This window comes from Blastomyces dermatitidis, assembly GCF_000003525.1.
Source record: "Blastomyces dermatitidis ER-3 genomic scaffold supercont1.1, whole genome shotgun sequence".
Classification (NCBI taxonomy): Eukaryota; Fungi; Ascomycota; class Eurotiomycetes; order Onygenales; family Ajellomycetaceae; genus Blastomyces; species Blastomyces dermatitidis.
This window is the reverse complement of record NW_025544774.1, coordinates 5,839,470-6,101,187: the sequence shown is the minus strand read 5'-3', so window position 1 is coordinate 6,101,187 and position 261,718 is coordinate 5,839,470. Positions and strand designations below refer to the sequence as shown.

Here is a 261,718-nt window from a genome sequence, read left to right as displayed (position 1 = left end):
AAAAAAAAAAAAAAATAAAAAAAAAAAAAAAAAAATATAAAAAAAAAAAAAAAAAAAAAAAAAAAAAAAAAAAAAAAAAAAAAAAATATGGTTTGTGGAATATTTTAATATTTTTATTTTACATTTAAAGGGTATATAATAAAAAGCAGAGGGGGGGGGAGGGAGGCTATGCAGTCAAGCAACATTTAATGAGAGAGTGGCCAAAGGGCTGCGGCGGAGATGCATCAAAATGCTCTGCTGCGGCGAAGATACCCAGATACAGGTACCTAAGGTAGATAGGGAGGAAGACGGGCGTATAAAGAAAGTGAGGCAGACGGAACAAGGAAAAAGAAACACAAGAAGGAAAAGCGATCGGCGAGAAAATCGAGAAGTGAAACGAGGAAGAAATAATAGAAAACAAGAGGAAGAAGAAGAAGAAGAAGAAGAAGAAGAAGAAGAAGAAGAAGAAGAAGATGAAGAAGCAGAAGATGAAGAGGTAGAGGTAGAAGCGGGCTGACGGGACAGCTTGTCGTTCAGTCCCGCGCCCAAGTCAAACCCTGGAAGCAGAGCATTCGGGTGCGTAGTTTGAATTTCTAGCCATGTCATCCATCCATCCCCACGTCAACCCCCAACCCCCCCCCCATCTAAAATACATACACACTTACCTACGGAAGTATAGCGTCTCAATATCTCAAAAACACTCTAAGGCCCAACACATGCAGTGGTATGGTATCAAAGATAAGAATTATAAAGTAGTTAATTCTCTAGAATGATTAACTGAAAAACAACTTCGATTTTTTTTTTTTTTTTTTTTTTTTTTTAATATAGTTAGTATTGTGTTGTGTGAAGAAATTAAGTCTATTTAGTGTGTGCATATTAAATAGATAGGGTTGATATGGAGCCTTGGTTCCAGCCATGATCTGGGTTGATTTTCTAACCATGTTCAACTATAGGATGCCCTAGAACATCCGCAGTCACTCACTACTAATAATAATAATAAGAAGACTCTCAGAGATATTTTTTGTCATCGGCCTACGGACGGAGTGGGCATTTGGCGTGTTTGAGCCTCAGCCCAAAGCACCGCCCGCCTACTTAGCAGCGAACTAGCGGTTGATGGATTTAGCATTTAGTTAACGAAATCCTCTCTAGGCAATAATAGTTAACAATAATAATGGGGCATCCATCCAGCCCCGGAGAAAGCGATCTTCACGTCGTCTTTCTCTATGCTATCCCTATCTATCATTTAGCGTGGATGTTGTCTTGGTTTTACATACATGTTTTGCCACCAATAATACATAATACATAATAATACACACCTGCGCCGTGGGCTTGTGGCGGCTGAGGTTGCGTCCACGGATACCGACCGATCCTGGGCGGAATAAAGGAATTCGAAGGAACAAGGAAAGAAAATATAATACGAAAAATTAGAAGAAGCGAGAACATAAAGAAAAAGAGTATGCACCTTACGCTGTATATATACCCTCACTCACCCTCGGCTCATAGTTCGTGAACTCGCAGCGTACAAATACCTCCTACATAAATACTAGTTACACCCTTGTTCGGATGTTGCTTGTTGCTTTGCACTCAAGGTTTTACAGTGTCTTATATTTAATAATTATTATTCTCACAAACCTTCCCCCCATGCCGGTCTTCCGTCATTGTTGGAGCATTGCAAGGACGGAGCAAAGCTTCTCACAAAACACACTGGCAATACATAAATATTTTTGTCTGATAGATAAAATATCCGAATGTTACCTCTTCCCCAAAACCGCTGTAGCTTGTTTTTCCCTTGTCCCAACCAGCAACGATGAACGAGAGCAAATGCGATTCAGATACGAGTCACTGCGCTGGCATTCCCTTCAGCCCTACTCTACTTACTTACTCCCTTGACGTAACTATAATATTATTTACGGATCTGGCGGTTGTCACGTCAACCTGCCAACCAGCAAGCAAGCAACACGGCCCAGAACTCTCTTCTGTGGCTGAGTGCCGTGCCTGCAGAACAAACCAGTTTGAATATGCTGCCCTTTTATTATTGAAAAGAAAGACACGCACAAAAGGCGGAACCTTGGAAATCTAGTTCCCCCATGGGACTTCTTCCTTGTTTTCAGCTCTGGGTGCTTTCGTTGTTGTCATAATATGAGTTAGTTAATGCAGTCATTAGTTAGTTATCATTATTATATTAAATATTAAAAGACAACCTCAGTCAGATATCCCCCCGCACTCAGCCGAATGCCCAAAAATGCCCGCCATTGAAGAGGTAGTTTCGGTTGCAGCCAGCGATCGTTGTCTTAGTTTATTTCTCTCATTTTACCTTGTATTGGGCCGTGGATGTATGTCCATGATAACATATTATATTGTACATGTACTTTACTGTACATTTGTATATAAGCAGTTCCCTGATGAGCACATACGCGGCCGGGTCCGGTAATGTATTGTTCCCAATTTGAATAATATCCTTTCAGATTAGTACTGAAGTCGATATACAGAGTACTTGGTCCAGAAAGCCCACGGGTATGTCAGCCCCCCCCCCCCCCCCCCCCTCGTAATCTATGAGAAACGTAGCTCGGCCAGAAAGATATGCAAGTTCAGTTAAAACATAACGATAAGCACGAAACACATAGAAAAGAGGAGGCGAAGGAAAGAAGAAAAAGAAAAAATATATTTTGAAGTGTATAGATTTACAGATTTCCGGTGTACATTCACACAAATACACAAGGTCTATGGAAAGGGCGCTCCTTTTCTTTTTTGTTCCATTCCCGGCAAACATGGCTAATTTAGTGAGCAGCAGGCGCCTCGTCTTCGTCTTCAAACCAGTCCTCCTCGACAGGGGCGGTCTCGCCGCTGGTCGCTTGACCTTCCACCTCAACCTCCTGTGTCTCGTATGCTTTCAGATCGGCGGCGAGGTTGGCCTCCTCTGGCGATGGAGGTGGCTTGGGAGCATTGAATTTCTGGACGTGCACATCGGCGTCGGATGGCTTGCTTGGTGGGACCTTGTAGGCACGAACTTCGCGGAGGTATAGGTCTTGCACGATATCGGCTACGTAGTGATAGTAAGAGAAATTTCCGCGTCAGTTATTGAATATATGTCCAAAGTACCCGAGGCTGGGGCTCTTTCATGCTAGATGTAGAGATATATATATGTATATACCTTGTCTGATTGGGGTAGCGATGAAGGTGCGACGAGCGATCGTCAGAGGTTGTCGGGCCGTTCGGGCCAGGAGAGAGCGCTGCAGATTGATCACTCAGCAAGAAACTCAATGGCAGTAGTATTGGGAGGTCAATGGCTCTTACCGATGCTCTGAGGGATTGAGACATCATCGCGAATGCGGGGGATGGAGACGACAAGACGTTGTTTATCGTGGCTACGCCGGGGCAAAGAATATCAGTCGTTTGCCCAGCTGGTTCTCGTTAAGATCCGGATTGGGTTGTGGTTGAAGACGCAGGCTTGGCACGCGTGCTGACTCAGCGTTGTGGTCATGTGATCTTCTTCGCCTCACTCCATCCCATCTGCCTAAATGAGCTTCCGCAGTCATCGACGGCTCAAAGACTCGACAACCATCTCTCAACCACGCCTGACTCTTCCACGTGTGAGTCTCTGTCGCTGGATATCCATCAGCTACAAGTATCACTGCATCGCAGCTGGGTTTGGACGTGTTTCTACAGCATCACCTAGTAGCTGGAATCGTTGTCTACATCTCTGTCGTGAATTTTGATCCTTCTTCACGCTCCGCGTCGCGGGGACTACCTGAAGTCCGGCTAGCCCACGACCGCCTCAGCTGGAGCGTCCCAAGCCTTCACCTCGAAGCGTCGGGAGCTTTGCGCCGGACGAGCTTGAGCACTGTTCTGTGTGTTTGAACAGTTCTTATCAGTTTCGTGAAAGGTAAAGCTGAGATAGATTTACTACCCTCTGGGTTATGTGGTTGTTCTGCATCTAAGTTGCTTCTTTCGCGAAGTCGAACAGAGAAAGATCCACACTCATATCTACCTCTGCCTGCCTTGCAAATATTATGATTTCTTGGATCTACATCAATAAAAGATACTACTTACTATTCGTTAATGAAGCTAACACGATGATGAAGTGATTAGTGGACGCATTATTCCAGTCGTCAAGACGTGGATATAAATTTTGCCACTCGTCCACTCCTTCTTCTTTCCTCGAGTTCTCTGGGCAATCGCGCCCCTGTTCTATTACAGTCGCCAAACTGTATTCGCCGTTGTTTATACGTGTTTACGCATCGCAGCATAACCTCACAGTTACTTATAAAACTATTAGAAGGCGCCAAAACGACCGACTCGGTGGGAAGAAGATTTCCAAGGGAAAGAAAATGACCGTTCTGGGGACTGGGATTCGAAATGAATCTGCCACACTGTGGAAAGAAAACCTCGCGGCTCACTTGATTTGCCCTGAATGCAGAGAAACTCCTCCAAATCTCGTAACCCCGGATTCCCACGAAACCATCTGTGGGACCTGTGGCCTCGTCTTGGCAGATAGAGAGATTGATCAACACTCAGAATGGCGTACCTTCTCGAACGATGACCAGAATAACGATGACCCCTCCCGTGTTGGAGATGCGGCGAATCCGTTGTTGAACGGCAACCAGCTTGAGACCCAAATCTCATATGGCGCTGGTGGTTCTCGAAGCCGCGAGTTGCACCGGGCTCAAAATAAAATGTCCAGTGAAAAGACCAACAAGGTTTTGATGGCTGCCTACAAGGAAATAGGTGCACTTTGTGACGGGTTTAATATCCCCAAAAATGTGGCGGACACCGCCAAGTATCTTTTTAAGATCGTGGACGACGCAAAGGCATTCAAGGGCAAGTCGCAAGATGTGATCATCGCCGGGTGCATCTTCATCGCTTGTCGGCAGTGTAAAGTTCCCCGAACCTTCACAGAGATATTTGCCGTGACGCGCGTTACCAAGAAGGAAATCGGGCGGATCTACAAGGCTCTTGAGAAATTCTTCACCGCTCAAAACTTAGAGCGAATCAATTCTGTGGTCTCGAGTGGGGGTAAGCTCAGGCTACTACACAACTCACCTACATTATTGAGTAAGAATACTAATTCTAACTTTCTGAAATTATAGGTGTACCTGATCCCAACGAGACATATACTGCCACAACGTCCACGAAACCCAGCGATCTTTGCAACCGGTTTTGCAATCTGCTCGATCTTCCGTTCCAAGTCACCAATGTCTCGTCTGCGTTGGCTGACCGAGTTACATCCACGGGTGATCTTGCCGGTCGATCTCCACTATCGATCGTGGCAGCTTCAATCTACATGGCGTCCTTCCTGATGGGACAGGGAAAGTCCGCCAAAGAGATCTCCAGCGTTGCTCACGTCAGCGACGGGACAATCCGTGGAGCTTACAAGCAACTCTATGCTGAGAGAGAACGGCTGATCGACCCTGCATGGATCAAGGATGGCAAGGGTGACATGAAAAACCTCCCTGCCAGCTAGATACCTCTATATCAATTGATTTATGGTCTTGATCGAAATTTGTCCCCCGCGAACTCGACCCATCGATTTATGGAAAAAAAAAAACTTGAGTTACGAGAGAAGTAGGCGGGAGGAATAATACTGAGAAATTTCCGAAGTGATAAAATGCTTCGAAAGAGTGGATTGAGGGGATGAATGAAATAAGTCTGACCCCCAACCCAAAATCCGGTTAATTTGGCGAAGGATGAAAAACAGAGAGGAACAAAAACGCAGAAAAAAGAAAGAATCGATTCAGTGGCATACAACTTGGTTTTCCTGTTTTTCTCAACAGTATTTCTTCTTTCTTCTTGTTTCCCTCCGGAAAACGTGGCTGTTATGATATCTGTGCCGTCCTTTTTTTGTTTTCCTTTTTCCCCTCTCCGCCTGCGATACCAACAGATTGCAAAGTCTGAGGTGCGCTCTATGTTTGCGCGAATAATGATACCCCCGAAAAACGCGAGAAAATCCACCCGTGGCGGTAACGGAAGCCGAGAAATCGCAACTCCAGCCATGTTTTGAAAATGGGATGTTTTCCGCTGACCGGGGGTTTGGAATGATATGATCTTCGTCAGTGTCTAATTTGTGGTGATGGCCTGGGGTCCAAGATGATTTGAGCTTATTTATGTTATGTTTCCTTTTTGCTTTTATGTCATTTGTCCTTCTTGATTCGCCCTCGTGGATGCTTGTTTATGCGGGACTTGGACCGGGAGATGAAGATGATTGCTGAACGTGCTTGTGGACTCGAGGGGATGAAATGCAACTATCCGTTGAAAGGTGGGTGGACGGATGGACGGATAGGACTTTTTCGAGTTGAATAATAATACCAACACTTGGCCGGATGGACTTAATTGTATAATAGACACATGAATTAATTGGCTACATACAAAAAGTTATAGATAATAAATAGTTCAATCGATGGATGGGAATCTTTCTTCCTTTCGTTCATTTTATTGCAAGCTGTTGCAAATCAGAATAATAATAAGTGGTGAATAGTTTAAACGATGCCCTCTGGGTTCCGCAGATGGTGGATTTTTTTTTTCTCCTGTCGTTGTACCCCTTTTCCTTCAATTCTACCAAGCATGTTCTGGAATGTTTTGAGAATGGCAACATAACTAGTTAACTAGATGTGAACAGCGTACAGAATAAATCCATGATTTTTATTAACTTTGATATATATCCATTGAAAGTCAGTGGGTAGTAGGGGTTTGTAAGGTTTCTTGCTCTCTGCATCCTATATACATGTATATAACAAAAAGGGGGGGCCGGGCTTGATGAGGTGTGTGTTTTATAAATGAAAGCAGCCACATCCAAGCTGAGATTCAGAATCTTGAACAGAAAATTAAAGGAAGAAAGAAATGGGGTAGCTCTTATAATTTAAGTGGAGAAACAAAGTAGTGATAAATAATTAGATGAGCAAGAATAATATATTTCACACAAAAATGGAATTATATCAAAATCTTTAGAAAGAGGTAGCAGCCAAAAAAAAAAAAAAATAAAAATAAAAATAAAAATAAAAATAAAAATAAAAAAAAATAAAAATAAAAAAAGAGGAATCCACGGATGATGGAGGTAACAGCGAAGAGAAAAAACGGCCCCTTGAAAACAGCCAGATAATGAAAAGAGGCAAAAGCAGAAAGGCAAAAAGAGGTATTGAGAATTGAAAAAGGCATAGGTAGGAAACAGGTTGATGTGCGCAGGTATAGATATGTAATACATGTATGTACATGTACATAGGAAAGAATAATGTAGGGCCTTGGTGGGTGTATGTGCGTATGTACGTAGGTAGATAGGTAGGTATGTGCTAGGGGTTAAGTCGAGAGGGGCGCATGTTGGTACCTGACAAGTAGGATGTGTATATGCTTGGATAGTTGTTAAGTTGGGCCGAGAGGCTAGCTTACCATTCGTTTGTTGAGGACGGTGAGAACGGAAATATACGTGCGTATGACCATGGATGAGTCTGGCTTGGCTCCCAGTGGTGGGATATTCTATCTATCAATATGTGGAGAGAGGAGGAGGAGGAGGAGGAAGAGGAAGGATTGCTTTGCCGCAAGCCGGGTGGGTGGAGAGCCAGCCCTCTTCTCGCTTTTTCTTCTTCTTTTTCTGAGTGGACAGCATTTGCGTTCAAGTATCAGTTATTCAGCGCTATGCTGGCGTCGGTTATGATCTTGGACACTTTATCAATCCACTTCTGCAACTCGGTCCAATTCCCGGAATCAAGCGCGTCTCGGATTGCCGGGAAGAATGCTTCGTCGTAGCCTGACCATGCCTGCGGTCCGAAGATGACGTGTTTAAATTGAGTTCGGTTGGGGATCTAGAGAGTGGAGAGGAAAGAGAAATGGTTAGCCTCTTGATATCTTTACATAAAACTGGGTTTATAAACTTACTCCGCCATCCTCTTCCAAATCCAAAAGGTTGGTTTCGAAATAGGCCATGTGGCTATTATGGCTCATCCGCTTAATGGCCATGACGTTGCTTTCATAACCTCCCGAAGACGAGAGCGTTTCATTCCAGCTGTGGCCCCACCGGTGGAATTTGACAGCATTTTCACGGAAGACCTTTGCAGCATCATGCAGCGGCTGCATGTTTACCACATTAGAATCGGAATTAGGGACTTTATTATCGGTGTTACTGGTTGTTCTGGTGCCCTCTCGAGCTCCCAACAAGGGTACATGTTTGGATTTGGCATATTCTTCTAGATCAGAGACATATCTCGTAACGGCAACAGCGTAGGTTTGTATGTCGAAGGGGAGGATTGGGTTATCAGCGAGCTCGAGAAGGAGTAAAGCCCAGATCTGACCAAGAACCTTGTGGTATTTAAAACCCGGGTCGCCAACCCTGGTCATCCAATCAAAGTTGTCGTAGCAGCTGTGATAGGGATAGGGGTCACCAGTGAAGCCGAAATCAATGCTCGACATGCCTGCGATATCTTGGAAGGCAACATAGTCACTCCCAGCACCCAGACCTTCGAGTTTGGAATCCCGTTCATCCCACAGCGACCGCAGAGTTCGGTGTGTAACTGGGTCTGAGGTTCGTTTGAGGATCCGAAGTAGGACCCGCTCCAAGAGAGGGGAAGCAGCGGCGCGGAATTTGTTGCCTGATACTGCAACATCGACATTTAGGTAGGCAAAGCCGTTGCGGCGGAGTTCGTCGAGCTCGTTTTCCACGTGTTCCGTGGACCCGATCAGGTTATACTCCTCCCCATCCCAACTGGCGAACTCAATAGTTCGCAAAGGTCGCCAGCCATGCGAACGTAATAATCCAAACACCCTAACCACCTCAAGGAGAACTGCAGTTCCGCTTCCTGGATCTGCGGCTCCAAAGCACCATGCATCGCGATGGCTGCCGACGACGATCTTCTTTTCACTTTGTTCGACTCCGGTTATCCTGCCGATAACATTGAATATCGGCTGGCGCTCCAATTCGTCTTGGATGTTGACAAGGTTAACCTTCGGCGACGATGGGTCTCCTGACCACCACTCCTCAAGTTTCGGAACTCCGCCCACCCATTCCTTGGGTACTTTTTTCCCATGGCCTCGAAGTGCTTTCAGGAGAGGTTGGGCATCCCGCCACGCAATGGGGATGCTAGGGATTTTAGGAAGCGCAGTACTCTCTTCTGGAGATATTCTCTTCTTTTCGCCAGGCAATGACGCAAATCCCGGACTTAATACATCACCAACTACCCAAGACATCATACTCACCCCTCCTCGCTGTACCCCATCACTAGGCATGTACCGTCCTTTAGGCCACTCCGGACCTAGAACGAAACCATCATCGGCAGGGTCAGAATAAATGATGCATCCAGCGGCTCCAGCCAGTTCCGCTGCTTTTATCTTCAGCGCTCTGTCGCCCTGTGTACCATAGTATCTAACCAGAACAATCGAGCCTTCCAGTTTGACACCCATATCACCTAACGCCTTGAAGTCTTCTCGCGAACCATAATTCGCATATATTAGAGGGCCCGTGACGTTTCCAGACTTCGAATGCCCGTGAAATACCGGATATTGCTTTCTGGGTGGGCCTCCGTAGGATTGTTCTTCTTCGATTTTGGCCTCCCAAGCGAGCTCCGGTGGATCAACAATGGCGACCCTTCTTCCGTTTTCCTTGGGATAATTAAGATACACATCGAATTGTTCCATTGTAACATCATCCATATATGCAGACTTGAATTTGTCCTCAATCCACTGTGCCAAAACATAATTCCCTTCTGTGCCAGCAACATGGGGGAATTTTGTCATCATCTCGAGGTTCTCCGCGATGTGCGTCTCGTTGATATGGCTCTGGACGTATATACGAACGGATTCCGGATCGTACATCTGTCCTATATTTATCGGGCGGGCAAAGCTGACCACATCTGAGACCACGAGAAAGTATATAATCGTAACGAGAATAAACAATCCAACCATCCTCAGGATAATAATACAATGTTGATGTTCCACCCGCGACACAATATCCCTCAGAAACTGCGGTCTGGCGAAATTGAACTTGGGCACGTATTTCCATAACGGTAACTGTATCGACGATAGCGTCCTTCTGAAATGTGTAAATCGTTTTGAAAGCGAAGAACGTGATAATGAAGACGATGACCCGGAGTTTCCATCGGGCTCTTCCACATCCATCTGCTCCAACTCCCGCCGCAACTCTTCCGTCGAACCACGCGCTGAACTACCATTGGACGAGGGAAGGAAATCGAGACTCGACCGCTCCGACTCTACCGTTGGAGGCTGATAGTTCTCCGGGTATCTGGTTTCCTCACGCTGGCCGGAGCCACTGGTGAGGAGGCCTTGTCTTTCCGCATCGTCACTGACTTCTTCTGGGCCGAGGCGAGATTGGGAGGAGGACGGACGGGAGGAAGTGGCTTCTTCATAGGTAGGGATGGGGAGGAATTCGTATTTTGATTTCTCGTCGCTCATTGCTGTATTGTAATAGTAGCAGTGGAAACGGGAGCTCCAAACGGTGGCCCCTGAGTTCCCTTAGAAATCGCGGGACTGGGGAACTTTCTTGTCTTGGAAGTGGTATAAGGGGGTCGAGAGGGATGCGGGATCATGATATGCTTTTTGTCATCGAAAGAACAAGGCCCGGCATCGTCTGAGTAAAATCAACTCTCAAAGTCCAAGCACCTGTTGTCGTCAAAGGCCTGGTTGTGTCGTTGGGAGGTTGGAAGCAGGCGATTTGCTGATGGTCCGGGAGTCTGGAGCCTCAGAATCTCCGACGATTCTAGCCGCAATCGTGGCGTAAGGGCTTGGCGTCTGGATCGAACAAGTTATTATTAATCTATCAACAGCAGAACCTCCAACTTATCCTATACCTACTACCAACACTCCGTGCGATGGCATGTATGGTCAATATCCGGAATTTTCTATCTCAAGATTTCGAGATTTTCCTTTCTTCATGTCTGGACACACTTTGCGCCTCGTCAAGGTTCGTGCATAGAAGACAAGCCTCCAAGAGGCCATTCCTACCGGCTGAGGGCGTCTACCCCGCTTTTCACCATCAACAGTCGACTCTTCTGGAGATCATTTTTTATCCTGAGAGTTCAATAGAGATATGTGCGATTTCTTAACGTATAATGTTATGCTGAGTTTATTTACAAGTAGATTTTGTATCTTGCTTGTTATTTAACTCTCATCGCGCAGCCTTGGCACAATGTCTGCAGCCTGTTGTAGCTAGGCCACTGAGAATATTCATATACTCATGAGATTCGTCACTTAATCCATTTTATCTTTTCCCATTTTTCTAGATTCTATCCGATTTCGGACAGTATTGTATAGTTCTGTGTCTTCTATTAAATGTGCGGGCCCTGCTCCCCAACGGACAAACTAACATGGACTGATTCGTATGGCACTTTGACGCATTCTGAGAGGTTTTTTTTTTCTATCCATGGGAGGAACTGACGACGTTCATACTCCTTATTACTACGCGTGTGCTGATTATTTCTTCAGATGCACCAGCATCCCAGGCAATAAGCGCAGACCACATAGGAAGCACCACGACATCTGTTTCCAGGTGATTCAACATCGGAACAACCTCCCGGTGTGTCTGATTGCTGACATTTAAACACCCTTCTTTTGTGAAGACTCGATAAATCTGAGGTTGAACTAACTATTGCTGCCTGGTCTATATACACCGCAGAGAGGACACATGCTAGAAATGCAGCGCTCTGCTTCGCCTAAGGCTATCTCCTGAGTCACAATTATGTTCCAACCCAGCTCGGGCGCATTGCTTTGTCGAGTCAGTTTTGGCAGGAGCAGAAAGAAGTCCCAAGGGAAAAGAAATTCTGTCAGAGTGCTTCCAAATCTCCATGATTTTGGGCGACTTGGGGTTCATTTCTGAGGCCAGGGTTAATGATGTCTGAGGTAGACGTCAATCAATTCCATAAACACCTTGCCAATGCATTATTGGCTCAAATCTACTGTTTAGTTATCCACATGGTTTGCCTTCCAAAGCCTTCCTCACCAATCCCGCATGTCATATGGCAGGAGCAAAATAAACATCAAAAGTGAAACTCAACTAGTTTGAAGGCCCCGAAGGACTCCTCAGAAAAGCCCAATACTGAACACAAACACACTGCAAATAATAATCACAATAACCAGGCAACTGCATAAACCTACCCGGCCCTTGGTCTCGAGCTATTAGTGCAGGTTGGGCAGCTCCGGTCCCTTGCAGCGGCAGGATGCAAGAAATACCGACGAAGTGGAGCTTGGTACCTGAAACTGGAGTGGTTGACAAAAGCTCTGCGGCGGAAGTGCAAGGAAGGATGCATGGAAACAAGCTGAAACCGAGGATTTACTGTCGGAGCAGCCAGAGTAGTTGTGGTAAATCGCTCCGGCAAGAGAACTAAACCCTTGAAAAAGGGAAAACGGGAAAAAGTCGTTGCCTGTTTAGGCTACAAGATTTCTTTCTGGGAGGGCAATCGAAAATAAGGAACCCACTTATTTATTTATTGACCGTCACACTATCAATTGCTTAATTGAAGCTGCTCTGGCGCGGGGGGGGGGGAAACCGGGTGAAAAAAGCAAAGAAGTCTTGGCTGTCAGATTTAATCGTTACCGGTACAGCCCTGATACCAGGAACAAACCACGCCCACGCCACCAAACAATCTAGGGACTGTACGCAAAGTCCCCAAAATCGGTGCCGGCGAAGGTGGAACCTTCAATAATAATAATAATAATAATGGAAGTAGGAAGGGGGCGGAACAATAGAACCCGGTGTCGGAAGATCAGATAAGAAGAGGCGACCGCAGTATGGAACCAAAAAATTCAATTTCCGGGTGGATTTGTGCCTGTTGAGGGGAATTATCGGGAGTGGTATGGATGGTACGATACGATACGACTATTACCGTTCGATTGATAAGGACGTATTGTATTGTAAGCCGGTTACTGCGCAGCACTGCAAAACGAGAGTGATGGTGGGCTAGAAATTACTGCTGGAGTTCCAATGCTTGAGCTGTTTGTTGTATGTAGCAGGGCCTTGGTAATAATAATAAATCATAGTGTCGACTGGGAGTGAGAGTAGTGTCGTTCTGCTGTCGGTGTACGTACATGAGCGCAAGTCGTGGTTGCGGTGTGGTGTGGCTTGTTATACCATCGCGGCCCTAGTCCTAGCTCAGCTGTTGGCCCTGAGCATCCAACCGACATGCAACCATATCCACCGCTCAGGATGGATCAGGAGGAGGGTTCGAATGAAGCAATTATTTGCAATTATTACTTTACAGTACAGAAGTATCCATAATCCGTACGTCCCTCCTATCGTGGTCCGCCCCAGAGACAGCAAAGTGACAGACAGACAGACACCCTTGGCAGCCACTATATATCTCGCCGTCCCCCCATTTTCTCTGCGCTGTTACACACTCCTCCATAACTATCCATATACAGCGTATATTTTTGCGTTGCATTGTCTTGTCCAGAAAAGCTAAACACATAGAGTTCTGCGGTGTTTTCCCCATAGATAGACAATAATAGGTGTGTGTTGGGAACTCTCTTTTTTCGCCCCTTATTATTCAGGCCAAGCAGCACAATTGATCTTCGCTTGGCGATCCAATGCGACACCACCGAAATCCCTCGCGCACGTCAACAAGCTCGCAAGTGCTCAGCACCCGCACACCAACACAACCCCTGATTCCCAGACCAGAGCTTCTTATTATTGTCCGTTATTTATCGAAGCAATCTCTAACTCAAAAGATACCAGAGCGGATTAGTTTACGAGTGCTTGCACAACCGTCTTTGACTACCCTCAGCATTCTCCGCTTCCACCTCTCCCAACCTCCTCCCTCTGGATATCTTCAATCCTAAATAATACCAAAATTCACTGTTACATTTTGTGCTCCCCCCCCCTTTAAATCGATACCTCGCAAGTAAACATGTCTTCTCGCGCTCAGAATATCGGCATCAAGGCCATTGAGATTTATTTCCCATCTCAGGTAAGTCTATTCTCGAAATCTGCCAACCAGCAAGCTTGAAAACCCGAAGAATAGTGGCTAATAGGGGTCACGTCGCGGCGTGATCATATCAGTGCGTCGATCAAGCCGAACTCGAAAAGTTCGATGGCGTCAGTCAGGGCAAATACACCATTGGCCTTGGCCAGACGAAGATGAGCTTCTGCGATGATCGAGAAGGTATGAGCAAAAAAGAAGAAAAGAGAAAAAGAAAGCCCCATCCTTTGGTCCTGAACACCACTATGTGAACCCGTCCGTTTTGCTGAACAATATATGTGTGTGGAACAATAGATATCTACTCCATGGCCCTTACCACTCTCTCCTCCCTCCTCCGCAAGTATTCGATCGACCCGAAGAATATCGGCAGACTCGAGGTCGGGACAGAAACTATCCTCGATAAATCCAAGTCCGTCAAATCCGTATTGATGCAGCTATTCACGGAATCGGGAAACACAAACGTCGAGGGCGTTGACACCGTAAACGCATGCTACGGGGGTACCAATGCGGTATTCAACTCGGTAAACTGGGTGGAATCATCCGCTTGGGACGGCAGAGACGCCATTGTGGTTACTGGCGACATCGCGCTGTATAAGAAGGGCGCTGCCCGCCCAACCGGCGGCGCTGGCTGCATTGCCATGCTCATCGGGCCCGATGCGCCCATCGTCTTCGAGCCAGGTCTCCGCGGCTCCCACATCACCCACGCATACGATTTCTACAAGCCAGACCTGACCAGCGAATACCCTTACGTGGATGGCCACTACTCCATCAAATGCTACACACAAGCTGTCGACGCCTGCTACAAGGCCTACAATGCCAAAGAAAAATTTTTGCAAGCTAAGGCACAACAAAACGGCAGCATAGTAAATGGCACCATCGCCAGCAACGGCGAATCCACCCCCGCCGCAACCACAGACGACACCAAGACCCCCCTGGACCGATTTGACCACGTTCTCTTTCACGCCCCAACCTGCAAGCTCGTCGCCAAGTCCTACGCCCGCATGCTGTACAACGACTACCTCGCCGACCCAGCCCACCCCGCCTTCGCAGAAGTCCCCGCCGAGCTTCGAGATCTGGAGTACGATGCCTCCCTCAGCGACCGGACCGTCGAGAAGACATTCATGGCGCTGAGCAAGAAGCGCTTCAATGAGCGCGTGCAGCCCTCCATCGAGGTACCCACCATGTGCGGCAACATGTACTGTGCCAGCGTCTACGGTGGTCTAGTTAGCTTGTTGACGAACGCCTCGTTCGAGAACGCGGCGGAGCAGCAGAAGCGGATTGGGATTTTCAGCTACGGCAGCGGGCTGGCGAGTTCGATGTTCAGCGTGAAGGTTGTTGGCGATGTTTCGGGGATTGTGGAGAAGATTGATTTGAAAAAGAGGCTTGCGGCGAGGCGGACTGTTGCTCCGGAGGTGTATGATGAGGTGAGTGGGATAAATGCCATTCTTCTTGTCTTTTACAACTACCTGCAAAACTTTTGAAATAACAAGAAGGCTAACCAACTTTAACAAACGAACAGATGTGTCTCCTCCGCGAACATGCTCATCTGAAGAAAGATTTCGTCCCCGCCGGAAGCGTCGACACCATCGCGCCAGGAACCTACTACCTGACCAAAGTGGACGATATGTTCCGACGCGAGTACCAGATCAAGGCATAGAATAGCATACATATACATACCCTTTGCATGCCTATATACCTACCTACTCATGCGTGATGCATTTTTTTCATGAAGCGAAGATGGAGAATGGTTCGAGTTTGATAAAAAGAGGATCATCACATAGCTTTCCTCTTTTTTCTTTTTCTTTTCTTACTTTTTGCCTCCTTTTTTTGCCTCCCTTTTTTTTTAAATTGATTTTTTTTTTTTTTTTTTCTTTTGCTTTCATTTTCATATATAATAATTATTTTACCTCGGGAAGGGAAAAGGAACGGGGTAACTAGTACGCAGGGATATGGGAATGGAAATGACGGATGATTGAAGACGAGGAATAATGAGGATGAGGATGAATGGAGGGGGGAATTGAAATCGCATTTTATATCTGTTCTGTGCCTTTTTTTTCTCCCCTCAAATCCATCCATGAATCCATGATCCTCTTCTGTTTCCCCTTTTTATAATAATCTTGCACGAAAAGAAAAAAAATTCCCCAGAGATAGATTTTTTTTCTTCTTTTTTTCCTGCTTTATCTACTTCGTCCTTGTTGTTCCCTTTTCGTTATCGTTATCCCTACTTTAGGTCTTCCCCTTTTGCTTCTTGATTAGAACTTTGCGGAGAAAATAATAGCTAACAAACTATATTTCCAAACGTTTCTTTTCAACCAGAAGCACGATAGAGCGGCGCGGAAAAGGAAATAAAATTAGTTAGTACTAGGAAATTTTCACATATGCTCTTGCTTTCTATCCTCTCTTATTTTCTTCTTGCTTCATTTTGGTTTTTTCCTTCTTTGAACTTCGAACGCCTTTCTTCTGTCTTTTACGTCTTCTTCCAGTCCATGACAAAAGAAGAAAACATGACGTGCATGAGCGAAAACTGGGGTGTTGATATTGGATGATGTCGAAGGACGAAGTGAGGAGATACCAGGGGGATGGGATGGTACGGTTGCAATCTCATTGTGAACATAATGTCAGCTAAATTTTATCCACTGTAGCAGAAGACGTAGAATAGATAGATAATAGACATCGAGATTCTGTGATGGACGCGTGAATTCTGTGCCTTCATTTCCTGGTCCTGAGCGGAACAGTTTCTGACTACAACATATTCCTGAAGAAGTCGTTGTCCACGGATGTGTCTCGTCTTCCTATCGCTTGGCGTAGAGTAAACAAACACATCCCTTCTTGACCGCTTCTTGGGGGGGTGCATTGGGTGTCCGTATGTCACTTGGGATCTTTTCTCTCTCTGCAGCCTACCACGCCGCTAAACTTGATATCCCCTCCCAGCCAAAATCCTGAAACTCGTCTCAGGATGCGCTGTGAGAGGACGGGGAGGGGGCGCGCAGCCAAAAGTTGAGGACGCGATGAACTCCATGATCATCTGCTGAATGAATGCTCTATGCTGATACGCTGACAGCAGATAGACAGATTACCACCAAAGAATTGAAAAGCCTCTTCTTCTTTTTTGCTTGCACTGGTGGACAGGATATGAGTCACTGCTGATGGCCGATTCAGGAGTTTCGACAGAGATGAAACATGTTTCTCAAGGGAGCGAAACAGCGACCTTAACCAATAGAACTGGCTGACGCGCTGGAAAAGCGTTCGACGTGCAACAGACTGGAGACGGTGAGAGAAAAGCAAGCAAAAAGAGGATGTCAGAAGCTAGCTAAGCTCTCACGTCGCGTCAGTCGGTCAGGATGTTCCCATGCCGCGCGCGAGCCAGGTGAACAGATGTTTCAAGTTGTTTTCATGGGAAGTTCTGTTTCGTTTCAAGTTTCAAGGAATTCATACCCCCAGGTTCCCTTGACAGCGCCCGATCAGGCAGGTTAGGGCTAGGGCTGGGATGAATCACGCGTTTTTAACGTCTTGCTCCCCGTCGCTGGTCAACCAACCAACTGTCCTCAACGCCGGCTTCTGCAGCAGACGCGCTGGTCTCTTGACACTTTGGGGGTCATGGGCGTCTTCCAAGGCTTTAAGGGTCTGGTAGCGCCGTCCCAACTGGCAGAGCACAGTTGGTGAGACGTCGATGGAACCAGTCAGCGTGCTTGCCGCTGTGATCTCGCTGGCTTTGTCGCCCGGCACTTGCAGCAACACAGGCAAATCATGACCGCAACGGGCCAACACTGGGGCATAACTGGACAACGGGAACTGAATAATTAGAGTCCCCTTCGTGGGCGCCAACTGGAAGTCTGGAACTGCAGAAAAGGACCCCCCATTTTGCATTCTGTTGCCCAGTATTTGGACACAACTTGGGCATCCCATCCCACCACTGTCACCACCCAATGGGCATCGCAGTCCGCCGCCTTGTCCCAACTTTTCTCCCAGTTTCCTTCTCACCCCCCCCCCCCCTCCCCCCGGGCACTGGAAATAGAACACTGCGAAACAATCGCGGCGCGTCTCTCCCTCTTTCTCTGGTCTCTTTCTGGTCTCTTTTCGCCTGCTTCTATTCTGTCTGTTCTCTGCCCTTTCTTGTCCAAGTTTTGCTTGTCCGTCCCCACCTCAACCTCTGCTCTGGCGCTTGGAGATTGCTCCAGTCTCAACAACCGCCGTGTTGCCGGAAATAGCTTCGATATGCTGCCAAATATAACAGCTCCCTCAATAATAATTCATTATTCAGTAACTATGCAGCTCATAATAGCTTATCGCGATCAACCTGATACACGAAGCTTCTTCCCTTTTGCCCCTCCCTTCGCGTTACGCCATCCCCATCCCCATCCCCCTTGCCGCCCCGCCCTCCAATACCTTCCCCCCTGCGCGTCCTTGTTCCTCAGGACCCGCGCGAGCTCTCCCCACTGGAATGGCCGAAAAAGAAAATATGACATTCCCAAACAAACCCCTTAGGCGCGATGCGATGCCTGTCGTTTTATTTTATTTTTATCTTCCTCTTTTAGAACTATGTTTCCTATTATGGATTTTTTGACGCCATGTAGCTTTGTTTCATGTTGCTTCATCTGGATTGCTTCTGTGCGATATGATGGATGCGTTTACTCCCTTGTCGCGACACGTCTGTTTGAGAGAGGATTTAATACCCAACCCAATCCTCTCTCCAACCTCTTCTAAAGAAATATTCAATCAGTCATTCAATAATGATCAATCAATCCTTCTTTTAATTGTCTCGACTATCTTGAGCTCGACATTTGTTCTTGCTGCTTATTGGCTTTTCCTTTCTTTAGCCTCTCCTCATTCTATACCTCTACTATATCCTGTTCCCAATGTGCTCCTCAAGTTAAATATATACCAATTTAAAACTTGAGCTCCTTGCTTGTTTCGTCTTTGCTTGCGAGGAACATCTCCTGCAGTTTTACTCCGCTCAGGGCAAGCAAGTTTTGTTGTATCAACTTGATCCCCTTTTTTTTCGCATAGAGTATGTTGAACCCCGCTACCAACCCCCACCATCCGGAAAGAAAAAAAAGAAAAAGAAAAAGAAAAAAAAAAAAAAAAGAAGAAAAAGAAAAAAAGAAAAAAAAATTGATCTGGCCTTTACCCCTGACGCAATGCCGCAGAAATAATGTCGTCGGAACTATATTACCTCAGGCCATCAACGCCTCCCCCTATGATGACCACTAGTCAATATGCTGGTAATCATCATACACATGCCCGTGCAGACTCGAGTTCCTCTAATAACTCGTCGCCGGATTCTGCTGGCACCAACCTCACTACTCCGAGTTTGTCACCGGTCATCCGCCAGCATGGACCGGCTCTCCTCCCAAAGATCAGACCTCAGGATCTTGTGGTTGAACCGGTATCCTCGAGTGGACCCATTCGTCACCGCAAGGGCCAGTCCACTGTCCGCAAATCCAACGCGTACTCACCCTACCCAGCTAGTCGATCTCAGATGCGTGGATCTTTGACCTCGCCAATCGACTGCTCCCTTATCTCGCCGATTTCGACTTCTTCTATGCTGGGCCATCGGGCCCCTTCAACAACTCTCTCTTCACCAGTAACTCTGACCCCATCTCATACACGGCTTGCAGGTGGACATTCTCGTTCAACATCCACTAGCAGCATTGATGAGGCAACTTGGGCCCGCTATGGATACCCAACCTACCGACAGTACCCAAGATATGTGACCCAATGCAGCCCGACAACTCCAGTTTCAGCAACATCCTTTCTATTCTCATCTTATCTACCGCTGAATGAACCAGTTACTCACCCAGAGCCATCCCCATTGCTCCAGCCTGCCTACTATGCTGAAACTCCAGTTACAACCCTGGGTCCACCGATCCCTGCTGCCACCGTGACTACTCCCCCTTACTCAGACTCTGATGACCTGGAGCTTTCCACCACACTCCTTAAATACCTAACAGAACCAACGCAGGCCATCAACCTAGTGCAGCATGTAAGAGTGCCCGTGGGCCGTGGACAGCAACATCATTTCTGGTGGGATATCCGAAACCTGCGAAGTTGGTCCAGCTTCTCTCTATCTACAATCCACTCTATCCCAAAATTGACCGCGCTCCTCACCACCCAAGTCTCCCAAGACCACCATCCATTATCAACTGTCACCCCATCGCGCCTCTCCCCCAGCTCTGAAGGGGCTCTGTCCGAGTTAATCCGCGACATCTACGCCCCACGCGTAAACGCCGCCATTCAAACCTCCATCGGCAACGGTCTGTTCCTCAGACCAACAGCAGAAGCCTTCCTCACAGGAAACCGCAGCAACAGCGGCCCCCACTTTATCGCCAACTATGCCACAGACATCCAACGCACAGCTTCTGGCAGCCAACGCGGCCGCCTCGTCGGCCTGGTGAAGAGCTTCAACTGCTGGAACAGCGGGATGCGCCAGGAACCACCGCACAAGCGTGTCGAGTACCTGAATGGCCTCGCACACCTCCAACGCTGCATGCGCGAGCACTCTTGTCGCTACGGCTTCATTATTACTGAAATTGAGCTCGTCTGCGTCCGCGCAGGTTGCGACGATTCCACCGACATACCCTACTTCGGCTATCTGCAAGTCGCCCCGCCAATAATGACAAACCTTTCATCGGAATCTTATTGCCCACCCACCCACCAACAACAACAACCATCAATGACTCGCTCCCACTCCCATCGCTCCTCCTCCGCCCAATCATCTGACTACTCCCCAACTCCCTCCCGCTCACCCACCCCACCATCCTCCTTCTCGTCCTTCTCCTCAGCTTCCTCGTCCTCCTCAACCCCTCTCACCGCAACCCTAGCTCTCTACTATCTTGTCCTCCTCTCCAAAGCCGAAGCCCTCCCCTCCCAACCCCACGGCTACCTCAACGTCGGCGGCCACGGCACCCTCACCCGCCAACACGTCCTGCCAGAGGGGAAAGACAAATGGATCCCAGAGCCACAGACCGGGGAGAAGCGCGATGCGAAGAGGGTGCGCGGGTGGGTGTGGCCGCAGGATCCGTGGCATCGGCGGGAGGGAGGTGGGGTAGTAGGGAGTCGGGCGAAAGCCCATCAGCAGAATGGTGGCGTGAAGGGAGGGGTGGGAAAGGGGAAGAAATGGCATAAATAGTGGTTTCCATGTGTGATGAGTAATGAAGTAATGTATGATTGGGGCGTTTTGCTTTTTATTTTATTTTTTACTAGGTTTTTGGTATTTGTGATCGGTTTGTTTGATACTTACTTAATTGGGGGGAAATGGGGTCTTTTTTTTCTCTTCTTTCTTTTCTATACATGTACATATTTAGGATCACTTCTTGGTGTTTGGTGTTGATGTGTTTTATATATTTCCCTAGTTTATTTTTATGTTTCTGTTCTTTCAATTTTTTCGCTTCTTGCCTTCTGTTTTATCTTTTATTTTCCTTCTATAAACTACCCGTTTCTCATGGTTCATTTCTTATAGTTTTCTTCTCGTCCGTCTTAGATGTCTGTCACCACCATAACCACCAATCAATTGAGTGATGGGTGATATATGTTTATTTTCATCTTTTATTATACATTTTCTTCTCTGTTGAAGGACACTGGGGCAAAAGAGCTCAATAACCACCAGCTTTATACTGGTAGTTAAGGGGCCGAACCATTCTATTCAACATTCAACATCTGTTTTATTATCTCTTCATTAATCTCTCTGGCATATTCTTCCATTACTTTAGACCATTGTATTGTACTGTACATTACATACATAGGCCCTGTTCCTAGAAAATACATTTGTTTATTACTCCTATACATCTACATCTGCACATAGAGTCCAGAAGCGGAAAAGAAGGCAACTAGCTAGCTAGCTAGCTATCAAGCCAAAAGCAGACCAACTTGGGATAAAAAGAAACGTGGGTCTAGCCCATCGGTTCGATCATCAGTCACATATTTAGATTTTGCAGCCTTTCTTCACTTAGCTCCCGGAAAATCATGCAGAATAACCTTATGCAAAGCAGATCAATAATAATAGCTCTATGCCCTGCATCATTATTTATTTATTTACTCACCTATACGCGCTGGTCAAGTCTCTCAAACAACGGCAGTTGTGTTTCAAGTACCCGCTTGTGCTGGTTGATGCGGGCGTTTAATCTTGGCGGGCGCTTAGGCTTGTCTCCAGTGCTATTTTTCTATTTATAGTTACCATCACATTAGGTAACTAGTTAGTTAACCTTCCAAGGTTCCAACTTGTAACTGTTGGCCCTTACGGCCGTTGCGGTTAGCGATCCCACTAGATCACATGACCCACCACTATATTATGTTCCTGTAGATAGATCTATCAATACAACCTTAAACTATTCTACAGGTTATAGCCTGAATGATACATTTTTCTTTTTAGAATATTATATCAACATATTTTTAACACAGATAGTTTATCTTTTTTAAAAAGACTCTTACTCTTTATTAAAGATATTTCATTTTCTCTGAATCTATCAGTCAGCAGATTCATATACTTTATATTTTTAAGAAAGTACATTCTTCATTGTGAAGAATATTACTTTTTATCTTTTTATCTTTTTTTTTTACATATCTAAAAGAAGTAGAGTCATCTCAATATAAGTAATATATCTATTACTTCAGAGTTTAGCTCAAGACTTAGAATCACACACTTCACTAAACAACTCATTGATAGAATAATTACTTATTATAAGAAAGCTTCTGACTTATAAGATAAGACTGAGATCAGTTTTCATCAGAGTATGAAATTTAATAATGAGATAATAGAGAAGCTTCAGAATAAAGAAAAGCAGAGTTAACATTTATCTACAGAATCTGTTCATTTTAACTCTTTAAATTCTTCACTATCTTTCATCTCTGAAATACTGACTTTTAATAATGATCTGAATCAATCTATCTATTACACTGCCCCGGTGGCCGAATGGTTAATACGGCCACCCGGTAGCGCCTTGGCGTGGGAAACCAAGGCGTGTGGGTTCGAAACCCGCAGGGGATACATTAAATCTGAAACTCAAGCACCTCAGGTTTCTAATAAATACAGAGGTGTACAAATCACTTCAATAAATCGCTCTATGTTCCTGGGCTGGAAAGTTATTATCGCATGTATCTAATTGTCACTTCTTTGTATTTTCTATGTTCTTGTTATCTTGGCGTGGTCTCAACACCTGTATTTCCTCCTGTATAATCAACACTTGACCTGTATTTAACATCACGCAAGGACTCATTATAAGCTCCGCTTGCATATGAGTATAATGAAAGAATAATAATAATAATAATAATATCTATTGCACTGCAGACAATCTTATGAATTTTATACAGATAATACTACAGAATCAGATAACTGCAGCTGAAATCACTTAACATCTCACTATATCTGTATAAAGAGACACTATGAGAGATGAGTTGTAAAAATATCAGAAGAAAGTTAAATATACACTAGATACTAAATCAGTGATTATATTTGATAACTTTAATTATGAAGTCTAATATGTTGATATATTAGCTAATGCAGAAGTTATTAATAAAACTAATATTTTATTAAGAACTCAATGAGAATTCTCTTTTACATATTATATTAACTCTAAGAAGTGAAGAATCTGTTTTAAGTCTCTATATAAATGTATACTATTGAGTCTTGTTGAAAATGTTTGAACTACTATTGAAATCTTAAAAGCTGATAATACTGCAGCTCTGTGAGATAAGATTAATATGAAATATACAATATCACTGATAGAAGAATAAGTTAATATCTTCAAGAAATTGACAAAATTATAAGTTAAGAAGAATGATTATTTTACTTTTCAGAGATATTTTCACTATTTTATTATCTATTACAAGAAGCTCTGTCAGAGCACTGAGAATATATATTATAATCTTTTTCTCAACAATTTACAAGATTATTAAAGACTGTTTATTAAGATACATTTGAATGAGTTTTTCTTCACTGATCAGAGACTCATTATTAACATTAATATTAATAATTTAATGAAGTAACTGATTAATTATACATTTAAGAAGATTATCACTGAGTGAAAAAAGCAGTCTCAAACTGATTCTGTAACTGTGAAAAAGAATAAGAATAAAGATAAAAACAAAGATAAGAATAAAAGCACATCTGTATGAAAGTGCATTCACTGTAGAAGATATGAATATACTGTTAACAGATGTTTCATCTTACACTCTGATAAAAAGAAAAAGAAGAATGACAAGAAGAATGACAAGAAGAAAGAGAAGAAGAATGACTTAATAAGTTCTTAATTAGCAGTAAATATAGTAATTACAAAGATTGAGTTCTATTTCTCTTTCACAGTCACTGAAAAATCATTCTCTAGATCTTGATATTTGAATACATGTACAAGTCTGAATATGATAAGTGAGCTTCATTCTTTTTCAAATATCAAATCTTTTAATAATAATATCTCTGTTGATTCTGCAACTGAGAGAACTGAGTTTGTTAAGAAGATTAAGACTATCACTTTGAAAATTGAGAATGAAGATGTTAACTTACAAAATATTCACTATATTTCTAATATTACAGTCAATCTGCTCTCATTTATAAAGCTTGAAGATCAGAGATTCTGATTTATATTATCTTTCACTATTCTCTCATTTTTCATTTGCAGAGCTCTGAACAGTATTATTTTTCATACAGTTCAGACTGCTCAGAATAACATATATAAGATTAATAAGTAAGAGTTTAATAAGAATCTCAATCATCTGAACAGAGCAGTTAAGTACATTATAATAATATCTTATAAGTACAATTTTAATTGAAAAGTTAATCTTTCTGTGACTGCTGTTATTACTGTTAATAATATCAATTCTACAGATATGAAAACACAGATATCAAAGATATTAAAGACTCTTTTAAATTGATATTATAATCTCAGTCACATTTATACTGATGCTATAATTACTATGGTTAAGAATTCTCATACTGAAGTCACAATCAAAGATTCTAAGACTAAGTTCTTTTGTAAGAAATGTGTTAAGACTGATATAATATGAGATTATTTAAAAACACTGATATCTAGATCTATCTGACTCATTGAGAAGATTCATATTAATCTTGTAGATGATAGATATATATTAAAAGACCTCTCTGATCACTTCTTAGAGTCTTATCAGAGAATCAAATACTGAATACTTATCACCTGTGATGCAACTAGACTGGTCACTGAAATCATGAATTTCATATTTAATCTCATTTGGTCTGATCTCATACATTTCTTGGCGTGAATCCCGCTGGGACTGGCTATCAAAAAAACATGTAAAGTGACTATATATCAGATCTTAAAATGGAATCATGACTTGAAAAAAATGAGAAAGTGATTTCATTTGATCTCATTTAGTTCCATTCTTGATATAAAGTTACTATTTTTAGACATTTTAAGGTTTTTTTTAGACTATTTTTAATTTTTTAAAAAGTAATGCTTTTTGATAACACTCAAATGAGATTTAAAGTCATTTAAAGCAATAAAAATAATTTAAATTGAGAAGTGAAAATCATGATCTCATTTGAAAAATGTGACAAGAGTAGACAGTAAGTCTCACTGAGACAGTATGAGACTACTATTTAATGTTAAAACCATGTAATGAGATCAGTTGAATTGATAATGAGACTATTAAAAAATCTGATTCTGGTCTCAGACACGGTCACATGATCAGTCTAGATACAACTCACTACTGTTGAGTATATTTTTTAAAGTTCAAGAATGAGATTGTTCAATACTTTGAGTTGTAACTCAGATTTATAAGTAATCTCAGATATACAGTCTCTGCTTTTCTACAGACTGATATTGATAGTGTTTTCTGATTCACATATATACACACAGTTATGAATTCATATAGTATTAAATGAGAATCAACAGTATCATATTCATCACATCAGAATGATGTTTCTGAATGAGAGATTCATACTATTATAAGATGAGTTAGAGCTGCTCTTTTAAAAGATAATCTCTCTAAGAAGTTCTGAGCAGATATTCTAGAGACAGTGATTATAATAATCAATAATACTTTCATATCTATAATTCTTTACAACTTAAAATTTTGACCCTCTACCACAGAGATCTCTGTGATTCCAAGTTCATATAAGATTTCTTAGTATGCACTTATGAATACCTCACTGAATGTGAGGCATTTTCACTGATTGAGTGCAGAGGTTTGTGGTTCGGAAGAACGTACGACCGTCGGATAATAACGCGGCCGCTTCCGAACTACTAGCGTACGAATGTAAAGGGGGCCCTAGCGGCCACTAATTAATTTAGCGTACGAGATTCAATATATAAGAAGCCGGCGTACGCCTGTAATCGTACGCTGGCTTAAGCAACCTTTGAATCACATCTGGTAGCATGTCTAAAAACCAGTGAGGAGCGCAGGCTCCTCCAGGGCGTGATAATTCCACCTACAAAGCAATTCATAGTTATCATGCCAGTGTGGTCCTAGAACATCTCAAAAGATAGCATATGAAGAGTGGTGAGTGGAAGAGCATCTGATTGATGCTGCTTCACTTGTTGAGGGAAAACTCCACGCCCAGGCGAATGCCACGTATGCGAACGGATGAGGTGTGAGAAAGAGGATGAGAGCAGTGAACCAGATTCAAAGGAGTCCGCTCCCTACCCAAAAGAAGGATAAAAGGAGGGGTGGCCACCACCGGAGTCGTACGATGATAACAGAAATCATATAACGATAGACATCATACGATCAACCAGAAACCAACCACCGAAATGAATACCTCCCCTGTCACAAACGCACCTCGAAGAACAGAAGCGTCAGATCACCGACCTTCTAGAACGTGGTCTCATACGACCCTCATCAAGCGCGTGGGGCTTTCCAGTCCTATTCGTGAAAAAGGCGGGTGGGGAGTGGCGGATGTGTATCGATTACCGAGCACTCAACAAGCTTATGATCAAGAATGGATATCCACTGCCACAGATCCAACAACAGTTGGATACAGTTGGAAACGCCCGATATCTATCGAAGATCAATCTTCTCTCAGAATACTGGCAGATCCGTGTAGGTGAACTGTCAGTCCCGTGAACCGTGTTTAATATGCAATGAGGGAAGTTCGAATTCCTGGCAATGTCATTCAGTCTGACAAATGCGCCTGTCACCTTTCAAACAATGATGAATACAATCCTTCATAAACAGAATGAAACCTCATGTCTTGTATACCTCAATGACATTCTAGTCTTTTCAAACTCATACAACAAACATCTGAAGCATCTTGATGAAGTGCTTACAACTCTGACAGAGTATAAGCTCTATATTAAATCAATCAAGTGTGTGTTTGAAATGAAAGAGTTGAAGTTCATAGAACATGTAGTGAGTGATGACTGTATACACCTCATTCTGAAGAAATTGAATGTCATAGTGAATTGACTGCAGCTGAGAAATGTATATCATATACAACAGTTTCTTGAGTTAATCTCATACTATCACAGATTTATCAAGAATTTCACATGAATATCTGCATCACTCTCAGATCTCTTAAGAGAAATGAATGCAAATCTGTGAAAGAAGAAGTTTCATTCAATCATCTGAAATGTCATGTGTGAAGAGGCTTTTCTCACACTGAGAGAACAGATAATAACATTCTCAGTGCTTATTCAATCAGATTATAATAAACCTTTCTATATTAAGACAGACACATCTGAATAAGCTATCAGAGATACTTTTCTACAGATGAGTAAGAACAGCAAGCTGTACTCAGTAGCATATAATGATAGAAATGTAAGAATAAGTACTCGCAGGCGATTATTTGAGTGTTTGCAGCTTGGCGTGATATGTACTGTTAACTACTAGAAGTATTCACAGTAGAAAGATAAAATGTAGAGATTAAATGTATAATAGCATTCAAGCTGAGTTGTGAATAGTATTTGTGAACTTCAGTCTATATAGTTGTGTGTAGTCAAGAGTCACTAGCTCTATTAATTATATGAGAGATAGAAATAGAGATAAAGAATCTGTGAGAAGTAGAATTTCTTATATACTCTCTTCTCTCTAAGACTTTGTCTGCAAAGCCTTTCACTGAGTGACTTCATAGTCAGCTCAGCACTGCAGTGATACTCACTAAAAACTCTTCATATCTATAAAAAACCTCAGTGAGGAAAAATCCCTTATTATCATGAAGAGAAAAGAGTCTGTTACTCAGTTTCTTATTCTGTGAGATTCTTTATAACTTACAGATTCTTTTCTGACTATCATGCAGATTCATCTTACATCTTTCATATAGAAGAGTTTCAGTTAACTCTCAATTATTTTCATAAGATTCTTGTATAATTATCACACAGATTCATCTTATAGATGAATCACTCTCTGTGAGATCACTCTTATTAAAGAGAAATATTTATAAGTTTATCTTTCACTCATTCTTATGAATTATTATTCTTTGACACTGTAGAATTGTGAGGAATTTTTCATTCTTTTATTAACTCTGTAGAATTGTAGAATCAAGATATCTGTGATCTGTAATCACTCTTTATAGTCATATAGAAAGATTCAGATCTGTGATTTACAATCACTCTTATTTACTAGAGTGATCTGACTATTCTGTGAAATCACTCACAGTGTAAATAAATCTCTCTAGAGTAGTATAAATATCTCAGATCTGTCTGTGAAATCTCATCTTCTTTTCTCTTTTTCTATAACAGCTCTTATTCTTATAAACTATGAGTATTCTCATTCATCTGTAAAGTGTTTTCACTCAGATAACAGAGAGAGAGTGTTTCTGATAATATCTGTATATTAATTCAAGAACTTTTCAAGAATAAAAATTTTTTCAATTTCAATCTCTTTATAAATAATATCTGATTACTACTAAGCTTCTTATAAATATCTCTGTGACTTCTCTGATCACTTTTTACTGACTGATGAAGCAGGGACACTGCTGTTTATAACTGTGTCTTTATCTCTCTCAGCTCTGCTACTGCATCTGATCTTCAGATCAGTGATTAACTCTCTATCTCTTTCAGATCAGTTTCTGGCTTTAAGCAGTGCAGTCTCTCTCTTTACTGTAAGTCTTCTTATAAGTAATTTCTTACAGACTCTAGCTAACAGTTCTTATGAAGCTCTTGATATTGTCAGTGTCTTCTGCAGCTCTGCAGGCCTATAATCATCTCTTTTCTACTTATATAATCTCTGATCAGACATATGTAAATATGTCTAGATTCTCTATCAATGATTCTCATACTACAGTGCATTTCTGCAATCTCATTGTCAATGAGAGATGAGTCTCTGAATACCTGTAAAATCTGAGTAATTAAGACAATGTGAATATCATGAATTCATGACAGAAGTTGATCTGAACAGATGAACTCTCTCTTTATATCTCAATTGTTTTCAGACTGAATACTTCAGTATAACTGAGAGAGCAGACACAGCTTTATAAGAAGTATCTGATTACACATGCAGATGATCAGTCTTTAAGATTCTGCTGTAACTGTGTATACTCTGATATCTAACTTCTCTGAAGTCTGTGCATTTCTGATGATCTTCATATTAAATGTAATAATTATCTGTATTATGAGCATGATACTCTCTGCTTCTTTGAAGAGAGAAATTAATAGTTATAAAGAGATTGAGTATCACAGATATTAAGAATATGAGTTTGAGTTTTCTTTATTTTTTCTTTGTTAATCTTCAAATTGTGTTTATAACTCTGTTTATTTTCTTGTTTTTTAACTTTAATGAGAATATGATTTCTTCTTTTCTTACATATACTGCAGACTGTTCATCTCAGTAGAAACTCATTATCTTATAGACTAGAGTTTATAAATAACAGTGTTAATATCTTTATTACAATCAGATTCTTAGTGAAGACTGTATCATTCTGACTTATCAGAATTTACAGTATAAAAATCATGTCTCAGCTTCTGCAGATATCTTATCTGTCTGAATGATTCTCAAGTGAACTTATTTATCTTATCAGAATACTCTTGTCACTGAACCTTGAATCAGAGCTTATAATCTCACTTCTCTGAGTTAATAATCTCTTTGATCTAATATTCTCTTTCACTCTCTAGTGCTTTGTGAACAGAGTGATGAGTCACAGAATTCTCTTCTGAGAATTTCTTATATTTATGAAGTAAAGAGATATAAAAAACATTATATATCTGCAACTCAGATAACAGTTTCAATCTGTAGAACTATAAGCTAACTTTCTTCATAATCTTACAAGGCTCTATCTGCAAGAGATTCAGCTTCTTACTAGATCTCTATATAATAATGTTTTCTAGACTCAGTCAGACTCTATCATCTTTCTTAAAACTCTTTATAATATGCTTGAAGTTATAGTATCTCTTCTGATACTCTTGAGTCTTTCTCAAGAATTCACAGGCTTTCTTCTGAATATTCTGAATTCTCTCAGCCTGTTTATAAGCATCATCACACTTTATAGTGTACTCTCACAGATTTATCAAGATTATCTGTGAATGAGTTTTAGTGAGTATCTCAAAGAGAGTTTTATCTGTGCTGACATGCTTTGAGTTGTTGTATATAAACTCTGTGAGTGATAATTAATACACTCAGTCATTCTAATTATAATTGATAAAGTACTGCAGATACTGTTTCAATATACTCATCAGATATTCTGTCTGATCATCTGTCTATTAATGAAAAGTCATGCTTAGATCTTGTAAGATCTTTAATATAGTTATCAGATCAGATCAGAACTCTTCTGTAAAGATTAATTCTCTGTCTGAGATAATATTTGTAGACAACTCATGCAACTGAATCACATCACAGATGAAGATATAAGTCAAATTCTTTGACTTCAAGTTCTTGTAAGTAAGTATAAAGTGTGTTATCTTAGTGAAGTAATTCACTATCATCAGCACACTGTCAAAGCAGGTATTATATATGTTCTTACTTTCAGAGAGACTTATAAGAGTATTCATTTCTAGCTATTCTCAAGGTTTCTGTGAGATGAATAGAGAAGTAAGTTCTTCATATAGTCTGAATTATACTATCTGTGAACTCTGATAAATAGTATAAGAATTCACTATCTTCTTCACAAGTTCTCACATCTTCAGTCAGAAGTATTTTCTTATAAGCAACTTATAAGTTCTAGTGTCTGTAAAATGACCTGCTAGAGAAGAGTTATAATGCCTTTTAATAAGTTTTATATATAGAAACTTATTCACAGGTATATAAATTCAGTCCTTTCTTTACAAGAGATTATTTAAGTCTCTTTAATTCTTTATTTCTGCAGAGTTGATCTCTGCTGTGAGCAGTTTCTAAATATACTGAGTATATTCATTCTTCAGTTACAGTTCAGACAATCTGAATAGAAGATCTTATGAAGACTTATACTCTGTTTTTTCTTATATCAGATCTTTCACAGTGCTTCTCAAAGCCTGCAAACTCTTCAGATTATAGATACTCTCTTCAAGAATTCTCACAGAGATTCTCAGAGTGTTGACTCTCAGTGTTGTAGAGAGTAGTTATACAGACTTCTTCTCTCTTTTTTCTCTCTTCTCTTATAAGGGATTAAGAGACTCTTCAGTCAATCTCTTTATAATACTCAGTCTGAGTATTCTGTAAAGCTTTTCTGTCTTCTCTAGTCTCTCTGTGTCTGTCATTCTGGTCTTCTTAACATAGTCTAATCTGTGAGAGAGTCTATTCACTGAGTTCTTAGTTCTCTTAATATGTTCTATCTTGAACTAGAACTTACTCAGTCTCTGAGCTCAGTGAATCTGCTGCTGTGAGAGTTTCTTGATTAAAGTAAACTGTTGTAAGCTATTATAATCAGTTCTAATAGTAATCACTGTTGTAAGACTCTTGAAGTAGTGATATCAGTGATAAAAGAATTTCACTATCATGAAAAGCTTCTAATTATAAATGTCATAGTTGATCTCTGCAGATTGTATCTTCTGTGAGAAAAAGATCACTGAAACTCAGTTCTTATTTAACTGTAGTTGTAAGATTATTTCTGAAATTGTAAAGAAGAAGACATCTGTCTTCAATCTGATTAAGAGTAACAAATCAAAGTGAAATAGCATCACTGTGTCTGTGAATGTCTGTTTCAATCTTACAAAGATCTTATGAGCTTCTGAAATAAGAAAGTTCTTACAGTTCTTTCTTCTTAATAATCTTTTCATTCTCTGTTCATGAAATGACTTTTTCTTATTTTTATTCTTCAGTATGTCTGTAAGAGTTAAGAAGATTCTTATGAATGCAAAGATAAATCATCTATAGAAATTCATAAAGCTCAGAAAGATCTGAATCTCATAAATACTAGTTAGCTCTGATTATGATAGAATAGTTTCAATCTGTGAAGATTTCATCTGAATATCATCTGCAGTGATTACATATTCTAGAAAATTAATTCAGCAGACACTGAAGTTGTACTTTATAAGCTTAATATATAGTTCTGTCTTATCTAAGATCTTCAACATACTTCATACATACTCAGTGTGTTCTTTCTTCTTTACAGAGTACATCATCACATCATTCAGATATATTATCACAAAGACATTCAGATATGTATGAAGTGTTTTATTAATAAAAGACTGAAATGCTGTGAGAGTATTAGTCAGATTAAAAGGCATCACTAGATATTCAAATAATTTCAGTGCAGTTCTAAAGACAGTCTTTTATTCATTCTCAGACTGTATTTGCAGCTGTGTATATACATTGATTATATTCAGTTGTGTGAATATAACAGCTTCTATGAGACAGTTGATCACATTCTCAATCAGAGACAGAGAGTAACAGCTCTTTATTATCTTAGAGTTCAGATTATAATAGTCTATACATAATCTGAGATCTTCATTCTTCTTCTTTATAAATATCACAGAGACTTCTGTGAAGACCTGTGAAGATTAGATAAAGCTATTCTTCAGATTCTTCTTCATATAGGTCTGCAAGGTCTCTGTCTTATAATAAGAGAGTTTATAGATTGATTCTCAGAAGAGTTTCTACTCTTCTATTAAATCTATTATCAGATTCTTCTCATAGTGAGAAGAAAGCTCAGCTGTCTTTACTGAGCTGAATATCTCTGCAAGGTCTCAGTATTTCTCTGATATCTGAAGCTCAGTTTTCATGATCATGAGGTTCTCAGACACTCATAAAGTTATTATATAGATGAGCTTGTCTTCTCTAATTAACTCTGTAGTATCAACTGATTCTATCTCTGTGAGTAAGTCTGTCAACACTGATTGAAAGTATAAATCTGACTTGCAGACAGCTATGTGTGAATTATGTCTTTAAAGTTATACAAGTTCTAAGTACATATTATCTGTGATGTCTGTGATAATCACAGTTTCTGCAAATCTTCTTTAGATTTCAGAGAGATCTTGCAATTCAAAGATGACTCTTGTGAGTCTCTCAGCTCTCAGATCTGAGTTCTCACACTCTGCTTGTTATAAGAGCAGATTCTCAGTCTTCATCTTTCAGCTTATCTGCTCTGTGAGCTTTAGAGATATTACAGTGACCTGAGATTCTGAGTTTATCAATGCTTTTCATACTTGTGAGACAGTAGTATCACAGCATGATCTCTTCTCATGAGTAAGCATTTTCATTGAGAAAGCAACAGATTCAGATATCAGCTTCAAGACTCTTAAGAAGACTGTTGCTGACTCTGTTCATGACTTCTCAAATTTTTATTTTGATTTATTCAGACAGTTTATATGAAGATGTTCTAATTTAGAATAGATAAAGCAGAGTCTCTTTTTCTTAATCTCTCTATTATACACTCTGTTTATGAGAGCTTATGAAGCTCTCTCTCTCTGCTCAGCAGTCAGATATAAATCTCTCTATATCTTATTATCTTTTTCTGACAAATCTGTTCTCTGTTGTTCTGACTCTTGTGAGACTGATTGATGATCTGCTCTCTACAGATCTGTGACTCTCACAGTAATCTGTAAGTGATGAATAAGAGTTATCAGTTTCTTCAGAGTTAAGAACTTAGAGTCTTACTCAATAAGCTTGTTCTGTATATCTTTATTCAGTCTCTTTATAAATATCATCATTCAGGTCTTGTTTCAGAGCTCTGTTTTCACAGGTCTTAATTCATATCATAATTTCATGAAGTACTGTGAGTAGTCTTCATCAGATTTCTTACCTCTTTTTCTAATATTAATGATCACAGCTCAGATGTTCTCTGTTCAGCTTGTAAAGTCTCTCAACTTATTCTCTAGATAGATCTTGAGAACAGATTATTGAGATCTCTCATAATTATTCTCTAGATAATTCAGTCAGTTCTTAACTTCAGTGTAATAGAGGTCTGTCATTATATAGATGATAGCTTCTTCATCTTTCATATCACACAGCTGAGTTTATAAGTCAATTTCAAATGTAAACTTGCAAAAGCTTTTATAGATTGTGATTTGATAGATAATCTTAAGTGATTATGACTTGAGAAAGTTTCTTTTCAGTTTGTGAGTATCTCTGAAGATTATGTCTAGAGACTTGATTTGAGAGTATTTGCAGACAGTAAGCATTTCTTGTAGAAAAATAGCTTGATTCTGTGAGAGATGCTCAAGAATATTCTTCACTGAGATTGATTTATTTATGAGTTTGAAGAGTTTCTCTGTCACAGATGTAGAGAATGATGTTCTGTGAGTAATTAATAAGTTCTCTGAGACTTCTTTTATAAGAGTTATTCATGATTCAGATGACTGCTTCTGAGTGTCTGCAGTAGAGTTCACAGAGATTGAAGTATGTGAGTTTCTAGTTCTTTCAGTCATAACAGACAGTTGCTGACTGACTGAGTTTGAAATGTAAGAATAAGTGCTTACAGATGATTATTCAGGTGTTTGCAGCTTGATATGATATGTACTGTTAACTACTAGAAGTATTCATGATAGAAAGATAAAATGTAGAGATCAAATGTATAATAGCATTCAAGCTGAGTTGTGAATAGTATTCACAAACTTCAGTCTATATAGTTGTGTGTAGTCAAGGGCTGCTAGCTCTATTGATTACATGAGAGATAGGAATAGAGGTAAAGAATCCGCGAGGAGCGGGATTTCTTACAAGAAAACTATCAGATACTGAGCTCAATTACTTAGTATATGAAAAGAAATTGCTAGCAATCAAGCACACACTGACATTATGAGATAGATATATTAATAACAGATATATAATAACAGTGATTATGAATTATAAAAGTCTTATCTATCTACAATCAATGATAAAATCTTTCAAATGTTTAGCACATTGAATCTCAGAGTTTCAAGCATATAATCTTCATATCAAATACTGAAAGAAATCAGACACAGTAATGCTAAATATAATCAGTCACAGACTTAATTTCATGAGTGAGAGTTCTGTGAATCAGATATAAGAAATGTTCATATTAAACACACTGAGAGAATGCAAGAAATCAGAATAAGTAAACATTATAATCTCTCACTTGAAGAATGATAAGATATCAGATAATAAGTATCTTATAAAAGTAGTAGAAGAGATACTTCTGAACTTCAAGCTGAGAAAATTGAAAAATGATGTTATACTTTACTGTGATCTAGAATACACAGAAGCTCTCTATCTAGAATCTTTATTTAGATGTGACTTAGTAACTCATATATATAAGAAATTCAGTCACTTAGAAAGCTCTGAACTTATGAGTGTACTTAAATCAAGAGTATACTGATCAAGTATGACTGAGAATATTCAGATATACACTTACAAGTGCCTGAATTATCAGGTTACAAAAGAATCTAAGAAAGAGTTAGAATATAAGAAAGTATAATATCAGATAAAGTATATAATACAATTATTTAAATAATGAGAGATGAATCTCATAGATATATTATTACAAACATCAAATGAAAATTGATGAATAATCACTGCTATTAATTATACTACTGACTGATCAGTCATGAAAGCAGTTTCAGAGATAATAGAGAAGATGATAGTGAAGTTTCTATATAATGAGATCTATATTAACTATAAAATGCTGTGTGAGATTCTAACTAATAACAGTGTGAATCTTATGAGAGAAGTAATGAGGCATTTCATAAGCCAGTTACAGACAAGACATTGTAAAATAACATTATATTATTCACAGACAAATAGAAAGATGAAACACTTGAATGAAATCTTGAGCAATATACTGATAAAATATCTAGTGAGCAAGCCTATAAGACTATGAAATAAATATCTCAGGCAGGCGCTACTGATCATGCAGATTCAACAGCATGCAGTCTTTAAGCATTTATCATTCTATCTATTGTATGAATTGCATCCGCGCATTCTGAAGAATGCTTCAGAAAAGATGAGAAAGAAAACAGCAGTTACAGATATAACAGTTACAGACATAGAATCAAGATTGAAAGAGATCAGCCACATATATGCAAAAGTTAATAAGTTACTTCTGAACTGAGCAATTCAATCAAAAAGAATACAAGACTCACTTATTAAGAAATCAAGTCTTAAGATGAGAATGTAAGTTCTTATACATAATAAGAGTTCTGAGAAGTTTCAATCTAGATGATTTGAGTTATATAAGATACTTAAATCACATTCTCTGAGAATATATACATTGAAAGAATCAGAGAGATGAGTCTTATATAACTTAATCAATAATTCATGACTTATGAAAGTAAAGATGTAAGACCTGAGTGAATTATAGTTATTTACAGCACTATTATCAGTGTTGAAAAAGAAGAGACTTATAATTGAAAAGTCTTATAAAGTAAGAGAAATCATAGATGCTTATAAATTAGATAATCTTACTTATTTCAATCTTTTCATAATTATAAGAAAAGAATGAGAAGTAATAAAGAAATCAGATAAATATCACACTTTAATAAGTGATAAGACTGTAGTCAGTCATATAATAACACACTGCAGATAGTAAGTATAACATAGTAAAGAACAGTCTTAAAGCAGCAGACTTATATATGAGTCAGATTACAGAAGAAAAAGAAATTCAGAGTTAAATTTAACTATTTACATCAGTTTAATTATGAAGATTACAGAGAATGAACTATCTAAAATATCTGTAAACATGTAGAATTAAGTTATCTCAATTTCTGAGAATACTTAGAGATTGAATAAGATTAGTTTCAATGAGCTGTTCACTGTAGTGATCTGAGTGAGTGAAGAGAGACAGTATAATGTATAAGACAGAATTATAAAAGATGAAAGCTGCTGAATCTAGTCACTGAATACTGTATCATATAGAGATTATGTAAGAGTAGTAACTAGCAGATAAAAGAAAAAGTGTAAGAAAAGAGATAATGAATTGATCATCAATTATAAGAGTCAGCTGTAAAAGACAAATGTTATTATACACATCTCATTCATTTTCATATGTCACATGTTTAATCTATTTCCAACATCACATCATCTGAAAAATGCCAAAAAACAAAGAAAATCTTAAAACTCAAGGTTCATGAGGGATTCAAGAGCTGCAAGCCACTCTCACAACAACATCATGCATGTCTTCAATTCCTCTATCACTCTGTATATGACATTAATGTCATTTATCACAAGATTGGCTGGAATGCTAATATAGAAATGCACATGCATATGCATAGAGAAATTGAAGAAGAGCACAGGACTCACAGGACCAGGAGCCAGGGCAGAGAGAGTGAAGGTGAAAGAAACAGAAGAAGAAGGAGGCACAGGACCAGACAAACAACGGCGGGAGCCACCCAGGACCGAATGCTTACAACTCAGTGTGCGCACAACCTTCCCCGCAGGGGAGAGAGAGAAAGCAACAGGAGGAGCTTGAAGGCAGGAGGGAGTAGTCTCGGCGGCGTTGTCATCTTCGATTAGAATGGCCTCTGACACTGGAGCAACTAAGAACTATTGTTAGCGTACGAGATTCAATATATAAGAAGCCGGCGTACGCCTGTAATCGTACGCTGGCTTAAGCAACCTTTGAATCACAGGTTTTTATTCACTTGCATGAATTTCAGCAGTCTGCAGATAAGCTCTCTTCACATGCTGATTTGTATTGTATCATTGAATTCAGTGACACATTGATATATCATTTATGACATTCTGAATCTGATAAGATTATTGTCAGTAGTGATGTAAGATTTCTAATCACTGAAAAATCAGAACTGATTATTACATCTGTGACACTTACTAATAATATCAGTGTATCAGAACCTGATATTTATCTGATTGATAATGATGAAGATACTTCTGATATTAATGATTCAAATTTCACATAATTGCAGCTTATAAAATTGCTGACTACTTACACTTTAAGTCTTATTACAGGTAATCTTCTGAAGTTCTACAAGAATGTCACATCTCAGTCAGAGAGAGTAGAAGATTATTGAAAGAAGTTTATATAATGTGAGATTATCAATCTGAAGAGATATAATATATGAAGTTTAATCTCTAGATTTAATATTCTGAGAAGTGAATTAATTACTTCAGATTATTGAGTGTTTTTTGAGAAAGATAGACCTGTGAATCTGAATACTGATTCTGATAATATTCTTAGAAAATTATGTTGAGTGATTTATAATAACTGACTTAAGAAGAGTTCTAAAGAAGAGATCTACACTTCTATTATTACTGATACTATTAATTGTATTCTTTTTATAATAGCAGTACTACACAGTTAAACACTCTGTTAAGTGAATATAGTGATAATATATCTGCATGAGCATCTCACTAAGAAGGTCTATATAAGATAATTTATCAGATTTGAGACAGATTCACTGAAAACACTTATCTATGTAATTGAAAGTAGTCTATATAACCTGAATCTCACAGTGAAGATCTGATATGATTACTTAACAGCTCTGTTAAGTAATCTTGAATTTACAGTCAGTACTCATAATTCAGTACTCTGATATTATATATTCAGATATCATCTCTATATAATAATTTATATTGATAATCTCAATATTATATCTGAAGCTTCTAAGAATACTGATTGACTAGTAAGTATACTTAGTGAGAAATTAAAAGTTAAGAATCTACATCAGTTAATCAAGTATTTAAGTATAAAGATCAATTGTTTAAATAAGAAAATTAATTTAATATATTATCAATATATTAAATATCTTGTTAAAGATTTCTATCTTGATAATACAGCTGTTATCAGAATATTAATGAAGAATGAATTCTGTATTAATGATTTCTCTATATCTAAGAAAGAGACTGATTTTACAATTCAGTGATATTAATATAATATAAGTTGCTTATAATATCTTACAGTTAAAACATATTCTGATATCACTCACACTGTCTTACTACTTACTCAATGAAATGTTGATTCAACATTTCAATATTGAAAGACTCTATTACATATTATACATTATTTAAAAGAGATCATAGATCTGAGTATTTTCTACAGATATGACTTATATAAGAGATTTATTTCTACTGTTTCTTTCATTTCTACTATTTCTTCTATTTTTTTCATTTCTATTAATTCTTTCATTATCTCTGATTTTCCTGATGATTTCTATCTACTCTTCAGCTACTCAGATTTCAATTGAGTCAGTCTCTTAAATAATGATAGAAAATTAACATTCAGCTATGTTTTTAAGCTCACAGATAGTCTGATTTCATAGTATTCAGTGAAGTAATCTTGTATATCTCTAAGTTTCAATGAGATTAAATATATAACTCTTAGTAAGACAGTCTGTGAGATAACATGAATCTGAAACCTTATAATTGAGCTTAGCTTCATTATTATATCTCTGATACAGATTCTCACTGATAATAAGAGTATTATAGATCTTACAAAGATGACAGTTATTACAGCTCAAAGTAAGCACATTGACATGCATTTTCATTTTTCATGTTGACAGTTGAATCAGAGAGTCATTGATTTAGAATACATTTTCATCACTCAGATAATAGTGAATAAACTCACTAAATCTCTAGATAATATAACATTTATATAATTCATGATTTTACTAGGTCTTACAAGCACAAAAGTTGAAAATGTTTAATTTTACATTTGTATTTGATTTTGACAGACTATCTTGATGATTTGAGTGTTTTTTTTTTTGTATGTGATTCTTGTTATCTCAAGAGAGGGTGTTGGCCCTTACGGCCGTTGCGGTTAGTGATCCCACTAGATCACGTGACCCACCACTATATTATGTTCCTGTAGATAGATCTATCAATACAACCTTAAACTATCCTACAGTAACTAAGTTAACACCGGTCACGTGGAATGGATAAATATCATTGGCTGGAGATATACGCCAATCACAGCACGGCGATTCCACTCCTTCTCCGCTCCGTCCAACCTTCCCACCTTACATAGGTTCAGCTCTGAACCTCGTAGTTTTTGTGGACTCAGTGTTACATCCACCTATACGATTTTCCGCTTAGTACCAGCTGGTGCGGTGACGCTGGATTCTGTACGGAGTAATGGATCTGCCTGCGCACTTTTTAGCCCCAGTCCATGCCCCCTCGATCGCTTCATCCATCAATCAGAGCTGGCTGATTACAAGGTTGGATTCTACCTACCCCGCAAAGTGATGCATTGCTTGTTTGTGGGTGTTCTGTGGAGAAAGACATGCCTGCCAGGCAGTTGCGTTACATATAAGGAACGCACTTGATTGTGTTGTCTTTGGGATGATTAACTTCCTCTCCTCCGAATTAACTAACTCCTTGCCATTCACTACACTTGAGAAACCTCATTCTTACATGGCCTTGAAACCCTTGCAAACCTGTCCTGGTTACTTTTGCTTGGAATTCTCCATCCATCAAACCTCCTGCCATGGGTACGTCTAATGAATCCTCCAGGACCCGCACGGTGAAATCACCCAAATTCCTGGTAATCGGTGCCGGATCTCGGGGAAACGCGTACGCTCGCGCCGTCACAAACTCAACCAACGGTGTCATCCATGCCATAGCGGAGCCGGATGCCTTTAAGCGCCAGGAGTTTGGGAGGATCTATATCTGGGGCAGTGGATCACCAACCGAAGGTCAGGAGTTTGCAGACTGGAAGGAATGGCTGCAGTGGGAGAAAGCGCGGCGCAACGGGGAAGGGGGGCAGGCTACGGGGGTGGATGGGGTGTTCATCTGCACCCTAGACGAGACGCATGTGGAGATCCTCCTTGCCATTGCGCCTCTGAACCTGCACATACTCTGCGAGAAGCCCTTAGCTACATCTCTGCAGGACTGCCTCGCTATCTCTCGCGCGCTCAAGGAAAACAATTGTCTCGAGTCGAAAATCTTCTCGATCGGCCATGTCTTACGGTATAGCCCGCACAACACGATTCTGCGTAAGCTGCTGCTGGAGGATAGGATTATCGGCGAGATCACTTCTCTGGAACACACGGAGCCGGTGGGTTGGTATCATTTCTCCCACAGCTTCGTACGTGGTAACTGGCGCCGCGAGACCGCAAACGGCGACGGCAGCTTGCTCACAAAATGCTCGCACGACATCGACTTTATCCTCTGGCTCCTTTGCTACCCGGCACCGGGAACCACTTTCGACCATCCACACCACTCCCCACAATCAATCACCTCCATAGGCTCCCTCACCCAATTCCGCCAATCGCGCAAGCCCATCGCCGCCGGCAACGCGACGAACTGCCTCTCCTGCCCCGCAGAGAAAGACTGTATTTATAGCGCCCTCAAGATCTACAAGGACCGCTTCCTCTCCAAAGGACTAACAGGGTGGCCCATCAAAATCGTCTGCCCAGATATTGAAGACACCTTCAGGACATCCGGTATGGCTGCAGCGGAATCGCTGCTCCTGAGAGCTCTCGCAGAGGACTACGACAAAACTACCACGCCAGCAGCTACCATCGCCGCACGCCCCTGGTTTGGCCGCTGTGTATATGAAGCCGACAACAACGTCCTCGAGGACCAGGTCGTCACCTTGTCCTGGGACGATGATCCCCTGCCAGAGACCACCACCACAACCACCACTGACGGCATGGACATACACGCACGCCTACGCGGCCGCGGTGCCAAGACCGCCACCCTCCACATGGTCGCCGCGACAGAGTCCCAATGCGAGCGCCGCGGACGTGTCTACGGCACCCTAGGCGAGCTAACCTACGACAGCAAAACAATAAGCATCTACAATTTCGGCAGCGGCGAGACGACCGTCGTGCAAATTCCTGAGGTTCCCCCCGAAGAAACGGAGGCGCATGGCGGTGGTGATTATGGGCTTGCGAGAGCGTATGTGAAGGCTGTGGAGGCTGTGGATAGTTTGGGGTGGGAGGTTGCGAGAGCGCAGAGGGAGATTGTGGGTTGTACGTTTGAGGAGGCGCTGAAGAGTCATGCGACTGTGTTTGCGGCGGAGGAGGCGAGGAGGGATGGGAAGGTGCTAGGGTGGGGAGAGTGGTGGGCTGGGAAGGTGAAGGGGTAGATGGGATGGGATGGGGGTAGCTTGACTTTTATTGATTGTTGACACCCCGCCCCCCCCCCCCCCCCCCCTTTTTTTTTTTTGTCTCTTCTTCTATGGATTTAATCATTGCGGGCCATGCCATGGTGTGATATGACGGCTTATGATACTATGATTTCTTAATTAATTTGCTCCTAGGGAGTGATGAATAAATATTTTGCTTTTCTTCCCCCCACTCATGCAAATTGACAAGTACTCAACTCAACTGCCGCCCTCCATTTCTTGTCACCATATCCCTGCTGTTGCTCATATGTTTATAAACAGTGCATCGAACCCCCTTTGTCAGCCTGTTGAGCTAGTAAGGCCCTATCAAGATAGATATAAGACATCACGCCCTCAAGATAGATATAAGACATGGGCGTGATGTCTTATATCTATCTTGATAGGGCCTTACTAGCTCAACATGCTGACAAAAAGGGTTCACGAGCCTGCCCTGACTAAGAAACTTGCTTAATTAACTACTTTTCTTTTAACCTATATGGAATGAAAAATAATTTCTTAAATATATAGGTATGTATGCTTTTATGGAAATTTGAAAATGCTCATCTCTTATTCTGTAACCATGTCCTCATAAATTGATTTTGGGGGTGAAAAGTTCACGCTTGCCTGACTCAATCCTCCCACCTCGTTTCCAGTCATTAAATCCATTCCCGGCGCCTCTCCCTCACCTACACTGCCAGGCTGAGGCGGCTTTTTCAGTTTCCTTAAGTCTTAACATCCGGTTCCTCCCTTCCAATAAACTCCTTCAGTTTCAACAACTGCACCGCCAACCCAATATTCTCCTTCAAATACTCCTGCGCATCCTTCCCGAACTCCTTCTCATCCGCCTCATGACGCTCAACATACAACCGAATCGTTGCGCCACTGCTACCAGTCCCCGAGAGCCGGACCACGATCCGACTCCCATCATCAAACTTGACGTAGATGCCCTGATTCTTACTCACGCTGCCGTCCAGGTCGGTGTAGGAGAAGTCATCTGCCTCGAGGACCTTGCGGCCTGAAACGCTAGAGCCAACGAAAGTTTCTTTCTGGGTTGTAATGAGGTCCGTGAGATGTGCAATGACCTTGCTAGCACCGGCGGAATCGACATTTTCGTAGTCATAGCGGGTGAAGAAGGTGCGGCCGTATTCTTTCCAGAAATCGTATTGGATCGCGGCGATGCTGACGGGTTTATCCGGGTTGGCTTTGGCGACGCCGGCGATGATGTTGAGCCAGGCGATGACAGCCCAGAGGCCGTCCTTTTCGCGGATGTGGTTGCTGCCTGTGCCAAAACTCTCTTCGCCGCAGATGGACATTTTCTTGGTGTCGAAGAGGGCGCAGAAGAACTTCCAGCCCGTGGGCACTTCGTAGCATTGCAGGCCCTGCGCTTTGGCGACTAGGTCGACGGCGCCGGAAGTTGGCATTGAGCGGGCTAGGCCATAGACACCTTGGTCCCTGAAGTATGGAATCAGTTTTGCATGGTGGGCAATAATGGCCAAGCTGTCTCCTGGCGAGACGAAAGTTTTGGCTCCGTATATCATGTTGCGGTCTCCGTCTCCGTCACTCGCCGCACCAAATTGAATACCATTTTTGTCGACGGCTTCGACCAGAGAGTGTGCGTATGTCAGATTTGGATCAGGATGTCCGCCACCAAAGTCTGGAGAGGGAACGCAATTTTGCACACTAGTGGCTGGCAGTCCTAATTCGTCGAGGAAAATGGCCTTTCCATATGGTCCAGTGACGCCGTGCAATGCATCGAAGAGGACTTTGAAATCTGGATGTATCTTAAATAGGGATTTGATAAGATCAAAGTCAAATATCTCCTTAAGCATATCAACATAGTCAGTTGTGGAATGGATAACTTCCACCTCCAGGGGTCCGCATTTCTGGACCCCGATATGCGCAAGATCGATGTCCGGTATTGCAGCGATTTTGTATGATGTCAGGTGCTTGGAAGTTTCATAGATCTTGTTTGTCACTGATTCGGGGGCGGGGGCACCGTTCGAAAGATTGTATTTAATACCGAAATCCGCATTTGGTCCTATTAATGAACAGCACGTTAGATATATGAGGTCTGTCTGCTTACGGGGTACAATGGTCCTAGTAGCGGGGATATCTAGGAAACTAGTGGTATAAAAAACACATACCGCCTGGATTATGGCTTGCAGTAAGCAAGATACCTCCTGTGGCCTTTCTCTTTCTGATAACATGACTGGCAGCTGGTGTACTCAAGATCCCATTGTGGCCCACCAGTAACTTTTTGACGCCATACGCAGCTCCGATTTTGGCAATCAATTGCACGACTTCTGGGTTGTAGTACCTCCCATCACCACCAATGACTAAAAAGGAACCTTCAACGCCTTCTGGGATGGAGAGTAGAATGCTTGTGATAAAGGACTCGGAGTAGTTTGGCTGCTGGAAGACGGTGACCTTCTTGCGAAGACCGGATCTAGTACTTGTATTAGTGGATGAACATGGTTGGTTATTTGATATTTGTGAGGGTATACTAACGTCCCAGCCTTCTGGTCCTGGAAGGGAGTAATTGACACAGTTTTGACGCTCATATTGAGTAATTTCGCTGCGCAATGGTCGGCCGCGTTCGTTTCGAGGAACCGGAGCCCGGATAGCTAGTAGCCTGGGCGGCTGCTTCAGCTAAAGGATTTATAGAATGAGAAAAAAGAATAAGTAATGGGCAAATATATCTCTGGCCCTTTGTTAACAAACTTACCACTCTTTGGATCGAACAGGGCTTTGGATTGTTGGGAGTTGGCGATGTTGTTTTCCAACAATCCAGTTTTGGCGGGGCAGCAGTTGCGACACTGGCAACTTTTTTGTTGGCCAAAATAAATATTGCCCCAACCAGCGCACCGAAGCTATTAGATGGAAGCGAAGCGGCTGTGATGATGTCTCTGGCATGTCATTAGAATTATTTCACACGAATTAAATCGCGATTTGAGGATATGGAAATTGATTTTGTATTTCTAATTAACGCCCTGGACATGATGATATAGGTGCAATATTATTTATAGGCCGCCTATTTATCTGTAACTGAACTCTTAAATCCCCCCCTCTGCGCCCCGCCTGCAGAGAAGTAGAGACGGAGGCGTTCAATTGTAAGGAGAATTGTAACATCTATATCGAGCTTAAATAGAATTTCTCATCATAAATTCGGAATGATTTATCATGAAAAATCCCCGTGTCCCCAGGTGGTAATCTTTATGTCACCCACCACCAGCCTCCAGCCAGCGTTGAGTGCAGATAGAAATCCCACTCAACTCTTCCCAAATAATACCTGGCGATAATATCTCATCTCCTCAATACTCTCCAGGATGTCTTGCCTGGCTAAATGCAATAACTCTTTCTTCGGGGCATCCCTCAACACCTCCTCATCCCCCCACCGCCGCACCGCCTCTTTAACACTACTCACATCGAGCAACCGATAATGCAGCCATTCGAGGACCATTGCATATGGCTCGCAGGCCAAAAACGCCTTGTCCGCATGGACACTATTACCCGCAAGCAATCCCGTGCGTTTCTGCGGCACGTGTTTCTTGATATAGGCAAGGAGGCCCTCCGCGGCGGCAGTCGGGGTGGTCTTCGACGCGGCCACAGCAGCCGTCAGCCCTGACCGGCCATGCGTGTCGATGCACCAGTCATTCATGTTGTCAAGGACGGATTTGGGGTGGTGGATAACGGCTTCGAATCCAGTGTGATCGAGGAGGTTGAGGTCCGCGTCGGTAATGAAGCAGCATATCTGGAGGATTTTATCCGTGCGAGGGTCGAGGCCTGTCATCTTTTTATCAGGGGAAAAGGTGAGGGGTTAGTTTTCTTATTCTTTTTCTTTTTTCTTGAGGATCATATTATTTTTGTTCTTTTGATAACTGGGTGGAGATGGCTATATTATATATCCATCGGTCAATCCATGCATGGGACGGAGGAGCGATCTGGGGATCGAACCTCACAATCAATCCAGACAAGAGGTTCGGTAGAGCGGGAGAGCGTCATATTTTCACATTAGCCGTGGTTTATTGCGAGCTATAAAGTGATGATTTCCACGTATTTCTGAGATACGCCTTGCTTAGGGAGATTCGATGGTGGCTGGAGTCGAAAGATATTTGGCAGACCCTGTTTCTGGTTGCGCCAACGATTTAACTTATTTACCACAAAGGACAGAAAAGGGGTTCAACATAATTTATTTTTTTATTTATCCCTTTAACACCAATCAATTTCCAATTCCCATGCTATATATCACAAGAGTACCTGACCATCCCAAATATATATTATCCAGCTACCCATACATAGATTTTTATTCCCTTACATTTTAAATACTCTCTAGTCGGCGCTTTTTTTACTTCACCGTCTTTGGTAGGATCTCACGGGCGTCATTGGATACACCTCGGGTTCGCGGTTCAAGTGCTCCGTCGAGGTACTAGCTTCTCCTGTTTGCTTTATTGTGTGCCCTTTATAAATCCCACTATGTTCATGTGAGCCTGATTGAGGTCCTGATCGAGAGGGGGAAGTCGTTTTAATCCCCAGTCTCGGGAAATACTTCCTGGCAAAAGGTCGCAATGTCGGGATGGAAGCGCATATAACAGCCAGATTAACTTCTATGGCATTCCATACCCAAATCGTATATCCATGCCCTGGGCAGCGAGTTTGATAGATCCGCGTTAGCACATATTCCGTGACAGGAGAACATATTGATTCGTGCGGATGGTAAAAGAGGAAGGGAGACCTACAGGTGACATCATAGGTGAGATCTGTTGTCACATACATGTACCAACATCGGACAACGGAAGCAGCAACAGCGCTAGAATAAAGAATTGCCATCCGTTAGCTAACAAAATACAATTGGGATTTTCAAATGCCAAGCTCACAAGGGCAGGGGAATACAAAATATAAGCCGTACATCAGACCCAAACTCATCATGGCCATCAACACGACTCTTTCGCGAATGGGTAGCTTCAATTTCCAAAAGGTAGGCATAGGAAGAATCAACACGATGAGGTCGGTAATAATGTTCGAAACCGTGGCACCAAGTATACGGGAAGATTCGTCAACACATGTCTCATCGGTAAAGTCTTCCCAGTAGCGTCGCAACGGCCTGCGAAACTGTCAGAAATAACGCAGTCATGGGTACATACGAGCATAAAGCCAATATCTTTACCTGCAAACTGTGAACACCGCAACGAAGAAGGCTTCATATCTTTCGTCAGCTCCTGAGCATGTGCAGAGATTTCTGAATATCATAGAGACATACTGATGCCCCAAGCGACCACGAGAGCCAGCACAGCCCATGATAGCCGGTTGAATAAATTCTTATCCTTCGCCGAAATTCGGATATATGACGAAAGAATTGAAAGCTTTACCAACGTCATGATGATGATGAAGAACAGTTGGCTAAACCAACTAGTCTGTTTTCCCCGTAAAGGAGCGCGTTAGTCTAGACATTTAGATAGCGGGATGAGAACGTATTGCCCCCGTTCCCCGAGCGCTCGGAGGAGGAAGTTAACGGGGTAAACTACCATCCGAGAGGGTTCTGACCACTCCGGTTTGTTATCCCATATATGGACGCCTGTTTCAGATTGTTAGGCTGGCTCTTCCTTCTACAACAAAAAGAAAGAAACAATGAATGAATGAATGAATATTTAAAAATTGTTGATTCTTACCCCATCCGAAACGTGTACCTAATATTGTCGAGACCGTGATGGCCACAATGAAAGGCTACTCCGGGAACCGAGTAAGCAGTTAATTCAACTCCCCCAAACAAAGGAGAAAAACAGTAAATAAAGTAAAAATAACCAGACCCGAGAGGAAGTGAATAGGCAAACTAAAGAAAACAAAAGTTATGCAGACATACCATCGTAGCAAGCATGAGCCAATCGTCCCATCCAGCGGAATTTTTCATGTGAACTCGAACCCATAGTCGCAGCGAAAGGACAATGAAAGAGAGACACACGAATAAAATGCCAACTATGGGCATTAGTGGGCCCTGATACTCGGGATTCACATAGTTGGGCTTGGGCCAGGAGGCAATCACCTCTTTAGGAGGGCTTCTCATGTTCGATACGAATAGCCAAATCAACCAGAGCAATGGCTCATATGTCTCGTCTCTTTTCTTCTGCCTCTTCTCTTCTTCCGGATAGAAACAAACCAGTAGTGAGGACACACACGAGCTCCCACCCGGGCGGAAGTGCATGAGACCGAGAGGCGGGCGCCCTCATAATCTTAATATTATACACATGTGCGGCTCATAAAATATTGACACCGAGTTGATCCTTGATCGGTACAATCCGGGGAGCAGGGCCATCATTTTCCAGATCGGCAGCACTCATGGTCTCCGGCGGCTGCGTAAATTATGAAGAGTGAGAATGATGCCGTCGAGAGCCGTAGGCCGTTTTATGAAACAAAACTGGCATGCGTAGCGCACATTCTAACCGGCTCGCTCATCCTAATAATTGCCGTTGCGTCTTCTTGTGGCAACAATGCTTGCTAGCGGATGGCGATGATAATAATAATAATTCCAAGCTTCTGGCGAGAGAGGCCGTGTGGGCCGGGGGGGGACAAGCGTGTCGACGGACTCCGATAGCTCAGTATTAATCATACAATAAGCAACATGACAAGGACGTTTAAGGTTTTTTTAAGGTTGATCTTATTCAGAAGAGAATCAGCTAAGAGCAGGGTAAGCCTGTCCAGTCAATAGTAAGCAATATCTCAACAATATTTATACTCTGTACGGAGTATTCTCAAGGTCATTGCCAAGCCATTGGTTTCGGGAGGAGTTCTAACCTTTCATCACCAAAGAAATTCCAAGGAATTTTTCTGATTTGGAACCTCTGCTGTTAAAATCAGTGGTTCAGTGGTTTTTCTTTTATTGGAGCTTTCAAGGGACTCTGGACTGGATACTCACAAGCGACGATCATCCATCAGCAAAATGGCTGACCAGCCAAGGCTTTCCAGGGATTTCTTACTACTACTGTCCGTGTCAGCAAATTCCTTGAACGCAACAGTTCCATCCAATTCCGACTCAAAAAATAATAAATAATATAGGAATGGGTGAGGCCCTCTTCTTTGACTCTCATATTAACTAAATACCTGGCTAGGGGGATGTTCCTAGCACCATGTAATTAAAACATTTTCTCTCCGTCCAGCTCCTGAGTACGTAGTCTGTACTCATTAAAGCAATATCATGCTAATCACCCACCCACTTATTCAAATTTTCCGAGATTTCTAAGCCAATTCTGCATTCCGCAAAAGGGGGGGAAAACAAGCAAAACGGAGAAAAGGAAAGAGACGTTGCACGCAAAATAACGAATCGAGTAAAACGAAAATGAATATAACGTAGAAAAATGAAGAAAAAAAGAAAAAAGAAAACTCCCACCAAGTCCAAAACAAAAATATCCAACCTCCAATTTCCCTATAGGTCCTCCTCCAGCTCCTCATGCCCAAGTTGTGGAGGCTTCTGCTCAATATTCAGATTGCTTCTGGGTATCATACCCGAGCCTAGACCAGTGCTAACTCCAGAGACACTGGAGAAAGCATCACCACTGCTGCTACCTCCACCAGAAATCGAACCCGACGTTGAACCGGACCCCATAACCTCCTGGATATTAGTAGTTAACCCAGACCCAGCCAACCGCTTAGTGTTAAATACATCATCATCCGCCCCCAACACGCTAGCCCGCTGCTTCTTCATAGGGCTGCCGATGAACTCAGGTTCGGTTTCAAGCACAGAGCTACCGTGGCCGTGACTATTCATTCGGGATTCCGACGGTTCTAGAGCCGAAGAGCCACCGCCAATCCCCTGATGCGGAGGGGTGGTCGCGGCTGTTGCGGCGGTAGTGCTAGTTGTAGTTGACGTTGTTGTCGCTGCTGTTGTAGTGGTTGTGGCTGGTGGGGTGGATATTGATGCTGGTGTGTTTGATTTGGAAGTCCTCGAGGTCGCGTTTCCGCTGCTTGCAAGGGGTTCGGCGGAATGTTGTCGTTTTAGCTAATAGTAGAGATTTGGATAGTAAGTACGACATCGTTCAGATATATTAAAATGACGAACTGGGTATTCCCACAGGAATGAACTGATACGATATTGGTATAAAATGAAATCAACAGCATGAGAAATCTCACCTTTATTTGCCTCACTCCCTCTGCAAGCTCACCCTGTCGCCGAATATCATCCGGAGAAAGCAGCGAAGGACTGACATCCTTATCCCCCTCCTCCTCAGCCTTGTGCAATATAGACGACGGCCCATTGTCATCGTCGTCATAGTCGCTGTCGTCCATATCACTTTCACTACCTCGCTTAGGCTTCTTTCTCGATTTCCCTAGCCCCTGATCAGCATTATTATGGTCCCTAAACTTCGAGAGACCCGGGGCGCCGCCGGGTTTCAGAGGTGCAAGGTTTGCAAGGTCGGACTGTAGCGAAATACGTCTTGTAGACGAGCTTTTATTATCTTGATCCCGCGATTTGGGTTCGAGAATGCCCATTCTTTGCAATTGGCCTGTAAAAATAAAGTTTCATGTCAGACACACCTAAGAATCATGAAAAAGCAGATGAAGATAGGGGGGGGAAAACACAAAGAGACAAATATAAAAATAAACAAGGGACCTCCAAACTTACGTTCTCCTCGATACATAAACGTAAATATCGCATATGGCCTGTCTGGTCCATCAATCCCTGTAACAGTCTGCGTGCTGATAGTCTTGGGGTCTAACGATTTGGGCTTCGCGAAACTAGTAGTATGGTCGACATCCCTATCATCACCCCCTTTACCATTTAACCCTTGCGCTTGGCTTTCGTCATCGTCATCCTGTGCATCGAACTGGGGCGAATATTCACCCCGCTTTACCTCCCCAGACGCCAAAACTCTGAACAGGGCCACTTTGATCTGGCCTGCCGCTTCTGGTATAGGGTCATCATCCTCCTCCGACTCAGCGGAATACTCAACATCTGACAGATTCTCCAGAGGCGATTGTGCATCATCCCCGTAGCGCAACACACCCTGTCCAGATCTAGTCTTTCTCTCATCAGTATCTAACATCATCGTTTCACCATCTTGACCTCCTTTTGATTGTAGTTGTTGCTGGGCCAACTCCCGCTTTTTACGCCTCCGCTCCATCTTCTGTCTCCTCTTCTCAATCTTCGCCGCGGTATCCCTCCCCTTGCCTTCCAAATCCAGCCCATTCAGCCATCTCTCCAACCCCACCTCCTGAAATAGAAACTCCCGTTCCGCAAGCCCTCCACCCTTCGACTCTGGAATGCTAACCCATCTCGAGTTAACCCACGTCTCCTCCCCACGCCGTAATAGCGTAGCCACCTCCTCTTTCTGCCGCCCGTCAAAGTATATATACGCCGCAACAGTTTCGTTGGGAGAAGTAGTCAATGGCTGATATGGCCCGATGGAATTTGTGGTCCTGGGGAAACTGCCCACGACTTTTGCTTTTGGGTGCGGGTTTTCAGGTGTGGGTTTCGGAGTGGAGTATGGTACGTTCTGGCCTGGGGTGAGTAGGGTAATGGAGATGGCGAAGGTTGATTGTTCGGATTTACCTGTTGCGGGATCTGGGACTTTCGGGGGCGGGACGGGGATGTAGCAGGCGATTCGAGAGGCGCGGGATTGCCGTTGGACGGAGTACTCTGGTAGCGGCCCGTTGGGCGTGTGAATGCTAACGGCGAGGCCCTTGAAGCACGGCATGGTTTCGCCTTGGAGTTATGGATGGGATATATTTATTTATGTATGTATGTCTGCATGTATGTGTACATGTGTGGAAGTTTTCGAGAAAAACAGGGAGGTTGTGATGATGGTGTAGATACAGAATTGAGAGCTGGGAGAATATATGCCGTCCAACACGGAGACAGTTTCGATAACGGTTCGAAAATGAAGAGATATATAAGCCTGTGAGGAACTGGCTGAAGGATCGTGGTTGAGATACTAGCAGCTCCGTTGGGAAGCCATTTAAGACATAGAAAGTTGGTGGGCAGAGGTGGAGAGAGATATAAACAATCGACACAAGCTCGCACGGGAGCTGCCTAGGCTTTCGAGCAAAATAGGTGTAGTCTCGACAATACAAGGAGTTGAATCTAGAAAATGATGAATCGACGTAAACAAAGGGGTACTATTATTTAATCTAATGGCGGGATTTCAGCAAACAATGTTCTTTGAGAGATAACAAACTTGGTACACCCACCCAACAGCACACAATAATAACACACCGTAAGCACACCGTTGATGTAATGGTGATCCGCGCCTCCCCCTCTCGAACTGGGATAATCCGTACGGGGCGTCTTGCGTGCAGATGGGAAATGGCTATGCCATGCAGCAGAGAGTGGGAATTGTGATATTTAACTCAAGACAGGCAAACACAGCGAATACTTTGGGTTCGGCGGCGGGCAATGATGGTGGAAGGTTGGAGTTGGGGGGAGGCTGTTAGTCAGCGGTCGAGAGCGGCCACGTGATGCTCCGGCTTCCAAGCCCGGGAAGTTTGATCATCGAAGATGAATGTTATGAGTGAGAATGTTATGGCTCCAATATGTGACTACTCAGGCCTACGCTTTTCACTTCTCCTTTACAGGAACCCCTCATAGTTCCCCTCTATCCACCGCAGCATAGCGTTCCAACATCGTCGCCAGTCCTCCTATTCTCCCTAGCTTTGACTGCGGGTGAGCGCTCTCGCATTGGACAGGATTACCAATCGTCTTGCCAGTCATGGTGGCTCCAAGGGCGGATATAGTCACCATTTACTCGCGCGTCATATCTATGAATATTCACGGCCCGAGTTGTCCAGGGACACATTCCTGCGAGTTTCCTCATTGTCTCGGTGGTTAGATATCAGGAGTGATGAGATATCGACATGGGTGATGATCAGATACCTCCAAAATTTATTCAATTGGCAGACATGTTCCTCGACCAGTTCTTTCTCCCATGTTTGTGCGGCATCCGCCGGGATCTCATTTCCCATCCACTCATACTTTTATAGTGAAAGCAAGTGGGCATATTGCAATATTGCGCCACAGCCCTTTCCCGCACAGCTTTGAGCAATAGAAAGTGTACGTTCACTCACATGAAATCACTGGCCCCTCTAAACCAGTTTCATGCCCTCGAGCTCTTTGCCTGTTCATGACCGAGATCGTTGTGTGATCTCCCAGGTTCTTGACCGGAAAGAAGAAGTAAACAAGTCGGCACGGTTTGCATGTCCGGGATAATTATGGAAATCTGCTCAAAGATGAGGATAAATTCCAGTCGCTGGGAGTGGCACACATACTGCCCCTACTCCCTCGCGCAAAGGAACAAGAATATACAGCTGCTAGGTTATCCGTCTAAAATAGACTTTCCCATGGTTAAATGGCGGACAGGATGATCACAGAAGGACTACGATTGATATCCCTAACATATTGGATTGCGACATGGCTTATCTCATCGAGGGTGCTCATATCGATAGCCCACGCAATGTGATCAACCTGACTTGGACTTGCCGTGAACTCTTTGGCGAATTTTGAAGTATACTTTGACTATATTGCCGGTGAGGAACATAATTACCGGATTGAAACATTTCAAAAACCCAATCTCGTCAGTACGTCAGGGACTACTCATTTACTCGCAAATTCCCTTCTTAGCGAAGCAATGGTGATGAGTGCCCCCTCCCCCCGGCTACTTTCTCTACATCACCGGGCTATTGCTCATATCCTTCACTTGTCAGCGGGAGGTGAATACATTGATGAAGTACTCCAGAATTTTGACGAGACAGGTGTGCAAGAGGATGATGAATCCACTGACCTGGGCTGTATTTGTCTTGTGGCATATGCGGTTCTGAAGGGGCGTTCGTTTTCTGTCTCTCAGCGCCTCAAAATAGAGTGCAATTCGGCTCCTAGAGGAGAGGAGGCCTCCACCCTCACTTCTGTCAACAAACTTTTGGCCCGCCTCTTTCGTGTCCGTTTCGCGGAACCAAAGTTCTAAAAAGAAAGGATAGCTTCCGCTGACGAAGGATTTATGATATATATATATACATGGATATTTCTTGTAGACATGCCCTTCGGCTAAGAAGCCCCCCTGTGATCCTTTCTTTGTTTCTTGGATGTCGGTAGCTCCCCCTTGACAGTCAGCCAAGGCGAGTAAGGGGGTATTGCCCACGTAGATCTATGATAGATTAACTTTCTCCAGCCCCGGCAGCGGTCATCATGATTATTCAGCTGAATGAATTCAGTAGTTGGTTAATGTATGAGGAATCATTAACAACATTCACACGCGCTCCAGGAAATAGATTTTCACTCTGTGGAAAGCGATCACTTCCCTCTCTCCTCCCCCTAACCGATATGGGGTCCCGGGTCGGAAAAAAAATAGAAATGAAAATGATAATAAGAAATAAAAATCACCTCGGACGAGGATAAAGCACATACAAAGAATCTGTGCAACAATTGTTGCTCCAACTCCTATCAATGTATGTATTAGTTATTCAAAGTCTCAAATTTTATAATTATTGTTTAGATGAGATATACGTTAAAGAAAGAACAAATTAAAAAAAATAAATAAATAAATAAATAAATAAATAAATAAATAAATAAATAACTGCTCAAAAACAATATTCACTTCTTTATTACTATTAATACAGCTAGTTACAAAAGAAAGAAAAAAGGTGGGGGGGAAGGGGGGAAGGGGAGAGAGGAACATAGTTGACAATATTAATGAGCAAAAAAAGAACCAGCAAACAAGAAAAAAAAAAAAAAAAAAAAAAAAAAAAAAAAAAAAAAAAAAAAAAAAAAAGGATAAAACCCGCCACGGGGTTAGGGCGGGGCGGGGCGGGGCGGGGAGGAGCTGGACATCGGTTGATATAAAATTAATAAGCAAAAACCCGCCTCTCGGCTCCGCACTCCGCTCTGCCGACTCAAGATTTTGAGTCCAATGAATGATGATTATTAATTAAGATAGGGGGGTGGGGAGGGTAGAAAGAAAGACGCAAAGAAATGAAATGAAATAAGACGGGGGCCAAATAAAAATTATATGTACGGTGTATTGTGAAAGACACGCGCAAGCCCAGGCATAGATGGAATAGTAGAATAGAATGGTGTAGAATAAGCGCGCGCCTGCGCGCCCGCCTGCACACATTCATCTTTTTACCGCACGTTAATAATGGTTGTTGGTGGCTACGGGCAAAATGAGGGGGAGCAAATCGAAACCCTTGTGTCCACTGAGAGAGAGGGTGAGTGAGTCGTTGTTTTTCGTATCTACTCAACATTCATTGAACGGTCCGCTCTCTCAAAAATTTAACATGCCGATTGAGTTCTGGTATGGCATGGATGTTATGGTATGGTAGGTTGGAAAACAACAATTAATTAAGATGGGTAATACGTGACAAAAGAATGCTGCTGGCTTGGGTAAAATAGCTGCGGGCGGCGGGCGCCTTCATCATACATATAATATATAGGAGTGGCGAAGGAGAAAAACGAAGAAGAGGAAGAACCAAAGGAAGAAGAAGAAAAAGAAGAAGAAAAATCATATACAAGGAAGCAGCCATAGAATTAACGTACGTCCTGAGTTGGAAAGGGCTGGCTGGCTGGCTTGATGGCTGGCTGATGATGTAGCGAGTCTAGGTGTAGAACGGTTCAAATTGATTATTAAAAAAAAGACGAAAACCAACAAACGTCCTTCATATCACACCGAGTCATTCGAATGAGTTCAGAGCGAGGACGGATAGTTTAGATAGGTCTAAGGGGGCTAATAAAAGGGAATGGTGGTTGATACAGTCACATCCCCCATCCCAACCATTCTCCAACCCCAACTTTCCCTCCCGACCTTTTTTTTCTTTTTTCTTTTTTCTTTTTTCTTTTTTCTTTCGCTTTTTGTTTCAAATTTCAATGTCCATCTCTACTTGGAAACACTCGCATTCCGAGACTGAGTGGCAGCCTCACTCTGCCTGCGCAGCTCCTTTTTATAATTCTCGTCCTCCACGATATTCTCAAAGTGGTACAGCGGTTCCAGCTCGACCTTCATGCGGAAGATATACCGCTTAACCCAGTAAGGGAGTGCGGTGAATGTTTGATAGCTCATGTGCTTGCGGGTGGGGACTGCGAAGATGTAATCCAATTCTTCCAGGGTGCGCTGTTTTGTTTCGGGGACCCAGAGGAAGATCATAATGAGGGCGAGGACGTTGAGGGCACTGGATTTCGTTGTTAAACTTTCGTTAGAGAAGGATCGACAAATTACATATGAAGCTTTATTTTTTTTTCAGAGCAAAGGGGGGGAGAAGTGATGGGGTGTTGCTTACGCATAGAAGCCAAGGGCACCTGTTGGGGTCATGGCACGGAACTGTCGGGGGAAGGTGATTGATAACACTGCGGCCCAGAATAAACATGTTGCAACCGCCCACGCCATACCAACCTCTGTTAAATTAAAGCATTAGCATTATCCAGAACAAATAAATGTAAACGATTGGTTTTTTTTTTTTCCCAACGTGTTTGCCGGAGCTAAAATAGGGGGAGCATACCTCGGTGAGAAAGAGGGAAGACCTCAGCAGAGTACGTGAAGGGTACAGGACCTTCTCCCGGAGAGTAAAATGCAGCGAACAAGTAGATGAAGAAAGCAATAACACCCAGATGAGCCTTGCTGTCTTCCGGAATATAGAACGCCAGGCCACCAGCAAGCATAGTCCATGCCATCTGTGGGAAGGTGAAGAGCAAGAGCGCACGCCGTCCATAGGTGTCAATCGTCCAGACTGCAGGGAACGCGAACACGAAGTTGATCAGACCGAAACCCCAAGATGCAAACAGTGACTCGGTAACAGTGGCGTTTGCTCCCTTGAAAATAGTCGATGAGTAGAATGCCATGGTGTTGATACCGCACATTTGCTGCGCAATCATGACGACGAACGACGCGAGGGTTGCCCGACGGACACGGGGGACGGTGAACAATTGGAAGAACCGAGTGACGTAGTTGCTCTTTCCAGCGATCTGTTCTTCAATTTGGATCTGCGAATACATGTAGTACAAGTCCCGAGCTGCCTGGATTGGGTGATTCCGCAGAGCAAGAAGGGATTGGTAAGCCCTGTCGACTTTGCCTTTCTTGATAAACCAACGTGGAGACTCAGGGCACCAGAACACTCCGATTACAAGCGGGACAGCTGGAATGAATGCAGAGCCCAACTGAAGTCTCCAAGAGATATTGCCTGTGTCTTTTACTGCAAGGTTGGCGCTGAATCCTAGCAAAATACCAAAGGCAGTCCAACTATATTTAAATGTTAGTTCAACGAGAATAATGCAGTGGAGGGAGGGAATGGTAGGAAATCAAAAGGACGGGCGCCGTCTTACAGTTGCCAGCACATAACAAGGCCACCACGGATAGAAGCGGGTGTATTTTCAGCGCAGAAAATGGGTACAGTGGAAGCTTTGGCGCCCATTCCAATTCCCATGAGCAAGCGTGAGACCAGTAATTGTGGCCAGCTTTGAGCCACAGCAGAACCGATAGGAGTGAGGACACAGAAGACGGCAGAGATAAAGATAGCCCCTCGACGACCCAAGTAGTAGTTAATAGGGTCAGAGCACCAGCAACCACTGCAAAGTTCAAACGTTAGAACATGTGAATTTAAGAAAAGGAGGTACCGGGCGCAAATTCCAGAACGTACAGGAAAGCCGATCCGATGTAAGGCCCACTACGGTCCAATTAGTTCTCAATTTAATGTATAGAAGAACTCAATAGGTAGGTAATAGGTGCAGACATACGCATTGACTAAACCAACAATCCATTGGTTCTTCTCAGCGTCCGGGTGATCTCTTTCAGGGAGATTGAAGGCTTCCGGGAAAGACAGGTTGGCGCCGTTGGAACCAGTCTGATCCCATCCCCTATACTTCAAAGTTAGAGAAATCTAACAATACAATGAATGGGAAAAGACCACACGCCAAACTTACTGGACGGCGGCACCAATTGAACACAAAATGATGGTGTAGAGGAGAGGCTTTGGTTGGCGCCATTTGTGAAGGACTTCGTTGCGGATGGCGTCAACCTCATCATCAGTGATGCCCTCGACATTCTCGAAATTGGCTGGATCTTTTGCGACTAGGGCACCCCTCTGCAGAATAGGCAAAACGTCTTCCAAGCCGAACCTCTGGGCGAATTCTTTGACGTCTCTCAACAAGGTTGGGTTAGGGATATCTGCAAGAGGATTTTTGATTCTACACCACGTGACAGTATTTAGACACAGTCAGCTCCTGCCCACCTCGATGGCCGTAACGGGGGAATGTCAGGAGTTCATTTGAGAGAAAGGTTGATCATACTTTGCGGATAAGTTTGCATTTAGATTGATCCTTTCGCGATCGCCCCGCTCGGCATTGTCAGAGCTTTGATCAGAGCTGGAGCCGCAAAAATACAATATGTAGTCAGCACATCCATTCTCGTGCTCTATGTAAGATATGTGTAGAATAGTTTTTTTTTTTTTTTTTTTTTTTTTTTTTTTTTTTTTTTTTTTTTTTTTAAATTTTTATTATTTTTATTATTGAAATTATTATATTTTTAATGGGACACACCTTTCACCCAATTTCTCGACTTCCTGCTCCATTTCCTGCTTGTCAAGGGGTTTTCCGGACACGGCCTCGGAGACTTCGTCCTTCCTGTTGTCCGCCATCTTCTTCGGCCACAGGCTGGCTGATCAAAGATCAGACTCGAGCGGAAGGAAGGCAGGCAGACGTCGGAATAGAGTGGTGGTGTGACGCGAAATAGACGGGTGTGGGGAAAGGTGGATTTGGTGGTAGATCAAGTTCAAATTAGACGGAAGTGAGGACCAGAATACAAATGGGGGAGGATGTGGGAAGAAGCTTATATATACTGGGAAGAGACCCTTTGTGTGTGTGACCACGGGCAAGCGTTAAGCGTTCGGGAGTGCGTATATATATGTAAGCAAGGCACGGAGAGCTCAGTTTACTGCGCGGGATTGCATGCATGCATGTGTACTATACCAAACTTGTAGATGGCAAGGAATGGGATGTATGCAGAGATGTGCGCGTGGATGTAACTGCTGTACCAGCCCGGGGGTAAATTTAGAGCACAGAAGCAACCTCCAAAAACCACGCGTGGGAGGTCAAAGAATGAATCGCGAATAAATGACGAACATCAAACCCGACCAACATCCGTTTTACTTTTTGAGCTTCCGCCCTGTCCAAACCCTGTAGCGCCTCTTCCTCCTTGGCCTCCGCATTGGTTTAGCGGTGCCGTTAGGGTGGAGATAGAGGGGAAGGAGGAGGAGGAGAAGGGGGGAGCAAGCAAAAATAAGCTACAGGTTAAGGGAGCCTGCGGAAAGGATGACAGCCGGCTCTGGGACGAAGTATGAACTTATTAGTGACAAAGTTCCCAAGTTACCCTCATCTCTAATCATCTGCGTTTCGGTGCGTTCGAAACGTTAAAACGAAAGGAAAAACGCACTGTGGATGAGCAGCAAGCAGCAATGATGAGCGATTGGATATGGGGAATACACAATTTTGACACAGGTGGAGCATGACAAAAGGATCCTCCTCCTCCTCCCCAGCCCCTAACCCCCAACCCAACGCCCATCACCGCCGCGCCGACTGCTGGCTGTGGTTAGTCGGGTGTTGTTGTGTGATGTTCCTTTTGTGTTTGTCGGTACCAATGACGATCCCTAGGCTAGGCAGAACTCTAAAACAGCCCCTAACGCCATCAGGAGGTTTAAGAGGCTTAAGAGGCTTATGAGGCTTATGAGGCGCACTTAGGCTAGGTTTAGCTCCGGGATGGCATCATGGATCACGCATGCGGAAAGGTTACCAAGCCACTAGTCGGGATCTTGCCTCGGTTCAAGCTGTACCTTGTGTACGTACGGTTATGGTATTTCCTTGTTGTTGACGGGCGGTTATAGGGATTGGCTGACAGCCAATTACAGTAACCGACAAATACCGGCTCCCATAGCCTATCAAAACAATATTATTTCCCCGTCCCGGACAGCAACCGCTGCAACACTACAACAACAACAGCCCTCCAGCAACGCTCAGTCAAGGCTGGGAATAACAGACTCCAACAACTGCTCAATTAACTTACGTACTATGCATGTATGTGTGTGCATCTAGAAGGATCAGAAGTATGGGAATTTCCTACTTTATTTCTGTCGTTACAAGTAAGTTATCCTCCCAAAACGCTGATTTATTGGCCTATTTATTTAGGCGTCCTCACCTTCTCTTCTTCCCCCTCTCAGATCCCTTTGCACTCAGTTGCTTTTCAACCAAGAATCGCTGGACGGGTTGTAACTTGTCACTTGTAAGATGTGGAGTCAGATCCGCAATTATTCTTATTCGTATTTTTCTCATCATCATCATATCATCCATCAATTCGCCGAAAAAATCCACCGATGGATGCCCTCATGTTATGTATATATGGATGTATGTACATACATGTACATGTACAATACTGTCTGTTTTGCTTGTTTGTCTGGCTTTCCAAGGCTTCCACTCCATATTCTGTCTGCTAAGGATTTTTTTTTTTTGGGCAGGGCTGGGAAGGTTCAGGGGGGCTGCCTTGGCTGGGGCGCCGGCGAAGCTTTTCTCAGCCAGGAATCTCCACCTCACCAACCATCCTCACAGGCTGGCAGAGAAAAGCTGAACTAAAATAGTGAAATATGGGACGCGTGTGGCCTAGCCGAACGATCTTCGATGTGGCTTTCCTTGGCGCGCCCCCGGCATCTCCAATCGCGGCCGGCAGCGGGCTGAAAGTGGGTTTTGCGAACGCCGTGTGGCGGTAGGCCATACGACGCCTCTCGATGGGCGGTCACGCAAGCACATGCGCATCCGCACAAACATGCACCCCGAGTGGGGTGTTGGTTGTGTGGCGGTTGCTCAACGAGGTCCGTGTCGATGCAATCCCGATTGTCATTATCAGCCTTGAACTTGGGCTGACTGGAGGAGCGAGGTACTCGCCCTTTGTTCCAACAGAACAAACAAAGTTCAGAAGGCGTAGCATCAAGAAACAAGCATTGATCACCGTTACGCGAAAGACAGGAGAAAAGTGTATGATTCAAAATCTACGGAGTACTCCGTAGAGCTTTTGCTGGTTGCAAACTGTTGATATGTTTCTCCCGGCTTCCCACATTGCCTAGGCATGTCTGGATACGTGTCGCTTAAAAATTCCAAACAGACCATCTGCTGATAATGACGAGAATCCTGCTGGGCTATATTTATATCCTCGCTCGCCCATATAAAGGAGGAGTAGGTACTCTGTACTGTACACCATCCAATCGCTTTCATTTTCCATTATTATTCAGTCTTCTCACTGCCATTATTTTTTATTCTCTCAAATCGCGCAGATGATCAATCAATCCACTCTTCCTCCCTCCCCACGCCTTCCCCCCTCCTCCCCCCCCACAAAAAAAAGTCACGATTTAAATGCACGCATGCGGAAATATTCGAGAAACAGAGCATAGAAGTTTGCCTCACCTTTCTCTTAGCTGTAATCCATAGCTCTACGGCATACCACGTAAAAAATTCTGTCTGATCAGCCGAAACCGAAACCCCAACCTCTCAGTTACATGGATAGCTTACATTGTGGCCCCTCCCCTCCTTCATCATCAGCATCCGCAACGACAAAAAATGAACGTTCATCCAACAAAAGGTTCGGGGCGAGGGGCAAATAATAATAATAATAACTAATATCCTTGCCCTCCCAACCAATGGACTTCAATAATGTGTCCGACCCCCCACGGTTCCGCACCTCGGCCACACCCCTGGTGAATCCCGGAACTCGAGAAAGGATCATGGCTAGGTAGGTAGGGTTGCCCTTTTTTTTTTTTTTTTTTACACTCCGGACTTAAATGGATGACATGGGCACGGGGTACAGGTAGTTAGTTACCTATAAGATTAAGTATATATATTATTTCCGTCGGAGAATTCATGCGCCTAGCTCGTGTATGTTTTAAAGAGGGAGGAAGAACGGAAGAAACAGAATGGATGGCATCGGTCCACGCTGAATTAGAGCTGCCATATTTATGTATAGTTAGTTAGTTAGTCAACCTTCTCTCAAGCGCGAAGGAGTGTGTGCCATTATTCTTCTTCGTATTATTATGATTGGCGGCTCTTTCTACCCGCAGGTTAGCCAGCTACATACGGAGTAAGTACAGAGTTATATAAGGTTACGGATCCGACGGGAGTATGAATGATAGGATACCTAGGTAGCCTTGGTTATCACGATTAAGGTTGCGTTCTAGCCGCCAGTTCCATCCCCGCTGGCCCACCCCGATTGGGCCCGGGAAGTCAGTGTGAAACATGTCATATGTTCATCCAGGCGGAGTAAAACTATATTTTCATTTCAGCTCAGTTGGTTGTTCTTGATGAATTCCGCTGTGTTCTTGAAATTTGGCTGGTAACGACCCCCGCCCAATCCCAGGGGGGGAAAAAAAAAAAAAAAAAAAAAAAAAAAAAAAAAAAGAGAGAGAGAGAGAGAGCTGAACTAAACTATCCCAATGATGATTCGTGGTGTTATAACCCTCTTCTTCTTTATTTTGTATATTTTGTATATATCAGAATGAAGCTAACCCTTTTGACTTCACTTCCACAGCTTGCCATAGAAACGAAGAGGGGCCAGCCACTCTTCTTCTGACCATTTTCCTCCGACAGCAGCGGATTCCTTGAGACCAGATTGCCTGCATAAATTGAGAAGGCGACTCAGTTGCGTTGTGCATGTTGCGAAACATCATTTTCGTGTAGCCCAAGGACCCCCCCCCACCTCCCCGTTAAAGCAATAAAGGAGAGGAGCTAAAAACGTTAAATCTTTGATGCTTGTGTTTACTTTGGTCTTTTTTTTTTTTTTTTTTTTTTTTTTTTTTTTTTTTTTTGTATGTGTCTCTCAGGTATCGTCTCTCAGGTATCAGATATGATGGAGTGAGAATTGTGAGAGACAGCTGAAAATATTCCAGTATAGCTGGTAATTAGTTATAGGGGCAAGAGTATGTCCTGAAAAGCTGAAGAGGATATAGCTGTGAAGCTGTGAAAATCATTTTTCATGATAGTTAGTGTACGGAGTATAAATGTTTCAAGAGCAGATAGAGAGAGCAACCAGAGTCGACTATTGGCCCGGAACAAGTACTCTACAGGTATCTTTGAGCTGGGAAACAATGGGAACACAAGCAGGCGACTGCTCAGCTGTGACCCAGTAGTGACTTCTAAGGCCTTTGTTTTGGGGGAGAAAAGCTTGGCACGCTGCTGGACCCAACCAACGCCGTCACACTTCCACTCCCAGACTGCAAGCTCTCACACATACACACACATATACATATACACACATATACACATTCTCTCTCTCTCTCTCTCTCTCTCTCTCTCTCTTCACTAGCCATACTATTCTTGTCGTATTCTGTATCTTACCCTCGCTTGGCTATCTTGGTTTTGTCCTCGCCTGCCTATCCTTATTCCCCCAACCATGTCCAGCCCGAAAGATGAGGGGTCTGGAGTCCCCGCTAGCAGTCGAGGGTCCTGGTCCTCCTTTTTAAAGGTGAGAAAATATATATATATATATATATATATATATTTTATCTTTATTCATTCCCCAACTACCTCTTTGATGAAATAGCTCTTTTCCAATCTACCAAACCCGTGTGTTCTAGTCAATCGCTTCTTTTAACGGCGACCTCTCCTCCCTGACCGCGCCCCCTTTCATCCTCTCCTCCACCTCCCTCGTCGAATACTCCGCGTACTGGGCCGAACATCCAAAGATCTTTATTGCCCCGGCCAAAGAACCCGATCCCGAAAAGCGGGCACTTCTGGTGTTAAAATGGTTCCTTAGCACCCTCCATCAGCAATATTGCACCCGCAGCGAGAAGTTGGGCAGCGAAAAGAAGCCGCTGAACCCGTTCTTGGGCGAGCTCTTTCTAGGCCGCTGGCAGGATGATGGCGATGTGGGAGAGACACGGCTTGTTAGCGAGCAAGTAAGGTTCGTAATTTATGTAGATGTTTATTTTTTATATCTATGGTGTGCCAGCAAGTTTGGAGGTATTCTGGACAGCTTGAAAACTCACTCCGTCTTGTAGCCATCACCCGCCGGTAACGGGTTATGAAATTGAGAATGAGAAGCATGGTGTGCAGGTAAGCTATGATCACACCACTTGATAAGCTTGAGATAAGAGCATTTCTAACACTGGGACTTCTTTTTGCTTTCCCCGACGTTCAGCTCCAAGGATACAACGCCCAAAAAGCTTCCTTCTCGAGCACTATAAACGTGAAGCAAATAGGTCATGCCATATACTCCCTTACCCCGCAACCCACCGCAGACAACCCATCCCCAAAACGAGAAACATATCTCATAACCCTCCCTTCACTACACATCGAATCCCTAATCTACGGAACCCCCTTCGTTGAGCTCAACAGATACACTCAGATAGTCAGCTCAACCGGCTACGTCTCCAAGATCGAATACTCCGGCAAAGGCTGGTTGAGCGGCAAAAAGAACTCCTTCAGCGCCATCGTATACCACGAGAACGATGGAGAGAAGAAACCCCTTTACACAGCCGAAGGCCAATGGTCCAACACCTTCGTCATCAAAGCCGTCAAGGGCAAAAAGCAAGAAATCATAGACAAATACTGCGCCAAGACAGAAAAGACTACCCCACTCACCCTCGCCCCGCTGGAAGAACAAGACCTGTACGAATCACGGCGGGCGTGGAAGGACGTCGCCGCCGCCATTGCCCGGGGGGATATGGACGCCACCTCCGTCGCGAAATCAAAGATCGAGGTCGCCCAGCGCCAGCTGCGCAAGCTCGAGCGCGAAGAGGGCCGCGAGTGGGAAAGACGGTTCTTCAAGTGCATCGAGCCCAGTGAGGACGATGAGGAGTTCCTCAAGTTGGCAGAGAAGCTGGGCTGGGCGGATTCGAAGGGGAATAATAATGCCGGCCTCGAGTGTGATAAGACGGGTGGTGTGTGGAGGTTTGTGCCTGAGGCGGCCAAGGGGGCGGTCCCGCCGTACCATAAGGATGGGGGACGGGGCCTGGGGTTGGTGGCGGATGATGCCGCTACGGAGGGGGTTGAGGAGGTAGAGGTGAAGGAAGGTGATTGAGAAGTGAAAAACGAAGGGAGCCATATTATTATTATTGTTTAATCTGGGTCCCCTTTTGGTTTTCTCTTAGTTCTCGCTTGCGCCGTTCCTCTTATCCTGCCTTCCCCCCTTCTTTTTCTCTTCTCTTCTTTTTCTATACCTCCATTTTTAATTCTGGATCTCTATTCCAATGAACCCAAAACAACATCCGGCCGCCTTAATTCATTTCCCTTTCTCACTCTTCTACATAAAATAATCTTCTTGGCATGGTTGAAATCCTCCAGATGGCGATTTTCTTTTCTTTTCTTTTCTTTTTTTTTAACCTCTCCGCTATTCCCAATCATCCGATTCCAGAGCCCCGTTTTTCCATTTGCATTTGTTTGCATGGAGGGTTTTCCATTTTAATTTATATATGGTTTAATTTATGTCCGTTCCCTTTCTCGTTCATACATATATATTCCCCCTCCTCCCCTCCCCCCACCACCCTCCCTGCTTTAGACAGACCGAAGAGCGAAGAGACTGGTGATTCAGATATTTATTTTGCATACCACACGATTGGGAGTGGTTAGGGAAAGTTGTTTTACAGAACTAGAAGTTTTATTATAGATCACATACACATACATACATGCATACATACATATATATATATATTCTTATTTTCGACTATATTACTTCTTTAAACCGGTGATGGATGGAGGTGGGGGCAGGGAGGAAACTTATTATCTGTAGAGAATGACCCCTTAGCTCTGAAAGAAAATGTTAAATTAGGGAAGGAGAGAGAGGGGATAAAAAAAAAAGACCCATCAACTATACCATAGCCAAAACAAAGAGTATGTGTATATATTAATATTTATATATTGACAGGATGGAAATGGAGTGACTGTGTGCATGTATAGAGCGTGAGGAATGATTCCCAAGGGGAGAGGAGAAAGGATGTGAAAACAAAATTAAGATAATCATAAAATGATAAGAAGAAACAAGGAGCAAACACAACAGAATCATGACAGGGGGAATAAATAGCACAAAGTAAACTCCACGCTTTGCACCCATTAATTGCATAAAATCACAATAAAAATCAGCTGAAAAGCCGTCAAACAATTCCTCCTCATAGTCGCTGATAATGGCTGTCTGGGTGATACGGAGAGCCGGTCGAAGCACTTCCCTGATGAGAATCCCTTAAACCATCCTGCATGCGCAACCCCTCCGTTTCCAAATCACTTCCCGACTCCACATCACCGACACCATGGCTGCGCTTTCTCCACGAGCGCTTCGGCCGGTTCGCGGCGGCGGCGGCGGCAGCCTTCTTACTATCCTTCTTATCCTGCTTCCTCTGCTTCTTCTCCTCCTTCATCTTCTTCTTATCCTTCTTCGGGAACTCGCTCTCAGGCCCCACGAGCACCATGCCCGGGTGCACGACGTTGAACAGCACGAAGCCGAAAATCATGGGCACGGCTTCGAGGCAGTAAAAGGCTACTTCGCTGGTGGCGAGGCCGTTTTCCACGCCGCTGGAGTACTCAACTAGGCGGTAGATAATGCGGATGGTGATTAGGATAAGGCCGGCGTAGAGGCTATAGAGCAGGCGGCGCCAGGGGAGGAGGTTGGGTTGGTATCGTTCCATTTGGTTCATTAGGTATTGGAAGCGGCCGGCGAGGAGGAAGAATGTGATGATGAAGAGCTCTTGGAGGCCGATGCCGCCCATGTCTGTACATGTTTGCATGATGGGTTACTAGGGTGTTTGATTGATTGCAGAAGGGGTAGAGGGGCTGGTAAATGTGAAATGGCGCGTAATTTTGTTTCCAATAAAGAAGAGAAAGGAGATGGAAAAAAGGTATCACATACAGACATTGATGCCAATTTTGACCATTTTCGGATCATCGGATGACATCAAGCTGGAAGATGACGCTTGCACAAGCATGGAAAACACATCCAGCAGCACAAACACGAGTGTAATCCGCTGCGCAGTGATGCCAAAGATCTTCTTCTCCGGGATGAAGAAATAGATCATCCGCCCCATAACCATAAAGACAAAGGCATTAAGCCAGACGGGTGCGAGAATGATCAATAGTTGTTGTGGGATGAAGTGCCATAACCCCTCTATCCTCTTCGCGGACTCTATGCGGAATGCGAAACCGCCGGTTTCCCATAGGGCAGCCATTACTATCACCCAAGAAAATCTCTAGGTAAAAAGCGGGAAATGTAATCTTAGTCTATATTTATCTGTTGTGTTTTCCCTACAAGGTGTGCAAGGGCGGCCAAAGAAAAAAATGAGGTACGGTGTGCGGCGTACCTTTCGGAATGTAAACCATTGAAACATATGAGCGAGCGAGGTCACGGCGAACAGCGAGGTAAACAGGATAGCAGCCTCAATGGAGGGGCAGTATAACCAGCCAACATTATCCGAGTTTCTGTCAAAATCGCAGCGGCTCATGTTTGCTTGCTTCATCGCAGGCGGGCCTGGGGGAGAACTAGGATAAGAAAGGAGAGCAGAGCAAAAGAAAGGGCAAGAAGAGAATAAGCCTGACCCTGATTCTATTAAAAATGAATAAAAGAAAGAGAGAAATGCGGAATTAATTGAATAATTGATCCTTTTGTGCAGTCAAGTAGCTTGAGAAATCAGGGCATCAATGGAGACTTAAATAAATCATATAGACCTCTCAGCTTTTCTCTCTCGCAACAGATAGCTTGAAATCCATATTTCCTTTTGGGATAAGTCTTCCTTTGGGGACGTGTAATGCATTCTTGTTGCAAATGCTAAATTTAGACAATAGCAGAAGGGAACCAGGGCTTTGCTTCGTCAAGTCCATAATAATCGAAAGAAGAACGAAGCAATTCGAAACTTGCCGGGTATCAACACAAAAATGTTATTTTCTCTCTAATACTCCGCGGGCGATAGAAGAGCAGTGGAGACCGTCCGAGGGATAGTATTCGTAAGTGCATGCTTGTATTCGCTGCTCCTGCTGCTGACCCCCTGCTGCAAGCGCTGTTGGTGCTTATTCATCACGTTCTTTCCCATATTTCTGCCTTTTTTGGTACCCAGCTCGTATGAGGTACGTTATTGTAACCTCGTTTAACGCGTGGTCACTTGCTTGTAATAACTCTGCATGTAAGGTAAGCCATGCAAAGACTGACTCGCTTGTTATTCTTCTTGGGGAAAAGGAGCCAGCGCAAAAAGAAATTCCCTGGCGGCCGCCGCCAGGCAACGATATTTATTTAGCCCCTTTCTTGGTTGGAAACCTTAACTCTGAGCAGGGGCCAGAAAACTTCAGGAATTGCTTCCGTACCTAACTTCGCACGCCTCTCTTGTCTGGTTTATGGAGCGTGTTGGCAGCAGGTATGGTATCGTGACATTGTAACGTGGGAACAAGGGACCGGTGAGGGAGAAAGAGGGCCCTTCTTCCTAGGGAGAGGAGCGCAAACGGTAAAGATCTATCTACCTGGACTTCCATGTAGACCCCACCCCGTTGGACACCGAATCTAAATGAAATAGTGTTAGCTAAGCAAATGAGATCTGAGATCTTGAGATTGCTCCTGGTCAGTCAAGTATTACGACAGCTCATCAGCCCTATACACGCCAACGAGTCACCTTTCCATTAGTTTGTTTGCCGTTGTCGCACTGCTAGTCGTATAATGACGTTGCCCATGGCGGTGGATTTTAAGCGAGGTGTAGTTAAAAATCCAGCAGGAACGTTTTGCTAGCTCTTTTCGGAAATTGATCTGCAGTCCGGGCGGCGGCTCTGTGCTACTATATATAGCTGCTAGATACGCGCTGCACCTGCATACTTTGCATGTAGGACATTCATACATTCATTGCAGCAGTTCACCAAAGCTTATTATTACATATGTGTTGGAAGAATTCAAGAGAGGGACGCCTTGCAAGACGCAGGGAGACGTAGGCTCCTGCTAACTTCTAATTTAATTGAGGCACAGGTATATCTGGTTGACTCGTCGCAACTCAAATCGCTTCTTTTTGCCGTCACATAGCAAGCTCCCAGTGGGATAAAACACCAAATGGCCAGTGCCAAGGAAGCGAACATTTGAGAGGAAAGAAGTATCAAACCCAAATTCCAAATTCTTTTTCACTTTCATGTTTCCAACAGAAGGTGAAAAGAAGGTGAAAGAGAAAAAAGGAAAAAGAAAGCCTAAGGGAGAATCGAGAGAAATAGAAACTTTCTGTTTTTTGTCTGCATGCCTGTCATGTCATTCCATTTAATCAACTGAAGCTGTAGCTTTTGAAAATAACAAAAAAAAGCCAGTCCAGTCTCCCGAAGACGAAGAACTAATATAATTGGTACAAGAAAGGTTTGTTGTGTTTGTTTGGATTTGGAGGACGGAGATATGACATGAAAATGAGGAACAAACAAAAAGAAAAAAGGGAACAAAAAAAAATTGAAAATTGAAAAATGAATATGATAGGAGAGGAACAGCCAATAAAAAAAATATAAAAGCTTAAAGAGGACGTATCAGAACGATTTTTTTGGGAGACAATGGTCATTCGCAAAAATAATATACCCTGGTGCTAAACAATCAATAAATCAATAAATCAATAACAAAATCAAGATACTGGAAGGAGACGTCATTACGGGACAAAACGAAAGAGTAAGCTCCCATGCATGAAAGAGAGCACACATGGAGGGCTGAGAGAACCCTCACGAACCACTGCATCCCAGGGGCGTGCTTCACCCAGCCAAGCGTTTCCTAGCTCATTTAGTATGTTTTGCGCCTTAATGGCCATAGTTGCCGCCCCATCCTCCACCGCGACCGGTATTCCCGTAGTAGTTGCCGCTAAACCCTGCTCCGTAGTTGCCATATCCGCTGGCTTGGTGATGGGTTGCATTGGCTCCAGCCTGGTGATGCGCTCCAAGGCTTCCTAGTCCACCGTATTGTGGGTTAAGAGGATACGCTCCGAATCCCTGCTGGTTTGGTTGACCCTGCGCAGGAGGTAGGCCAGTCTGACCAGCCTGGGGTTGACCTGGACCACTGTTGGTTGCGGAGCCAGGACGGTTCGCTTGAGCCAAAGAAGGGCTTGGTCCGCCGGCCTTGGGCGCTTCGAATCCCTTTGCCGATTCCTCTGCGCTCACTGGCTGCTGCTGAGCAATGGGTTGGCTTTGGACAAATCCAGATTGTGTCCGGCCAAAAACGTCTGGGATGCCGCCAAAGGCCGTGTGGCCCGAGCTTTGGGCCTCTGAGGGCTGGGCGGAGCCAGCACGGCCATATCCGGCTTCACGTCCAGGAACACCTTGATTAAATGTAGCAGCTGTAGCAGGCGTAGAGGCATGATCATAAGAGAATCCATGTTGAGGTTGCGCGTACATTCCACCCTTGCCACCGTAGGGTGCAGCAGCATACTGGTTACCATAACTAAATTGGTTGTTGTGAAGGTAGTGTTCTTCGTATCTTCTTGCGTCATCGTACATAGGGCGATTTCTTCCATACTGATGTTGGTTCATTTGATTCATGTATGTATTCGCATAATGGGGGTTAGAGTAATAGGGATAGCCGTAGTTGTAGGCGCCGTGGGCACCCTGCCCCTGAGGGACGTGTTGAGTCGGCTGAGCAGTTTGGCCAGGCAGCGTGGGGTTAGGTGTATTTTGACCACTGCTGGGAGCTTCCACGTGGGTGAAGCGGCTTGGTGGTTGAGTGGCAGCGGCCTGAGGCTGTACATCTGCACCGCTGACATTAAATCCGCTTCCAGCCCTTTGCTGTGTCGCAACGCCGTCCTGAGACTGGCCGTACGAGCCATAATAGTAAGGGTTCCGTGTTTGATCCCCTCCATAAATTGCGGAATAATCTGCAGCCGTGGTGACGGTGGGTTGAGATGGGATGGGAGTTTGGTTGGAGAAGGGTTCTTGCGTTTGTTGCTGCGACTGATCAGCTTGTTGGCTGAAAGGGTCGAACGGCTTCTGTGCTTCGGTATATCGCCCAAAGTCGTTAAATGAAGCATCTGCAGCAGTCGCTGAAGGGGCAGGAGGGAGGCCAGGAGCAGGGCGCGGAAGGGCAATAGCGTCTGTTGGGGGCTGAGCTGGCGCCTGAGCTTGAGTGGAAGGGGGGAGGGATGCGCGGGGAGCAACGGGTGAGTGTTGCGGAGGTTGAGGACGAGTCTCTGGTTGTTCTCTCTCTTCATCAATGTCGAGATCCTCGACTGGCCCGTTCAACCCCATGCTGCCGAACTGGACAGCAGCACGATCAACGGCATGGTTTCCAGGCATAACGACTGCCTCCTGCTGTTCCATAACACGGCGCTGCAAGGTTGCCGCACGTCCAGGCCCAGCTGTAGCTTTGTATGCAGTAGCAGCATAGCCTGAGATTGGTCTGGTTTGCGATGCACTGACACCGGAACTGCTGGTTTGATCGGGGGTGCTTGTTGCTACTGTGCTCGCTGGCGTCGTGCTAGCCTGTGGGTGCGATACATCCGGAACTCGTTCAAGGTTTGTCTGAGTCAACTCATCCTTTGGAATCACTGGAACATGTGCTGGTTGTACGGGAGGCGCGGCTACCGGCTCCGCAGCTGGGGGAGCTGTTGCTTGAGGGGCGACTTCTGGTACTTCTGAAGGTTGCTCGGACGGTTTCTTGATGTTGGATGGTTCTTCAGGTTTCGGCGCGGCCGCCGGAGGAGGAGCTTTTTTCTGGGGTGGTAGTGGAGCTGGTTGAGAAAACAAACTTGCCCAGCCTTTCTTCGAACCTTCCGGGATCAGGCTACTCTTTTGTGGAGCTTGTTCTTGGGGCTCGTTCGCGACAGCGGTAATACCTGGTTCTTTGGAAGCCACAGTGTCTGCAGCTGCAGGCTCTTCCGGTTTTCCCCATGCCTCAGTAGGCACAGCAGCAGGTTCCAGCTCTTCTGTTACTGGTATCGCAGGCTTTTCAGTACGAGTCCCATTTACGTGTGCGCCGGCTCTACCACCACGCCCTCCGCGGCCACGGTCACCTCGAGCACGTCCGCGAATGTCAAAACCTCCACGGCCACGGCCTCCACGGTTTGGTGGTGATGTTGTAGAGTCTGCCTGCGAGAGAGGGTCTTTCGCCTTGGCGCGGGATCGATCGGTGTGTTTCTTTTTGACCTCACCCCACTGCGAAACATTACCTAAACGAAGAATATTGGTCAGTATTAGTATAGGTAAAGAGTCAATGTGGTAGCTTGCTGCAGTATATCATGGAATAGAACAAACGAACCCTCAGTGATGCGCTCAATCGCAATCTCGAGATCCCCATCAGCATCTTCTAGGGCAAAAACAAGATCCTCATCGGTCCAGTCCGCAAAAAGCTCTTTTATGGTAGAAAGGTTGTTGGCATGCTTTCTCTTCAGTTGGCCAATTTCTCCTTCATCTTCATAAGATGGTTCAGGCATATTTTCCGAGTCTGCTTTGGTGGACTTGCTGGGTCGTCCGCCTCTCGAGCTGTAACCGCCTCTGCCACCACGAGCTGACCCCCGACCACGCGAGCCGGATGGCCTGAATTGAACTTCAGACATGACTGTGAGAGATTATAATAAGGAGAAAGCCAGGAAAAAAGCAAGGAGGAAGAAGGCAAGTGTGCCAGGAGAGGGTAGAGTAGAAGAGCGAGTAGATTGACGAGCTCAAGAAGGGAGAAGGGCAAGCTGGCGACGAGGCCAAGATGGGAGGCAAAAAAGGCAAAAGAAAACACCAAGAGGACAAGGCACGGTCTCTTTGAAGAGATCAAGCCCAGGAGAGACAGCAGAGAGGTGGTATGATGGAGGAGTCGGGGGCAGGTCTTGATGGCACAAAATGGATGGTTGGGAGGCAAAGGATGTGTCGCGTTTCTTTCTTTCTTTCTTTCTTTCTTGGCTTCTGCGGCTCATTCGCCCAGTTCTGTCCCGATTGGGAATATTTTACGCGAGCCGGCGCTACGTCGGGCGACTACCGCCAGCACCACCACCTCCCTCACTCCTGCTACTACTCCAGGCACAGGAACAACTTCAACTCCAACTGCAACGACCATTAACTATTGTATATATACCTATCTAGAGGCATTCTTTCAACAGCCACAGCCAGGGCTACCTCCCAACTTAAGGAAATTGGCCCTTTTCGCGTGCGCTCTCGGTTGCATTCGTCCGTCGACTTGTTACTAGCTAACTTTGGCCTCACTCCTTGGTTGACCACCAATCTTCCTCTGGGTGACCGATCTGGGTTTGCCCCCTCGCCTATTGTTGCTACGACAGCACGCTAGAGAGGAGGGAATACGGCCAACCATCCGTCCGTGGTGAATGGGAGAACTGGTAACTCTCTACTACTGCTCAATTACCACCGGCTGGGGGGAGCGCATTGAGGGGGAATGGAAGCTACTAGAGCGCATTGTTTGAGGTCACTCTCAAAACAATGTCCCCGGTTCGGCCGTTCTACGCGAGAATCTCGCCGTCTTTCATCCTTTCTCAATGGCCACGAGCCAGCTAAACCGATAGGCCGATCAGCACAGTCATCGACACCCAATCGTCTCCCGAAGAATCCCAACGGACCGAGTACCTCAAGCAAGGATACCGACGAACACTTGAGTTCCATCCTCGACCACCCTCTTTTCCGAATAGTCCCAGCTAAGCCATTGCCCCGGAGAGATCGAAATGACAGTAACGCTCAAGGTGCACCCAATGTGAGGAAGAAATTAGCGGAGGATCCTCTTGGACTGCTAGACGAACTGATAGCATCCGGACGAGCTGATCATAATGCCCTACACTGTTGTCTGCGGGCGCATGGGCTCCCATCTCCGTCTTCGAAGCCGCCCAATGCCATCGGGCCTTCTAGTGTGGGCTCGAGAATCGTTGCATGGTATTCTGCCACAGACATCGAGTCAAGAATGCTCTTTTTCGGTAGCCGGCCCACTATGGGTGTAGTCATGCCATACATGGTTGTTGACCGACTTCAAAACACAGTTATCGAGTGGGTGAAGATGGTATCTAACGGCCCTTCTAGTGGCGGGCTTACAAACTCTCTCCTGCCCACGCAGCGTCTTTGCCTGATGAACATGTTACGTGAATTCGTTACCGCTGAGATAAAGTATGGTGAAGGGATTCAATCCTCTTTGAGGTACTATATCCGCCTTTGCAGAATATTACCTCCTGGCGACAAGTTCATTGGTTCGAAGCACGATCCCTTCCGTGCCTCATTGCGTACCACAGGATCTGAATTGGCTTCGTGGATTTCAACCCATTGCAGAAGCCCCGAAGTCCAGGAGATTCCTGTCGCTCTGTTCGATGAATTCCGTATGCTCTCTGATCAGTTATCCAGTAGCAGGTACTTCTGGGGAGCGTGTTTACCCTTGTACCACCCGACCAATCCGGATGTTAACCCAGCTTTAACTTATATGAAGCACAGGCCCGCGAGCCGCGGCATACGAATCCAACCAACCATGCGGAAACACTTGTTACGATTATCATTGGACGCGGCACAGCTGTGCCTTGAACAGAAATTGTACTCAGAAGCGTCTTGGCTGCTGAGCCATGCTAAACAATTTATCGCAGGCGAAGAAGAACCTACTTCCGAACAATCCTCAGAAAGGTCCAACCCACAAACGACCCTTGGATCTAGTCCATTATTGGGTGGGATCTGTCTGGAATGAGCTATGGCAACATTGGTTGTATGAAATTTTTCTGTCCCTTCTATACTATACGTGCATGGGAGGAGTTTTGCAATTGGAAAGTAACGCTGAGAAATCGGCCACTCGCAACTCATAATTTTTATTGGAGCATCTCCTTTTCGCCTCTGTCTGCAAAGCACGATTCTAGTAGGAAGATGGGAACAAGGCCGGGTTCCAAACTATCTTGACTACAGGTCCATTTCGAAAGACACTGCGTAAAGATAGAAACTTACCTCCCTTTCTCCACTGTCGAGGTCCAGCTTTCTATGGCGGGTTAGACAACCCATTAGTGTCTAGCAAACAACGCGGAGACGTTTGGGCAAATGGATGATTACAACCCAAATTGCGACCTCGACCACCACCATACTTTACGGATGGAGCTACCTCACTATACCAGAAGCAGTTGTCAGGGATATAGGTATTACGGAGACACCAGCAACTAGCAAACCATCCCGCGCCTGCCCGTCAATCATTTGACCAACCATCAAACTGGAGAACTATAAAATATATCGCCTATTTCAAGCGCGATACTGACTTCCTAAATGAAGTGACAGCCGGCCGATAAGTCAGGTGATAGCCGACTATTTTCAAGGGTGGGAGATGGCGTCGCAAACCTCACCGTGGTTCCTATCCAAAGTCATAACCAGCAAGTCAAATGAACATGACTGCTTCACTAGACGACCACAAGCCTGGACGGAATAGCGCTAACTGCAAGAAAGCGTTTTAGGCCAACCTCTCACTCCTTGTGTAGACATCTCCTGCATAAGTACCTGCATTTTGACCCTCTTTCTACAAATAGTCCCACATGTTGTTTATTTACCTTACCAGTAGTATTGGGTGTATGTAACATATTGGTATATTCGCGATAGCCCTCCCATTTATTTTCTGAGGCTATCTATCAAGTATGTTAGAGATGTTTTAATCAAGGGAGTTTTTTTTTTTTTTGTGACATCTATCCTCTTGCAGAATCGACTAACAGATAGGTTGGTAAGTGCTCATTCTCCCCTCCAGGGAGCCCCTGGCTGCAAGCTCTTCATTGTTCCAAGAAGCCTGTAGGGATTGAATGCTGCTGTTTAGATGCATACAAGAGAAAGGGGGCAACGCCAGATAGAGATATTGTATATCTAGCTAGCTCCTGAGGATGGGCATTGTAGGAATGTTTATCTGAGCTTTGGTTTATTTAACTGAATAAATTTCTATCCTCATCTTTCGCCTATGCAGTAGTTAACTTACTATGCGTTCATATTTATTTACCCCATTCGTGAATTCAAATTGAGCCATATCCCGGACATCACAGCGGAAGAATCTAAGCTTTTGCCAAGCCAATGCGCTTGGTTTGAAAGGTTCTAGGCCTAGTTAATTAGGGCTAATTCGCCTCCAGCTACTGTCTCAGGGTTGATAATCATCTATATACCTTTCTTTCCCCATCTGAAATCTTTCAGAAAAGGAAGGTCCCTTCGATAAAGTTCTAGTAAGTATGTCATCAGGTATATTTTATGGCAAGTTTCTAAGTAAAAGACACTGGGTAACAGTAAAGGGGCCTCATCCCCATCCACGCTTGACAGCAGAGATGCAACATGTCCCAGGGGAATATCACCGTAGCGAAAGACAGGAGGGGGACTTGGAGCATCGATGTATTCACTATCAGCTCCATTTTCCAGCAATGGGTATACCATCTCTTCATCGCTACTCCTTGAAGCCCATGTCAGCGGTGCCCACCCATGCTGGTCTCGGGCATTCACGTCGCATTTCCCTGTTTCAAGCAGCAGTTCCGCGACAAGCGTGTGGCCATGCATTGCAGCAGCTGACAACGGTGTCGAGCCGTCAAAAAGCAAAAAGCGATCCGTACTCCCGCCATTAACAACGAACTGGCCCACATCAGGTGCTCGCCCGGCTGAGAGTAACAATCCCACCATGTGACATATCCGCCGTAGGCAGCCCAGAAAAGCGGCTGCCAAAGACTAGAATATCCTGGCCATCTTCGGGCTTGCTCGGCTAGCAAGAACTCGACTAAGAACTCGACCACCCCGGTATGGCCCTCTCTTGACGCCTCTATAAGCGGCCGCCAACTAGAGCTGAAACAGGCATGCTCCTGATGAACTGTCTTCTGAAGGAAGAGCTTCACCATTTCTTCATTTCCTCGCGATGCCGCTAAATTTAGCGGTGTCATTCGTCCATCTGAGACCGCGTGTAATGTCTGAGCTGTATCTCCCTCTAGCAGTATGCGTACAATTGAGGTATGTTCGTTTGCCAGGGCGAACAATAATGGAGATCGGTCTGGAGGTTGCAACGCAGCCCCTTTCTTAAGGAGAATCTCTACTCCCTCTTCGTAGCCACATTCTGCGGCCAAACAGAGAGCGGTCCTGCCATCCCGGTCGGTGGCTTCAAGTGCACCCCTACCCTTAAGTAACAGATCCACAATTGCTTCATACGCAGGCATCGGCATCCATTGTAAGGGTGGTAAATCTGGTGGCAGTAGGCGGCTGTAATAGGACCAGTGTCTTGGGCGAAACCCCGGCCGCTGATGGTCATTGTGAGCCCTCAATCGGCTCGACTTGTCATTTTGGTTTGACCATGTTCTTTCCAATACAGTTCACCGCCATCGCCAAAAATGGGTCTAGGAGTCGTAGCTCATAATAGCAAGGGTCTCCATCGCACCCAGTCTTGCACAGAGAATAATTCATCGTTGTCTATCAGAAGCTTTACTATTTCCACATGCCCATTCTCGACTGCAAATGAGAGAGGCGTGCGTCCTATATTAGTTACGTCAACAAATAGAGTTCCTAGAGTTCCATGCAGAAGTTTGACGATATTGGTATGTCCCTTTATTGCTGCGATGGTTAGGGGGCTCAGCCGGTACATAGCATCGGCGCAATTAGGGTCTACTCTGCGATTCTCTGCATCATTGTAGCTAAGCAACAGTCTAGCTAGTGCTTCCATCTCCTATCTGAGCGGCCCATAGCAAAGCTGCTCCAACCCCCGTTCTGGGTTATGTGATATTTGAGGAGATACGGATTTAGAATCATGTAGAGATGGCAGCCTGTCTGCGCAAATGAGTTGATGTCACATTCTGACTTTAGATGACTCGCGATTTCAAGGACGATCTCGACTGGTAGAATAGCAAGAGACATCCCGCTGCCACGAAAGTGACACACGTGCAGACTAAAACAGGCGGGCTTTCGGAAAAAGGAGAAAGGGCCGGCTTTGAAAGGTACTAACTAGATTTTGACGATTCAACTAGTGGAGTGTGAGCCTGTCAGGACTTGGATTAATGTAGATAGAGAGTGGCCAGCTGAAAAACAAACGAAGGGGGCGCTTTGCATGTACCTTTCCACCAATTTAGTAAGAATCTGAGCAAGGTAGAGACCTACCTATAGGTATGTACAGAGTACTCTTGTTACCGTACCTGGAGATATTTGCAGGCTAAAAATAGCAGTCTCATGGTTTTCTAACCGCTTTCTATTAGCTTCTTTCCGGGCAGAGTTTTGTCCCGCAAAGCAGGAAACCTCCCCAGCGTCACCGCCGCACGCGATCTGGGTCGAAGAGCTGACTAGCTACTTCAAGTCACGGTTGCAACCACACATCCCATCCCAGTCAGCCTCCAACCTCATCTCCTAAACACTGCTGTGTTGCCATCATCGCCATCCTCTGCATCATCACTTTCCCACCCAGTATCCAGTTCATTTTAACCATCTCTGTCATCTGCATTCATCAAAGACGTCGTTTTGACGGAATAGCCAATCCAATCGCACAATTGCGCGCTTCCGCTCTCCGCTTAAGCGTCTCAATACGTGACAGTCGCTCAATAAATACCAACCATGGCCACTGAAACAACCAATGGAGGTATGTCTGAGACTGGTGGATAACTCTGGAGTTGCGACTCCAGTCCTGCTTATTACATTCTGCAGTTTCGCACTTTCTGCTACTTACATTTCCCCCCTATTTTCAAGCTTGTTGGATGTGCCCAGCTGAATTACTACCACGGAGCTCCCTCTCACCACATGAGTAATGTTTATTACTTTGAAAATTAACTAATCATCTTCAACCCATAGCTCCCGTAACAGGTGAAGTTCAGAAAGAAGATAATAGCAACACCGCCACCGTGGATGTTGGAAAGCCAGCCGCGCTGAATGAGGACGCGCATAAAGCGGTCAGCGCACCCCAGGCGGGAACTGCTACATCTCCTAGCGTGGATAAAGATGCTGACAGCTCTTCAAAGAGCGCGGGAGACAAGCACGAACGCGACGATGCAGCCGACAAAGCCGCCCAGGCGCCAAAAGATGAACCTGCCAACAAAAAACAGAAATCCGATACCGAACCCTTCAAGGGAACAAATGGAACCCAAGCCAACACTGCGACAAATGGCGAGAAGAAGAGGGGCCCAGGCAGACCCAAGAAGAGCGAGGGAAGCACGAAAACTGAAAAGAAAACCCCCAAGCCTCGCGCCACTGAGGGAATTGGAAGCCGAACTCGGAGTCGTGTCAAGGCATAGAAAAGATGATTGTCACGTCCTCCCTATGGGCAGTATCACTAGAACTTCTCAGCTACTGCGGGTTTCAGTGCACGCCTTCAATTCTCATGCTCCCGAGCCCAAATCCTCGTGATCGTGTGTTTAGTTGTTTGAAGCTCTGATTCTTTCTTGCCCATGTTTTCTTCATGTGTTTTTATTTTCTTCAATCTCTCTGAATAAGGTTTCTAGTACTAGCTCAATTTCTTGTTTTTTCATGTGCCTTTTAACTTATTTTCCTTACGTGATCTCTTTCATTTTCTCTTTATCTGATTTCGGCTTGATGGACATACTAAGGCGCACTTCAGGAACTGAGGGACAGGAGGCAAATGGACAAAGGACAACGCAAGGCTTCTTGTCGTTGTGGGACAACAAACATTACAAAAATTAAATGACTGAAAAGATTGAATGTTTCGCAAGCAGAATCCTTTTCTATTATCAGTTGCACAACTCTGCATCCCGCAGACATAGCTCTGTTTGGAAGCTTTAAATATTTTCGCACAAGTAACCTACCAAACAGCTTTGTTGGAGGACCGTTCAGTATATGTAAACGATTTATGCCCTTTTCATACATACCCTGTTTTAATAGAAGTTGGAATAAGAAACGAAGCGTACTTACGCGATGAAACGAAACAGGAATGCTGCCTACTAGAGCAATGTGTTAAATATCTAGATAATATATCCACAAATTGAAAGGCATAAATCACATCTTTTACTTTGTTAGTTAAGTAGTGACAGGATTTCTCATGGCCCTGGGAAACAACCCTGAGGCGGCTACTCAACCAGAGATCATATTTGTTGATGTGCCGGTGTCAAGTGTTTCACGGCATATTTTTTACTTTACGCGGAACATATTCACGCTGATATTTCAGGGCGATATTCTGCACAACTATTGCCCTCTTCAATGTGCGTCATAAGGACAGGCGACTTGTCTCCCAATCGCCCCACGACTTCGGCTGCGGCTGCGCTGTAACTAACCTCCACCAGCGCTGCATACTGCCGCTTGCGCCTTCACAATACCTATAAAGATTCCCTCCAATACCTCTTCAAGGCCCCCAAAAACGAAAGGCCGTTTCAGCCCACCTTCGACTAGCCCAAGTTTTGCTGCATAGCATGGACGGGTAAACCTGTCTCATGCCCGACAAACCTGCAACCGTTGCAGCCTATGCTGCTGGCGCTTCCCTAGCCGCTATTACCCTCTTCTACGTTTTCGGCCCCAACTTTACGATCGACGGCGAGGAATCGAATGGCAGCAGCAGGAAAAAGGGCATTGTCGGCCTGTTGAACCCGTCCAATGACTGCTTTATCAATTCCGTCCTCCAAGCCCTGGCCGGCCTGGGTGACCTCCGCTTATACCTGATACGAGAACTCTATCGACGTGAGCTGGAGGGCCCCGAAATATACGATGCCTTGCCGGATATCGAAAGCGTCCCACGTGGAGCGACGCCTGAGAAGGTTCGCGACCTGCAGCAGGCACCCGTTACCAAAGCCCTGAAGGAGATGCTTGACAGCTTAAACGAGCGGCCTATATATAGGAAGACGATCTCCGCGCGAGGGTTTATATTGGCTTTGGAGAGGGCGTTCCGAACGCGGATCAGCCGGAATCAGCAGGACGCGCAAGAATTTTTACAAATTGTTGCAGAACGCCTCTGTGACGAATACCACGCCGGTGTTAAGGCACGGGAAAGGGCGGCTAGGTCCTCTCTCAGCGTCGATGTGGTGGGTTCGATGGTGGATGTGAAGTCTGTAATTGGATACAATGTTGGGAACAGTGACTCGGAGTTAGAGAACGGATCACCATCCACGGATGTGAAGGCGGAGACTCTGGATACCGAGTTTCCTTTCCCATTTGAAGGGATGATGGAGTCTCAAATAGAATGCCAATCGTGCCACTATAGATACAAGCCAAACCAGACCTCGTTCGTCAACCTTACACTTCAGGTGCCCCAGCAGAGCTCTACTACTCTAAGTTCGTGCTTCGACGGCCTGCTAAAAACGGAATATATCGACGACTTCCGATGCGATAACTGCGTCCTTCTGCAAGCACATCAAATGAAGAAAGCAGAAATGGAGAAGACTAAGTCGGCGCGGGAATTCAAACACCTGGACCGCGAACTTTCTCTCATCCGAGACGCCCTTGAAAGTGACCCGGAAACCGTCCCCAAGGGCGTCAGTATGCCAAATGCCCACGACGTCCCAAAGCGCAACATCGCAAGACATATGCGAATCACTTCCTTCCCCAAATTGATAGCCATACATCTATCCCGTTCAATATTCGATCAGAATAGCTCTACAAAAAACGCCGCCAAGGTATCGTTTCCCGAACGACTGCCTATTGGCGGCATCCTCGATCAGAAGTGGTACAAGCTGCTGGGCATAGTCTGCCACAAGGGCAGCCATCACAGCGGCCATTACGAATCCTTCCGGCGCAACCATCTTTACGCGCCCTTTTCTACCCCAGACGTTTTCCGCTCTTACTCGCAAAGTCGCTCAACAAGTCAGAACCCATCGACTGCCCCGAGCCCCCAAATTCACCCGAAACAGAAGACTCCTGCCGGCCAGGATTCTGATGCTAGTCCTCTCAGCATTTCCGATAACTCTCCATCTCCATCAGCGTCTAGCGCTTCCCTTCCTATCCCTTCATTGTCCGCGTCCCCTTCCCGGCCCTCAACCGGCATAAGCGGAGGAACAGTGGGCCCTCTAGCTCCGGTGTCCCAACAATCAACTCCCCCGCTACAACAGCAACAAGAACAAGAAGAGAATCAAGACCCCTCCATATCATCACCTGCTACGCCACGATTGACTCTATCCCCCTCGTCGGATGCCGCTGCATCTACTTCCGCTAGCCTAAGGCGCCAGTCGAGCACGAAGAGTGCAAAAATTCCAGTACCGGGCGCCGGGCTCCAGTCTCGTATCCGGCGGAAAAAACGGGCGAATGACCGCTGGTGGCGGATCAGCGATGATAAGGTTAAAGAATGCAAAACTAGCGATGTGCTGGGGATGCAGAGGGAGGTTTATTTGCTTTTCTACGAAATGGAGAGGCCGGGTGATGATGAACAAGAATAGATCTTTCTACCTCAAGGCTAGGAAAACAAAATGAAAATAGAAGGGGATGAATGGTAGGGCCCCCCCCGGGGGGGGGGGGGGGGGAGGTTGGAGAAATTTTAAAAAAAATTGAACACGAAGCAAATGAGGAAATAGAGGAAACCTGCAGAGAAAAAAAATACTGAAGCATGGAGGGGAAGAAGGGAAGGGGTCTCGGATGGAATCAACAGACAATATCATCAAAGATATCAACTTATTTTCCCCTTCGGTTGGCGCGAAATGATTTGCTTTTCACTTTCACCATTCTCCCCGTTGGTGCTTTATTTTTCTTTTCTTTCTTTTTGCACTGGGTTAGAGGGAAGCAACGCTATCCCTTCGGTTATTTCCTTTATTCATTTTTATCTCATTTTTATCTCATTTTAATGTTTAGCAAGTTATCACTAGTTAAATAGTCATCTTTTTAGCATACTGACTCATATGTATGTATCTTCAGAAGATTTTACCGCCCTTCACTCTATGTTCGAGTTATATATAAGTTACATATATTGATATATATAGAGTTTAGTAAACTATTCACTTATACACTTTCATGTTCTTCAGAACTTTGTTCTTTCAAACATGCCTCATCATTATTACCCGGTGTAGTGGGAATGATATATAACCCGGCAGTTTTAGCCGTGGATGGTAAGCCCTACTTTCTTGATTTTCATGGCTTCTAACCATGGATTAGGGTACGACGCCAAGGGGTAACATGTAGTTACTGTATATGTACATATTGTGCCTTCCTGCTCTGCTGGGCAAGAAGGGTCGGATGAGGACAGTACATCCAGGATTAGAGCGCCTGCAAACTCGTAATTTAACTTGTTCTCTAATCGCCCTGCCCCAAACGATGTGTCTGCCACTGATCACCTCGTTGCGGATGGATGTGTCGTTTGTCCTCGGCAAGAACACTTCGTGAGTCGTTCGGTACATTACGAAGTGGCCGCTAGCATGGCAAGATTGCCGCTCTCCTTGAATTTTTCGTATTCCGCGTTCCACATGAGAGATGTCCAAAAAACATCATACACAATCGTCACTAAAAATTATAGGTTGCACTCCCCTGCGAAGTATTTGCGGTATGCCTTGCCCCGCGACTTAAAAACGATTTAAACCGGGAGGCCAAAACTCTCCAGCCGTCCGGATAGATATCGATGGCAGAATTCGGCTTCGCGCTTGGTGTCACACTTCCAACGGAATGTCATAACATAGGGATATAAAGGAGCATGGATGCTCCTAGGGAATTTGTCTGAAGGGCATGCTTGCTCTCAATCATCTCTTGGATCTACAATAATACTATTGTTCGAAATTGATTGTGTTCTGTCGCTACCCGACAGACGTGGGACGCAGTAAAGTGCAGTCCACCGTGATAAATTCCAGAGCAATGGAGCTTCAGAGGGCTGAGAAGTCGCACTGGTTGTGTTTGTAAGGAGGGGTGTGATAACCAGTCAAGAAACCATTCTCGGAATTTTGGTTTCAGGCTTCCAGCAATGTTCCTAACCCTCGTCCGTCCCTGCTCTGGTCTGAGCCAAACGCTGGAAACCGGACCAGAATGGTAGTTAATAAGGGTAATGGAATGGTAATGGAATGCACGGAGAATGAACCGGCGAGCTTGCCTTATCCACTTGCACTCACGACAGCCCAAAGCACAAATAATAAAATATCCCTAAAAGGGGGGAAACATAAATCGAGGTGAATGTACCCCGCAATTTGGATTCCAGCCAGTAGAAGAATATGGATGCCCGTTTATGGGGGTCAACGGAAGAACAATATGAAGAGCAGAACCCTTCTTGACCCGTCAATCAGCTGCTGAACTGGACGGGCTAGGTGGCTGGAGAAGGGATCCGTATGAGCCACGTTCGTGCTTTCGGGGCCAAGAGGGACATTGTCCAACAGAGCTTCAAAAATAACTGGTCTGACATACAGGCATGGTCCTGAAGGACTTGGATTATTGCAGAAACACATCTCAAGTCCTTGATTCCCTGTTAATCCGTAGACAGGGCACTGGTTGTTTTGTTTTATATCAAATGAGGAATATCACCAGATAACCAAGCGTAGTTGCTCATGTCGCAAATCAGACTCTTGCTGATAATCCGTAAGAAGGCTTGACAGTTGAGGTGAATAATTTGGATTTGCAGAAAAAACAACCTCACCTCATTATTCGTCTAAAATAGCGGCCGGATGGGATGAGCCGGATAGCGGGTAGGTATACGCTGTATATCCCTTGGTGCCACGACGAGCGCTGTCCGCCTCCGGCCCATCCATGGCCCCAAGCGTCCTATTGTCCTGCAGGCCAATTGACTTCCCTCCTCTGGAGTAAGCTGGATCCAAGCGCGACACTCCTCCTCGAATCATTGCGCACGGGGAGCCGGGATGAGGAACCATTCCAGAACGCGGACGGGGAGGAGGAAGTTCCTAGGGTGGAGGAGGAGACCTAGTCCACAGTCGCCCGTTTTAAGGCCGGTTAATTGGAACATAACATGTCTTGATCTCCGCTAGCATTCCCTTAGTTACCCTTCACAGATTCACAGAATCACCACCAAAGTCGACAATCCTCGTCGCCCACGCGGGTCATGGCGCCCGGCGGCGCGAGCAGAAGGGAAATCGAGCAACAATGGGCATTCGCCCGCAGGCTTAGAGGGCCATGATTGGTGGTTATTGACAATGATAAGTTAGTTACTGGATGCCCAGCCGGATGACCTTTAGCTCGTTTGTGACGGCGAAGGATAATATCCGCCCGGAACATCTGCCGTCCCCCTCCCCTTTTGGTTTCCCTCCTGTTTATTTATTTATGGCTGCCCTTCAAAAATCTCCTTTGTCCGTCTCGACAAGATCATCCTTCTCCCCCAATTTCAACCCCTCCAAAGGCCAGAAGCTTGACCGAAGAATTCTAGTTCTGCTATAAACAATCACCACCGCTTAGGTAGTTATCTTCCGCATTCAGTCAGGTCTCTGGAAACTGTTATACCAAAGCGCATTTTCCCACCTTTACTCTTCCAGATATTTTTTCACTATGGCCAACGACGCTCATAATGCGGTGCCAAATATCGAAGCAGATGTCTGTTCCGTCTTCTTTTTACTTACCTTTGGTTTTCACCAAATACCAACCTTCGGAATTAACCTTGATATTTATGTGTAGCCTAATGACGATACCGACTCTGCATTCGAGGGCTCGTGAGTTTCCCAGTGCTTCCTCCTATTCTAGCTTGGGAACATGCTTTCTATATACTTGATCCGTAACAGGATCTAGTGAGTATTCTTGCTGATTTATGGTTCTCGGTAATATCACAGCGTGGGAAGTGCCAGTTATGCAACGACGCTTGCCTCCAGCATAAAAAACTATGTGTAAGGAATCACATTCCTATATCAATCAGCGCCTTCTTATACATATATATATATATATATGTATATATTTATTCTTCTCTGAATTTGAGGAGCTCTGACAACCTGCTAGATATGCGGTACGTGGAAATGTTCTCACAGATACAACACAACGTCTACCGAGGCCGTTGTCATTTCCAATCCTGAAGGGCCGGCTTGAGAGCTACGAATGCTGATACAACGATCGCCTACTTGCGACTTCTGGGGACTTAGAACGGAAGACGTTACAATTCGTTCCGCGCTGGGGAATATATTTTGGTGGGTCCATAATCTCCTCGCCATATGTGATTACGTTTGGAAAATCTGGGACTAACATATTCTCGCTCCTTCCCGTCAGCCAAATGATGAAGACGAGCAGGATCGCATGGACTTGGTAAGGATATCCGAAGCTTAGCCATAATCCTCTCCGACGTCATATACTATACTGGTAATTGCGCAATTACCTTTTGAAGAAATTCATCTGACCGCCCCTCGGAACACAGACCCACCACATCTACAAACTGCTCTTAGGTGGAGATATATATGTTTCCCCGATAAAAGCGAATCCACAGCGAGTTCTTGATATTGGAACAGGCACTGGTATGGCGCGGTTTCGGCCCTTTACCTATCGATATCTTGTTTGCCCTGGCCCTCTCTGACCATCCCTTCGAAACAGGAATATGGGCGATTGACTTTGCAGAGTGAGTACTGCTATCTATAATTCTGGTTTCTTTGTCTGTGAATTAGCTCTAACTTAGTGTATCAATTGCAGCGCACACCCCGAGTCGCATGTTGTGGGTAAGCATTATCGCCTATTTTAGAATGCTGCCCAAGTATTCTGAAGAATTATTATTTAATAGTCATCTTATAGGGAATGATCTGAGTCCCATCCAACCATCATGGTAAGAATTGAAACATTCTTTGACAGCACCCACGCGCACACAATCTCCTCCCCCCTCATTTCCCTTTTGTGCCCCTTTTTTGGTTGTTGGAGCAAGCAACCGACCCACCATCTTCTACCTGCAGGGTCCCCACGAACTGTGTCTTTGAGATCGACGACCTCGAGGCAACATGGCCATATACCCGACCATTCGACTTCATCCATGCGCGCGAACTAGCCGGATCAATCGGCGACTTCGACAAGCTCTTCGAGCAGGCTTACAAGAACCTGGTGCCGGGCGGATACTTTGAGATTCAATCCATCGAGCCGTGTTTCCTTAGCGATGACGGGACGCTCGAGAAAGCAAAACATGCGTTGGAATGGATGCATATGGAATACGAAGCAAGTGCCAAGTTTGGAAAGCCATTGGAGATCGTGAAGACGTTTCCGGAGAAGTTGAAGCAGGCTGGGTTCGTGGATGTTAAGACCACGCTTAAGAAGGTGAGAGATCCTATATACCTACCCGCGTCTGCCCACGGCCTCTCTCTTCCCCTCCTCTTCTTGTTATTATCTTCCCCTCGTCTCAACATAAGTTAATTAAAACCTTATCTAATGTGCGTGATAAAAAAAATTAAAAAAAAAAATAGCTCCCCATCGGTACCTGGCCCAAGGACAAGAAGTTGAAAGAAATCGGGCGCTTCCAGCAGCTGCAGGTATTGCAGGCGCTGGAGCCGTACTCGCTCTTCCTCTTCACGAAGATTCTGGGGTGGAGTGCCGAGGAGACCCAGGTGCTTCTCTCCGGGGTCCGCAAGGATATCAAAAACCGAGAGATCCATATGTACGGCTGGGTACATTTCACATATGGCAGGAAGCCTGAAGATGCCGCCACTTCCTAGGCATACCTAGCTACCATTCTTTTGTATGGGAAGATCCCATTCGGATACAATATTAAGTCAAGAAGTGGGGAGGTTAGACGGGGTTGTTGATGGGCAGTTTTTCGTTTTACATTGTTCTGCTTCCGTTTGCAATTTTTTGGCCATTATTCTTTACTACTACCATCATCTTTTTCTTGCATTGCACTGATGACGACCTAATCTGACGAACATATATGATATATGATGTATATCGTCCCGCAAGTTTTTTTTTTTTTTTTTTTTTTTTTTTTTTTTTTTTTTTTTAAACCGTCTGGTACTTTTCGTCACCCTTACATTTTTTTTCCTTTGAGATGTCTTTTCCCCGCATTTACTGGCGATCAGTAAGTAGTTATTATTATTTTGTTTCCAAGAGGGGTGGAACAGATATACACCCTCACGAATAAAAATACCCACCAGTCACAACTGTTTGATAATAATACTATTTTATCCTGACATCTCTGAAAGACTGTCTCTCCCGAATTGCACCCCTGTCATCTATCTATTCCTCAAGACTACGTAGGGTATGGTATGGCCGTTTCCGGCAAAACTCACTATAACTCACATACCAAACACACTAACCACAAGACGCTATTCTTGGAAACAGTACTCAGTGCAGGCCGCGTGGCCTAATGGTTAAGGCGTTGGTTTTCGGCACCAAAGATTTGTGCGTTCGAATCGCACCGTGGTCGATGAAATTTTTTTCTTTTTTTTTTCCTTTTTTCGGCTCTCTCAATCAAATCTGTGCTAGGAATGAATAAAATTAACTCCTACTTCTACGAGGGAGTTGTCTTTGGCTGCCTTCTTCCCAGGCGGCTGCCCTCATCCGACAGGGTCCACGGATAAAGGAGAGTGCTAGTTAACCGTGCCATGCTTACTCACTCTCTGTAGTGAGTGCGCCACAGCGTACAGAAAACCACACCGTAAAGAAAATATTTTGAATATAGTAATCTTCAAAAATTAATTAATAACCACCACCACATCTATCTATAATATAAAGATTATCTATATACTCATTAGAAGGTGTAGAATCCACTGTAAGTTGAGATTCTATAGAATTATCTTGTTGTGGTTGAGTGGCTGTAGATTTTGTAGGTTTGATTCCAATTGATTGAAGAGTCTTATTGAATGTCTTTTTCATCTCATCTGCTCTACAGGTCGCGATCTTGCGATTGGCATTCTTAATAGTGAGGACTCCACCTACTTGCACCTGCCTGCGGGAGGATTTGACGACCTGATGTCTATTTGCTCAATAATGATCTGCAAGTTCACCCTCACGGTGCGCGTTCAATTCCGCCTGGACCATGCTACCCTTGAAGATCTTGTTCAACCACCTTGTCAAACCAGGTGTAAGGGTATCCTTCACATCTTCTAAGGCCTTGGCTGCTGCATTGATTTGGTGACGTAGTTTTGCAACCATCTCTGGGGAGGTTAATTGCAAGGAGGCAGTTGACAGTCGATCTGCAGGTGGCGGGGTAAAGTGATCACATACATCACCATCACCATCGTATATGTTGAGATCCGGGGCATCATCAATGGTAAGAGGTCTCAATTGATTGAGAATTATATCGCGATTAACTGGATACATTTCACAGTCAGCAAAGCCAGCTCTCACAGTGCCAGGTTTGAATGCTTGCAGTCAGATGCTCTCCAGATTAGCAAGGAATTGTTCGCGGCAGCTTCGATATGCTTGATGGTGGATGGGCAAAAATTAATGTCCAATTGATGAATCCATATCTTAATTGCCTCTTCCTGGCTGTCATTCAATGCTCGATTCAGTGGAACCCTCATAGTCCTTGATTTCTTCCCGTTGATCCTCCCATACAAGGTGGCATATGGGACTTTGAATTCTCGTGACAGAGATGTGATTTTTAATTTTGAATTGCTTTTGTACGCGTCAACAGCTCTTTGCAACTGCTCCTCAGTGTAATTAGAAGATTTAGGCATGGTTATAATTAATGATGATTATTTGAAGATGAAGAATGAAGATATTGAAAATATTTTCTTTATGGTGTGGTTTTCCGTACGCTGTGGCGCACTCACTACAGAGAGTGAGTAAGCATGGCACGGTTACTACCTAACCTACTCAGGCGCAAATCGCTCAGAAAACTAGACCTCTCACAACCTTTTTTTTTCCGCTAAGAGATGCGTTAACTACCATCCATCACTAGTGGTCTACTTCCCTGACGATGATACAAAACCCGTCTGTTTTCGGGATACTACCTAGGCATGGGACCAACAAATCTCTGCGACAACCAGCAGGGCAACGGTTCAAGTGTTGGTGTTTCTGGACGGTGTTTCCCTTGTTTTTGAAGATGAATACGGAGTAGGGTAGAGGGGGAGACTGCACATATGAAACAGAAAAAAAAAAAAAAAAAATTGAATCATTAGTATTCGTTTCCAACATAGATGAAGGATACAGCTGTCGCTGGTCTTCAACCTCCCCGCCTCGCCTGTCTTGCAGCCTCGCCTCTCCATGCGATCGATAAAGGCAAATGATAATACATATAAGTTTAGCTTGGTATGGTATGGCTGGCACTGCAGTGACCAAACTTGAAATATTTATAATAGCTGTGGCTACGGAGATTTTCTTTCCGCAGCACAACCTGCCCATTCCCGCCCCCGCCTCCCGCCTCCCCCCCAAATTCAACGGGATTGTGACTTTTAGTGCCACCCACCGCGTGAAGGCGAATCACGCCGAGAGGACTCACACCGAGAGCAACCACCCAACAGGCGATCAACTACACCACACCGGGACGCCGAATGAAGCATGAAGCATGGCGGAACATGACAACAACATTGTGGGGATTAGCTTTTTACTCCTGGAATGAAGAACAACTACATGTATAGAGAATAATCATATATATATATATAGAGAGAGAGAGATATATATACTACGTATATATATATATATTTTAAGTACGTAGTAGACAGTCTCTAAGGAACATTTCCGTGTCTCCGACTGGTTCGCCGGTTTTGCTGCCAATGACGGATGGAGGGGGGGGCTATTGTATGTAGTAGTGAAAAAGTCGGAGGGGGAAAAACAAACACTGGGGCGAGGCTAGTTGAAGTCCTTTGTATTCTCCGGGTTTCTATTGGCTTTTTTTTGGGGGTTTTTTTTTGCTGTTGAGTAGTAATCGATATAGCCAAGATTCGTGGGAATAAAGTGGAGGGAGAAAGATGACTTTGAATTCAATCGTAACAGTGATGATGGTGGCACAATAATATGATGACAATGATGTAATGGTAATACTATGGCAATCGAGGAACAGGAAACTGTCGAAACACATTGCTAGGTCTGTACGGTGCAGATTGACTGGCAGATGAGATGATATGTGTTTCGCTGATATTGCGTGTGAATGACTATTTCTCATATTGCAGCAAACTTGCACCCCCATCGGTATGATTGACAATTGTAAGATGATGAGCGCGGACAGAATTGGGAAAACCATCAAGAAACGCGGACGAAGCCAGGCGCAAGACAGCGAGGATTAGCAGGATTAGCAGGATTATTATTAAATATGGCTGAGAGCATGGAACATGGTGATAGATATCAAGGATAGAAAAAGACAGAGAATAGCCGCTTTTTTTTTTTTTCTTACCCCACTGTCGAAGCGGGTGGAAAAAAAAAAAAAAAAAAAAAGGGAACAGAGATTTCTTCCGTCTTCTTCTCTTTCTTCTTCTTCTTCTTCTTCTTCTTCTTCTTCCTCTTCCTCCTCTCATCCTTCATCGTTGTTCAAATATACTGAATACATTCTCCTGTTATTTGCTCCATCGTATTTCCCCACTATAACTATATCCCTCAACAGGTTTGTTTGTCCCCGTTCTCTATTTAAAATGACTTTTCCTTGTTGTTGTTCTTGTATTACTCTGCGATGACATACATAGCTTGCCCGTCTTTTGCCCCTCCATCGGCGCCATCGCTTTCATCATGGGCGAATTTAAACCACTGCACTCCCCTCCCTCTCTACTCTCTTCTCTCCTCTTTCACATCTCATCTTTGTCTTACTGCTCTTTGTCAATATATCTATCTATATCTCCCCATCTAATTAATTGCCATTGGATACTCTCGTGGGCTTCAATCTCATATTACACACGCTAATCTTGCCAATTCGCTTCCCCTCTCGCATTTCATCAGATTCCCGAACCCCGCCATAACCCTCGCGGAAAACAAACAACCACAACACACCCATAAATCTATAATACACAGTCATCATGGGTGTACTAGACGTTCTCTCCCGCAAAGCCGGCGTCATTGTCGGTGACGATGTCCTTCGTCTCTTCCAGTATGCCCAGGAGAAAGTCTTTGCTATTCCTGCCATTGTATGTACCCCGCCCTATCTTCGGCAAATGCCAGCCACATAAAAAAATCGGCAAAAAACTAATTCAATTCGTGTTTCTCTTACAGAATGTAACCTCCTCTTCTACTGCCGTGGCCGCTCTCGAGGCTGCTCGTGACAAGAAAAGCCCCATCATCCTGCAGATGTCCCAGGGTGGTGCTGCCTTCTTTGCCGGAAAGGTAAATTAAAACGGCCCCAAAACCCGGTATTGCGTGTCCGAAATTACGGTATCTAACATGAGTATTATGAATATAGGGTATTCCTAATGGCAACCAAGAAGCTTCCATTGCTGGTGCCATCGCCGGGGCTCACTACATCAGAAGCATTGCTCCCTCCTACGGCATTCCCGTCGTCCTTCACACCGATCACTGCGCCAAGAAGCTGCTCCCTTGGTTGGACGGCATGCTCGACGAGGATGAACGTTACTTCAAGATCCATGGCGAGCCTCTCTTCTCCAGCCACATGATTGATCTTTCCGAGGAGACCGTCGAGTGGAACATTGAGACCACTGCCAAGTACCTCAAGCGCGCTACGCCCATGAAGCAATGGCTCGAGATGGTGAGTTACACATCCCACATAAACTACCTAGATCCATTCATTGATCATGTAAAAAAAAAAAACAGGAAATCGGCATCACCGGCGGTGAAGAAGACGGCGTCAACAACGAATCCGTCGACAACGCCTCCCTCTACACCCAGCCCGAGGACATCTACGCCATCTACAAGACCCTCTCAGCCATCAGCCCCTACTTCTCCATCGCCGCCGGCTTCGGCAACGTGCACGGCGTCTACAAGCCCGGCAACGTCCGCCTGCACCCAGAACTCCTCTCCAAGCACCAGGCCTACGTCAAGGAGAAGACCGGCTCCGACAAGGACAAGCTCGTCTTCCTCGTCTTCCACGGCGGCTCCGGCTCCTCCAAGGACGAGTTCAAGGAAGCCATCAGCTACGGCGTTGTCAAGGTCAACCTCGACACGGACCTGCAGTTCGCGTACCTGAGCGGCGTGCGCGATTTCGTCCTCGGCAAGAAGGATTACCTGCTGACTGCGGTGGGTAACCCGGATGGAGATGATAAGCCGAACAAGAAGTACTTTGACCCCCGTGTCTGGATTCGGGAAGGCGAGAAGGCCATGAGCGTCCGGGTACAGGAGGGGCTTGATGATTTTAATACTTCGAACCAGCTGTAAAAGAATTATGAAATGAGTGAATGAAAAAGGAGGGAGGGGGGGGGTGGAGGAAGAGAGTTTTTTTTCCTTTTTTTTTCTTTTTTCCTTTTTTCCTTTTTCCTTTTTCTTTTTTTCTTCTTTTTTTGAAAACGAAAAAAATAATTATAAGAAAAAAACCTTTTGTATGAAGAAAAGAGGATAAATACATAAATAATATTGATATTCAGTTTTATATACGCGCGATCGCCGTCCGGGGGGATGATAGTTGTGCGCCCTCCTCCTCTGACTCGACTTGTTTTGAACAGAAGGGCGGGATTTGAGTCAAAGTGGTCAATTGTTATTTTTTTTTTTTTTTTTTTTAAACCTTTCTCATTTTTCTCACATCTCCGCATGCGTGGGGTGTGCTTTGGGGTAAATAGTTAATATATATATAAGTTGTAGCTTCAGAAAGGAGATAAATATTCATTTGAAATATACGAAAATCAGATTACCTCATACATCTGTACGGATGTATTCCGTACTCTTCAGCTATTTATTTAATTGAGTCTGAGGACCAAATCTCATAACATGGATAAATTGAAAGAACTAATAACTATTTAGTTAAATATGTATTGTTCCTCGCGGGACGAAGCACGAACTGAGACAGCTGGTGACGATTACCACTCGGGCCGGCGATCTGTTAAATAACAAAAAGAAAAGGGATTTGAAGCAGTCAGGTCACTGACACTGGTGATGAAAATCGAATTCAAAGCAGATTATTTAATCAAGTTCGGTGCCGGCCAATGGTGACCAACGTTGGACGGGAAGTTGGTAGGGTGGTAGTGGTGGTAGGGAGTGAGGGAGGGTATTTAGTTTATGGGGGACTGGTCTGTCTGTTTGTGAAGACAGCTGGGATATTTTGCAAGTTTGTTTAAATATCTGTTTTATTTTAACTATTTATTTACACCAGACCAGACCAGACCAGACCAGCTGAAAATGTGTGCTGGGGATGGGATGCGATTGGGATGGCGCGACTGTTCAACACCCCCAGGATGCACATATTTAACTAGAACATTAACTAACTAACCTGATCCCCTTATTTAGTTAAGTTCTCTCGTTGAATACGCGTATCGAACGGTCCCCTACCTAACTACCTAGGTAACAAAACCCGCGATGTGCTCGGTATGGACGTTGCAACTGCCGCAGAACGGTGTTGATGCTTATAATACCTAGATATTTAGATATCAGGCAATCCACTACGTACCCCTGATTCTGTCGGAAAGGGTGAAATGATACCGCCAGCAGCTTTAGCTATGGCGCCCGATTGCTAAGTTAACGCACAGTTGAGGCATCCATCGACGTGGTTAAGGGAGGTGGAACCTCGATGAGAGGTGGACGCGCCTACGACTTGGTATATCTACGGACTTACCTCGTTATTTTATTTATTATCAATCGCCCACTTTACTTCGACTGACATCCTACGAGAGCCTTATATTCAGTATGCGCGGGAATGCCTCCTTTCAGTCAGTGTATGGCGCCGACACACTTACCACCTGTCGGCCCGCCATCGATCAATCAGATATCCAAACTACAAACAATGAGAACCTCATATAGGGCCTCTTCCCGGTCTCCGCACACCCCTTTCCCCCCCTTTCCCCCCCCTCCCCCACCCTCAGCTTCGCCGAATACGGCCCCAAATCCGGCTTCCCCCTCCTCTACTTCCACGGCTACCCTTCCTCCCGCCTCGAAGTCCGCGTCCCTCACTCCGCTCGCTCACTGCCTGCACTTGAGCATCATCGCCCCCGACCGCCCCGGCTTCGGCCGTTCCACTTACCTCCCCAACTGCTGCATCATGGACTGGCCGGCCGATGTGCGTGCGCTGGTGGATCATCTGGTCTGGAGAGGTGTGCGGTTCTGGGAGGGTTGGGGGGTGGGCTGTATGTGCTTGCTTGTGCGAGGCTGAGGGAGGCGGGGGGAAGGGGGTGGTGAGGAGGATAGTGAGGGGGGCGGGGCTGTGGTGGGGTGCTCCTCTTGCTGCTGATGCTGCTGATGCTGCTGCTGCTGTTGAGAATGTTAGTAGTGGTGGTGGTGGTGGTGATGCTGATGTTGATGGTAATAGGGGTATTTCAATGCCCAGACGGGTTTTGGAGGTGGCCGGTGTGGTTAGAAGGGGTGAGTGATTTTCTGGTTAGGCGGGGTTAGTTGAGCGGTGGTTGGGTAGGCTTGATGCGGTCAAGGGTGTTAGAGGGTCCGGGGGGAGTAGAGAGGTTGCAAGAGGGCAAGAGTAAGACTGGTCTGGCAGCGACCGCGCCGTCACCGACAAACGACGACAACGATGATGACGTCAAACCGAGTACCGATATAAAGAACGCTGTGAGCAATTCCTCCAACTCATCTTTGAAGCGTTTGCCCACGGCAGCGCAGGAAACGCAACGGCTGACAGCTTAGCTGATGACTGGGATTTCCGCTTCGAGGACGTACAATTTCCTGAAGTGCTGAAATGGCATGGGACGGCGGATGCGAATTCACCCCATCGGGATGATCCTGCAGGGATAGAGGTTGGAGGTGATGTTGAGGGAGCTTGTGCCGGCGGAGATAGATGGTTAGGGGGGTGGAATGATTTTATATATGGAGGTAGGTGTAGTCCGTGTATGATATAAATAATGCCTGCTTAGATTATCTCTCTCTATTTTGTTCTGTATGATACCCCGGTTTATAGATTCCTCCTTGTCCGTAATTAAATATACAAAACAACTACAAAAAAATAAAAACATAAAAACATACGAGAGCCCCGGATTCGCTGGTGGTCACCTACCCAACTACTTAAGAGCCTGTTTGGTAGCCCTGTCCAGAGCTGTATAGGCTGCCGTAGTTTTATGCATTGGCAAAATACAAGAAGGTAAAACTTTAAACAATAGAAAAAAAAATTACTGGGTCGGCTAAGTGTTCTGAAACCATGATTCAAACACTGTTTGATAACTTGAACTGACAATTGTATGTTTGGACAGAGATGAAAGTAGGATGGACCAGCTCTGTCTGTCTTTTCTGCTTTCTTTGTGCTCAACGAGTAACTCCGTAGTTAGGGGGAGAGTTGAGTTGGCTGTGCTTCTTCCGATGTCTCAGAAGAAGAGATATATTGTCAACCTCAACGTCGGCCAGGTTCAGGCACCAGGCACAACAACAACTCAGCAAAGCTTGAGTCTCGGGGTTTTCAGGCTGCCCGTTTCAATCCTCACTTTTTCTCTTTTTTCGAAATTACAATAATAATGATAACCCGTGGACCGGAAGATGGTTGCAAAGCACGGCACACGGTAACATTTCCAAGCTGTGCGGTTGTGTCTGCTACATGTAAGAGAACTCTATAACGTTGAACCATGAAACTTGATTCCAGGGAATGTTCCTTGATGTTCCTTGTTTCCAGTGGATTCTGTCCCCGCTGACGAATACCTCTCCCAGTTGATTATGTATCTGTTCTCTCTTCGCCTTTCTTTGAGCAATGGGTAGAGGCTAGAGTGAGCTGATGCCAGAGAACAGGTCCACTGCGGTGGATCAAGGACCGCGGTCTGGGTCTGGGACTTTTTGACTGTCCTGACTGTCCTCAGTAGTGTCCTGAAGATTCCTGTCATAGACTCATGGGCCAGGCGTGAGGCGTTGAGGCGTTATTTATTTAGAGTGGCTTGAGAGACTTCTAAACTTTCAACCAACAACGTCCAACAACTTCAAAACTTCACACAAGACACGGACTCACGGAGACAAAACCTCAGGCACTTGAGACATTGGGCAGCGCTACCGTTTAGTATGGGCCGAACTATGAATTAATTATTGCCTTCGCCCATAATCGGGCTGGTTCTCCATCCGACAACGTTGTCTGGTTGGGGGTACGGTGCAGAACCGTGGATGTTAATGCGATGATATTACTAAATTTCTTGCTTAAACTTTTAGGGTTAATTTTTTTCAAATCTGTTTCTGGTTCTCCGATATTTCGACCTGTCTGCCCTACCCGCCCTATGTAAAAAGAAGTGAAGAGATAGGTGTTCGGTCTTTGTCTGGTTCTCCCCCGGCGCTCTTTTTGTCCATGTCATTCGCATTTCCCTGATATCGTCCCGCATTATCCCATTTTTAATAAGGTTCTCCTACCATTCGTTGATTGAGGACTTTCTGCTTCTTCTTCTGCTTCTTCTTCTTCTTCTTCTTCTTGCCTTATTTTGTTCTTATTACGTCTTTCTTTTCTCCCAGCTCGTAAACGCCACACTCCCCTTGTTGGCCTTATACACATCACATTCGTTGTTCGAATCCTCGAGTCCGCGAAACCGTCCTCTTGTTTGTCACGCTCCTCCCATAATACGTCTGGGCATCCGTTGTCTATATTTTACCACGGGGGATCCTCGGGTCCGGGAATGACATTCCCCTCTACCGCTTAGATGAGAGTGTCTGCTCGTTTGCCTATGTTCCTGTGTCAGTCATTTTGGGGGGAAACCAGGGACCTTACTACATATACAACCGCTTGATTAGCGTATCCCATCGTTATCATATCGCTGCCGATCCTTATGCAAGGCGCTATATTAGCTCGCCAGGACGGGGGAAAGACCCCCGCAGACCAGCTCCTGGAGCTGATCCGGAATCCATTCAGCGCTGCTGTATGTAGTAGCAATTGTGTCTTTCTCTTTTCCCCAAAAGCTAACTTTTACTCTTTTTCCTTCAGTTCCAACTCAATGCCTTCTGGGCTTCGTTTGGTACATCAGTCGGACTGACGCTTTCCCTTGGCTTACTCTTCTCCCTCTTCCGTCCCCGCAACTCGCTGGTTTACGCCCCTAAAATAAAGCATGCGGACCAGAAGCACACCCCTCCTCCCGTGGGGAAGGGCCTATTCGCTTGGATTACCCCGCTTAGAAACACCAAGGAGAGCGAGCTCATCGATTGTATTGGTCTTGATGCTACAGTGTTCTTGCGCTTCACCAGAATGTGCCGCGATATGTTTTTGGCCTCGAGCGTCATCGGCTGTTTCGTTATGATCCCCATAAACATCGCTAAGAGCACCCCGCCAGTGGGTATCAATGCGTTCGCAACTATGACCCCAGAGTATGTATCATACAGTGCAATTTGGAGTCATGTCGTTTGTCTCTGGCTTTTCAATGCCATCGTCGCCTATTTTCTATGGCGCAATTATAAAGCTGTCTCCACTTTGAGAAGACATTATTTTGAAAGTCCTGAGTACCAGAAGAGTCTACATGCTAGAACCCTTTTGGTAAGCCTGCCCCATTGATGTGACCTCTCTAAAGAGTTTATGAACTAATTTATTTTGGAATACAGGTTAGACATATACCGCCCGATTTCAGAACAGATGAAGGCCTCCTACGCTTGACGGACGAGATCAATCCTACCCCATCAGTACCCCGCGCTTCGATTGGCCGCAACATGAAGGGTCTACCAAAACTTATCGCAGAGCATGACAAGATGGTTCGACAACTTGAAGAAGTACTTGCCAAATACTTCAAAAATCCGGATCGACTCCCCTCCAAACGTCCTACCTGCCGTCCTTCAAAAGAATATCAGGCGGAGCATGGCTCTGAGAAAGTCGACGCCATCGACTACCTTACAGGCCGAATTCGCGACCTCGAGGACGAGATCAAGTATGTTCGGGAGTCAATCGATACCCTGAACGCTATGCCCTACGGCTTCGTTAGCTGGGAATCGATTGACGACGCCCATGTAGCGGCCTATGCTGCTCGAAATAAGCACCCGCAAGGCATATCGATTACTCTTGCCCCGCGACCTTATGATATTATCTGGGAAAATCTGGCCCTTACGAGAAAGATTCGGAAAAGGAAACGTATAATCAATTTTTTCTGGTCTACCGTGTTGACCTTGTTGTGGATCGCACCTAACGCCATGATTGCCATCTTCTTAGCTGATCTGTCCAATCTGGGTAAGGTCTGGAAAGGATTTCAAGATGAGCTTCATGCAAATCCCAAGACCTGGGCCGCGGTGCAAGGTATTGCAGCTCCAGCGTTGACATCCCTGGTCTATCTCGTCTTACCCATTATATTCCGGCGCCTCTCAGTCCGGGCTGGCGACATCACGAAAACATCGCGGGAGCGCCATGTCATTCATAGTTTATATGCTTTCTTCGTTTTCAACAACCTGGTGGTATTTTCAATATTCTCGGCGATTTGGGCATTTGTGACCGCAGTGATCGAAGCCAAAAATGACAACAACAACGTTTGGGATGCGATCATCAAGGGACGGATCCATTACCATGTTATGTCAGCCCTGTGCCACATCTCCCCCTTTTGGGTCACCTGGGTTTTGCAGAGAAACATTGGCGCTGCCATCGATCTTCTCCAGGTCGTGAAATTGGCTTGGATCTGGTTTACCAAACAGTTTATGGCGACGACTCCTAGGCAGATTATCGAATGGACTGCTCCGGCTCCATTTCCCTATGCAAGTTATTACAACTACTTCCTATTTTATGCGACGATAGCCCTCTGTTTCGCGACTCTGCAGCCAATTATCCTTCCTGTGACGGCCATTTATTTCGCCCTCGATTCCTGGCTTAAGAAATACCTCCTTCTCTACGTTTTTGTCACCAAGACCGAATCCGGTGGCCAATACTGGCGTGTCCTCTTCAATCGTATAGTATTCGCAATGATCCTCGCCAACTTCGTAACTGCAGTTGTCATCAAAGCCAAGGGAAGCTGGACAATGGTCTCCTGTCTAATTCCCCTCCCCTTCCTAATGCTCGCGTTCAAATGGTACTGTAGAAGAACCTTCGACGATGGCTTAACATACTACCGCCGCATGATCCCCGCCGACGCAGAGTCCCTCGCCCCCGGGAAAGGCAGGAAGAAAAACTCTGAAAGAATCGCCTCCAAATTCGGCCACCCAGCACTCTACAAGCCCCTGATGACGCCAATGGTCCACGCCAAAGCCGCCGGCGCGCTGGAGAAGATCTTCCAAGCACAAGGCGGTGGCGCACAGGTCGCCAACGAGTACTCAGACATAGCGCTACAGAAGATGTCCTCGAACGAACCCGGGCGAACATCCAGCCATCCCCACGATGCGGCCCCGGCCCCCTTCGAAGTCGTCCAGGAAAACCAACTTGACTTCGCATATTTCAAGGACCGGGCCGACTTCCGCGGCGAGTTCGGCGGCGGCATCTACGGTCGCCCGGAGGACCTGATCAGTGAGCGCTCGCACACGCCCCGCAGCTTCCTCGCCGGGTTTGATTCCCCTGGCTCCTCGCGCGCTTCGTCGCCTGTGCGACACGCAATGGCACCCGGAGGAAGAGGGCCAGTCGTTCCGCCCGGCCACCACCTGCACACCCAGCCATTCGATAGCCAATCCGTTATTCCTCCAGTACCGAACATCCCAGAGTACGCTACATATCGATCGTCGTCGGTGGCGACGACGGATGACATTAGTATTAATAATAATATTAATACTAGTCACAAAGCATTCTACCGGACGATGACGACGGATAGTGAGAGCGAGAGGGCGCTGCTGAGTAACGTGCAAGACCCACCTGTGCGGCATTCTGCTGATATTGCGTCGTATGATGGTCGGGAGCGGAGTCCGTCGACGGGTCCGCATGGGTGACTGCCACCGCGGGCGCCGCGGGGTTAAGGAGCTACGTCTTATGAGGCGTATGTAGGGTATGCGATATTGAACTGATTCCCGCCGCTTCACTTTTTCGTTTTTGTCTCTATATTTACCGTTGAAGGGCAAATAGTCATGTTTTCTTTTTCTTCTTTTTTTTTGGTTGCATTTATGTTAATATTGAAGGAGAGGTTCTTTTTCTTCTTATATATAACTTAATTGCTTTTTGGGTACTAATGTTGAATGATACCTGGGAGGCTTATGGATTGGGGGCGTCTGTTTTATAAATGGTTGTTCTTATTTGGCTGGTGGCTTCTGGAAGGTGATGCTGGTGCCATTTTGTTTTTGGTTTTTTTTCCTGCCATTTAGACAAATGTCATATGGGCGTTTTTCCTCATTTTGCGGTAGATTGCCGCGAAATGAATGATAGACAGTTTCATCCCTCCGGTGTATTGGAATGGTGGGCTGGAGAAAGCGGAGGAATGTGCGTATATATATACACATGCTCCATGGTGTTACTAGATATACGCATACAACTACATAAAGCATAATTTTCTCAATCATTCTCCGTTTGAGCTTTACGATTCATATAATTTCTATAAATATACATGGGCTCATCAATGTCATCATCAAAATCCGCGGGAAATCCGCTGTCTCACGTGACTCTGCACCCATCCGGGCTCACTTACTTTCCCCGCAACCCGAACTTACGCAGTAGCCCGAGCAACATCGATAGGACATGTTCCCTCTTCCTCTCTTCCTCCTCCTCCTCCTCGTCTTCCTCCCTACGGGCTTTTGGACACAGTATCTCTCCACCAGCTCTACTCTGAAAAACACTGTACAAAACAATCCTCCGACTTCGATCCGGTCAGCCTCCGCATCCTGCCTAAAATTCAGAAAAACCACCAAAACCACCATGTCCGTGGCCCCAGTCCCGATGGCCCCATGAAACCGGTCTATGGCACATAAAATAAAATCCTCCTCCTCTTCTGCTTCTCATGCCTTCTGGAAGGTCAGAGAGTAGAAGGTGTGGTAGAGTTACATTACATAGCTGGCTGTTTTGGAGAACAAACGGGCAGCATACACGTATAAGGTTCCAAGCACGGTAAAGTGGGGGGTGGGGACGAAGACGAAGATAAATAAGATCGGGAAGGTTTTGGGGCTGTGGTATAAGTGGCGGGATATAAGGTGCTATAGCGCCTATATTGATTGAGGGGGAGAGAGGGAGAAAGGAGTTAGTGATACTATCCCATTTCTATCACCGGTTTCGGGAGGTCCTGGTTGGTTCCCTCTAGCTCGAGCTACTACAGGGGCAAGGAAAAGCAGAAATACGGTACAAATCATGACGTGGTACTCTCTCCTTCCGCCGGGACTTACGGCGTTCGAAGCATGGCTGGTTCGAGTCTTTGTATGTCTAACCCCTTCCTACTACTCTCTCCTCCTCTTCCTTATCTTTCTCACCCATCCCATTGGAAATACCTCATTTGTTTCATGTCTCACACGTCCTTATCATTCCGCTTTGTCATCTAGCTCATCCTAGGAACAATCATCATCGCCCCCTGGGCATTCATGATCCTCTACGATCTTCTACTTTACATCTGGCGCGCGTCCACCTATGAGATTCCCATCATTGGAGGCCGGGCGAGGGGCCGACAACGGCCCCAAGCTCCTAGCTTAAGCGAGAGACCTGACGGGAGGAGGAGGACGTTTAGTTTGACGACATCGCTGTATGATGGTGATGATGATGGGGGAGTTGAGGATAATAGTTCTTCTTCGAATGATAATAGTGATGGGAGTGAAGGTGAATCCGATGCGTTTGCGGACGGTAGAAAATATGGGATGGACAGGGATGCGGATGGGGTTAGCTATAGGAAGGTGTATGCGGAACCTGATGTTATCGGGGGCGATGTGGGAGGGTAAGCTGGTGTGAATATACCGCACGGGACTTTTTAATTCTCCCGTCGTTTCCACTATGCTTTTTTGATCCGCCTCCCCCCGATGCAACTCTCCTACTCCCAAACGACAATTCTGTGCAAATTTCCTACTGCGGTTGGAAAAGCTCCCTGTGACCTGAATGTAAGGCCGGGACCAGCTCGGGCCGATTATGGATTGTCCAACCGTTAAACAATCTTGTTGATGAGGATATGGATACTCCAATTTTATTGTGAGATTTTCCCGAGATGCAAATGCCTGGGACCGACAATCCCCCCTGTTAAACACAAGACAGGGCCGCCGCGGGGCGAAGCTTGCTCCTGAAAGTCCGACATTTGTTTGGCGTTGCGATATACATATCTGGCAACAACTATGAGACACCATTCCACGCGGCCGTGTGCTCACTTACCACAGACTACAACTGAACTGACTGTTTTCCTTCGTTTTCTCCATCCATATTAAGCGGGTTACGATACATTGATATTGATGCCGTGCTGCGCGTTTCTCTTTTTTTACTCTCTGCTCGCTATTATGCAAACTGCGTATTTGTGACCTATATCCGGTTGTCATTGTTTTGTTTGCTGTTTGTTTGCTGCAAGATACCCGTCTTTTCTGGCTTTGTGTTTGCCTCGGTGTCTCTCTCCTGTGATGTACAGTTTTCACTCTGTTTTCGGATTCTGAGCGTAGGCGTCTACTTGTGTTTAGTATGTCATGCCCTCGATGTTTCTAGAACCTTTTTTGGAATGTTACCTTATTGCCCTGCCATCTTGAAGCGGTGTAACGCTCGGAGAAAAAGATGGCCTAGGTGGCTGATCCTATCCAATGGGAAGAAAGTTGCTGATTCCATAGCGTGAGTCTTGTTTGCCCATTGTGTTTTGCTACTGCATGAAACTTCTATACGTGTTCCAATGTTTATTTATCATGATAGTATTTCTCTGAATACCAGTCGCAACGATCCGTGATACGGGTTTCGACTGCACGCCTGCAGATGTCTGAAGAGCAAGAGCAGGCTTGTCTCTCTCTCTACGTATGAAAGATCAAACTTAGGCCGCTTATCTGTGGGTGTTTGTCGGGCGTTTCTTCTTCGTGCACCCACACCCACCTGTCAACCAACAGTCAACGAACAATTTAGTACTGTGCACTGCAGCACAACTTCCTCAAGACAATGACAGTGTCGAATTACTCGACTTTCGAACAACCAACCGCCCTTCCCTTATAGTGTCCGGGCGTGGTTGTACTACAGGGTACCTGTGCTGTTTATATTCCAGAATATATACTATGTTTTACATCACATCGTTGGATAGATAGGGGAGATCGTCCTAGCCGTTTGGAAGATGTTGTGTGTGTGTGGTTTCCGTCCGTCCGCTTCAAGCCCTGCTCCTCTTCAAGATACCGTTTGACACTCGCCTTTATTATCACCACCAGGCCTTCCCGTCTGTAGGCAGCGGGGAAAACGCAAGAAGCAAAAATAAGCGTAAGGAAGGATACGCAATCTGCGGAATAGACGAATGTATTTTACTAAGGATAAAATATATCGGCAACGACGAGGACCGAGTTCGCAGGAAGAGCAACAACCACAACCACGACGACATCGTCCGCATCACTATCCCGGGATGTTCACCTTCCAACCACCCCCTCTCTCCTCCCAAGAAATTGACATCGCCCTCCAGCACGCGCAACAAGCCATTCAGCCACCACCACCACAACAACATCAACATCAACCGCGTTTTCCTGGCATACCGTATCAATCGCAATCGTACCCACTGCAGCCCCTCTACTCCCCCCCCTTCAGTGTTGCAGCGGATAGCATAAGTAGCCCCTTCAACATCGCTAGCACCGCCCTCAGCAGCAACAGCAACAGCAACAGCAGCAGCAACCATCCCCACCACCTCGTGCCTAACGGGCCGAACATGAGCACACAAGAGCAGGTTCGCAGAACCAACCTTGCCGCCGCACTTGCAAATGGCATCGTTAGCCCGCGTGCGAGCCACATGCAGCTTCATCCGATGATGTGTGCGGATGGCAGGTTCCCGGCGGATTTTCAGGTTCCGAGGACTGTTGAGGGGGTTCTCTTGCTTGATAGTATGTATTAACAAAAAGAATTAATATACTATATATATATATATATATAATACATCGGACATCCATTATAACCCTAACCTCCCCTCCCTCCGGCTTTGCCCCCCTGCTTTTCCTTTTCCTTAGATTTTAGCCAAAAAACCACACACATAACAACCGTGCATGTCCATGTTATAAAGATACCCAACTCGACCGTATCCTCCAAGACTACAAACTCTACACTGACGCCCGCTCCCTGCTCCTTACCCTACCACCACGTCATAGAAGTACGCTAGTGAACGCCAGGTGTTCGTCGTCGCGCTTCCGACAAGGCCAAATTGCATATTCTCCTTGAGTATTTGGGGGCTGTGAGGATTGTGGAGGATAGATCGAATAGAGCTGGGTTCTGATGTTGGAGATGGGCTATATATTTCTCTCTCTCTCTCCTCTGGACCTTTCGGATTATGTTTTGTGTTTTATGCCTATACGATGCTATGTCCCCAGATGTTTGTTTGTTTGTTTGTTTTTTTTTACGTACTTATTTATTTTTTTCTCCCAGTGAGCAAGCAGTGTGTAGAAAAACTATAGCAATCAAAGAAACTTTCGAGAAGCAGTTAAATGCCTCAAACTAAGCCTTCTTTGAATTTTTTTCCCTTGTTTTTCTCTTTGTTCGAGTCCGTTGAAGTTGAAGAGTTTCGGTAGTTACAGATTCACCAACTTTTCCTTTTCTTTTTTCGTCCTTGGAATGGATTCATCCAGATGCTATCATTGGGTTTGTTTCAGGCATTGTAATAAAGTTAGTTATCACGCACCAAGCCTTTCAATATTATTAATGGTCATCATCTCGTATCTCATCGAGTGGGGAGTTCGCATTTCAACTTATTAAGGTTGGCCTCATGCGCATAGGGAATTCCAGCCTGAGAAGGATAAATTTTGACATAGTTTTCAAAAAATAAAAAAAATAAAAATAAAAATAAAAAAATAAAATAAAAAAAATAAAAAAATACAATCGCTAGGTTCGTTCAGAAGTTCTGTATTTCTCCTAGATTTTCCAAGTTCAATATCTGGAGAAATTTTTCGTCTAAAAGGTGAATCATCCGGTATGATTGATATCCCAATGCGAAATAGTTTGTTTAGGGAAAGTGCACAATGATATATAGGTCTGAAATAGGTTTTCTTTTCTAGCTATTTAAATAAATAGTGTAGGCGTCTGCAAACCATGCAAATATAGTTCAAATGAGAGATAAATTGCCCAAAGATTTAAACAAAGGGAAACCATGTAGAAATGGCAAAACATGTGCCTAGCGATTCGTCTTTCAAGATATGATCACAACCAAGCGTTTGTAGAGGGCCGTGGTTTCGGTCCTTCCTAGCTGTCCTCGCCAGTCTTACCGCTGATCCAGGGAAAGTTAGTCCATTAAGCCCCCATTCCTGTGAAAGAATTGCCGGCGTGATTTGATAGGACAAATCTTACCTTAAAGTGAATGACAGTGCCTAGCAGTAATCATCACCCCAGTCGTAGCCGGGGGTATCCTCAGGCAGACGCTGGCAGGCATGTGGGCATCTAACGTAGAGCTCAATTGCGCCGTGGTCCAAGCATTGGAATAGAACCCTCCTTCTATCGTCGAATTGTAGGCCGGAAGCGAGCAGGGCGTTTTGGATGGTTCGCTCATAGTTGCCTAGGAATAGATAGAGAAAAAGGGTTTTGGCGTTAGCCAAGTCTGTGCCGGTGAGGCAGCTTTTGGGAATTTTCCGGCGTTTTTGAAGACATGACATGCCTCTTTGGAGAAGAGAGGCATCGCAATATTTTAGGCCGGGTTTGCCTAGATGACAATACCATTCATTTAGCTATTGGTTCAAGACCTTGGTTTTTCGTTTTTTAGATAGGGAAGGCTCAACAGTTTTCAGCAATCGAAGTGCCAACCATGGCGAGAAATGTGACGGGGAAGAGGAGGGTAGGGGGATGCATTGTGATTTGAGAGACGTTTGCAAGTTTGGAATTGCGGGAATGTGGTGAAGTAAAGATTTGAATGTAGGTGCCGATATTGTTGTTCTTTTTGTTCTTCTTGTTGCGGATGATGCTGCTGCTGGCGATGATGATGATGATGATGATGAAAGGGATATTGAATAGAGGAAGACGTTGCCTTTTATAACTTGAAGGGCAGGCTCCTGAGAACTATCAATTCTTAATTTGGAAATTTTGAAGGTGCTTTTCGCCCCGAATCCGATGCGATTGAGTGAAACCCCCCTCTCTATTCTCAATGGGTATTGACTCCCATAACAGCCCCATAACATTAGTTGCTTGAAGGGCTTTAGCAATGGAAATGTGTTTTGACTGCCAAATTTTACATCGATAAAATGGTTCACTTGAGGATGGGTTTCCCAAACTCAATTGGAGGGATCCTGTTAACCGATTGTGGGGTCCTGGCGCAATGGTTAGAGGGCTGAGCAGTAGCCTTGCAAATCTCGCACAGGCACGACTGTGAGTTGAAAGGAGGTCATTACTCCTGAGAGGACATCGAGGGCTAAACAAACCCATGATCTTTCTATTTAGAGGCACACTCTTTCACTTTTCAGTGCCAATGGACTCCATTGAAAGAGAGCCTGCATAAATCAACACCAAAATAAGGTTGGTTATAAAGTGAACAAGGTAGCTAGAGGCTAATGTGAGGCTTTTCATGCCACACAGTACGTCCACCAACCCCACAGCGGGCCACCTCTGCGGCGTTGGGAGCTACATGACGTCGGACAGGTTGAAGCTAGCGGGCGTTTCAGCATTGAGAAGCGACCCGTGACTAGGGGCCGAAACCTGTTGAGGGTCCCGGGTTGATTCGGCCCTTCTACCAGCAGTGCGCTGGTGGTGATTGAGCTCTTTTGCCCCAGTAGTAGCCTAGAAAACCTTCCAAACTTTGGCGGCGGGTATCCCGCTTATATCGCTTATATCGCCTAGTCAACCAGTGGGAGATCCTTGAGGCTAGCGGGCTTGGCGTATGGGGGCGGCTCCGCAGCGGGATTTCTGCTTAGTCTCAACATCATCTGCACTAACACCACCATCATCACTACGGCTCGCCAAAATATACCTTATAGAAAAGAACTCACAACTTAAGCCGCTTCATCGGTTTACATAATGTGGATTCCCTTGCCAGGCCCCAAATTCCTATGTTAATCATCCCAATTACCAGGTACTGGACTGAACTGATAGACGTTGATCGCTCCAGGCACTGTGATATCCATTATTGGAAGTTCTCGGGGTGGTTCTCCAGTTGGAAAGTGCCTCATTTCCTCATGGAGAAACTTCGTCAATACTGTGCTACAGTGGGATTTTGGGGTTCGCTCAAAATACGCAAGGAGTAAAAACGCACTGTGGACCAGAAGATAGGGGGTTGGGGCGAGGGTCCGCAAACAAGATGCCTTGCAATGGCAACTTCTTTCTATTTTGAGGAACTTCGAGAGACTTTATGAAGTAATCATCTCGAGAATCTCCAGAACTGCTTTAATATTTATGGGGCTGTGGCTTCCGTGAGAAATGAGGGCAAGAAGAATCAAAAAGCCATCCAACTCCCCTAAATATCCTTCATTCAAGATTCAAAATCGACATAAATTTGCCTTAAGATAATCAGAACACTCTGTCATTGCTACCATCATGAAGGCTATCAATTTTCCCACCCTTGTTCTCTCACTAGTCTATGCTACCGGTATTGTTGACGCCCTTGTGACCCGTACCATTCAGGAGCAAGCCAAAACCGACCCAGTTGGACACGGCAACTACGGTAACTTTGAAGATGAGATTTGGAGGTATCAGAAGATTAGTTGAGCTTTTTGTTGGGGTAAAACCGGACGAGTGGAACAATTCAAGTATGGTCAAAGTTCATTTCTAGAAAGCCCTGTATATCCTGGCAACTGCTAATCGAGAGAGCCATTAAAGTTCACAAAAGGGGTGTCCTTCCTCCTGAGGTGCATGATCTCCGGTCTCGAACTCCAAGATGGAAGTAGAGAATCTCCTTTTACAGCAGGACTTAATGGACCAGTGCGATGTTGGGGTGAGATGTGCGTACAGGAATGCAGAGAAAGCCGTCATCTCAGGAGGCAAAGGTGGTAAGTTGCTTCTCAGAAAGATTAGGGACACATATGGGCCAAACTCTTGGGGATTTCTGCAAGGGCCATTCATGGCAAACCTCGCTGGCGTGGGTATCCAGAATTCCATCATTACCGCCTCCTTTCGCGGCGCAGGAAACAGGGACGGCATTAAGCAATGTTCGACGACCAACACCGACGCTAATGCTTTTTTGGAGATGCTTAAAATGGTTGACAACAGAGATCTCAACATCAGCGCCTTGAAAATGGAGAAAACAACACCTACTGAGTAACGGGGGGGGTACCGTGAGTATCGCGATTGTTGAAGATGGCAAGAATCCACCAGTATTGTGTGGCGCACCACCGGTTAGGCAGTATATATTTGGTGGAGGGACGTTCTGCTTCGCTTGCTCCTGTGTTGGAATTGATCGAAGATCTTCTACGTAAGATGTTTCTTACCCCCGCAAAGTTATCAGAGTTGGATGTCCCGAGTGCCGAGAAGCGCTTCGTTGAATTGAAGGCGTTCAGGTCCGCTGCACATTATAGTTGTGAAGCCTGGTTGTTTCGTTATTCAACGCTCGTTTGCGATCAAATGTATCTAGTTTAATCCTTTATGCAGTGTATGTTCTTTGTTCGTTTTGAAATCAAGTTAAATAAATGCATATCTAATCCTCTACGAAGTTCAAGCTGCTCCGTTTCAGCGGAGATTCTCAAGCGCGTAAGCTCATAAACGTGCCGTATGTCTTGAATTAGTTAAAGCTCTATAAGAGTGTAGACCGAGGTACCGGAGCACAAGAACTACAGCGTAAGTATGCGCCATTTAAGAAAGATGGCTTATTTTTAGTTGACGCTAGGGCTGATAGAGTTGGCGCCAACCCCCCCCCCCCCAAGCGGATGATCCCTAATACATCGGCCCTGCACGTACTGCGTAGTTTAACTAAACTACCCCAACTTGGTGGATACCGACACCGGGGGTCGGACGAGTAAGCTTCAACTCCGCAACCCACCGACGTTTGCCGCCTTCTTGGAGGCTGGGCTGTGGACTACAAATATCTCAGTCGCGCCGTTCCCTCTTTTTTCATTCTGCTTTGTGAGATTGTAGTGATGATATAATTATCGCAACCTGAACACCCCTCCGCTAGCGCACCTTGAAGAAGAAGAAGAGAAGGAATAAAGCAGTCAAGCATCATGGACCAGGCAGCTTTTTTGCTCGATGGTCTCCCCTTCCGGGCTGAGATGGCCAAGGCGATGGACCTCCTGGTCCAGTATTTCTCGCTGATGAACACCATGACAAAGGTCGTGTTGTTCTCGCTCCTTGTGATGGTTGTGCAGAGACATAGATCTAATAAGGTGTGTGATTTTTTTCTATATTGTGGTCTGATGTATTGTATCATCCCCGTTGTCTACATTTCCACTTCTATTGACATGTATGCAAAATGGTGCAAGACGATTCGCACGGTTGAGATAAAAATGTGTGTGAGAGTCATCTCCAAAATATCGAGCTGCAATATGGCCTACACAAGCCTGTTGAATTTTATATTCTGTTTTCTGAGATCAAGTTTTGTCTTGATCACTGCGTATTCGTCTCTCGTCTCAATGAACTTATTTGTTTGTTTCGCTGCGAATCTATCTTTGGCGATAGGCGATTTTAAGCCGCATTTATGATCGGGATTATCGAGCATGGCTGATACTTGAATATAAAATAACAGAGAGCGGAAATAGAGCGTCAGAAAAAATTCGATGCTATCTTGTGTACTTCAGATTTCCCCCTCGTTGAGCCATTACAGAAGTTCGACTGGGAAAAAACTGAGCCACTCAAACTGCGGCCGTATAAGCCTAAATACCATCTTACAATGGGTATGTAGTCCCTCACCACCACTGTTTTGAGCGGATAACACGAAGTCAACAAGCAGGAAAAATCGTAAACGTATATTCAACTTACTCTGTTAACAGGTCTCGAAAATCTCGACCCCAGTGAACTCATCCTGATGGACAAAACATACAAAGAGAGAATAACCCTCCGCCGCGAACTGCTTAAGAAGTACCCTGATGTCGTCTGTCGAGTGAACAAGGACGATGAGGAAGACCCGCGGATCCGTCCCGCCGTTCATGAGCTTTACAGATACATTATGGGTATATATCTCCCCAATAGATACCCACAGATGTTCAAACTTGTCCAGACCGATTTCGAAACTGGGCCCGCTCTAATGGTCCGCAATCTGACCACGATGGAACTTTTCCCAATACAGATCAGCTCAACCCGCACGACAAGAAGCATTCTTGAAACACTAATCAAATCAGTGGACGAGGATATATTGATCCTGCTCCCCGACCAGAATAGTGGTGATGACAATGGCAAAAAAAACGGACAGAAGAGAGCTCAACAAGAGAAAAACGAAGAGACAAGCGAAAAGAACAGTGACGACTCACCCAGCGATCCATCAGATGAAGTCAAGTATATCCTCGAGGCGTATGCAACATGTTTCCCGTCCGGTTTCGACACGCGGGAAAAGCTTGGCAAACCCTTGGCTCAGATCCATGAGCCGATACCTGGATATAGACTAAAGCTTGAGAAGAGCATGGATCGGTTTTTCCATAAACTCCCAGCTGGAAAATATGTCAAGCGCGTCAATTGGAGTGTTACGGTGGATGCAGAGCTGTTTTCGCCTTTTGGGGGCATTCACGCGCACAATGGGGAAGAAATCACTCAACTTAAATTGAAAGAAGTGGATCTTGACAATGTGAGTGTTCCTTTAATTTTTAAAATACCCTCTTTCAAGCTCACGAACGATGTGACTTTTTATTGAAATGTCATGTTTCAGGGAGCATTGAACTAACTCCGAAACCATCACGATAGACCTTCTTGCGATGCGAGCGTCAGACTCTCTTCCGCCTGCCGCAGTCAGGGGCGATGGTATTTTCATTCCACACGTATCGATATCCCATTCAAGAAATCAAAGATGAGGGGTCAGCTGAAGACCTGGCAGCGGCAATCGACGGTGTTAGCGAAGGCAGTATTCCGGAGATGGCGGTTTATAAGCGGATACCAGCATGGGGAGAAGCGATCAAGAAGTTTCTAAGAAGTTGAAGAAGGTACTAACTAGACGACTATTTGCTTTCTCTAGAATTTGGGTGAACTTTTGATGTCAAATACCAATGGGGTGTGCATGGCATGGTGCTTTGAATGCATAGGTGCACTTTTTATTAGCACCGGCCAGCTAAGTCAAACTTTTCATGTTAAATATGCATGATTTTGTTTTATAATGTCATCATTTTCCCTCATTTTCCCCTTTGATAATCAAAATTCCCAGCAGCAGCACCCAGTTCGCTTTTCTAACGTAGTCGTTCTAATACCTTAATGAGATCCGCCGAAACTCCCATGGCAGTAACAGCACCACCAGCTCCAGCACCCTGGATAATCAACGGGTTCTTCCCATATCTTTCCGTATAGAAACTAATAATATTGTCACTCCCCTTCAGGCCCGCAATGGCACTGTCCTTGTCAAACTTTTCCAGCCCAACCTTAACAGCGTTGCCCGCAACATCCACGCTGCCAACATATCTCACAACTTTCCCTTCGACCTCCGCTTTCTCCTTGATCGCCTCCATCCGATCATCGAATTCAGGAAGACGCTGCATAAATTCCTCAGCACTAGAGACCCCCTCAAGTTCTGCGGGAATCAAGCTCTCAATCGGGAAAGATTCGGGGCTCTGAACCTCTAAGCCGGCAATCCGGGCTAGGATGGTTAGTTTCCTCGCGACATCCATGCCATTCAGATCATCTCGGGGGTCTGGCTCTGTATAACCGAGTTCCTTGGCCTGGGAGACAACCTGGCTCCATTTCTGCACAGTGCTGCCAGATGGAGCCGTCACGGGGGCGAAGTTATTGAATAGGAAAGAGAGAGTTCCTGAAAATACACCCTCAATGCGGGTGACTCGGTCACCAGTGCTAACGAGATCGCGCAAGGTAGAGATCACCGGCAAGCCGGCGCCGACTGTGCTTTCGTGGTAGACGAGTGAGGAGGTGCCAGCGGCTGTGTCGAATATGCTTTTCCACGTATCGAAGGAAGAGGAGAATGCTTTCTTGTTTGGGGTTACGATGCTAATGCCTTTGCTGAGGAAGAGGGGGTAGGCTTCCGCGATGGTGGGATCTGAAGTGTTATCGACCAGCACGGCGCGACCGGGAGCCTGGGACATGTAATCAGCTATCTGCTCTGGCTCCCAGGCTCCAGATTTGGTAAAGGGAGAGGAAGCTGAGAAAGCAGATTGCCAATTGTCGGGATCAATCGCGGGGGAGTAACATGTGGCGGGCGAAGTGGCTGTCACTGAAGAGCGGGCAAGCAGGATCAGAGGTGGCGCATTGGGGAGACGGGATAATTGAGTGAGGAAATGGGATCCGACGCCGCCAACCCCTGTGTAAGATTTGTTAGTTAGTTAAGGTTTTTTTTTTTTTTTTTTTTTTTTTTTTTTTTTTTTTTTTTTTTTTTTTTTTTTTTTCGGTATGGATGGATTGCATTTTATGTTTTCAGATGAGCTTACCGATGACTCCGAGATAGATAGCTTTGCTTGTCATGATGGATTCAATTGGAGTATAGTTCATAAACCAGTTATTAGTAGCAATTGAAATATCCAAACCTGGGATTCTAAAATAGTGTCTAGTTATCTGGAATTTACTCCCTTTTATGTAGCTGTGGTGTAAATTGTTGATGTTGAAGTGGGAGGTTGCGGGGCAAAAAGACTTCGCCCGCAGCAATCACGTCAGCCGCCGCCGAGCTATCTATCAACTAAGCTTCTATTCATAGCCACACCTTCATATTCAGCTCACCCCTACAGCTCAACTATAGCTCGTGGGTGCGGCCTATGGCCCGTCTACATATTCTTTCCTGTCGAGAACAGCTCAACTGAGCGATAACCCGCCTTTACTAGAGTTATGCCGACAGATTCTCAATCGCTGTACGGCATTCGCCGCCCCAAATCCACCGCGTCGCAAAAAGACCTCACATCCTCCTCCACTCTAGCCTTCACCACTCATCTCTCCGCCCTAATATCGAAAGAATCAAACCCCTCTACATCGTCTTCCGCTACGCAACCCACCAAAGGTCGCCCCCGACCGTCCCGCTCAAAACCAGATATCTTCACCATCCACAACAAGAACGCACACAAACGCGCCGCAGCAGATGTCTCCGGGGACTCACCACATGTCATTCACCAAGTCCACAAACGAGGAGCAGACATTGGTAATATTGACGATGCGACACTCCAACGCTCTAAACGAAGACTGGCCGAAAAGGCTAAACTATACGAGGATTTGAAGAAAGGCGAGCATCTGGTGGATAGCAGCGATGAGGAGGAAGATCAAACTGCCTTGAGAAACCCAGCAGTGCATGCAACGAGGCGGGCTGAAAGCAACAGTCTAGTCGATTTTGATCGCAAGTGGGCGGAGGAGGAGGCGATAAGGGCACGGAGGGCACGAGGCTCAGCTTCCCCATCTGGTTCGGATAGGGACGCCGACAACGACGACCGCGAGAAGGAGGATGTTTTACTTGTCGACTACGTTGATGAATTTGGTCGCTCGCGTCGAGGTACCCGCGCAGAAGCCGCGGAGGCAGCTCTACAACGACGCAGTGCGCCACTGCCGCGGACTGCAGCTGATGAAGATGGTGGTGGGCTGGACAGCGACATTACACACCCCACCAACTACAACATCCTCCCATCAGCCAAACCAAAGCGCCCTACGAACCTCATCTACGGCTCCACGGTCCAATCTGCAGCTTTCAATCCGGACGCAAACATTGCCGCGCGCATGGAGCATATTGCAAAAAAGCGGGATCGCACCCCGACCCCTCCCCCAGAAACTCACTACGATGCAGCAGCAGAAGTCCGCACGCGGGGCACGGGGTTCTATGCATTTTCTAAAGATCAGGCGGCACGCAAAGAGGAGATGGAGGAGTTGTTAAAAGCGAGGAAGGAAACTTTGGGCGAGCGGGATGCGGCTACGAAGAAGGAGAGTGCTAGGGAGAAGGCAAAGGATGAGAGACGGAGGAAGATCGAGGAGCTTAGGTCGAAGAGGAGGGCTGAAGAGTTTTTGAATGGGCTGGGTGATTTAGAAGGTATAGGCGGTGATATCGGGAAGGGTGAAAGATAAACGATATGTTGTGCATGCTTAGGGCTCATCTATTCATAGTTATGTTCTTGCACCTGTTTCTGTTTGAGTTGGATATACCCCAAGGATACGGTTTGCGGGCGTTTGAAAGCACTTTTTAATGGGAAATTATTGAAAAAAATTAATTACTGAAGCAGCCATGCATAGCCAAATTGGATTAGGTCAATATAAGAATAAACATATTTCAAATATATGATTGCTCTCCCATAACATAATCGATATCATCCACCTTCTATATACCAATAAATGTATGAAACAGAACAAAGGAAAATGGACAGTGACTTCATGCCGCTAAAAAGCAAATGAAAACAGCGCCCAAAACCAATAAATAACGAATAGGAATCGTACCTCGCTGTGGTCATTTCGCCTGACGCCGCATCTCTTTCCGGGCGGAGTAGATCAGCAGGTGCAATAACTAGCGGGCATAAGTAAGTCCTGAAATGAGGAGATATGTCAATATGGAAATGCAGATGAGTTAAATGCAGACATTAATCCTATATATATATTTCACTTCTCGTCATTCCTTTCCCAGAGGAACAGGAAGTGTGGCGGAAGAGGCATTCACCGTAGCCTTCTTGCCAGGGCGCTAGATAGCTCTATGGAGTATCAGCGGATCAGTGTTTTTGCAAATAAAAAAACAATGGAACGTATAAAGGGATGACTAACGGGAACAAACGTCGTCGCTCCTTTCTTGTCTTCTCAATCACGTCTGCTAGACAGGATTCACGACGTCGCTATGTTCGGGTTGTCTTCTTCGGGTAGAAAGGACACATATGATTGTTTTACCTGTGACGGCCTAGGCTCTCGGATCGATAATCCAAAGACCATAGCTTTTCCCACGGTCTCGGCTTTGATGTGCGCTTGCTCGGTGACGAAAGAGGAGAAGAGGGTGCGACGTTAGCACCACCGTTGCGGTGTGTATTGGGAGTTCGAGATTGAGAGCCAGCTCTGTCCCGCGATGTACCCTATTTTTCGGGATAAAAGGAGAAGATAAAACAAAAAAATCATCAGCCGACAAACAAACATGTTTTTCATCATTTCCATAAAATAAAAATTTATATATAAGGCTCATAAATATTTTATATTTTCATTCTCCGTTTGAAGGACCCAATAAAAGATCTCTGCGAACCTCGTCGAAAATAGGTGCCTCCGCCCTCCGTTCCTGCGCACCTGAATCCCCCGCTGCTGGCAACACATTATCTCCCGCAGGCTCTGCGGCTTGCAGTGTAGGCACCGGCGTGCCTATCTTCGATGCTGAGCTGTTCCGTCGGCTATCGAGGCTCTTCGTCAATGTTTTCGTTGCTCCTCCACCGTTAGTTGGTCGTTTTAAACGGATACTCCCTTTAGCATCCACATGCGCTGATGCAACGGTGCTTTTAGCTAGCCCCGGCGTGCTTGGAGCCCCAGGTTTCTCTTCTGACGCATCAAGTAGATACCATCTCAGACCGTCCGAGAGCTCGAAAGGATTATCATCATCAATTGAGGCACCATCGCTTGCTTCCCCGATGGAACGACGGTCCGGATTTGTGCCATTCATAGACTTGGAAAGATCCACCACTTTCTCTTCGATCTTTGAGATCCGCGCAAGTAGCCAGTCACGAGTATGTAATTTATGCACTTCTTGCTCTCGAAGGAAGTAGTGGGGAGCGCCAACATTGAATGCGGCCCACGATCGGATGGCCTGGTTGCGAGTTGGCAAGAACAGCGCTAGATCCCCTTCCTTGAACGATCGATATGCAATCTTTTCGTGAGATTCACTCTGGAAACGGTGTGACTTTTCCCGATACCCACGAGCTTCCTTTTGCCATTTACGTGCTAAGGTTTCGATATCCTTCACGCGCTTGACTACCGCTTCGCCGAATAACTCCACGCTAAATTCATTTATTGCGGTGATGAACGCGGTGTAATTTGACTGTTCCTCCTCCCGATCGTTCGTATTAACCCTCTCTAACAGTTTCGGGTCATGAATCATTGGAGTAGCCAATGGAGACTTGACGCTTTCTCCGAGCAATGAACTATTGTTGTTGACCTTAGACGCTCGATGGATGACCATGCTGTTATCTTGGCGAATGACTGTGAAACCAAGCTGTTGAAGTATCCGGTTGAGCTGCTCAACATGGGAGAATAGTTTTTCGGAGAGCTCTTTAACCCAGCTTTCCTTTATGCTAAGCAGTGAATCGTTACGCTCTCCGGTGGTTTCCAGCATTTCGACCTTCTTTTGCCACGTACGAATATCATCTTCGAAACCTTGCGCACGAGATTCCTCAACGGCGAGCTTTTCGGTCAAGGTAGCAACTTTGCGCTCCTCCTCCGCAACTCGTTCTTTCAGGGCCTCTGAACCGGTCTCCCCAGCGGAGAATTTAGACCTCAGTGTGCTGAGCTGCTTACGCTCATCCTCCAGTTCCGTTCTGACCGCTGAGAGTTTTATCGTTTCCTCGCTCAGCATCTTTCGCAGTTTGGATCGTTCCGATTCTTCAGCCGCGAGTCTTGCCCTCAGCCCGTCAGTTTCAGCTTCCATTCGTTCTACTTTCTCCAACAAGCACTTGTTTTCTTCACTGGCTTTAGCAAATGCTTCATCAGCGCCTTTGGAGTGGATAGCCAGTCCTTCCGACAGGACTTCAATTGCTCTAATAAGAGAAGATAAACCGCCAGGGGCAGAACCACCTGGAGATAAATGCGCGTGAGTGGTTTGTAGAGCGTTTACGTAGTCTCGTTGAGTTCGATCAACCTCTTCAAGTTTCGCTTTTAGCGATGTATTCTGGGCGTTGGCCTTTTCGCTAGCCTCCCGGAAAGCCTGGACCTGAGTCGTGAGAGTGGCTATCTCCTTGGAGGTATCGTTTCGCAGGTTATCGAGTTCTGTCTGTAGAGCGGTTATTTGTTCATCAGCAACAAGCTTCTCGTGCTCCCGGGCATCCATCACTCTATCCAGCTCCTCTTCAGTTTCTTCAAGCTTGATTTTGATCGATTTCGCCTCCGATTCTAGGAACCTCCTTTCATCTTCAAATTCCCGCTGCTGCGCCTCCAAGTTTTCCATTAAATCTTTCTTGGTAGATTGGGCCTCTTGTATTTTATCACTACTGGACTGGCGGTCCAAATGTGCTTCCTTCTGGAGTCTGGACACATTTTCTTTCTCTGCAACCAGTTCGGCCTCCAGACTAACAATACGTTGCACCAAAGCCTTGTCTTCCGGAGTCTGGTTTGACGACATACGCCGGGAGGATACAGATGACCTTCTTGAGAGTGTATCTGGGCGAGGGGAGGCTGGGGAAATAGGGATATCAGAACCAAAATTTGCGCTGACAGGTCGGCTCATCTGGCTTTGTCGATGGAGAAGGTCTTCTAATTTTCGAATACGACTCTCCGAACCTTTTAGCCTGTCCTCGAGCTTTGTCTTTTCATCCTTCAAGCTCCGAACCATATCATCCCCGCGGTTAAGAAACGAACTTCTGCCGATATCAAAAACGCTTCCATGTTTAAATGCCTTTGCTTTTCGTCTCTGCTGTCGGGTAGGTGCGTCCAAATCTTTCAATAGCTGTGTTAACTCCTGAACGGCAGAGTTGGTATCAGGCTTTGTTTTTAGCTCTTCGATGTAAGCTTCGACTTCCTTGCGAGAAACTTCAGGCCATTCAGGCTGCTGACCGCCCTGCAAGTTGATCTCTATACCAGGGGTGGCGTCTTCGGGCAATGAGACAAAGGAGCCTATATTTTTAATCCATTTTTTCCGTCGACGTTGCTCTTCATCTCGAAAGACTGCTAATTCTTCAGCGATACTAAGAGAATCATTTTTCATTTTGTCACTCCATTCACGGCGGCGGACAGCCTCAATGAGAACCGACCCATAAAGGAGAGGCAATTGGGAAGCCTTGTATAGGGTTTCGAAGGCATCTCCTTCAACATCCAAATTAGATAGCTCTGTTTGGATGCCAGCTAATCGAGATTCTATTTTGGATATTTTCTGCATACGACTAACAGCAGCCTTCATCGCCAAGTTCCGTTGTTTTATGGAGTGCTCTAAGGCAGTCTGTATTTCCAACCCCATCTCCAACATAGAGGGTAGGAGATCTTTTGTATGATTCAACGCCATCCGTGATACACTCGATAACGTCTTCTGGGTGTTTGGAAGAGCCAGAACATGTTCGTAATCAGAACTTATTTTCTTGGCGATTGTCTCGATCTCCTCAAGTAGGCTACTTGCATTTTCTTGAGGTGATGGATGGGACGCCTCAACAAGCGACTCCGTTTCCGAAGCCACCTCATGGACGGCTTTCTCAATCTCATCCATGCGGCAGGCAAAACGCTGAGAAACAGTCGACACTTGGGATGCAGCACTTTTGACCCGATCCACATCGATATAGTCTTGCAAAGTGCCGGTTTGACGCTCTTTCGCTTTCTTCGGGGTTGATGGCCGTCGTAGGAACGTGAAGTCTTTATTCGCAGGGGTAGCTTCGATATTCGTCAGTACACTCCGCCAGCTATCCAGAGCCAACTGTTGTTCCTTCAATAGATCATTCGCCCATGACTGGGCTTCCTGGAACTTGTGCTCTAGGTTTCCAACATGCGATTTCAGGTTCTCCAAGGCAACGTCGACTGCTCGGTTGATAACGTGGGTGTGTTCGATCTGGTTATCTGTAGCTCTGCTGATTGGAGCGCATTGTGCCGCCAGATTTAGAGCCCATGCCCTTCGAGCCATGTAGAGATTCCTCCATGCTTGTAAGTTATTCTGGTCCGCGAGCGTATCGGGAGGGTTTTCCGGGATAAAACGTTCGGGTGGCGCGATCTCGCGGAGATCTCTAACAGTTCCATCACTTATATAGAGCCGATCGTAAACAAATATTTCGTTCTATTGCAGTTAGCTAAAAGCGTATTTGTCAGGTTGTCTATAGAGGATTGCGGTTTTACTTACCTCCGTCGCGAGCGTCTGAGGCCGAACATTCCTCCCACGAGCAGTCATCAATATCTGCCGCTGAGCCGGTATTGAAACCTTTCGGGAGATCCATGTTCGCAAGGCATCCGGTCTATTGAGAATGGTATTAGTTCCTGGACCTATTTCCCAAATATTGATTATATATCAGTCAATAGCAGAGGGATAAAACCATACGAGGCAAATGAAACAGGATCAGCCAGCAGCTGCTCGCCCGTATGAGCGATGTAGATGTGCAACGACATTCCCCCTTCCAAAGCCACTGAAACAGCCCTCAGAGGGATAGCAGTCAGTAGGCGGGATAAAGGGAGATCATCGACGAAGGGAGAGCTGAGATATTGAGCAGTTTGGGAGTTCAGGTATCCAAATTGCTATTTTTGAACGCTACCTGAGGTCTCCATCTAGATCACATCACATCCTTAGTTTTCTGGAAGTGGTTCTTCAGTCGCCGGCAAAGGTGTGGACCACGGTCTAGCCGTTTTCGGCTCTTGGACCAACAACTTGGAACCCGCCCCGGCAACCGCCGTAAATTTTTAAACCACAAGAGCCAAAAAACCCGCCGGCGCGTCTGTCAGGTGTCAGTTGATCGCTTGAACGACGACGCCTGACAGGACTTGGTGGAAAAAGGGGCCTGTGATTCTCGCAGAATAAAACTATTAACTGGTTAAAATAGCCAGTTTCGCGCATTCTTCTGTCCCATCACAAGATGCACCACTTGCACAACTGACAACTGACTCTGCTCCGCCCGCAATGGCACCGGGAAACGAGGTGCCCGCTAGGTCACACACCCAGCTAGAACCTCACGAAGCGACATTGCTGGAACTCGCTGGAACTACGAGTGCACGGGATATCGTATCGCTGTCCCGCAAGGAATTGCAAGTCTTAGAATTATATGACCGCATCCAGGAACAGGAGCTAGAGACGGCCCTATTATCACAAGGTATTTGTTTTTATACTTAAACCCAAGGAGCTCTTTATCATCCGATCAAACGGTATATTGACATATAAAACCCTATAGACTATACTGAACCAGCATTAAACGATGACGATATTGATATTGAGGAACAGCTGGCAACAGCAGAACGCGAGTTGCTCGAGGCTCGATCCACATACTCCGTCAAGAGGAAAGCTATTGAGGCAGTTCTGATGGCGGACCCAAGCATCCAATCAGTCCACGCCGTATCCGGCTCTCCCGCGGAGAGGTATGCGCCTCTCTCTCCATATACCTTCCCAAGTATATTTTATTTGGCTCTCTATGTGATATGGCTTCTCAACTCTCCCTTCCTATATTTATTATACAGAGCCCTTCTACACCTGATCAACCGCCGTGATCTCCTATCACTCATCTACACGAACCTCTCCCGTGCCCACGCGTCATGCACACAGTCGCTCTCCACCGCAAAAGTGGACAGTTTACACAGCACCGCAAAGAACCAGAAACTAGTGCAAACCCTTCTCGGGCTCACGAGTGCGCAGACGTCCTGGAGAGAAGGGATAACGGACCAGAAGCTTAGATCTCAATTGGAAACGCTGGAGAAGGAGACTAAGGCCGAGAAAGCGAACTGGGTAACTATCAAACGCATCGTCAGCGCTGCTATTGTCGCGAGCGGCGTTGACTGGGCGGCGGATGAACAGCTGCACGACCTGGTGGTCGACGATGATGATGATGACGATGTCTTGGATGATACCTGAGTAATCATGCAGCAATTTCCCCTTTTTTTTTCCTTCCCTTTTTCTGACACCACATATCCACCCCTGGAGGATAGCTATTGTCAAACCGTTACAAGAAAACAACGATTGGTAGTTTGAATTTGTCTCCTATGCTATGTGAAGGAGAGAACTCACATCCCGGGGCAGAACACTCTACCCTTAATACGCCACTATGCGACCCCAAAATGGAGTACATTGCATGTGATTAGTTCCCTCTCATATCCGAGTTCAGTTAACGAGATATATCGTCCTCGCTCATCAGCTCCCACTACTACCCGTGTCTTCCCTTCCAAGGGGTGCTCCTCTGATATAGGTCACGTGATGATTTACAAAACCTCCCCCGGGCGGCGATTCAAGAGGGGAAAGAAAGCAGGGAGATCGGTTCGTTCGCTTAGTTATTATAATTAGGTTGCGAGAAAGCCATAGAGCCGCTTGCATTGGACGGATGAAGATAAATGGATTGGGGGTATTAGTTGGAACGACAATAATAGAGTTACCATCAATCGCCCTCACACCTCTCGACAAACAGAGAACAAGGCCCCAAATATTAATACGAGCTATAGTTCATTTTCTATCCGGGATATGAATTTGTTTGTTCAAGTAAAGGCTAGGCTACGTCACTCTTTTTATTTTAAAACCCGTAAGCTGGTCGGTCCAGGGAAGCAAAGCCATTATTTTGCTGGTTTTTCCGTATATGGATCGCCTTCCCATTTCACACAATACCCGCGAACGGAGGGAGACATGGTTTCTTATCCATATCTGTCTGCCAAGTGAACTCTACCCTGGAGCAGTCCCTTCAGATCAGATCGTGTAGCAATGGTGTATTCGCATGCCGCTCCTAGGCTGCGTAAGGAGAGGAGTGGCCGTGGTGCAAAACTAAATAAATAAATTCACATTTGAGAATTTTTTTTTTCTGATTGCTATTTAACTATTTAACTATTTTTTTTTTTTTTTTTTTTTTTTTTTTTTTTTTTTTTTTTTTTTTTTTTTTTTTTTTTTGGCATTATCATTATAATACTAATAAGATGTCTCGTTTTTACAAGGAGGCGGCTACTGAGTGATATTTTCAACGAGATCCGTAAATAAAAAATGGGTACCTTGGAGGTACAACATGTACCTGGTACCTTTGGTTATTGTGTCAGGAGTGCTTTGTTTCAAGTACACGACACCTCCAGCTTCCGTTGCTGCGCAGGGAAGGTTGGTGGTCAATGGAAGTTCCCATTGCAAAAAACCCCCGTATATTATTAATTAATAAAGCACCCCCCCCTCCTCCACCATGCCCCTTGTGGTCCCTCCCCGTGTAAACCGCTTTGGTATGCATCGAACAGGAATGCAGAGGGACGAGGGCAAGCGCAGTGAGGTTGGTTGGGCTGCGGAAGATGACCGAGTGCATCCATACCATACATACTCTGTACACACATACATACATACATACATACATACCGTAAGGGTGTAAAATACCATTGTGTTGTTGTGCTGAGAGTGGAAGGGGGGTGTGTTGCAGCGATCACGCTATGTTGGCTGGCCGTCTATGTAGCTTCCTGGGCCCGCCTGCCTTGCGTATGGTATAGTTACATGTAAAAAAAAAAATCCACACAGCTTAAATCCGAACTGGAACATATATCGGTATTACCATACGGGTCAACCAACTCTTTCCCCCTCATCAACCTCAACAGCAACCCACAATAGTAAGACCAACCTCGACCCTGTATCGGTATGGTATTGTAACCCCCCTCTTTAACCCACGCCCTCTCTGCGGTCCCTGCATGTACTCTGGCGGTTTGCTTACCAACATCCAGCGCCGATATCAGCTTCATATGAGCGTCTTGAGTATCTAGAAAAGAACCCTTCAAAAGCCCGGAGAGCGCGGTATAGGAATATGATTTTCCAGCAACGCAAGCTCAATTTATTGAGATTATGTCGTCCAGGACACTGCTGGAGGGGTACCTGCTGCTGCAGAGAGAGAGGAGAGATGTTACGAGTATCATATGCTCATGGTTCTGTATGGGGTGCGGTTGTGGTTGATGGATGGTCTGGTCGGTCATACACTAAAGAAGGTTTTTTTTTTTCTTTGATACTGTGCAATCCTTGAATCATACAGCTCAGGAATGAGACAGGATATTACCCCGAATACATTATAAGAAGATACCAAGTAACTGGCTATCTGATTTTTTTGGGTGGGCTGGCTGGGGTGGGCTGGCTGATTGTGCACACGCACATACAGCTCAAGGCGCACATGTTTCTGCCTGGATTACTCTTGTACTGGACAGGTAGGTTACTCTGTCGTATTTATTTATTCCTCACTGTTGTTGCTTAACAAAGTACAGAGTGGACTGTGGACTGTACGGAGTACATCACTTTGAATAAAAATCCACCTTCTGGGCTGGCGTGCCCACAGGAGTGTTTATACTTAGTGATTTTATTATTGTATCTGATAGATGTATTATTTACAATAACATGATGATAATTCTCTTTCAAGGGTGTAAGAAATTTTAAATATTGCTCACCTGAGAAAAAAAGCAGGAAAAACAATGTGATTCAACCTGATCAACTACCTGTAGTAAGGATAATCAGCACGCACTTAACTGGTGCGTTTATTAGGGTGATCAACCGGAATTGGAAGGAGATTTCAAACAGACACGCACTTTCAGGGCCTATTACCACGACCGCGCACCTGGGCAACCTGAGCACACGTTATTTCAGTGGGAAATACAGAAGCAGCCCTTGCCTGATTCTGCTGGCGGTGCCGTGGTAAGGCAGTGTATGGGTGGTAAACAGCGGTAAAGGGAAGGGAGGTAGGATCGCGGTATTTGGTGGTATGACTGGTATCCGGCGGTAAAATGAGGGTAAATGACAGATGATGCGGGCCCCCCTCCCATTTTTTCCCCTGCGTTTCCTTGGTGCTTTGGTCTCGCCCGGGTTTTTTTGCCTCACAGCCAGAACAGGTGGTAATGGTGGTTGGTCGTGTCCGTCCTGCCAGCCGCTCTTGTCTGCCCTGCCCTGCCCTGCCCTGCCCTTGTCCTGCCCTGCCCTTGTCCTGCCCTCTCAGCTGCTTTTTCCCTCGCCGCTGCTCTCGCTCTCACTCTCGCTCTCCCTCAGCTCAGTCTCTTCTCTCTCTCTGCTGCTGTTCTCCCTCACCAAATTTCCTCCCATACAACTTTTCGCTGCCATTTCTTCCCCCTCCACGCAACGGCAAATTTCCCCCCCCATACAAAAAAAAAAGTACTACACTCGCAGTAAGTCAAAGGTCCCCCCCTAACAATAAATTTTGGTTTTCCTCCTTCTTTTATTTATTTCCTCAACACTCGAACAATACTTCTATCCACACACTCATTTCTCTCAACACAATGCCTCTCATCGTCCTGTTTACACGCGCCTGTTTTGTTTTCATAAGCCATTGTCGCTGTCCTGTTGTTATTTCTATCATGCCTTGTTCATCACCATCGCAATGCTGCCTGTGAGCTAGCTATGCTCCGGAACCCAACATGGTGCAAAAGGATGGAAAACCCTGCATCCATTGAGCGCAGTCGCGTCTCTAAACGGGTCAAATGAGCTTCATCTCTCAAGTTCATCACTGTCCTCGTCGCAGCTGGTGTTTTGTCACGACACGACACGCGCGCATCTCAAGTCTGCGCAAGGCCCAGACTATACTCCCAAGCACAAACAACCCCCTTCAATATCTGGTTCATGCCCACAACAGACCTGTTTACCTAAAAATTTCACACTGGTTACGCGCCATTCGCTGTTTTTTCTTCGATTCTGATGGTGGCGACATGGTTTGAGTCGTGCTTCTAGCAACAAGAGTTCAAGCCTGCAAGAAATTGACTAACATCACGTCGCACCGGCGCAGCACCCTTAAAAACACACACATACACACCAACCACCAACATGCCTAAGGAAAAGACCACCCGCAAAACCAAGGTTCGCGGTGAGAAGAAGAAGAAGGGTATGCAAATTCATCCAACATCGCGTTGCGGGACGCCCCCCTCCCACAGATCTTCTAGGACTGTTTCAATTTCTAACGCACCAACCCTCCCCCCTTTATTTTCTTCACAGATCCCAATGCTCCTAAGCGTGGTCTATCCGCCTACATGTTCTTCGCCAACGAGCAGCGCGACAACGTCCGCGAGGAAAACCCTGGCATCTCTTTCGGTATGTGTCAATCGAAGCGAAAAAATTTCAAAATTTATAATCACTATTCAATAAATAAGCGTCGCATCGCAAGCACTATGTATCTAATATGATTTCCCTATCACAGGCCAAGTGGGCAAAGTCCTCGGAGAGAGATGGAAGGCCTTGAACGAGAAGCAGCGCGCCCCTTATGAAGCCAAAGCTGCCGCTGACAAGAAACGCTACGAAGACGAGAAGGCGAGCTATAATGTATGCCCTCCATCTTTGTTTCTTTCTCCATCCCCCCCCCCTCCCCCCTCCTTATACCAATCCCCGAATGTGCTGACAGGCCCGGCGCAAGGCGCAAGATGACGACGACGAGTCTTCCTAGGTGAACGAGGCAGGGACGGCCCCGGCACGATATGAACGCGATTGATATGTTTTTATATCGTAGTTGTCTGTCGTCTTTGGGAACTTCTTTTTCTTAACTCCTGCCTTGTGTGTGCTCGCTCTGTCGGGCTGTGTGCTCTCTATTTGATACGCCTCGTTGCTGGACTAATTTGTTTTTTGACGTTCTCTTGATGTTTTAAATCGGTTTTCCAATGGCTCTGCTTCTTCCTATATTGTGCTCCTTCTTCGTCTTCTTCTTGTCTGGGAATCGGAAATGGGAATGACGGGTGGTCTGTCAATTGTGGCTTTGTTCTTTCTTTGTTTTTTTTCTCTCTTTCCCTTGTTTCACTTCACTTCCCTATATTCCATTTTATGGTTCTTCGATTTTTTTTCTTCTTTCCGTTTTTCCTGTTTATTATTCTGTGGTACTCTAATGAAGGGGGGTTTATCGGGTTCTTAATTTTATTTTATTACTTTGTCTTCCCTTTTTTTGTTCTCCCTCCACAACCACAACTCGTGTTTCTTGATACTTCTTTTTTACCTCTACTTCTATTTCCCTCCACTCCGCTTGAAATACAAATATGGTTTCCCTGGTTTCCTTTTTCCTCTTTTTTTTCTTGAATGCTGTATGTGTTGCTTAATCTCTCTCGAGCACACATCAGCGACATAGAAACGGAAGGGTATGTGTGTGGATAGTAGAATGTGGATAGTAGAATATAGGGATAAAGAAAGGAGGCAAGGCTTCCCTGTCTGTTACCACCGCAGCTCTGTTGAGAACAGTTCTCTTGTCATCTCATCTCATTCCATCCCTCTCTCTCTCTCTTTTTTTTTTTTTTTTTTTTTTTTTTTTTTTTTTTTTTTCTTTTCTTACCCTTAGTCTTTCGATTCCGCACCATCTCCTTCCCTCTCAGACCTCTACCATCTACCATCTACGATTTTTTTAAGTTCTGATGTGTGTGCACTTGCTCGTCGCTTGTCTAATTAATTGATTAATAAATTGAGCTCAAAAGTGCCTATATATAATCTATCATCCAGCACCCCCTGAGAGGCGCCGAAACGAAAACGAAAACACCATGGGATGGTAGAAGAGGGGCATGATGCTATAGTCCTCTGGATCCGGGGGACGGGGTGAGCCTATTTCGCCCTTGGGCCTTTTGCCACCACCCACTAGCACGCGGCGCCCAGGGGCCAGGGCGGAAGGGTGGGGGTTTGGATGGAGGGGAAAGTTTAAATTTTCCCGATAACTATATAAAAAATAAAAAAGTTTTATTTATAAATGTTATCTGGTTAACAATAATAGAAATACCTTCTAGAATGTGCTAGTCGAGAAAAGGTAGGTTGTTTCTATTATCGTTGTGGGACAAGAGGGAGGGGAGAGAGAGAGGGAGAAGTGAGAAGGGGTAGGGGTATTTTTTTTTCTTTGATGCTTTGATTTAAATATTACGCCGGATGCATGCACTTCTATTCCTTCTATTTTCCTCCTCATAATAATACCTTGCAAAACACAAAACACACTAGATATATATATGTGCATAGATATAGATATGATATAGGTATGATGTTGGCAGAGAATTGACATTCATCGCCCTTCAATTGGTTCCGGTATCTATCTAGTTATAGCAGTATCATAACATGCCTGCTGGGTACTTGTTGCACTTCTGAGCAAAACAAAAAGATGAGGCTGCATCTTGCATCTTCGTGTGGTTTTCAAAAGACATCAGGCAGGGCGACTGCTCCAAAAAGGCAAGCAAAGAGTATATTTGTCAGTTATATATATATATCTATTCATCTGTTTGGGATTTGGCTATTCCTTCCACCCTCAGCTAAGCTCTGTGCTGTGCTTTTTGTTGTGGTGTATTGGGCAGATATCAGATATGGATGGTTACAGGCTTCTATGTCTGTCTGTCTGCCTGTCTTGTTTGGTCTGTGGATCATTTGTTTTCTCTCAGCAGATGCCTTGAAGAGGAAGGAGAGATGAAAATTCTATTGGATGAAAAGAGGGATCTTGCAGCTTTTTGAAGTGGCCAACAAACAAGCACTCAAGAAGCAACAGAGCAAGGAGATGCAGTGGTGGTGGAATGGATTGGAGTAACCTTGATAGAGAGGGTCAGTCGAGCCGGGCAATGTCCTGATGACTAATGCGGGCTCTGCGGTGAGGCGCAGTGCTAGGCTACATTAGGCCTAGTGTCCAAATGCGGCTTCGAATGCCAACTCACACGCACGCTGGGATCTGCCGGAGCCGCGTCTATTTATCTTCTCCACCATTTCTTTTTCTCTTGTTTATATATCTATTGAATCTGTACTCCGTACTGCTGCCGAAAAAGAAGAAGAAGAAGAAGAAGAAGAAGAAGAAGAAGAAGAGGGTGTTGTGGTCCGGAAATAAACAGTGCCTTGTTTTTTTTATGTCCCTGTTTACCCTGTAACTACTAAAACTCTCCCCATAGATTTTGTTTTCTTTTTTGACTTGCGTCCTACCGCAAAAAGTTCGGATGTATATACACCCTTCCCATGATACTTTGCCTGTGATGGGTGCCTGCCGTTGACATTGATCGTTATTCGACTGCGCCAGTATGGATTTCCTCCAACCCGCTCTGGACGCGGAGAATGCCGCAACCATCTTCGACAAATTTGTCGTGCATGTGCCGGAGGACGCGGGCAATATCACCTCCGTAGTCACAGAGCTCTTTACTATCAGCGCCAACCTCCGCTCTCTGGAAACTTTACAAAAATCCCCGCTCAAACCCAACTTTGCCTACGTCGCCAACGATATAGAGTTGGTTGTCAAGGCGAGCCTTTGTCACACCACCGGGGTGATCAATGAAGCGTTTATTGCAATGGACGATGGTGGGCGGGCACAGGCTACGCAACAAAATATTCGCCATACATGGTTCCATTTGCGCGATTACTTCCACCGTGAAGCTGGGTACCCGCTCGTGACCCGGCTTCAATACTATAAGCAGATGCTGGGAGAAATCATGCTGGTTGTTAAAAAGTAAGTTTTTGTCCTTTTTTTGGTCTATTAATCAATTATATACTCCCACCAAAGAACCAGAAAATAATATATTTACCTACCCCCAATCTGCAATTCTAGTGAACGTGGAGATCATGCCGCCCTCGTTGAACTCCGCCAAACCATAACCGCACTTCGTATGGCCCAGGATCGACAATTCGCTGTTGATACTCAGCAGCGGCGTCAGACGAATTTCACACATGGCGGTCGTACCTTTGGACCCCCTCCGTCCACTACTCCCCTTGGACCATCCGCGACTCTTGCATCCGCCATGCCCGCCGCACCTATTGCACCGCCAGTCCCTCCCGCGCCCCCTCCCCCGCCTTTCGGATTGCGACCCCGTTCGAATACTCCTCCATTGAAGAGTGCACTCCGCAAGCCAACACCTGTGCCCACAACCCCAACACAGAAACGATCATATGAACGACGAAGACCAGCTGGTGGCCGCACGGCGTCTCCACATGCCCCTGGTTGGTTTGAGGTTGAAAGCCCGATTTCTTCGTTTGCAGCCCCAGATTCTCCATCCACGACGGATTCCACCAGCACCGATTCGTTCTCGCTTCTTGACCCATTTGATCACTGGGCTGTGGGGTTGTTTAGCCGCCCTACAACTGCGACCCCGTTGCCTTTTTCTAACAAAGGGTTAGTTTGTTTTTGATTCCTTCCTTGGAGATTGGTGATAGCCTACAGAACTAAAGATTTCCCCTACACAGGTCGAAATGTCATGGCGATTTCGATATGCCAGATGCACTGGCGCAGATTGAGAAGGACTATGATGAGTTGTTTAGACTGTAAGTATGAATAATTTTTCTTTTCTTTTCTTTTCTTTTCTTTCCTTTTCTTCTTTCCCTTTTTTTTTAAAAATGGACGAAAGCTATACATTTTCCTCCCAGTTTAGTTGTCTTACTCAACACCTTTCTAGGAATTTCAAGCCAAATTTGACAGCCATCTTCTACCTGCGAGATCGTGATCATCGTGCACGGATCCTATGTCAAGTTCACCGTTCATCATCAAAGATAATTTATGCGACACTACCATTGAACGTACTTATTCTCTCGCGTCAAGACTCTTATCTCTTACTGTGTACAAAATCATCCGACGGGCAAGGTTTGCGGGCCTGGTTGAGTCTTGAATTTGAAACCATCGAGAGTAAGCAAGCGAGGCACCCCAAATTTCTACTGCCATCGTCTGTTGTTATATTATTTTCCAGCGTCTAACCCAACCTTCTAGAAATGGTGTTGTTTCATTGTGCATTTATTGCACTCCGAGGGCAAGACTCCGGTTGCCCAATAAGCAGGATTCCAGACCCCTTTTCTCTCGAGGAAAGGGAAATCTACGGCGGGTATGTACATATTTCCCATCAAAACTAGTACTCTCCTGTAAGCGGCCTGGTACGTACTCATATAATACGCGCACAGCCGGATTCTCGACGATAGTTACCTCCACGCACTTCGTATTTTCCAGGATCACCCTTCCGGTGCCATCCGTTTACAGGCATCGATCCACTCTGGTGAAATGGCGGAGTAAGTCAACTTCTTTTGTGCCCTATCCATCTAGATAGATCGGCACATTTTCATATATTCTGAGCTGCAATGCGCCAAACCTCCTCTAAACCCACCCTACCCCCCCCCCCCCAAACCCAAAATCCCATGCACTGGATTGAAGAAGATGCGAAATATCAGCGGGCTAAATCAATTTTCCGAAACGGCAGCGTTCCCGTATGGACGGCTTTTATACACCATTATGTACGGTCAAAGTCGTGGATGCGACGTGTGGACCGTAAAACAATCATCCTCTCCAATCTCGACCGTGCAATTTTCATCCAGCGGGATAAATATAGGCCTCGTATGACGCGGCATCAGGAGCATGTGCTTACGTTTGCGCATGAAATTGGTGAGTGCCCTGAATATTTTATCTGTATTTGGTTTATTTTATTTTTATTTTTATGTATCTTCCCCATCGTGGTCGTCAGTGTGTCGACGCCGAATCTTCATCTCTTGTGGGGTTTAAGTTTTGAGTCGTTCTTAGATGATGACTTTGCATTGATATATTTTTCTCTATCCCGTGCCTTTATCCAAGCCTTGCATTGTAGAGTTGCAGGTTTACTTACTATTTTTTTTCATCCCGGTTTGCTAGATGCGGAAGCCTTTGAGTCTGAGATTACTATCCTTCGGCACCAGTCTCGGTATCAATGAGGCGCTATTATTGACATGATTCGGCCTGCTCACGCCAAATGCGTGCTTACATACAGCCAACGTACCCTTTCAACTATTAATTTCTACGCATACTCCGCACCGTAAGCGAGCGGCACAAAATATACAGATAACTTCTGACGGCCGGTTTTTCTCATTCCCCACGCTACGATTATTTTAAGTGGTCGTTAGTTGCACACTAATTACTGCTTCTCTACTCCAACAACTTACTCCAAAACTTTCCACGACATAAAACCAAACCTCTTTCCGATATGCCGGTCGACCTTTCCCATGAATGCGAAAAAAGGGAGAAAACCAAAAACGGGAAGAAAGAAAAAAATATACCCTCACGAGCCCAACGATGCCCACGACCTATCTCTCTGCTTAAGCTAAAGCGTGATATGTCCCCAAACATGCAATTCCTTTTTTATCTTATGAAGATATGACATGACGAAATTTTTTTTTTTTCTGTGCTCTATTTAAGCGGCCCAACAGCGGCGAAACAACGAAACCACATGAGTGATGATTGATTGTGATTTTTCTCATATTTTTTGCACAGCGTGATCGTGACACGGAGAAAGGGGGGGGATAGGGGAAAAAAAAAATCTCTTTTGGTACTATTTATTAATATAATACTGGAATTTTCATTATTATTTTATCACCGTGGAGCTGTCTGCCTGCTGACGAGGTTTTAAATTCTTGTTGGTCTTTTTTTCAGCTTATTCATCATTTCTTCATGATTCTTTCTGCAATTAATTGCATTCCTCTCTATCCCGACTTACGTAGCTTTGGGGGCGGGTTTGACGTGTTTATTATCATTTCTGCAATTTTCTGCTACCTGTCAAATTTTGCATATTTTATCTGTTGCGTGCGCTTTGAACATACATACCATACCCATAGTAGTAGCTACAGCAGTTTCCCCATGTGACGCAATGTTGGATGGCTAATGATGAGATTGCAATTGAAATATCTGTCTCAGTTTACGTTATGTAAAACTTTTCGGGATTATAAATGGAAGCACGTTTTCCATGACCGGCCCTTAATGCAAGTTGTGTATTGTAAAGGGGGGAAAAGAAGAACGAGGAACATTGTACCCCACAGTACACCTCACCCAAAAGCTATTTACATATCTATCCCCTCCATCCCTCCAACATCCGCCCAGAATTTCTCAAAATCAACCCCTTGGTCCTCAAACAACTGCTGCGTCTCTTTCATGGTCTTCTGTTGTCTTTCCGGCGTGAACCCGCCAGGTTGGGTACTCTCATACTGAATCAACTCCACCCAACGGAAGAACAAATCCTCCTTCCCCATCGACGCCAGCTTCTCCTGGAACATGATAATCTTGTCCCGCTGGGTATTAGAGAGTCTTCCTCCGTCTGGTTGTTTCCCCGGCGCGCCGCCCCGTTTCTCCTCGTCCACCCTCCATATCAACCACTGCAAACCATCATTTCCTTCCGCCCCGCCCCCATGAACAAGCACCGCAGTCTTAAAGTCGTCAACCGCCAGCGCCCCCTCCGCAACAAGCTCATGCGCCTTGACCATGGCCGCGAAATCCAGGTCCCAGTCCGCATCGATGAGCAAATATCCCGTCTTCAGCAGCCGCTGCGGCGTCACGGCGGGAATAACCCTGGTCTTGATGGTCTCGTCGTCTTCCCGGATCCAGGAGAGAGGTTTCAGCTCATCGCTCCATGACGCCCTGCTCTTCCGCACGATGACTTCGCAGCCCTGGAAGCCGAGCTTGCGCCGCCAGTGCGCGGGGCCGAGAACGAAGCGGACGGGCCAGGGGAGGAGGATGGCGAGGAGGAGGTAATCGAGGAGGAATGTCAGGGTTCGGCGGAGGAGGGTTGTGAGGAGATAGGTCCAGCTTGCGGATGAGGTGTTGACTCGGGCGGGGCTTTCGTACCCGAGAATCAAGGCGAGGAGGTCGATGTAGGTTGGGTAGCCTGTGTAGACTCTTAAGAGGATTAGGGCTAGGATGGCGATGTTTAGGAAGAGGGGTAGGAGGAAGATTTGGCGCTTGTGTTTTTGTGGGTGGTTGTCTAGGTGGATGAGGTAGACATGTTTTGGGGAGAGGGGTGCTAGGAATTGACTGAGTGACGACGGTGCTTTAGTGAAAGGGGCCAGCGGGGTTGAGGGTTTTGTTGTTTTTGAATATGAGGTCGAGGATTTAGCAGTATATGCTCCTTGTCTTTTATTATTTGAGGCAGCTTTCGCGGGTTTGGCCATATTTTGTTTTCCACTTTTCGTTCCGTCCTTTTAAGTACGGAGTACGTTAAATAACTCTCCTTCAGCGTTGCTAGTTCCGGGACGGATTTTTTTCAACCCCTTCTCAGGGGTTACGATTGGGTTCAAAATTTAAGTCCTGTGAACGGGTAAAGCGTCATCCCGATACCCAGATGCCGTGGGATTTATCCTAGAAAATTGTAAGTTTGGCGAGCTAGAGCAAGCCTAAGTTGACACTCACATAGAAGAATAGAGCAGAGTAATATGCGGATATAGACAAAGCCCACTGGCAGTTATTAATACATCCCGAAGATATATTTCTACAATGGAGGCCAATTGAAAAGACAATAGATAAAGAATGAACAACTAGCTGGCTGCTGTCAATCAAGTCCGGCTTTCAGCTCTCAAAAAAGCTTCCAAGATGTTTCTATCTCGAAACTCAAATGGCGGAGGCCGAGATCCAGAGCTAGTCCGTTTTGGGACTCCCATGTCATTCCGCCTTCAAGCAGACGCGATCTTGGAATCCGAACAACACACCCCCACCAGCCTTCCACCTCCGAACTCGAGATATACAAAAAAGGAATGCGTCAAATGCTATAGCCATCTGGCGCTATGCAGGCGCTACATATGATGGAATATCGGGACTAGTCCAACACAAGCTATGTCTACCGGCGACCACACCGCCCATCCTCCCGACTCGCAAGATCGCGACAATGACGACCTTCGATTTCGACGACCGCAGCGAAATGGCCAGGCGCAGAACATGGCCTACCAGTCGCGAATTCCTACTTTAAGTCCCAGGAATGGCGCTCAATCCCATATCACGTTTAGCAATACCAGGACGCTGAAAGGCGCATTCCAGGCTGCTGCTGCTGACAGCCCACCCGCGCCCGCCAACAATGACCATGAAGTGAAAACCCCTCCAAGACGGCTGATCGGGAGGGAGAGGAAAATCTCCGGACCGTCGCTAATGGCGGAGGTTTCAAGTCCCCCTCCGGACGAACTGATCGAAACTTATCAGCAGATTCACGACGCGGACGACCTGGCTGAATATGTCGCTCAGGACAATTACGACCCTTCCTACGATCTTGGAAGACTGGATCGGACACGAAGCCCGTCCCCGAGCCCTAACGCGACGCGACGTGAAGACGATTATGCTAGCACCGGTGATACCAATGACTCCAGTCTTAATTTCAACGATATTTCAGACGAGTCGCTGCGGCAAAAACCTGCTCAACATGCTATGGATCAAGCCCGGCTGAAGCGTGTAACACAGCGAGAATCCCCGGTTTTCAGCAAAGCTAAGGTCGGGCTCAAAGCTGCCCTGTCGTTTGAAAATCTACAACGTCGGAATGAAGAGGAAGCGCTTCGCGAAGATGTAGAACCTTCACCCAACGTTCCAAAGACATGGGGTTTGCGCGGGCGGGTGTCCAAGGATTGGCTGAACAAAGCTAGTCGACCCAATGGGAATAATCACGTTGATGAGGGGACTGCGCAGTCAACGGACCAAGCACTAGAGCATGATATCGATTTTACTGCTAGGTCGTTACAGATTTCTAGTAGTCCGCCTGTGCGAAACAATCCACCGGCAAGGAACGAGATTGAAAATTTCATAAACAAACCGGTGGTGGAAAATAGGTTAGGGGGCACCGAAAGGAGGGCGCCGCAGGAGCAGGTCCGATTTTCAATAGAGGGAGACCCTATACCGAATTCTCCCGTTACTATATATCGAGAGACAGATCGCGAAAGGCAGAGACATTTATCTAAAAACGACCCACAGGAACTTTTACGAACACTTTCGAGAAGAGAAAGTCCAAGTGTAGCCAGCACGCCAGAGCAGACCCCAGCTGATACCACTCTCCTCAACGTTAAAACACCAGTGGTGACTGGTGCATGGATAGATACTCCGGCACCGGATCGTACCGCTGAACCCCCACAAGATCCTTCTCTTGAAATTAATTCCCCGAGTGCCGTGGCGGCTCCTAACCATCCCAGAAACAGACGTTTAGCAGCGACAGCAAAGCGCCGGCCAGAAAAGCCGCCGGAAGAAAACCCACCGCCGGAAAAACCGCCGCCAGAACCGCAGGAAGATGCAAGGCCCAAACCGAAGACGAAGCGAGCTTCTTCAAAACCATTAAAGAAGCCCAAATTACCGCGGAGTGCGTTGGAGGCGGTGATTGAGGACGCGAAATCCGAAAATCCTGGCCTATTGCTTGGGGAAAGCACCATTGACTCGCTACAAGAGTTGCTTGACGAGAACTCAACTATATTAGATTCTAAGCCCTTTATCAAGTCTGAAAGCAACGAGGAAGAGGGGGAGGAGGATGAGAAGGAGGATGAGGCCAAGGACAAAGCCTCTGATCAGACAGACGACGCCGTCGTTGAACGGTTGAATAAAAAACTCCAATCTCTTGTTCGGAGTATCAATGCAACCCAGACAGGACTAACAAGCCTCGAACGCCAAATCGCCAAGGACGCCAGCATTTTATTATCGCGGACTACCAAGCAAAGCAAGAAACCACACCACCGCCATACAGATTCCTCCTGTGACATCTGTGACCTCCATAGCGATGGCCGTCACTACGTCACGTTTCCCTTACCTCGACTCTGGTATCGTCACCCAGACACCAATCGCCTTCGCCCCACACGCCTTAGCTGGATCGTGCTCGGATTTTTCACCTGGTACTTGGCGGAACTGGTTATGTGTGACTATTACTGCCATCCACTATATGCCGCGACGTGCGAGCGGAATTGTCTCGATCCTAACGCGCCGCGGATGCCTCTGGTTATACCAACCATGCTCTGGCGCTGGTCGCACCTCTCAGTTATATTGAACCCTGTGTGGACAATCCTGGTTGCGGGATTCCGATTCATAGCACAGCTCCTGGGTCTCTGGGACGGATTTTTCGACAGCCCTCCTGGTGGCGAGTGGCCGGTTGTAGATTACCAGCACACTAACATACCCGCACATGCTCCGAATTTTGAATTGTTTGAATCCGATATGGGGATGATGCAGGATGAATTTGTATAGTCATTTAATAGTTCTGAAATTTGAGTTTTAAGATATTTGTTCTGTCCCGTGGAGGCTTGGGTGGTGGGGGGGGCAAGCCGTATTCTTTGAAGACCCTTGTTGGTTTTCGGGGGTTCTCTATTTTTATTTTTGGCCTCACGCGAGTTTTACGGGCATTGGCGTTTTCTTATACGAAGCGGGAGTCAGCAGTTTTAGAGCACACGCAATGCTCTGGACCCGGAGCTCTTTTTCCTTTTTTTGCCACATCCCTTTGATTTGCAAAGGGCAATTCATGCCTTACTATATATATTAAAGAGTAGCTCGAGATACCAATACCAGTATACTGGTGAATACTGAATATGACTAGTTATACTTAAAAACTTTATATAATTCGCATGTTCCCCTCCGATTCCCGCCACGGAAGCCTCCAAGAGCTGTAAGCGCTGGGGGGGACAATTCTTCCCCCATCGCGCATTGAGATTTGGAAGGATGCTACGGAGTGAGTACTGTACTGGATCCTGGATCGGCCCCACGTAAAGAAACCCTCACCTCTGACTTTTTTACTACAGCGTATGTAAATGTGGCTAAACAGTCTTCCGAACCGCGAGGAGCACACTGATCGCGATTATTGACACTCTACGGAGTACTGTGCCATTGAAGGGCGGATCAGGGAGGGTGAGGGGGATAATTGCTACCACGTCGTCAGCCGTTATAAGCGCTAACTGGTAGTTAGTTAGCGAACGCCGAATTGAAGGGTTTAATGAAGACAGGCTGGAGCGATGCAGCCCTACGTCTCCAAGGCTCGTCCGCTCACTCCGAGCAAACCAGCCAGCTCTTCCAGACGCGCTTCAAGGCTGGCTAGATCCAAAAAAACCCTTGTCGCTTCTCATGCCCTGATAAGGCTGGAAATCGAGGGTTGCGTTGTTGAAGTTGACGGTTCATGCTACTCCGTACTACGGAGTACTGTGCTACAGCATCCAACAACAAACATAACAGACTCTCAACATCTGCTCCACATTTGCAACAGAAAGGGACATTCTGTGTATTTGAATAACCTCTAGTTATTATAATACAGCCCCGCTCCGTTGTGAAGAAATAAATACTCGCGCACGACGACTTGTGCTAAGCCTGAAGAAGGTATCCGCTGCGCCAGACCCCGCCAGCCAGCTGCCCAGCATGGGTCTCTTGAACCATTGGCGCCGCTTGGGGCTTCCGGGTTCCCCAGAAGCCAACACGACTGGTTAGTTTGGCAATTGGCATGGGCTGATGGCCTGTCTACGGGCTTTATACAGAGTACAGAGTACTCCGTACTAATAAGAGAGGTTGGGGTCGGGCCAACTGTTTTTCGTTCCCTGCAGTCCAACCATGACGAGTCCGAAACCCCTGCAAATCAAATTTGGCAATAATGTGATATTTGGACCCCAAAAGCGTTGTTTTCTTAGTTAATCATTGAATAATGGGTGGCTGCTTGATATGGTCCTCGTTCAAGGACTTTTCTTCGTTCAGAAGAATAATAGTTAGCTGTTCCTCACACGAAACACTTCCCACACATCCTCCTCAGTTGACACATAAAAAATGAGCCGCCAACGGAAGATAGTATGCTTCGGTTCTGCGGGTAATCAGTTTGGCAACAATACGAAATGCCCAGATTCCGATTCTTGCTGTCAGACTACTGAGCAATGCCGACCGGATCGGTTGTGCTCCTCCAACAACGACCCAGATACTCTCATCCGCGCGCCATGCAGTGTCTACCCTTGGAACGGCAACTGTGCCAAAGTCTGTATAGAGGGTGAGTCGACCGTAGCGATCTATGAGAAAATGGAAGCACCAAGATATATTTATATAGAAATATATCTCCTCTTTACCTGCACATGAGAGTTTCGTTTGCTAAAATGCCCCAAAATCAACAGAGGATTCGTCTGGATTCCTTCCACGAGTCAATATATGTGCAGACGGTAGTTACTGCTGCGTCAAAGATGCAACCTGCTGCGTCGACAAGCGTGGCTTTTTCCTGAACGACGATGGAACAATTAAATCTCGCGCGAACGAAACCATGCCCGAGCCAACAAGCTCTAGCACAGAACCATCAGCCATCATCACCACCGCCGTACCTACCGACGGGTCAATAACCGGCTCAATAACCACCAGCCCACCGGCGGCGACCTCATCTGCCGATAATCCGCAACCAGCATCGTCTGGATTGTCCCAACCAGCCAAATTTGGTGTAGGATTCGGCGTTGCGTTCGGAGTAGTCTTCCTCTTTTTGATTGCATTTTTTGCCTGGCGCAAGCGACAGCAAAAGAACCGATTACAAATGAACCCAGCGGCTTACCCGACCTACGGCCAAACAAGAAAGACGGGTGATGTACCAGTCGAATTGCCAGCTCCTAATAATCCCCCATTGCCCGAGCTCGATGGGTATTATTCCCAGGGTTCGAGGAAATGAGTTCTGTGTTTTTTGGGATTTGAATTTTCTGTTTTTTGAAAAGTTTCCTGCCATTGCAATTTAGAAGGGAGAAACCGGAATCCACAAACTGCATATATGAGACTCGATGCGGACGGAGCTCTTTGATATCCTACGCATATATTTTCTCTTTCCGATAGCTTTGCAAAGCACAACCTCACCTCGAACCTTCTTGCGAATGCATTGCTCTCATTATTTCGGTTTCATTCAACCTCACTCCTTTTATATTGTATTACGTCCGAGATTCCCCCGTCTGCTTTTCTTTTAACATTTAATTGTTTTCATATTGTTAACATTGCACTGGGATTTATAATTTTTTGTTGCTAAAATATTGCATCTACTTTTGTACATGTACATATACTTGTATCTAAGGTCTATTGGGGGGTCCCGCGTTTTCAAAGTGAGGTTGGAACATTAAAAAAAACTCAATCTATTCATCTCAGAGGTGTCTAAAACTCCTAATTGGATATACCCGGTTTTTTTCTCTCTGAGATTTTATGCTATACTTCAATGTATCCAACATCTCCTATCAACAAGGGCAGAACTCGGCTGGTTAGGACTTGACTTCATATCCAACTCTACGACGTTTCACTGATGCCCATGTTCAGACCTACCTAGGTATTGTTTTGCTCTTTCAGCGACATTAGTTGGTGTGTGGGATACAAGATTCAATCCTTTATCAAAAGCATTAAATAGACACTTTGATTCGCCATGCGTGAAAGTTTACCTGCTTGTTACTATTGCCTTCCAATCAAATCTGATTTGAGATGGCTCCCACACGAAGTATGAAAATGGGTCTTCGGCCTAGTTAGTGGAAATGATACCTGTTTGTTGAATCTAACGCATAAATAAGTTTCCCTAGAGCAAAGATGACATTCCTTGAACAGAAGGAATATAGGGAGAATATATCTATATACATATATATTATTAAAAATTACAGAAGTCCCTGTTGAGCCGAGATTACCATCTGACCGACCTGATATATACATCTTCATCTAAAGTATGTACAGTACAACTAGTCCAACAAGAGCAAGTGAGAAAGCAATAAACTGCCCCATCCATCTATCATGGCCAACCTACAACTTCGCCTTATTCTGACTCTGCTCCCACGCCTTCACAAGGGCGGCCTCCCCCTTAACCCTCCAATCCCTCCCCGCATCTATCATCCGCTGCACCTCCTCCAAACTCAACGACCCAATCTCGCCCAGCTCCTTCGTTACCGTCCCCCGGCCATCGCGATGAATATACAGCGCCTGCCCCGTCCGCTTCACACGACCATGCACAGCATCAAGACAAAAATCCGCCCAGCCGCGATAGCACCGCTTCCCAGCCGCAGAATCGCCAAAGATGAGCGCGAAGCAATGCGGCATGCCGTCGAATCGTTCGAGGACGGCCGTGCCGCCGGCCTCATGCACTTTTTTCGCCAGGTACGTGCCGTCGTCTTCGATCAGCTCTTCGCCGATGGTGATGAATATCGGTGGGGCGTCTTTCCATATCTCCTTCGGCCCGCTTAGGGGTGAGACGAAGGGGTGGGTTAGGATGTCTGCGTTGGCGTATAGTTCGGCGCGTGGTGGGGATGTGGGCCAGAAAGCGTCATCGGGGAAAGGCATTGGTTTGAATTCTCGATTCGGGTCGTGGATTGGGATAAGGTAGTCTAGATGGAGGTTCTTGCTGGTCGATGGCAGGGAGAGTGTAATGTCGCCGAACGGGCTTGATGTCGCGACGCCTGCGGGAAGCTCGAGGGGTACGTCCTTCCCGTGAAACTGGATTGTTGGGTTAGGGGACATATGGCGGATTGTAAGGATGGTCTGTAGAAGTGCGAGAGAGAGTCCGCCGCCGGCTGAATCGCCGGCGAATACAATTTTGTTCGCAGGGACGGGTGTGTGCAGAGATCCTTCAGGCGGGGAGAGGAGATATAGATAGGCTACCAGCGCATCAAGGAGGGCTGCTGGGAACGGGTTCTGGGGAGCCAGTCTGTAGCGGACAGAGAGACAGCGCCCGCCCGTTTCCTTAGCCAGTCTGGCCGTTGTTGGACGATGCGAGCATGGGTCCATCAAACTGTGCATATGGGTTAACCGTTAAGTTCATCTTGCCCATGAAGGATTACAATCAAAACAGAAAATTGGGCCTACTAATATGCGCCGCCATGAAAATAGAGAATCGTAACATCCTCCTTAACCTCCGCCATCATAGATTTATACTTCTCCGCTTCGGAGACATCTGGCTGCGGAGCCTTGGCATTCACTCCGCTCCGGTGCCCCGTCCACTCCGCCTCGACATCGGCCAGCTGGGGTACATCATACGTTTCATGGCCCTCCTTATGATGTTCAATAGCCTTGATCAAAGACTGCAGAACAGAGGATTCAGCGGGCTTAGGCATTTTAATTTTCGACACCCACATTGGGCCTTTGATGCCGGGATCCTTCAAGGTGCTCCTCTGCGTTTTGCCCAATGGGTAATCAAACGAGATAAATGACCGGATCAAGTTGACTGTGAGCTCCACCTGCAAGTCCTGCTTGCCAGCAGCGGGAGAGCGCTTCAAAACATGCAAAACGGTTACCTTTAGCAGAAGCGGGACGCGTGCCGCCAGCGCCTTGAGGGTGCTGAAATTGAGTTTCGCATCCATGGTTTATGGAGAAAGACCTAGGGGTTCACCAAGAATGGAAAATGCACATCTATCTCTGGAAGATATTGATTTTCTTGCTCTGGGTTAGTTTGGGTGCGTTGGCAGCATATATACTGGTTTCTTTAACTTTAGTTACCAAGGTAAAGTAACTAACCAGGTTAACTTAACCATCCCCGCTTTTACGAGCAAACCAGAATTACTAATCAGAGGTGGTAGAAGATCGCCTTACGCAGTAGTTCGCTGTTGGCGGCTCTGAGTTCGTGAAGCTTTTGCACATCAAGAGATGTACGGAGTATTCTCTTCCTAAAAGAATAATTAATAGTGGCTCTTGGCCGCGTGGAGATAGCCCTGGGTTGACGCCTATCAACCATGTTGTATCATCGAAGCTTTTGAATATTTATAGACTTCCCGAGTAGTTACCGAGTAACTTAAGCATATTTAAAGTTTCAACGTGTGAATTGAACTAACTGAATTAATGTTGAGGCTGACCAGGACTAAGCACTGTAATTCAATTTCATCTCAATGGTTCCTGACGAATGCATTGTTGGTCGCTTCACCGGCTACACCCTTAATTCATATAAAGTAGACCTTGAGCACGCGAATTAGACGGTGTAAGGGATACCTAGCTCTCTCGCAATGATGCTCGCGGCTTTCTCTCCAATAGCAAGTGCAGTCGAGTAGGTGTTTGCTGCTACATTGCTTGGGCATATCGAGAGATCTATGGGAGCCAGCCATTCATCAGCAATCTGTATACTAGGGGGAAAACAAAATTATATCAAGAAAATCAAAGCCTAAAAGACTTACCGACGACTTTTAGGTTTTTAACACCATAGACATTCAAGTCTTTGTCTACCACTCCTCCGTCCTCCCGTGGTTTCATTGCACACGTGCTCATACTATGCCATGTGGTGGTGAGATTCTCACGGATGCACTCTTCGATGGCTTTATTGTCTGCTTCTGAGTATTCTATCGGCACTGGGTATCCCTTCGCCTTAGAAGCCGCGTCCACTACCTCAGGGTCTGCCTTTGATCCTGGAGGAAAGGCCGGATGACCAACGTGGTGCGGGCCGTTGTAATATGGTAGCCTGCGCGCGATTTCTCGTTGTTTCTTATATCCCCATACTAGCTTCATTATGTCTGCGGGATGATTGAGAAAACCGGCATCAAACTCTGGAGTATCGGTGACGGATTTGCCCGTAATGTGGATTGACCCCCGTGAGTAAGGATATGCGGTATATGAAACCATAGAGAAATATTGCCCCTCGACTGGTGGTCCCTTTCGTGCTAGATTTGCCGCGATTGCGCACATAAGCATTAAGGGCCTAGTTTCTCTGTGACGGAAATCCTTATCCCACGCTTCCTGTAACGCTGTGCCAAACTCATTTACTTCCGTTTCTGAGGGTCGAAGCTTTCCGAAGCAGTCAAGGCCATTCCATCCAAGCAAATGGCGGGTGGGGTTGGATGCCTTTAGCAACAATGCTTGTTCGAGGGGGAGGCGGCCCGTGAGTAGGCCATCCAGTGTTTCCTCCGCTGTCGCTTTGGAGGAGTATGAGTAGAAGACACCATGGTGATCCTGATAGTTGCTCCCAACTCCATTCAAATCAGACACCACTGGAATACCTAACGCCTCAAGTTTCGATTTATTCCCGATTCCAGACCTTTGCAAGACCTGGGGAGTACCCAGCGCATTGGCTGCAACTAAAACAAGCTGCTTCGCGTGTGCTATAATCGGTGCTGTGGAAGGATCTGCCCCGGTAGGTACGTATTCGACGCCGTTGGCCCGGTTAGATTCATCAAACAGGACCCTTACTACCGTCGAGTCTGTGAGGACCTTGAGCTTCGTGTTCCCTGCGTCTAGGATGGGGAAGAGGAAATTGTGAGGCACGTCTTGCCGCAAGCCAGTTTTCTCATCGATCCACATGTTCCATCGCTACACGGGTTAACAAAAGTTCGTATCTACCACTGAAGGAAGGGGGACTGACGCCAACTGCATTCGCTGTTTTGAAATCTTGTACATCTGGGACCTTCTTGATTCCAATATCCTCGCATGCTTTGAAGAAATCTTTCTGGAACGAGGCCTGCACATAGGTTCCTCCTGCGGAGACGCTCAGCTCCCCGTTGTAACCATGGATGGATTTATCTATTTCAGGGTCTGTATCTTGGAATCTCTCGATCTGAAAGGACGAACAAGCGTATAAGTATTAGACATGAGAATTGGATTTCAAGGTATAGCAGGAGTAGCATTTCGAACTATTGCATTGTACATGTACATGTAATGTACCTACTTTCTTGATGAACGGTATCATGTCCTTTCCCGTCCAACCTTCTGTATTCCAATCATCATAATCTATTTCTTGGGCCCTGGTATAGACCATGAAGTTGATGGAGCTGCCTCCCCCAAGAATGTTGCCAATCGGGACAATAGCCTCTCGTCCTCCGAGGTAATCGCTGGCCTTGGATTTGTAGAACTTCGCGGTGGTTGAGTCTGGCGCGATGTTCGAAAGGTATATCGCCGGGTTGACCACCATCGGGTTATTCCGAGAATTGATCCCCGCCTCGATCACCAGGATCGAGAGGTCTGGTTTGGCTTGAGCCAGACGACCCGCAGTAATCAACCCCGTTGTTCCCCCTAAACAAAAATAGTTAATTGGGGATTTCTTGAGAGCGTGAATGGAACGCGCTTGAGAACTCACCGCCTACAACGATGATATCTACATCGCTCTCTGCCATAACTGATTCTGACCGCCACTTGAATTTATGGGAACCCTCAGATTTCAGAGGAAGGTGAGAAGTTGTGTTGTGTACCACTGCACCAACATGGCATGTATCGAGCAGAGAAGTGCATGGCTTTGTTTCCCTTTATTATTTAAATAATCTATTCATCAGCCGCCCCTGCCCACCTTGACCCGGCACCGGAGGTGAGGTGGTGGTTGTGTGGTTAGGCACGACGTACGTACACCCTGGCTACGACTAGAAAACCATCAACCCCGCACCCGTGTAACTTATTATTGCAATCGATTACTGCGTAAGGCTGGAACAGGCGAGACACACTGAGATGTGCCGCAGGATTCGCAGCTAGAAGCTGTGAAACCCCCCCGGATGCTCCGTTGTGTCAAACGTTGTCAGTGTCGTGATCAAGACCAATGCTTCTACAACCCAATAAGCGAGCATCAGAATGGATTGCAACTTGCAAGTCATCGCACTACGTCCCACTTACTAGGCTACAGCATTTCAGCCGTTTCAAGGGTCTTCACTTAACAGCGTACTGTACTCAAATTAACTGCGTTAGGGTGCTGGCACTAGATCCCTTGGAGCCATCTGGCCCTGCCGTCCATTTTAGTATAACCCCTCCTTTTTGCACTTAGCCTGGATGTTGATAGAGGGGTATCTTTTCATGCTTATGGAAATCGCGCCATCATGCAGAGTTCGGGCAAGTTCGGTGCATCTAATAAATGAATACTAGGTTAGTCTGCCATTCCTGCGGACACAAGCCGCACCAACGAGAGAAAAGGAAGAATCCTCCATATTTCTCCCGCTCTGCTCTTTCTCGACGTGCTAATGTCGAAGACATCAGACTGCGACTCGGGCTTTATCCATCTGGGTGTCCGAGGCAGGCTCTTCGGTGTCTGTTGCTTGGCGTGGAAATTTCGATACAGATCAGAAGAGTTACATGTAAATGTACAATGGCCCATCCATCCTCTTACCAAAAATCTAGCTTCCAATGTATCAATGCTTCCAAGTATGTACATGCATTGGTCGTGTTCTATGAAATTATTGAGACCACTTCAGAATGTGCTGGGAGACGGCCCATCGATACACGCATGAAAGAAATTTTGCATCAAGGACACCAAAATCTACATTTTTGAAGAAGGGAATGCATGCGCGTAACACCCAGCATGAGGTTCAGAATCCCTGGCCTTTGGCTCTCTCGAGAGCATGGAGTAGAGAAATGCCTTCTCTGCCACAATGCTATTTGATGCAGGAAGTGATTGGTTTTCATCCTTTCTGTGGCACGATGTTTTTCTAACTTAGTATCCTAACGATCTTAGACTCTCTCTGTTGATAATTTTTTATGAACAGATGAGATCGCCTGGTCATTTTGCCGAAATTTTTCTGCAGACACCAAGCAAGAAACAAATTAAACAGCTAGGGTAGCTCTTGTCGCAGTAACTATGCGGCCACCTATATAGGCGGCTTTTGACATCATTTTCCTTCTTTGTTCGACGAAAATGGTATAGATCATTGGGAAGACTTTCGTGAGAACCTCTACCAGGGGAGGAGCGGACAGGAGAGGTATGGTATGACGTCCTGTCCTGGTCTATTAGAAATGATACGCCCCAAAGGTGTGCCATTGTCATTCGGAATGTAGAGCTATAGGCAGAGGGATATATAAAAGCTTCACCTTCTCTCCTCCTCCAGCGAAGTAGAATACTACCCACCTCATCAACCTTTTCTACCTACCTATCTTCCTCCCAGAATCATAAATCCCACATTCTACATCCCGCATATCCGTCCCTTTCTCGAAACATACCAAGCAGGAGCAGCTAAAAAGCCAAAATCAATAATAAGAAATATACCTATATATATATAAAATGCAGCTGTCAATCCTTGCTACGGCTCTCTTCTTCCTGGAAGCCCTGGGAACCTATTGCACACCTGGTCGGTACATATGTAGCCTCAACCGCAAGGGGACGGCGGATGAGTTATTCGTTTGCAACATTCACGGATTGTGGGAAGTGTCCGCCATCTGTGCCAGGCCAAGGTGCTGCCTAACCACTGGCAATGGCTTGAGAGGCTATTGTCGGTGTTAATGAGTAGTCGGACGGTTATATATATGGGGCGGAGTGGTAGCGCCATAAATTGTGTATGTAGCCTTCATATGTTCGCTTTGAAAAGTTGGATTCCATACTAACTCTTGCTGCAAAAGAATAATAGGGTCGTGCTGTAAGTTTGCTGGATGATTGGCCCGTCAGTTGGGTGTTGATTGGAGTTCCGTCAACGTCTTGTGTGAGCAGGAGAATCGAACGGTCCGAAGTGGGATCTGTGGGAAGGGTTGGGATGATATATACATGTTCTCGGTGATCAGAGTTCCTGCTTTTGTTGTTCAAGTCATTGTCATTGTCATTGTCATATGTTGTCATTCGCAAACCCTACGGGCAACAGTATGTTCTATTCGGATTTCTATGGTTGTATCGTATCTTTGCCTGTTGTTGATGCTGCAGAATATTGCCGGGAGGATTGAATCAGGGTATTTTGTGAGATTTTGCGTTGATCTTAGTGAATAGCGTTCAGGACCCATTAGAAATGGAACTGTTTGGTATCTCATGGAGTACTGGGGCTTTCCATGGAGGTTCAACTGAACCAATCATGGAGTGTAGCAAGTGGAAAGGAAAAGGTAAAGATAAACCAAAAGGGAATATGGTTCATTTCATGAAAGAAGAAAAAAAAAAAAAATTCAATTCCATTGATGTAGCTGAACTACAAACTTGGTTATGATCCAGAGAAGAGATTCGATCTGCTTTCGAACGCCTCCAATGCAATAACATAAAAGCCAGGGAATGTGAAGCAAAAATGTAAAAAACAAAAGGTATGAAAATAGAAGGGGCCGCAAATGAAATGACGAGGCCCCGTTAACCGCCAACCTCTTTTACTTCTAGAGGTTTCTCCGACGGTGGTGACGGTGAGTCTATAGCATCAAGCGCGTGAGGCTTGTTGTGAGGGCTTAGAATGGCTCGATATGTATCCTCCTCTTCCTCCTTTAATCCGAAACCATAAGGATCCCGCCTTATGAGGAAGCTCTGAAGCCTACTATCCAACGAATTCATCTGAGCAATCGTCTGCTGCCTCCTGCCGTGCAGTAACTTGGCGCATTTCTCATCGGCGTCTCTCGCCCGTTCCTCGACAAAGCTCGAATAATTACCGATCGATACTGCCTGACCCAAACCTCCAAATATCATCAATAGAATGAGGAATGACGCAAATGTGCCATGCGAAACAGTCGAAGCTTGGCTTTGGTTTGGGTCATGTCTTCGATGCCACCGTTCCCAGTCTTCCCAAGTAGCGTTTCGGTATATGGAGTCGTCGCCGCCCGTACCTCTTTCATATTGTGTATCCACGTTTTTGGTCTTTTTTTCGCCGAATAGCTCAGTACGATGGTCCCACCCATGTCCATACCGATCATAGGCATCCCGCTTGGTTGGGTCGGAAAGGATCTCATGCGCCGCAACTATAAGTCTGTAACGATGTAATCTGATGGCTTCAGGCACATTTCTGCATAGCGGATGATCTTTATTCTGCAAATCCGGGTGGTAGATTTTGACAAGGTCATAATATCGTCGCTTGGAATAAGGTTCGGTTCTGGCTTGTTTGAATATATCGTAAGGGGAAAAGGTTGGTGTTGCTGGCCAGGATAGATCCGCCTCCGACCCCAATGGATATGAGCTATGGACATGAGCAAATCTTCTACCGCATCGTGGTATGGAAGGCTTCTTTCGACGGGCGGGGGATGTGGGCGTCGACTGTAGGCTAGAGGCGACTTGCAATTGACTGAACAGATGCAAGCCGCCACAGTAGCATGACAGAGCCGGCGTTTTCAACATAATAACTCGCTAGTTAAACACTCTCCATAGAAACAGACATCAAATGTACCCTCATTGAATCGTTTATTCGAACTCCTCAGGAAGAAAACCATTGTAGTCCGCGCGAATGATGGGTAGGGGGGGATGTTGCCGATGAAATCCCACAGTTTCCCTGTTTCCCCTCGGAAACGGGAAATCGTCGGGCCGAGTAGATCGTCGCCGCCCAGTTGCATCACTTCTCCCTGGATCTGATATTCACAATCCTAGCTGTCACTCCGCAAGTTAATTAACAATGCCTAGACACGGAGATGATGGACGGAGTCGGCGGCAACGTTTAACTTCTCCACATCCTATTGATTATGCGCGTTCCCAAGCAGCTAAAGAGGAAGACCACGACAGCTTTCGGAGAAAATTCGATGACGATCGCCCAGGGATGAAAGACCGCAGGCGACACTCCCGAAGCCCGGGCAGGCCATCCCGCAGAGAACATAGATCCCACCGTCGAAGAAGCCGTTCTAGAAGCTATGAAGACACTTCCAGAACACGACACGACCGTTCTAGCAGAAGTCCACATAGAAAATATCGGGATAGAAGCCGCGATGACGACGACCGCGGGACGCCGTCCAATAGACGACGAAGTGTATCAGGTTCAAAAACAAGATCACCTCCCCTTCGAATATCTCGTAGCCCATCTCCTAGACATTCCAAACGCTCAAGAAACCCACTTCCATCCCAGAAAGATGCATTCTCCAAAACCCCCGGAGACTCAAAATCAGAAACGTCCACTCCACGTCCAGAAAAGGAGAAGCCCAACTTCGCTAATACCGGCCGCCTAGCTGCGGAGACCAACACGGTAAAATCAAGCGACGGCTTGACCTCCATTGTCCTTAAATATCATGAGCCCCCTGAAGCTCGAAAGCCGCCTACAAAGGACCCTTGGCGCCTCTACATATTTAAAGGAGAGGCCTTACTTGAGACGATAGAACTGAGAGAACGGAGCTGCTGGCTTATTGGGCGGGAAAGATTAGTCGTTGACTTACCTGTCGACCATCCAAGCTGCTCCAAACAACACGCTGCGTTACAGTTCCGCTTCGTCGAGAAACGGAATGAGTACGGCGACAGGGATGGTCGAGTGCGACCGTATTTAATTGATTTGGAAAGCGCTAATGGATCTACTGTTAATGGAGAGTCCGCACCCAAGGGACGATACATGGAACTTATGGACAAGGATGTGTTGAAATTTGGGTTCAGCACCAGGGAATATGTTCTCATGCTTCCGCCATCTGGTTGACTATCTCTTTCCTGAGCCGCATAGAGCTCCCAATGAATTTAGGCCATTGAAATATTGTTCCTACGCAAGGAAGTACTTAAATATGTACAGTACGGTTTTATTCTCAACAACAAGACAACGAACTATGATACAAATACCGTCAAAATATTCATGTGCCACTCTCGCATCTCAAGACGAGAACAAGTTCCAAGTTATTAACCAACATTTTACACTTGGGCTGTTTTTCCTTCCGTTCAGAAAATATTCGTCACAACGGGCCACTAACAAATTATGCTTTGCCCGTCGTCTCCTCGGCTTCCTCCTTAGCTTTCTCCTTAAGATACTCTGCCCTGGCCTTCGTTTCATCCTTAAGTTCTGAGGCCTTGTCTCCCGCCTCCTTCGCAGTCTTCACCGCCCCCTCCTCAGCCTGTTTCGATTTGATACCAATAGTATCTTTGATCTTGTGGGTTGCCTTCTCTGTTCTCGTGCGATTTTCGTCAGCCTTCTTGCTCTTGTTATGCTACAGCAATACTCCAAGAACCAACTCCTTTCCAAAAGCAAGACGGCGCTTTCTTAGGACTCTTAACAAAAGCAGGTGGGGGGGACAAATCGAAAAGTAGCAGTGGATCACTACATACCACCCGTCTCAATTCCCTTCACGGCAGCATTTGACACAACGCGGTCTGCCTTTTTCAATGTCTCCTTAGTTACTTCGATGGGACCCCTATCGGCCCTCCGAGCAGAGGTGGAGAAGAACGCCGGTCTAACAACTGCAACGCTGGCAGCTCTGGCTGGGATCACGGCCGTCCTCGTGAGGAGAGTGGCGCGGGCAAGGAAGGACATGGTGATGATGAGGTAGTAACTTGTTGAGATACTTATTTTGCTTTTTCAGGGGTCGAGATACTAAGAGAAGGGGGGATGGCATGGTCAGCACACATAAGTAACTTCTGGATCTGTGTCAAGAGCAAGCTGCAGGGGTACGGTACGACGGGGTATTTATATCGTGTACCTACCTTCTTCTGTCGAGGTATCAGAAAAACTAGCTCTGTGGTACGATGTACTCCGTATGTTTGTCAAGTCAATATCGAAATGGGGCATAAAAGGGTTTTTCGTCAACGATTTAAAAAATAGCCAGAGTTCTTTGGTCTGATGGGAAACCAAAGGGGTACTTATAGCAGTGACAATAGAGATGAGGAGAAAGCAAGCCATTCCCCAGTTTATATACTGTTTCTCGTCATTTCTGCGGGTTGGAGCTTCTTTTCCCTGACGAGATTCACCTGTGACGTCACTCTACCAGGTTCATGAGTGACGGCATCGTAGCCGGGCCGTAGAGACGTGGTCATGTGACCTCCAAAACTGCAGAGTTCCAAGGTTGAAATGCGAGAGGAACCAGCTACAATTAATCTTAATCTGTTTTCATATTAATTTTCTAAAAGAGAAATCTAGTTGAAATAAAAGCATATGAAAAATAACATAAAAAAATATAATAATAATAATAATAATAAAAAAAAAAAAATCATGGCCCTATCAAACCCGGATGTACTCCCATCGTCAAAGTCAAATATAAAGCCCAAACTCCGGACAGAAATATCAGCGCATTTCCCACTCAGTTTCTTGTTTCAATAATCATTACCAGGCCGGGCAAAAACTCCCTTGCCAACAGCCCATCCCATTATTGTATCCACCCCTCTCTTTGTTGCATAAAACAACATGGCAATACATATGACGCCATGGAATGCATAATGAATCCCACCCCATCTATCACTTCAACAAAACATTTACTTACTTAGTCTCTATTTAATATTCAACTTGCACATAAATGAGCAAACCCCCTGAGTAGGAAATAGTGTGATGAAGGTCCAACTATGCAGACGAGGGAGAATAAAAAATGTCGAGGTGAACTCGAACTCAAAGTAAAATCAACAAATTAGTAGTTAACAAAAAAGATTATTGGCGTCGGGCATAGCTATATATTCGGTCGAGCAGGTGAACTCCCACTTCTAAATCGACCATGGACCGGGAGATTGCCAATGTTTTCTAGCGGGAAGCGAGCCATGGATTGCAATTGATTATCGTCACTTGCGCTAGGCATCAGATTACGGTCAGGGTAGGGAGGGCTTGTTGAATGTTTCAAGGCTGTATGATCGCTGCCTTGGCCTGGGTGAGTTTGTCTTTCATGAAGCCCTGATCGCATCCGTGCATCAACGATGTTTATGGGTTCATGTTCTCCGAACCTGATATTCTGTGTTGAAGGGCGGTGGCTGAACTCTACAAAGCTTTTGGTCACGCCATCTCCGGAGTCAACTATCATACCTGGGCCTGAAGATGCACGGGACATCGCAGTAGGCTCCAGTGAATTTGGGGTGCCTGGACTAGAGCTGATAGCGGATCCACCACCACGCCCGTACGACGTCTGGGGAGAGCGAGTATCTAGTCTGGACATGCCGGGTTGAGAAACGTTAACAAGGGGTGAAGAGAGTCTTTTCCCCAGGTCAGGTGAAAACCTAGGTGGCACTCTAGTTGGCTCGGTATGAAGCGATTGGTCGGATTGACCAGAAACATTTCGCGACATGGGCTGGGAAGAATAGCCAGCTGGGATTGACTGTCCCATAGAAGGACCATAGGCCGCGGTATTCAGATATGATGCAACTCCTAGGCCTTGAGTGTCTTGGGGTGGGACAACAACGCTTGAGTATCGCGGTTTTGTTACTGTTATATCTGCTTCGTACGGCAAGGGTCGGTTGGAAGGCGCTGCCAATTGGTATTGTGAAACTGTGTCTTGAAGACCTAGAATGTTTCCGCTTGATCCTTCTGACGAACGTGACGGGTGGCGGGAATGAAAGCGTGACGGCGGAGTTAGAACACGTTCATTCTCTGGGCGTTTCCATGACGATCCCGTACCTACCTCGCTATGATGCGAGTTGGTCAAGTGGTCGGATGATGACCTGGGTGACCAGCCATATTGGGCCGGGGCACTTCCGGGGTGTACTGGGACCGAGTTCTCGGAAAGCTTATTGCTATCTGATCCCCAACCTATGGGTGGAGAGGATCGGCCAGATGATGAAGTGGCACTCGGGCGTCTTCCAGCAAGCACGTTTGCATAAGTAGGGTAATTCTGTTTCTGAGCTGGTTTGGAGTTCGTTTTCTCTATTTCCCCACCACGAGCTGGGGGTGAGTTCGCCCGACGCACTGCGGCGAGAGATGCTTCGGCTTGGGATTTAGCCGAAACCTCCTGTTCTCCATCGTTATTTTGCGGGCGACTCGGTGATCCATGACCGTGGACACCAGAAATAGACACAACGGGATGAACGGGTCTGTAGCTTCCCAGATTTCTTTGGCCACGCATTCTTCTTATTCCCAAACGGCGCGACACCATCCCAAAGAAGCTCGGGTTCTTCGGCTTTGCGGTAACGACCTTCCAGTCGCCTTCGTCTTGTGCGATAGCCGAAGATTCAGGTACCTCTGTGGTCTGGGATGGAACCGGAGACATTGCAGGAACAGTCCCGCTGCCCTCCAAATCGGATTCATATCCCTGATCTTCTACAACAGGTAGTGGTAAATGCTGCGAAATAGTAGATGGAAAGTGCTGTAGCGGTTTCCGGGAAGAGATGTATTCAATTGGTGAATGGGTCTTGTCATTGTCCACATCCATCTCCCAAGTAAACCGGGAAGATCCACTGGTTGGCGTATCAGGCATTGAGGACGTGCTACTAGTTCGGTCGAAAATCGATTTCTGATGTTTCATTAATTGCTGCGACGCCACTGGTGACCGATGTTTAATTTCTTCCGAAATATCATTCTTCACTTGAGACAGCGCGTGGTTTAATGGCACCAAATCGGGGGGTAGATCCGGGTTGCGCTTATGGGGTCGAAGTTGTTTGTAGAGGCCTAGGAGAACGCTCGAATGTGTTTCATATTGGCCAAAGTCTTTGACAAGGCCAGGAGACTGCTGAATTCTTATCCTAGCAGTGGCATTGTTATATGACATCAAGAAGAGCCTTGTCGAAACAATAAGCCACCACGCAAACGCCCCAACCCCCAGCCTTGAGAGTTCATCGCGGAAGAATGTCTGCACCACAGTGTGTATTTTCACAACGTCGATGGAAGTATTGGCCCCGATGGATGATGGGTTTTGGCTGCCGCTCGTTTGTGAACTCTCTAGTTCTGAAGACGGGTGGCTATCATGCAACTCCGTGCTTCGTCGGAGAGCGGGACTGTGTTCATTCGACACATAGGGGTCGAGCGCGCGCTCGATCAAGCCATATCGAATGAGGATGGCGAAGGTGTTATCTATGTGCCTTTCAGAGCTTCCCTCCTCTTCAGGGGCACGAATTTCAACACCACATTCGAGGAGAGCTTTCCTACCCAAATGGATCATCCCAACGGGGACGTCGTGTCCGAAAAAGGAGAGGATGGTAATCAAATTGACCGCCTCCATGTGTTGGTTGTTTTGCAAGTCGGCCATGATTCCACGGTACGGCTCCGCAAGTCGTTTATCTGTGGTTTGAGGTTTGATACGAAACTTCTCGATTGCTTTTCCAGTGGCACTAAGACGATGCCCCATAGCATGGATAGCGAGTGGTAAGCATTCAAAATGCTCCACCAACTCTGTCGCTTTCCGCAATTGCTCTGAAGTGGGCTGTTTGATGTTAAGATCCTTGAAAAGAAGCGTCCGCGCATCTTGGACAGACAGAGGTCTAACTTTCAGACCAAAAGGTTCGAAGAGCCTTCGTTTTTTCCAGAGCGTGCGATCAACAGAAGTATATATGATACTCGAATTTGTATTATATGGGATAAACTTCTTGAACTCGTTGATTTCGTCATCATCGTCACAAGATAGGCCGTCAAATATCACAAGCCAGTTTTGCCTTGAGCCGAACCATTTCAAGACCTTGTCAATATACTTGTCTCTGTCGCGCCAGTCAGGATCCTGGGACTCTTTCTGCTGCGTTGAGGACACCCTTTCGGCAATGTCCCAGAAGCATTGGCAACATGATTCCCTGGACCGAGCATCAATCCAAAAGATGCCACCGGTATACGTAGCACGCTGATTAAAGACGTACTGGCGGGCAAGGTGTGTCTTTCCCGATCCTGACCCACCGTATATAAGGACGGAAACCACATCTTCCGCTCGCCTTTTCACCCTGAACAGCCGATTGTGGAGTTCTTCGAGCTCCTTTTCCATACCAACGAATACCCAATTTGGGTGAAATCCTGGAGGAGCAACAAGGAGAGGTTCCCCAGTCTCCTGAAGTGGAGGTAGTTCGGCACTGGACATCAGTTGAGATCTTGTGATGGGTATCAACTCTGAATTTTGCCCAGTATGCAACGATGATATTGAATTTCCTATATGAATGATTGTTAGTCGACTGCCATTATCTAGACATCCCGAGTACTAGGTTAATAATGATTCCATGGACTCGAGAAAATATTTGTTTCTCGAGACAAGAGACATCAAACTCAATACTCCCGTCCGCTACTCTGAATGTCTGGGAACCAGCTCAACACTGGAAGGGGATTTATTATATGAAATGACCTACCAAGTGAATCTAACCTCTCCGTATGGAGAGACGACTGACTCCGACGCATTATGTCATCCATGTACACTAATTCAGTTAGAATCTGACTTCAGGGTTTACCAGGGGTTGGTCTCATGTATGAGAGGAGAAATCATGGGATGATGACAACTTACGAAGACGTTCAGCTTCCTCTCTCATATTATTTCTTCGAGCTCGGTGCTCCTGTATCCATCTATTAGCGATTTCGCCTGGTGCCTCTTTCGTATACCGGAGAATAGCTTCTGCCACAGCCTCATAACCAGGCGACTTTTTGCTTTCGAATCGACACATGGCACCGTGATCCGCCTCAATCCCCATGCGTTCCACCCCCTCGATCACTGGTGCAGCAGAAGATTCATCCACAATGAACTTGCGAGTGCCTTTCAAGTCCATTGGTTTGGACTCGTGGAAAAAGTAAATCCGGAACCTGCCCATAATCTCCGCGAACTGGCGGTTAACATTTTGCAAAATCTCATTGTCAGGCCTCAGGGTCTTCAGCAAACTCGGTGTGGTATCGAATAGTTTTTTCGGCACCAGGCTGAATAATGTCTGTATAGCGCTGCCCAGGTTCGCCAGATCAGAGCCGTTGTGGGGTGTTCCCATGAACAGGATAGCATATGTAGAGATGTATGTTGACCGAAGATGTTGGGTTTTTGGGTGCCTAAGATGCTCGCAGTATAGGAGAGTCCTTTTCACCACGATGCCACCGAGAGAGTGGCATACAAAGATGATCGGCCGCTCGACCGCACCTTGCAGCTGTATAACCCTTGTCAGCGAAGCGCAAACCTCCGTCTGAAATATCTCATCACAAACATACATTCCTATTTGCAATGAGCTGACCGGCAAGGTGCTCAGCATGGTTATGTAGTCTCTCCTTCGACGTCCCCCTTGCGAAAGAAGCGACATTTGCATCGTATCCGTAAGTCAATATCCGGACATTTTGGCCTTTCAGGGTATGAGGAAGGAGATCGCCAGGCCAGAAAACATCGGGTTTTTTGGTTGCCCATGTGTTATAGGAAGTACCGTTAAGGCCATGAACAAACACTATGCTATACCGATATCCAGCATATATAGTCAGTGACACATACATGAACTCCGGATAATACGGGGGGGCCAAGGACAAGACTCGACAACAAACAAAGCACAACTTACTCAACCTGTGGTACCAGCGGCTCGGCACAGCGGTAAACTTCCGTCAACCCAAACTCTTTTACGTCGAACCGTTTGGCGGTAGTAGAACCCATGGTTGTTCAGACTAGAAACCTTAGATTTTTCCAGAATCCACCGCAAACAACCCGGGGGGGCATCCCCATATATATATGAAATCTGGCTGCCCAGGTTGCAAACAACAATAAGCCAAGTGAATAGCGGGGGTTCTTCTGTGAAGTTCTTCGAATGGAAAACAATAGAGTGCGGTAGGACAAGCCGAAAAGTGAGGTTGGAAAGGGAGAGGAGTCAATAACAAGGCGGAGGTTGGGTGAGTACAGGAGGTATAACTAACTTGAAGCTGCCTGACAGCCGTGACGGACAGGCTGATCCCGTGAGCAGCGGTAGGTAGTTATTGAACAGCCTTCTCTTCTTGTGCGGAATCACTCAATAGCGGAAGGATGAGTCGGCATACACCCCACGCACACACATATCCATACCACACATACCAGGCGTAGCGTAGGGCAAGTGGGCAAGGTCAGCTCAGCTGTCTCTCGTAGGTTTTCCTGCCCGCGAGTCACACTACTACTTCGTACTCGACGGGGCAATCAGTGTCAGTGTTTACTATACCTCGAGGTACCCTGCACAAAGTCGACATATTAATAGCTAGCTTGTCTCTTGCTCGCCGTGCTATGCTATTTATGCTTTTGGGGAAAGACAAGCGCCCGGAGATCTCTGGGGAGAACCCCGTCGAGAACTCCAAACCCATCTTGGGCCCATCCATCCCGCCCCCACCCACAGAGCCGCACATCACGGGGAGTGCGGCACTAAAAATCACAAATCGGCCGGGCGATGCCTGTGGGTCCGGGAACGGGCAACCAACTTGCAAGAAACCTATGAAGATGCATAAAAATAGCGCAGGGCCAAGTCCTCTCTTTGATATTTAACTAGCAAATAAAAGGATGACAAAGTTGAGTTGCCGCAGCAGACAAACACCCCACCTCACCTCCTGGTGAGCCCAGGTACAGCCACAAAGCGAATCAGCCAGGGAGAAAATCTGATAGAAGGACCTATTGGCGTTTTTGGGACGTAGGATTCTCAATAATGTTGGAAGTAGGCTCCGTGATGCGGCAACGAGCTCTACAAACCAATGGATCGAACCATATCGAGGCGATCTTGCTCCTCAAATATCTCCAACCACTCATGGCCCACAGCCGAATGAATCCCAGGCTTTTTTCTATTTATTAAGAAAGCATGACATCTGGCTGCGTGCCGGATACTATTTTTCAATGCCAGCAATTTAATGATGGCTCTTTATAAATATATTTCGTCTCCGCCATTCTCCTTGTCATGCGTCTATATATATCTACGGAGAAGCGTCTGAAGAGCTGGAAATAAGCAAGACGTAGAAAAGAGGAGACAAGCTGAAAGTAGCCATCAGCTGGATTTCTGATGAGTAGCTGATGGTTGTTTCATGATTCGTTTTGCGCACATGAGAAGCCTGGCCATGACGTCAAAATTCTTTCTTCACGGTTCATACAATTTGGCGCGGTGGGATTTATCATTCAAAAAACCAGTTATCTAACCGTTATAGCCAGATATGAAAACCAGGAGGGCCGAATAACGTAAGTACTCCAAATAGTTCATTAGATGCCGACCCGAACGTACATGGGCACACTTACATGTAGGTATCCTATCCATCCCCTAAATAGGACGGCGGGGGACGAATCTGAGCTCACGTCGGGTAGTATTTTTCATAGCAGCTTATTTGTTAGTGTTTAGTTATTATTTAATGGGATGGAGCATTGTAATGCCCAATTCCTCAGAAGGGGCCAAGAGAAATGATCCTCTCTATGTATGTATGTACCTGGTATGACAAGCGATATGATATCTATATATCGAATCCACAAGAAAATGGCGCAGTCATAAATAAAACAGAAAAATTATCCGGAAGTTTGAAATGGAAATGTTGTTCTGTTGTATGCACCCCACTGACTACATGATAATATCAGGCCAACATCCTACATCTTTTCTTACTCTACACCTGGTGCATCCACACACACAATCTCAGCTGATGCAATTTCTGAACAACCATCCCTTTCATAGAGGCAAACAAACACAGTTTCCTGGCTTGCTGAAAGGGCTCCGCATTTGAAGTCTCAGTGAAACACACCCAGGGTTCCTTGGAGGGCTGGAGAGCGAGAAAGCAATTGGAAGATGCCCCCGTCGTTAGCCTAACAGCATTCTATAGGGCAGCATTTCGAAAAGTCGGGACGAGTTACTGAGTGAATGAATGGCGAAAATAACGCAAAAGCGAGTCCTTGTGGCCAGGTCTATAACACAAAACAAATGATGTCACTAGAAGAAAAAAATGTAAGGAGCACAGCTGTCCATTATGGCCCCATAAATTAATTAACCTTGCAGCTTGTTTGGTAGTCTCTCGTGAGGTTGAAATGAACTATCTTTTCACGGGAACTGCAGGGAAGCCAGCCACCTTCCAAAGAGCCGTTTGGGTTATATGACTTCATCAAATCGATTTGACTAGGCCACAGCCACCGGATGTGTTTTCCCCCATATGATAGATGCTCGTAAAGACTGCATATCTCCGCAAAAACTCATATCTGCCAGATAGATATGAACAAATCCCAAGTAAAATTCCGTACATATTATACAAGTTGAGCTCTCTAACCATTTCTGCCAAATACTTTTCTGCCTGGTTGCTTGTGGTGTCCGCACCATACAAACCGTTCCGCAATCGAGGCCCTGTGCCCCGCATGCCTCGTTTGAGGCATTCTAGAGAATATATACGACGCATATATCCCGCACGATCACCTGCCCTTAAAGCAGGGCTTCCTCTTTTCCGCAAAGGCCTTGAGCGCCTCAAATCGGTCCTCCGTCTCCACGACACCGAGGTAGGCCTCGTTTTCCGCTGCCGCCCCTTTTTCAAACCCACGAACCGCTTTCATGGCCTGCTTCAACGCAATGGGGCCACCTTCGCAAATATCCAGGGCAAGCTTGATGCTCTCCTGCAAAACCTTTTCTCTCGCTGCGCCTGGTTGGGCAGCTTCCTCAGGGCTGACCTCCACAAGTCGATTGCAGAGTCCGAGGAAGTACGCCTCCGCCGCGCTGACTCTGCGACCGGTGAGAATCATGTCAAGCGCCCGGTTCTCACCAATGAGCTTCGGTAGTCGGTACGTGCCTCCTGCCCCGGGGATAATGGCGAGGCGAGTTTCAGGCAGGCCTACGATGCTCGTCGAGCCAAAGACACGAAGGTTCGTGGACAGGGCGAGTTCCAGGCCGCCCCCAAGAGCCATTGATGAGATGGCTGAAATGGTGGGGATTGGGAGGGAAGCAAGGCTTGCGAATGTTTGTCGTAGTTGGGCGAGGAATGCTTCGGTCCTATAATAATCACATATTTAGCGGATATCCTCGGGGCTTCGTTAAGAAGAGAAGCACAGCTACGGACCATGAAACAAAATCTCCAGAAAGAAGCGAACGTTAAATATATATATATATATTTATAAACTTACTCCTCTCTCGTAAACTTAGCCCGCTCCTTCAGGTCTGCGCCGGCACAGAACGCCGCGTCTACATTGCTCGCGAGAACCAAAGCCCTCGTAGGCCCGTCCCCCTTTTCAGCATCAATATAATTAACATGCTTGGTCAAACTATCCAGCAACTGTCGCGAAATAGCATTCCGTGCTTCTGGTCTGTTCAGTAGAAGGACTCTGATATGCCCGGCACCGGGTGCGGGGATCTGCTGGACGTCAATTACAGAACCATGGGCGCTGGTGCCGACAACAGTGCTATTGTAGCGGACTTGGACAACAGCGAATCGTTTGAGGGCGAATGGAGAGAGGACCAAGCGGAGAGACATTATGAGATGAATTGGAGGCAGTGCCAAACAGGCAGAAATGTGTGTATGTAGAGTATCGGCGTGGTTGTTGTTTGTGCTCGAGTAGCAAACATTTTGAACCAGGGTTGGCTTCGGCGATTCGGCCAGGAGCGGCTGCGGCCGTACTGCGGGATCCATTCTTGGCGTCTCTACTCTGTAGATCTATGAGATGCAACAGTCCTCGCCTGCTGGAGATAGGATTTAAAAACACGATGGCTGCATGTTGTTCTATTGCTTTTCGTCCTACAATTGATCCTTGGGTGTAATATATATATATATATTCTGCTCTGTAATTGTGTTAATATTGTTGTGGCACAGCAGTTCCCAATATGACGTCAAAAGCTTTGCAAAATCTAAGGTACTTGGGTATCATTTTCAATATGTTCACTTTCATATTTTATTATACAAGATATAAGTATATATATACACGCAAGTATGTACTTGCAATCATCTTCGTTGTCCGGTTAGTACAGCCTTATACTCCCTAACCTCCTCATCTGTTGGCCAAGGCGACAAGAGCTCCGTACCCTCAATGATGTCGTATGCTTCACTAACAATAGGATCGGCAAACGATCTTGCTCTTTGGGTGGACCCAGAATTATCTGGATTATCTGGATTATCTCTCCCACAGTGGAAACTGCGAGGGTTAGAAGTAGGAGCTGCGTTCGAAGCCCCAGGCTCAGACATGCCAGATGTCCGCTCCCAACCGCCCTCCAAAAACACTCTTGCAGCCACCACGGTACGACGTACAAGTCTTTTTCCACCCATGCGCTCATCGGAAGCGAATTTTACGCCAGCCTCATATTTACTCATCAACCGGAGAAGGGTTAACAATCCAGCACGATCGCTGGCTAGACCAAGAACTCGAGCATATGCGTGTAGGAGAGACGGCGAGGTTGCCTCGAATGTACTTGGTAGCATAGCAGGAATGTTACTGCCACCCTTTTCGTTAGATAGCCCCAGTGATGACAGAAGCTTCTCCCCCGACGTCAGTTCCATCATATCAAATTGACGTTTAAGGAAAGCCACGCTCTGCTGAACCATTTCATGAATTGTCGAGTATGACAACGAGTCTACTGAGTTATCTTTCTGATTGGTGACGTTTTCGATTATTCCTAAGCCATGTTCAGCACCTTCCATGTCTTGCCTGGCCGCCAAAATAAGCCTTGAAAGAGCAGAGCAAACGATTTCGAATCCTCGACTTTGGAGAGGGACGTTGGCATCCTGCATCCACTGCAGAACACGGCAGATTTCCCACCATGATATAACACGCTGCATGGGAATTGAAATCCTGTGGCTGCTGAATTTAACTCTATCCGTAGCTAGTGCTGACAAGAAATGACTCCATGCAGGAAAATACCGTGGCATTCTTGACTTCATCAGCCGCACTGCATGAGTGAGGGCTTTAGGCCGATGAAATTGCTCAGTTTCGATCGACCGCCGCTTGGAATCTGGGGGAGAGATGCTGCTTTCTTTGTTGGGAAAAAATAATACCGGGAATAACTGCCGTATTTGCGTGTTCGAGTCATCGGCGGACGGCTCATTGAGTACAGAAAACCTACAAAGAAGTCGTATGAATGCGGCAAAAATGTCGTCCGGTATTTCAGCAAGAAATTTCTCGTTCTCTAACTGGCCTCGAAAGAGGCCGGAAACCAGAGCAGACTTCTGTTCGTCGGGCAAGTTGCTAACGAGAAGGTATCCTATACCCGTTTCCATAGACTTTGAATGAGTGAGAAGAAGAACAAGCAATCTTCCTGAGGGTTTAATGTTATGTGAAATCATTTGCTGAAGCAAGTCATCCAATGTTGGCGGTTCAGAGTGAACGTAGATGACATCTTGTGGAGAAGAGGGTTCAGGAAACACCTCCTTCCCATCACCCGGTAGGGCTTCTGTCGAGAGTTGTGAATGAGAACTTTGGGAGAGGTCATGAAAGGTAATTTTTTCGGCCATTGCAAAATATATAGCCTTATGGGGGGGAAGTCCACTGTTCTCGTAGGACAGAAAACATGCCCATGCCTCCTTTAACGTCCTTGTAGCACGTATCCGAGCAGACCAGAGATCGAAGTACCTTTCATTATCCCCAGGTTTAGTCATACCAATACTAGCTCTCGAAGAAGGCTGCGCAGGAGTTTGGTCTGAAGAGGACGACGTTCGAAAGCGGTTAGGCTTCGGAAGAAAGGTTCTCGTCTGAATTGTTGGAGTTTTATCAGTATCCCATCCAGCGTAAATGGCTGCAGTCTGCTCCCACGCCGTCATAGCATATCCGACATCCCTCATATGGGAAATAGATTTCAACGCCCTGCTCTCGCTGCCTTCATTTCCCCTTTCGAAATCGATACCGAGCTTTTCCTCTTTCCAGGGCGGCCATGACTGCGCTTTAAAATTTGCCCACTGCCGCTCCAGGGTAGTTTTCTTCTGCGCCAGCTGTACGTTAGTAATAGCTTGATAACCTTCCCTAGTGACAGGGAGAGGAGGGCTAAATTTTGACATTTCCCTCAACAACTGAAACTGAGCGCGTTGCTGAAATATAGCTGAACGATATGGGTCAAGTCGACATGGAACTGCTAAAAGCGAAAGGAGCTTGTTATAATAAACAGTCAGACCTCTAATCTTCTTTTCGTAAGCCTCACTCGATTTATTTTCGGCAGAGGCAGTTCCAAGCGTTTGGGTAATCAAAGCTGCTATGGAAGGAAACGCCTGTGGCCATACTTGTCCAGCAAGCCGTATAAGGCGCACAGCAAGGATCATTATAGTGTTGTCATCTCCAGATCTGTTCCAAGCACTCCTTTTGGGGGAAGAGGAGGTTTCCGGGGTTTGGTCGCTGGATGGGCTATCACTTAATATATCCCAGGTCTGGAACAAGAGGATCTTGAAGGCGGTAGCACAGATGTTTTCTCTTCGTAGAGTGAAAAGTAACACAAAAAGTGGAACTTTAGCACTGTCCAAATTATTTTCATGAGCTTTTTTCTCGAAGACCTTGTAGCGCATTGCCGCCTGAAGTGGCTCGGAGGAGGTAAGTATCCAGGCCCACGCCATCACGTCGTCTACCGAATAACCCCTATCCGACAAATATTGAAGCACTTCGTCGTTGAAAACTGTAAGAAGGGCATCGTCAAAGGCTTTGTCATATCTCTGATTTGGGACGGTCCCAGGAGGCTCTGACCCAAGCAATGGATGAACATAACGTAGATAGTCTGCGACGACTGTTGCGCTGGCTAGGCGCGCCTTAGGATACCGGAAGCTCTTGGCTTTGGTCTTTCGCCAAACTTTAGTAGAGATGCGGGATGTAGCATTGGGTGAATTGTACGACAGATCCACGCTATGGCTCTTCGGTTTCGCAATGCTGACATCATACCCGCAATTTTCCAATACAGCTATTAGGTACGCCGAAGGGGACGATGTATGCTTCTTCGCCTTCTCGCGCTTCGTCTCCCGTGTTGTAGTCTCGCCTTGTGCGCCAGGGCCACGAACAGCCCCATGGTCATTATTGGCTAATTCCAACGAACGCTCAGCATGAAGAAACCTAACGACGGTTAAGTTACTGCCATATCTTTGCGGAATAGCGAGACGGCGTGATATGTTCGAAAATTGCCGCGAGTCGCACCGGCCTGCGGTAAGAGGTCCAGAGGGGTCGGAAGCGGAGCGGACAGGGAGCCCATCCTACAGGAGTGTCAGAACTAGTCTCGCGAGAGATTGTACAGGGTGGGAACTGAATACCTGTAGTTGAGACAATGAGAAATAGCTAGATACCGCCCGGCCAGACTGATAGCCTGCCACCCGGCCTCGAACACAGCTGCTAATGGAGGACATCCATCGATCTTTGGTACAAGAGCACTGCAATGGCCGCGAGAACAAGATTAAGGGGAGCTGCAATAGAACAATAGGGTAAATTCAAATCAATCAATCAAAAACGGCAACTCTCCGAATTGCCTCGCTCTCGCTCTAATGCGTTAACTAATTGATTTGCGAGGCGGAGTGGCCTTGTAGATCTCCTGTTCGTTGCAAGAAAATAGGATATGTGCTTCCATGGATGCGATGGAGATGTTTAGTCAGCCGGTAGGAAAATCCGTTCGGGTCTCGTGGTCACGTGTCGAGCTTAAATGCACCACGGGGTTCCTGAATCGCCGCCGCCAGAACAGAACGACGTCTCGTTTAGTGTCCTCATCCAACCTTCTCCGCTGGTGCGAGTCTATTGAATATCTCGCCTTTGTTCTGGTGTCCTGACGATTGGTGTATCACACGCTGCTTGTACTGGTACTCCTGTGTGCTTTGTTGCTGGACGACTTGGCGTCTTGTCACGTCCTTGTCCCTCCCCTGCATGCCTGACTAAATTCGCAAAAAGCCTGGCGTCCCCCATCAACCTAAGAACGCCGAAGATCTCCCTGAACAAGCGGAGCTTATCGAGCGTCGCAACTTCGGTTTGAACGATCGCGCTAAATGCTTTCAGAGTCGCCTTCTATATTTGTGTTCTTTGACCTGTCCAAGAAGGCGACGTGCGAAGTTGACTTTCTCAACACTCCAAACTCTTTCATCCCACGCTGGGGCGTTTGATCCACCAGAGCGAGCGTGATCCAGCATGGAGACCAATAATTCGGCCGCACCGGCGAACACGAACGGGCAACTTACCTCTCCGCAATTGCACTCGGACTCATCCTCGTTCCCAACCCCAGGAAAGCGAAAACGCGTCCTCAGTCCCAACCAAGAATCTCCGAAAGGGGACGGTATATCAGACCCAACTGTCACCTCGAGAAGGGAGTTGCTTGATCAAACGTTGAAAGATCTTCTACGGGTTCTAGAAAAGTAAGTGCCTTCTAACTCCCTTTTTCCCGCCATTTCCGAAAGCGGATCGGAGGCTTGGTTCCTAATCCCATTCTACAGATATGATTCAGATCTTGGTATTCTGAAAATTCCCCTTCCCCTCAATTATGCGGTCGAACCAGATCCTAAACGCGCGAAACTATCAAATGCTACCAACAATTCACAAACAATAGAGTGCAAAATTGAGGAGGGTCAATACAAGTCTATTCAAGAAGTAATTGATGATGTTGAGACCGCGTCCGGTTTAGTTATCGAACGACGTCGTGAGTCAGAAGCCAATGCAAACAAATCAGATCACTCTCGATCTTCGACGGAATTAGTCAACCTTTCACGCATATTTAGAAAGCATTTGGACAACTTTATCCTCCGGAGCCCTTTACAAGGTACTGCCCTTGTAAAGGCTGAGTCTCAGGAGCTTCAGAAGACCGAGCCCCGCAACAGGGATAATAGTAGAAGGGCGTACGATCGGGAGGACAAAATGGTTCTCACGCTATATGGAAATGCCCCTCGCGGGAGACATTTGTTTTCGAGCTTGCAACACTCAATCGCCGAGCAGCCTGACTCTCGCGACCAAGGTAAGCCACCTGGCGCGGGGGTACGGGCTACAATAAACGAAGCAGCGTTGCCAAACGGCATTACTATATCCAAAGTCATCCCTTTCAATGTCAAAATCGCGGAATCGGATAAAGCGAAAGCCAGGACCATAGCAGACGTATTTCCAGCTCGCCCCACCCTTCCTCAGTTACAACCCCCGCTCAAACCTCGGTCATCAAAGAATTCGACCATCACTTGGCTTGACCCATATGAACTTACCATAGCCGCAAATTACTCGCCAAATGAAAAAAGAGGGTACAGTTATTTATCTCTTCCTTCAGGAGATTGGCTACATTACGGATATGAGCCTTCCCTTCGCCCGGGAAATCGAAGACCAAAGAGCGATACAAATATCGGGAGGAATCTTTCAAAACCTTTCCAACACTCCCTTGACGACGGCAACGCAAAATTTCGCGGCCTCTATTCATCATTCGCACCTTCGTTTGATAGCTCTGGGGCGGTTGTACCTGAGGACGCGAAAGAGCAAATTTGGTGGGATAAACATGGCCAATATCGTTTACACGCATTATTGTCGGTTGGAAATGATATGACAGCCGAAGAGACAGACAGCAAGACCACAAACTTACAAATCGAACCATTAGACGAATCAAGTCTCGAAGAAGCTGTGAAGTCATTTGATCCAGAGGACGACAACGTGTTAATCGAGCCACAGAAAAGCGCTGATGGAGGAAACGATGATAAAGATTTGGAAGAAGTACTCGAAAATATCTCGGATCTTTTACGCACATTGAACTCGTATCGCCATATACGAAACCTCGGGCAGACACATCCCGTTCCGTCTGGGATACAGAACGACGCAGTCGCCACACCGTCAGATGCGTCATCGCCCTCAGCTACGGAAGTTACCGTCTATGAAACTCTCAAGTCAAGTTTAATTGCAATGATAGCCACGTTACCTCCATATGCCGTATCTAAACTGGATGGAGACCAATTAGCGGAATTAAACGTCAGCAAGAAAATACTTCTGGAGAGCGCTGACTATCCTGGCATGATGGAGGAAGATGACTACTCTATGCAGCAGAAACAAATACCCAGAGCTTCCCAGATGCCGAATGTAGCCCGTCCTCCCTCTGCGTCAAACATGAACCCGTCGCGGCCATCGCCATACCAGACACCTCCAACAGCACCCAATGCTTCATTGGCCCGGGGATATCCATCCAATTCTCGAACAAAGACTCCAATGGGCCATTCTTCCCACCAAGCCTATGGGACCAGACAGCCGTCGTCATCTATCCACTATGCCCCAAGTAATTCTCCTCAGCCATATAATCAGCCTCGACAGTCATCAGGTCAACGGCCGGGGTACACGCAACCTCAATTCTCACAACCTGCAGCTCCCCAGTATAATCAAGGTAACAACATCCTTCAGCAATTCCAGCGGCCAACCCAGGTCGGAATCGGACCATACCCTTCCCAGCGCATGCCTTCCCCTGCGCAGGCACCAACTCAACCCTATCCCCGCCGAGCAAGCCAGCCGCCTTATCAACAACGACCACAGGATAGCCCATATGGTTCACCTGCTTCTGTCCCGCACACTGCATCTCCCCAGAGACACTCTAGCTTTGGTGCGTCTCCACAACGGCACCCTTACATGAATTCTACTCCGACTAATCCTCAACCGAGATACTTCCAACAACAAACCCCACAACCACCACACTTTCCAACATTCGGTGCTTCCCAAGCCAGCCCGGCGCCAACAGGATATTCCAACAGCGCTGCGGCAATGACTTATTCCCGGAGCGCAGCTGAACAAGCAGCGCTTATGGATCGCAACAAAGCACAGCTAGCCGAGCATCAACGCCAAAAATCCAGCACTCCACAGCCAGGGTTGAACCCCCAATTCAGTGGCCAAGGAAACCTTCCACCAGGTAATCGACAGAATGGTGCGCCAGTGGGGTCTGCGGCAGGCACGACACAATAAAGGACAGAAAAACATTATTGGGGAACATACGATGGGAATAAGTTAAAAAAACGAGAGCCAACAGTAACTATTCATGCTTGTCTTTTATAGAGGCTCTTCTACGCAACTTGATTTTCTATATTTGCATCTTCACTTTTCTGGCTTCAGCACAACGAAAAACGAGACTTGTATTTGTCGTCTGGTCTCTCAATTTATTTTTTTAGCAGACATTTTTGTGTTGCTTTCTCTTGTACCCTTCTTAATATTGGTTTCTGCCCATGTCTTCATCGCAACACTTCTTTTTTTATCAATCCTTTTCGAAGCAATGGGAAGAGTACAACTTTTTTACATTTTCGTTCTAACCTGTTACCTATTATTATTTCCTTACATGTGACAATACGATGCAGAAGTTTTCAGTTCCTCAGTTGAGGCACCTAATAAATTTCCTCTGGCGACCAAAAATACTGGCGGCGGACTTGGCTTTATCTCCGGTTTTGTGTTTTCTTTATCTCTCTTTTCCTCGTTGCTTTAGCTTTCCTCCACCAACCCGACGTGGATAGTGAAAGGGCGAATGGGAGCGTTGGGTCGGACGCAACGGCTTTTTTGATTCTGGTTCCTGCTTTTTATCCTCCCCCCACTCTCCCTTTTTTTCGCTTCTTAACCGGAAGTAGATCTTTTCACAGTGATTCTGATTCAAAAGTAAGTTTTCATTTTTTGAAGAGAGCGCGATGGGAAATGGGCCAGATGGGGCTATATATTATACTATAGGGTTCGTTTGGTTTGACACTTTTTTTTTTCTTCTAATAGTTGTAGACTAATTATACGTTATCGCATGGAGTCCTGATCTCGTCTATTATGTTTTTTACCCCTCTTCTATCCCCTATTAGTTGGAGTTCAGATGAGAACAGCAAGCTATCGGGGGTACATAGCAATTGTGGCCGGCTTATCTACAGACTTGGACGCGCATCTCAGCCATAGTATCTCTAGAAGCAGAAATCAAGTTTGTCAATTTGAATTTTCAAGGGATATTTACTACCAATGACATACACCAACCGAAACACGATGAGGGTATTTGAAGAAAATAGAAATGATTCCAAAAAGACTTCCATTCTACCGCTCAGGGTTAGTTACTTAATCCCTAGGAAAATTGCCCAGATGCCCCTTCTTCTGTTCCAACCCCGCTTTCTCACCCACTTTTTCCCGAATATAACTCCGCATAGAAAAAATAACAAATAAATAAATAAAACGAAAGAAAGGAAAAGAAAAGACACATGTAGTGTCAACTTTTCCACCGGTCCTGACCAGTCCGGCGGGTTATATACATGTGTATTTCGCTGGTGGGCAACAGATACTTAAAAAGTCCTATATGGTAATGTGGTGGCCGTTTGATATGGAAAATATGAATAGAACATGTAACGCTGATGATGCTGAGATGCGTCGCTGGCTATGTACTGCAATGAAGGGAAAAAATGCATGAAGAGAAGGACTGAGATGCTAGAAATGGAAGACGAATACGCCATCAAGATGAGGGGGAAAGAAGACAATAGAGAAGAAATCCAGAGGCAGGAATCACAGGAATCACAGGAATCACAGAGCATAGCATAAATACGATATAGAGACTCGTAATTCGTTACAAGTAAGCTGTCGTTAAATAATGATGGCAGCGGCAGACATAAAGCCAAAATATCTATGAAATTATGAGCGAATCAGCATCTTATACTATAGAAATGTATTTAGTAGAGGGGGTTATAGGTACATACAGTGCAGCACATCTCCATCCATCAGTTGGGTCGATCAAATATTCATTGCCAGGTGGTCCATTCGAAGCGAACAGAGCAGTAGCCCCGCCAACAATAGAGACCACGGCAATGCGTCCAAAGAACTCAGATATAACGCCGAAGGCCAGCAGCGGGAATAGGATGGCTGCTGAAACAGTAGCAATCGTGGAGTATATAGGATTGGGAGTACGGGGGGTGGATGGGCGTTCCCCCAGCAATATAAGGTCATTGTCATTTGCAAGGAATCTTAGATCGGATTTGGTAGTGGAGGAATGTTCGTGGATCCAGGTACGGTAGGCTTCGACTTCTTCGTCGGTGGCAGCGGGCAATTTGCGGGAAACCTCGCGATATGAGCAAAGAGCACGATCTAGTTAGAGAAGGGTAAGTATCACAAATCCTTGCAAGAGGGAAAAGAAGGAAAGACAAATGGAGGAAGGAGATTGAGCTTACTATATTGCTCGGTTTTTGGCACAAGCTTTTCCACTAGCTCAGACTTTCTCTGCTGAAGAACAGATAATTCTTCAGACTGAAGGTCCTGATACTTTGTCGCCAGCAGCTTCTGTCTTCCGGCATTTCTAACATTGGCTGTGACTCGTCGTACTTCTTCAACTTCGTCAAGGATGGTAAGATCCTCTTCCATCTGTGCGATCTCTTCCTGGAGATGACGGAGTAAGCGATGATTTAGCGACTTAAACTTGCGATAGAGTAACGGATGCTCGTCATCGGACGATTCGCTTCGCTTTGGATCTGACTCCACGGAAGTGCGCCGCTGCCTTTTGCTGGTGCTCATGTTGAATTTGCGCATGTCGAGATTCGGTTGACGATACGGGTACGAAGGGTGGATAGAGGAGTTTGGAGGGCATTGAGGAAATGTATGCTTCACGTGGGTGTAATATGATTCAGGAGTAGAGAAATCCAAACATCCGGGAATAGGGGAAGTAGGGCTATCCAGGACTGTCTCCGAATCGGTCATGTACGCTCCAGCCATATTGAGGCGGCGGCGAGTTTGGGATTCATCTGCAAATTTCCAGTTGAGTGTATTCAGGGAGATATCAGGTGGTGTTGCAGGTTGATATTCTGCAGAGGAGATTGATGAAGCTCGATCAGGGCTGTGCTCTCTGAATGACACCCCTGAATCTGAGTTGAAGCTATAGGACGCACTAGACTTTCGTCTAGAGCCGTGGGACGCTGAGGAGGTGGCAGAGGGCTGTCGCGGCAGAGTGGCCTGCGGCCAGCGGGTACTGTTGTCTTCTGAGTCGTCCTTATCCAAAAACTCAAATACGTTCGGCGACGGCTGTCTAGGCTGCGCTTCACTTGGCCTTTCAGTCGAGCTTCCTTTCAGAGTTGGAGGTTCCTTTGAAGCAATGTCGGCCAGTGATTTGATAATAAAAGTTTTGGAACGTTGTCGGGGCCGTGCAATAGGGGCAGAGTTCTCATTGGAATAACTGGAAGATTTAACAGGGGCAGCAGGCGTCGAATCCACGGCAGCATTCCTAGAGGATGATGATTTCTTCGAACCGTCCCTCTTATGGCTCTTCCCGGGCATATTCTAGGAGTTGAGAAAGGATGAGAAGAATTGTGCTGAGTATATCTGAGAACTATCTCAGTTCTGTCAGAAGATAAGGAATATCTGGCTAATCGCTTCTTCTTCCTCTTCTTCTTCTTCTTCTTTTTCACACAGGGATTTCACGTTTCACGGGTAAATGGAAACCCACGCTGGGGTGGAGCTGTTGTGTGTAGAAACTGTCTGGGTATCACGTTATAGCCGCAGGGCTGGCTAGAGGATGGATTTGAACAAGTAGAGGGAAATGGCTTCTGAAATAGGGACTCCGAAAAGCCAGATATCAGTTGTATATAATGACTATGGCAAAAAGAGAATCCTCAGGACACAATGTGATGATGCGCTGATGTTGAAATATTGCTCGGCGATTGAGGGGCAGCTGGAGCAGATAACAAGATCAGGTGAAAATCTTGAGGGCGCAGGGCAACAAGAAGTTGGTTCTGGGGAAGACAGGGGGGGTTAAGAACTACAGCGAGAATGAGAGAAAAAGAAATGCGCCCTGCGCCAGATACATATGGGATGCAACAGCCGGCGACGTACTCTGAAACGCCCCTGGGCGGTGGTTAACCAAATGGAAAAAAGGATGCGACAGTGTCATGAATCATGGACGGGCCTTTGCTGGGTCGACTGGAAACGCTGGCGGTTTCTGCGCATAAATTTCTATTTATTTGAGTTTGCAGGTAGTTATTAGGTTAAATCAGACCCTTGGTAGCGGGTATAGAAACTTGTAGCTATTAATTAAATAATAATAGTGTCAGTCTTGTTCGTCAGAATCATCACTAGTGCTTCCGTGGGGCATAAAAACCGAACACCCTCAGCATGATTATGATCACAGTTTGCTGTATATGCTGCAATCATAATTATAAGAGTGCAGGATTTCATCATTGTATGGACGCGGTACATAAATGGTTGCAGTTGGGCTCAAATTGGCACCAAGACCGCACGTACATACATATTTTGTACACATATATAGTTAGTTAACTATAACTACTTTTTGGCATGCTGCGTTGGTCAACCGTGACTCGCTATCTCACCCACCTCCAGGATGCAAAAAGCTCAAGGGTTGAACAGTTCTTCGTTATTCTTTGCCCTTTCCATCCGCCATTCGTAGCGTTAAGACCCGGTTGGCATAGATTTATGTATGTATAATTAATCCTCATGGCTGATAGCTGGGTGCGTATAGAATCATTATTTAATATTAGCGTAGCGGACTTTCTACTTGTTCCCCGTAATAAGCACGCAAGATGCTGGCACCGCTCGCCTGCCATGGACAACAGGGCACATTGCGCGATTGAGCCCATTCGCCAGAATGCGGATTTAGCTTGGTCGAAATATTTTTGCTGTCGTTCGCAGTAGTTCGTTGCAAGTCATAGCTTGCCATATTTATTATTAGTTATTTAACTACTAGTTCAACTAAGTTAACTTAAATAACTAACTGGGGAAGTCAGCGGGGTCACATACGCAGTAGATGCAACCAAGTGCGACGTGCGACCGAACCACTACGATAATTGGCTTCCCGTTGCTCCAACATCTAGCATAACCGGAGTTGGAATATCCTGGTGACTGGACCGGACCGGTGGCAGCTTCTAATAATTCCAAAAACCCGCCTCTCGTCAGCTAGATATCCAAAATCGAAATGCCTTCTTCAAACAAGCGAGCAAGAGACTAACTGTAGATCCGTAAGCCAACCCCCGCGCCCTCCCCCCCCCCCCCCGGGCTCATCTAGGTGTCACAGTTCGGGTTTCCAATAATAAACTGATTGGTAGATGGGGGCCATGCCAATGCCCGGCGTCAATGAGGATATTTTGCGGGGCAGCAACATGTTGGCGCGAATGGGAATGCGAGGTGAGCTGCCACCAAAGCCACATCTTCCCATCTAAACCCTGGAAACGTAGAAACCCAGACGAGAACTCGTAATAATGGCTTGAAGTTGGTGGGAAGATGGAAATGGGAGATATGGCATTTATAGCAATGATTGGGTTTTGGGACATTGAGAAAGTTGTATGTAGTTCCAATCTACGCGGTACGGTAACTACCGTAATTTTACCGGGTCCCCCGTTTCATGCTCGTTTCACACCACAAATCATCACCCGCTGTCTCGTATTTCCTGTAATCAAAGTTCTTCTACCCTATTCCGGCGCGCGAATGAAGTGGACGCTCTGACGTCCTGAGGGCTTGAAACCTCAGCCTTCCAAGCCTCAACTTCCCGATTGTTCACCTTCCTACATCCGGGGCAAGTGATATTCGAGGGCGGCGCTGACGGCCCTAATTTATGCACATGATACGACAATGCCTATCCCGCCGTGGTGCATATTCCCGTTACCGTCTTGCTGCGCGAGGGGTTGAACTTGCGGAACCCTTCCACCACCAGAGCTCCAGGCCGCAAGGGAGGAGAAATTGGTCGTCTTCGCCGCGATGTTCTCTTGATATCCGGACAGATACCCCGAGAAGCCGCTCAGAGTACGTTCCTTTGCGGAAACAATTGAAGGAAGAGGCCAAAGCGAAACGCGCAGCCAAGCGGAAGGGCAGCGCACCCCCGGCAAAGCATGACGATTGGGAATTGACTGTGGGCATTGAAATACATGCGCAACTGGATACGGATGCGAAGCTGTTTTCAAGTAAATGATCGTTGCTCGTCGGTTGTGCCGTTGCCTTTGAAATCTGACCCTGTGAGCAGGAGCCTCCGCGGCCATTGATGATATCCCAAACTCGAACGTAGCTCTCTTTGACATTGCGCTTCCAGGGAGTCAGCCGGTTAGTATTTCTTTCTGGCTGTGGATTCATTATAATGATGTGTCATTGTTTTGTTCCTTTTTACTGACGATTGGAAAGCTGTTCCAACCCTCCACCTTGATACCAGCCCTCCGCGCCGCCCTTGCCATGAATTGCGATATCCAACGAGTCAGTCGTTTCGATAGAAAACATTATTTTTATCAGGACCAGCCTGCAGGCTACCAAATAACACAATACTACGGTACTTGAATACATCCTACATCTACAAGTCAACAAGTATCTATGCTTACATAGCTTGCCTTAGAACCATATGCGAAAAACGGCAGTATCTGGTTGCAAGAGCACGATGGAATTGCTCGAGAAGATGGGGAGGGTGTTCAAATCGGCATAAAACAAATACAAATGGAGCAGGATACGGCGAAATCACAGGAACTTCCGTCGTCCACGTACCTCCTCGACTTCAACCGTGTCTCACGCCCTCTAATTGAGATTATCACCCTACCACAGATCCACTCTCCTGCAACTGCCGCAGCTTGCGTGAGGAAAATACAGGCGATTCTTCAATCAGTTGGAGCAGTGACAACGGGCATGGAAATGGGAGGGCTTAGGGCGGATGTGAACGTATCAGTAAGAAAGCGAAGTGAAGAGGCTGGCGACCATGAATACCATGGGATAGTGGGGCTCGGTCAGCGAACCGAAATTAAAAACTTAAGCAGTTTTAAAGCCGTCGAAGATGCCATCATCGCAGAAAGGGACCGCCAAATTGCGGTACTTGAGGCAGGTGGCACCATTGAGGGCGAGACACGAGGCTGGACACTTGGCAGCACCGAAACCCGGAAACTTCGTGGTAAGGAGGGGGAAGTGGACTATCGTTATATGCCTGACCCGGATCTGGGGCCAGTGGTAATCGGAGAGGATGTTATTTGCGACCTCCAAATGAAGATGCCACTACTACCCGATGCGCTCTTTCAGATGCTTGTCCGAAATCCAAAATATAAACTGTCCACTGCCGATGCCAAGACAATGATTGAACTTGATGACGGCCAGCGGCTAGAATATTACCAGGATGTCGTTGACATCCTCATTGGCCTTCAAACTGACCTGTCTGCCGATTTTTCGGGGGGCAAGGCGGTTGGCAATTGGGTGCTCCATGAACTTGGCGGCCTACTGACGAAGTCGAGCCTGCCGTGGGACTCCGGGCGGGTTCCCGCACAAAGCCTGGCGGAAATTATAGATTTGCTCTCGCGAAAAGAGATCACCAGCAGTTCGGCAAAATCTCTTCTTGCGATGGTATTTGACGGGGACAAGCGATCTGTTGCTCAGATAGTGGAGGACGAAAACCTCCGCTTCCAGAGTCTTTCCCGGGGCGAATACATTGCGCTAGCGGAGGAAGTCATGCGCCAGAACCCGAAGATGGTCTCCGAAATCCGCGAGAAGGGCCAACTGGGCAAGATTGGTTGGTTTGTTGGCCAGATCAAGCGAATTGGAGACGCAAACAGAGTGGAAGCGCAAAAGGCGGAGGAGATTTTGCGAGAGCTTATTCTCAAGAAAAATAGCTAACACCATCTACAGGATTGGATGCGCTTTCCTCACATATATGTATGTAGATCGAAATGTAATAAATACCATACTGTACATTAGAAGAAGAACAACGGTGGTCGTAATATATAATATCCCATATACCCCTACATGTATTCCGAAAACGTATATACTGAGCGGCATTCCGCTGGTAAAGCGACGATAACCAGCGGGCCGCGTGACTGTTACAATTTCGGTTAGGCGGGCAAGCGGTGTTTCCAGTCTATGACGACACTGCTCTCTTAAACATGTACTTAGGGGAAATGGGGCGGGATATAAAGCGACCGCGTTGACCCTCGCTGCCCTCGCTGCTCCATCTTCCTTCCCCTAAAAGCATGTTGAGCCGGGTGGATGGGATGGGGATGGGATAAAGGGGGAACAGATTGGAATACTACCTTGCAGTAGTTTGGTTTGTTTTCTTCCCTCTCGATGCTTATTATTTCTTGTTATTTTTATTTTTTCCGGGGGTCACTATTTAAGGCGCTTTCCCTCCCTCACCTTTCCTTTCGTCGCTTGAAAGCCGCCGCTGATATCCGTGGTCCAAAGCGCGCTTCGATTTTGTACAGTACAAGTACATTCCCTACGTTGCTCATCCACACAATCTGACGAGGGGAATATCAGAACAATTCATTCTTATTTATTTATTTATTATTTTAACCCGTATTTTTATCTGACTTGTTTCCTAACTGTGTTTCCAATTGGGGTGGGGCTATCTTCATTTTTGTTCCACTCTCTTCCTGTTCGTAACACTACCCTGAGACAGCTACAGAAAGTTGCAGGGAAAGGAAAAATAGAGCAGTATAAAATCTGAATATTTGGACCTTAGCTTGTCTCATTTTTCTTTTGCAGGACGCAAAATTGTCGTTTTAACTTGCATCCTGCTTTTTTGCCTCCCAAAGGTTCCTGACTCTATATATATATCTTAATTATTAGAGTTGGAACCTGCACACTTTATTCTCTCGAGCCAGAGCGGAAATCAATCAAGCTTTCTAGAACCCAGATACCCGCCTTGTCGCTAGTTTTGCGTTCGTTGCTTCAAACAAACTAACCTACTTGATCAACCACGAACAAGCCGCCAACTGAGTATAAGGAAACGCCAAAAATGGCTCAAGTAAATGGCAGCAACGGTGTCCTTCCATCGATGATCAAGAAGCGATTCCTTTCCAAGCCTAATGAGGTGGGAGTGGTGGCCGTTGGTTTTGCTCAAGGGCAGGTATGTAAAATAGTATATAGTACTCCTACTCTTTCCTGCACTGACCCTCCGGCCTACCACCAGTGCAAGCCCGGAGTCGATGCAGGTCCTACTGCGCTGATCGACGCCGGCCTTCTCCAGCAACTCCACGAGGATCTAGACTACAAAGTGTCCTACGATAATACCGTCCACAGCTACTCCGACATCGTCCCAACCACCGACCCAGACTTCCGCGGCATGAAGAAGCCGCTAGCCGTCAGCGCCGCGACAGAGAAGCTCAGCCAGCAAGTCTACGAACATGCGCGCGACGGCAAGTTTGTCCTAACCCTGGGCGGCGACCATTCCATCGCGATCGGGACCGTGTCGGGGACCGCTAAGGCTATTCGCGAGCGGCTGGGGCGGGAGATGGCCTTGATCTGGGTCGATGCGCATGCGGATATCAACACTCCGGAGACGAGCGGTAGCGGGAATATTCACGGGATGCCCGTGGCGTTCCTGACGGGTCTGGCGAAGGAGGACCGGCGTGATATTTTCGGGTGGTTGGAGAAAGACCATCTGATCAACACGAGGAAGCTGGTGTATATTGGCCTGCGCGATGTGGATCGCGGGGAGAAGAAGATTCTAAGGGAGAATGGGATTAAGGCTTTTAGTATGCATGATGTTGATAAGTATGTTTTTTCTTCTACTCCCTTCTTATTTTAGATAAAACATTTTCGTTTTTTTATTTTTATTTTTTGTTGTTCATTATTTCGATCCCCTCACCCGCTAACTAGTGTGACGTCAGACACGGCATTGGACGAGTTGTTGAGATGGCGCTGGCGCATATTGGATCGGATACACCAATCCACCTCTCATTCGATGTGGACGCTCTCGATCCGCAGTGGGCTCCCAGCACGGGGACTCCAGTCCGAGGCGGGTTAACTCTCAGGGAAGGAGATTTTATCGCGGAATGTGTTCACGAGACCGGTAACCTGGTTGCGATGGACCTTGTCGAGGTAAACCCAAGCCTGGAAATCATTGGTGCCAGTGAGACCGTCCGGGCGGGTTGCTCTTTGGTCCGCTGTGCATTGGGTGACACTCTGCTCTGAAGTTGCCACGCGGAGACGTGCTGTTTTGAGGTATTGATTGATCTATTTGGAGGCCTTTTCTTTTTCTTTTTCTTTTTATCGTTTAAATTCTGGGAACAACTGCCGCAGAATATGTGAGTTTTGAATATTGCGTACTGAAATAGTAGCGTGATATTTCTAGTTCTAGCAAGCTCGTACAGAGTAGTTATAGATCGAAATAGATGTTTTGTTGGACCTGTTGCAGTTTTATTTGTGTTTGTCTCCTCGTCTTGATAAATAAATATGCTGTAGTTAATCATCCCATCCCCCCCACCAGTTGTTGCTGCGCAGGTGCGACTTTGGTAGAAACGAAAAAATGGAATCATCAACAAACCAAAATATTTACGGCGTACTTGACAGCTTGTAAACAGCAAACTCGAGACGAACCTGTTCATCAGGCGCTTGGGGGAATAGCTCTGGACAGCCTAACATCTTACGCAGAGTTTTTGTGCTGGGTTGCGCTGTTCCCCTGCCACCGGGTTTATTTATTTAAATACCCAACCTCCTCAATTATTTCCTCGAAAATAGACCCAGGCGCAGCCATGAACCAGACTCCCTTTCAAAAAAGAAGCAGAAAATGAATACGGAGTATACTTTCTATTAATTAAGACTGATCATTAATAATTAGATACCAAAGTTATTTTTCTCTGCTTTCCCTCGCCCCGCGCACGCCTGGTTGCATCACTTCAACCATATCCTAACTTGTACCCCTCACCGTTGACCCGGATTGAATAGTCCACTGCCCCCACAAAGGGCCTTTTCGGTTCATTGAATATACTAGAACCTCTACATACCCCCCGCGCCGCCTCATTAGCTCTGCTGGCCTGCTATCGTGGTCGATTCCGATTGCAACAAAAGCAACAGAGCATTGAGCTGCCGGTCCACATCACCAAGCGTCAGAAGCATTCATCACGCATCCATTCGCCGTTCGCCCAACGCTCTTCTGCGTTGCCTGCATCGAGTTTTAATTAAATAGGCCATTTTCTCCAGAGGCCACACGCACGGAGGCTTAGATTTTTCTCACCCCTCGCTTTTGGGCACTCTCTTGCTCGCATTCTCACATCTCTTCTCAGCGTCTTGTTATATTTATCGGGCGGGCTTCTCTATGTGCACATCGGTCTTCAGAGTCGACTGTTTAGGGGAATTCCCGCTCGAACTGATTAGCTGTGGAGTAGCCTAAATACCTTTTATAATTCCGGGTTCATTCTTTTCGGCTTCTCGCACGCCTCCCGTTTCTCGACACTGCATGCTCCCGACATCTACAAGCTTTGTTCAAGAGGGGTAATAATATCTCTCTCCAAGTCGATTAAACAACCCGACCGTTTGCTGCTGGGTGGAATATCGCCTACGTCTCCAGTACATCTTAAGCTCCTCCTCCAATTTTCTAACGGTGGGAGCAATTGATATCCCTTCAAATACCAAGCGATCACACACTTCCCAACCCGATCCTCACCATGTCAAGCTCGAGCTATACAGCGACAATGGTAATGCGAAAGTTCCACTGGCCAGATATACAACTGAACATATGGTTCTCTGTCGTGCTTGCCGGGTCAGCAACATGCCTGGGTATCTTCAGCTGGTTCATGACGGTGCAGACTCAAATGGAGCTCCCGACACCATGGTAAGTTTGGATAATGGTTTATTATATATACCATTAAAATCTCTCCTAAGGTCTTTTGTCCTCTCTTATCTCGCATTTTATACCTACCGCCTCCCGAAATATATGCAGACAAAATACCACCCCTGGTCCACAACATTGGCAACATAGCGCTAACATATAACAAACAGGGTTTTCCCATTCATGGTAGCCACCGCAGCACTAACGCTGATATTCCTCTGCCTAATCGTGGTCCTCGCCCTACAACACTCCCTAATACCCGAAATGATAATTCTGGGCAGCTTCATCCTCTTCGTGCTCTGGTTCACGGGCCTAATCGGCACCGCCTTACAGCTGTACGGCAACCAGGCGAGCATCAATTCGAATTGTCAGAATTGGGTGACCGGCTACGAGTTCAAAGGCGCCAGTATCAATACGCTGGCGTGGTTGACGAATTTGAATATCTGTATGTTTTACTCAGGGGCTATATTTATATTTCACCCTTTCTCTCCCTAGTCCCCTTATTTCTGGACGTGTTTCCTAACAAAAATGAATGTACAGGTAATTGCTGGAAAACCGCATTTGCATTCGAGGTAGTCATCGCTGTCTTCCTCGTCTGGATGCTTATCATGGCATTCCAGGTCCGGAAGCACACCGATCCTTACGATTGATTCCTCGACTGAGTGCCTTCATCACACCGCTTTTGCATTTTCTTTTTTTCCCTTTCGCTGTTTTATGATTATGGGCCCCTTTTCCATCCTTGTTTATATATATGTGGCATATCACTCAGCATCTTGATGTCCCACACATCATCTGGAGTTCATTTATTTATTTATATTTACATTTTTTTATGTTGAAATGGGAAATGGGAAATGGGAAATGAGAACAGACTGGCTGGACTGGCAACAGTGTATATGGGAAATACCGGGAACGAAACAAAAGATGACTGATTGACGGAGCTGACTGACGGCACACATATATAGATTGTGCTCAGTTGACTTTTTTCTTTCTTTTTTTCCAAGTTGCACGGCGTTTAGGAATGGCAAGGAAGGAACATGATTGATTGTTTATGGCGTATTCATCCTGATCCCGGGAGGGAAATTTTTGGCAGGCATATATTCTTTTCCTATCTTTATTTTCCACTTCTTCCCATCTCTTACAAATTTTTCTGGTCTCCCTATTCGGGTAAATAAAATATAGCCAATAACTATCCCTCTCCCAATTATCTAATTTTGGACACATATGTACCTGGCTATCATCGCCCTGAGTCTGTGCCTCTTACCACAAGCCACTGGATGGTTACCAACTCTGCAATATAATTGCTGGTTCAAGTGTTGGATTCATAGTGTGAGCGCAAGTCATTTTCCTGCTCGCAGATTTTCAGAACCGTTGTACACAGTACAGTACAATTAATAGTTACCTGGAAGGTGTGGTGTTGTTCCTGAGCCAGCTTAAACGCGCCAGCAGGGCGAGCTTCCAAGGTTGTTTGTTGAGCTCCTGTCAGCGTTTGTTGCGTTCGTATTGGGTGGCTAAAAAGAACAAGTCAAAACCTAAAATATAGAAGCCGAACCACACGATATTTTAAGTTGGGAAGACGGGAGCAATTGAATAAGATCCTTCAATAATAGAGACGATTTGTTTTCTAGAAGAAAGTCGAGTTGTAGTGGTTGAGCTTGATAGTAGTTGGCTGTACTGCGTAGATTGTCGCGGTTGGTGTGCGTGAAGTTTCTCCCGGTCATCCAGCCCAGGCAGCCCCGTTTGACGACCCAAAGTACCCTGCAGTACTACGCCAGCGCGGGAGTGACCTCACAGGCTCCCTCACACCCAGCCCCGTTTCGCTTCCCCCAACCCTGGCACATTTCCCCATTACCTCATCCGGATCTCATCCGCCGTCCATCCATCCATCATCATCCATCATCATCCGTTTCTCTCCACACCCAACCTCACAACCTCACATCCTCCTTCTTCCCTATTCATTCCCCCATCTCCATCAACTCCCATCTCGTCTTCGTTCCTTTTCTTTTCCTTTTTCCTTCTCTTATTGTTTCTCTCTACATCTCTAATCGTTCGAATCTCTCTTGATTTCCGTCCCTAAATTGCTCCACGGTCTGACCAGCCACCATGAAGTCCACTCTGCTGCTTGCAGCGGCTGCTCTCCTGGGCACGTCGTCTGCAAAGGTACACAAGTTAAAACTGAACAAACTGTCTCTATCTGACCAACTTGTAAGTAAATACTTTTGATGGGGAGATAGATAGATGGCTTGTCCTGTTGTAATTCGGTTTCTGGGAGGCGATGGCGACTAACCGCGGACGATGATGGACTTCTAGGACAATGTCAACATTGACACCCACGTCAAGGCGCTTGGTCAAAAGTACATGGGAATCCGACCAAATCAACATATTGATGAGATGTTCAAAGGTGCTGCCCAAGCTTCTGGGGGGCATAGTGTTCTGGTAGACAACTTCCTCAACGCTCAATGTATGTGTACCACCAGTTCAACCTCCTCCCTCTGTGATCTACAACCGCCCTATGGAAAATCATCCCACTAACCCATCCCTAGACTACTCTGAGATTACTATCGGCACCCCTCCCCAAACTTTCAAGGTTGTCCTTGATACCGGAAGCTCCAACCTCTGGGTTCCATCGAGCGAGTGTGGCTCCATCGCCTGCTACCTTCATAACAAGTACGACTCGTCCACCTCATCGACCTACCAGAAGAATGGTTCTGAATTCGCCATTCGCTACGGCTCTGGAAGTCTCTCCGGCTTCGTTTCCCAAGACACCGTCCGAATCGGTGACCTGACCATTAAGAGTCAACTCTTTGCAGAGGCGACCAACGAGCCTGGCCTTGCATTTGCCTTCGGCCGATTTGATGGCATCCTAGGCCTGGGATATGACACTATCTCTGTCAACAAGATCCCGCCTCCCTTCTACGAAATGGTCAACCAGGGGCTTCTCGATGAGCCCGTGTTCAGCTTTTATCTGGGCGATGCCAACATCGAAGACGATGACTCCGAAGCCGTGTTCGGAGGCATCAACAAGGATCATTATACTGGTGAACTTGTTATGATCCCCCTTCGCCGCAAGGCCTACTGGGAAGTTGATCTCGATGCCATTACCTTCGGCAAGGAAACGGCTCAGCTGGAGAACACTGGTGTCATCCTTGACACCGGCACATCCCTTATTGCCCTCCCGTCCACCCTCGCCGAGCTTCTGTAAGTTCCAACTGCTGTATATCTATTTAGATACAAAAACGTTGGTGACAAATGCTAACACGTATATCCCCATCAGTAACAAGGAAATCGGAGCCAAGAAGTCCTTCAACGGCCAATACACCATTGACTGCACGAAGCGTGACGGCCTGCCCGACCTCACCTTCACTCTGACCGGCCACAACTTCACCATCGGTCCCTATGACTACATCCTGGAGGTGCAAGGGTCCTGCATCAGCAGCTTCATGGGCATGGATTTCCCAGAACCGGTTGGCCCTCTCGCCATCCTTGGCGACGCCTTCCTGAGACGATACTACAGCGTCTATGACATGGGCAACCATTCTGTTGGCTTGGCGAAGTGCAAGTAAATTTAGCCCACGCTGTCTATTTGGTTTTTGCTTGCGCCTTCTCCCAGTCTGTCGACGGATTGATTTCGTTGGCATTTAGCTAGAGCAGGAGGAATTTGTTAGGGGAGTAGGTAGCTAGTATGGTGGGAAGTAAGGACAATAATCAAATCGTGCTAAGATGTACTGTTTTCGTTTTTCTCCTTCTTTCTTTTTTCCCTTTTGTTCGCATTTTCCCCCTCTTCTGATCCCTGGTCTTTTCTTAATCAGTACGTCAATCTTTGTTTCTTTTCTTTTTTACTTTTTACTTTTTTTTTTCGTCTATTTACTTTCCTAGTTCTTTGCAAGGATGAACGGGAAATCTCATCTCCAGTGGTGTTTTTTCCGAATGTTTGCTGTTTGCAGCTATGGTATCCCTACATGTAGAAGGAGAAGTCCCTTGCTACTGTACTCTATATCTACCTATGTCTTAGTATATATATATATATATATATGTATAACCAGCAGAATCCAGCTACGGGTCATTGTGACTGAAAATAGGTAATAGTCTTAAGTCATAAGAAAGTGAATTGCACATGAATTTATTTGAGATAATAAATAATATATGGTAGCATGGACCAACAGTAGTATTATTATTATTAGATTGGTAGATACAGCTGATAACACCAAGCACGGAGTAGAGGTATACTGCTTCCCAGGTACAACACACGGTTGAAAGGGTACCGGAATATAGAGGGGGGGGGGAGTGGAGTGGAGGGACAGCCCAGCCCGCCCCACGGGCACGGGATCACGCTAGCCGGCACGCCAAGCAGCGGCTGGAGCGTTCTCCAGCGGCGTCCATAAAGCAAGCGCCATTCCCCATTCCCCATTCCCCATTCCCCCCGTCCGTCTTGTCGCCTCAAGCTTCCGCCCGCCGAACATACAGCAGTACAGAGTACTCCGTACTAAAGTTATATATCCCGATTCCAACCACTACCACTACCTTATCTCCCTCTCTATTCTCTATTCTCCATTGCCCCAGACCAGTCCCCTTCCAATTCACTCAATCCCCTCTTTTCATCAAGCAATAATATATATAAGCTTCCAAGCTTCACCTTGACATCACTAGCAAATTCCGCCAAAACAACCCGCCCCGCCCGCCCGCCCCCAGCACAATCCTTTCTTCGCGATATCCCTCGTCGATTCCCTCGCGCGCCCGGCCCACCCGAGAATCAACAACAAAGCTACGAGAACATAAGCTGGACGGACATATTAATTATTACAATCGCAGAGCGGGCTACATAATAACCGAGAAAATTTTTTTTTTTTCATCTCCCCTCCTTCGCTACCTTCAACCCGCATCGAACATAACATATAATCGCAATTGGAGAACAAAAAACCACACTCCCCTCCTGCGTCATTCCGCGCGCGCTACCCTCCTCCTCCTCTCACGCAAAAATAGGACACAACAACAAACTCAAAACACACCAAACACCTTGATCCCAGCACAGAGAGAGGCTACCCTACCCCTACGTTACACTCCGTCCATTAATATTATTATTCACCTAATAATACCAACCCTCCTCCCGATTATGGCCGCCTAAAAGCCCAGGCCCCGCGACAAAAACACAAACAAAAAAAACAAACAAAAAACAAAAAAAAAACAAAACATCGCAGAATATAAAAACAAAAATACATACACACACACCCCACATCGATTCTTATCCTCCCCCTCCTCCTACCCCCCATCCACAAAGGAATGCTTTTGCGACTATCCACCAGCCTCCACTACCCCATCACCGTCACCGAGCTGTTGAAGCGCCCTGGCGACACTATCCAGCAAGGCGAGGCTATCTTCGCATACTACTACCGCACAACGGTGACGGAGGGTGACGGGTTGGGAAACAAGCATGATGTGCTCAAGACTTTTCCGACGAGGTTTGAGTCAGCGGTCGATGGGGAATTGGTGGCTTGGAAGGTTAGAGAAGGTGCGGTGATTGAGGGGCCGTGAGTGTTTTCTTTTTCCCTTTCCTCTTTTTTTTTTTTTTTTCTTTTTAAGATTGATATTAAATTATTTGCGGGTAATGCTAATTTTTGTATTTGTTTCTTTTGGGTAGGATTGATATTGCGGAGATCCATGAGCCGTGTTCACATGAGGTTCAGTTTGGGGGGATGTGTGCGAATTGTGGGAAGGATATGACTGAGTAAGGCCTTTTGTTTTATCACCTATTAACTTTTTTTTTTTTTTTTTTTTTTTTTTTTTTTTTTTTTTTTTTTTTTTTTTTTTGATTTACCCTATATTTGTTTGACATGGTTTCTAATCTTTCCCCCTCAACTTATAGGTTTAACTATAACACCGAAGTTTTGGATTCATCTCGCGCCCCGATCCGTATGGTGCACGATAACTCTGCTTTAACAGTCAGCGAGAACGAAGCGACGCGCGTGGAAGAGGACGCGAAACGCCGCCTGCTCTCATCGAGGCGATTATCCCTCGTTGTCGACTTGGACCAGACCATCATTCACGCAACGGTAGATCCTACGGTGGCGGAGTGGCAACAAGACAAAGATAACCCGAATCATGAAGCGGTCAAGGACGTACGTGCTTTCCAACTTGTAGACGATGGACCTGGCATGCGAGGTTGTTGGTACTACATCAAACTACGGCCCGGGCTAGAAGAGTTCCTACGGGAAATTTCCACATTGTTCGAACTACACATCTACACAATGGGGACCCGCGCGTATGCGCAGCACATCGCCAATATCGTGGATCCAGACCGTAAGATTTTCGGAGACAGGATCCTTAGCCGCGACGAGAGCGGGAGTTTGACTGCCAAGAACCTTCAGCGCCTCTTTCCTGTGGATACGAAAATGGTTGTTATCATAGATGACAGGGGGGATGTGTGGAAGTGGACAGATAACTTGATCAAAGTGCTACCTTACGACTTCTTCGTTGGTATTGGCGATATCAACTCTAGTTTCCTCCCGAAGAAACAGGAGTTCAAGGGTTTTCCACGGGGCGCTACCAAGGCGAAACGGGAGGCTGATTCAAAGGAAGCTGAAGCGGCTGGGACGACTATCAATGGGTCCGGCGCAATGGATGTAGATGGGAAGACGGCTACGGAGGTATCAGCGTTGGAGCAACTGGTTACCATGGGCGGAGGCGATAATCCGGTGTTGCTCCAAGAACAGGCCAACGAACAGGAAGAGGCGATCGCACATCAAGTTGAAGAACGACCACTACTACAGAAGCAGAAGCAGCTCGATGCTGAAGATGAAGCGGCGGAGCTGATGGCAGCGGCTGAGAACGGGGATTCATCCAGTGATGATTCTCACGACTCGTCACGGCACCGCCATCACCTGCTGGAAGACAACGACACTGAGCTGTATAAACTTGAAGAGCGGCTCAAAGCTGTTCACAAGGCGTTTTTCGACGAGTATGATAGGAGGCGAACTAGCTCGCTTGGAGGGAGAGTATCGGCACTAAGAGGTGAACGCGTCCCTACAAGAGATAGAGGAATAGATCTCCGTATCGTACCCGATATCAAAGTCATCATGCCGCAGATCAAGAGGCCTGTGCTCAACGCTGTGGTCCTGGTGTTTTCTGGGGTCCTACCTCTTGGTACCGACACGCAGAATGCCGATATCTCACTCTGGGCAAAAAGTTTCGGCGCCGCCATCTCTACCAAAATTAGCTCGAGAACTACCCATCTCGTTGCTGGCAGGAACCGCACGGCAAAAGTCCGCGAAGCAACACGATATCCTAACATTAAGATCGTAACGGTGCAATGGCTCCTTGACTCGATAACGCAGTGGAAACGAATAGACGAGGAGCCGTACCTCGTCCCCGTGCACCCGGAGGACAGGGGGGAATTGATCAGTGGCTCTGATAACGTCTCGCCAGCCGACGACTCCGCCAAGTCCAATGGCAGTATCGATGATTACTCGTTTCTCTCCTCGTCGGAAGAGGATGACAGTATGGCTGACGATGACGATGACGATGGCGACGGCAATAGCACCATTGAGACCGGCAGTGCGTCGAAATTGCGCCTACGGACCACCAATAATGACCTGCGCGATATTGATGAGGAGATCTTGCAGTCGGCCGGCCTCACGGAGCATTCCCTCATCGGCTACGATGCGGAGCAGCAGGCTGCCGTGCACGATGAGCTAAGGGCGTTTTTGGGGAGTGATAATGATGATAGTGAGAGTGATAGTGATTTGTCGCTCCAGTCGTCGTCGTCGTCGTTTAGCGCGCAGCAGCAGCAGCAGCAGGGGGGGAAGAAACGGAAACGAGGTCCTGAGAGCGAGGGGAGTGGTGGGGAGTCGAGTGCGGGCGAAGGAGAAGGTGGGGATGGAGGTGAAAGAACTGCTGCCGCCGCTGCTGCAGGTGCAGGTGCACCGTCAGGGTCATCGCGCCTAGCGCAGAAGATCAAATTGTCCCACGAGAGGAATACGGGGTTGAAGAACGTGGCGACGATTCGATCAAGGGGTTCGTCTGAAGCACCCCCTACATCTGTGTCTGGTGCTGCTGATGCTGGTGCTGGTGCTGGTGCTGGTGCGACGCCTCCGCTATGTAACCACCCGCCAAACGCGGAGGATGACGACGATGTTGGCGATGAGTCTGATACGACTGAGTATAATAATAATGAGGAGAACAACGATGTGGATCCTGAGGATGATGATGATGATGCGTTAGAGAGGGAGATGTTGGCGGCTTTTGAGGATGGGGGGTGGGGGGAGGAGGAGGAGGAAGGGGTGGGAGAAGGCGAGGAGGAGGAAACAGTCGGCTCGGGTACCTGAATTGTGTATCTATCACCTATCAACCTTGATATCTAGCTACCAATCTGTCCAACAAACTTTATTAGCATAGCGAGGGCGTTTTTCTTTTGTTATTTTCCACTCTCCCCCCCCCCCCGGGCCCCCCGGCGGGGCCCCTGGTTGTGAGATGAGACATATATAGGCAGCTATGTATGCAGCTATGTATGTATGTAGCCTGTCTTTGGCGGTGGGTTGGTTGGTTGGTTTTGCAATTTGCTTCAATTTTCTTTATAGCTTTTCGTCATTTCTTTTTCAAAATTCAGGTAGTACTCCGTTTATTTGGTTGGTTGGCCCTAATTCATCCCCCGTCTCGGATTCAGTTTTGTCAGTCCCCCCTCTTGAATCTTGAATTTTTCTTGCCCTTCTTCTCCTTTTTCCATAGGTGTTTTTGATTTGTCGTCATATTATATTCTTTGGGGCCATCTCTTTTCTTTCCCCCCTTTCTTCTTCTTTTTCTTGTGTTTATGTTAACATTTACGGAGTACATTGCATGCATGATGTATATATGTAATGTATGTATTCGCCCATCTACCTCTTTTCTCTCCATTACTCCTCCTCTCTTCAATCTTCTTCCTTCTCATTTACCTTCTCTAGTTTTTTCCTCACATAGGTTCTGTTCTGTTCTATGCTATCTAACATATACGGAGAAAGGTTTTTGTTGTTCCAAGGTTATAGGTTTCATTTGTTTTTTTTTCTTCCAGGTAGGTAGTGGTAGGTTCATTTTATTCACTGATTCATTTATTCACTTTAAAAACTTCGTGAATGAGCTAGTTTAGCTTGCCTGTTTTATGTTAAACTGGAGCGTTAGAATTCCTGAGAGGTTTCGTTTTTACATCAAGACAGACTGTCTTGTCTCCTTAGGGAGTTGGAGATGCTGCAGTGTACAGTGGTCCAATTTTGCTGGTTACGTAGGTATAAGGTATGTGAGAGAGAGAGAGAGTGTGTGTGTGTGTGCAAAGAAGCACTGGGCTGTTAGAAAATTGTCAGTATAGATTAGATTCTATTTATAAGTAGTTATGTGCATATCAGATATCATGTTTTCATTCCGCTTCTATTGGTGAGATAACAAGACAAAAAAGGGGGGGGGAAGGGCAACGGAGACTTAGTGGGTTTGTTGTTGGTACAGCTTCTAACAGTTATGTGGGATTGATTATATTAAATTTGACAAAATTAGATGGCTTGTGTGGTGCAATTTCTTCTTCTTCGTCTTTTCCTTTCAGTACTTGCTTGCATGAAATGGGGTGGTAAAAGGAATTTTTTAAGAAAGTATACTGCATTTTCTAGCATGGGTAAGTAGCCCCCAACATACATAGCTCGTTTTTCCTTCCTCCCTTTTTGCTTTAGCGGTAGAAGTCGAACCTGGTGGTTAAAGTTAGCAACGGTAATGACATAGGAATGATTGATATGTAATGTATAAAAAGGAAAGAAAGAACGCACTTATCAGCATCCTGAGCTCCTTTCACTTGGCTCGAATAAGCGTCTTCCAAGTCTGACTGGATGATATTATATCTGTTCTTGCGAACTGCCCGCAGACCAGCCTCCTGCATGATAGCCGCAATAACAGCGCCAGACAGTGGATCATTCCTAACAATCAACGAGTCCAGATCTACCTCCGGCGACAGAGACATTTTGGAGGCGATGGTGGTGAAGATCAATCGGCGCTCTCGTCGATCGCGGAGAGAGGGGAACTCAATCTTGCGATCGAGACGGCCTGGCCGCAGCAGGGCAGGATCCAGCGTGTCAGCGCGGTTGGTGGCCATGATTACTTTTACGTTGCTTGTCTGATCGAAGCCGTCCATCTGGTTGAGCAGTTCTAGCAAGATCCGTTGAACCTCGCGATCAGCACCCGTTTGGGCGTCAAATCGTTTCGTGGCAATCGCGTCGATCTCGTCGATGAAGATGATTGCCGGCGAATTTTCGCGGGCCATGCGGAAAACGTCGCGGACCATTCGAGGACCTTCACCTAGGTACTTTTGGACGAACTCGGATCCGACAACTCGGATGAAATTGGCCGTTGTGCTGTTGGCTACCGCCTTGACCAGCATGGTTTTACCAGTTCCGGGCGGTCCATATAGAAGCACACCGCGCGGAGGGTCGATTCCTACAGGAGTTATTTTGTTAGTTCATGAACATAGACGATACTGCCACATATTTTGATCGTACCAATTTGTTTATATAAATCGAAATGCGTTAGTGGTAGTTCGACGGCCTCTCTGATCTCCTGCTTCTGCATATCCAGTCCTCCGACGTCCGCATATGTCACATCTGGCTTTTCATCAACACCAAGCATAGCAATAGAAGAATCAGCTTCAGGCGGAAGTATGTCGACGAGGGAGTTGGAATGGCGATGTAGAGCGACGGAGGAGGAGGGTTTCAACAGTTCGCGGTCAAGCGTAGATAGGATGCGGACGACATAATTTGAGCCTGTTGACGATTGTACGATACCGGTACTATAACAAAGCGATAACCATCAGCATATCTAGAATATGACATGACAGAGAAAAACACTGGTTTGAAATCCTTACTTTTGGTCGATGGCCTCCATGAACTGGCCGATAACAAGAGGAACACTTTGTATGCGCTTAATTTCTTCCTGAGCTCGAACAAGCTCCCGCTTCAAACTCCTGTATAAACATTAGATAATAGAGTATGGCCCGGGGATTGTAGATATCATACCTTTGCTCATCCTTGATATATTCCTCCTGGAGATTTATGTACCTACGCAGCAAACGTCAGTCAGCAACCGATATGCCCAACGCCTAACGATAAAATCCCGACATACTCTAGATGCCGTTGTAGCCTCTTGAGGGTAGCATAGTCATCTCCGTCATCATTTCCAACCCCTTCCAGGGGGTCGATATTTGGGATCGCGTCTGCAGGTGTAGTCTTTTTGTATGGCGGCACCAGGGCCGCTGGGTTCTCAACCACGACGTCTCCCATGGCTGCTGGATTTTTGATATAGACGATGCAGGAGAAAATTTAACGTCGAATAGCAGAAGTTTTATTGGAAAATGCTTCAGGTAAGAATCTCGTGCGGATGTGGACAATGGGGGGTATAAGAGGGCAGGACAGACAGTTGGAGGTTGGAGTTGTCATTGAGCTTGCTCCAGATGAATGAGCTACACCAGATGAAGGCGACACCGTGCCAAGATATATCACGTGGCAATATTACCTCGTCCAAGCTTGCTGCGGGCTATTTTGATGTACGTTATCATGTTGGTATTTCCAGTCCAATAGATAAATTTGATGGGATGGTTAAATAATAGCCTGAATGCTTTCCGGAATATGATTGATCTTTCCGGAGCCTTCTGGTTTTCCTACTGGAATTGGCAGTATGAATCTATATTCATTATCCACCGTGATATATGACGCTTGCTCAGCGCTGCGTTCAAGCTTAATGACCTAACCAACCTCAGGATATATTTCCTATCCACCCATCTGTCCTTACATTACATAGAAGAATTAGCAGTACTTGTTGAAATAACTCGATTTTGACCATCAATCCGAGTATCGTCAATCCGAGCATAAAAAACCAATCTTAAAACGCACCAGTCCCCCACCACATACAATGAGCACTCTCGTAACAATCGGAGCCTGCTATCTTGATACAATTCTAACGTGAGAAATGTGTATACATATCGAGCGAGGCATGGATTCTAATACTAACCTTCCCCATATAGCGTTGACCACTACCCGGGAGAAGACGAAAAGCTCCGTGCATCCCGCATCTCTCGACGACGGGGTGGAAACACTCTAAATACGCTCGAAGTTCTTCAACAGCTCCTTGGATGCAGGTTCGTCAAAAGCCACCACTACCACTACTACAGCAGGGGGTACTAATAAGGCCACCCATGGATTGCTGGATAGGCAGCAACTGAACACGATCTCCGCGCTGTATGCCATCGCAGTGCTACCAGCAAAATCGTCACCGGCCACCAAGGAACTCGAAGCATCATTCGGTCCCAGCTGTCGTGTCGATCTCCAACACTGTATATACCGTGAGGAGTGCAGTGAGCCGGCCTCTAGTTATATCATTAAGAGTACCTCTACGGGTAGTAGGACTATTGTTAATTATAATGAGCTGCCGGAGATGACTTTGGCAGAGTTTGTGGAGATTGCGGGGAGGTTGTCGGCTGCTACTGTTGGTAGTCCTAGATGGTTTCACTTTGAGGTGCTTTTTTTTTTTTTTTTTTTTTTTTTTTTTTTTTTTTTTTTTTTTTTTTTTTCCAGCATTTGTTCTTGATTCCCCAGCAATTTGTTATACGCATAGATATAGTTCCTAAAGCATCCTCTAGGGCCGTATACCAGATGTCACGCTGAAATGTATACAATACATCCGTCAAAACTTCCCTTCCGACAAAATCAGCGTGGAAGTCGAAAAACCCGGCCGGGAAGGTCTGCAGGAGCTAGCCGCAGCTGCAGATGTGGTTTTCTACTCGAAAAGTTGGGCACAGGTAACCTCAAAACAGGAATTCTCTTATTTCAAAAATTTAATGAGAACTCAATAACCACTTACTTACCGGCCCTCCTTTTAGGCAAACGGCCACCAATCCCTCCAGAGTTTCCTACAAGCGCAATCACATCTAACGCCCCAAGCGTATGTTTTTATATCCGTTCAATATATACTTTCATCCCCGTTCTTTGTGTCGGGAGTACCTAACAGGTTTTCTTTTATCTTTCAAGATCGATTCTCTGCTGCACCTGGGGTGAACATGGAGCGGCATGCTTAGACAAGAGCAGCATGGAATACATCCATTCCCCGGCGTACATTGACACGCAGCATGCGGTTGTTGAGTATGAAAAATATCCATCCCATCCCTCCCTTTTTTTTTTTTTTTTTTTTTTTTTTTTTCTTCTTCGTTTATTTACCTCTTCAGCACTGAAAGAGCTCACGCAAAAACTCTAGTACTATCGGGGCAGGCGACACCTTCATAGCCGGAATGCTATTTAAGTTAATCCGTCATCGCGACTCAGGCGACGATGGTTTCAGTCTTCGGCAGACCATGGATTTCGCGAATCGTCTTGCGGGGCGTAAGGTTATCCAGGAAGGGTTTGAGGGGCTAACTTAATGCTGTTGATGCTGCCGCTCTGTTGTGAGATATTCACGTGTATATATAATATGATATTTAGGTCGATATAAGGCTGGCTATATTACATAGCTACTAGCTAACTAGCAAAAATCCCCCGAAAGAAACTTTTTGCAAAACATAGGCTTGAGAAATCAAACAAAGTAGCATAAGCAAAATACCTGCGGGAATTTTGGGTTGGGGGGAGGCGGGTAGGGTAGAAAGCTTTTGGTAGATTCATTTGATATCCATACTGTCTCTGCCTTAAGCATTCTTGCTATAATCTATGCATAACCTCTTAAAAACCTGGAACTTGTAATCTATTTCCTGGGGCCGGCTTAAAATAGGATATATGGTTTCCCATCTTTTGATTCGTGGTTTCGGAATTTTTTTGTCTGCAGGCGATGCCTTGATGGATGCGTCATGATCAATACCTGATGGCGACGGTTCGTACATCGACCAATTGCTTTCTCAAATAGTAATGAAGGTCAAATAGGTAGTTGTAGCAAAAGCAAAAGTTTGATGGAAATTGGCAGTGTCGTACATATATCCCCTGTGAATCGAATCGAGTGTCCTAGCCCGGTTGGAATGTGCTTGTATGTACTCCGTACATGTACTGTACATGTAGGTTATTTATTCTGCGTAGAAGCTCTTGATGCATATAGTGTGGAATAAATACACAGAAGAAAAGAAGGGTTAGTATTCCGTAGGCTAATTTCTATATCATAGGTTTATGTATATAGGATTAGAAGAAATAACAGTGACAATAAGTACGTGTAATTACGAAAATATAAAGGGTTCAGAAACAAGCCAGCTTATGAACCGTTCATGGGTTAATAATAATATTCGGGTGAAGAGGGTTTTCGGGATCAATCAACTCTCCGGATTTTCTATCTTTGTAGCCAAATAATAAAGGAAGAAAGAGGGAGAACTTTCTCTGTTATCACCCATAATTCCTTTCTCCCTAGCTTAGGCTCTTTCCACAGCATAGAATTTTACCAGGGTGGAGGTAAATAAAGGGAGGTGGGGGAGGATATTTCCATGTTTTGCTGGAGAGATATCAAGCAGAAAAAAAAAAAAAAAAAAAAAACCCAAAAGAAGGGTTGTATAATAATTGATAACTACAGTGAAGAGAAGAGGAAAAACAGATATATATACGGCGCAAGTGCCCGTAGCTCCCGTCCGTTCTTTATAAATTCTTTTTTTTCTTCTCCATTTTCTCTCCGTCTCCTTCTTTCTCTTCTGCTCTTATATCCTTCATTTCCCTTCTCTTCTCCGTTGTTATATACATTATAATATTCATTTCCGACCCGACCCGCCGTCCTTCTACACATCGATCGTCTCTGCTTTTTCCAATTTTTTGCTCCTTTTGGAAACCAGAATCCCGGGATTATGCGGGCTAGCTCGACGGACCAGGAATCTCCTTATTGTTTAATTTATTTACACCCCCCCCCCCCCCCCTCAAAAAAAAAAAAAAAAAAAGGCAAAAAGAAAAGAAGGGATCTTTCCCTTTCCTTTACCCATGCCGCTCTGGATGGACAGAAGCGCGCTCTGAAGGGATACGAATTCTGAAAGCGAGAATCCACCTATTATTCATCCCTGACCGTACAAGTAATGACGGGGTAACAAATAATTAACTATTGGAAGAAAGAAAGCACTCCATGGATTATGGCCTGCCAAGAGGGGATCGAGAGCGGCGCTACCGCTGCAACGCAACGCAACCAACGACATCGGTGGGCCGTTGGCAAGAAAGCTGAACTGGGAATTTCTCGGAAGGTTGGTGGTGGTATATATAAACCAGATCTACTACTACTACTACTACTACTACTACTACTACTACTACTACTACTACCACCACCTGCCTATGTATGTATGTATAGTACATGTTTCCTTCCTCTCCCATATGAATCCATTCCATGCTTAGCTCAATAATAACCTCCTAATATATATATCCCTTCCCTTATCCACAGCCTACAGGCCCCCGGTGGTGAGCGCTTAGATGGCGCTGATTCGCCGCCGGGCCAGCCACTAAGTGGCTAGCCTCGGTTTGGTTCGCTGCTGAGGATTTGGAGCCTGGGCATTTGCCCTTTTTTCCCTCTTTTGTGTCTTCTGTCTGACCTAAACCTCTGACCTTTGACCTGAGACGTTCTTCTGTCTTCTGTCTTCTGCGTTTCCTCTGGCCCTGACCTGCGCTTTGGGAGTAATAATAAGTAAGAAAATAATAAGAATAATAATACTTCTCCTCCTTTCGCTGCCGCCCTTATCTTTTTTTTTTTTTTTTTATTATCTCCCCCCTACTTTGTTTTCCCCCTTTCCCCCTCCCGCCAACCCAACCCCCGGCTGGGCGACTCTGACAAGCTTCTGGCCTGTCCCGATTTCCCGGCTTGCAAGTCACCAGTCTTTCTTTTCCCCTCTCTCTCACCACACAAACGCACATACCATACCACGCATATACGCTGCGTACCCACATACCCTCATACATTCACACGCGCGCAATCAACTCGCTCGTACCGTGCCTGGCCCTGTCCTGGCTCCGATCTCCGATCAAAACCCTTACGCCCGCTTTACCTGTCCATTTATTCGACCTTGTTTCTATTTTAGTAGTATTCTTATTTTACGGTTACTGGTAGCTACTGCGAAGAGACCTCCCCGATAATCCAATCAACAATGGTTGAATAAATAATAATTTTATTATTATTTTTGCCGTCATAACCATCCATAATAATTCCAGACCAACCGTCTTCCCTCTCTCCGGCTCTCTGACGCTCGCTCTCCACACACGGCAAAACATTATCTCTGGTAGCAAGCATCGAACAAGCTTTGTTGCTCCGTCAAATAATATTAATAGGTATGATGACGCCCCGTCGTGATGGCTTTTCCTCTATCTTTCCCTTTCTCTCTCTCTCTCTCTCTCTCTCTCTCTCTCTCTCTCTCTCTCTCTCCCCTTCTCACTTTTATATTATTCCCTATCTTGTCCTACTCGCGACTCCTTTGCCACTACTATACAAGTCCTACCCCCCCCCCCCCCCCCCTCTTCACCTGGCCTTGTCTATTTCGTTAGGCCTCACACATAGCAGTCCCCGATCGCTGTCCAGTTCCTAGTTCCGAGTCTAGTCCTGTTTCCCCTATTATTCAATATTCCCCAGTATAATTTACTCCATAATTTATAATTTCTGTCGTCATTTATTTCTTGCTTGCCCACTTTACCCGGCCCATTCTTCAGCCCTATCCGCAATGATCAGCACCCTGCCACCCACGTTATGCATGCATCCTGTTTGTCATGTTCGCTCGCCGTGCTGTGCTGCCCCTTGCCCTCCTTTCTTCTCCCCCCCCCCCCCCCCCAAAAAAAAAAAAAAAAAAAAAAAAACCCCTCCACACCCATGCTTGCCCCCATTCCTCCTTTTCCCGTTGCTCTAATTTGCTCACTCCTTACGACCTGCTTAAATGGATCCCCCAGCCAGGTCACATGTCATCACCCTGATTAATCAGCACGTCCGAATTGGGTTCTGCCGACTCCCACGTGATCGCCGCTTGTGCCGTTCACCGCCTTCTATTTTAGGCAACCCGACGTCCCTTCGTCTCCCTTTTGTCCCAGCGAACAAAAAACAGTTGGCTGAGGCTGTTGAACCCGCGACGGCCTGCCTGACACTGAACCCGATCTGAACCCGCGAGCCTGAGAAAAAAGAAAAAGAGCTCTGTTGCCCTGCACCGACAGAAAGAACGTGCTAGGCCAATCCTTGGGATAAATTATATACGCTGCAGGAAATAATTATTAAGGGCAAAAAAGACGCCGCCCGACGTTCTCCACTCGCACACGCTGACCGCAACCCTCTTTCTCTCTCCGTTGCTTTGCCGCAGCCCGGTAGAACCGATATCGTGTCAGGTACGTCTTGTGCTTTTGATATGTGATTATATTTTTTAGTTACTTTTGATGATTATTATTATTTTATGCTTTGCCCTTGCTTGATGATCCACATCCCACATCCCATCATCCCAATATCCGCCCCAGGACACGCCAACACATAATATTCTCCGACATTTCTTCGCTGTAGCCGCGCTGTCTCGTGGTTTCGCGGCTCATTTCATTCACAAATGCCCTTGATCCTTTCATGTCGTGGCCGTTACCTGTCCTGTATAGGATATAATGTCCCCTCTTTTTTTCCCTCTTTCTCTCCCGATGCCATCTCCTGAACGCGTCTAGTTGCCATGGCCTTTTATATATATATATATATTATTGTTATTATTTTCCTTTTCATGTCATCGCTAGCCCTGGCTACCCAATCCAGGCCGCTTTCTACCCAGAATGCAGCCTTCTGTTTCGTTGCCTTGCGATTATTGTATGCGCCCGAATTGCTGCTGAGCTCTACTGACATTTCGTGGTTGTTTAAGACGGATGGGTTGCTAGAATTTACACGCCATGAATGCCTGGCTCTCCGACGTCGCGACTGCGAACATCCCTACCCACGATAATGGCGCCTTCACCAATAATCCTACCATCGACCCGACGATGGCTTTCCTTCATCAATCCCCTACCTCTGCCGATCCTGCCCAGTTCCAACGTATGTTCAATAATGGCGGCCCCCAGGCTATGTCACCTGGCTTCCACAACCCAAACTCGGTGATCCCTTCGAAAAGACCGCGCCCCGATGATGGGATGTCCATGTCTCCTAGGCCTGCACCAGGTGGCTTGCCAAATTCTCGTTCGCATACTCCTCAAGTGCCATATCCCGGTTACCAGGGTCCACAGATCAATGGCGGCGCATCGCAATTTCCTCAACCCCAACATGCGCCAACACCTTATCAACATCTTCAACAAGGAGGCTCTGCCAATGCCAGCCCCTCCCCCATCCCTGCGGACTTCGATCAGCAAGCCGTGCCACGGGTGCAAACTGCGTCTCCTAGCCCGTTTTCGCCCGCCGGAATGCATGTCGGTCCGCAAATCTCTCCTTCCCACTCAGATCATGGCAGCCGCGTCAATACTCCACAGAGTAGCACGTTCCCGCAGGGTCAGCCTTACGGCCAGGCTGTAGGGTCACACTTCTCGCCATCACCGGCAATGACGTCTGCTGGCATTCATCCGGCAATGCAGGCACAATTCAACCAAAACAATGCTGCCCATCTCCCGCAAGGATTTCCTCAACAACAAATGTCTTCACAACAACGCCTTTACCAAATGCAGCTCCAGAACCAAGCGCGCCAGATGCAGGCGGCCGCCTCTCCTTCAGTAGGACGCCCAATTGGCCCTGGGGGACCGGGACAGAACCCTATGCAACACCCCCACATGGCGACCATGCGACAAATTCAGCAAAATATGGCAAAACCGACGAATCCAGAAGGGTTTTTACATGTACTCCAACGGTTTTGGATATCGCGCGGCCACCCTCAAGTCAACCTATCCCCTGTTGTCAGTGGACGGCCGCTCAATCTGATGCAGCTTTATGCGACGGTCATGAAGATGGGTGGCTCTAAAAAGATTACTGCGACGAACTCGTGGCCTATTGTTGCTCAACAATTACAGTTCCCCGCCATGCAGTATCCAACAGCAGTGCAGGAAATCCGGGAACATTACATGAGGATTCTGGCTCAATATGAGCAGGCGTGGTTAAGTTCTCAACAGAAGCAATTCACAGATCAAATGCATGGTAGTCCACAGCGAGATCCAGTCGAGGGGCCTGTCGGCATTAATCCTCAAACTTCGCCAGTGAAGCCTATGGGTAACCATTCTTTCGACATGTCCGTGTCCCAACAATTCTCCCCCAGTTCCGCCCCGAACCAGCAAATACAAAACCACGCACCTCCAATACCAGTTAATGGTTTCGCGACACCCTCACAATCTAAGCCCCAGCAGAAGCATATTAATCACCAACAACGGCCGAGTCTGTCTCGAGCACCAGAGTCAATGTCACCTAACGGACGGGTTGCCCAGTTTTCGGCATCCCCTATTCAAGCGGAGAAAAAGCCGATTCCCGTCGCAACAAAAACACAACCGGGCGTCGGTGTTGGCGAGGAGTCGGCGAGTACCTCCTGGCGACAACCGATACAAGACCCGTTCAAACCTGCTGTATTTCCTGAAAGCCAATACCATGGGCCTATTATTGTGGATGAAATGTTCCCAACTGGGCGAAGAAAATTATACGGTTGAAACCTAACGTACCTAGCTTCTTGGAACTTGGGGGTAATCGACATTCATGCTCTGACTATGAGCATTAAGTCGGGCATTCACGCGGAGATGCGAATGGCGTTGGACACCTTAACGGAGATATCCAATGAACGAACGATACAGGTTTCACTCGATAATTGCGAGGATCTGGTTGAAGCATTGATCGAATGTGCGGAGGAACAAGCTGAACTTCTTGCGGAGAATGCAGCTGAAGTTTCTGATGTTATGCTGCTACCGTCGTATGAAGAGGTTCTTCGAGGCTGCCGGCAAGAGATGGAAGCCCTACTCGATGTACCAGAGTTTGGCAGTCTAGATTACGAGCTCGATCGCGCCGTGGATCGGTTAATATGTATCACCACTATTATACGAAACTTTTCCTTTGCTGAATCGAACCTGGCTTCACTGGGTATGCCATTTGTTGTCAGATTTATGTCGACTATAATACGGTATTTAGGCACAAGAAACATGCTGTTACGAACTCATCAAAATACCCTCGATTTCATGAAAGACGCCGTCATTTATCTCAGCAATCTGTCTCATTCTATTCAACTTCCTGGAAAGGATGAAGCACTCTGTTTATTGCATTTCCTCTTATCTTTTGCCCCGACTCCTGTTCCAACCTCCTTCGGACCTAACACTATCATGTTCACACCGTACAACCCAAGCATACACAGATACATGCCTGCTGCCGTTGACAGCTTGGCCAAGCTACTTGCACGAGACGACCCCAATCGCACCTACTACAAAGCCATCTTTGCCCAAGACTTCACCTCAACACCTCCTTACGAACTCCTAACCCGAACCTTTGGCCTCTCCATCGCCGCAATCCCAGAACACATGCGGGGAAACATTGTCGCCCTAGTTGACGCCCGCAAACCACTACTGATGCAGGGCATGCTTGCCGCCGAGCTCCTATCCGGCTTCGCAGACAACAACCTCGCGCGCTCCTGGCTAGTATCCTTAGACGGGTTCGCTATCAGTCTTCTTCGCCTCGCCTGCCTCCTGAGCACAGATCGCACATCAGCGGCCGCGTCCTCAGCAGCAGTGTCAGCGCAGCACCGGCACGGCAGCCACCAGGCCGCACGGGCCGCTGAGGCGGAATTCCATGGCTATGGATCCATCACGTCGCGGGCGCTGGCGGTGCTTGTGCGCCTTGCGCGGAAGTCAAGGATGGCAGATTCTGCCGGTAGTGGCAGTGGCAGTGGCAGCGGCAGCGGCAGTAGCAATAACAATGATAATACTGGGGGAGGAAGTGGACATGGACATGGACATGCGCATGGGAGTAAAGGGGGAGAAGTTCCGCTGGGGGTGCTGCCGAAGAAGGAGAATTTCCTAGGCGCGCTTTTGACGCCGAATATTGACCCGAATGTTGTGAGGCAGCTTTGTGAATATGCAGGGTTGGGGGATTGAAATATTCTTCTTTTTCTTTGTTTTATAATGTGTTTGTATCTTGTGTGCGTAAAGGCAGGCAGGCTAAATCTCAATTTTTTGTTTTAACATAAATGGGGGGCCGGGGGGGGGGGGGGTTAAGTTGTTTTGTTTGTTCATTTCTAGGAAATGCTTTTTTTTAGTTCCTTTTTCTTGTTATATTTTATTGTCTTCTTGTATTCTTTTTAGCCGGTTTGGGCTGGGTTGGTGTGGGGCGTAGTTTTATTTTATTTTTATTTTATTTTATTTTTATTTTAGCTATTTGATAGTTTTGTGAGATGGAATGGTAAATGAAATGAGGTTGAGTTGTTCGAAAGGGATTTTTCTTCTTTGCTTTTTGTCGGATTGCCTCCCTTGCGGGCCGACCGCTTCCGCCCACACACTCCGCCAATCCACGTGATCGGCGATCGCAAGCTCCTATAAAAAGGCCACATAGCAGCTAGCTTCTCATAATAACAACCAACTACTCCAAGAACTCCTCCATCAGCTTTGCATTAATCCTTTTTTTTTTTTTTTTTTTTTTTTTTTTTTTTTTTTTTTTCAAATCTATCATAATATTATTAGGTAAAGGTTATATACATACCTAATACCTATAGACTTCTCTGATCCATTTCGTAAATTGTAGCAATACTGTACACGATGAGAGAGAAGAGGGTGGGTGTGGCTGTGGCTGTGGCTGTGGCTTTGTGGTGTTCATCCATGAATAATAAATAATATGCAAAGAAAGACGGCCACAGCAGAGGACTAGAGGACTAAGAAAAAAGTGAAGGAAAAACCAATGTTTTAACCGGGAACCGAAACTGAGAGAGGAAAAAAAAGGAAAACGTTTTTAAACAATTGGTGGGAAAATGTTTTTTTCCGCCCCTTCTCCCCTTTTTTTCGGGTTGAGGATTTATTGCGCTTAAACACCTGCGCTGCGGAAGGGATGGGTTAAGATGGAATGCAATATTAAATAGAACAGGACATGCGAATGAGGAAGTGAGAACTGTGTCGACTGGACAAAGGAATCCGGGCTTGTTTGGTCTCTCATTTTTGTTTTTCCCTCTTTTTCCCCACTAGAATTTTCGGTCCAATAGGAATTGTTGTATTTCCGGTTTCCGCCAGCCCTAAATTATTTCCGTGATTGTCAGCAAAAACGATTGCATTTGAATTTCGTGGAGGTTAGGTAAAATGTTGTTCTTCTTTTTGTTTATTTTTATAACTGGGTAGGGTTTCTGTTTAATCCGCAAACCGAAGATCCTGGGGAAGTAGTAAAAGGGAGAATAAACACAAATACACACCTTAACAACGACATGCCCGTTTAATCGATTGATATAAATGTCCTTAGAATTCGGTTCTATCCCTAGAGTTTTCGCCAGATCTGAACATAGCGCATCAACATCTCCCTCGGTTTTCTGGATCTTGGTCTCCTGCTTGGTGCCTCCAGCTTTGGTCACGAGGTAGACGGGTAATTGGTTTGAAGGGGTACGGCGGATGAAGTAGGGGAGGTTCGTGAGCGGGAGAGGAGGATGTACCGGAGCAGGCTGGGTGGAGGTGGCGGATTTGGTGGCTTTTGTGGACTTGGATTGCGAGAATGGTCGAGGGATTCGGGTTGTGATATGACGGGTTTGTGTGGCGAGGGATGAAAACGACCGCTTTGGTGGTTCTAGGTGCAGTTAGATATTTATTCTTTAAATATAATGCACTCGTCGTCCGAGTGGTTTGTCAATCCATCGTGGGTGCTATGGATGGCACTGCTGGTGTAGAAGGAAAGGGCAATATTTACGAGATCTGTATGTTCGCGTCCGCGACAGGGATTGTGATAGCGACGAAAGTGACCGCTTGTTAGAGAGGCATGACGAGTTTGATCTAAGACATAACGAGAGCATTGAGGATTTTTGGCGAAGCACCGGTGAGATGGATGATGAAGGGAGGAGGGCGGCCATATTGAAAGCTCATCAGAATGAATAGACAAAGAAAGGGCTGTTGAGTTCAAAGGCGGGAATTTACGAATTAGAGATTAGGCAAGGAGGATTAGACTTGAGGAACACAGATGTCAGTACAGCTTGCTGGCCCTTCAGTAGTTGGTAGGAATCCTTTTCCTATTCTTCCCCACGACGCTGGACGTTCTGTGCAGCCGGTTTATTTGTGGTCGTGAATCCGGTCTTTGATATCAGATTTTTTGCCAATCGAAGCTTGGCTGGGCCTTCAAAACTCGCTAGCATGTTCCTGGTCTAGCGTAGACTTCGTGCGGCTCTCACTAACATTTTCGACATCGCCAACTTCAAAGTTCCATTTCGAACAAGTTCGCTAGCAGCCCGCAATCGTATCAGCTAGAGACTTGTATCCCATCTCACCACGCCTGCCGCTACTTTCTGTGCGCTGTCCTTTTCGCCATGGCAGACAACGTACCTCCGTCTGCTGACACCCTGCTAAAGGGTGCGGCTTCGCGCTCCGCAAAGTCCCCCGAAGAGATCGCCAAAGAATATGACCTTCTGCCAAAACTCATGCCCTACCTTGACCGCCATCTCGTTTTCCCCTTGCTCGAGTTTGCGTCTGGCCAGGAAGAAGAAGATGAACAAGTTGACGAGATTACCAAAGCGAAATATGAACTTCTGAAGCATACAAACATGACAGACTATGTCGCAAACCTTTGGCAGGAAATCAACAACTCCGATTCCATGCCTGAGGAATTCGTCAAAAAGCGGGAAGAAGTCGTGCAGAAACTCCAGCAGTATGTCGAGGACAGCAATAAGATCACAGAGCTTTTGCAGGATGACAACGTGGTCAGCAACCTGCGAAACGACAAGGCCGCGAACTTGAAGTTCCTTGAAGAACAACATGGTGTGACGCTGGATATGGTTAATATCCTTTACGACTATGGCCGATTCCAATACAGCTGCGGCAGCTATGCAAACGCTGCTGAACTACTCTACCAGTTCCGTGTCCTGTCCACTGATAACGACAAAGTTGCCTCTGCTACGTGGGGAAAGCTTGCCTCGGAAATCCTGACCACCAACTGGGAGGCTGCGATGGAGGAGGTTCAAAAAGTAAAGGAATCTATCGACACCCGCCTGTTTAACAACCCGCTCGCTCAGCTCCAGCACCGCACCTGGTTGATCCACTGGTCCCTCTTCCCCTTCTTTAACCATGACCCTGCCCGTGACACTCTTACCGACCTCTTCTTCTCCCCCGCCTACATCAACACCATCCAGACCGCTTGCCCGTGGGTTCTTCGATATCTTGCTTCTGCAGTTATCACCAACCGCGGTCGTGCACACAAGAATACCTCACTGTATCAAAAGCAGTTGAAGGACCTCATTCGCGTTGTACGACAGGAACAATATGAATACCAAGACCCTATCACGGACTTCATTAAGGCGTTGTATATCGATTTTGATTTTGAGGAGGCTCAGAAGAAGCTGGGAGAGGCTGAGGAGGTTTTGAGGAATGATTTCTTCCTTGTTGCCGCCGCAGATGCATTTGTGGATGCGGCAAGACATTTGATTTCGGAGAGCTACTGCAAAATCCACCAACGGATTGATATCAAGTATGTTGTTTCCTTTTACCTCAGAAATATTGCACGTCAAACTAACAGCGAATGTGTAGGGACCTATCTACTAGACTTGGCCTGAACCAAGACGAAGGTGAGAAATGGATTGTCAACCTAATTCGTGACACGCGTGTCGATGCGAAGATCGACTACAAAGAAGGGACCGTTCTTATGAACCACCCACCACAATCAGTGTATCAACAAGTCATTGAGAGGACCAAGGGCGGATTTTTCAGAACACAAGTATTGAGGTAGGGTTTTGTTTTAGCCCCCTTCCTCTTCATTCTGTATCAGTATAAACTTACTAATCTAACCGTCGAAACAGTGCCGCTGTCGCCAAATAAGTATAAAAACGAGAACAAAGAAAAGAGTAAAATATAGAAATTAGGAGTTGAATTTAAAGAATGAGAAACGGATAGGAAATGGGATTTAATGATATACCACACGACCTACTCTTATCCTTCTTTATTTTAATCCCCCCGCTTCTATTCTTCTCTTTTGCGCTAGAAAAAAAACTCTCTTGCACGCGACAAACTTTCCTGATTTTGTTTTATTCCGCGAGACCTCTTTTTTCGATCTACCCCCATGAGGAATGGCTGTTTGGCATCTGGCTGGCGTTTCGTTTTCCCTTAAAAAATATTTGTCGTTATTTGACTCGGAAATTTTACATACTACCTGTTTCTTCCTGTTCCTTTGTTCCTTCTCCCATATAATATATGGTTTTCCTAGTAGTTGTAGATATCAGAGGGGCATGGGTGGTAGGAAGGATTAGTTGTTGATTGAACCTACCGAGCTTGCTTTGGGCTATGGCTATTCGTCATTCTTCGAAGAAAAACGTAGAGCATGTTTATGATCATTTGTATGTACATGTACAATGAGGACAACCTACCTATGTGCTCCCAAGAAATGTGAACCAAGCTGGCATTGACTTGGCTTCTGAAGGTGATTCCGCATGCGATTAGGGTCGTTAAATATGGGCATATGCATTATAGCGGCAGCAGTCGTACCTGACCCGGGAAGGGTTTCCCGGGTTTTGAGAAGCCTGAGCGGCCAACCGGCGATTTTGGTCTCTTCCTAGACGGGGGAGGGGCTTCGCGATGAAGCTCTTTGGGTGTTTTACGTAATTGGAAAGTCAACGCTCCCTGTCCCCGAGAGATATGAACGAAACGGAGGGGGAGATTAAGACACTGGAAAGGAGTCTGTAGAATGTACAGTACAGCTCGGGGCGATCCCGGAGGAATCTCCCCATTTTCCAAACAGCTGGAGTTCCCTTAAAACGCAGAAGCGGGACTGTGGAACCTTTAGCAGATAATACAGGGGATTTGGGTCCAGACAGAGTGATGTGACGTTGTATAAGTATCAGCTGCCTCATTTCCATACGGATTTTTTGATAAGGAAATGCTGACATGTCTTTTTTATTCGCCAATGTCGAGGAAGATAAATAGAGGGTTTCGGTTCAGCTATTGTTCGCTGGCTTCTCGCAAGGGCATTAATAGAGCATGTCCGGATATAACCCACGCCGGGCTTAGCAATATTCCACCGCAGTTGTTTTCCTATAGAGCTGCGTCCCGCCGAAAGGAGGGGCCCTTTGATTCCAAAAACGCGAGCCAAAAGGTACTGGGTTCGGGGGCTAGCGGCATTTCACTGGATTCAGCCATGTCAGAAGGCATCATGGCCAATCTACAGTTCGCATCCGTGTTGATAGAGACGGCGTGGGGCATGGATTATCTTGATAAAAAGGGCGTCGGGGTGTCACGGTTGGATGAATGATTCCGCTTGAGAAGATAAACTATAGCAGGAATTTTTGCTGCCTGGTAAACCTTGGAGGATATGACAATAACAAACTGGGTGTCCACTTCTCCCAGATTATCGGCTCAACGTCCAAGATTTCGTAGCAGACCTGGGGTAGTTGTGGCTCGGTCCAGGAGAGGGATAGAACTTCGCAGCATGTAGTGGACAGAAGGTATTTTAAGGTTTGGTTGTAGTATCGCAAGGAGTTGATGTCCTTGTCCATTTTCTAGATGGGTGTAATCGTTCACGAGAAATGTGATTCGTCCTAGGGATTGCGATTGGTGGGCAGGTTTAAAAACCATTACCCAGTGGAGGTCGATGTAAGGGCGCACATCCGGTTTTGTTGAGCATTGGTGGGAATCAGCCTCACTGGCACAAAATGGAGGTGGTTACAAGGCTTTGGCAGGAGGTGTTTAGTCTGGATGGAATACTCCAGGGGACGCAGTGGATGTTGTGCTGGCACAGTTGAACCCAGACAATAAATCAACGGCGCTCATTCATCCTGTGGGAAAGTAACTGGAACGAGTCGTGTTCTATGTTGGGTAGTTGGGGGGGTTGTTGAAACACTTTGGATGATTATTCAAGGCCAAAACGAACAGGGTTATTTGTTTCTATTATAGTAGAGGGAGGAAGGTAAATGGAGCTGAACGACGGCCAGGTCCAAGGAATATAGGAGACCCTAGGAATCAGCATATCACACCGGAACGGGAACATCTTGAGGATTTGGTTGACTACTTCTTCTGAAGCTGCATTAAAGATGGTAACTGTCTTGTACGGCTTTAGTTTCGTTTTCTGTACAGTATGAGATCGTAAGCTAACGGGAGGCTCTCGCCACCATCGCAAGTTAAACATCCCAAAATAATCAGCCAGTATCCTGAAATGGTCCATTGTCCAGTGGGTTGAGAAGTCCAGGGATTCTTCGTAGCCACCTACGGGGTTGGGGGATGATCCAAGTGCTGTATGTTCTGTTGTCCACTGCATCCCCATTTCTGTCAAAGAAAGGCGATGTATTCCGGAGCCCCTGCTGGCGCTTTCCGCGAATTGGATTAAACAATGCGAAGTAATCTTGTAGTCGATATTAAGGTGGAGGATTCGAAAACGCTCATGCACAGAATTCTTTTAGCACGAAAAGTCGATTTGGATAGAAAATAGTCAAACAAGTCGATTACAGATATTTTCGCTATCCAATATCTCATTCGATACTCCGTAACTCCTCCAACTCCGAAGAAACCAATGATATCCCTCCTAATTCCATCCTTGAGAAAATAACCGCGACATCTTCGACTCCAAACACCCCAGGCCCCAAGGGGAATGCGTCGGGAGTACGATCACCTCATTGTGGGCTGGAAGGTTGGTTGGAACTTCGGGGAAGTGCTCCCTGAAGTCCAAACGCCTTTGGCGGTTTTTGAACGTGCATGATCGGATGATACGATTTGTAAATATTGACTTCAAATATTAACTTCACCACGATTGCGTCTGCCGGCTACGGTGGCCTGATGGAACGTATCTATCTCTGTTTCTCTCGCTTTCTCGTTCACGGTCGTCTATTCGATCGGCAGGTCGTTCTCGTTCCCCAACGTTTATCAACTCATTGATATACTGTGCTGATTTCCCGTTGAAAGTTTTGTGAGACATTCTCATGGCGGCGCTTTTCTCATATTCCAATGACATGGTCGCTAGATCCTCGATTTGTTGCTATGAAGAGCGTTAGATAATAGCCTTGATAAGGGGGGGGAGCGCCTGCTGTGTCCTGCGGGTAGAACATACTCGAGTAAGGGGCGTCCCAGTTATAAGATAGCCTTCGCGTCCCTGTAATATTGGTTAGATGTGATAGCAACTGCAACACGCAATGAGGTGTACATACCTGAAGGCTATATGGTCTGGCGGATGAACTAGGTCCCAAGAAAAATTGGATCTGGCTTAGGACGACGTGCCGTGATAGCCCATAGCCGGGGAGCCAATATTGCTGAGACTGAGACATTTTGTAGAAGGAAGAGATAGGAGGTATCAATGAACCTTGAGTTGATCTGATCAATATAGTTTAATCAGGAGGCATAGATAGCAATAAAGCTTGAAGGTTTAACAGGCTAGTATGCAAGCTATTATGTGGAGATTGATTCAAATGGGAAAAATAAATTCATCATATCGACGGCATGAGCGGCCTATTTATTTCTGAGAAGCAACAAGGACTGACCTAGAATCTGAAAGTCTGTGGATATTGGTATTTATTCTCTCGCGACCACTCGACCACTCTGGATGACCTCATCCAAGCTTTCAGCAGGGCTGATGGCACTAGCCTGAAGTTGCTTAGCGGTGCTTTCCCTGTTTTGGAGTTCTAGGGCCGTTTCTAGCAGGAGGATTCAAACAAGATCGCCTCGTTTACGCCGCCTCACTTTGAATAGTTCGATTGTGTCCATCCAGATCGTGCCCACTTGGCCCACACGAAACACGAGAGCTTGTATGCGCTTCGTTTCTTCGTTTCTCCGAGTGCAGGAGCGAAAGTATCGTGTTCTTCCGCGATTTGGTCATTATTGCATCGGTCTCAAATTACCCTTTCATCCTAGAGTTGACTGTTGCAGATATTCTTGTAGGACCACTAGGGGTACTTCCGAACTTTCCACAGATTGATTGGAGACGGCTGCATATCGCACTTTCTCAGCTAATAAACAAGAGGTTTCCCAATGATCGGCCGAGGTCACAGAACATTCGAGAGAGCTGCTCCCCGTTGCTGCCTGACCTTGGGCAGACAGTCGATGGGGTCACAGCAGCCTGGACTTACTCGTGCGAATGGCATGCAGAGGAGCTTTGACCATGCCCTGTTAACACACGGGCTATAGTATTTTGGGGTAGAGCTCGACTAAACAACATATGCCTGCTACTCAAACAATGCATGTAACTCGAGCTTGGGCTCCGGTTGCTTCCATTCGCGTCATGTCGTACATAACCGACGAAACTCGCCGCTTTTGACTTGTCTTTGCATTGTTCACAATCTTGTTCTCCTCTCTCCGCTTCTGATAGGCGTGGAGGGCTTTCTCTCTCCTAACGGCCTGTTCAAACGTACATTTTTTGCCACGATCTCTGGCAGTACTTCTTTGTGCAAGGTCCATGTGACAGACACGGCGCGTTATCGCATTTAGCACTCAAATAGTGACTGAAGGTCGATATTTGCCATCAAGCCTGCTGGTAATGTTTCTCGTTTCTGTTTGGATCGCACAAAAAGGATGACAGGCGGGGATTATCGCCCTAAAAAAGATCATTCCAGCCCGCGACGTCATTGGCCAATCACGTGGCACGCATGCCCTAAGTCAGACATCTTCCTCTCCCCTCCTGGTGCCTCTGCAATACAGAGATGATCGATGCTCGCTCTCTTGAACCTTTCGTGGCTATCCTACTGGTCAATGATTACATCCAATGATTACATCCAATGAGACTACATATGACGTCCGTTTAAGACAACCTCAGTTTTCCCCTCTGTTTTCTTTGAAGATGAATCCTTTGTCATTGTGGCCATGAGTCAAGTTACGGTAACTGGCCACGCTGAAGGGCATCAAAGCACTAAGCGAAGGGCTATTGTTGACGTACCCCTATCAAATAGCAAAAGCTGTTGTTGTAGGGGGCGCTCCCCCTTCTCGAGTAGAAGATCGATGGTACGCCTTGTTCACCCTAGAAACAGATATCAAAAGCCTTATTTCAACCGTGGTTAGGTCGTTGAGATGCGAATGTTTATTTCGTGGAAGCAAGGATCAATGGCATTCTTCAAGTTCCGATTAATGAGATTACAACATCTATTATATGGTTCAAACCGGGAATTTGGAACAAACATAAAAAAATCTTCATCTCAAATGGATGAAAATTGAATTGTGGTCCGCTCCCGCCAAAGTCCTACTTAAATGCTGGGACCCGCGCCTACAGGGCGGGTTGACCCGACACCTAAGATATTGGAACTGGGCAACTTGAGATATATTCGGGCGGGTTTGTTCGGCCATTTTTGCGGTGCTATATGCTTTTTGGAATATCACCAATTCGACTCAACCTGCGCCCCAAAAGTTATAACCCGAGATTCCTCGTAAAATGGAAAGGGCTACCAGTCACGGTTTATAGTATCGTTGATACTTCCAATGGATGGCCCACAAAGTCCCCAATTTGCAATATCGACTATAGAGCTACGACGTGGGGCTGAATTGTTCTCCAAGGGTGATCTTCAAAATCGTGTTCGACTTCAGCGCGACCCTGTTCCACGGCGCTGTATCGAGAAAGCTCTGTTAACATGATTTCAAAATTTTTGATAAAGGGCTCGCTACAGCAGCCTTAGAAACGTGACAGTGCTTATCATTAATATCCGATGGAAGGAACTAAAAACATAGCTATCATTATTGCTGAATCGGAGCTCGTTGCATCTGCCTCTCCTGATATGTTGAAAGCATTTATAATTGGTTCGTACAACATGCCTTAGTACCTGCCCCTGAGGATCGCAGTATGCAAATCACCAGGTATAAACAAAATATGCTAAGCAGCAGAGGGGCCTATTAGAACAAATAATAATCCATTATTGTGAGGAAGCACCGCCATTACGGCGCAAAGTGAATATCCTGGTGGTCAACTTTGCAATCCTCAGGACAACGCAAGATCGATTTTTAATAAACTAATAAAAGCGGCGCGCCTTGTAGTCTAAATTGTAATAGTCAGCTCCTCAGTATTCCGCACTATTTAACGAATTCGGGGTCGCTGGTTTTTCCTCACCGCTGACCGAGCCTCCCGAGCCGTTGGTACCTGAGCTATTTGAAGTGAGGCGACACGAATTGAAAGGAAAAGAGCGAAAACAATGCCGATGTTTAAGCAATGCACGGATTGCCATAGGTGGCCAATCCCCATTCGAGAAGTAGAAGGGGGCCTGCATCTAGATTCCAGCGACATACAAGCTACCAGTCACAGTTCGCAAAATTTATGGAAGAAGATTTACGGTTGATCAATTGGATTGATTTTTAAGAAATAAATGGAAGACGAGACGAGATCAATTGATAGACGCAGCCTAGATTTTCGCTGATTATCTTTCGCAACTGTGCGTGGAGTCCAGAATGTGGATAGCAGTGGTTACCTCATATTTCTAGCAGCCAACCCATAAAAGCACCGACTATATGCATCTGAATGGGGAAAGGTTTCAAATTGTCAATATTGCTTATATCATTTGAGACTATCACAGTCTCTTGGAGATCCTGTTTTGAGGCAGAACTGCCTTTATAAATGCAAGCTTGATATGTGCTGCAAACTAATTGAGACAAAAGCGGGCGCGAGATATCTTGAATGCTGAGCAAAACCAGGGGACATTCACAAGAGACCATTTTTAAGCGAAATCACGATAATAGTATCCCTAGAGATCTTGAGAATGGGATATTGCTCCAGTGGTTGATTAGTTATCTGCTGGTTTCCCCTCATACCCCCCCAGGCTGAGTAAAGGATTACTTGAGAGATAGGTTAGGAGCGCGAAGGAGAGAGGAAATGTGGCCATTTAGCTCATGGCTCGGGAAAGAAACCTAACCATCTTGCATCGAGTCTATGCTGCCAAGGTTGCTAGCACACACATACGCACACATACAGATGAGGGCATTTTCTTTCGTTTTTGAAAATAAAAGACATTGGTAAAGTAGTCACCGGATGCAAAGGGATTTGTTTCCTAGTTCCCTTCAATGCCACACAGTTCCTATTGGGAGATTCGGGCGCACATTTCGTGAAAGTGGGGGAAATTTATAAGAAATTAGAAAGTGGGTGTAGACCCGAAATAGAAGAATTCAAGATACTCAATCAGTGAATGACCTCTTTATGCTTGCTTGTAAAATGCCACCCACATGGCCTTTCAATTCCAAACTTGGATACATGCATAGCTACTACATACCTTTCTCCTTGGGAGCCCCTCTCTTCCTTTCTTCCGCGCCATGCACTCTTCTTCGGTAAGGGATGATTTATAAATGTCGCTTCCGGGTAGCCAACCCCACGCGTGTAACCCCAGAAAATTTCCATGCCCTTCTCCTAGATGCGGCATTATCAACAATAAGGATGTGTGAAATTCATGCAAAAGGAACATCATCCAGGGGTTGGCAAAGTTTGTAATATGCGCCCCGGTGCTCTGGGGACCCGGAAAGGAACCCCCCGGCCGAAAAAGTAGCTCTTGTCTCCAATGGCAAGGTACATGTTCATTGACACCGTGACTTGTTTGCATATCCATTGGACATGAAAGTCAGCCGACATAATTGAAGCACACGATATAACTAACCGGGCTCACCGGAGGGCCCCATGTGGAGGGCTTGCGGTTCCTTTCACAAGGCCGGCTTGAAACCTGAGGAATGTCTTCCGATAAAGGCAAGGGAAGTAAGGAACCCGCTCGCGGGGGATCGGAGCCACGATGGAATCTAACTCATATCGACATCAGAAACATTATGAAAGAATTAATTGAATATTCAAATCGCATGTGGCAAGACGCAGTTAACGTTGGTTTCAGGAAAACAAGGACAATGAGGTGAAACGCAAAACACGAAAGAAGGGGGGAAATGAAAAAGAAAAAGAAAGAAAGGAAACAAGAAAACCTCACCGTTGGGCGGGCGTTGGGGATGAAAACTGAAATCTTGGAACATCGCCTCACTTTCACGTTTCCATCACATACTAGGAGAGGCTTTTTTCCAGCGCGTAGCCAGCCCACGGAATATCCCGTCATATTTCGATTCCAGCAACAAAACCCGGAAAATATGATGTTCAGCGAGGCGCCCCAGGCCCCTAGTTCCTCAGTTGCCCACAGAACTAGAAGTTGCCGGAGAAGAGTTCGATAAGAAACTATTTTTGATCGCCCAGCTATGCCTCCGTGGCTCCAGGTGGCTCAACTGGTCCCTATTAGAAAGGGGGAGGGGGGAGGGGGCGGAGAGACAGAACAAGTGAGGCACTCAATGGCAGTGGGAGAAGGATTTGGCAGGCTGGGTCCTTCTTTTTTTAACCCTTTTCATTCGTCGGAAGGTGTGGACGTCTGGTATCTCCCTCACCACTAAATCCTCGCGACGAATTGTTATTCTTTCTTACCTAGCGTATCATTCGATTAATCATGATGCCACGGAGCTGTAGTTCGAAGAGTAGCAGAGGGTAAAGATTCCTTTTGTTGCCCCCCCAGGGAACGAACCCCCACCCCAAACCCTCAATAAATTATATCTGTTAGCTCGCCCGGGCAGATCTGGGAGATTTTGTTGTGTGTGGGGGGGGGGGGGGGGTTCTAAATAGTGGCATAGGTTAGTTTGGGTGAGTTGGAGCAATTGGCTGATAAGGAGAAGAGGCCGTTCTGGTCTCAGAAAAAAAATATAGGCTGCTTGTGGATGCATTTGGAATATAGCTGTTGGTTCGCTTATGGATCTTAATATCTTAATATTGTGATATATACCTCATAAGACGAAAGAAGCATGGGAACTAGAAAGTGCAGGCACAATTACAACGATAAGGAAGGAATGGGATTGAACATGTGTATGGACTGGAAGAAGGAAATAAAAGCTGTTCTCGTTAAATATTCTTTCTATTTTTCTCTTTTTTAATACATGAGACCTAGGCTCATTCTGGTCATTTGTTTCATAAATTTAATGAATCACTCTTGAGGTGGTATGTATGGGTTTATAAGCATATTGCTAAACCTAAAGAGTTTGAAAGGAAAGGGTTTTCTTGTTAGCAGGACGTCCTTCATTTGTTTTCGATGTTCGTTCAATGTTCCCCTCTTAGAGCGTAGAAACCACACATGCATACGAAATGACTTACTTCTCAAGTTTCTCCTTCCCCCTAACTTCCTCCACCAACATGGGCATCCGCACGACATTAAAGTCCTCATACAGCTCTTCAATCTCATTCAAATACTTCTTCTGCATTTTCCGTCTGGCCTTGCACTGCTCGCATGAGCTGTCCTTACCGGGGAAAAGCAGCTGGTTGACCACGATGCAGTGTGTATCGATTTGATAGCTTGTAAGCTCTTGAATCATCCGCTCGGTCTCATACAGGGACAAGAACTCCGCGATGCACACGCAGACGAAAGTCGTTAGGTCGGCATCTTTAAATTGCGCATTCACTTCTCCTATGGTCTCTCGTAGCGATTCCATCTTCGAGAGGATCTCGTCCAGGTTTTGGCCACCGGGGAGCCCGCCCCGTGCTCCAAGTACGGAGTTCAGCATTGGGCCGAATTGGGAAGATAGTTGAGATAGCTTGCCGAGGGCCTTTTCAAGGACAGTAGGGAATTGGAGGAAGCGGAGGGTATGACCTGTTGGTGCGGTGTCGAATATGATTACTTCGTATGAGAGAGATTTGACTTGTTTCAGGACTTCGGCGAACGACATGGCTTCGTCAACACCAGGTATCTATATGATATTTTGAACGTTAGAATCTTACCTGATAAAAATACTCCTCTCCAAAAAGGCAACTTACACTAAATGCCAAATCCTGCATCATGCCACCTAGCCCCAATCCACCCATGGGATCATCTGCCTGATCACCCCCCGCAGCAAGGAGATCTTGTATGCTTCCATTAGGGTCAATTTCCATAGCACTCAAATTATCGAAGCCGTCGATCAGTCTCGCTTCCTTTCCAAACTTCTGACCAAAGGCATCACTCAGGTTATGGGCCGGGTCGGTGGATATGAGCAGTACAGACTTGCGGACTTTGGCAAGCTGGATCGCTAGCGAACATGATGTAGTTGTCTTGCCGACACCACCTTTCCCGCCGACGAATACCCAGCGAAGTGTCTTTTGGTCTAGGAGATTTTGTAGGGTGGGCTCAAGCGACTCGTCCCCGGAGACTATGGCGGTGGATGACATTGTGGCTGTGAAATTTGGATCTGTTGGTTTGGTGTAGATGTAGAGGTAGGTGCTTCAAAGCGGGGAGTTTTGAAGGTCAGATGTATGTGGCCAAATACGTCTTCGAGTGGTGTAGTTCAAAGCAAGGGTCTCTTATCAAGGTGTATTGGTGGGGCGAGGGAGATGCGGGGTGGGGGAGACTGAGCGCTCGAGCTCAACAAGCGTCGCGAAGGTTGTGAAGGACAGAAGATGACACGAAAACTAGCTCTTGACAGTTAGTTTACGTTCATTTGTTGACTCTCCCATGAAGTCTGTTGGCTTGAGCAAGCGACATCTTCTGGAAGATTCTCTCTAGATGAAAGTTGATCTTGCTTTCGTCTAGTTTAGAGCTGGCTGCTGGGCTTCGGCTTACCTGGAATTCAAGGTTTTTGATAGGGGAAACAAGATGATGGGATATCGTCTTTACACTTTCTAAGATTATTGTTTTATATCCTAACCAATAGCTGGCCACTTATGGAGTATACCCAAAGTCATATATGATGTGCTGAGGATAAGGTGGGCGGTATTATGATCTTCCGGCCCGTTTAATCGACGACAAAGCGTCATAAGCGCGCGAAACAAGCGGAACTCATCACACGCGGATGAAGTCAACTTGAAACTTCTTTTCCATCGATTTGAATCTCACGGTCGACGCAGAATTAAACTCAAAACATGGGGTCTTGTCTTGCTTCCGGGGCGTATTTATCCACCCCAACTTGAGCTTAACTCTATCTATCCATGAATGTAAAACCCAGCGACCTTCACCAGCTCAAATCATAACTACTACATTATATCTAGCTTGCAAAATAACCTAGGAATTTAGAGGTAGAGGATTCGACGCCCCACACAGCGTCATTGCATTGAGTTCGGAAACAGTGATCAAAGGTGTACAGTCATCAACCCCTCGGCGCTTCCCGATGGAGAGCCCCGCGGTTACCCCGGATATCGCAACTCAACACCTGCATCCATTGCTGCTACTCCACTGTTCCTGTCCCGCTTTTATCAGGTATTATAACTATATCTGTGCTACTTCTTTCCAAAAATTGTTTGATTCTCTATTTCTCACTTCATCCTTATCCATGTAATATTCCAAGCTGATTACCCACGAAATTCAATTCATTCGCCCCCTGGCCACCCACCCTACATTGCCGGCCCGAAAAGCTCTCCATCGGGAAAATATTACCCACTGCCGAAAGTTGAAGCAAACGGACAATTAAAACATCCCGGAACCGAAACCGAGTGTCGAATTTTACTACTGAATAAGAAAAATTAAAAATTAAAAATTAAACCCTTGAAGAAGCAGCGCCATAGCTTCATTCCCCCAGAAACCGAAAACAAACCACTCCTCCACATTAAGTAACCACCGACCGAAGGGAGAAAAAAAAAACAAAAAAAGGGAAAATGACAGACCGCGACCCTATAACCTGCCATGTTCTGAACACCATCAACGGCACCCCAGCCCCCGGGCTCGCCTGCACCCTCACCCTCCACAGCATCCTCCTGCCCCCGGGCGTCCCGCAACCCGCCAACCTCCCCGTAACCCTCCACGCCGCCACCGACGCCGACGGCCGCATCAAACACTGGCTCCCATACTCTACCTCATCGTCTGCTTCCACATCTTCCCCAACCTCCACGACCTCCCCCCCCACCACGGGAACCGCAACGACATCCCCAACAACCACCCCCTCAGCGCCAACCACGGCAGCAGCCACCGCAGGCCCCTCCATCCGCTCCCTCCTCGCCTCCATCCACGAGCAGCACAGCGGGCAGCAGCGGTCGATCTGGTCGCTGCGTATCCGGAATGTGGGCGAGTGGTACGCTGAGCAAGGGGTGGAGAGCTTCTGGCCGGAGGTTGAGGTGCGGTTTTTGGTCAAGGGGAGTGAGCGGTGGGATGGGTGGAGGCATTATCATGTTCCGGTATTGTTGGGACCGTGGAATTATGGGACGTATCGGGGGTCATAAAGGGGGTTTTAATTGTGCTTAGAGGAGTTGGTGGGGGTTTCTTCCCTTGAGGGGAAGGGGAGAGGGGGTTCTTTTGCTTCTTTCCTTGCTCCCCTTTTGTGTGAAGTGTTGTTTTCCTGGATGAGATGGATAATGGAGGATTGTTGCGTTGGGTGGAGGTAATTATCCTTTATTCTTTTGTATCTTTCTCTATTTCTTCCGCGCTTGTTATCAAAAAATTGATGGGAGTATTTTGCAGCAGGGAACTGCAATCGTCACAACAAAGTTACGGGTAGTTTCAACTTGCGCAAGTCGGGCCCGATGTATCTGCTACTATTTAATTTCCTCCTGATGAGCTTTGTTGAATAATAATAATTATTAAATAATCTATGCCTCGTTGAACCGTTTGTATGCATGCGCTAATGCCCTTCTTTTTTGTCTATCCAGGTAGCACATGTTGCTTTTCCCTCTGTCATGGCAGGGAAGGTGACACAGTGCCTGAAGCGTTGTTTCACTCAAGTTGAAAATTAACAGTGCAGGTGAGATTGATGGCTTTTGATAGCAGCTGTACTATCATTACTTTTAGACGCGCATATTAAGCTAGAAGGGTAAGTGAAAGGGAAGCTGCAATGAACAGATAATGCAAAGCATACATAGGAAGCTCTACCCTTCCTCTACATAATATAGCCAATAGTTAACCTCCCCGATCAAATATCAAATGCCCTTCTCGATCAACCTTGTACCGCCACACCAAAATTTGTATGTAACATTTGAAACAAACATAACAAACAAATTAAGGTACTGCATATGAATTTTGGTGTGGCAGTACAAGGTGATTGAGGGTTATTGGCTGTTATAGTAACATATATTTCTTATATATTTGCTAAAATTGTTTCTGTAGTTATGATATTTTGAACCCTCTACAGCATACTCCCTCTGTATTTCCCCCAGATTCTTAACACAAACACTTGCAGCCAGAACACACGTCATCATCCACGGCGGGAAACTGGTTCTGTTGGGGTCCCAATCGGACAATAATCTAGGCTAATCGTGCCCAACATGGCCAGTCTCGCTAGCTTATATAATTTAGCGTGACCCCGCCTTATTCTTCCGGCATATTTGTGATTAGAACGTATTTTGCAAGGCTCACACGGAAATTACCTATTTTGCTTACTCGGTTGCACGAAGCCTGCTTTTTAAAATTTGCCAACAACTCTCATCTAATTGGAAAAATATCTTAATGCACACGAGCCTCTGTGTACAAAGACATTGCAGAGCTAAGCTCAAAACAGAAGACTCTGCAAGATTGATTTTACAGCTTATTAATAAAAGAGATAGAACTGTAACTGCAGTGAAAGTATATCTCTAAAGATGAAATAAGATTAACTTGAGAATGAGTTGAATGATGATATAGATAATTGATGAAAGACTGAAGAGAGATCTGCAGAACTGAGAGATAAATTAATTATCAAAGATAATAACTGCAGCTGTTTTCTTAATTAAGTTAAGAATAAAGTTAATAAGAGATATTCTCTATAATATCTGATAATACAGTAAGCTCTTTAAATGATAGTTTTCTTTTTACAGACTACTGTTAATAAAGATATATCAGAACTATGAATCTCACAGTAATAAAACTTAATCTCAGATAATATATCTATTTCAATTGTGGCGGGCTGCGCCCGATCAATCATATAGACTATTCCGTTACACTCCACAGATTCCAACCGCTCCATTCTCGAACGCGTACGCTCCGATTCTCGGCCATTCTCGATCGCCGATCCTCGGCCACCACGAACGTGTTCCGCCCCGAAGCTCCACCGCGTACGCCACCACATACGCGTATAAATATCCACTTCAATCGCCGATTCTCGCACTTTCTCTTTCTTTTCCTTCTCTAACGTTTTTCTCTTTGTTATATAAGACCTATCAATATAATACCGATCTATTCGGCGTAGGCCTCTTACATCAATAGACTGTTCACAGACTGTAAGAAATTTCACTTCTTACAGATTCTTTATCTCTATTTTCTATCTCTTATATAATTAATAGAGTTAGCAGCTCTTGACTATATTATTATATAACTATATAGACTGAAGTTCATGAATACTATTTATAACTCAGCTTAAATACTATTATATATTTAACTTCTATATTTTATCTTTCTATTATGAATACTTCTAGTAGTTAACAGTATATATTATATCAAGCTGCAAATATCTGAATAATTGTCTGTAAGCACTTATTCTTACACAGACTTAAGAGACTGCTATTAATTACATGAAGTGTTAATATATCTAGAATAATAGAGAGAGTTCAGACTCATTTATCACAGAATCTATAACTGTAGAAGAATCTGATTTCACTGTATATATTCATTTACAGTTCTACACAGTGTAAAGAGATAATCAGTGATAGAAAAGATATAATGAGAGAAGATTATAATATCTGAGTTCTCTGAGTGTAGTATAGAAGATAGATAGCTGTAGAAGTAGTAGAATACTATAAAGAAATGAATTGATTAAGAGACTGATTTTATAAGCAGTGAACACAGGCTTTTGACACATTATTCATTCTTGAGAATCTATGAGAGATGGTTGATCAGATGCATTATCTATTCAAGAATCTGTACAGAGTAGATGATTCATGAATATGATAGTGCAATGTCACGGGATTGCACTTCACTTAATTCTACATCAATCAGTGAGCTGTATTCGCGCCAAGAACCTCAAAAAGGAAATTCTCCACTTTTAATGACCAGGGTTTTCATCATATATTTGCTTTGCTTCGCTTCGCAAACAAGTTGGTGCAGCCATTCATGTGCACTCTTACACACATGTATATTCCAAATCAAGTTAGTGAAATCCAAATCAGGCTAGTGACATCTCATTGTAGCTCTTATTATAACTACTACGTACCTACCACAAGCTAGATATTCACCCCCAGTTTATGAATACACCAAGGTTTGATTTTACAAGCCCTTTGGATAGTGCAATTTAATGAAACCCACCTTGTACTTGGCAACTTAAGCAGTTATTTATAGGATTTTATGTGCGCCAAGAATTACGCGCGCGCAAGCTCTTGGAGTTCTAACTCGTGCGTTCGCTTCCCTCACCACATCCGTTGGTTGGTGACTTGTATCTTTTGTACTCCATAAGCTCACCCACCATACAGAAGATATCTAGATAAAAAAATCAATATCTTCAACATAACATCAGATATGAGTAAGATATTAATGATAGAAGTATATTTTTGAGTAGAGAATATAGTAAGTAGTAGTATTAAAGAATTTAAATACATTAAAGCTTTTTACTATTAACTTGAAATCACTAGTAGATTCACTACTTAAAATATAGTTATTTCTAAAAACTAAAATATTTTTATTTTTATTTTTATTTTAATATTTACATTCTTTGAAGAATATACTTATATCTTTAGTATTACTCATATATAATGTTGTGTTGAAGATATAGTAAATTCTAGTAATTTCGTCAACAGATATCTTTGAGAAGTCATACAAAAGATACCTGTTTTGAAGAAGTAACATTGTGGTGATAATAACGTTGTGGTGAGGCGCACCCAAATGCTAAGCTACGGACAGATCTGGAAAAGGCCATAATGGTGGGTAATTACATATTTTGATGTGACGTGAGAGAGAATGTCATTAGAGTGAACTCATATCTCTCAAGGAGAATGATGGAATGCTTGCTGAAAGATTGATTATCTAGAATCTCTACGGAATATTCAGTTCAATTTGTGGTCTTTTCTCATTATTATTGAACAATCCATGGATATATATATTATATATATAAATTCTATGTATGAATAAATACTAAAGAAATATTTCACAGCATTGCAGAATGCCTGAAGTTTTTTGTGGAATGGCAGCGAGCAGCCTACGTCATCACCATCAAGAATCACTGTTCCAACGTTTCTCGGAGAAATGACGAAAGCTTTTTGAAGGTAAAAATTAGATGCACTAAATCAGTGTCAGATTAACCTCAAAAACGAAAGACCATTCAATTCATTAACCACACAATTGGACATTTTTGTATTTCTTTCTTTGGAACTTCAAATTGACAAAAAGCAGGAGAAGTTACTTTACAAAGTATCATAGCACAACAACCGTTTTTATCTGTCGTGTCTTTTGGCAAGGTGGCCGGACAGGGTTATCTATCATTGTCTATTCACAAGATCGGAATACCTACCATAACTTTACTTACCCTGGTCTGGAACACAACTTCCGTAGCGTAAAATGTATGTATCGATAATCAACCCTCGCGCTTCATCGCTGCCAAAACAATTCAACTTCAAGTCATTGAACAAGGCCTTTGTTTGCCCCAATCATATTCCATTATTATTAGTTGTTCTTTGGCGTAATCGCAGAGGACCCCACAGCTTTGAAACGACATCGAAAATCTTGGATTTGATATGGTTGTCTGGTTACTAGCTTTTACGGACCAAGTACGAACATCTCAGACCGGCTTGGCGTTGAGAGGTCGAGAATTCGAAGCAAAAAGAAAAAAAAAAAAAAAAAAAAAGGAAAAAAAGTCGCTTTTCTTGTCTTTTTTCTGGGGTCGGATCAATCAGTTGCAAATTGTGGTTTTTGAGCTCTTCTGTTTGTTCACACGAAGCCAACACGAGCGTGGTAACTTATCTTCGGCTCTTTTCTGTTTCTAATCGGGGACACGCGCTCCAACGGCCGGGCATATTTTTCCCAGTTGTAGTCGGGACATTCAGACATCCCTCATCCGTACCATATAGTTTATATATTTTCCCGTGTAAAAAAAGGGCATCCATATATATATATATTATATACTCCGTATATATACGCAGCGTATACCTAGGTAAATATAGTGTTGTGTTGATTTCCAATTTTTCTTGGGGCGGAAAAACGAAAAGCTTGGTCTGTGGCTTACGTAACAACCACATCATCGGTGTCGTCAGATTTTCCCTTTTTTTCCCTCCCTCGACAGCCCATTTTAATTTTTTTTTTCTTTTCTCTCTCCCTCGCCGTCATCATCACTATCGCATCATTAAGCCATCATCATCCCATCAATTATCCGCCCGCTTTCCATCAAATCGCCCGGCCCTCTCGACGCCCACAATCCAAACTTCACCGCTTCTGCCCCTTTCTGCCTTTACTTTCCCCTTTTCCTAATTCCTTCCCGCGTTCTTTTGGGTCTTTATTGGCTCGTGCTCGCTTGCTGGGCTGCGTGATTGCTCTCGCCCTTCTCCTGTCGTCATCCACCTCCTCCCCTCGACAGATCGAGTCTTCCCGCCCCCCTCCCGCCTCACCGTGGCTCCCTGCCTGTCGCTGCTACCACTGTCTTCAGTGTGCTGCCTCCTTTGTCGTTGTCTTCTTGTTGCGTGGTGCGATGTCCGCTGCTATTGCTACCAGACCCTCTCCTCGGATTGGCCGTCCGGCCTCCCGCACTGACTCCCCCATGGACTCCAAAAAGGGCCCCTGGAAGTCAGAAGGTATGTGATTATATCCCATTATTCATGGCTCCTGTCGCAAGTTGAGAAAAAAAAAATTCCCCCGCTCTGTATTTTCATTACTTTTCACGATTTTTCCCCTTCCAATTGCTGCTGTTCCTTGGGTGGCGCAATACTCCTACCTTTTTCATCTCATAACTCCCTACATCAACCACAACCATTTTATTTTCACTCCTCCACCCAAACACTGTCGTCTTCTTAATCTATTCTTCCCGCATGGGCGTATACCCTTATTGCGTCCCTTCCCTTATTGAGTATTATTTTGCTACTGCTATTCATTTATTTTTCCGAATAGTACCTGGCGCGGGAGATACTGGTCAGGTTCTCGTTCCATGATGGACAAACATGTTTTCAAGCGCGTCTAACTGTTCCCCACCTCTCATTAATATAGATGCGCAAAGTACAACCTCTGATCAAAAGGACGCAGCTCATCCTAGTGATGCTGAAGGAACCCAATCCGTCTCTAATAATCGTCGCCAGGCACAACAACAACAGCAGCAGCAGCAGCAACAACAAGCAGGATCTGACACACCCGATTACTTCTCCGGCGTCCATAGCACCACTCAGTTCTCCCTAGAACCTAATCCCTTCGAACAATCCTTTGGCAGCCAACCCGCTGATACTCCGGGAAAATCTCTCCTGCCACCTGTCGCTGCGCTCACATCGCCCGCCTTACCCGGTACAACCTCAGCTGGTGGTTTCAATTGGAGCAATTCACTTCGCGCCGGACCACTCAGTCCCGCGATGCTTGCTGGGCCTGCTGCCTCCAGTGACTATTTTGACGGTATTGGCCGCGGGTTCCCTACGCCAAACGAGTCATCGTTGCGCACCGGGCTTACCCCTGGCGGCGGAGGGTCGATGTTTCCTGCCGCCTCAAGTCCAAACACCCAGGCTCTGATGCAGCAGTTCCAGAGCGGGGGCGCCACTCCATCGACCATTGATTTCCACCGTACGGCTATGAATGCTGCAAGGAAGAATGCCCGGACCTCCAATCCACAGGATTCAGACCAGCTGCTCCAACAACCCACCAACCTAGAAAGCGCCAAGCCTGATTCCCATGTAGATCCTTTCGCACATCATGACGCCACGGATGCTGCCAATGGTCTTTTTATGCTAGCCAAAGGAGGTCAACAAAATAATGGCCAATTTTCCGTTCCAACTTCGCAACCTCCCCCCCAGAATCCATCGAACGAATCGGGCGCAAATCTACAGAACGGGAATAACCCTGCCCACGATATGAATGGTGGTGTCTCGGATAGCGCTGGTGACCAGCCGAAATCAAATCCTCGTGGCGGTAAAGGGCGGAAAGCCAGTTCTGGAAAAAATAATGGTCGACGAAAAGCAGATGATAACACCAATGCCAACAAGGGTGCGAACAAAAGGGCCAAAGGAAATAGTGGCTCCGCGGTGGACCAAAGTGTTGATGGGTCAGAGGAAGAGGAAGAAACTAAACCCCAACAACCCGAACCTTCAAACACCAAAAAGATGACTGATGAAGAAAAACGGAAGAATTTCCTTGAACGGAATCGGTATGTGTTTTTTTTTTTTTTTTCCTAAAATTTCTCCTGCTAAACATTTTATTTGCACTACTAACATGATGCTCTCTCGTTAAAAGTGTCGCTGCCTTGAAATGTCGACAGCGCAAGAAACAGTGGCTCCAGAGCTTGCAGACCAAAGTCGAATACTACAGCAATGAGAATGACGCCCTCTCCTCAACTGTGACCCAGCTGCGGGAGGAAATCGTTAACCTAAAGACCCTACTTTTGGCCCATAAGGATTGCCCCGTTTCCCAGGCTCAGGGACTAAATAGCATCATGGTAAATGGCATGAGTGGTGAATATGCACAACACGCCAATCCTTATATGACCATGCAGGCAGGTGGCCCTGGTATTGCTGCACAACCCATGCCACGACGGTAAGGAAAGGGGGTTAAAATTAAGATAGGAGGCACAAAGGTAAAAAACGAATGAGTCACCCATGCACTCACCCACGCTTGCACTCCCACACTCCCACCCGAGGAAATGGCGGCATTTTTATATATAGTTAATCATTTGAAACCGCAAAAAATCTTCCGGCCGCTAAGATATATACAACCTTACCCTACTCTACCTTACATGCCTGCCTACCTATACCGATGTTCGTTATGAATGTTGACGTTTTCTCCCTGACTATGGACGAAGGGGGATTACCGGGGATTACCTTTGCCGTTTCCCCCCTTCACTCAATTCTTCTACCACTTCTTTTTCTTGGAAATAATTTTTTAGATTGGCTGCTACACAGTGATAATTTGTGTTTCTTCCTTCTCCTTGTCTGTATGTCTCTGGTTTCTCTTATTTCTCTCATCTTTTCTTTTTACTTTCCTCTTATCTCCTTTTGTTTTTTTTCTCCGTTGGGGTAGTTGCTCTTTTTGGGGAGGGGAACATTAATTGGGTTTGGTTGGTGGAGTTCCTAGTTGGAATTTTCGTGTGTCTTTTTGCTTTAACCCTTACTTTTTAGTGTTCCTTGTTGTCCTTTTCGTATGCTTTATATGTTTTGTATCATGGAGGAGCTGTTGGGTAGGAGTTAATATGGCAAAGGATTTTTCATTTTGATCTTCGTTTTAACTTTCAAGTTTCCCCCTTTTTTTTGGGGTTTTTTTTTTTCTTATTTTGTCCTTCTTTTCCTCCTATTCAGTTGCTGGCCATTTTTCTATCTGTGTGTATGTATGTCCGGTTTAATTGCTGTACGATAGATGCTTTTAATCCCACTATTTGCAATGAACTTTTGACGACGGATAGTTAACTAACAAATCAAAACAAGCAAGCTTTTTTTTTTTCTGTCTTTCTCTTGACCTTCCTTTATTTTGATTGATGTATTTTTTTATTTTAGTCAATTGTACCGAGTATGTTTCTGAAATCTGTAGCAGTTATATTGCCCAATTCCAATGCAAACAAGACAAACTTGACACCGGTCCCAATCGCGAAACTCGAAATTCAAGACAACAGTTAATCAATGGACGTCGTTCTACTTGGAACTTTCGCTGGGCGACAGCAGAACTGACGGACCCGAATATTTATTTCGTTTCAAAAAGGAAAAGGGAACAGGAGGAACCTGGAAAAAAGCGAAAGAAAAGAAGAAAAGAAGAGCCGAGGAATGCAAATCCAATATCCGACTCCAATCAACTCTCCCCATCCGCTTCCCTTTCCCCGCATCCCGCGCCGTTCGTCGTCGACGCTCGCAACACGACATATCTCAGCTCAACGGAGAAAATTGGGGGAAGCGCTCATTTATGGAAGAGTTGGACAAGGGACAGTATCTATCTCTTTGCTGTTGAGTGGTGGGATGGTGGTGACAGACATCCAATCACTTAACGCGTGTTTTCTTGGAGTTGTCTCATCGCGAACAATTTATTGCTGCTCAACCATCACCTTGATCAATTGAGGGGAGATAAGGGATTGCTTGCTCGGTTTTTACGTGTCATTTTTCTATAGGGGAAAGGAACGGATCAATTTGGAAGTGGTTCATCTTCGCCATTCGATCAATTTCCGGCCCGCCGTCAGTTTCCAATATACACAGATTCCACACAAACTAAGTAAACGATGCCACCACCGATCTCCTCCACCTCCTCAACTCCCCACCCTCACCACCGCTCCCGCCGCATCGAAGATGCGCTGAACCAACTCGTCGACTCCCTCATCCCCGTCACGTCGCCATTCCTTTCAAACCCCCGCCGCAACGAAGACGATGAAACTCTCTCCGAAACATCGGTGGACGAATATGCGCGTCTCGAAGCTGCTGAGGCAGACGAGCGACGGCATAGGCGCTGTATGGATATGGCATGGCAGATTCTAGATTCTCATGCGGCTGCGGCTGCCACTGCTAGTTCTACGGGGATAGGTGGCGGTGTTAGTGGTAGTGGCGGCGTGGTCTCAGCGGATGTTATCAATAACGCTCCAGACCTGATTAAACGCAAGTTGCTGAAGGAGAATGCGTCGCCGGACAAAGCGGTGCGGTTCTCGAATTTGTATTCGCGGCTGTTGACACAGCCGGTTCTCGGGCAGAAATGGGCTATTTTGTATCTGCTTTATCGGATTGGGGAGAACGAGGGCGTTTCTGGGAGGACTGAGGCTGGGAGTGGTGGTGGTGCTTCTGGGAGGGGTGGGACGGAGGCTGTTGGTGGTTATGGTCCTGGAGGGGGAAATGCTCGGCGCACCACCGTTACGACGTCCGTGGAGGATTCGGGTTGGAAAAGGGATGGGGCGAGGAGTCCGTTGATGGACGAGCATCAGTTGGACCATATGCTGTTTAAGGATAGATTTGGTCGGAGATCTGTGGTTGATGATATTGCGCCCGGTTCGTCGGTTTCTGCCGTTGGTTGGGATAGTCCCTCCGCAGCTGCTGCGCAGGATGGCCCGTCGGCGTTTCCTAGGAATGGGAAAGATAGGGATGGAAATAGCCCCAGGGCAGCGGATCGGAAACGAGCCGTTGAAAGGAGAGAGAGAGAAAAGGAAAAAGAAGGCCGATCTAGTACGAGTCGGAGGCCTGTATCTATCGCTACGGACGGGGAATCGAAATCTAGGAGTCAAAGTCAACCTGAACAGCGCCAGGAACAGCAACAACAGAAAAAAAAAGGAGAGGCTGAAGATATACCTGTTGAATCGATTTTATTACGGGACTTGCCGTTCACTTTGCAAGGGGTGTCGTCTACGAACATGAAGTTCGCATCGCCTACGACTATAAAACTACCGCAGACCCTACCAGTTCCACTTGTCTCCCTTCTACATACGTTAGCAGAGCCTTGTCTACTGTATCGTGGCTTGTCAGCCTTCGTCGAAGAATCGGAAGGCGGCCTTGTGAAGCAGAGTGTACGAGCGGCTATTGGCAATGAGCTTCGATCGTACCTGGGCTTAGTTGCCACTCTTGAAGGCGAGATCAGGTCGGCATTGACAGCTGTTTCAGACAGCGCCATTGAGCCCAAGGGAACATTGAAAGCTGGCGTCACCTTGAAACGATGCGTTGTTTGGATGAGAGAGGCCACAATGGCTCTAAGGTTAATGAGCTTGATCGTGGAAGAGTCTAAAGGTAAGAGGGGCGGGCAGTTAATCACCATGATTCACGAATTTTCTTCCTCTCACGGCGACCCTTTCGTTGGGGCCTTTGCTGAGCGGCTTCTGGCTCATGTAACTCGACCCTTCTACGGCATGTTAACACAGTGGATTTACGATGGTGAACTTTCTGACCCGTTCCGTGAATTTTTTGTTGTTGAGCCAGAGGCTCGACCAAGCGCTGATCCGCGACGCATCGCGACTAGCGTCTGGGATGACAAGTATAAGCTCGACGATGACCTGGTGCCGACGATTATGACGCAGGAATTTGCAAAGAAGGTTTTCCTAATTGGCAAGTCTCTGAATTTCATTCGATATGGCTGTGGGGATTCGGCGTGGGTGGCGGCGTATTCGAGAGATGCATCAAAAGAATTGAGATACGGCGATACGGCGACGCTAGAGACATCGATCGACGAAGCATATAAAACAACAATGGCGCGCCTGATTTATCTTATGGACTCGAAGTTCAAACTCTTCGATCATCTCAAGGCGCTTAAAAAGTATCTTTTACTTGGTCAGGGGGATTTCATTGCGTTGCTCATGGAATCGCTAGCGTCCAACCTCGACCGTCCGGCGAACTCGCAATACCGCCATACCCTTACAGCACAACTGGAGCATGCCATCCGATCATCAAATGCGCAGTACGACTCTCCCGATGTCCTGCGTCGCCTTGACGCTCGCATGTTGGAGCTCAGCCATGGGGAAATTGGGTGGGATTGCTTCACCCTTGAATATAAAATTGATGCTCCAGTGGACGTTGTAATAACCCCATGGGGGTCGACGCAGTATCTGAAGGTCTTCAATTTTCTCTGGCGCGTCAAGAGGGTCGAATTCGCCCTGGGAAGCACATGGAGACGCTGCATGACTGGTGCCAGGGGGGTGCTAGGGAGCGTCGATGACAAAGTCGGCCAGGATTGGAAACGTGCCCGCTGCGTGATCTCTGAAATGAACCATTTCATCAGCCAGCTCCAATACTACATTTTATTCGAAGTCATTGAAGCAAGCTGGGACCAATTGGAAGTAGCCATCTCGAAGCCAGGATGCACCCTCGACGACCTCGTCGAAGCACACACCAAATACCTCAACTCCATCACTCACAAAGGCCTTCTTGGCTCCTCCTCCACCAGCAACCCAGCCAGCAGCAACAGAGAAGACTCCTTCCTCTCCCAACTCCACCAAATTCTTAAAATCATGCTCGCCTACAAAGACGCCGTAGATGGCCTCTACTCCTTCTCAGTCGCAGAATTCACCCGCCGCCAAGAATTCACTGCGAAGATAGAAACACGCACCGCCCAGGGCCAATGGGGCGTGACCGAAAAGGATCTCCTCCAGCAATCCCAATCCCTATTCCCTCCCTCCACCACAAGCACCACCACCACTCGTCCCGGTCGCTCAGACTCCGCCGCGCGCAGGGCTCCCGGCTCCGCTTCCGAATCCCCCTCAACTGATTCACCGCTTCCATTCGGCGGCCGCGGAGGCACACATTCGAAATCGCCTTCTGAACCCATAACCCCAACAGCGGCCGCGGCGCTACTTGGCGGTATTGGCGTGGCGGGCGGTGAAGATCATCTCCTCCCCTCCCTACGCACGCGCCTGCGCGACCTCGCAGCGGACTTCCGCTCACGCCTTCTCACGCTCCTTGGCGACCTGGCTTATCAGCCGGATGTGGATATGCGGTTTTTGGGCGTGGTTATGAATTTTAATGATGTGTATCAGATTGTTAGGCGGAGGAGACGAGGTACGGGGGCGGCAAAGGATAGAGAGAGGGAGAGGCGGCGGGCTGGTGAGGGGGAGAGTAGGGAGAGGGAGAAGGAGAGGGAGAAGGAGAAGGAGAAGGAGAAGGAAAAGGAGAGAGGGGGTGGTTGATTCTGTTTGCATTGTTGCATTTTATGTTTGGGGGGAGGATGGAGTTTTGTTCGCCTACTTTTGATGCATCTTGTGTGTCTATTGGGAGGGCTTCGGTTTCTGGGATTTTTCTATGATCTCTTAGTCGTGATTTCGTTCTTTTTTTCTTTTTACATTCTTTCAAACTTTTTGACTCGCGAGCTTCTACATGATACCTTTTGGATTTTATTTATTACATACATGCATCTTATGATGATATTTTCTTGTTCAACGTAGATACTTATATACAGTGAGGGAAGGCTGCAAAAAAGAAAGTTATGGGGGATGTAAGGTTGAGCACGAAATAGAACCCAGAAGGCAAGAATCCAGTGGACGCTTACTTTCTAAAGGGGGTATACCGAGGAAGTGTGCCATTCAAGATTTCGTAGACGCGGCGAGGAAAATTAAATAATGAATGTTTATTCCCGTTTGGGACGCCCCTGAAACGGAAAAGGTTCCCCGTACAATCTAGTGCTGCCACTAAAGAGATGTATAAAGCTGCGTTGAGATGTTGAGCGGTTTGTAGCTGGTATTGTTTGCTTGCAAATCTGCATCCTTCAATCCGAGTCTAAAAAGCGGAAGTGTTAGTGTCCACGTAAAAGCTAGAGGTGTTGAGACAATCGAGAAAATTACCTGAATCCGAGCTTGAGCCCGACGAAGTTTCTGATCCTCGCAAGGGTATTATGTTAGTTATTGAATGTTTATGTAGGTAGGAATGGTATACCTGAATCTGAATCCGAGCTTGAATCAGACGATGATTCTGACTCATGGTCAAGTGTGCCCTTCCCGTTCACCTCCTTTGCAGCAGGGTTCGAGCTAGCATCATCACTTTCGCTGTCGCTGTCGCTATCACTATCACTGTCACTCTCGCTGCTGCTGCTGCTACTGCTGCTACTGGCGTCATCCACAACGGCCGTTCTATTCTTCTTCTTTTTCTTGGTCACGACCGATTTCTGCTGTGGTTGGGACTCCGCCGCTGCGGTTGTTGGTATACTGCCACCAACAAAATGGCGAACCAATTCCGCTCTCCTCCTCTTTTCGAGTCTTTTAACCCAAACGGCATTTAGGTCTGTTGCTTCGTCGCCAACCATGTCTCCTTCCAAACTGTGCGGGTCCGCCCCTTGTTCCGCTAGCAGTTTTCTGAACGATGATATCGAATCCCTATACACATCCTTCTGAGACGCATCGCCACCATCAATCTCCTTCTCCGAATCGACATTGGCATCATCCGCCTTGATAGCTTCCACGGCAACCTCCGCAACTCTCTTCTTCGCCCCGTCACCTTTTATGCCGGCAAGATATGCAGCCAATGAGGCATTGTATGCCGAAGGTATGCGATCCACCGATAGCGCGTGCTTAAGCAAATGGGTTTCGCGATTCTTCTGAAATTTCCATTGAGCCCGAGATTTGTGGTAGAGGGTAAGGTATTGCAGGATTGGGTGGGTGTGGGAAGCAGGGGAATCCATTGACGAAGCTAGGGTAGGGCGATTCTTTGCGCGCTGTTGTCGTTTCAATTTCTTCTTCTCTGCTTTCCTTGTAGCGGCTGGGCTTGGTTCACGATCATCCTCGTCCTCCTGTTCAAGATCTAATTCGACGTCTGCATCTCCATCTTCCGATTTTGTATCCTCAGCGAAGGAGACGGATTTTCTTTTCTTGGATTTAGGTTTTGAGGGGGGTTTGTCATCTCGCTGCTCCACGGAGGATGGCTCAATAGATGATTTCAACTCTAGATTCGAGGCATTCTTTTTCAGTATTTTTCCATTTATATCCTCTTCTTCCCGTTTGGTTTTGTCATTAATCGTGCTTTTCTCCACCCGTTGTTTTTTGACGTTTGGTTCCTCGTTCTCCGACGTAAGAGGCCTCTTTTTAGTTCCTTTGGACGGAGAAGAGACATGCGAAGTGACATGCGAAGCGGTATCTGTTTCGATAGCGGAGGTAGTGGAATTCTTGAGCTGCAACCCGAGCTTCTTCCACGCCGGAATTCGGGAGGTCATTTTCGGAGTTGTTATGGTTGGGTTGGCGTTTGTGTGTGTGTGTAGATGCCAGCGAGGAATTTTTGAAGGGAACTCGCTGAGCTTAGGCTATTAAAACAAGGTCACAGCGAATACCTCATATACTATATCCGTGTTCGCGGGAGAAACCATGTTCTAATTCCTGGTAAATCTGTTCAGAGGAAGTATCATTCCACTGAAACGGATTGTTTTTTTTATTTTTATTTTTTATTTTTTTTGAAGAATATCATCATGTTGTATCTAATACCGTACAATACACCGTACAATACACCGTAATCTAAAAATTAAAGTGGAAGCTCCGAGAGCTGATACGTAATAAGGCGTTTTCAATACGGTTTGCTTGAGATCTAGCATTAATAGTTTAAATGTGCACAAGATGCTAGTAATTAGAGGGTTTAATTTATATAAAATGGTACTATAGCTCCCAGATATTTTTGTATCCCGTTGTTGCGGCTGTTTGCTGATGGCTAGCCGATATGTCCAAAAGCACGCCTTACCTGATTGGGCGCTAGTCCTCCAACCTCAACTCTGGAGCTTTCCCCGTTCAAGGCAGCTTCACCTACACGCGTTCACCTCCCAGCTTCATTATTTACCCAATATCTACGTCTCACCACTTTGTCTCTATTAGACTGTTGCCATCTGTCGTTTTAACATCTAGTTTTAAATCTTTTGCCTTTGTTCATTGCCCTCAGCCCAGCTACTTCAGCCACTATGTCAGGTCAGTAAATAGCGGCTCGGTCATCCTTTGTTGGGCGACAACTGACCCGCTTTGGTCCAAACAGGAAGCGCAGGTTACGATAGACACATTACCATATTTTCGGATCAAGGCCGGTTGTATCAAGTCGGTGAGTAATTTTCGGATGGTGGGATGTCCCCAAAGCTGCTAAACCACTCTGGAGGCTAATGGAGCTTTACTCCAGAATATGCGTTCAAAGCTATCACCGCTGCCAATATCACATCGCTAGGGATCAAGGGGAAGGACTGCGCCGTTGTACTATCGCAGAAGAAAGTCCCAGTGCGTATAACCTGGAAACGCTGTGATCATCCTAAGACTCAATTAGTTAACGGCCCTTCTCTTGAATCGTAGGACAAGCTGATCGAGCCTTCATCCGTCACCCATATCTTTCAACTCTCACCATCGGTTGGATGTGTCATGACCGGGTCGATAGCGGACGCTAGAGCATCAGTAACTAGAGCCCAGAGCGAAGCAGCTGAGTTTCGATACAAATTTGGATATGAGATGCCATGTGATGTGCTTGCCAAACGACTAGCGAATATCAATCAAGTCTACACTCAAAGAGTTCGCAAATAAACCCCCACTCCCTCCTAGAACCGTTACCGACCGTGTTTGATTGAGTTGGACTGCTGCTGACACACTGCGTGGTTTTTAGGCCTACATGCGACCACTGGGTGTTGCGATAACCCTCGTGTCCGTTGATTCGGAGTTGGGCCCACAACTATACAAGTGCGACCCTGCAGGATACTACGTGGGATATCGAGCCACTGCTTCCGGCCCCAAACAGCAGGATATCCTCAACCATTTGGAGAAGAAGCTTAAGAACAAAGAGCATGCGGAGGGATCGTGGGAGGACGTGGTTGAGCTCGCCATATCGACGTTAAGCACTGTTCTAAGTGTAGACTTCAAGAAGAACGAAATAGAAGTGGGTATCGTTGGTGGGCCTCGAGCTGATGGCAAGGAAGGGACGCAGACAGAGTTCCGCTCCCTTACAGAGGAGGAGATCGATGAACGGCTACAGGCAATTAGCGAGAAAGATTGAGAGCCGTCGACGTATATTTTTTTTTGACTTAACTCTTCATTCTAAGGATGAGCCTATAAGGCTGGGGATGGCAAGAAAGGCCTTGTGATTGCCTGCAGATATCCTTGATGAAATGAGGAACCATTTGCTTAGATTTCGTGATGACCTCCTTCCCTCCCTCCTTTTCTGCTGTTTTAACATCCAATACAAATTTTGCAATTCATACCTCTAGGTCCCTCATAATTGTGGCAATTATTTCCTTTCACCCGTTTCTCGTTCATCTCTTGTTTTGGCTGATTCTCTGAGGCTACATCCCTATTGTTATTTACTATGGCTGGCTTTCTATGCAGTCTCAAACACATCTCAAACCAGGCTATGCAAAAGTCACATCCAATCGATTACAGCACCGCCGATGACGCAGTTGGATTCGATATATGATTTTATGTTCCTTTTGCTATTTGTCAGTGATGGGTGATGATAGATGGACCCATAAGCCGCTACTCCAGGACAAGGATGAAACGGTACATCCGAACCGAGGGAAGTATGCCTTCTTAGTTGTGGTTTGCGGTTTGTGGAAACAATAGCCGGGATAAGAGAGCATCGGCCGGATTAATTGGACCCTAGAAAGGATCATTCAGCTATGATCAAGGGCCAAATTGCCTCAGGGTACGATGTGGTGTCAAGGTCGTGCATGAGCTCACGGGTGGAGTTCTTCGGCAGACACAGCAGTTCCAAGTGCGATGCAGAGATAGGCGCTGTTGCTTTTTGGCCACGCGGGGGCAATCGATGTCAGCTCGTTGCAACCTGCGCCATACCGGATGGGGCTAGCGCGGCCCAACACAGGCCAGGCCCCACCGCCCTGGGTGGCGTTGGGCCAGTGTGGCTTGCCAGTCTCAAGCTGTGGCTGGAACACCAGACAGTGCGATTTCCACTTTCGGCGCTATCGATTCTCCCTAGTCCGCTCCGCTCCAGTGCGTTTCCAGCTCCGATCGAGCACTGTGCGTTGGATTTGTCGTGACGCTTCGGCCAGAGTTGCTTCTTTGCTATGCACTGCTCCCAAGTTGCTTCTTTGGCTATGGCTTTGTTTCCGACCCAAAACAAACCATTGGATGCTCCACTCCAATGTTTGCGCGGTGGCCCCTACGTGCCTGCGTGTCGGGATCTTCTATTTCCTCCTTAGTTTACCTTCTCCTTGTCTATATTCTATTTTATATTTAAAGGTGCCGCAGGCTCCATCATGTCCTTGTTAATGGGAACCTAATCACGAATAAGGTGAGGAATCAATGAACATCACTGGCTTCGATCAATCACATGTTGGCATTTGCTCTACCCTCCGGGGACCCTACTCCTATTATGTCTGACCCTCGTGTGTGCTCTCTTCTTTGTCTTATACCCAAACCATTGGGACTAGTTTATAAGGTTGCTGACTTCGCCTGCTAGTCAATGATGCTCGAGCTATAAGGGTCACCGAATTAATGAATGATTTCCGAACTATACACATCAACATCGCCGGACTTAGAACGGAGCCTACCCCCAACGAACAATTCAGTGAAGGATATGTTGTAATGAACCAATGTCTTGCTGATGCGCAAACCCTCCTCAATTCGTCACTTGATATACCCGAAATCCAAGGCTCGTCTAACGAAGGTGAAAGTGTGACACTAGATCTCCAAAGGTAATGAATTCTGTAGCCTTAATTAGTAGGAGAACCACTTCCTATTCCTAATTACCGTTCAATTCTTTAGGTTAATCATCGATGCAAGTGCTCGCCGGTTCCAAGCTCACAAAATCTACCTCAGAATGGCTGCCGCAAGCCGATGGGTATTGCGCCGAACCCAAGTGCTTCAAGGACAAAAGATGAGCGCTCAGCATGTTAACGACTTACGAGCTGCGAGTGAAGCTCTTCATACTGTGAGATATTTCGCTTTTCGACAGCTTTCGTCTCACCAGCAAGCAAACCCTGAACTAACAGTAGCTACTGCTACTAGGAACTTGCAGATATTACTGACAACGCCGTGGTCAATGATTTACGATCAGCCGATATGCGTTCCGGCTACTGGCTCGGTGAAGACCCGTCATTAAGTACCATTCAAAGCTGGATTCGTTCGCAAAACTAGCCCGTTTGAACTTGCTCTGCCCTACTATCGGGATCCCAGAGCCTCTGCTGTGATGTCATCGACTTCTCACGATTGTTTCTTGCTCGTTTCCTTCGGTGACTGGAACGGAAGGAAAAAATCCCAAAAGCTCCCAATTTTTTGAGTTGCTGCTCTATACCCTCGGTCGACTTTTTATATTCACTTGCATAATGTCCTCGGCACGACCGCACTTTCGCGTTCATGGATTTGCTTCCCACTACGCCATTATTTTCTGGATATTTTTTGGCGCATTGTATACCTACATACCCGGATGGATTTACGTCGTGATAGTTATATTTACGAAGCTGCTCATGACTACATGTATACTCTAATCTGACCGTCACGACGAATAGTATAATTCTTGGGACGGTGGGAGAGTGGTGAGACGCGTTAGGAGAAATGCTGGACCTTTCTCATATTACGTTTTTTGCTTTCTTTTTTTAGATAGATTTGGTCTATCCTTTTACTCCTTTTGCCGCTTTTTTCTTATGAGTGTTTTAATGGATCATTCTTTTTTCTTCTTCTTGCTCTGGAGCATTATTTCCTTCTTGTATTTGTCTTCTGGGATTGGGACAGGATCCATGGGTTTACCTTGCGTCAATCTTCCATTTTGGCGGATTAGATATGATTAACAACTTCATTTTCGGCTACGCATTTTTGGTATGCCTTTTTCTCTTCTTTTCTTGTCCTATTTCGTTCTGGTCTAACCCGGGTGGCGAGGATCCAAAAACTTGTTTCTTTCCTTTGATTTTATTTGGGTCATTTAGCGCGGAGATCTTTCTATATCGGTTTTTTTTTTTTTTTTTTTTTTTTTCTCCTCCTCAAACTTCTCGTTTTATTAACTGCTGGACGGGATGAAGAAGATAGTTTAATAGAATTGATCCTAATTTTCGTTAATTGGTTTTATTTACTTGACCCACAGGTGACTACATTTGGCCGATCAGCGTCTGAAGGCCCAAAACAATTTCAGAGTCCAAAAAGTCAGGCAAGTAGCCAATCAATTGACTTTCCGGGCGCTTCCTCGGTTCACATTCTTAGCTGGAGAGGAATAGGGAATTCGCAAGCGAAAACCTTCACGAAATGATTAGGTATATTTATGGGGTCGTGTATATCTTCGCCACAGCTGCACGATGCGCTAAAATTGATCGGACCTTACTGACAACATTACTAATTAGTTGCGATTCCGGTTGATGTTAATGTTGCCACAAGCTATGGTCAGGGCGTTTCGGGGCCACTTGGAGAGCTCAAAGCTACGGATTACGTTCGTCCTGTTCATTTTTCCCCTTCAAGCTGTTCTTGTTTTCATTTTCGCCCTCGCACTTATATGATCAAAGCCACCTACAGTTCAGGCAGAGTCTGCTGGTCCGTTTACAATGATGCAATACAGCAATTGCTTGAAACTGAAGAGCTTCGTTCTCAGTAGTAGCTAAGACTACTGCATACACATTGCTTGACATTAGGCGCGGCATTGGGTTTGTTGAGTTGGATCTGGTTACCGAAACCAAAATCACTGATGCTCTTGATACCCTCAGCGTCTCCGGATCAAATCTATCAGAACCAATATTGATTAACCCGAGCTATCTCGTATTAGTATCATAGCCAATCAAACTAGCAATGCATTTCACAGAATCCGACCATTGGCACCGAAGTCAAGTACACATTCATGGAGGAAGTTGAGCACTGAGAGTATTATGTTCCTGAACATTGTGTATGTTATCGCTCATAAACTTGAGTCCAGCGGGTCTGCCGCAAACTGGCTGGCACAAGATAGAAAGCAACGTCGGCTTGTTGGTCTCAAGATCTCCACAGCAGAATTGGCTAGATGAACCCAGGATGAGACGCAGATTCTTTCACAGCTAGCTAAGGCTAAATCTAGCCCCTCTAAAAAGGACACTTCTTTCACATTGACCAGGCCCAAATCGCACTCATCATATCTCAATCTTTTCTTCTCTCAGCTGCTTGAACCATCACTTCACAACTTATACTCAATCTGTAATTTATGCATTTACAAGGTGTGTTATTCATGGTGATATATTCAACAAGTCAAAATCCCATCTCATAATATAGCATATTTATTTCTTCACTAAAAGCAATGCTTTTCCTTGGGCTGAGAGTCCCCTCAGAAATTCAATTCCCCCCTCAAACTCAAGCTCAAACTTCTGTTACAAGCATCAGGTTGGATGAACTGTCTTTGCCACACATGATAGCATGAGGATCTGCACAATATGCACACCCATGGAGCTTATCCATATGTGCAGTTTGCGAAATCGTCCCAGCTGAAGGTAAAAGTATAAAATCGGAACTCATCGCCAAGATCGCTTGGGTGGGCTCTTTTCCACCCCTTGCAGCATCATTGCGACTACTTCATAGCCAATTACGCCATTCGGTCTAGAGGTAGTAGTAGATGGATTTAAGATGATGGGAGGTTGATTCAACTCATGCTTAACGTTAAAAAAAGAAGTCAATCGTTGAAGAGCTACTAGCTTGTTCAGCTAGCTTAGGGGTTTGAAATCATAAAGATCATCTAAATATCAAATGAGAAACTGGTACTCAACTTTCTATCCACGGCATGCTGTCAGGCTTCTGGCCTATATGTAGCTAGTAGCTATTTACTATTATATTAGCTGGTTGTGGGCCGGGGATACAAGTGCATAGAAAAAATTCAGATTCCTCGGCTAACAATCGGCGAGAGCGACGCTAAGAAAAAATCATTATTCCTATTGAAGTCTAGCGCTCTTACCTTAAAAAATTGGACATGCCAAGCTTTTTTCAGATCCATGGATAGGATTGGCTATTAAACTGGCTAAGCCACAGGTGGTCCGTGCCGAAATCAATACGTGAAAACAAAGTTGTGGCTATGTGGCGGTGCACTCTATCTGTGACGAATGTCCTGGTGCATTTTGATGGGAGTATCAATAGGGATAGTGACAAATATTGATCATTGAGGCTGGGAAATTCCTCTTTCCCGCTGCTTGTTCAGGTAAGCCATTTCCCAGGCTCGACCGTTTCGGGGAGAATGGGGCAGGGCAAAGGTAAGTAGTCAGAGTTATCTTCAGACCAATTCATCCCACATCACATTGGAGGCAGTACCTAATGAAAGGCATATTCATGGCTTTGTTTGATCTTCTCCTGAGGCTGAGGGTGGGAAGATTTTAGATCTTCGGCCCTGGCTTCCTCCCAACATTGGGGACGGGATGAAGAGGTTCGATGATAGACACGATCTAACCAACTTCGGGCGTCGTTGAACCAGCCTCCCGTTGCACTGATGTGACCACTGTGCAATTGCCCAATCTAAATGTTGAGGAGCGGGCATTTCCCAGGTTTGCATTTTTGAGAGGCATGGGTCGCACGTGGGAAAAGTACGCTATCGGCTATTACTGCCTGTGACATCAGCCGGATACCAAGCAAATGGGCACTAGGAGGTAGGAGGGAGGTTAAACGTAATGCAATATATCCCGGCAATACGGGGATTGGAACGGTGGGAAATGGGTGGCGCTTAGATGCTTCCCCGGTATTCATTGATTTTTATGTCCTCTCACCGATGAAATCCGAGGTTCTACTGGCGCTGATATGGTTTTATTTGCCGCTCGCTACAAATATAGAAGAGATAGACATGACTATCCCAAGAATTCGCCTCCCAATTATTTCCAGAGTGAAGTCGTCAGCGTCATGGGATGTTGCCGATCTTCAGATCATATTATAAATGCGAATTATCAATATCCTGAGTCGAGGCGTGCGTAGATTGCTTCTCAGTTTGGTATCCTGCATGGGGTAGAGTTACGCAGAGCGCTCACTTTTCTCATATGACGCCATGAATATGGACCAAGGACAGAGGCACAACTTGTTTCCGAAGGTGACGGTTTAGCGATTTGCAGCTTGCTATATTTAGGCGTTGGAAGCGACTTTATCTTCATTGATCTACCTCAAGCTCCTGTCAACGGCTCGAGTAATAGAAGCGCAATGCTTCACTAGAAGCCCTACAGCCGTAATATATATTTGGCCTTGAGCCAGAGACCAAACTGCAACCATTGAGGGGATAGCCGGGATACCGGAGGTAGCTAGCCACCTATATGCATCTAGGCAGTCGGCAGGACACAAAATATTGCCGGGCGTCGGATTTGGGTTTCAGATGAAGCCGTTTCCATCTAGAGTCGCAAGTTCACGAGTCCATTTGGGAGATAGCACATTTCGTAGATGCGGTCCTCCTGCTCGACTGATACCGGTTACCTGTCCACACGCAATAGTTGTTAAGGTGGTAGGCGCTAGAGTGGTGCATTGCAAACCATTGGCTGAGAAGCCGATATAACGAGCTGGTGGACAATGGTTTTAACGCACCAATGGAAATGGTGCTGTAGGAATGAAATTTGAGGCAAGCAACTCTGCTCCGTTTGATATTAGAAGAATGTTTACCTTACCATTGGAATGATAAGAGAATATCACGTAAAAGTAAAATAAGAAGGTATATCATAAAATATCATTTGCATAGTTTTTGTTTTTGTTCTCAAGAGATCCTTGAGTTTTCTGTGTGTTGTTTTGAATCTGCTATGCAGTGCTCCATTATTTTGCTATGGTGTATCTATGCATAACGCAGAAACTTTCATGACAAGAAGAACCCATCCCAAGCAAAAAGAAAAACTCCCATTTAGAATCCTGGAAGGTTGATCGATTAGTCAATTTCCCCTGACAATGTGATGATCCCTTATGATTAAAAGAGTCACCCTGTGGGGTTATACGTACTCAAAGGGGTGAAGAACCATCTGTTCTTTCCACTGGTGTACCGTTCCTCCAAAGACTTCTTGACGACTTTCTTAGCCTCCTCCCGTTGCGACACCTCCTTGAATGTATCATTTGTGATAGCACCCTTGAGTCCCTCGAGCTCGAGCGTGTAGCGGGTGGGCATGAGATGGTTGTAGTTGATGGTCTTGATGAACGGCTTGACCTTGCTTCGCTTCGCGACCTTCTTAGCTCCCATCCGGCGGGTCACTTTCGAGGGATATCGCTCAATACCGGCAACGAGGGCGTAGGGGAATGGGTGGGCTTTTGTGCCGGCATCGTATGGCTGAATGATTACGACCTGAAAATGGCGGAAAGACGATGAAATTGTCAGTTTGTGGTTGACCGGGATATTATTGGATGAGCGCATCCTTTATCTCTGCGATTTGATATCCGTATAAAAACACGCAGTCTTGCCCGCGATTCTCCTTCATTATTTTTTTCAAATTCCCGCCAAATAGTCCCACAGCAGCTATATCCTTAAAGCACCAAGGTGAGAGAATTTCTTCGTACCTTCTTGCCGGCATAACGTCCTCGTGTGATGATGGCCACACGGCCCACTTTCATGACTGTTTTCGCATTGTCAGCAAAAAAAAAAACAGATACCTCCTAAACCATGGCAGACGGAGCAAACGTACACTTCATTTTTCAAAAGTCCTGGCGGTCGTGAGCGAGGTCGACGGGTGGTGTTGGTGTGCTGAGTCGGTAGTCTGTCGTGATCCTCCGCTCTCTTTTTTCTCGAGGTTGAGCGGGAGGAGGAATTTGTGTGCTCGGAGCTGATTGGCCCGCTTACCGACCAAAGACACCTAACCGTGTACGGCAAGTTTCCCCATTGGGAAGGTTTATATCACGTGAACAAACTCACATCGTTCCTTGTGTCTTGGCACTGCAGCTGGCTTGGTGTCCCGGTAACCTTGGAATTTGTTTGTTTACATTGGCAGCCGCCAAGCACTGGCCTCTATCAAACTATATCCCTCCACAGTGTCGCTGCTTCACCTACACAAACAACCACCCGCCCTCTACCCATGACTTCTGCCTCACCTTTTTTGAATTATTTGCCTGTTCCTGCTTATTTCTCGTTTGCACACTGCTTGTTTATTGTTTATGTACTGTTTTTCTCTTTACGAAACCTCTCCCATCTAACTCAAGACACCCCTGACTACTACTTCTTCTGTACGCTGCAACAATGCTCTTTGTGGCATAAAACAACCACCGCTACACCTGTTCACACAATAGAGATAAACGTGTGCTCTCTCGATTTTAAAGAAAAAACTGGATTTCGGCGTTATTGTTTACAACAAGACGAATTGATTATGAAACAAATTGATATGGAACCGCCTCGCGATCGAGAGCTTGTTTTGAAGGACCGGCACTCTTTCTCAGAGATGTCCAACCGGCCAGCTATCCCAATGTACGTTATCATATATCGACATGTTTATTCCATTGTATATACCTCAAACTGAAGAAAGGAGCTAATTTCATTTCGTTTTGCGGAACCATAGGTGGGATAGTGCAGACCCAGAACGAGCTCCGCCTCCACTTCCCTTAAACCCAGGCCCGGGTAGTCCCACAACCCGGCCAAATGCTTCCGCATCTATACAGGCAGTTGCCGCTGCATTATCAGAGAGAAGCAATGAAAATGTTCCAAGCTCTTACACAGTTAATCCCATGCCACTGAAGTCATCGCCAGAGAAGTCCCTGGTCAAAGGACAATTCCATAAGCGCATACAATCACTTCAGCCAGCAACGAACAGCCGCGAGCTTACAACATATACAGAACGGCGCTCCCCTGATCGAAACCCCAGGGCAAGTCCATTTGATGCTGACGGGGGACGAACGCGAGAGAAAAGCCCCACTCGAGTAAAGACACCCACTTCCGCCGGGAAGGACCCTTCCAATTTTCGAGCGTCCAGCCGTTATCTCTCTAAACCTATCCTTGGAGAGAACACTCCCCCTTCTGCTACAATGCTTGCCTTGCAGAATATGCATCTCCCAATTGAGATAGAATCTCCTACCAGGGGCGCTAGCAACAACACTTCACCGCAACAGCCTCAAGATTTGGGTTCATTATCTGCCCAAATTTCGAGTTTAACCTCTATCGCAACGGCCTTGCAGCAAGAAATGGCACAGTTGAGCAGGCGCAGTAAAGATAATGCCACCGATCTAGTCAGTCTCAAAGCTGCGACAAATGCGCGGGATGAAGATATACGCCGAAGCCTCAAGGACCTGGCAACAAACCTAACTGGCAAGTTACTGGAGAACGAGACTTCCAGGTCTACCGCCTCATACATCCATTCCGGTTCGAGCGGATTTATGCTTGATAGCAAGGCCCATGACGCGACGTCTCCCTGCTCGAGGAAAAGCTACACAATCCCTCGGATGCAAAGCCCTAGTAGCTTCGCAGCCGCTATAGAAAGGGAGTTAGCTGCCTCCCCTTCTATTTCGACGGATGGCTCTGCAAGCATCGCTTTGCTGGAGAAGGTCTTGCGCGAGATGGCCACAAAAGAGGGTCAGGAGAAGTTGCTAAAGCTGATGGACGAAGTAAAATCTAGACCCAGCGGAGGCCAGAATTCTGACAACGCCATGTCCCAAATGCTAGAAGAGATCCTCAATCTAGTCAAACAAAACTCCAACAACCACGCTCTTGTCCGTGCAAGGCATGTTCCTGACAGTCAAAATTCCCCATCCCTGGAGCTTGGTTATGAAACACCACGGTCAGGGCCGTTGAGCCGTAACGCAGAGACAGAGACCCCTATCCAAAACCAAAACCAGAGCTTGGAAAATGGCTCCCCGACCCAAGCCACTGATGCTCTTTCCGAAGAGATCCTGACCATCCTGAAAAAGGTCAAAAGCAGTGTTGCCGACGGTGGTGGTTTGACCAACGAGGTCAAGGCGCTCGTACGAGAACTACGTGGCGAGGTTTTGGGGATGGGAAGGGAGATCGCGCGGAAGTTAGAGGAAGCCGACGCGGGAAGGGCATCGGAGCAGGAAATACCACCAGGTGCCAGGGCAGAGGAAGTCGCACACATTGTAAATGGTGCTCTAGCCGACCTGAGGGTACATATGGAACAGATTATAAGTGACACTCAACGCCAGTTATCTTCGAGAATACCTCGCGTGGTCGACGGCCAAGAAGTGTATATGGCTGTAAAGAAAGCGCTCGAAGACCACCCTCTACCGGAGCCTGCTCCTCCCCAGATAACCGGATCAGTCTTGGAACGGGAAGAAATCCTCGAAGCCGTCCGGGAGGCTTGGGAGACGTACAAACCTGAGATTGAACTTCAAAACTTTGGCCTTGAGAGGGATGAAATTTTAGAATGTTTGACTGAAGGCTTGAAAGCATACCAGCCCCCGAAAGAGCCAGCTGAGCCAGACATCACCTACAGCGAAGTTCTTGAAGCTGTCCAACAGGGTTTGGAAAACTTTACGCTGCCGCTTATGGAGCCTGATGGAGCCATAACACGGGAGGAAATAACCGCAACAATAAGAGATTGCTTGGAAAGTTTTGAGTGGCCAGTTCCCCCTGCCGTGCTGGATAGAGAAGCTGCTATCAACCGCGATGATGTCTTAAATGCTGTCAAAGAGGGATTAGCTACGCGAGACAATTTTTCTAAAGAGATTGAATTCAACCGGGACGATATCACAGAAGCCGTAAAGGCCGGGATCGATGAGGTTTCTGGGCTGTTGCACAACAACGTCAGCGATCAGTTCTTGGACCAGCTGCATTCCTTGCTAGGTGAGATGAAGGATGAATTTAAACAGTATTCTGCCACCAACGGAAGGGATACGGAACAGGTGCTGGATGCTATCAAGGACGGACTCGAGGCTCTTAGAGGCGAAATCGAATCTTATGTAGATCGTGCTTCAGATGTGACCGGGAAAGATGAGATTATCCATACTGTTAAGGATGGATTCCACTTGTTGCAATCGGACCTTGAAAAGTCCATTGCCGAAGCTGCTCGAGTATCTGATGGGGGCCATTCTAATACAGTCGAACTACTCGATGCGATGGAAAAAGAGTTTGAACATCTCCGGCAAACAATGAGCAACCTGCTGATTCGAAACAGCGTTTCAAGTGAGAAGGACGAAATTCTGGACGCTATTCGCGACATTGCAGAAGGTGATAGGTCAAAGGATAACGGCTCAGAAATTTCCCAAATGGTTAAAGAGGAGTTTGAGCATCTGCGCGAAACCTTGACTCTCATGATTATGAAGCCGAATTCTTCCCTTGAAAGGGATGAGCTGGTGTCCATTCTCCGGGAGAGCTTTGAGGCAATTCAGGACGAGAATAGCAGGAGGAAAGACGGAAATGAGAGCGTTATTTCCAACACTGGGGAACTCCTTGACGCCTTCCACGACGGAATTGATATCCTCCGCTCAGATTTGGAAAAGATTATGAATAGACCAGCGGATACCAGTGAGGAGTTTCTCGATTCGCTAAGAGATGGCTTAGCTGGCGTTAGGGCTGAAATTGAACAGCTCCGCCATGACCAGAAAGAAGCCGAAGAGACCCAGACCATACGCGGGCAAGAGGTTATGCTTGCGAGTGAATCCTCAATCGGAAGTGATATTGAAAGTTTGAAAGTTCTCGTTACGCAGCTCCAGATCAAAGTCGAAGCGATTGAACCTCGGCCAGCGGACTCGGAAAATGAAGCCAACATTGTGAAAAAAGATGACCTCATCGATGTCCTTAACTCGATTAAAGAAGTACAAGAACTTGTGGTTGAAGTTGCCAGTCGTGAACCGCCCGCCGCCGTGGTGGACGAAAATGCCGCTAAAAAGGAAGATACTGACGCAATCGAAACTCTGCTCGTAAACATGAAAGCGAAGGTCGACGAACTGGCAGAGACAGGTGGCTCGCATGGGATGACGACAGAGCGAGCAGATGCGTTGGAAGCACTCACAAAGGAGACCAAGGACATCTTGGATGGTTTCGCTGCTCACGTGGAGACACACGGTGCGTCGAAATCAGAACTGGAGAATCTTGAAACCATCGTAAAGGATATCTGGGTTGCTGTGGAAGAGATGAAAACGAACTCTGCGCCGCCTGAAGACGCCTCCGAGAAGGTCCTCAAAGAGGATGTCCGCACCCTGGAGGCTATGCTACTTGGAATCAAATCCCAACTTGAGGACTTTGTTCTTCCAGATATAGAAACTCTTCCGACAAAAGACGACATTGGTGCCGTTTACCACATGGTAACTGAGTTCAAGGAAAAGGTGGAGGTGGAAAACGACCTCACGGCTCAGGCGTTTGAGTCCCGAAAGATCGAACACGGTGGACTGGCGGAAAAAATTGACGAAGCTAAGCAGCTAATCATTGACTTGAAAGATGAACTCAAGAGCAAACTTACTAATAGCGAGGAAGGACTTGTCGACATGAAGACAATTCTGGAGGCATTAAGTGATTCGTCAAAGTCATTCGCTACCGCTGAAAGCCTCAAGGAACTTAGTGACCTCATCACTCGCGAATTCGACCGCTCCCATGGTGATCGCGAGGCTGAGAAGATGGAAACGGCTGAAAGAGAGACTGCTATGTCGACGAAACAAGAAGAAGCCCGCGCAGCCATCGTATTGGACCTTGGGACGAAAATCGACGAGAAGTTTTCCGAACTTTTGTCTAAGTATGAGGACGCACAGATGCTGGTGGATTCGAAATTCACGGCTATCGAGGAGCGAGATGTCCAAAGTCTGGATACCTTGACAAGCACCAAAAACATCGCGGAAGATCTCAAGCTCGTTATCGGTGGTATGGGAGATAGCGTAACCCAGGCTTGTGAGAGGATGAGCGATGATGCAAAGACCTTTTTCGATCGTGTCGATCAATCCTTCTCGAAGGTGGATGACCTCCGCGCCGACGTCCAGTCGCAGCACGACCAACTCAAAGGAGAGTTTGCACGGGCGCTTGAAGCAACAGATCGACTGGAAAGTCAACTCGCGAACTCACATCCTGAAATCCTTAGCACTATCAATGATATATTGTCCATTGTCGGCCAACACTATGAACACTCGCAGAAGACTAGCGAGGAACTTAAATTAAATGTCTCAGCAATCCCATCAGCCATTCCTCCTTTATTACCAGCTCTTCCCCCACCACCTCCTCCACCAGAACCTCGGGTGATTGTCGTGCCCGAAAAGTACGACGACACAGAATTGCAGGGCAAATTAAATTCTCTCCTTGACCATGCCTCTAGTGATAAATCGATGTCCCAGATTGAAAAGCTTGACAAAATCCAAGATCAGATTACGTCTGCGGCCAATGAGCTGCGTGAAATGATGCTGGCCCAATCAGCCTTGTTGATCCAAGATTGCGAGAGAAAGAATAAGGAGGCTGAAGAAGTGGCCATCGCACTCGAGAAGAGGCTGGCACAGAAAGAGAGGGTAGAGGCAGATGTTGTCGAGCTGAATGAAGAAAAGGAGTCCCTTTTCCTTATGGTCCAGGCACTGAAAGAAGAGAAGGAAATGCTTGGTAAACAGAACATGAAGCTCCATAAAGAGGTGGCAGGGCTGGAAACTGCGTTGCGCATCCGGAGAGAAGAGATGCAGCTCATGGAGGAGCGCGCAGAGGGATTGGAACGGAGAATTGTCGAAGGTGTTCTTGATCATGCCAGAAGCCTCCTCATCAGTCGACCTGGTAGCACTCAAGCTATGAATCTGAAGCGCGTTCCCAGCTCAGCCAGCACCGTGACGCGCGGAAGTGTTGCAAGCGCCACAAATCCGAGTAGCGTTCTCACCAGTGGCGTCGGCATGGCTCTCAAGCGGCGACGGAACCCTTTGAAAACAAACGCGGGATCCACAGCGCCATCGAACACAAAGCAGGAGAGAAGAATTCTCAGCCTCAGCAACGTCACTGGCAATCAAAAGTCAATGGATCGGCAAATGCTCCCTGCGGCAAGGGGTCGATTAACCAACCTGAAGCGAAGTCATTCAGTCAAGTCAAGCTATCCCATACGTAAACCTTCGTGGGATAGTCGAGGCTTCACCGCCAACAAAGAAAATGAAGTGGTCAAGGAGGAAGACGAGGAATGTGGCGATGATGAAAGCGATACTGGAACAGAAAGGAGAACTAGCTACACTGGAACTTGCACGGATAGCATGTCCTATGCGACTGGTAGTACACTCTCAACTACAGATCGCCAGTCGAGTTACAGCAGCTCCACCAACGGTTTGGTGGCTGCAGAGCCGGGAACTTGGGTTGAAGAGAGTGAAAGTGGAAGCGAAGACGACCAAAGCCTAGGTGAAGACGGTGATGGCCTCCGAGGGTTAGGCACCAAGAGCGTCGCAAGCACAGAACCTCTAGAATCGCAACCCCGTGACGATGAAAGTTCCGTGGACCCCGGTGGCATGGTAGTCTATGCACAGGCTAGTGACAGTGGCCTGGGAACGGATTTGCCTAGTGTGGTCAACGAAAAGGAGTTTGAGTTTCGCCAGGAATCGATTTATGGCGAGTGTGATTGATAGGCAAAACATAAGTATTTTGCCCATCCTCTCTTTTATTTAACGGTTATTATGGCGTTTTCTTTTCTTGTTCTTCCTTTTGTCTGAATCTCTCTTTTTCAAGCTTTTTCTTTTTCTTTCTCTTTTGGGTTTTGCAAGTCTGATAGCGTTCAGTTACGTGGAAATTGTGGATATGAACGTCGCCTACCTACAGGTGACTATGTTTTGTGACGAATTGATGGACAATTAACAAATGGTGGGAGTTTTCTTTTGCCTTGGGTTTCATTTTCTTGCTTTTATTTTCCCTCTTCCCCTGCTTTCCCCTGTTTTTCGGTTGACATGTTTCATTCCCTAGCGTAGACGATTATTACTAGTTTTAGGACGACATTCTGATTGTTGTTACATAAGCATGCGAACTAGGTTAGGTATGTATTCAGGTTTTTTTTGATACTTCATCAACCGTATAACATAATCTCTGCCCACACTTTGCATAACAACTTTGGAAATAGCATTCCCAAGTCCAAAGTTGTAGCTTTCTGTGGATTTAACTGGTAGTTCAATCAAGGTTTTCGGGAAATCATGTGATTCAGAGTAAGCTAACCTAAATAATCCTAGCGGGGTGTCCAACGTGCTAATAATGTCTTCCCCAACATTCTGGATGTCTTGGCAGGCTGTCAGCTGTTTTGGGTAAAGCGCACGCGGCCGAGGCGTGGCGGTAAAGATACGCTGACTTGCCGGAACACGAGACTGGTATGGTATACCAATAATGCCGAACATCAGCCATTGACCATCAGACACCGGCATCAGACCTCAGCCTCCACACGACCAGGCAGCATGCCTTGAATTTAACTGTGCTCTTTTCTGTCTCTGTCCGTTCTGCCTCGATGGATATCTAATATTGTCCTTCCTTTGAACAGGAGATTACCACCTCACGGCTGCCTCCCAACAGGTGCTTCACCCGCACGTCCTACTGCCTATACGAGACAACAAAGGGGGAGAACGAGTGTATGTGTAGGAGAAATCAAAGCAGGCCACCATGCTGGATCCTATCCCACCACCACCACAATGGTTGCAAGATGCCTTCCGGCCTGTTGCAGAGAAGTTGGGCCTCCATGCCATGACCCTTCACATCCATGAGGTCATCTTCTTTTTCGTCTTCTACCAGCTCATCCAGTCTGTGGTGTCACCCATTCTCTCGAACGCCCTGTTCCCCAAATTCTACCCTCACTTCAACCGTCGAACGAAGCTGAACTGGGATGTTCATGTCGTCTCTCTCATACAAAGCTCTCTTATTAACGCTGTCGCACTTTGGGTTATGTATGCCGACAAGGAGCGCCAGGCGATGACCGCGTCTGAGAGGGTTTGGGGCTATTCTGGTACTTGCGGTCTGATACAGGCTATGGCAGTGGGGTATTTTATTTGGGATCTAATTGTTAGCACGCGGTATATTGGTGTGTTTGGTATTGGGCTTTGGTTTCATGCCGTCAGTGCGTTGTGGGTGTATAGCTTGGGATTCGTAAGTTGGCTTCTTTCTTCTATAGGTCCCCGAGCTTCGAGATGCCAATTGTTCTGGTTGGGTACCTCATAATTCGATAGCCCGATCCCTTCGTATTAATGCTATTTTCAACTAATCACTGTCACTTCGTTTCTTCATATTTAGCGGCCTTTCGTAAACTACTACGCACCAACCTTCATCCTTTATGAGCTCTCTAGCCCATTCCTCAATTTCCACTGGTTTTTCGACAAAGTCAACATGACAGGCAGTAAGGCGCAATGGTACAATGGGATGGCATTGCTGTCGGTTTTCTTCTGCTGTCGCCTTGCCTGGGGCACATGGCAGTCCTTCCGGGTCTTCGTCGACATCTTCACAGTTTATTCACAAGCCCGTGGTAACTCTACCTGGAACCCACCGGATGGACATGTATCAGCAGGTGCAGAAGTTTCCAAATTCGCAGATACGACAATGGCTTATGGCATCCCCCTCTGGCTTGTTATAACATACCTTAGCAGCAACCTCACCCTCAACTCCTTAAATTTCTTCTGGTTCGGGAAAATGATTGAGACTGTCATGAAGCGATTTAGGGTACCTGCGCCCGGCGCTGAGACAAAGGTGAAAGCGGAGGAACAAATTGCCAAGATCAAGAGGGAAATCTCAGATAACAGTGACGCCGTGCTGGAAGCGGCTGCGAAGCTTGAAGAACAAGAGAGACTCTTCAACAATGGCGGTATGCTTGAGTATTCCGATGGGGAGAAGATGACAGTACGAGCCTCAACTGCGACTGCACCTGCTCCTTCGGCCAGGAGGCGGAAAGCATAGACTGGTTTCTCAAGCATACCCATCTCTAAAACAGAGATTTATTCACGCCCGCCCGCCTCCACCCGTTTTCTTTTAGCTCACTCGTTCCTCTCACTTTTGGCCTACCTACGGTAGCTACCAGTCATACTGATGCTGCTATATTCTACTGATGTTCCTGTTATTTTCTTTTATAATGAATGAGGCCCACCACCCAGTTTCACATAGATTCTTTTTTCCCATTCGCGTTCAAACTTGTGCCTCTTTCCCCTTTCGTTCCGGAGCATGAATGAACCAAGGTGGTACAGTTATGGAAAGACTAGTTCTCATGACTTTATTTGTCTTTGATTACTCATTTTTAGTATATGTCCATGCTTACGGGTTATCCATTTCAGCTTTGGTCCAAGCGAGTATCTCTCTATTTATTTATCTCTTTTTCTTTCTTTCTTTCTTTGTCTATACCAGATTTCTATCTAACCAAGTTGATCCCTACTATCATTACACTGCGGAGTATTTTAATTAGAATCAGTTGCATTAAGATATACACCTACGAATATTTGAAGCTGTAAATGGCATATCAGTACTCGTACCAACAGTTTCAGGAGAAAATGAATGAAGTCTTCACTTCCTTATAAGCGACTCATAGGTAAGTATACAGCTAAAAGCTACATAGGATAGGGGAATAAAAGAACTTGGTACAAGTTTAAACCAGCTTCCTCCCAGAAAGCCAACGAGCGCCTCACAGTCACAAGCATGGAAAAATGAGATTAGAACTATGTGTAAGCCTCAAACTCCCACCCCGACAATGCATCATGAAAAATAGTCGCTAGCGAAAGGCCGATATCAAAGAACTTTACGCAGCACCACTGACAACCACCGGTAAGCCACTTGCTCCCAGCATCCTTGCCTTCGCCGGACCATGGAAGGAGTGACTGAAGGTAGTGCATGCGGGATCTTCAAGGAGCATGTCCAGATCCTCTGAATCGGGGGGTAGGCGGAAACCATTGCCAGCCTTAGGGTATAACCGGTGATCTTCTATGTAGATATATTCTTCGTCGTCGTCGTCGTCGCTGGATAGGTCGTTGTTCTTTGAGGGTAAGAAAGTTTCCTCTGTGATGGAGGGGAGATCAGTGATGGTAGGTTGTACGTATTGGTGGCCCGCGACGGTTGATTGAGGGGTTGTTAGGGAATTTTGGGTAGCGAGTGTTGAAACCGAGGTGGTGGACCTGCCGGATACCAGTGGTGGTTTTTCACTCATGCTCGACTGTATTGTTGGTACTTGTGCGGTTGGTTGGAGTAAGGTAGATGATGGTAAGTCTGGGAGGTTTTCAGGGAAGATGGGTAACTCAGGCGTAGAGTTGGAAATATCTAGGAGAATGTTAACGAGGTGAGAGTGGGAAAGACTGCATAAATATCCTCGTTTCTGTTCTAGGGAGAACTGTGCACCACCAACTTTTGTCTCTAAAGGTAGAGTAGGTAGATAATTGGAAGTATCTATCCTATTGATAGAGGCTTGTTGGGCGTTGGACGTGGCCGACATCTCGTCTGACGAAGCGTCAGCAGGAGGCCGACACTCTTTGCAGAACCACTTCAGCTCTTTCACGGTAATCACCTCCTTCTCAATCGGAGGGTCATGGCAAAACTGGTGCCAGGGGCGATTGCAGTCATCGCAAAACACAATCACATTAGCAGCAGGGCTATGGCCTCTCTCGCAACGTTTGCATACTACATTCATTTCTTTGCCCTTGCGATAGACTCTCCTCCGCTTCCGTGCTGGTGACGAAGATGACACATCGGCGCCCGTGGGTGATCCTGATCCTGTAGCAGCTAGCGCGGGATAAAACACTGTTGGTCGATGAATTTGCCGACCTGACTTGGTTTGTGTAGTGACCGAGGCAGCTTCATCGCAAGACTCATCGAAGCTAGAATCACCAGCTCTAATTACCCCGTCGTCATCGTCCATACTATTGTTCCTCCCCGTTCTGCGCCTTTTGGATCCCTTCTGGCCACTTTTGCGACGACGTATTGTTGTCGTCGTCGTCCTCTGCGGTTTCGATCCGGATGTTGGAGTGGCAAAGGGGGTACCAGGACGTGGAGCAATTTTCCGCAGGTGCGTACTTTTGGCACCAGCTGGATTGGACGCTGTTGGGGTAACATTGTCGTTAGATTTTCGGGAATTGTGAATACCAATCTGGCTTGGTGTAGCAGGTGGTTGGGGTTGCTGTTGAAACATGATATCCGTAGAAGACAATGTCTCATTCGGCTGATCTGAGTCGGATTGGAGCATCCATCCATCTTTTGCACATTCCTTCTCATCATTTTCACCGTTTTCTAGAGGTTTAGAAACAACCAGCCCAGCGCTCAATCCACTGGGGATGGAACATGTAGTCTCCCCGACGCTATTGATGCTGTTCATAACGGTGCTGGCGCTGTCGCTCGCACGGATTTGTGGATTTGTCCAACTACTATTTGCACGGGCTAAAAGCTCCGCAGTTGCAGCGGAAAGTTTGGGGATGCCGGGAGAATCTCCTACAGAAGAATCTGGCGTGCCAAATGCCTCAGAAGAAACCTGAGAAGCAGTCGTGGAAATTGATACAGGTGTAGATGTGGACGCTCCGATTCCCTGAAGCGAAGGTAGATCTGGTTGAGGGTGGACGGACGGAATGGGCTGGGATTGGTCCGGCGACGCCATGGCGATAATAGCAACATGAGAAGCTATACTGGATATGATCTTACTAATATATCTTGAAAAATGCAATGGAAGACTCTTTTCTACCTATAACTATATTATTCTCTCCTTTACAATTTGCAGATAGAGGGAATTTCGCATGTTGGTGATTACTACGCCTAGAACAAGAGCCAAGGATGGGATGGCCACATCGGAGACTACACGTCAGCTGACCCCTCGCATAGGTCAGCTGACCCCACACAAATCTTGTAGCGTCCGCCCCAGTGTAGCGACCGCTCCGCCTACACGTGATCTCATATGTAATATATATATAGCTAGCTCTTCTCACATGAATACAACAGATTAACCATTCCACAGGTTATAGCCCAGATAGCACATTTTTACAAAGAATTACATTATTTTTATTTTTAATTTTTATTCTTACTTTTGTTTAAAAACACCTGTGTAAGTATTGAATGTGTTTATCTTAAATAGAAGAATTCTTTTATTACATTTATATTGCATATTTCAAGTATATCTACTTAATTAGTAATTGAAATAGCAGAACTCTATAATATAATATAATACATTTTTTTTTCAATTTCTCTATTTAACTCTTCTTTGACTAATGAGTGATTTGTTTACATTACAGAGTAATAGAAGAAGAACTTTATATTTATATTTTTATACTTAGATATCTATTAATAAAGAATCAGAGAAAATAGATACTATATAATATATAAAAGTTATAGAAGAGATTATGAAGTTATCTGTAAATAGCAGAGTATATCATGAATTAGATGATAGTACTTCAAGCTTATAAGTAATATATATAGAAGTATAATTAAACTGGCCGCTGAAATCATGAATTTCACATTTAATTTCATTTAGTCTGATCTCATACATTTCTTGATGTGAATTCTGCTGGGACTGACTATCAAAAAAACATGTAAAGTGACTATATATCAGATCTTAAAATGAAATCATGACTTGAAAACAATGAGAAAGTGATCTCATTTGATCTCATTTAGTCTCATTCTTGACATAAAGTTACTATTTTTAGACATTTTAAGGTTTTTTTTAGACTATTTTTAATTTTTTAAAAAGTAACACTTTTTGATAATGCTTAAATAAGATTTAAAGTCATTTAAAGTAATAAAAATAATTTAAATTGAGAAGTGAAAATCATAGTTTCATTTGAAAAATGTGATAAGAGTAGACAGTAAGTCTCACTGAGACAGTATGAGACTACTATCTAATATTAAAACCATGTAATGAAATCAGTCGAATTGATAATGAGACTATTAAAAAATCTAGTCCTGGTCTCAGACACGGTCACACAGTCAGTCTAAGTATAATATAGAAGTATTATATCTAGAATAAGTTTAAATAATATAATTTTAATAATATTTAATAATCTTATAGTATTCTGTAATAGAATAAGTGTATATTAAATTATTATCTCTGCAGACTGCAGCAGATAATTTCAAATCTGAAATTTATAAATATTAAAAGAATGTTTAAAAAGTTATAAATATTAAAGCTGTAATTATATTTAATAGTAATAACTATAAGATCTGATGTATAGAAATTCTTATAGATACTAAAGATATTAACAGATCTGATATTCTTATAAAAAATCAACAAGTCTGCTCAGAAGATATCAGTTAAGACATATTAAGTACTGAAAAATAAAGTATTTATATTAAAGTACTGTATTACTATATGTTACAGTTCTTATTAGAGTCTGTATATATAATCATTGAAACTCTTAAGTCAAATAACACAGCTATATTATAAGAAAGAATTAAAGTTGAATATACTATCTCACTTACAGAGAAATATATAAATATTATAAAAGAATTGATTATCTTACATATCAAAGATAATAATTATCTAGTATTTCAGAGAAGATTTCATTATCTAGTTACATATTATAAGAAATTAATAAATAACTTGAAGAACTTCTATTATAATCTCTTTCTTATTAATCTGAAGAAGTATTAAAAATCTTTTATTAAGATATATTTAGATAATTTTTATACATCTGATCAGAACTTTATATATAATATTAATATTAATAATTTTATAACACAGTTGATAAACTGTATAAGTAAGTTCAGAAACAAATATTCTAAGTCTTAGTAAGTTAATATAGTTATTATAACTTTTACTACATCATCTATATAAAGTTTTAAATGTGAGATATGCAGTTCAAGATAATATTAAAAAAACATTTATTAATATCTGTATTCAGAACTTACTAATGAACAGTGATATAAGTTAAATAAGAAATATATTATTATATCTGAGAAGAATAATAGTAATAATATCAGCAGATATAGTATTATTATTATTATTATTATGGCGGGCTGCGCCCGATCAATTATATAGACTATTTCATTACACTTCACAGATTTCAATCACTTCATTCTCAATCACTGATTCTCAGCCGCCATGAACGCGTACACTTTGATTCTCAGTCATTCTCAATTGCCACTTCAATTCTCAGCCATTCTCAATCATCAATCCTCAGCTGCTACAAACATGTGTATATTCTTCCATCTCAAAGCTCCACTGCGTATGCCATCACATACACATATAAATATTCATCTTGATCACTGATTCTTGCACTTTCCTTTTCTTTCCTTCTTTAACATTTTTATCTTTGTTAAATAAGACCTATCAATATAATACCGATCTATTCAGTGTAGACCTTTTACAATTATTCTTCAATTATAGATGTATACAGTCAGAGACTATGACATCTACCTGAGAACTAAAAGTTTTCAGAGTTTTTCCTATATCTATAAAGTTAACTATTATACATTCATCAATTTCTGATATGCAAAATCAGAAAATTTCAGCTCAGAATATAAAAACTGTTTACAAATTACAGTATTTTAACATCTTCTAATACTTTGAAATTATTTAACATGATAAAAGAAAAGAGAACACAGTCTTAAAAATAGACACATTAAATAGATAGATAGAAAAGAATAGAAAGAAAAAAGTAAAGTAACATAATAAGAGACTATAGTGAAATAAATTATTGAAAGATAGTATATAGCTGTTTTAACAGACTATATCTGATTAATTTCCTTCTCTTCATATTCAGATATTTCTGAATTCAGTTATTTTCTTGTAACTGCTTAAGTTTCTGATAGAAAGTCTATTAAGTATTTAATTTCTGTCTCAGTTGAGAATAAGAATCTTATATTTAATTAATTTAGATTATACTTCTCTTTCAATCTGACTCTGAGACTATTATATAATGCACAGTATATTATAATATACTCAGAATTCTCATTTACATTACAGAATGAGCATTCTATTGAATTAAATCTATCATCAAATCTTTATATATAAGATTTAAAATAGCCATGTTCTAATTTCAGCTGTATTATAGATGAGAATATTTTCTTTTTACATTTAATTAAACAAGATTTTCACTTGAGCTTTATTTCAAATCTTGAATAATGTATACTCTTCTTTTGTTTCTACTAGCTTTCATTTCACTTGTTTAAATAAGATTCTTTTATTTTTCTCTTTATAAAAGATCAGAATACAATTTTTTGAATAAATCTGCTTAATTCTGAATTTTTTTTTACAGCTGAATTAGTCAATTTATTATCATGAATATTCATATAAGCAGAAACTTAGTGTAGATAAATTATCAGCTTTAATATTCTTCTCTTTTGAATTTTTAAAATGAAGTTTAAGATCAGTTCAAGATTCATCTGATTATTATAAATCTGACTATTTCTAAGTCTTTTTAAAGCAGCTTGATTATCAGAGAATATTCATATCTCTTTTAAACTATTTTCTCTTTTATAAGATTTTATTTCAATAAGTTTGAAAGCTTTCACTATTATAAATAGTTCAGTATCAAAGACTTCAGATTCACAGTCTAAATTTCAGAAATCTGAGATAAAATTAATATTATCTTTAGTATAAGTAATATCTGTATCTAATCTATTCAAATTCTCATTTTTTAAGTCAACTGAATAAATCAGAATAGAGTCTTTTATATTAATTATAGAAATTCTCTTCAAATGCTGTTTATATTCTTTCTCTTTAGATAGTTTGCTTATTTATAAGTCTATAAGAGATTCAAGCTTTTCTCTTCAGAGAGATAACTTCTCATAATTAACTTTTTCAATATTTAAAGAAGAAAATTGATTTTTAATCAGTGAGTATAGTCTATACAGTTGAGAAGACATTTTCTTTAAAGAATTATTTTCATTTCAATCAAGAAATCTATTTCAATTCAGTTCATTTTCAGAGTTAACTAATGAAAATGAGAAAGAAACTCTTTCTCTGATTATATAATTTAAGCTTATCTTTATAACTGTCAGAGCATAGTTCATAAAGATCTTTTCAAATCTAATAGTAGAAGAAAGAATTGAAGCTTCAATTTTCATTACTTTAATAGAAGATAATTTGAATGCTTTCAGAATTCTTCTCAAAGCTCTGTTTTACAGACTTTGAAAGAGTTCAGTGAAATTTTCTTGATTATTTCATTAAACTTGAACTTTATAATCAGCTACTGAGATAATACAGACTATATATAACTATCTTATACTCTGAAAGAATAGATCTCTCTCTATATTTAATAGTCTGATAATGTTATTCAGTAGTCTTTCTGTCTTGACAGTTCTTTATTAAATATGATATTTAAAATTTAACTTGAAGTTTAATCATACTTCTAATCATTTGATATTTAAACAGAGTTTAATCTCTCTATTTAAAAGAGTTAGAGATAGTTCTTTCTCATTAAATCTAGAAAAGAAATGAATTAACTCAGTTTTATTCATATTAAATTGAATTTAATTGATATCTACTCTGACAAAGATTTTCTTTACAGCTTTTTCAATTACTTTCAAATTCTCTTTGATAGTTTTTAAGCTGTAGACTAGATCAATATCATCTACATAACTCAGAGATCATACTATTTTCATATTTCTATCTTTGAATAGATATACAGTGTATATTACAAATAAAATGAGTGAGATTGAAGATTCTTACAGCACTTCTATTTTTATCTCAGTCTTTTCTTATTTTATTTCATCAAAGAAAAGTTATATGATTCTTTTAGATATAAAACAGTTAACTTATTTTATTAGAGAAAGTGACAGTTTTAACATCTTCAAAGTCTGAATTAACTTTGACTTTGAAACATGATTAAATGCTTCTTTTATATCAATAAAAACTGCAGTTGAGATCAGATCTTCATACTTTACTATTTAAATATTATGAATAACTGAGAGAACAGTGTCAATTGTAGAACATTGTTTTATATCTCTCATTTATTCACTGAATAAAAGAGAGTTATTAATAGAGCTTATAAAAGATAGTTAAGTAATTATTATCTTTTTCAAAATCTTTTCTAGACAGTTTAATAGAGATATTACTCTATATAACTTAGAAATTGAAGTTTTTCTATTAAATTTTATAAGAATCACTTCAGTGACTTCTCTTCAGCATTCAGAATGATATTCATTTTTCAAGAGATTGAAAAAGAGCTCAAAATATTCATTCTTTAAGTAGAAATATGTATTTTAAATAATCAAGTGATTAATTGAATCAGGCTCTGCAGCAATTTTAACAGAACTTAAGAAAATAACTAACTTTAGTTTATCTTGTGTAAGATCAGATCATTCTCAGTCATTTTCATTAATATAGTTGAGAAGTGATATATTCTCTTTCTCTTTCTCTGAATCTGAATCTGATGAGTTCTGAAAGAGAATTCTTATAAAAGCTTGATATTTTTCCTCAAAAGAGTTTGCTGTATATGATTCATTCTGAAACTTATATTCTAAGACTGAAAGTTTTGCTACACTTCTTGTTTTAGTATAGTTAAAAGCTTTAAAAACTTTCTTCTCTTATACTTCTTCAAGAAATTTATTCCAGCAGTCTATTTTAGCTCTTTTAATAGCTGAAAAATATTCATTTCTGACAGCTTTAAACTCTTCATTAGATATTACATTATTCTTTCAATCTCTTCTAGCAGTAGCTAATTCTTTTCTTTTAGATAAGATATTCTCATTTCATCAAGATTTTGAATACTTAGAAGATTTTCTCTTTGAAATATTATCTTTAACACTTGTTAGAATAATAGATGTAATGAGCTTTGCTCTATTCTCAAGTATTTCATTTGAGATATCTTGATCAGAATTTCAATATAGCTCACTCTGTCTTTCAGATTTTAACAGTTTTATACTTTCTTCAACTGCTTTTCAATCAGCTTTTTCAAAGTTAAACTGATTAGAGAGAAGAGAATTTTCACTCATTTATTTTTCACTCAGTTTAATATTAAATTAAATAATCTCATGATCTGATTCTGATGTCTCATTTGAATTAATAAATCAGTTTACAAGTCTTTTTTTCATTAGATTTTATGATATAAAGATTAGATCTATAATAGATTTCTGTTTCATATCTTTTCTAAAGAATGTTTATTGATCAGACTTATTAATCAAATCTATTGAATACTTAAAGATTCATTTAACTAGATTATCAGCTCTCACTACTCTCTTACATTCTGAATTTCATCAGAAATGATATGCATTGAAATCTTCTGCAATTATAGAGTTTCTTAATGAAGTTATGTTCAGAAAACCTCTATCAATTATTCAGATATTGTTATTTTTCTTCAATGACTTTTCATTATAGATATTTATAAGCTGTATAGTATTAAACTCATTTTCTTTATCTATAATATCACTTATCAGAATATCAGAATCAGACATGATATCAAATCTTAGATTAAATTGATATCTTGATCTCTTTCTTTCATAGATCACTACTCTTAACTTTATCTCAGACTTTTGAGATAGAAAGCAGTAGTAGCTTGAATGAGAAATGATATAATTTTACTCAGCATCAAAATTCAGTTTCTGAAGTAGTATAAAATCAACTTTTTATTCAAATATAATTGAAGATAAGAATAAATACAATTTAAGTTTTCATTTACATTATTTTGAATAAATGTGATTTTTGAAGAGTTTTTAAACTTTTTTTATTGTTTTTATTGTATATTCATACTAAAAGAGAGTAGAGATAGAGTAGAATCTAGTTACTATCATCAGATAGTAGATTATAACTATTTTAAAAAGTAGAGATCTCAACTACTTGCATTATATCTAGTTTATTATCAGAGTTATTTCTCAATTCTCTAATCTTAACAGAGATTTGAGAATTTAAATTCTATTTACATTTAGCTGAAGAATTGAAGTTTGAAGATTTAGATAGTTGAGAGTTTCTTCTTTTTAAGCTTGTAGTTATAAGTTTACTGACTTAACTCTTCTCTTCAGTTTTAGATTGACTTTAAGCTTCATTTTTTCTCCAGTTCTTTTGAGTTCTAGAAGCAATCATACATTCTTTTAAACTAGATACATGTTTTTCTTTACAATTAGAGCACTTAAGCAGAGTGTGTTAACATATTTCACCTCTTTTTAAGCATGTTTCACATTTATACTTAGACTGGCCGGCGGGATCATGAATTTCACATTTAATTTCATTTGATCTAATCTTATACATTTCTTGGCGTGAGTCTCACTAGAATCAAGTCTCAAAAAAATCTGAAAATGAATCATTTCTGAGAGAAATGATGTGAAAAATGATCAGATTTAATTCAAGAACAGTGAAATAAAAGTAATTTCTCAGAATAAACTATGAAAGATAATTATTCTTTCAAAATCAGAATGAGACTAAGACTGAAGATTAAAATCAGTCTTATTCAGTTCATTCAGTGATTGCTTATATAATCAGAATTTGATAACAATTATTGATAATACTTATGAAATAACTAAATACATTCTTGTATAAGTTTATTCTTTACTTTTTTATAAAAACTACACTTCTCTGATATACTGTGATCAGAGATATTAAACTATCTGATAATTTTATATTTTATAATCATGAGTTTCTTGATTGTTTCTTCTTGTAATTATTTTCAGTGATAGTAATAAATATCTTAACTTAAGTTAAACTTTCACTTTATTCTCATCTTTGTCAATGAAATTATCAGAATATCACATATTATCAGTGTAACAGTTGAATATATACTCTTAATAATTTTTCATAACTCTAGAATTGATTTAGTATGTAAATTCATCAGATTATCTTGAAGATAGCAGTTAAATTTAGTTTTATAAGTATGTAGTTTTACCTGATTTTCAGTTGTAATTAATATATACAAGTTCTGTTTCAAAGTTAGTATTATAATTCTATATAATATAAAGTATTATCAAAGATTATTACTTACTAGAGAATTGTATTTCACTGTCTTTATATTTTAAATATCTACTTATTCAAATCTCTGATAGTTGATATTATAGTAGTCTCAGATTAATTTAATATATAAGTCTTATTTCTTCTCTGTTTAATCTTGAGAAGTGTAGATATTAACTTAATAGAAGAAATCTAGTAGAGCTGCTACAGCATAGTACTCTGTAAAAGATTGTTCAGTTTTACTATAGTAATATATCAGTTTATTGCCAGCGTAGCTCAGTTGATAAGACTGGTAATCAAGGCTGTATACATTAGAAGTGCATGGATTCGAATCTCACTACTAGCACCTGTCACTTCTTACTCATAAAAGCCCTTATGTAATAGAAGCTGAGTCTAATTAGTAAGGCTTGATATGAGGTAGAACTTTCTACTGCAAGCTAAGTCACTAGTTAAGTGAGATTCTGTGAACACTCATCAGAGCTAATATAAAATGTCAATGTCTTACTATTCTACTGTGCATCTGTCAAGATTCTAATGATATAGAGCCAAGTCTAATATAGTGATTATACACTACTTAAGTAAGTCTCTAACTAGAGCTGTTATCAGAGCCTAGCTCTCTCTCAAATATAGAAAATGATTTTAAAAATCATCTGACTAGCAGGTCTAGACATGTATCTAGACTCTAGACAGAGTACTCTGATAGGCTAGAGTCTGCAAGCTCTCTATCAAGCTCTAATACTGACAGAGAGAACTGTAGTTATCAAGTCTATGATTAGTCTCTAACACAGAGTGAGATTACAATGACTGATTGATAGATCTATGAGCATCTAATGAGGCCGAGATCAGCAACTGAAAGCTTGATGTGTACTAAGTAAGTGATGACAGTCACTAACTAACACCTCTGAAAATTAGTGACTGAGCTGAGAGAACAGACGCAGTGATCAGTTAATTATAGAAGATTAAATGTAATTAGCTTAAGATGCATTCTGCGGGTGACTAGCATCTGTAGTTCAAAAGAGAAGAATATCAAAACTGATAATTCATCTACACTAAGTTCCTGCTTATATGAATATTCATGGCAATGAATTGGCTGATTCAGCTGTAAAAAATAGTGCAGAATTAAGCAGATCTATTCAAAAAATTATGTTCTGATCTTTTATAAAGAGAAAAATAAAAGAATCTTATTTAGATAAGTGAAATGAAAGCTGGCAGAAATAAAAGAAGAGTATACATTATTCAAGATTTGAAATAAAACCTAAGTGAAAATCTTGTTTAATTAAATGTAAAAAGAAAATATTCTCATCTATAATACAGCTGAAACTAGGACATGACTATTTTAAATCTTATATACAAAGATTTGATGATAGATTTAACTCAATAGAATGCTTATTCTGCAATATAAATGAGAATTCTGAGTATATTGTAATGTACTGTGCATTATACAATAGTCTCAGAGTCAGATTGAAAGAGAAGTATAATCTAAATCAATTAAATATAAGATTCTTATTCTCAACTGAGACAGGAATTAAATACTTAATAGACTTTCTATCAGAAACTCAAGCAGCTATAAGAAAATGACTAAATTCAGAATTATCTGAATATGAAGAGGAGGAAATTAACCAGATATAGTCTGTTAAAACAGCTATATACTATCTTTTAATAATTTGTTTTATTACAGTCTTTCTTTATTTTATCTTTTTCTTTCAATTTCTTTCTGTCTATCTATTTAATGTATCTATCTTTAAGACTGTGTTCTCTTTTTCTTTGTCATGATATTGTCAAATGATTTCAAAGTATGAGATGATGTTAAAACACTGCAATTTGTAAACAGTTTTTGTATTCTGAGCTGAAATTTTCTGATTTTACATATCTGAAATTGATGAATGTATAATAGTTAACTTTACAGATATAGGAAAAACTCTGAGAACTAAAAGTTCTTAGGTAGATATCATAGTCTCTGACGGCATACATCTATAATTAAAGAATAATAATAATAATAATAATATCAGTTTATTTCTTACAGTAATAATAGTCTGTGCTATAGTATTATCTCAGACTGAATTTCTTTTTAAGTGAT

General features: G+C 45.3%; 77 protein-coding genes and 1 non-coding gene across 88 annotated transcripts; 46 read left to right on the top strand and 32 right to left on the bottom strand.

Annotated features, from left to right (window-relative positions):
• Positions 1-2,180: 2,180 nt before the first annotated feature.
• On the bottom strand, positions 2,181-3,390 carry BDCG_00820 (F-type H+-transporting ATPase subunit H). The gene is made up of 3 exons (XM_045416332.1): positions 3,274-3,390; positions 3,131-3,209; positions 2,181-3,019 (listed from the first exon to the last, which is right to left on the bottom strand). Exons 1-3 carry the CDS (start codon positions 3,298-3,300, stop codon positions 2,757-2,759), a joined length of 369 nt encoding a protein of 122 aa, XP_045272090.1. The 5' UTR covers positions 3,301-3,390; the 3' UTR covers positions 2,181-2,756.
• Positions 3,391-4,307: 917 nt separating this feature from the next.
• BDCG_00819 (transcription initiation factor TFIIB) lies at positions 4,308-5,440 on the top strand (the record flags this gene model as incomplete). Its single annotated transcript, XM_045416331.1, has 2 exons — positions 4,308-4,992; positions 5,067-5,440. The coding sequence occupies 2 exons, from the start codon at positions 4,308-4,310 to the stop codon at positions 5,438-5,440; spliced, it is 1,059 nt and encodes a 352-aa protein (XP_045272089.1).
• Positions 5,441-6,303: 863 nt separating this feature from the next.
• On the bottom strand, positions 6,304-12,669 carry BDCG_00818 (glutamate carboxypeptidase Tre2). Its single transcript, XM_045416330.1, has 2 exons — positions 7,843-12,669; positions 6,304-7,769 (listed from the first exon to the last, which is right to left on the bottom strand). The coding sequence occupies exons 1-2, from the start codon at positions 10,366-10,368 to the stop codon at positions 7,587-7,589; spliced, it is 2,709 nt and encodes a 902-aa protein (XP_045272088.1). The 5' UTR covers positions 10,369-12,669; the 3' UTR covers positions 6,304-7,586.
• On the top strand, positions 10,757-16,654 carry BDCG_00817. Of its 2 annotated transcripts, XM_045416328.1 has the most exons (6): positions 10,757-13,189; positions 13,245-13,416; positions 13,643-13,874; positions 13,967-14,069; positions 14,181-15,310; positions 15,406-16,654. In XM_045416328.1, exons 3-6 carry the CDS (start codon positions 13,815-13,817, stop codon positions 15,541-15,543), a joined length of 1,431 nt encoding a protein of 476 aa, XP_045272087.1. In that variant the 5' UTR covers positions 10,757-13,189; positions 13,245-13,416; positions 13,643-13,814; the 3' UTR covers positions 15,544-16,654. The 2 variants fall into 2 exon arrangements, with proteins under 2 accessions (XP_045272087.1, XP_045279308.1); XM_045416329.1 differs by having other exon boundaries at positions 11,973-13,416; positions 15,406-16,235.
• On the bottom strand, positions 15,777-17,753 carry BDCG_00816 (uncharacterized protein; the record flags this gene model as incomplete). Its single annotated transcript, XM_045416327.1, has 1 exon — positions 15,777-17,753. The coding sequence occupies one exon, from the start codon at positions 17,751-17,753 to the stop codon at positions 17,379-17,381; it is 375 nt and encodes a 124-aa protein (XP_045272086.1). The 3' UTR covers positions 15,777-17,378.
• On the top strand, positions 17,127-21,668 carry BDCG_00815 (uncharacterized protein). The gene is made up of 2 exons (XM_045416326.1): positions 17,127-18,894; positions 19,034-21,668. Exon 2 carries the CDS (start codon positions 19,039-19,041, stop codon positions 21,013-21,015), a length of 1,977 nt encoding a protein of 658 aa, XP_045272085.1. The 5' UTR covers positions 17,127-18,894; positions 19,034-19,038; the 3' UTR covers positions 21,016-21,668.
• An 18,387-nt stretch (positions 21,669-40,055) lies between these two features.
• On the top strand, positions 40,056-42,209 carry BDCG_00814 (oxidoreductase). Its single transcript, XM_045416325.1, has one exon. It carries the CDS (start codon positions 40,531-40,533, stop codon positions 42,133-42,135), a length of 1,605 nt encoding a protein of 534 aa, XP_045272084.1. The 5' UTR covers positions 40,056-40,530; the 3' UTR covers positions 42,136-42,209.
• Positions 42,210-42,875: 666 nt separating this feature from the next.
• BDCG_00813 (phosphoglucomutase) lies at positions 42,876-44,714 on the bottom strand (the record flags this gene model as incomplete). The annotated part of the gene is made up of 3 exons (XM_045416324.1): positions 42,876-44,191; positions 44,298-44,599; positions 44,662-44,714. 3 exons carry the CDS (start codon positions 44,712-44,714, stop codon positions 42,876-42,878), a joined length of 1,671 nt encoding a protein of 556 aa, XP_045272083.1.
• Positions 44,715-45,421: 707 nt separating this feature from the next.
• Positions 45,422-45,943, bottom strand: BDCG_00812 (RNA exonuclease Rex2; the record flags this gene model as incomplete). The annotated part of the gene is made up of 1 exon (XM_045416323.1): positions 45,422-45,943. One exon carries the CDS (start codon positions 45,941-45,943, stop codon positions 45,422-45,424), a length of 522 nt encoding a protein of 173 aa, XP_045272082.1.
• A 560-nt stretch (positions 45,944-46,503) lies between these two features.
• Positions 46,504-48,211, bottom strand: BDCG_00811 (uncharacterized protein; the record flags this gene model as incomplete). Its single annotated transcript, XM_045416322.1, has 8 exons — positions 46,504-46,793; positions 46,890-46,960; positions 47,060-47,254; positions 47,318-47,348; positions 47,411-47,564; positions 47,676-47,725; positions 47,820-47,874; positions 48,011-48,211. 8 exons carry the CDS (start codon positions 48,209-48,211, stop codon positions 46,504-46,506), a joined length of 1,047 nt encoding a protein of 348 aa, XP_045272081.1.
• A 1,356-nt stretch (positions 48,212-49,567) lies between these two features.
• On the bottom strand, positions 49,568-51,836 carry BDCG_00810 (uncharacterized protein; the record flags this gene model as incomplete). The annotated part of the gene is made up of 3 exons (XM_045416321.1): positions 49,568-50,140; positions 50,272-50,645; positions 50,765-51,836. 3 exons carry the CDS (start codon positions 51,834-51,836, stop codon positions 49,568-49,570), a joined length of 2,019 nt encoding a protein of 672 aa, XP_045272080.1.
• An 823-nt stretch (positions 51,837-52,659) lies between these two features.
• Positions 52,660-54,685, top strand: BDCG_00809 (uncharacterized protein). Its single transcript, XM_045416320.1, has one exon. It carries the CDS (start codon positions 53,763-53,765, stop codon positions 54,093-54,095), a length of 333 nt encoding a protein of 110 aa, XP_045272079.1. The 5' UTR covers positions 52,660-53,762; the 3' UTR covers positions 54,096-54,685.
• A 216-nt stretch (positions 54,686-54,901) lies between these two features.
• On the bottom strand, positions 54,902-59,834 carry BDCG_00808 (galactose-proton symporter). Its single transcript, XM_045416319.1, has 9 exons — positions 58,652-59,834; positions 58,403-58,477; positions 58,037-58,300; positions 57,851-57,970; positions 57,754-57,780; positions 57,440-57,682; positions 56,620-57,356; positions 56,401-56,515; positions 54,902-56,292 (listed from the first exon to the last, which is right to left on the bottom strand). Exons 1-9 carry the CDS (start codon positions 58,747-58,749, stop codon positions 56,001-56,003), a joined length of 1,971 nt encoding a protein of 656 aa, XP_045272078.1. The 5' UTR covers positions 58,750-59,834; the 3' UTR covers positions 54,902-56,000.
• A 3,702-nt stretch (positions 59,835-63,536) lies between these two features.
• BDCG_00806 (oxysterol binding protein) lies at positions 63,537-65,165 on the top strand (the record flags this gene model as incomplete). Its single annotated transcript, XM_045416318.1, has 4 exons — positions 63,537-63,608; positions 63,721-64,046; positions 64,144-64,198; positions 64,284-65,165. 4 exons carry the CDS (start codon positions 63,537-63,539, stop codon positions 65,163-65,165), a joined length of 1,335 nt encoding a protein of 444 aa, XP_045272077.1.
• A 671-nt stretch (positions 65,166-65,836) lies between these two features.
• Positions 65,837-68,790, bottom strand: BDCG_00805 (RTA1 domain-containing protein). The gene is made up of 3 exons (XM_045416317.1): positions 67,432-68,790; positions 66,984-67,320; positions 65,837-66,845 (listed from the first exon to the last, which is right to left on the bottom strand). The coding sequence occupies exons 1-3, from the start codon at positions 67,585-67,587 to the stop codon at positions 66,250-66,252; spliced, it is 1,089 nt and encodes a 362-aa protein (XP_045272076.1). The 5' UTR covers positions 67,588-68,790; the 3' UTR covers positions 65,837-66,249.
• Positions 68,790-72,967, bottom strand: BDCG_00804 (rnapii degradation factor def1). The gene is made up of 2 exons (XM_045416316.1): positions 72,312-72,967; positions 68,790-72,222 (listed from the first exon to the last, which is right to left on the bottom strand). The coding sequence occupies exons 1-2, from the start codon at positions 72,607-72,609 to the stop codon at positions 69,866-69,868; spliced, it is 2,655 nt and encodes an 884-aa protein (XP_045272075.1). The 5' UTR covers positions 72,610-72,967; the 3' UTR covers positions 68,790-69,865.
• On the top strand, positions 71,919-76,029 carry BDCG_00803. 2 transcript variants are annotated; one of them, XM_045416315.1, is made up of 2 exons: positions 71,919-72,182; positions 72,251-76,014. In XM_045416315.1, exon 2 carries the CDS (start codon positions 73,431-73,433, stop codon positions 74,706-74,708), a length of 1,278 nt encoding a protein of 425 aa, XP_045279307.1. In that variant the 5' UTR covers positions 71,919-72,182; positions 72,251-73,430; the 3' UTR covers positions 74,709-76,014. The 2 variants fall into 2 exon arrangements, with proteins under 2 accessions (XP_045279307.1, XP_045272074.1); XM_045416314.1 differs by having other exon boundaries at positions 71,919-76,029.
• On the bottom strand, positions 74,827-77,666 carry BDCG_00802 (ankyrin repeat protein; the record flags this gene model as incomplete). Its single annotated transcript, XM_045416313.1, has 8 exons — positions 74,827-74,905; positions 74,960-74,990; positions 75,552-75,617; positions 75,704-75,776; positions 75,960-76,078; positions 76,249-76,530; positions 76,596-77,280; positions 77,385-77,666. The coding sequence occupies 8 exons, from the start codon at positions 77,664-77,666 to the stop codon at positions 74,827-74,829; spliced, it is 1,617 nt and encodes a 538-aa protein (XP_045272073.1).
• An 878-nt stretch (positions 77,667-78,544) lies between these two features.
• Positions 78,545-79,218, top strand: BDCG_00801 (uncharacterized protein; the record flags this gene model as incomplete). The annotated part of the gene is made up of 2 exons (XM_045416312.1): positions 78,545-78,569; positions 78,779-79,218. The coding sequence occupies 2 exons, from the start codon at positions 78,545-78,547 to the stop codon at positions 79,216-79,218; spliced, it is 465 nt and encodes a 154-aa protein (XP_045272072.1).
• A 725-nt stretch (positions 79,219-79,943) lies between these two features.
• Positions 79,944-82,880, top strand: BDCG_00800 (ubiquitin thiolesterase). Its single transcript, XM_045416311.1, has one exon. The coding sequence runs from the start codon at positions 80,368-80,370 to the stop codon at positions 82,297-82,299; it is 1,932 nt and encodes a 643-aa protein (XP_045272071.1). The 5' UTR covers positions 79,944-80,367; the 3' UTR covers positions 82,300-82,880.
• A 1,594-nt stretch (positions 82,881-84,474) lies between these two features.
• BDCG_00799 (TAM domain methyltransferase) lies at positions 84,475-87,715 on the top strand. The gene is made up of 12 exons (XM_045416310.1): positions 84,475-85,372; positions 85,454-85,488; positions 85,606-85,659; positions 85,769-85,775; positions 85,909-85,953; positions 86,033-86,068; positions 86,178-86,274; positions 86,351-86,375; positions 86,447-86,472; positions 86,546-86,576; positions 86,701-87,055; positions 87,202-87,715. Exons 1-12 carry the CDS (start codon positions 85,328-85,330, stop codon positions 87,448-87,450), a joined length of 1,005 nt encoding a protein of 334 aa, XP_045272070.1. The 5' UTR covers positions 84,475-85,327; the 3' UTR covers positions 87,451-87,715.
• A 368-nt stretch (positions 87,716-88,083) lies between these two features.
• BDCG_16213 lies at positions 88,084-88,157 on the top strand. The gene has a single exon. It is a non-coding gene; the product is annotated as a tRNA-Arg (tRNA).
• A 557-nt stretch (positions 88,158-88,714) lies between these two features.
• On the bottom strand, positions 88,715-89,053 carry BDCG_16212 (uncharacterized protein; the record flags this gene model as incomplete). Its single annotated transcript, XM_045425465.1, has 1 exon — positions 88,715-89,053. One exon carries the CDS (start codon positions 89,051-89,053, stop codon positions 88,715-88,717), a length of 339 nt encoding a protein of 112 aa, XP_045279306.1.
• A 2,078-nt stretch (positions 89,054-91,131) lies between these two features.
• Positions 91,132-93,347, top strand: BDCG_00798 (fructose-bisphosphate aldolase 1). Its single transcript, XM_045416309.1, has 5 exons — positions 91,132-91,274; positions 91,604-91,788; positions 91,874-91,984; positions 92,061-92,363; positions 92,429-93,347. The coding sequence occupies exons 2-5, from the start codon at positions 91,681-91,683 to the stop codon at positions 92,987-92,989; spliced, it is 1,083 nt and encodes a 360-aa protein (XP_045272069.1). The 5' UTR covers positions 91,132-91,274; positions 91,604-91,680; the 3' UTR covers positions 92,990-93,347.
• Positions 93,348-94,815: 1,468 nt separating this feature from the next.
• BDCG_00797 (uncharacterized protein) lies at positions 94,816-96,026 on the top strand (the record flags this gene model as incomplete). Its single annotated transcript, XM_045416308.1, has 4 exons — positions 94,816-95,119; positions 95,211-95,351; positions 95,396-95,581; positions 95,956-96,026. The coding sequence occupies 4 exons, from the start codon at positions 94,816-94,818 to the stop codon at positions 96,024-96,026; spliced, it is 702 nt and encodes a 233-aa protein (XP_045272068.1).
• Positions 96,027-96,157: 131 nt separating this feature from the next.
• On the top strand, positions 96,158-101,103 carry BDCG_00796 (uncharacterized protein). The gene is made up of 4 exons (XM_045416307.1): positions 96,158-96,295; positions 96,404-97,584; positions 97,650-98,192; positions 98,258-101,103. The coding sequence occupies exons 2-4, from the start codon at positions 97,495-97,497 to the stop codon at positions 100,541-100,543; spliced, it is 2,919 nt and encodes a 972-aa protein (XP_045272067.1). The 5' UTR covers positions 96,158-96,295; positions 96,404-97,494; the 3' UTR covers positions 100,544-101,103.
• A 782-nt stretch (positions 101,104-101,885) lies between these two features.
• On the top strand, positions 101,886-102,463 carry BDCG_00795 (uncharacterized protein; the record flags this gene model as incomplete). Its single annotated transcript, XM_045416306.1, has 2 exons — positions 101,886-101,951; positions 102,074-102,463. 2 exons carry the CDS (start codon positions 101,886-101,888, stop codon positions 102,461-102,463), a joined length of 456 nt encoding a protein of 151 aa, XP_045272066.1.
• A 1,625-nt stretch (positions 102,464-104,088) lies between these two features.
• BDCG_00794 (uncharacterized protein) lies at positions 104,089-104,888 on the top strand (the record flags this gene model as incomplete). The annotated part of the gene is made up of 2 exons (XM_045416305.1): positions 104,089-104,557; positions 104,734-104,888. The coding sequence occupies 2 exons, from the start codon at positions 104,089-104,091 to the stop codon at positions 104,886-104,888; spliced, it is 624 nt and encodes a 207-aa protein (XP_045272065.1).
• A 1,017-nt stretch (positions 104,889-105,905) lies between these two features.
• BDCG_00793 (uncharacterized protein) lies at positions 105,906-106,309 on the bottom strand (the record flags this gene model as incomplete). Its single annotated transcript, XM_045416304.1, has 1 exon — positions 105,906-106,309. One exon carries the CDS (start codon positions 106,307-106,309, stop codon positions 106,028-106,030), a length of 282 nt encoding a protein of 93 aa, XP_045272064.1. The 3' UTR covers positions 105,906-106,027.
• A 1,223-nt stretch (positions 106,310-107,532) lies between these two features.
• BDCG_00791 lies at positions 107,533-109,319 on the top strand. 2 transcript variants are annotated; one of them, XM_045416302.1, is made up of 2 exons: positions 107,533-108,388; positions 108,459-109,319. In XM_045416302.1, exon 2 carries the CDS (start codon positions 108,517-108,519, stop codon positions 108,898-108,900), a length of 384 nt encoding a protein of 127 aa, XP_045279305.1. In that variant the 5' UTR covers positions 107,533-108,388; positions 108,459-108,516; the 3' UTR covers positions 108,901-109,319. The 2 variants fall into 2 exon arrangements, with proteins under 2 accessions (XP_045279305.1, XP_045272063.1); XM_045416303.1 differs by having other exon boundaries at positions 107,598-107,662; positions 107,752-109,287.
• Positions 109,320-109,508: 189 nt separating this feature from the next.
• Positions 109,509-113,306, top strand: BDCG_00790 (uncharacterized protein). The gene is made up of 4 exons (XM_045416301.1): positions 109,509-109,957; positions 110,317-110,464; positions 110,561-111,348; positions 111,465-113,306. Exons 1-4 carry the CDS (start codon positions 109,796-109,798, stop codon positions 111,693-111,695), a joined length of 1,329 nt encoding a protein of 442 aa, XP_045272062.1. The 5' UTR covers positions 109,509-109,795; the 3' UTR covers positions 111,696-113,306.
• BDCG_00789 (homoserine dehydrogenase) lies at positions 109,781-114,418 on the bottom strand. Its single transcript, XM_045416300.1, has 3 exons — positions 113,147-114,418; positions 111,038-113,019; positions 109,781-110,841 (listed from the first exon to the last, which is right to left on the bottom strand). The coding sequence occupies exons 1-2, from the start codon at positions 113,205-113,207 to the stop codon at positions 111,941-111,943; spliced, it is 1,140 nt and encodes a 379-aa protein (XP_045272061.1). The 5' UTR covers positions 113,208-114,418; the 3' UTR covers positions 109,781-110,841; positions 111,038-111,940.
• BDCG_00788 (uncharacterized protein) lies at positions 113,319-115,048 on the top strand. The gene has a single exon (XM_045416299.1). It carries the CDS (start codon positions 113,538-113,540, stop codon positions 114,750-114,752), a length of 1,215 nt encoding a protein of 404 aa, XP_045272060.1. The 5' UTR covers positions 113,319-113,537; the 3' UTR covers positions 114,753-115,048.
• On the bottom strand, positions 114,554-120,334 carry BDCG_00787. Of its 2 annotated transcripts, XM_045416297.1 has the most exons (5): positions 119,869-120,101; positions 119,674-119,785; positions 115,900-119,610; positions 115,437-115,735; positions 114,852-115,366 (listed from the first exon to the last, which is right to left on the bottom strand). In XM_045416297.1, exons 1-4 carry the CDS (start codon positions 119,934-119,936, stop codon positions 115,553-115,555), a joined length of 4,074 nt encoding a protein of 1,357 aa, XP_045272059.1. In that variant the 5' UTR covers positions 119,937-120,101; the 3' UTR covers positions 114,852-115,366; positions 115,437-115,552. The 2 variants fall into 2 exon arrangements, with proteins under 2 accessions (XP_045279304.1, XP_045272059.1); XM_045416298.1 differs by having other exon boundaries at positions 114,554-115,366; positions 115,437-119,610; positions 119,869-120,334.
• BDCG_00786 (uncharacterized protein) lies at positions 120,267-122,356 on the top strand. The gene is made up of 3 exons (XM_045416296.1): positions 120,267-120,631; positions 120,710-120,893; positions 120,993-122,356. The coding sequence occupies exons 1-3, from the start codon at positions 120,442-120,444 to the stop codon at positions 121,381-121,383; spliced, it is 765 nt and encodes a 254-aa protein (XP_045272058.1). The 5' UTR covers positions 120,267-120,441; the 3' UTR covers positions 121,384-122,356.
• Positions 122,357-125,289: 2,933 nt separating this feature from the next.
• BDCG_00784 (non-histone chromosomal protein 6) lies at positions 125,290-125,902 on the top strand (the record flags this gene model as incomplete). The annotated part of the gene is made up of 4 exons (XM_045416295.1): positions 125,290-125,347; positions 125,458-125,553; positions 125,660-125,781; positions 125,861-125,902. 4 exons carry the CDS (start codon positions 125,290-125,292, stop codon positions 125,900-125,902), a joined length of 318 nt encoding a protein of 105 aa, XP_045272057.1.
• Positions 125,903-128,133: 2,231 nt separating this feature from the next.
• BDCG_00783 lies at positions 128,134-133,816 on the top strand. 2 transcript variants are annotated; one of them, XM_045416293.1, is made up of 8 exons: positions 128,134-128,893; positions 128,993-129,553; positions 129,625-129,702; positions 129,834-130,060; positions 130,142-130,253; positions 130,330-130,434; positions 130,623-130,804; positions 131,048-133,816. In XM_045416293.1, exons 1-8 carry the CDS (start codon positions 128,472-128,474, stop codon positions 131,104-131,106), a joined length of 1,746 nt encoding a protein of 581 aa, XP_045272056.1. In that variant the 5' UTR covers positions 128,134-128,471; the 3' UTR covers positions 131,107-133,816. The 2 variants fall into 2 exon arrangements, with proteins under 2 accessions (XP_045272056.1, XP_045279303.1); XM_045416294.1 differs by having other exon boundaries at positions 128,134-129,553; positions 131,048-133,697.
• On the bottom strand, positions 131,765-134,656 carry BDCG_00782 (uncharacterized protein). Its single transcript, XM_045416292.1, has 2 exons — positions 133,568-134,656; positions 131,765-133,516 (listed from the first exon to the last, which is right to left on the bottom strand). Exon 2 carries the CDS (start codon positions 133,327-133,329, stop codon positions 132,226-132,228), a length of 1,104 nt encoding a protein of 367 aa, XP_045272055.1. The 5' UTR covers positions 133,330-133,516; positions 133,568-134,656; the 3' UTR covers positions 131,765-132,225.
• Positions 133,988-136,357, top strand: BDCG_00781 (uncharacterized protein; the record flags this gene model as incomplete). The annotated part of the gene is made up of 1 exon (XM_045416291.1): positions 133,988-136,357. One exon carries the CDS (start codon positions 133,988-133,990, stop codon positions 136,355-136,357), a length of 2,370 nt encoding a protein of 789 aa, XP_045272054.1.
• A 1,554-nt stretch (positions 136,358-137,911) lies between these two features.
• BDCG_00780 (uncharacterized protein) lies at positions 137,912-138,782 on the top strand (the record flags this gene model as incomplete). Its single annotated transcript, XM_045416290.1, has 2 exons — positions 137,912-138,125; positions 138,247-138,782. The coding sequence occupies 2 exons, from the start codon at positions 137,912-137,914 to the stop codon at positions 138,780-138,782; spliced, it is 750 nt and encodes a 249-aa protein (XP_045272053.1).
• Positions 138,783-139,613: 831 nt separating this feature from the next.
• Positions 139,614-141,716, bottom strand: BDCG_00779 (lipase/esterase). The gene is made up of 3 exons (XM_045416289.1): positions 141,581-141,716; positions 140,933-141,499; positions 139,614-140,858 (listed from the first exon to the last, which is right to left on the bottom strand). Exons 2-3 carry the CDS (start codon positions 141,424-141,426, stop codon positions 139,877-139,879), a joined length of 1,476 nt encoding a protein of 491 aa, XP_045272052.1. The 5' UTR covers positions 141,427-141,499; positions 141,581-141,716; the 3' UTR covers positions 139,614-139,876.
• Positions 141,717-141,835: 119 nt separating this feature from the next.
• Positions 141,836-144,958, bottom strand: BDCG_00778 (alcohol oxidase). The gene is made up of 6 exons (XM_045416288.1): positions 144,693-144,958; positions 144,120-144,501; positions 143,712-144,055; positions 143,409-143,600; positions 142,231-143,356; positions 141,836-142,144 (listed from the first exon to the last, which is right to left on the bottom strand). The coding sequence occupies exons 2-6, from the start codon at positions 144,154-144,156 to the stop codon at positions 142,029-142,031; spliced, it is 1,815 nt and encodes a 604-aa protein (XP_045272051.1). The 5' UTR covers positions 144,157-144,501; positions 144,693-144,958; the 3' UTR covers positions 141,836-142,028.
• BDCG_16211 (uncharacterized protein) lies at positions 144,442-145,475 on the top strand. The gene is made up of 2 exons (XM_045425464.1): positions 144,442-144,889; positions 145,001-145,475. The coding sequence occupies exons 1-2, from the start codon at positions 144,879-144,881 to the stop codon at positions 145,290-145,292; spliced, it is 303 nt and encodes a 100-aa protein (XP_045279302.1). The 5' UTR covers positions 144,442-144,878; the 3' UTR covers positions 145,293-145,475.
• Positions 145,112-148,140, bottom strand: BDCG_00777 (uncharacterized protein). The gene has a single exon (XM_045416287.1). It carries the CDS (start codon positions 148,023-148,025, stop codon positions 147,057-147,059), a length of 969 nt encoding a protein of 322 aa, XP_045272050.1. The 5' UTR covers positions 148,026-148,140; the 3' UTR covers positions 145,112-147,056.
• A 112-nt stretch (positions 148,141-148,252) lies between these two features.
• BDCG_00776 (FHA domain-containing protein SNIP1) lies at positions 148,253-151,877 on the top strand. Its single transcript, XM_045416286.1, has 2 exons — positions 148,253-151,435; positions 151,551-151,877. Exon 1 carries the CDS (start codon positions 148,297-148,299, stop codon positions 149,293-149,295), a length of 999 nt encoding a protein of 332 aa, XP_045272049.1. The 5' UTR covers positions 148,253-148,296; the 3' UTR covers positions 149,296-151,435; positions 151,551-151,877.
• On the bottom strand, positions 149,107-150,679 carry BDCG_00775 (uncharacterized protein). Its single transcript, XM_045416285.1, has 3 exons — positions 150,288-150,679; positions 149,913-150,177; positions 149,107-149,751 (listed from the first exon to the last, which is right to left on the bottom strand). The coding sequence occupies exons 2-3, from the start codon at positions 150,115-150,117 to the stop codon at positions 149,564-149,566; spliced, it is 393 nt and encodes a 130-aa protein (XP_045272048.1). The 5' UTR covers positions 150,118-150,177; positions 150,288-150,679; the 3' UTR covers positions 149,107-149,563.
• On the bottom strand, positions 150,684-156,906 carry BDCG_00774 (LipA and NB-ARC domain-containing protein). Of its 3 annotated transcripts, XM_045416283.1 has the most exons (6): positions 156,334-156,887; positions 155,985-156,162; positions 155,650-155,881; positions 154,967-155,588; positions 154,815-154,880; positions 150,711-154,620 (listed from the first exon to the last, which is right to left on the bottom strand). In XM_045416283.1, exons 2-6 carry the CDS (start codon positions 156,074-156,076, stop codon positions 151,241-151,243), a joined length of 4,392 nt encoding a protein of 1,463 aa, XP_045279300.1. In that variant the 5' UTR covers positions 156,077-156,162; positions 156,334-156,887; the 3' UTR covers positions 150,711-151,240. The 3 variants fall into 3 exon arrangements, with proteins under 3 accessions (XP_045279299.1, XP_045279301.1, XP_045279300.1); XM_045416282.1 differs by having other exon boundaries at positions 150,684-154,620; positions 155,985-156,906; XM_045416284.1 differs by lacking the exons at positions 155,985-156,162; positions 156,334-156,887 and having other exon boundaries at positions 150,704-154,620; positions 155,650-155,961.
• Positions 156,907-157,566: 660 nt separating this feature from the next.
• On the bottom strand, positions 157,567-160,113 carry BDCG_00773 (methylglutaconyl-CoA hydratase). The gene is made up of 2 exons (XM_045416281.1): positions 159,509-160,113; positions 157,567-159,377 (listed from the first exon to the last, which is right to left on the bottom strand). The coding sequence occupies exons 1-2, from the start codon at positions 160,009-160,011 to the stop codon at positions 158,807-158,809; spliced, it is 1,074 nt and encodes a 357-aa protein (XP_045272047.1). The 5' UTR covers positions 160,012-160,113; the 3' UTR covers positions 157,567-158,806.
• Positions 160,114-160,181: 68 nt separating this feature from the next.
• Positions 160,182-164,410, bottom strand: BDCG_00772 (uncharacterized protein). Its single transcript, XM_045416280.1, has 2 exons — positions 163,591-164,410; positions 160,182-163,533 (listed from the first exon to the last, which is right to left on the bottom strand). The coding sequence occupies exons 1-2, from the start codon at positions 163,681-163,683 to the stop codon at positions 160,321-160,323; spliced, it is 3,306 nt and encodes a 1,101-aa protein (XP_045272046.1). The 5' UTR covers positions 163,684-164,410; the 3' UTR covers positions 160,182-160,320.
• On the top strand, positions 164,011-168,341 carry BDCG_00771. 2 transcript variants are annotated; one of them, XM_045416279.1, is made up of 3 exons: positions 164,011-164,673; positions 164,752-166,871; positions 166,930-168,341. In XM_045416279.1, the coding sequence occupies exons 1-3, from the start codon at positions 164,450-164,452 to the stop codon at positions 167,031-167,033; spliced, it is 2,448 nt and encodes an 815-aa protein (XP_045279298.1). In that variant the 5' UTR covers positions 164,011-164,449; the 3' UTR covers positions 167,034-168,341. The 2 variants fall into 2 exon arrangements, with proteins under 2 accessions (XP_045279298.1, XP_045272045.1); XM_045416278.1 differs by having other exon boundaries at positions 164,752-168,341.
• On the bottom strand, positions 167,880-172,499 carry BDCG_00770 (uncharacterized protein). The gene is made up of 6 exons (XM_045416277.1): positions 172,216-172,499; positions 172,007-172,131; positions 171,498-171,946; positions 169,435-171,276; positions 168,967-169,351; positions 167,880-168,893 (listed from the first exon to the last, which is right to left on the bottom strand). Exons 4-6 carry the CDS (start codon positions 170,528-170,530, stop codon positions 168,854-168,856), a joined length of 1,521 nt encoding a protein of 506 aa, XP_045272044.1. The 5' UTR covers positions 170,531-171,276; positions 171,498-171,946; positions 172,007-172,131; positions 172,216-172,499; the 3' UTR covers positions 167,880-168,853.
• On the top strand, positions 172,024-175,009 carry BDCG_00769 (glutamyl-tRNA(Gln) amidotransferase subunit B, mitochondrial). The gene is made up of 5 exons (XM_045416276.1): positions 172,024-172,224; positions 172,312-173,163; positions 173,223-173,299; positions 173,378-173,519; positions 173,583-175,009. Exons 2-5 carry the CDS (start codon positions 172,818-172,820, stop codon positions 174,836-174,838), a joined length of 1,821 nt encoding a protein of 606 aa, XP_045272043.1. The 5' UTR covers positions 172,024-172,224; positions 172,312-172,817; the 3' UTR covers positions 174,839-175,009.
• Positions 175,010-175,958: 949 nt separating this feature from the next.
• BDCG_00768 (arginase) lies at positions 175,959-177,136 on the top strand (the record flags this gene model as incomplete). Its single annotated transcript, XM_045416275.1, has 3 exons — positions 175,959-176,069; positions 176,133-176,716; positions 176,833-177,136. 3 exons carry the CDS (start codon positions 175,959-175,961, stop codon positions 177,134-177,136), a joined length of 999 nt encoding a protein of 332 aa, XP_045272042.1.
• A 1,472-nt stretch (positions 177,137-178,608) lies between these two features.
• BDCG_00767 (uncharacterized protein) lies at positions 178,609-179,422 on the top strand (the record flags this gene model as incomplete). The annotated part of the gene is made up of 3 exons (XM_045416274.1): positions 178,609-178,775; positions 178,943-179,217; positions 179,313-179,422. 3 exons carry the CDS (start codon positions 178,609-178,611, stop codon positions 179,420-179,422), a joined length of 552 nt encoding a protein of 183 aa, XP_045272041.1.
• Positions 179,423-180,398: 976 nt separating this feature from the next.
• BDCG_00766 (vacuolar protease A) lies at positions 180,399-182,978 on the top strand. The gene is made up of 4 exons (XM_045416273.1): positions 180,399-180,974; positions 181,080-181,230; positions 181,313-181,967; positions 182,044-182,978. Exons 1-4 carry the CDS (start codon positions 180,873-180,875, stop codon positions 182,330-182,332), a joined length of 1,197 nt encoding a protein of 398 aa, XP_045272040.1. The 5' UTR covers positions 180,399-180,872; the 3' UTR covers positions 182,333-182,978.
• A 194-nt stretch (positions 182,979-183,172) lies between these two features.
• Positions 183,173-187,211, top strand: BDCG_00765 (RNA polymerase II CTD phosphatase Fcp1). The gene is made up of 3 exons (XM_045416272.1): positions 183,173-184,294; positions 184,405-184,491; positions 184,630-187,211. Exons 1-3 carry the CDS (start codon positions 184,047-184,049, stop codon positions 187,085-187,087), a joined length of 2,793 nt encoding a protein of 930 aa, XP_045272039.1. The 5' UTR covers positions 183,173-184,046; the 3' UTR covers positions 187,088-187,211.
• Positions 187,212-188,073: 862 nt separating this feature from the next.
• Positions 188,074-191,329, bottom strand: BDCG_00764 (26S protease regulatory subunit 6B). The gene is made up of 7 exons (XM_045416271.1): positions 190,773-191,329; positions 189,888-190,702; positions 189,782-189,823; positions 189,631-189,729; positions 189,269-189,555; positions 188,543-189,206; positions 188,074-188,464 (listed from the first exon to the last, which is right to left on the bottom strand). Exons 2-7 carry the CDS (start codon positions 190,043-190,045, stop codon positions 188,446-188,448), a joined length of 1,269 nt encoding a protein of 422 aa, XP_045272038.1. The 5' UTR covers positions 190,046-190,702; positions 190,773-191,329; the 3' UTR covers positions 188,074-188,445.
• Positions 190,302-192,715, top strand: BDCG_00763 (uncharacterized protein). Its single transcript, XM_045416270.1, has 7 exons — positions 190,302-190,723; positions 190,786-190,899; positions 190,973-191,276; positions 191,401-191,559; positions 191,641-191,702; positions 191,789-191,899; positions 192,012-192,715. The coding sequence occupies exons 1-7, from the start codon at positions 190,674-190,676 to the stop codon at positions 192,172-192,174; spliced, it is 963 nt and encodes a 320-aa protein (XP_045272037.1). The 5' UTR covers positions 190,302-190,673; the 3' UTR covers positions 192,175-192,715.
• A 908-nt stretch (positions 192,716-193,623) lies between these two features.
• BDCG_16210 (uncharacterized protein) lies at positions 193,624-194,211 on the top strand (the record flags this gene model as incomplete). The annotated part of the gene is made up of 2 exons (XM_045425463.1): positions 193,624-194,037; positions 194,149-194,211. Exons 1-2 carry the CDS (start codon positions 193,840-193,842, stop codon positions 194,209-194,211), a joined length of 261 nt encoding a protein of 86 aa, XP_045279297.1. The 5' UTR covers positions 193,624-193,839.
• Positions 194,212-196,588: 2,377 nt separating this feature from the next.
• On the top strand, positions 196,589-198,313 carry BDCG_16209 (uncharacterized protein; the record flags this gene model as incomplete). Its single annotated transcript, XM_045425462.1, has 1 exon — positions 196,589-198,313. One exon carries the CDS (start codon positions 196,589-196,591, stop codon positions 198,311-198,313), a length of 1,725 nt encoding a protein of 574 aa, XP_045279296.1.
• A 57-nt stretch (positions 198,314-198,370) lies between these two features.
• On the top strand, positions 198,371-199,741 carry BDCG_16208 (uncharacterized protein; the record flags this gene model as incomplete). The annotated part of the gene is made up of 2 exons (XM_045425461.1): positions 198,371-198,737; positions 198,786-199,741. The coding sequence occupies 2 exons, from the start codon at positions 198,371-198,373 to the stop codon at positions 199,739-199,741; spliced, it is 1,323 nt and encodes a 440-aa protein (XP_045279295.1).
• On the bottom strand, positions 198,773-201,922 carry BDCG_00760. 2 transcript variants are annotated; one of them, XM_045416268.1, is made up of 4 exons: positions 201,525-201,915; positions 201,040-201,404; positions 200,343-200,865; positions 198,773-200,222 (listed from the first exon to the last, which is right to left on the bottom strand). In XM_045416268.1, exons 1-3 carry the CDS (start codon positions 201,682-201,684, stop codon positions 200,815-200,817), a joined length of 576 nt encoding a protein of 191 aa, XP_045279294.1. In that variant the 5' UTR covers positions 201,685-201,915; the 3' UTR covers positions 198,773-200,222; positions 200,343-200,814. The 2 variants fall into 2 exon arrangements, with proteins under 2 accessions (XP_045279294.1, XP_045272036.1); XM_045416269.1 differs by having other exon boundaries at positions 200,026-200,865; positions 201,525-201,922.
• On the top strand, positions 200,302-204,652 carry BDCG_00759 (eukaryotic translation initiation factor 3 subunit E). The gene is made up of 3 exons (XM_045416267.1): positions 200,302-203,288; positions 203,348-203,542; positions 203,617-204,652. Exons 1-3 carry the CDS (start codon positions 202,135-202,137, stop codon positions 203,633-203,635), a joined length of 1,368 nt encoding a protein of 455 aa, XP_045272035.1. The 5' UTR covers positions 200,302-202,134; the 3' UTR covers positions 203,636-204,652.
• A 64-nt stretch (positions 204,653-204,716) lies between these two features.
• Positions 204,717-205,061, top strand: BDCG_00758 (uncharacterized protein; the record flags this gene model as incomplete). Its single annotated transcript, XM_045416266.1, has 1 exon — positions 204,717-205,061. One exon carries the CDS (start codon positions 204,717-204,719, stop codon positions 205,059-205,061), a length of 345 nt encoding a protein of 114 aa, XP_045272034.1.
• Positions 205,062-205,658: 597 nt separating this feature from the next.
• BDCG_00757 (uncharacterized protein) lies at positions 205,659-206,069 on the bottom strand (the record flags this gene model as incomplete). The annotated part of the gene is made up of 1 exon (XM_045416265.1): positions 205,659-206,069. One exon carries the CDS (start codon positions 206,067-206,069, stop codon positions 205,659-205,661), a length of 411 nt encoding a protein of 136 aa, XP_045272033.1.
• Positions 206,070-206,543: 474 nt separating this feature from the next.
• On the bottom strand, positions 206,544-207,063 carry BDCG_00756 (uncharacterized protein; the record flags this gene model as incomplete). Its single annotated transcript, XM_045416264.1, has 3 exons — positions 206,544-206,777; positions 206,850-206,891; positions 206,947-207,063. The coding sequence occupies 3 exons, from the start codon at positions 207,061-207,063 to the stop codon at positions 206,544-206,546; spliced, it is 393 nt and encodes a 130-aa protein (XP_045272032.1).
• A 425-nt stretch (positions 207,064-207,488) lies between these two features.
• On the top strand, positions 207,489-210,569 carry BDCG_16207 (uncharacterized protein). The gene has a single exon (XM_045425460.1). It carries the CDS (start codon positions 208,592-208,594, stop codon positions 208,784-208,786), a length of 195 nt encoding a protein of 64 aa, XP_045279293.1. The 5' UTR covers positions 207,489-208,591; the 3' UTR covers positions 208,787-210,569.
• A 1,751-nt stretch (positions 210,570-212,320) lies between these two features.
• BDCG_00755 (ATPase GET3) lies at positions 212,321-214,625 on the bottom strand. The gene is made up of 4 exons (XM_045416263.1): positions 214,300-214,625; positions 213,519-214,148; positions 212,862-213,451; positions 212,321-212,740 (listed from the first exon to the last, which is right to left on the bottom strand). Exons 2-4 carry the CDS (start codon positions 213,906-213,908, stop codon positions 212,695-212,697), a joined length of 1,026 nt encoding a protein of 341 aa, XP_045272031.1. The 5' UTR covers positions 213,909-214,148; positions 214,300-214,625; the 3' UTR covers positions 212,321-212,694.
• Positions 214,461-217,354, top strand: BDCG_00754. Of its 2 annotated transcripts, XM_045416262.1 has the most exons (2): positions 214,461-216,046; positions 216,315-217,024. In XM_045416262.1, the coding sequence occupies exon 1, from the start codon at positions 215,328-215,330 to the stop codon at positions 215,886-215,888; it is 561 nt and encodes a 186-aa protein (XP_045279292.1). In that variant the 5' UTR covers positions 214,461-215,327; the 3' UTR covers positions 215,889-216,046; positions 216,315-217,024. The 2 variants fall into 2 exon arrangements, with proteins under 2 accessions (XP_045279292.1, XP_045272030.1); XM_045416261.1 differs by having other exon boundaries at positions 214,461-217,354.
• A 2,391-nt stretch (positions 217,355-219,745) lies between these two features.
• BDCG_00753 (activating transcription factor, other eukaryote) lies at positions 219,746-224,358 on the top strand. The gene is made up of 3 exons (XM_045416260.1): positions 219,746-221,348; positions 221,758-222,895; positions 222,982-224,358. The coding sequence occupies exons 1-3, from the start codon at positions 221,246-221,248 to the stop codon at positions 223,283-223,285; spliced, it is 1,545 nt and encodes a 514-aa protein (XP_045272029.1). The 5' UTR covers positions 219,746-221,245; the 3' UTR covers positions 223,286-224,358.
• On the top strand, positions 224,359-228,796 carry BDCG_00752 (spindle pole body component). The gene has a single exon (XM_045416259.1). The coding sequence runs from the start codon at positions 224,945-224,947 to the stop codon at positions 228,314-228,316; it is 3,372 nt and encodes a 1,123-aa protein (XP_045272028.1). The 5' UTR covers positions 224,359-224,944; the 3' UTR covers positions 228,317-228,796.
• Positions 228,200-230,537, bottom strand: BDCG_00751 (proteasome subunit alpha type 6). Its single transcript, XM_045416258.1, has 3 exons — positions 229,059-230,537; positions 228,968-228,997; positions 228,200-228,902 (listed from the first exon to the last, which is right to left on the bottom strand). Exons 1-3 carry the CDS (start codon positions 230,326-230,328, stop codon positions 228,892-228,894), a joined length of 1,311 nt encoding a protein of 436 aa, XP_045272027.1. The 5' UTR covers positions 230,329-230,537; the 3' UTR covers positions 228,200-228,891.
• Positions 230,538-231,057: 520 nt separating this feature from the next.
• On the top strand, positions 231,058-232,124 carry BDCG_00750 (20S proteasome subunit alpha 1; the record flags this gene model as incomplete). Its single annotated transcript, XM_045416257.1, has 5 exons — positions 231,058-231,064; positions 231,129-231,191; positions 231,267-231,361; positions 231,434-231,646; positions 231,738-232,124. 5 exons carry the CDS (start codon positions 231,058-231,060, stop codon positions 232,122-232,124), a joined length of 765 nt encoding a protein of 254 aa, XP_045272026.1.
• Positions 232,125-232,743: 619 nt separating this feature from the next.
• On the top strand, positions 232,744-234,220 carry BDCG_16206 (uncharacterized protein; the record flags this gene model as incomplete). Its single annotated transcript, XM_045425459.1, has 4 exons — positions 232,744-233,101; positions 233,544-233,778; positions 233,849-234,014; positions 234,092-234,220. 4 exons carry the CDS (start codon positions 232,744-232,746, stop codon positions 234,218-234,220), a joined length of 888 nt encoding a protein of 295 aa, XP_045279291.1.
• A 1,715-nt stretch (positions 234,221-235,935) lies between these two features.
• Positions 235,936-239,771, bottom strand: BDCG_00747 (60S ribosomal protein L27-B). The gene is made up of 4 exons (XM_045416256.1): positions 239,650-239,771; positions 239,525-239,580; positions 238,976-239,312; positions 235,936-238,888 (listed from the first exon to the last, which is right to left on the bottom strand). Exons 1-4 carry the CDS (start codon positions 239,654-239,656, stop codon positions 238,881-238,883), a joined length of 408 nt encoding a protein of 135 aa, XP_045272025.1. The 5' UTR covers positions 239,657-239,771; the 3' UTR covers positions 235,936-238,880.
• Positions 239,772-239,919: 148 nt separating this feature from the next.
• BDCG_00746 (uncharacterized protein) lies at positions 239,920-247,139 on the top strand. The gene is made up of 3 exons (XM_045416255.1): positions 239,920-240,422; positions 240,514-247,036; positions 247,116-247,139. Exons 1-2 carry the CDS (start codon positions 240,037-240,039, stop codon positions 246,464-246,466), a joined length of 6,339 nt encoding a protein of 2,112 aa, XP_045272024.1. The 5' UTR covers positions 239,920-240,036; the 3' UTR covers positions 246,467-247,036; positions 247,116-247,139.
• On the top strand, positions 246,848-249,534 carry BDCG_00745 (uncharacterized protein). Its single transcript, XM_045416254.1, has 3 exons — positions 246,848-246,870; positions 247,061-247,961; positions 248,106-249,534. The coding sequence occupies exons 2-3, from the start codon at positions 247,482-247,484 to the stop codon at positions 248,760-248,762; spliced, it is 1,137 nt and encodes a 378-aa protein (XP_045272023.1). The 5' UTR covers positions 246,848-246,870; positions 247,061-247,481; the 3' UTR covers positions 248,763-249,534.
• BDCG_00744 (PHD finger domain-containing protein) lies at positions 249,058-251,566 on the bottom strand. The gene has a single exon (XM_045416253.1). It carries the CDS (start codon positions 251,428-251,430, stop codon positions 249,592-249,594), a length of 1,839 nt encoding a protein of 612 aa, XP_045272022.1. The 5' UTR covers positions 251,431-251,566; the 3' UTR covers positions 249,058-249,591.
• Positions 251,567-261,718: the final 10,152 nt, after the last annotated feature.

Bases quoted from the DNA above. Each gene is read 5' to 3' on its own strand.
- BDCG_00796 (XM_045416307.1), top strand. From the start codon at position 97,495: ATGCAAGGCGCTATATTAGCTCGCCAGGACGGGGGAAAGACCCCCGCA. The intron at 97,585-97,649 runs GTATGTAGTAGC...TTTTTCCTTCAG, and splicing joins GGAATCCATTCAGCGCTGCT to TTCCAACTCAATGCCTTCTG. The intron at 98,193-98,257 runs GTAAGCCTGCCC...TTTGGAATACAG, and splicing joins TACATGCTAGAACCCTTTTG to GTTAGACATATACCGCCCGA.
- BDCG_00765 (XM_045416272.1), top strand. From the start codon at position 184,047: ATGCTTTTGCGACTATCCACCAGCCTCCACTACCCCATCACCGTCACC. The intron at 184,295-184,404 runs GTGAGTGTTTTC...TCTTTTGGGTAG, and splicing joins GGTGCGGTGATTGAGGGGCC to GATTGATATTGCGGAGATCC. The intron at 184,492-184,629 runs GTAAGGCCTTTT...CTCAACTTATAG, and splicing joins TGTGGGAAGGATATGACTGA to GTTTAACTATAACACCGAAG.
- BDCG_00789 (XM_045416300.1), bottom strand. From the start codon at position 113,207: ATGAACTATACTCCAATTGAATCCATCATGACAAGCAAAGCTATCTAT. The intron at 113,020-113,146 runs GTAAGCTCATCT...AATCTTACACAG, and splicing joins TATCTATCTCGGAGTCATCG to GGGTTGGCGGCGTCGGATCC.
- BDCG_00817 (XM_045416328.1), top strand. From the start codon at position 13,815: ATGTCTTCTCGCGCTCAGAATATCGGCATCAAGGCCATTGAGATTTAT. The intron at 14,070-14,180 runs GTATGAGCAAAA...GTGGAACAATAG, and splicing joins CTTCTGCGATGATCGAGAAG to ATATCTACTCCATGGCCCTT. The intron at 15,311-15,405 runs GTGAGTGGGATA...ACAAACGAACAG, and splicing joins CTCCGGAGGTGTATGATGAG to ATGTGTCTCCTCCGCGAACA.
- BDCG_00771 (XM_045416278.1), top strand. From the start codon at position 164,450: ATGGAGACCAATAATTCGGCCGCACCGGCGAACACGAACGGGCAACTT. The intron at 164,674-164,751 runs GTAAGTGCCTTC...CCCATTCTACAG, and splicing joins CTTCTACGGGTTCTAGAAAA to ATATGATTCAGATCTTGGTA.
- BDCG_00753 (XM_045416260.1), top strand. From the start codon at position 221,246: ATGTCCGCTGCTATTGCTACCAGACCCTCTCCTCGGATTGGCCGTCCG. The intron at 221,349-221,757 runs GTATGTGATTAT...TCATTAATATAG, and splicing joins GGGCCCCTGGAAGTCAGAAG to ATGCGCAAAGTACAACCTCT. The intron at 222,896-222,981 runs GTATGTGTTTTT...TCTCGTTAAAAG, and splicing joins AATTTCCTTGAACGGAATCG to TGTCGCTGCCTTGAAATGTC.
- BDCG_00747 (XM_045416256.1), bottom strand. The intron at 239,313-239,524 runs GTACGAAGAAAT...CGCCATTTTCAG, and splicing joins GACGTTATGCCGGCAAGAAG to GTCGTAATCATTCAGCCATA.
- BDCG_00814 (XM_045416325.1), top strand. From the start codon at position 40,531: ATGGGTACGTCTAATGAATCCTCCAGGACCCGCACGGTGAAATCACCC.
- BDCG_00770 (XM_045416277.1), bottom strand. From the start codon at position 170,530: ATGCCCGGGAAGAGCCATAAGAGGGACGGTTCGAAGAAATCATCATCC. The intron at 169,352-169,434 runs GTAAGCTCAATC...TTCTCTAACTAG, and splicing joins GCCAAAAACCGAGCAATATA to ATCGTGCTCTTTGCTCATAT. The intron at 168,894-168,966 runs GTATGTACCTAT...ATAATTTCATAG, and splicing joins GGATGGAGATGTGCTGCACT to ATATTTTGGCTTTATGTCTG.
- BDCG_00808 (XM_045416319.1), bottom strand. From the start codon at position 58,749: ATGGCGGACAACAGGAAGGACGAAGTCTCCGAGGCCGTGTCCGGAAAA. The intron at 57,357-57,439 runs GTAAGACGGCGC...ATTTAAATATAG, and splicing joins CTTGTTATGTGCTGGCAACT to TTGGACTGCCTTTGGTATTT. The intron at 56,516-56,619 runs GTATGCTCCCCC...TTAATTTAACAG, and splicing joins CTTCCCTCTTTCTCACCGAG to AGGTTGGTATGGCGTGGGCG.
- BDCG_00745 (XM_045416254.1), top strand. From the start codon at position 247,482: ATGCTGGATCCTATCCCACCACCACCACAATGGTTGCAAGATGCCTTC. The intron at 247,962-248,105 runs GTAAGTTGGCTT...CTTCATATTTAG, and splicing joins GGGTGTATAGCTTGGGATTC to CGGCCTTTCGTAAACTACTA.
- BDCG_00772 (XM_045416280.1), bottom strand. From the start codon at position 163,683: ATGTCCTCCATTAGCAGCTGTGTTCGAGGCCGGGTGGCAGGCTATCAG. The intron at 163,534-163,590 runs GTATTCAGTTCC...ACACTCCTGTAG, and splicing joins TCTCATTGTCTCAACTACAG to GATGGGCTCCCTGTCCGCTC.
- BDCG_00803 (XM_045416314.1), top strand. From the start codon at position 73,431: ATGGAAGCTACTAGAGCGCATTGTTTGAGGTCACTCTCAAAACAATGT.
- BDCG_00764 (XM_045416271.1), bottom strand. From the start codon at position 190,045: ATGGGAGACGTCGTGGTTGAGAACCCAGCGGCCCTGGTGCCGCCATAC. The intron at 189,556-189,630 runs GTAAGGATTTCA...GCTTTGTTATAG, and splicing joins ATGGAGGCCATCGACCAAAA to TACCGGTATCGTACAATCGT. The intron at 189,207-189,268 runs GTACGATCAAAA...TAACTCCTGTAG, and splicing joins CGATTTATATAAACAAATTG to GAATCGACCCTCCGCGCGGT.
- BDCG_00744 (XM_045416253.1), bottom strand. From the start codon at position 251,430: ATGGCGTCGCCGGACCAATCCCAGCCCATTCCGTCCGTCCACCCTCAA.
- BDCG_00769 (XM_045416276.1), top strand. From the start codon at position 172,818: ATGCACATGATACGACAATGCCTATCCCGCCGTGGTGCATATTCCCGT. The intron at 173,164-173,222 runs GTAAATGATCGT...CCCTGTGAGCAG, and splicing joins GGATGCGAAGCTGTTTTCAA to GAGCCTCCGCGGCCATTGAT. The intron at 173,520-173,582 runs GTACTTGAATAC...AGCTTGCCTTAG, and splicing joins CCAAATAACACAATACTACG to AACCATATGCGAAAAACGGC.
- BDCG_00800 (XM_045416311.1), top strand. From the start codon at position 80,368: ATGCCCGACAAACCTGCAACCGTTGCAGCCTATGCTGCTGGCGCTTCC.
- BDCG_16207 (XM_045425460.1), top strand. From the start codon at position 208,592: ATGAGTCAAGTTACGGTAACTGGCCACGCTGAAGGGCATCAAAGCACT.
- BDCG_00798 (XM_045416309.1), top strand. From the start codon at position 91,681: ATGGGTGTACTAGACGTTCTCTCCCGCAAAGCCGGCGTCATTGTCGGT. The intron at 91,985-92,060 runs GTAAATTAAAAC...TTATGAATATAG, and splicing joins CTGCCTTCTTTGCCGGAAAG to GGTATTCCTAATGGCAACCA. The intron at 92,364-92,428 runs GTGAGTTACACA...AAAAAAAAACAG, and splicing joins TGAAGCAATGGCTCGAGATG to GAAATCGGCATCACCGGCGG.
- BDCG_00746 (XM_045416255.1), top strand. From the start codon at position 240,037: ATGACTTCTGCCTCACCTTTTTTGAATTATTTGCCTGTTCCTGCTTAT. The intron at 240,423-240,513 runs GTACGTTATCAT...GCGGAACCATAG, and splicing joins AACCGGCCAGCTATCCCAAT to GTGGGATAGTGCAGACCCAG.
- BDCG_00751 (XM_045416258.1), bottom strand. From the start codon at position 230,328: ATGACCTCCCGAATTCCGGCGTGGAAGAAGCTCGGGTTGCAGCTCAAG. The intron at 228,998-229,058 runs GTATACCATTCC...TGCGAGGATCAG, and splicing joins AAGCTCGGATTCAGATTCAG to AAACTTCGTCGGGCTCAAGC.
- BDCG_00774 (XM_045416282.1), bottom strand. From the start codon at position 156,076: ATGGGTTCTACTACCGCCAAACGGTTCGACGTAAAAGAGTTTGGGTTG. The intron at 155,882-155,984 runs GTAAGTTGTGCT...ATATCGGTATAG, and splicing joins CCGCTGGTACCACAGGTTGA to CATAGTGTTTGTTCATGGCC. The intron at 154,621-154,814 runs GTAGGTCATTTC...TCATTCATATAG, and splicing joins GGAGAGGTTAGATTCACTTG to GAAATTCAATATCATCGTTG.
- BDCG_00790 (XM_045416301.1), top strand. From the start codon at position 109,796: ATGGACCAGGCAGCTTTTTTGCTCGATGGTCTCCCCTTCCGGGCTGAG. The intron at 109,958-110,316 runs GTGTGTGATTTT...ATAAAATAACAG, and splicing joins AGAGACATAGATCTAATAAG to AGAGCGGAAATAGAGCGTCA. The intron at 111,349-111,464 runs GTGAGTGTTCCT...CCATCACGATAG, and splicing joins AAGAAGTGGATCTTGACAAT to ACCTTCTTGCGATGCGAGCG.
- BDCG_00773 (XM_045416281.1), bottom strand. From the start codon at position 160,011: ATGGATCCCGCAGTACGGCCGCAGCCGCTCCTGGCCGAATCGCCGAAG. The intron at 159,378-159,508 runs GTAAGTTTATAA...TGATTATTATAG, and splicing joins GCTAAGTTTACGAGAGAGGA to GACCGAAGCATTCCTCGCCC.
- BDCG_00778 (XM_045416288.1), bottom strand. From the start codon at position 144,156: ATGGCAGAGAGCGATGTAGATATCATCGTTGTAGGCG. The intron at 144,056-144,119 runs GTGAGTTCTCAA...ATTTTTGTTTAG, and splicing joins AGATATCATCGTTGTAGGCG to GGGGAACAACGGGGTTGATT. The intron at 143,601-143,711 runs GTAGGTACATTA...TCGTCCTTTCAG, and splicing joins TGATACCGTTCATCAAGAAA to ATCGAGAGATTCCAAGATAC.
- BDCG_00779 (XM_045416289.1), bottom strand. From the start codon at position 141,426: ATGGATGCGAAACTCAATTTCAGCACCCTCAAGGCGCTGGCGGCACGC. The intron at 140,859-140,932 runs GTAGGCCCAATT...CCATATGCACAG, and splicing joins TTTCATGGCGGCGCATATTA to TTTGATGGACCCATGCTCGC.
- BDCG_00775 (XM_045416285.1), bottom strand. From the start codon at position 150,117: ATGTCCTTCCTTGCCCGCGCCACTCTCCTCACGAGGACGGCCGTGATC. The intron at 149,752-149,912 runs GTATGTAGTGAT...GCACGAGAACAG, and splicing joins GAAGGGAATTGAGACGGGTG to AGAAGGCAACCCACAAGATC.
- BDCG_00763 (XM_045416270.1), top strand. From the start codon at position 190,674: ATGAGCACTCTCGTAACAATCGGAGCCTGCTATCTTGATACAATTCTA. The intron at 190,724-190,785 runs GTGAGAAATGTG...TTCCCCATATAG, and splicing joins TATCTTGATACAATTCTAAC to CGTTGACCACTACCCGGGAG. The intron at 191,277-191,400 runs GTGCTTTTTTTT...AGCATCCTCTAG, and splicing joins CTAGATGGTTTCACTTTGAG to GGCCGTATACCAGATGTCAC.
- BDCG_00766 (XM_045416273.1), top strand. From the start codon at position 180,873: ATGAAGTCCACTCTGCTGCTTGCAGCGGCTGCTCTCCTGGGCACGTCG. The intron at 181,231-181,312 runs GTATGTGTACCA...ACCCATCCCTAG, and splicing joins CAACTTCCTCAACGCTCAAT to ACTACTCTGAGATTACTATC. The intron at 181,968-182,043 runs GTAAGTTCCAAC...TATCCCCATCAG, and splicing joins TCCACCCTCGCCGAGCTTCT to TAACAAGGAAATCGGAGCCA.
- BDCG_00755 (XM_045416263.1), bottom strand. From the start codon at position 213,908: ATGTCATCCACCGCCATAGTCTCCGGGGACGAGTCGCTTGAGCCCACC. The intron at 213,452-213,518 runs GTAAGTTGCCTT...AATATCATATAG, and splicing joins TGCAGGATTTGGCATTTAGT to ATACCTGGTGTTGACGAAGC. The intron at 212,741-212,861 runs GTAAGTCATTTC...CAAACTCTTTAG, and splicing joins GGGAAGGAGAAACTTGAGAA to GTTTAGCAATATGCTTATAA.
- BDCG_00805 (XM_045416317.1), bottom strand. From the start codon at position 67,587: ATGAAGCAAGCAAACATGAGCCGCTGCGATTTTGACAGAAACTCGGAT. The intron at 67,321-67,431 runs GTACGCCGCACA...CTTTTTACCTAG, and splicing joins AATGGTTTACATTCCGAAAG to AGATTTTCTTGGGTGATAGT. The intron at 66,846-66,983 runs GTATGTGATACC...AAACATGTACAG, and splicing joins CAAAATTGGCATCAATGTCT to ACATGGGCGGCATCGGCCTC.
- BDCG_00818 (XM_045416330.1), bottom strand. From the start codon at position 10,368: ATGAGCGACGAGAAATCAAAATACGAATTCCTCCCCATCCCTACCTAT. The intron at 7,770-7,842 runs GTAAGTTTATAA...TCCACTCTCTAG, and splicing joins ATTTGGAAGAGGATGGCGGA to ATCCCCAACCGAACTCAATT.
- BDCG_00804 (XM_045416316.1), bottom strand. From the start codon at position 72,609: ATGTCTGAAGTTCAATTCAGGCCATCCGGCTCGCGTGGTCGGGGGTCA. The intron at 72,223-72,311 runs GTTCGTTTGTTC...TTCTTCGTTTAG, and splicing joins GATTGAGCGCATCACTGAGG to GTAATGTTTCGCAGTGGGGT.
- BDCG_00786 (XM_045416296.1), top strand. From the start codon at position 120,442: ATGGCACCGGGAAACGAGGTGCCCGCTAGGTCACACACCCAGCTAGAA. The intron at 120,632-120,709 runs GTATTTGTTTTT...AAAACCCTATAG, and splicing joins GACGGCCCTATTATCACAAG to ACTATACTGAACCAGCATTA. The intron at 120,894-120,992 runs GTATGCGCCTCT...TTTATTATACAG, and splicing joins TCCGGCTCTCCCGCGGAGAG to AGCCCTTCTACACCTGATCA.
- BDCG_00788 (XM_045416299.1), top strand. From the start codon at position 113,538: ATGCCGACAGATTCTCAATCGCTGTACGGCATTCGCCGCCCCAAATCC.
- BDCG_00759 (XM_045416267.1), top strand. From the start codon at position 202,135: ATGGCAGACAACGTACCTCCGTCTGCTGACACCCTGCTAAAGGGTGCG. The intron at 203,289-203,347 runs GTATGTTGTTTC...GCGAATGTGTAG, and splicing joins CACCAACGGATTGATATCAA to GGACCTATCTACTAGACTTG.
- BDCG_00799 (XM_045416310.1), top strand. From the start codon at position 85,328: ATGGCCAACGACGCTCATAATGCGGTGCCAAATATCGAAGCAGAT. The intron at 85,373-85,453 runs GTCTGTTCCGTC...ATTTATGTGTAG, and splicing joins TGCCAAATATCGAAGCAGAT to CCTAATGACGATACCGACTC. The intron at 85,489-85,605 runs GTGAGTTTCCCA...GTAATATCACAG, and splicing joins GACTCTGCATTCGAGGGCTC to CGTGGGAAGTGCCAGTTATG.
- BDCG_00815 (XM_045416326.1), top strand. From the start codon at position 19,039: ATGTCGTCGGAACTATATTACCTCAGGCCATCAACGCCTCCCCCTATG.
- BDCG_00809 (XM_045416320.1), top strand. From the start codon at position 53,763: ATGGTGATGAGTGCCCCCTCCCCCCGGCTACTTTCTCTACATCACCGG.
- BDCG_00783 (XM_045416293.1), top strand. From the start codon at position 128,472: ATGGATTTCCTCCAACCCGCTCTGGACGCGGAGAATGCCGCAACCATC. The intron at 129,703-129,833 runs GTAAGTATGAAT...ACACCTTTCTAG, and splicing joins TATGATGAGTTGTTTAGACT to GAATTTCAAGCCAAATTTGA. The intron at 130,061-130,141 runs GTAAGCAAGCGA...CCAACCTTCTAG, and splicing joins TGAATTTGAAACCATCGAGA to AAATGGTGTTGTTTCATTGT.
- BDCG_00820 (XM_045416332.1), bottom strand. From the start codon at position 3,300: ATGATGTCTCAATCCCTCAGAGCATCG. The intron at 3,210-3,273 runs GTAAGAGCCATT...ATCAATCTGCAG, and splicing joins CTCAATCCCTCAGAGCATCG to CGCTCTCTCCTGGCCCGAAC. The intron at 3,020-3,130 runs GTATATACATAT...ATCACTACGTAG, and splicing joins CGCTACCCCAATCAGACAAG to CCGATATCGTGCAAGACCTA.
- BDCG_00782 (XM_045416292.1), bottom strand. From the start codon at position 133,329: ATGGCCAAACCCGCGAAAGCTGCCTCAAATAATAAAAGACAAGGAGCA.
- BDCG_00776 (XM_045416286.1), top strand. From the start codon at position 148,297: ATGCCTAGACACGGAGATGATGGACGGAGTCGGCGGCAACGTTTAACT.
- BDCG_00760 (XM_045416269.1), bottom strand. From the start codon at position 201,684: ATGGCCGCCCTCCTCCCTTCATCATCCATCTCACCGGTGCTTCGCCAA. The intron at 201,405-201,524 runs GTAAATATTGCC...AACTGCACCTAG, and splicing joins GACGCGAACATACAGATCTC to AACCACCAAAGCGGTCGTTT. The intron at 200,866-201,039 runs GTGTGTATTTGT...GAAATAATTTAG, and splicing joins ACGGGCATGTCGTTGTTAAG to GGCTGGCGGAAACCGGAAAT.
- BDCG_00754 (XM_045416261.1), top strand. From the start codon at position 215,328: ATGACAGACCGCGACCCTATAACCTGCCATGTTCTGAACACCATCAAC.
- BDCG_00787 (XM_045416297.1), bottom strand. From the start codon at position 119,936: ATGTCGTTGCACATCTACATCGCTCATACGGGCGAGCAGCTGCTGGCT. The intron at 119,611-119,673 runs GTAAGTAAAACC...TAACTGCAATAG, and splicing joins CTCAGACGCTCGCGACGGAG to AACGAAATATTTGTTTACGA. The intron at 115,736-115,899 runs GTTCGCAGAGAT...CCCGAAAAATAG, and splicing joins AGGCACCTATTTTCGACGAG to GGTACATCGCGGGACAGAGC.
- BDCG_00752 (XM_045416259.1), top strand. From the start codon at position 224,945: ATGCCACCACCGATCTCCTCCACCTCCTCAACTCCCCACCCTCACCAC.
- BDCG_00791 (XM_045416302.1), top strand. From the start codon at position 108,517: ATGGAAGTAGAGAATCTCCTTTTACAGCAGGACTTAATGGACCAGTGC.
- BDCG_00777 (XM_045416287.1), bottom strand. From the start codon at position 148,025: ATGTTGAAAACGCCGGCTCTGTCATGCTACTGTGGCGGCTTGCATCTG.